The 288,358-nt window shown below is 38.2% G+C and overlaps 1 protein-coding gene and 1 non-coding gene across 3 annotated transcripts; both read left to right on the top strand.

Annotated features, from left to right (window-relative positions):
- Positions 1-4,239: 4,239 nt before the first annotated feature.
- On the top strand, positions 4,240-242,194 carry PRR16 (proline rich 16). 2 transcript variants are annotated; one of them, XM_075541430.1, is made up of 3 exons: positions 4,408-4,542; positions 151,471-151,568; positions 239,064-242,194. In XM_075541430.1, exon 3 carries the CDS (start codon positions 239,115-239,117, stop codon positions 239,802-239,804), a length of 690 nt encoding a protein of 229 aa, XP_075397545.1. In that variant the 5' UTR covers positions 4,408-4,542; positions 151,471-151,568; positions 239,064-239,114; the 3' UTR covers positions 239,805-242,194. The 2 variants fall into 2 exon arrangements, with proteins under 2 accessions (XP_075397544.1, XP_075397545.1); XM_075541429.1 differs by lacking the exon at positions 151,471-151,568 and having other exon boundaries at positions 4,240-4,542.
- LOC142441594 (small nucleolar RNA SNORA18) lies at positions 180,850-180,982 on the top strand. The gene has a single exon (XR_012782960.1). It is a non-coding gene; the product is annotated as a small nucleolar RNA SNORA18 (small nucleolar RNA).
- Positions 242,195-288,358: the final 46,164 nt, after the last annotated feature.

Raw genomic sequence — 288,358 nt, forward strand, 5'->3', positions numbered from 1 at the left:
GAGATGGCCCAGCGTAAGAGAGTAGATCATTTTACACAGAATTGTAAATCATAGTGGGATTAATTCAGAGGATCTCATTTGGTTCTCCATTTAAAAAAAAAAACATTTTATTAGGGGCTCATACAACTCTTATCACAATCCATACATATACATACATCAATTGTATAAAGCACATCCGTACATTCTTTGCCCTAATCATTTTCAAAGCATTTGCTCTCCACTTAAGCCCTTTGCATCAGGTCCTCTTTTTTTTCCCCCTCTCTCCCCGCTCCCCCCTCCCTCATGAGCCCTTGATAATTTATAGATTGTTATTTTGTCATATCTTGCCTGATCCGGAGTCTCCCTTTCCCCCCCTTCTCTGCCATCCATCTCCCAGGGAGGAGGTCACATCCTTGTAATCAGTTCCCCCTTTCCAACCCACTCACCTTCCACTCTCCCAGCATCGCCCCTCACACCCCTGGTCCTGAAGATATCGTCATCCACCCTGGATTCCCTGTGACTCCAGCTCCCATATGCACCAGTGTACAACCTCTGCCCTATCCAGTCCTGCAAGGTAGAATTCGGATCATGGTAGTTGGGGGTTCCCCATTCTAACTCTGATCAGTTTCTTGTTTCACTGTCTGCTGACCCACAGAAGCGCTAGAATGGTACTATCTTCAGATGGGAGAGGAAACACCTTGTTGCTCCTTGTTGGTAAGTGCTCTCAAGCTGGCTCTGACCAGCTGTAACCCCATGCATTGGAATCAACTCAACAGCAGTGAGGTTGGTTACTTTTTTGATGATTGGCTCGATGATGAGTCAAAGGAATGAATAAATTCTCCCTGAAGGTAATTGAGATAGTTTATTGGGCCAGCCTGGCCGATAAACACAAGTGGGATTAATTGAAGGGCGGAGAGATAACTGGCTCTGTGAGCCTTGCCTTTCTTGTCTCTCGCTCTTTGATCATCGGACCAGTGTGCGCTGACTTGCTTGTTCTGTGCCTCAATTTACAGGCTACACTACCTGTGGGATGCCTAGCCTGTGGACTGGGTCGCTGTAAGTTGAGGTCCCTTTAAGACCACATGATTGGAATTTACATCTCTTGAGCTGAGTACTGACAGTTGGTGACCTGGCTGACAGTTGGTGACCTGCCTTGCTGTTTGCTGCCTGTGCTGGGATAGCCTAGCTCTCTCTACAGAGGACCACCTGATGGCCCTCAAGACTTGAAGGACTACCACTGATTCACAACTCTCTCACAGAAGTGAGTTGCACTGAGCCATTTGTACTGCTTTATAATTTAACTGTTCATTTCTTGTGTTATATATCTATCTTTATATATATAAATATATATTATCTTTAAAATTATATATATATAATTATCCGCAATCTGGTTTTATCTCTCTAGAGAACCCTGTCTAATACAATAATTTTTAAAAATGCGTGTGTGTGTGTGAGGGGGGAGTAATACATTGGATTTATATTTAAATCTCCTTTTCATTCTTCTGGATTCTGTCTACATTTTAAACTTTCTATGTTTTTCTTGGTAATATGGAAATTGTACTTGCTTTAGACAAACCTTCATGAAGCTAGTGTTCACACCACTCATGGGGTCCTATTAACTTTCTCAGTTTGATCCTGAAAGCCAATTTTTACGTTCTCTCTTTCAGTTAACTTCATATTGTACATAAATATAGATGATAGTCATTATTCAACAGTGAATTTTGATATGGGTATGGGTAGTACTTTTCAGATAATAGCTGTGATTTTGGAGCTAGAAAAGTCTGGTTCAGTAGCAGCCATGGATATAAAAGGAAAAACAGATTTTTTTTTCTTTTTGAACCTTTAGCAAAGGAGATTCAAAGTAGCATGGAAATATTCTTATATTGTTGGCGACTCTTTTCTTGAGGTAAGAAAAACATCACTTTCTTACTCTCCAATATTTGTGCCTAAAAATCACTATATTGCGTTTAAGGGACTACTTCTTCACTTATTTACTGCTGAGTGTCAAAATTTTAAAACTAGAACAGTAGCGTTGACTCAACTTAGCCACTGCCACTTCAGACCATTTATCTTTTCTCAGATATTAAATATCATTGAAGATTAGATAAATTATCACTGTCATCAAGTTGACTCCAATTAGAAGGACCCCATAGGCCTCCATGGAACAGAGAGAACTGTGTAGGTTTAAGAGGCTGTAACTCTGCATGGGAGTAGACACCTTTGTCTTTCTCCCTGTACAAAGCCCGTGGCTTTGAAATGCTAACCTTGAGGATCTTAGTCCAATGAGTAACCCAAGATGCTGCTTGATTCAGCTTGTTTTCACTGATGTGTCTTTATAAATTAAAGAACACTTAGGGAAAAAAAATTATTGCTACCTAAGAGAAATCAATTGTATTACTTGTTATCTTAATCAATCCATTTTTCTCTTGTTTTTCTCTTTCTGAAAATGTTCTTTTATGCTTTCCTTTTAAAAATTATTTTCTTTTCTTTTGTATATTTCAAAGTTGTTATCATTTTGACCTCTGGTGTATATTTCTATTTTCTTCTGTTTTTCCTTCTTCCATATTATTATTATTTTCTCAATGAAAGCTTAGTTCAGAATTTATTTCAGAATTAAGAGTTTGGTTATAAGGATTTGAGGCTTTGGAATGTTGCAAAACTGGGAAGAGGAGAATTACCAACATTGTCTTAGGGCAAGTTGAAGAGGCTTGTGATGTAAGAAGCAAGAGAGCCCTGTGAATATACACTTACGCGGTGAACTTATTAAAATAATTATCCGGGGGAGTGTGCAGTGAAACATATGCTAAGCCAGTCTGTCAGGGCAGAACAGACAGTCCATGAATTTACTATTAAGAAAATAAAGCTCCAGCTCATGAAACTAGTAACCATTTACAAAGAGAGACATTTAAAGCTTCCTGTGAGTATTTGAGTTTCATAACTCCCCTGACTGACTCCTTTCTACAGAACAGTCAATTCTTAAGATTTGTTTAGTAGCAAAATATTAAAATAGAGGCAGACAAGTGAAAGGGGATTGGAAACCAAATTCTATTCTGTGTCTCCAGGTCAGTTCTCCAGAAGGCATTTTTTCCCCTCCCCAAACACTAAAAGGAGAAAGATGAAGCTTTCTACTCGTCAAGATTTAGTCCAGGAAAAGCCCATCAGGGACAGTTTTACTCTGTCTTACAGAGTGGCTCTCATTCGAAATCCACTAGCTGACAGTAAATTCTGCAAATCCCAAACCTATGACCACAGTGTGGATTGGGACTGCTAGGGATCTTGAAGGGCAGAGCTGAACTGCACCAAGGGGTTTCCAAAGCTGTCCTCTGCAGGGAAGCTGCCAGCTTCCTCCCCATCTTTCTCCAGCTGAGTAGACAGGAAGGGTCTGAAATCCAACCTTTAGGTCCTCGCCTCCTGGTGCTGAACCTCTGCACCACCATAGACCTTCTCCCCAAATGCTCTCCGTGTACATCACTGGGTGGGCGGGCGAGGGCGAGCAGAGGGAGGGGAAGAGGAGCTGGCCCAGATAAGAACATGAGTAGCGACAATGACTCAGTCTCCGCGAGAGGTTTTTGGTGTGGGGACTTGTTCTCAACACATTTGATATTAGTTTTGTGCAATCAGCACGTTCAAGTCATTTCTCTTAAGAAGACTTGTATTTCATGGTTCTAGAAGCAAGGGGATTCTATTAAAGCACTATATATGCATACATGCACACATGGTTCTAGAAGCAAGGGGAATATATATATGACGCTTCTGACTGGAAAGTCACTGGGAAAAATGATTGGGGGCCTTTAAGATGACATCTAGCCCTGGGTGGACGTCTGTGGCTACTTTTCCTGACCCTATATCCAACTCCAGATCCTCTCTGTGTTTCTTTCTAAATGGATCCGAAAGCGTGATGGGGAACCAGGGTGCAGCGGGCTGGATCGGGGCTGGTTGGCAGGGGACATTGCAGGAGCAGCGTGAGGGGCCAGGCACGAGTCCCACTTAGATGCCTGCTAGGTGCTGCCCAGGTGGCTCGGGGAGGGGTCCCGGAGAGGTGCGCGCCCAGGCTGCAGGGGACCGCGCGGCGCCGCGGCCGGCTCGGCTCTCGGAGGGGCAGGCGCGTGTGTGCGCGCGAGCGCCGGGCGGCGGCGGCGGCGGCGGCGGCGGCGGGAGGAGGCGCAGGCGCGCTGCTCGCCCGGTTGCAGCCCCGCGCCGAGCGCCGCGTCTCGGGGAGTTGATGGCAGCACCACGGTGCGGCCGCCGGGCAGAACGCGGCGCGCAGCCATCCGCCGCTGACCTGGGAGCGTCCAAGATGTGGGGGCACCGGGGCGGCAGGGGCAGCAGCAGCGCCGGGGACGGGGGCGCGCAGCAGCCTTCGCTCGCTCGCCGGTCCTGACCTGCCTCGCTCGCCCCCAAAGAATGTCAGCCAAGTCCAAGGGGACCCCCTCCTCGTCCTCTCCAGCCGAGGGGCCGCCCGCCGCCTCCAAAACCAAGGTGAAAGAACAGATCAAGATCATCGTGGAGGATCTGGAATTAGTCCTGGGCGACCTGAAGGACGTCGCCAAGGAACTTAAGGAGGTGAGAGGCGCGGGGGCGGGGAGGGAGTGGGGGGCGCCTTTGGTGCCTTCGCGGATCCCGGGTCCCGTTTTGGGGCTTCCTGGGGACCTCCAGATCGCTAAACTCTTGGGAAACTAGAGAAAGACGCTTGAACACGGACTTTCTTTGCTCCGGCGACTCCTGGAGAGAGTTGTTGTTACACTTTACTTCTTATTTTGAAATCTGAAAATCAACTAGTGTTTTAATGGACTTGACCTGGGGGTGGTGGGAGGGTTGAGGGCGCGCACACGTCTGCGTCTGAGGTGGCTGCGGAGTACCCGGGGGTGTGTCGGCCCGGGAAGATGGGAGCAGCTCTGCCGGAGCTTGCTCGGGGCTCTCCTGCCTTCTGCTCCCCTAGAGCTCCCTGGCAAGTCCGCTCTTTCCCTGGCAGTCTCCCCAAACCAGGCTGAAGGGAGGGGGCCGGTTTCAGGCCCCGAGCCAAACTGAGAAGGGCAGGCTGGGGGAACCGGACTCCGTTTCCCCTCCCACCTCCCGAGGCTCACAGGAAGGAAGGAGACCCTGGAGGCTGGCAGGAGAGCCCCGTCCTCCGCTGGTGGAGCTGGTCTGGGACTTTCCCACTTTCGCAGTTCCAGAAGCATCCTTCGCTTCCTCCGCAGGAGGCTCCCTACAACTCTGGGCCTTCTTGCCACCCACCTCCTTTTCCCATTCCATCCTGTTTCTGTTAGCATTGAACCTGGGGACAGGGGCGCGCTCGCGCTGGTGTTGGCTTGTGTGTGAGTGAGTGAGAGTGAGTGAATGTGTGTGTGTTTGTGTGCGTGTGTGCATGTGCATGTGTGTGTGTGTGTGTATGTGTGTGTGTAGTGCTACTCCAGTCTTGAATCTTTGTAATTCGGAAGGTTTTGTCGTCCCCCTCCCGCCCCCCCCCCCCGCCTATGCACCCCCCAATCCCATGTTTCCCAAGATCACGATGGGGAAAAAGAAGAGGCAATGGTAGGGCTGAGGCTCTAGGCATAGGTGGGGGCCTGCCTGACGGGGTGGGGTCCCAGGCTAACCCTGTTGGCTGCTGGTGGCGCCACAGAGCTGAGCTGTTCCTCTACTTACACAGTGCATCCTTTCGTTCTTGGTGAGGAGTGTGTGCCCTTAATAGAACAAGAGAGCGCAGATTGTAACTTTGAACATGTTGGTGGCCATGGCAGAAATGAATGGGGTGGGACATCATGTACATTTCTGAGACCTCTGGAAGGAGATTGAAGGTGGTTTATGTCCTTTGCCACCAGAAATTAACCATCTCTATTCAGTTTCCAATACAAATTCGAGGAAAGAGTACCCCTATCTTTCTTCACTCCTATGAATCGAACTCTACATTTATTACCTAAATATCAATCTGTTAAAATGACCTATTCATTCACTGTCAAGACCTGGTCTGCTAGTGGCAAATGTCATTTTTCTAGGTTGCTCCCCAGACAAAATTTAACTACCGCTGAGGTGCTGAGAGTGCTGGTTGATACAGATTATGGGATAAAACTTGTCAGCGTTTACAGGGCCCTCCTGGATCACTGATCCACAACTGGTTGACAGATGGTGAGAAACTGTATTGAAATTCAAGTCTAAAGATACTGTTCCTTTCTTTGTTAGCCTTTTATTTGACATATTTGGCAGGTTGTGTTTTCATCTGCAACAGGGATTTTTTTTTTAAGAACGAATTTGGGCATGCTCCTTTGGACAGGATTGTGCTGTAAGGTTTTTGGTGTTTTTAAGTGGAGGGCAGTGTGGGAAACCTCAGCAGCGGAGTCACGTATCTCCCGGTTTCAGAGGTTGAGATGAGGAGAAAAAGCACTCAATCAGATCCTGCCTTAATGGGCATGTGCTTTCTTATGTTATGATGTGTTTTCCAGGCTCTGTTTTGGAAAGAATAATTTATAAGAAACTGCACGTTGTATTTGTTCTGCTTTGTATCCTTGTACCTTGGGAATTAGGTGGATCTATAGGGAGACTTTTACTAACCGGCGGGTGGGTCTTGGCATGCATGGCAAAGGTGTATATCAGGGAATCTGTAGCTCTTTTCCCCTTTCATTCTTCCTATGGATGATTTCATTTTCTTAAGAAACATCAATGGGAGAAAACAAATAATCAGGTATCTTGTAAAAGGAATAGAAAAGCATAGATCATGTACAACCAAGTAGATGAAAATATCTGACTTATGATAAACACTGCTGAGAAATGAAATTTTGACTCTGTGGTTTGGGAACTGTTGATTGGCTATCAGAGTTTGGGTAATACTCTAGTGTGATATTAAAATTTTGAATAATAAATAATGTGATGGCATAATAGATGATTATGCAGTGTGGGTATAATATTAGTGGGTTTATACATTGACTTGTATAGACTATGTATAGATATTGACATATTAATAAACTATGGTTGAATCTTAGAACACTGGCCATTTATATATGTGAGTGATAGATATTTTGGAAACAAGATATTTATAGGGCATATTTAAGCTATGACATCTTGAAATTGTTCCACATTTATATTGCATCTTATCACCTATGACTAAGTATGTTTGATACAGTTTTGAATGAGACAGTAAAAGAACACTTTATAAACTATAATTTTTTATGATGGTCTATATGCTTAAGATTTACAAATATAAATTCTGCTATTTAACTAATCAGTCATCGCATCCAATATTCTGGCAGTTTATAATTGGTGCTTGTTAAATATGAACTGTCATATTTAGAACTCTAATTTCTTATGGGAAATTACCCGATTTTAGGCTATAGTAGGCTTTTATATAGATTATCTGAAAGCACTTATTAACTTGAAACAGAAATAGAAAATAAAAATAGAAATATGACAAGATCACTATGTAAGTTACTATAAGATAGCATTTGTTTTTCTTTTCTTTTTGTTACTTCTAAAATAGAATAAATGTATATTTTAATGTTCTATCTCTTATCTTGGATAAACTGAGTGCCAAGAATATTGGACTTTCATTTGGGGTTATTTTGAAATTGTTTGTCTTTGTAGAAGATTTCTGGACTTTAGTCACCTGAAAATTAAGGTAGATTCAAACAGCTGAAAGCCCTTTGCTAATTATCCATAAAACCATAGTCTCTCTAATAGAAAAGTTTGATATTGTAAGTAAAAGTGAAGTGATTTAGGGCAAAGCATGACTTAAGTGTGGGAAGCATTTGTTTGAGCACCCTCTCTGATGCGAATGAACAGAGTAGAGGAAGTATTGTGGAGAAGAAGAACAAAATTTCTAGCATATTGAAGGGCAGTTTTAGCCTGCCTTCAGAATCTAATTGAAATGAGCTTAACTTGCTTCTTAGAAATAGTGTGGTTCTTATTGTCCTGTGAAGAAGAAAGACAGGGCTCTAATCTTGTAAAGAGTTTCAGTCTCAGAAACTCACAGGAGCAATTCTACCCTGTCCTGTAGGGTCCCTATGAGTCAGCATTGACTCAATGGCAGTGAGTTTGACTTTTGTTCTTGTCTTTTGTGCTTGTTCTTGTCTTTTGTGCTGTAATGGAAAGCCTTAAATAAATTCATGATATATTTTTTTCATCCCTGACTAGGTCCCAAGTACTCTACCATCTATTTATTCTTACCAAATGTGTACGTTGTAGTTTCTGCACTCATTGATCTCAAAGGTTAATGTGGGAGGCATTTATCCTGTCTTTACACACTAGTTTCATAAATAAAAAGGTATTATTGCCTTTAATTTTTGCTTTCACTATAATCTAATTCAGAAACTCTGAGAAAACAGAATTGACAATAAAAATGAATATATATATAAGTTGAAGAAAATTGAAATGATCATAGAACCAAAGTATTGCTGTGAGTGTATCCCACCAGTATTTATAAATCATCTTGTGTTAGGCTGGATTGACTAGAGAAACAAATCCAGTGCACTCATATATGCGAATGAAAGAGTTTTATATCAATAAGTAATTAGAGTAATTTCAATAAGTAATTAGAGTAATTATATACCAAGCAAACATCCCAGCCCAGTCTAACTCAAGTCCAGAAGTCCGATACTAGTCCATAAGTCCCTCTTCAGTCATATGTAATGATGCAGAATGTAAGAACCCCGCAGGCCAGTGGTCCACGGTGGGTGGAAATATGGCAGGGCTCCCACAGCTTTCAGGGTGGCCAGCAAGCAGATAAAGGTGAAGGCAGAGAGAAAGAGGGGGAGCTCCCCAGGCCCTCCACACGAGAAGGCCATGACCACAAGGAGAGGCATCTTCAGGCTGTGACCTTATGGACGGCTTGGATAGGACCCCTACACCTCTATATGTCTTCAAGATGGCATAAAATTATGGAGTTACCACACATCTCAAGAATAGTCTTGATTCACTGAACCCTAATGACTCGGGGCAAGATAAGTTGTGGGATGACATTAAGGACAGCCACACATGAAGAAAGCAAAAGACCATTCAAAAGACAGGAAAGAAAGAATAAAAATGAATGTTAGGAGAGACTCTCAAATTTATTCTTAAACCTCTAGTAGGTGACGCGAACTGCAGAAATGGTATTATCGAGCTACCCAGATGATTGTAAAGGGCAGCGTCTGAAGCTGGACCGTATAAAGGGAAGCACCCTTAAGACTGGAGGAAGATACATTAGCCATCTACGTCGTGCAGACAGCACCAACTTGCTTGCTGCAAGTGAGGAGACCTTGAAGCACTAACTGATGAAGTTCAAAGATTATAGTCTCAGGATACACTTAAACATAAACAAAACAACAGTACTTATATTTGGACTAACAGGCAGCATCATGATAAATGGGAAAGAAATAGAAGTTCTGAACGGTTTCCTTTTACTTGAGTCCATAGTTAACACCCATGGAAGCAGCAGTCAGGAAATCAAAGAATACATTGCACTGGTCAAATCTGCTGCAAAAGACATCTTTTTAAATAATCATTTTATTAGGGGCTCCCACAGCCTTTATAACAACCCATACATCAATTGTATCAAGCACCTCTCTGCATATGTTGCCATCATTGTTTTCAAAACATTTTCTTTCTACGCGACACCTTTATATCAGCTCCTCTTTTTTCCCCTCCCTCCCTCAGCCTCCCACTCTCATGAACTCTTGATCAGTTATAAATTATTATTATTTTCATATCTTACACCATCCCTTGTCTCCTTTCACCCATGTTTCTGTTGCTTGTCATCCTGGGGGTGAGGAGGGGTTATATGTGGATCATTACTATCAGTTCCCCTTTCCGTCCCCCCCTTCCCCTTCTCCTCCTGGTGTCACTGCTCCCATTATTGTTCCAAAGGGGTTCATCTGCCCTGGATTCCTTGTGTCCAGAGTTCTTATCTGTACCAGCCTGCATGCTCTGGTCTAGCCAGTTTTGTAATGTAGTACTGGGGTCATGATGGGGGGTGGGGAGAGATCAGGGAAGCATTAAAGAACTAGAGGAATGTATGTTTCATCATGCTATACTGCACCCTCGCTGGCTTGTCCCCTCCTTGTAACTCTTCTGTGAGGGAATGTCCAATTTTCTACAGGTGGGCCCACTCCACTCCGCCACCACCTTTCTCTTTCATATCTATATGATTGTTTGTTTGGGGTCTTCTGATGCCTGATAACTGATCCTGTCAACACCTCATCATCACACAGGCTGGTGTGTTTCTTTCATGTTGGCTTTGTTGGCAAAAGACATCTTTAAAGTGTAAAAAAAGATAAAGGTGTGCCTGATCAAATTCATCATATTTTTAATGACTTAACATGCATATGAAAACTTACATTGAAGACAGAAGACTGAAAAAGTATTGATGCATTTGAATTATGTCCTTTGCACTGAAATTGAGTGTACATAGGGCTTCAAAAGTTCATGGAAAGATTCAATTATCTTTTAATTTCATCTTTTCATAAGCTCTTTGAAGCCTCTTTATGTCATGGACTTCCAGAAGAACAGAGAAATCTGTCTTGGAAGAAGTCCAACAGAATGTTTTTTATGAGCAAGGATCATGCAACTTTGTCTCAGATACTTTGGATGTATTTCAGGGATGGCCACAAGATTACGATGCTCAGACACAGTGGGCTCAGACATTGCTCAGCAGTAAGGATGGTGCAGGCCCTGTTATTTGTTCTGTGTTCTGCTTTACATTATGAGTGGGAACAGATTTGAGGGCACCTGACTACAGCAACAACAACAACAACAACAACAACAACAACAACAACATGTTGATTTAGCTAGAGAAGTATACTTACTGGTGGGGATCCCTGGGTGCATAGAGGTGAGGGGTTGGGCTTGGAGCCCAAGGGTCAACTGCTCCTCAGAAGAAAGACGAGGCTTTCTATTCCTGTGCAGCTACAGCCCTGGAAACTGACAGGCAGTTCTGCTTGCTACATGGGGTAGCCACAATTGACTTGAAGACAGCCAATTTGGTCTTTGAGTTTAGTGATGTGGTAAACATTTAATGAGGAGAGTAGACCTCTCGAACGATAGTAACTTGCTATTTTTTAAAGATGATCATCATAAACAATAATGTATCAAGACCATGTACAGTAGATCATTTATTAATATGACTAATGAGGTAGAAATCTAATGAGGATGAATTTAGGTAGAAAAGGCAAAACAATAGGACATAGATTGGAATATTAGTTTGATCCATGCTGCCTTTTTTTCTACACATCTAGAAAAAAAATGTGATGCAACCGTAGAATTTTGGTAATAAAATTAACCATCAGTAGAAGAGGAGTTGTGGGTAATCCATGTTCACTAAGAATTGTAGAAAAAGAGACACTTTTTAAAAAAAAGTTGTCAATCTGATGTATTTGGATAATTGCCTCATTTAAAATAAAGATTTATTTGGCATTCCAGCTTTTTTCAATTATTGGTAACAACATAGGATCATAACTCTTGCAGGTAGAGAGAAATTAAATTCTGTAAACAGATTTTTGTTTGGAAACCATTTTGATTCTGGCATTCGCTATATTATCTGTCTTTTTTTGATGAATTCGAATTTTGCTTTTTATTGTTAGTGTTTTACTTTATAATTTAGAGTAAGAATATATGTTTGAAGAAACTAACAGGAGATTAAAAAATTAATATAGCCTTATTTTCACAGAATAAATTAATTATAATAAATTTAAGAATACATTAATTTTTGAAACTGGTAAATTGTATTCTCTTATATACCACATTTATTTTTCTATTTTCTGGATGATTAAAATTTGGACTGCCTTCTAATATTAAAAGCAATTATGTTTTTGTGCACCCAAGTTCTTGAGCATGGAATTAGGAGTTTCTGAAAGGCAAGCTCAGGAGTGACCTGGTAGGTCAGGAGTATGTGCAACTTCAAGTTTCCTAAGGAGTCCGAATCCATAGCTGTGACATCGATTCCAGCTCAAGCCATCATCATGTGGGCTGCGTAGACCTGCCTCATAAGGGTTCCCAGGCCCTTCTGGGACACTTTGCCAGGGCACTCTTCCATAAGCACGGGATCAGTTAGCAGGCTCTGCTTTGGTTCTGTTGTCCGTGTCCTCACACCACTGAGCTTGGTGTCTGGGTCCGTGAGTAGGAAGGCGCACAAGCACTATGACGGCATTTGAAGACCAGCATGTGTTTTCCTTTCATGACATTGTGCTGGTTTCCTAGGCTTACTGAAACAAATTTCCTCAAAGTGAATGGCTTAGCACAACAGAGATGTATTTTCTCAAAAATGTCTTTTCTCAAAGGACTGCTGACTGGGAGGAGGAAGTCAGTGTGTAGGCCAAAGGCCACGCTCTCTTGCAAGGCTCTGGGGAAACACCCTTCCTTTTCCAGTTTCTGGTAGTTTACAGTGTTATTTGGCTCATGGGAACGTAACTCTAATTTCTACCTCTGTTTTTACATGCCGACCTGCCTTCCACGTCTCTTCTCTTCTTTGAAGGACATCAGGCATATTAACTAGGGCCTACCCTAGTTCATCATGACTCGTGTTTAGTAATTATATATTTAAATAGCCTATTCTCAATAAGGTCATACTCAACAAGTGCTGGGAGTTAGGACACGGAGTGTGCCTTTTATGGGACAAAAATAAGCTTTAGCAGTCATAGACCCCACATCGATTGCTGCCAAGTTGATTCTAACCATAGCCTTGACACTGCAGAGTAAAACTGCCCCAGTGGGTCTCTAGGGCCTTGAACCTTTAGAAAAGCACAATGTGACATCTTTCCCCCATGGTGTGGTTGGTGAGTTCCAACCAATGACCTCCCAATTAGCAGATAAGCGCTTAATCACTGTAGCCACCAGTTCTTCAAAAATAAGTAGAATAAAACTATAAATCATAGGAACTGCTCTTATATAGGGGGTGAAGAAAAGATAACAACAAAATATTTTTGTTTTTAATTATTCTCTTCTTCTTTTAATGACTCATCAGTTTGAATTGCTGTATTTTATTGCTCTGGGAAATCCTGCTGAATATTTTATGGTTAACGAGCACATATATAAGACTCATTACATAGAACAAATTATAGAAAATCACCTCTGGAGTATTTTCAAAGTTTTAAAGTGGTGAATGAACGTAATTTAGCAGTTCATTTAGTTGAGGCAATGGTTTATATTTTTAACATTCAATATAATAGTCAACCTCCCCGAACAATTACATTTACTAAATACTAAAGTTCTCTAACAGATTTAAAAGCATGATGTTTTAGTATGTTGTTGAGGGAAAAGAATGATTATGAGTAAATGGAGTCAGCCAATAGCCATCCTTCACTATCTCTTTATTTTTGACCACATGGCGTTTTTCTGGACTCAGAGAATTAACTGATAGGAAGTTCCAGCCGTTTTAAAGTAATAGTATGATTCAGGCAAAAGTGAAGTGATCGATAACAGCAGTGAATGCAGTGGGTTTCATTTTTACCTGGATTATTTTTTCTTCCCTTGCTGCTCTGAAGTTTGGAGTTATTTAAATAAAATATAGACTACATTTTCCTAAACACATTAAACTACAGAACCTCTATAGAGCAAGTTCATGATAAAATTTACAGGCAATTTTGGGAATTAGGGAGTGGTATTCAAAATGATTAGATTTAATAGGCTGATGATTCAGTTCTGACTGAAATGTGCATGACTGACATCAGCTGCAAAAGCAAGATGAATAAAACATAGAGGGTACTATTTTCTTAAAAGAATAATTTTCCTCTACAATGTGTAAATACTTAGAAATATTTAAAAAATCTAAAGTAAATATAAAAGATAAAACTCAATTATTCTTATTACCATATAAGTAGGTAAATATTTTGCTGTATTTCTTTCTTCCAGTTTTTTTCTATACATATTTTTGCTGCAGATGAAGTTCTATACAATCATATGCAATTTTAATTTCTGCTTATATGCAATATAATAGATTCCTTTATACTTCCCTTACTTTGGGGCATTCTATTTATTTCAAAATTTTTATGGTTGCTAAATATCACTAAAAACAACGCTTGTGGCAATAAAAATAGCTTTCACAGAGAGGCCTTTGGTTTGTGACAGAGTTCTTCTAGGTGTTCAATTCGTCAGTCTTCAAAACAGGCTATTTTAAGCCCATTTTTCAGATAAGGAAACAAGCTTTAGAGATTCTATTAGTTGCCCAGGGTTATTCTGTTCTAAATGGAGAAAAGAGAGTTCAGGTCCAGGAATTTAACTGCTGAGTTCAATGCTTTTCTAAAAGCCTTTAACATTCAATGAAAAGTTTCCTATATGTCACACATGCACACATGTATTTGTGTGTGTGTATGTGTGTGTGCGTGTGTGTGTGCGTGTGTAGTCACTCAACTTTAGGTACCAGAATTTTGGTAAAATTAGATCAGTTAATTAAAATTTTCAAATTGCTTATAGCAAGTAAATAGATGCTACAATAATTACCTTTCACCTATATAGTCTTCAACCAAAGTGTTAATAAAATGATATTTTTATATTATGCCTTAGAACAGTGTACTCAACTATTTCAAATGGACAACAAAATTTCCACCTAGTTGCAGTCTTTGTTTTACACAATTGCTTTTAAAAAGGAAACATTGGCCTCGAGTTTTCACACGTTTGGGGTTGGCTGTTGTCTTGCCTGTCGCTTTGGCTGACAAAGAGAGAAACTTGTTGAATGCCTTAGCAGGCATGAAAACAGTGTACTGAAAACAGTGTACTGAATATGTGTGTTTTATAAGACAGTCTTCATTTTTAAGACAATTTCAATTGTTTTTAGGGATGTCTGTATGATTTCAAGTGAAATCAAGTCATAGAGGTGTGCTTTCAAAATTTTAGTTTACTATGAATAAAATATTTGTAAAAGTATGATCTGCAAGGGTCAACTACTTAGTTTTGTTGTTAATGATAACTTTATATAGAGCAGCCTTAATTAAAAATATTTCAACTTTAGTGCTATTGATTGCAACAGGCTCTTTCCTACATATAAAGTGTGGAAGAAATGGCCTTATTCTGAAATCCTGTTTTGTTTCAGTGTTCTTTATTCAATTTAAATGCATAGAAATAATTTGATTATATTAGTTTCTTAGGAGGACCCACTCGCAGTTAAGATTTCCTATAAGACCTTGGCCCACATTCAGTACTCTGGCAGCTTTAAAAAAAGCCAAAAAGTAACATTAACTGTTAATGAAACAATAAAGACGAATCAATGCAAAGGCCAAATCAAAGCCAGTTAACAAGGTGGCCTGCCATCTAGACGATGCTGCCTTACAGAGCATTAGATGGTTTTTTTGCCTAGGTCATGCAGGGGAGGACAGGAGGATTTCAAAGGAATTAGCTCATAGACACTAAGTTCTGGTTAAAAAAATATCATCATTGCTGTGACGTAGCTTATGTTGCTGATTTCTATCTTTCATTCTTCTGCCTTAATAGGTTGGTCTTTGAAACACATGTTTACATTTAGAATAATTGAATTGTTTGATGTGCTGCCGATAGATTCAGCTACAAGTAACACATGCCTTGCTTGCGTGGGGAAAGCAGATTTGCTGGCTTTGGAGCTGGCCCTCAGTGCTGGTACCACAAAACTGACAGGTGTGTATTGCCCTTTTCAGAGGATCGGGTCTTATCCCAACTTCCAAACGTGTTCACATGCGACAGAAGAGATCTATCTGCCTCAAAAAGACTGGCCAAATACATTGTTTTCTTGCATTTAATTGTTATTATTTGCTGTGTCGTCAATCTTTGGAACATGATTAAAGTGGTAGACCTTTCTCCTGGAACAAAAGCTCATTGAAACCTAAGTTTCGGGCCAGGATCACAGACTCTTGAGTGGTTGAAAATGATCAAATGAAGAGATAAGACAAATATATATATTTTTTTCTTTTCAGCTAATTGTTTCAGATCTAGCTGCTTAATTTTTAGGATGACCAGCTCTGGTTGTACAAACAGGAGAAAGAGAAATATGTCTATGATGTAATGGTTTTTATTCTAGTGGTCCAATGGGTAGTTTATCACATTTTCCCCCTCTTAAAATGACTCTGGTAGGAAAATTCTCAAAATAGAAAACATGTATGTATCTATGCATGTGATTTTCTCTGAAATTGGTTGGATAATCATGTATCTAAAGCTTAGATATCTCATTTATTGTGTCTCATGCTAAGTTCTAGATTAGAATATATCACAAAGAGAGGGACAAACTCCAGAGGTGGTTGTAAATTTAGATTTTCATTTATCTTTCTTTTTATAGGAATGATAGCAGAGTAGCCTTTTGCTTAGCTTTGTTTGATTTTCTTCTAGAGTGGCATTGATTCTTGAATTTATTTAAGAAAGATTTGTTGAGTTTTTGTTAACGTGGGAGAAACTATGCTGAAGACTGTGAAGGATGCTAACATGAATAAGCACAAAGAACTACATCTCAAATAGAGTGAACTTCACATGTAGGCGGGTATGATAGGCAACTCTAGAGGCAGGTCGAACATGTAAAGGGCCCCATCAGTTATAGCTGGAATGCAGAGATGAAAGAAGCGTTGATCATTCTCTCCATATGAATTGCTTTTTTCCAAGTTATGCATTCTAAGCTCTACTAACTAAGCCACGTAGTAATTCCTAATAATACAATATAGTTTTGGGAAGTGAGAACAAGCCTTTCAGATTCAAGCATATGTTGATTTCTTATTCTATATTAGAACTTTATTCTTAGGGATGTTAATACATTCTAAAATTTCAACACGTTTTCAAATAGAAGAACTTACTTTTATGAAATAAGTCTCTCTCAAAGAGAAGTCTGTTGCTGAAGAAATGGGAGTAACTTTAAAGCAATATGAAAATAAATCATTTTCTTTAAAATTTGTTGAAATAAGTCACTAATACTTTACATACTTTAAGACAATCAAGTTTAGTTTATAGATGTATGATTTAAAAAGCTTAATTTGATGTGAATAAAATACCTGAAAATGTATGAAAGATATGCAGATGCCAGCTATATACTTTTTATAATAACAACTGTATAGATAACCGTAATTGAAAATACTACATAATGTTGAAGCCCAAACAGAAGAGATAAGTTTATTTGTATTTAATTCTCTATACAGTATACATTTCTTGCACCAAATATTAAATTTAGAATGGTCTCTTTCTTAACCATAGACAATTTTGAGGTTCCGTTGTACAGCAGTGCAGTGTACAATAATATATGTAGGGTGCTTCAGTTCCATTTCCACTTCGACCAGTAACAACAATTGTATTTATGTGCAACGGAATGAAACACTGCCTGGTCCTATTCCCTCCTACACCAAATTGTCCTTTTATTTGTGCTTATTGTTGAAATCATGTGTCAAGCCATCTTGTCAAGGTTCTTCCTTCTTTTCTCTACGCTTCTACTTCACCAAGCATGATATCCTTTTCCAGGGACTGGTCTCTGCAGACAACATGTCCAAAGTATGTGACATGATGTCTTGCCCCATCCTTGCCTCTAAAGAGCAATCTGACTGTACTTTCTATGCATATACGCTTACTCTTTTGGCAGTCCGCGAAACTTCCAATTTTCTTCTCCAGCACCATAATTCAGATACATCAATTGTCCATTCTTTCTCATTCACATGCATATGAGGTAACTGAGAGGACAGGGGCTTGGACCAGGTGTACCTTAGTCCTCAAAGTAACTTCTTTGCTTTACAATGTTTTGAAGAGGCCTTCTGCAACTGACTTATTCAGTGATATGCTGGAGTTGATTTGGTTTCCATGAACATTGATTGTGAATCCAAGCAAGACAAAATTCTTGAAAATTTCAAATACATGTGTGCTATTGGACATATTCCTAATATCTAAATATGTGTGTGCTATTGGACTTATTACTTAATATCTCTGCTGTAATTCCCTCCTTAAAATAATATTTATTATAATAAATTACATGTGTGCTAAATACGTGTGTGCTATTGGACGTATTACCTAATATCTCTGCTGTAATTCCCTCCTTAAAATAATATTTATAACAATAAAATACATGTGTGCTATTGGACATATTACTTAATATCTCTGCTGTAATTATCTCCTTAAAATAATATTGATAATAATAAAATTCACTCATAAAATTTTATTCCATATATACAGCAAGCACTGTAGACATTTATAATTATAGCTTTTATTATTTGAATTTTCTGAGATTCATTCCTTCATTAAAAATATATATATAAAATGGTCCCAAAGGGATCAGTTACCAGGCATCAAAGAACAAAAAATCATATCATTGACTGCACACCTCCATGATAGGATCGCTGAAGACAAATGGGTGCATAAGCAAATGTGGTGAGGAAAGCTGATGGTGCCCGGCTATCAAAAGAGATAGTGTCTTGGGTCTTAAAGGCTTGAAGGTGAACAAGCGGCCATCAAGCTCAGAAGCAAATAAGCCCACATGGAAGAAGCACACCGGCCAGTGCGATCACGAGGTGTCAATGGACCAGGTATAAGGCATCATGCCAAAAAAAACCAACAACAACGATATGTGTGTGTATGTATGTGCATATATGTGTATATGTATATATATATATATATATATATATATATATATATATATATATATATATATATATATACCATATTAAATGAAGGGGGAAATGTAGAATGGAGACCCAAGGCCCAAGTGTCGGCCAATGGAGATCCCCTCATAGAGGGGTTTAGGAGAGGAGATGGGTTAATTAGGGTGTGAGGTAGTACCGATGAATAACACAGCTTTCCCCCAGATCCTGGATGTTTCCTCCCCCCAACTACCATGATCCGAATTCTACCTTGCAGGCCTGGATAGGACAGAGGCTGTACACTGGTACATATGAGGGCTGGAGGTACAGGGAACCCAGGGTGGATGATACCTTCAGGACCAAGGGTGTGAGGGACGATGCTGGGAGAGTGGAGGGTGAGTGGGTTGGAAAGGGGGAACTGATTACAAGGATCCACATGTAACCTCTTCCCTGGGAGAGGGACAGCAGAGAAGGGGGGAAGGGAGACTCCGGATAGGGCAAGATATGACAAAATAATGAGGTATAAATTCCCAAGGGCACATGAGGGAGGTGGGAAAGGGGAGGGAGGGGGGAAAAAAAAGAGGACCTGATGCAAGGGGCTTAAGTGGAGAGCAAATGCCTTGAGAATGATTGGGGCAGGGAATGTATGGATGTGCTTTATACAATTGATGTATGTATATGTAAGGATTGTGATAAGAGTTGTATAAGTCCCTAATAAAATGTAAAAAAAGAAAAGAGGGGAAAAAAATGATTAGGGCAAAGACTGTACAGATGTGCTTTATACAATTGATGTATGTATATGTATGAACTGTGATAAGAATTGTATGAGCCCCTAATAAATTGTTAAAATTAAAAAAAAATCATATCATTGGCTGCACACCTCCATGATACGATCGCCGAAGACAAACGGGTACATAAGCAAATGTGACGAAGAAAGCTGATGGTGTCCGGCTATCAAAAGAGATAGTGTCTGGGTCTTAAAGACTTGAAGGTGAACGGCCACCTAGCTCAGAAGCAATAAAACCCACGTGGAAGAAGCACACCAGCTGATGCAATCACGAGGTGCCAAAGGGACCAAGTATAAGGCATCATGCAAAATATATATATATATATATATATAATTAATATGCCACAGTTACTGTCAATTCATTGTGACCCTATGTGACAAAACAGTACTGCTCCTTAGAGTTTCCTATGCTGTAAGCCTTCGGAAGCACATGTGGAGATCTCTACTCCCAGGCAGCCACTGGTGAACTCTAACTGCCAACCTTTGGGTAGCACTTGAGCTATTGTGTCTCCTTAGGATGAATTGTTAGGTGTGTTAAATGGCTTTCAATGCATAGTGACCCTGTATACAACAGAATGGAACACTGCCTGCCTGTCCTATCCTCACAATTATTCCTGTGTTTGAGCCCAGAGAGGCAGTCACTGTGTCAATCCTTCTTTCCTGATCATGTTTCCAAAAGTCTAGCCATCTTCCCTTATAAAGAGCTTCCATTTTATTGTTTCGAAGACTGACCTCTTCGTTCTTTTTGGCTGTAGATAGCCGAAGTCAATATTCTCTGGCTCTACCACGTCAGTTTTTCTTCTGTCTGTTTTCATTGTTCAACACTTACATTCATATACGGTAATTGAAAACACCAGGTGTAAGTCATACTATAGTCCTCAAAGTTATTTGTTTGTTTTTAGAACTTTAACAAGGTCTTTTTTTTCTTTAACCAGATTTGCCCAATTAAATGCGTCATTTAGTTTCTTGGCAACAGATTCCATTAATATCTCTTGTTGATTCAAGTAGAATCAAATCCTTGACAACCTCAGTTTTCTCTCTATCATGATACTGTTTGCCTTATTATGAGGGTTTTCATATTCAAGTTTATTTGATAACTTTTCTAGTCTATTTCTTCTCTGTTTTTGCATAGCATTATTATTTTAATGGGTTATCTATATTTGATTAGACTTATTTTAAATATATACTTTCCTAGTTCTCTCCATTCATCGCTAAATATTACTTTTTATTTATTAGAGTTAATAATTACTGAACTGAAGAATGTAAAATAATTTGGATACTTATATGTATTTTAGGGTTTGTGAAAAATAAGGGAAACTCAGGAAAGGTGGAATCAAGTGGCCAGGTTAATGTGTAATGTTTCCTGAACGAGTTTAGTGTCAGCTACGTCTGCAATAAAGGATTCTTGGTTTCATCCATTCATCTGATCTCTATTATCCTTCTCCTGCCTCTTTCATTTCTAAAGAGAAAAGAATAAATTAGAGTGGTGTCACTGATCTGTGGCTTTGGACAAGTCATGGCAGTATGGCCATGATGATAGTGATTGTCATGACGAAATATGTTGAGTGCTTCTGATACATCAGAAACGGTTCTGTATTTAATCATTTCAATCACCCGTTGAGACTACCAGCATTGTTCTGTGAATGAAGATTATGAGTCAGAGAGATTAGGTAATTGAGAGAGTAAGTAATGAAACCTGCTCCTATTATTTTTCTGCTTAGACTTGTGCCCATTACCGTAATTTTCCATTTCCAGCACCAACACATTTTGCTTCCTCCAATTTTTCAAGTGTTTCATTCAATGTAAGATCTTGTATTTCTTTCTCCTTTTTAAATGCCCATTCTTTGTATTTTTATTTTTCTGTTACTCTTTCCCTTCTTCTCTTCTTTTATTTCTTTCCATTTCTTTAATAAACCTTGACATTCTGGTTTGAGTTGTTAACGTCAAGGAGAGCAGGGCAAATCTACCAGCCACTTCAAAGGCGGAAGGAGGGAGCTGAATATTTACAGAAAGATTTACAGTTGTGGAATCCCTATATAAAGTTGTGAAATTTTGTGGTATTTTGGTTTTATTTCTTTATAAACTTATTTGATGTGCCTTGTATTCTTGCTCATGCAATAAAAAGCTAGGTTTTATACACAGGACACTCTGCTAGAAATATAGATACCTTAATGGATAAAACATATATGGTCTCTACGTTCTTCTAACTTTATGCTTTTCAAATAATTACATAAATAATATTTATTAAAGGGTGTTAAGGACTGTGAAACAAAAGGACTTGATGCATCAAGACCATAAACCATTGATTAAAGCTTGTGGTTTTTGCTAAACTGGAACTTTAGATTAGCTGTCTTCCTCCTTCCTACTTCTACCTCTTTAGTTCCTCTTAACTTTGTAGGTGATCTTTTAATTGTCCTAGACTAATCTGTCTGTCTTGTGTTTTCCTTTTTTGTTCTTCCAATTCATTTTGCAAATAGTGTCAGATTAATTGTCTTAATCCATTGCTTTCTTCAGGCCACTCCCCTCCTTAAAAGATCACGTAACATCCTCCTGTGACTTAGAATGCCATCCCAGTTCCAATTTTCCAGCCTCACTTCCAGTCTTCCTAATTTGTACTAACTTCTGTATTCTCTTTACAGTTTGGAATTCTGTACTCCTCACATATTAGGGGGCACCCCCCAAAAAACAATCCAAACAACAACAACAAAACAAACTGGAATTGTGCTGGGCAGAGAAGAGCTTTCCTAGTACCCATTGAGCGAGCATCAAGTACGCCAGTTAGTGCACCCAGTGGTGTTGCCTTAGAAGGTTCTCTCTGCTCACAGTGAATTTTTTCGTAAAAAGCAGTTTAGCTCAAACCTCATTTTTTTTGATGGCCAATTTAAGAAAACAGTGTGTGGCTGCGAAACTTTGCTTCCTGCTCAAGAAAATTGCTGCAGAAACTGTTGTGATTTTGAACACAACTGACAAAAACAGTGCTGTAGCAAAAAAATTCAAGTGTATGAGTGGTTTCCTCATTTCAAAAAGGGGGAAATGTCAATTGAATTCAAACCTCATTCTGGATGTCAGCCATCCTCTCAAACAAATTAAAATGTCGATTTATAATGCATTTGGAGTTCATTCTGGCAGGTCAGACTGTTAATTGAGCGTTCTATTTAGAGGTTCTGAAAAGATCGTGTAATAATGTGTGACAAAAATAGGACCTGATTTGTGGCAGACAAGGGACTGGTTTTGCTACCTTCTCATGCAGCCATTCTCAGTGTGCCTGTTTTTATTGTTTTGTTTTTTCCAAAAATAGCATGCCACTCTTGCCCCATGCACCATACTCACCTGGCCTCACTCTGTGTGAATTTATTTTGTTTCTATGAATGAAAGGACAGTGATTTGACAATATCAAAGAGGTGAAGGACAAAATGAGGGAGGAGCTGTCAGCTATCTAACTCGACAATTTTGAAAAATGTTTCCAAGAATGGAATCACAGATTTGACAAGTGTATTAAGTATAATGGAGAGTACTTTGAAGGTGATAAGGCTGTTTTGTTAAATATTTCATCTTTTTTGGGCACCCCTTTGTATATAGTTACTAAAACACTGCCTTGTATTTGTTCCCTTTCTGTCCTTTCCTTAAGTCTAATTCCCATTCTCTGTTGGCTACTAGCAACCACAGTGACTCCGTGGTGCCATGCTCAGCTACTAACTGAAAGGCTACTGGTTCGAACCCCCAGCCACCATGCAAGAAAAGAAGACCGGTAGTCCCTGTCTGTGAAAACAACAGTCTCAGAAACCCGATGGGCAGTTCTATTCTGTCTGACCTGCCCTGACTTCTCAAGGGGGAAGGATAATCAGACTCCACATTAGCGTCCCCAAAGGCAGATTGCTATGTGGTTGAGGTCACACGTGCCTCACTTAAAAATTCTGACACCGACTATCCCTCACAAAGCACTCTGTACAGCTGCATTTGGTAATTTATTGCAGGGACCACTCAGAACTCCTACAACTCACAGTTATGGGATTTATTAAGGAAATTAATGGGTTACAAAGGCCTCTAAAAAAACCCAAGTCAAACTCATGGCTCTTGGGTCTATTCCAACTTACAGTGACCCTACGGGACAGGATGGAGCAGCTCCGGTGGGTTTCCAAGACTGTAAATCTTGCTCCCATGGAATGGCTGATGTTTTTGAACTTATCTTGAGGTCAGCAGTCCATTGTGAAATTCTGAGCCTCTGGGGCTCCTGTACAAATGTCCAGGATGCAGTTACTCAGACAGGAGAGCCACTGCCTCTCAGCCTGCCTCGATCGACGTTGTCGTTGACCTCTGTGTCATATAATCCTATAGTTTATTTCAGCCCTAATCCTATTCAACTGATCAACATCATTTGACGGTCTTTTACATTTGGTTTACAGACCCTTTAATTTCCTCTTCAACTAGTTTTCTGTGGTTGTGGTTTTCCCCGTTTTCTTCTCTTACATGATATTTTGGTCTTTTTTTCTTCTTCATAAATATTCACTTTCATGTTGGTTTTATTCAATTTTGAAGGCTTTTCATTCCTAAATTTGTATTTCTGACTATAATTTCTCACCTGCCTTTGGATAGCAAGCAATTATATTTTCACATCGTTACCTCGCTCTAGTAAAAAAGATGAACCCCTTATATCTTCCTACCATTGCAGAATTTCCTATATCATTTATGTCTTCTCCTCATGCTTATCCAATCTATCTTCTGAGAAACTAATATGAAGTATGACATGGAATCAGGATTGGACGAAGGGTTATTAACAGCCTTCAGTATGAAGAACACAACCTTGTTTTCTGGAAGCAAGGAGTTTTTGAAGCACTTGTAGCTGAAGCCCAAGAACCCCGACCTGCAGACTAGATTGTAGACGAAAACCAAATGCTTACAATGGGAAAAGTAGGTGACTTCAATGATTTTATCATACTTGGATCCATAATCACGGCTCATGTGAATAGTAGCAGCACCCAACAGATCAAGCATTGTATTGAAGGAGGCAATTCTGCTGCACAAAAAAGTGCCAAAGAATAAGATATTACTATGAGGACTAAGGTATGGTATTAGCTGACCCAAGTCATGGTATTTTCAATTGTCTTTTATACATGTGAATGTTGGACATTGACTAAGAAACACCAAAGGAGAAGTGATGTGTTTGTATTGTGGTGCTGATGAAGAAGATTGAAAGTACCACTGGCTTCCAGAAGAACAAACCAATCTGTCTTCAGAGACAGACAGTCAGAATGCTCCTCTCTAAAGAGGCTATGCCGAGACTTTAACTATAGACATGTTATTTGTAGGGATCAGTCCCTAGGGAAGGGCATCAAGAAAGAGGAAGATTCTGGATGAGATGAATTGAAAACAGGGTAAAACATAGTAACATTTGTGACAATGGTTCAAGGCCAGGGAATGCTTCCTTCTGTTACGCATATGGTCACTATAAGTCAGAACTGACTTGACAATACCACATCACCACCATCACTATCACCACCACTATTACCATCATATGACATTGATGGCGTTCTCATACTGCCTCCACTGCTCTTTCTGCGGGCAAGCCATCGGAAATGATTATCGACACCTCTTCCAGCACGATTCTAGAATCTGACCAAGTGTAGCTCCTCTACTGCTACCACCAAGGTCCCAAATAACTGTTATCTGATCGAGACTTTTAGAATTGCCAACTCCAGGGCCACTTTCTCCTTTGCCCACTTGAGTTGTTACTCAGTTCTCACTGTCATCAGTAGATGCAGACTCATAATGAGACAGTAACTTTTCACGAGCGTAGAAAGCACTATCTTTCTCCAGAGGAACTACTGGTGATTTCAAACTGCGAAACTTGTGGATCACAGTCCAATGAGTAACCACTATACCACCAGATTCCTTTCTCACTCAGTGGTCAGGTCGAAGTTAATTCAAAAGCTCGCTGCCACTGGGTCAACGCCAACTCACAGTGACCCCATAGGACAGGGTGGAATTCCCCTGGGGTGGTCCTAGATAGTACCTCTTTGCAAGCTTAGAAAGCCTCCTCTTTTTCCATCAGTCACCTCACAGTCAATACATTGCTTGAACACATTATTGCATCCACTGAGTCAATTTATCTCTGTAAGGCTCTTCTTTTTCTCAGACCTTCTACTTTCCTCTGCATAATATCTTTCCGCAGGGGGGTGTCCCTCCTAATAACATACACAAGGTATGTGAGCCTTGCCATCCTTACTTTTAAGGGCCATTCTGACTGTACTTCTTTCAAGATATATTTGTTTGTTTTTCTGGTACTCTGAGAAATAGTCAGTGTTCTTTGGCAAAATCATTAAAAAATATGTGCATTAAATTAATAAAGGCTTATAAATGGAATATATAATACACAATTCAAATTAATACATAATTCACAATTGTACATTATTCAGTACAAATTTCAATTAACTGTAAATGACTGATAAAGATGGCTAGATAGTCTCTAAATAAATTTAAGTATATCCATTTATATGTAGAAGAAATACAGTAAGGAGTTTGGTGCAATATCCTATATTATGTAAAACACTCAGGAATTATGTAATATCAGTGTTTGATTTTTCTTTATTCTTTTTTTTTTCTTTTATGTACTCCCTCTAGTGTTCAAAAATATGAGTACTTATAATTAGCTTATTCAAATACCAAAGAACACATGTAATGTTAGGGCCCTTTATCCTAAGATTATTTTGTTCTGTTTAGGAAACTGACACTGAACTTTCATCGTATCACCTTAAAAATGCACCCTTCACATGTCCTTGGAGGTCTGATTATCTGCCCTTTCCATATGCATATTTTAACTTCTGTCCATTGACAGAGTCAGGCAGGCTTCTATCTCTTGACTTTCATACATTGCATTAATTTTTCAAAAAGAGAAGTCTAGGTTTTCACTTTGAAATTTGAATATAAATAGAAATTTTCTTGTGCTTAGCAATTGCAAAGGGAAAAACACAATAACTGATGTTACCTAGAGGAGTGTTATTAAAAGCATTTAAATAAAGAAAATCATTAGCTTTAATACATTGAACAAACTAGCAATGCACCATTTTTAAACTAATTTAAGAATGAACAAAGATAACTCAAGGAATAGCAAATATGTCAAAAAATACATATATAGTATGATCATTTAATATAGAATATTATAATAGAAGAGGAGATCATCTTAAACTAGAAAGTCAATTTAATTAACTTTCTAAAAATCAGAGTCTAGTATTTGAATTTAATTTTTTGAAACCTATTTGTATTTCAAACTTTTTGATGACTATTGTCTCAGTTGTTTATCAGTAAATGAAGTAAAAAACATAGACACAATAAATAAATTGCTTTAAATTTTTTAAAGATTTAATTTATTCATCTTTATCCACTCACTGGAAGTACTTTGATATTTTAAAGATTAACTTTGATATTATAAAGATTAGTGAACTTTAAAGTGCAACTCAAAACACAGCATTTATTCTGTACGATTTTTCTTCAGGGAGATTTATATTTGATACTTAAAACTTATTCATAACAGACTGCATTCTCTGCCCTTGGGGAAACTTACTTTTTTCTTCTAGAGAATTATATGGCACAGCATGCATGCTTAGAGTTGTTTCATTAATCACAGACAGTATGCACAAAAATGCTTGAACATTTAACATCTGCTTCCTGATGTCACAAATGCTCATAAATATAATGTCTAATGAATTCCCTACCTCACCCATAGCCCTTTGGGTTATATGGGTTCTGATGCATTCTGCATTGGATATTGGGTTGTCCAAAAATATTTCTAGAAATTTCTTCTTGGGAACAGTTACCCAAATCATTCTTATTCATAATGCTTTCTTCTATGCCACTCCATTATAAAGGGAGTTCCTGTTTTTTTTTTTGTATTGCTTATTAGGGTTACTTCTCACAGTATAATATAGTATTTAGCCATGTTATGTTCCCGATAGTTTGTCTTGTCCTCTTAAGAAAATTGATGAAGTATAAGGATTGAGTGCAATATAACTGATGATGGAGAGTTTTTATTTTAAATGGAGAAAATGGATTAATATAATATAAAGCAGCAATCTTGTTTTGGAGTCTGTTAGAGTTGGGGGCTGTTGTTAGAACAATATAAGCCTATTGGTACCATAGTTGTCCCTTGCGGTGGTTGTGGATGCCTGCTTGCTTCCAACTCAGATTAACTTTAAAGGACAGAACAGAACTGCCCCATAAACATTCCTATGCAATAATATTTCAGAATATTTACAGGAGCATATTCTCAGGCCTTTTCTTCCGTTGTGTTTGAACTTTGATGGTTTGAACTGTCAATCTTTTGGTTAGTAGCAAGCACTCGAATATTCCATGGTTGATGAGAATGGTTAAAGACAAGTGGCTACTCAAAAGTTAGTGTTTATATCTGCCCAGAGGTGCTTAGGAAGACAGGCCATTCTACTGAAGAAAAATCAACTATGGACAACTACAGAACACATGTGTATTCTTCCATCTATAGCAACTAATCTGGTCTTTAGTATTATAATAATCAGTGAACCTAAGTTTAGGTTATTATTTATAAGTTCATAAAATTTGCTAAGTGTTTTACTTTCCAAGGAAAGATAAACCAATTGCTTCAGTGAAATGTTATCTTTAGGAAAATTTTAATATAAAAAATGTTCTCATTTCATTCTACATTAACAGTAAATTCAAGGACTGATTTGATTCATGTATTTTATTTTATTTATCAATTCATGTATTTTAAAATCCCTCCTCTACATTGGTTTGACAGAGGCACATATTTGTATATGTGCATATATATATATATATTTACATGGGGCAAAGTAAAAAATACTTCTTACTTCTTAAAAATAACCTAACATCATGTGAAAATGAGTTGGTTGGCCTGGAATATCAAGACCGTAGTCAATCGGTGTCCCATAGTTAACAATGCTGTACATCCTGATTGGGTGCATGCTGACACCTGAGGTGCAACTACTGGTTTCTCCCTGTCCAAATGAAAGGTGCATGATGGAAAGCAAGCAAAACACATGAAACAACTGGTCCAATGGACTGATAGACCATGCAAATATCATTCTACGTAAACCACAGATAAGATAAATTAGGTGGTGCTCAAATATCAGTATCAGTTGCGTGGGCTCATCTACTTGGGATCACATTAGAAAGTGGTGGGTGGAGTAGCAGGGAAATGGAGACCAGAACTCAAAATCATAACAGAGACCAGACTTATTGGTTGAAGAGAGACTTGTGGGATCACAAAGACCATAACCCTTACCTTTCATGTCGAGACCTAAACATACATATACTTGCATTAGAATAACCAATAATAGAAATTAAAATAGTAAAATTTACCCAAGGACAAAATTCAGAGGGCTTGGAAAGAAGGAAGACTAGAAATAGAGGAAGTAGAGTAAGCAAGGGTTCCCTGAGGGCTTTCTGATGGGTGATTTGAATCAGAGTGTATATAAATTGTAGAATATGATCAGCAAATCTTCACCTAATTCATAATAAATAAAAACATTGCGGAATATTTTTTCAAAACCGTTTTATTGGGAGTTAATACAGACATCATATCTTTCCATACTTGAATCCCATCAAGCAATATTGTACTCTTTGCTGCCATAGTCAGTTTCAAAGCATTATTTTCCTTCTTGAACTCTTTGACATCAGCTCGCCCCCTCCCCCCCCCAACACCAGAAATTTTCCTTGAAAATTTCTAGTCATGCTCATCAGGCATAAAATGCATATCAGGCAGCACTTCAGCTTATGTGGTCTTAAAAAATATTTTAAAAGTCAACATAGCTTCTAACCAGTATTAAAATATGTATCCTCAGATATTTTATTAGTAGTATAACAAAACCAAATTGATTATCATGGAGTGGAGGCATCAATACACATCTCTTTATTTTATACTTCTCCTTTAAGCTATTTGCAGGAGTTCTTATTCTTAAAAGTAGAGGAAAATGCCTTATATTAATAACTCTCCTACAAATTTTAGAAAGCACCGCGCTTTTATCCTAAGAGTCGGACTCTATTGAGAGAAAGAGGGCTCCTAGCGGGTGTGGCAGCGAAGGTGGTGGGTAGGGTGATCTGACGTGAAGACAGAGGAAATGTTTTCAAACTGACTGTGGTATCGAGTGCTTGATCTGATTGAACTATGAAATGCTATAATGCCTGGATTAGCTCCTAAGAAAATGGTTTGAAAAAAAAAAAAACTAAAAGAGTCAGAAAAAGAATATATTAAGATGACTAGAGGATTATTTTAAAAAATATGATATTTCTGTGACTAATGAAAAGTTTCTTAAAAATGAATTCAGTTCTGTGTACAGTTTCATAAAGCAGAAAATTTGCTAGGTGAAAAAGAAAATTTTTATTAAAGCTTTTCTGTGAAATTAAATGAAACTTATTTCAATAAGCCTCGATGCCGCTGATGAGCGGCATTTTTTTCTATTCAAAAATAAATTTTCAATGCTTTAATTTATGCCCTAATTCAAAATAGGTGTTCGTTACTAAGCAGAATATTTTAAATATCCAAATTTGATCTAGTATCCGACCTGTCATTCTAATGGAGAATGGCAAATGGTCCTTTTTAGGAGGCAAAGGATATGATGGCAATAATTTTAACATTTTTTGAGATAAAATTTACTTTAGAAATAGAAAATATAGATATACTTATGTATCAGAAAATGAAAATTTGCCATCATTCAGAGAAAAAAAATGAACTCATGACACACTGGATTTTTCTTCTTACCACCGTGATTGAAGCTCCATGAGAGCAGGACCTTGCATGTCTTCTGTTACTTTACCCTCTGTGGTACTCACCTAATCTGGTGTCAGTTTAAGGATTAAGAGTGTAGGGGTGGAGTCTAGGCTGTCAATGTGGAGATAGCCAATGAGACGTCAGTGTGGGCATGACTTTCTGAGAATTCTGGGAAATCTGGTACTTCCTCCTTGGAGGTGGGAGACATTTCTCTTTTCTGCTACTCCCTGGGAGACATTGCAGAAGATAAGCCACATGGATGCACCCAGACCTCTGACGCCGGAGAAGCCACAGAGAGATCCCTGCCAGCACTGAGATGCTTACAATGCCACTTTACCCAAAGACTTTCTACCCACTGGCCTGTGAACTTCTACAATCAGTGTCATTGCACATGTTTCGTCAGTCCGAAGAGGACTTTATAGATTGGTATAGGGCATATGGGTTAATATAGGATTTATGGACTTGATCTAGACTGAGCTGGGATGTTTTCTTAATGTTCAATTGCTCTTGTATATAAAACTTTCTTATACATATATGTGTGTCCATGGATTTGTTTCTCTAGTCTACCCAGACTAACACACCCTCCTAGAACAGTGCCTATCATGAAGCACTCCGGAGACCTAGGAGCCCTGGTGGGCTGCGATCCGCATGGTGGGCAATTTGAAACCACCAGCAGCTCCACTCCCTTAACAATTACTTCTACTCCCTTAAACAATTACAGGATCGGAAACCCACAGGGGGTCACTCTGAGTCAGCAATGACTCAATGACAGTGAGTTTGATTTTGGTTTTTAGTCAAACAAAATTTTAGATTTGTTTTTTGACAAGTATACTTAGGTGATATATTGGTAGACAAAATAAGGAATTTTTAATATCTCAACTTTCATTTTATATAAGCTCCTGTTTTGTGGTTTCCATAATTTAATTATTGATTGTTTAGGAGAGTTTGAGTTAGTGGTTCTCAACCTGTGGGTCATGACCCCTTTGGGAGGTGAAAGACCCTTTCACAGGGGTCATCTGATTCATAACAGTAACAAAATTACAGTTAGGAAGTAGCAATGGAAATAATTTTATGGTTTGGGGGGTCACCACAACATGAGGAGCTGTATTAAAGGGTTCCTGGCATTAGGAAGGTTGAGAACCACTGGTTTAAGTAATGCTGTAAAATAAATAGCTAAATAAATGGCCCTGACATCACGGTGTTTTAACCCAACACATGTTCATTTGTATACATAACCCACTGAGGTGTACTCTCCAAGTTGCTGGAGGAGTCCTATGACAGAACCCTTCTGGGCTCTGGCTCGTGAGACACTGGTGTCAAGGCATGATCTCCAGGGGGGAAAAGACATGCAAGGAGAATATATATCAACACTTCTGTGTTTTAATCTGAAAGTGACATATATTACCTTGGAATGTGATCCTAAATCCAAGGTAAATGAACTTTTATGAGGCCATGAAGAACAAACTCATTTGGGAATTAACAAACCAGATATTGCTTTTGCTGCAAGTTTATTCTTTCCAGATTTTTGATTTACAAGAAAGTTCATTCCCGTTGTTTCTAGGAAGTTTGAAACCACACGCATTTACACATATACACTAATTTCTTACAGAGGGTGTCCAACTCAGTAAGTGTGGCATTGCTTTCCAACCTTATTGGGCTATGAATTGTGCCACTTGGAGAGATTTTAGAAAATAACCACAGACAAGTCTATAAGGTGAATAATAAAACCTGGAAGGTGTGCACTCTGTTAAGCAATCAACCTTTCAAGATGAAGAACAAAGGGCAGCATTTGCCTCAGGACAAAGTCCAGCCCCAGAAACCTTTAGAAAGAAGAGGGACTGCACAGGGGCACAGCAGATTAGGAGGAGGTGAATGGTCTCACATGTGGAGACGACAATAAATGGCATGTAATGTGACGTGTGGGAAGTGTTGAATGGAAAATGTACTTGCTTCATAAACTTTATCCAACTCACAATAATGTGAAAAATAAAAATGAAAGAAGAGCCTCACTCTCAGAGGAAACTTTTCAGCTAAACCTAAATTTATGATCACATGATTTTTCATCGTGCTTAAAAAACTATTTAAACAGATTAATGATATACTGTTTAATTCATTAGGAGAACAAGTTTCTGATCCTCTTAATTTTAGTTTTCACTCCAAAAACTCAACCAAAAATCCAGACTCTTGTTGTCAAATTGATACCCGCTCATACAACCCTGTGAGATAGGGTAGAACAGCCCCTGTAGGTCTCCAAGGTTTTTAGCCATTTATGGGTGTTGGGGGAAGAAACCCCATCTTTATCCCATGTAGCAGATGGTAGCAGCTCAATGAGTAACTACGATGCCACCGGGACTCAACAGCAGGTAAAAAATACTAACTTGGTTTGAGTTCAAGTCCCTTCCACCTCAAAGACTTGCTCATTGCTACGAGGGCGAGACAGCAGCATGCTGTCCAACAATAAGGAAAACCCAGAGGTCTAGATCGGAGGCGCAAAAACAAGCAGGTGCGTGATAAAACAAAACAAAAACAAATGTAGTGCCATTGGGTGTATTCTGACCTATTGTGACCCTATAAAACAGTGTAAGTGTCCCCTTGGATTTCTGAGATTCTAAATCTTTACAAGAGGCTTTAGTAACCACAATTCCAAATTGTTACCCATATGCCACCAGGGCTGCATAGGTGTAACATAAAAGCAATACAAATAACTGATCATATTTCTGTTTGGCACCATTTCAAAAGGTATAAATAGTCTTAACTTAATTTAGTTAAGTGATTCAAACATGGTTGAATTGCTCTTACTGTCTGCTTAAAAATAGTTTTATTGGCATACTTCACATGTGCAATTTAATCATTCCCTCATATTAAGATTTGTGGTCATCAGTGCAATTAATTTCAGAACATTTTCTTTTCATACTCCTTGTTCTTAGCTCCCCTTTCCCCATCCACCCTGTGATGCCTTATCCTCTGCAGACCTAACTCTCCTGAAATTCATTTACAGAAAATCATACAAAATGCAAACAGGAGGCAATCAGATAAAGCCCCAAGAACAATGATAAGAGAAAACATAGACAAATATCAATAAAGGAGAAAGCAGAGTATTAAACACTGAAACAACTTCAAAATGAGTCAAAAAGGAGATCAAATGATTAGGTGTTACATTTTCTTTAACTTAACTGCATTTGCCATGATTGACGTTGCCACGCTCTCAGTCTGACAGCCAGGCTCTTCACATCCCTGTACTGTGATTATAGGACATTCAACAGAGCCATATTCCATGTGGGGACTCTGCAGATGTACTTTGAGCTTTCACTGTCATGCATAGCCTTCTGCAGTGGTTAGTCACACTTTAAACTCTGTTAATATTCCTTCCTTTGGATTTGGGTTTTATTATTTACAATACACTTTTGCTATACGTTGCTAAGGAAATCTTTTGATTCTGAATTAGGTGAAGGTTTACAGAGTAAATAATCATTTTTTTCTCTAACAACTTTTCAAACATCCCAATGGCTTGCTTGTTTCAATTGTGTGTGTGTGTGTGTGTGTGTGTGTGTGTGTGTGTGCATATCTCTCTCCTCTCGGATATTAGCTTCCCTTCCCCCCAGGTTGATTCCTGTCTCCCCTCCAGCCCAGGCCATTCCCGTGCCTCTTTCTCTCCCACCCCTGATACACTCTGCTTTGAAAAGCCAATGTTTAAAATTTCTTTAATGGATTACAATTAAAATATTAAAAGTAAAATTATATTTTACTTCTGAAAACAGTAAACTTTAGAAATACAGAGTTTTCTTTTCAAAGATTACCATGTTTACAAACAATATTGAATTAGAAGGCAATGGTATAATGTTGTCTTGAATTTATAGGATAAAATGTGCCGTATCAAATAATAAAAGTAATAAAGCTGTAAACTAATTTTGGAACTGGTTGTAAATACTGCATTATTTCATAAATATTTTATGTAATTATATAATTTAAATACATATTATTTTGAAAAAGTGATATAATTTAAGTTATGTAAATAATACTTTGCTGTCAAAAATGTAACTATTTATGCTTGTATTACAAAGGGATATTTAAAATTTTCCTTTCTCACACTTCAGGAAAGAATGTTGATTCCAATAGTACAACTGATTATCTGAGTTGAGTTTCATCCTTCTGTTGCATGATTTTTCTCAACATTTTGAATGAGTAGTTATAGACTCCTAGTACATCACAGTTATAATGAAATGGTACCTTAATAAATAATTGTACTTTAGAATGCCTAAACTGTTTAGATAAATTCTCTAAAACTATTTCCCAATGTCTTTAATATTTCATTTTTTTTCTAAAAAATCGCGACCCATTTTATTTAAAGCATGTTCACTTTAATTCCAGAAAAAAATATGAAGATGCTGCTGATTTTAAATGTCTTCAAATTGGTTATGATTCATTCAGATCCTATGTAAACCGAAATAAACACTGCCTGGTCCATCCTATGCCATCCTCAAAATCCCTGGTACATATTTGGCTAAGATCTGGTATAGTGTCTAGTGCAAAGATAAATACTGAAAAATTATGTACATGTAATCAAGTTTGCTTTTAAGGATATGTTTGAGATTCATTTAGGACAATGATAAATACTACCATTATACAGATACTGACATGATTGTAGGCATTCCTATAGCATCTGCTTATGGATTCTTGCTGTATTCTTTGCTGAAGTTCTCTAAGTAGCAGCAAAAGTGTACCAGGCAAAATACCAAACCAAACCAAACCATTGCTATAGGTTAATTCTAACTTATAGTCAGCCCTATATAGATTTTGAGTCAATTTCATCATCTAGCAGATTTTAGGATTTAAGTTTTCCTGAAACAAGCCATGGTATTTTCTTTTTTTTTGTTAAATACATTTATTAGGAGCTCTTTTATCTCCCATCACCATCCATACATTCATCCATTGTGTCAAGCACATTTGTACATATGCTGCCATCATCATTTTCAAAGCATTTTCTTTCTACTTGAGCCCTTGATATCAGCTCCTCATTCATTCCCTCTTCCCACCCCTGCCCTTCCTCCCTCCTGAACCCTTGATAAGTTAAAGCTTATTATTTTCACATCTTACATAGTCCTCCGTCTCCCTTCACCTATGTTTCTGCTGTTTGTCCTCCTGGGAGGAGCTTATATGTTGATCTTTGTGATTGATTCCCCTGTCCCCCCACCACCTTCCCCTTATCCTCCTGGTCTCTGTTCTTATTGTTGGCCCTGAGGGATTTATCTATCGTGGATTCCCTATGTTGTAGACGCTTATCTGTCGCAGTGTGCATGTCCTCGTCTAATCTGATTTGTAAGGTAGAATTGAGGTCATGACAGTGGGGGGAAGGAAACATAAATGAACTAGAGGAAAGGTGTGTGCTTCATTGGTGCTATACTGCACCCTGACTGGCTCGTCTCTCCCTTGTCAACCTTCTGTGAGTTGATTTCCAATTGTCTACACAGATGGTTTTTGCATCTCCACTCAGCATTCCCCTCCCATCACATTGGATATGGTTTTATTCTGGGTCTTAGATGCCTGATACTGGATCCCATTGACACCTCATGATCATATAGCCTGGTGTGCTTATTCCATGTGGGTTTTGTTGCTTCTCAATGAGATGGCCTCTTGTTTATCTTCAAGCCTTTAAGACCCCAGATGCTATATATTTTGATGGGCACCATCAGTTTTCTTCACCGCACTTGCTTATGCACCCATTTTGTCTTCAGCAATCGTGTCGGGAAGGTGAACATCACAGAATGCCAGAGTATTAGAACAAATTGTTCTTGTGTTGATGAGGTACTTGGGTCATGGCTCAATGTCCATTTGCAACCTTAATTCTTAACATAAAGCTATAAGTACATCTATTCCTTTCTCATTATATAAAAATACAGTTAAATATGTATATGCCTGTAGTTAGACCTCTATAAATGTCCTCTGCCTCCTGGTTCTTTCCTGTATTTCATTTTACTTTCCTCTTGTCCCACCATTATGTTTATCCTTCATTCAGATTTAGTAATTCCTTGCTGCTATACCAAGCCATGGAATTTTCAATTGCCTCATATGCATGGGAAATTTGGACATTGAATAAGAAAGACCTAGAAGAATCAATGCATTTGTATTGTGGTGCTGGTCAAGAATATTGAAAATAGCATGGACTATTGAAAGGATAAACAGATGAATCTTGGAAGAAGGACAGTGAGCGCTCCTTAGAGGAAAGGATGGTAACAATCCATCTGACATACTTTGTACATATTGTCAGGAGACCAGTCCCTGGAGAAGGACATGTTCTTGGTAAAGTGGAAAGGCACTGGAGAAGAGAAAGGTCCTTAAGGAGATGGAGTGACTTTGTGGCTGCAAAAATGGTCTCAGGCGTAGGAACAATTGTGAGGATGGCTCTGGGCTGGGCAATGTTTCTTTCTGTTGTGCACAGGGTCACTAGTGATGGCATCTATCAATGACAACAGTAGGTTTGAGTGGCTAGTGAGTTTCACCCAAAAGGATTTCAGTTCGTAGTCTGTGCTTACCCAACCATGCAACCAGAGCTCCTTTACCACCAAGGATCCTTGGTGCAAAGGACAGTCCAAACTTCTGAAGCTTTTTCTCATGAGTTGCTAGTGAGCATATTTCAGGTGGGCTTCAAAGACAAGGCTTTCTATTCCAGTTAACAGTTACAGTCCCAGAAACTCACAGGAGAAGCTGTCCTACAGGGTCGCTACAGGGTCCTGTCCTACAGGGTCGCTATGAGTTGGCATCGACTTGATGGCAGTAAGTTTGGTTTAGGTTTGGGTATATAATTAGAGTTAGCTTGTAACATTTTCTTGTCAAATTAAGTATGGCATAATAAGTCACTTGAAATCAATGGAAAATGACTAGGCTTCCCTATTATACTGACATAGATGATACATTAGACATTTCATTAGCTGTAATTGTATTCTCAGATCTTCTACATTTATTAACAACGATGCAACATTTAAGAAAAAACACGTTTGTGTTTGCATTATTAGTCATTTAAAGGTACACTGTTACTTCATTGATCATAATGACTTGACAACAAAATTGATTAAAGGCATTTGGTTAACTAATGAATGACAAAATTATGAGGGATATAGTATTTACAAAGTAGGACTATAATTAATAAGTCAGTGTTCAATCTCTGCTAATTTTTACTAACATGACAAACAGCTTTTTCTGTTTTTTATTAGAAATATTGTCTCTCATTTCTTTAATGTTTAGTTAAAACAAAAAAAAATCTTCTATAATTTGTCAGTCTCCTTTTGCCTAAGTTTTTATACTTTAGTCCTGTCTTGTTTTTTTGAAAAGTAGGTATAATTTACTCTTATTTAATTTTTATTTTAGGCAATTGTGTATTCACTTGCAATTATGAGAAAGAATGTACAGATGTCTTATGGATCCTTATCCAGTTGCCCACCCCCTTGGTAAGATGTTGAAAAAACTGTAGTACAATGTCACAACCAGGATTTTAATGTTGAGAGAGTCAAGATACAGAAAATTTCCATTAACATAGGATTTCTCAAGATGGATTTCTCTAGCTACACCCCCTTCCCGATGTCATTCTTTATCCCCTGAAAATCACCAAACTGTTTTCATTTTTCTAATTTATAATATATCAGATAAATGAAATCATATAACTTTTTAAATTTAAATACTTTCATTGGGGGCTCTTACATATCTTATCACAATCCAAATATTCCTCCAGTGTGTCAAGCACATTTGCACATATGCCGCCATCATCATTTTCAAAGCATTCTGTTCCCACTTGAGCCCCTGATATCAGCTCCCCATTTGTTCCCCCCCACCCTCCCTCACAAATCCTTGATAAGTTATAGATTATTTTTTCCATATCTTACTTCATCCTCCATTGCCCCTCACTCACTTTTCTGTTATTTGTCCCCCTGAGAGGGGATTCTAGTTTGATCCTTGTGATCCATTCCCCGTTTTCCCCCCACCCTCCCCTAAACCTCCTGGGTATCTCTACTCTCCTGGTTGGCCCTGAGGGGTTTATCTATCCTGGATTCCCTGTGTTGTGGCCTCTTATCTGTAGCAGTGTGCATGCTCTGGTCTAATTCGACTTCTAAAGTAGAATTGAGGTCACGATACAGGGGTGAAGGAAGCACCAAAGAACTAGAGGAAAGTTGTGTGTTTCATAGGTGCTATACTGCACCCTGACTGGCTCATCTCTTCCCTGTGACCCCACTGTGAGGGGATATCCCATTCTCTAGAGATGAGCATTGGGTCTCAACTCCATGCCCCACCTCATTCACATTGGGTATGGCTTTATACTGGGTCTTAGAGGCCTGATACCTGGAATCATATAACTTTTGGAGATCATTTTTTTCACTCAACATGATCACTCAAGCTTCATCCATATTATTATATGTATCAAGTTGAGTTTCTATTGCTCACTATGTATAATGAACTGAATACATATGCATATATTCTGTGAATATATAAGTGAACACATATTCTTATACATATATAATCAGTTATATATGTAAATGCATATGTATATGTATGTAAATTGAGGAACGCAGATGTTTCCCCCTCAAGATTTCCGCTTTGGCCCATGTTGTTTAAAAATGTGTGATTTAGTTTTGAAATGCGTGGAAATGTTCCAGTCCTTTTACTGTTCATTGATTTCTGACTTGACTCTTGAATTCCAAGAAGATACTCTGTATAATTCTAATTCTATTAAATTTGTGGAGACTTTTTAATGGGCCAAGATATGGAAAATATTTATGTCCCTTTGACACAAACTTAACACACATTCTGTTCTCGTTGGGTGTAAAAACAACCAACCAATCAGTCCACAAAAAGCAAAGCAGTTGCTATTGTGTCAGTTCCAACGCATAGCACCCCCAAGTGTTTCAAAGTAGAACTGCATTACATAGGCAGTAGGTGCCCTGGTGGTATAGTGGTATGTTACTCGAGGGCAGCAGTTCGAAACCCCCAGCTGCTCTGTTGGGTTTGAACCACCTTGTTTTTAGGAGCCAGTGATTTGAGTCTGCCTCATAGCAACCTCACGTAAAACAGTGTGATGCCCTTCATGGTCCAGCACCATGCTCACTGTTCTTGTTTTAGTTGAGCCTGTTGTTGCATATACATGCCAACTCATCTTCTTGACGGCTCCCTCTTTTCACTGAGGGATGATGTCCAAGTGTGAAGTCTATTCTAGGGACTGGTCTAAACTGAAAATTTCAAAAGTGCATCAGACAAAGTCCCTCCATCATATTCCTCAGGAGCGTTCCGATTGCACTTCTCAGTAACTAACTTGACTGTTTGCCCCCTGCTTGGACTTACTGTTCCATTAATGCCCAGTGGATCGTGGTAGTTGATGAAATTATTTAGTTACGCTATATACTTGTTGATTACCTGTCTATTCTGTCTAGTTCAGAAGTGTTGGCTCCTTTATTAATCAACTTTCTCGGACACGATTCCAGTGGGGATACTGGAGGCTGTAATGATGAGTTACTGTCTCAGAAACCCACAGGAGCAGTTCAACTTTGCCCTGTAGGGCAGCTGTGAGTGGCGATTTACTTGATGGCAGTCAGCTTTGTTTCATTTGCTTAGTGTAGAGTTGTTCTGGTCTAGAAGTCCTCCCCCCCCCCCCGCCACCCCCTTAGCTGTCTAGGCGTCTCCTTGTCTAATCATTCTGCCAGAGAGAACTTGTCTTTGAGTGTTTGTTTCATTTCGCTTTTCAGTTTGCCTTTCTTGAAATTTCCAGTTTGCCACTCCTTCAGCTTTAAGTCCAGGATATTTGGACCAAAAATAAAATTCAAAGAACGTATTGTTTCTTTCCTTAAGTTTCGAGGTACATAGCCAGCCTGGCTTCTTTTAATCTGCCCCCGCGCCCCTCATTCCAAATTCTTCTTATATTTGTTTTGTAAGTATGGCTGTCACTAAAACTCAGAATTAAAATTTTATTTATTACCTATTCCTCGTTTGATAATGAAAACACCACATGGCATTATGGAATTTCTGCTCATTCCATTACAGAAAACTCAAGTACCGAACAAACTATTGACCCTAACTTATTATTGGTTATAAGGATTTTTGTTGCTGTTATTTTTGTAAGAGATCAGTAAGCATGCTAATTAAAATAAATTCATGGGAAGAGACTCATTATTATTTAAATTCATGTTAAATTCTATTAATTTTATATTCTTTCTTTTGTTTATCTCATAGGCTTAATAGAATTAATATGTGTGTATTTTTCTGACCTTACTCCAAAATAGCAAAGAAGATTTACAACCCATAATGAATTACTGAAATGAAAGACAGTTAAAAACAGATTGAAAAGATGAAGTACATTCCCCTAAAAAATTAAGGCAGCAGAGGCATTAATTTGTTAAAGTTAGAAAATATGAAAGTATTTTTATGAGTATATAGATAGAGACTATAATGAACTTAGGAAAGTAGAACTGTCTATAACTATTTCAATGAATAGTGCCTCAAAATTAGGCTTATTTTTGAGGTGACATGCTTAGTTCAGTAACATGAAGTAAATTAATTGAACATACCTGTGTTAGTCTGGGTACTTTAGAGAAACAAATCCACAGAAACTCATGTATAAGAGAGTTTATATAAAGGTTAAGTGCACATTAAGAAAATATCTCAACCCAGTGCTGCCCAAGCCCACAAGTAAAACTTTAGCCCATTAACCCCTATGTCCAACACCAATCCACAAAATCCTCCTCCATCTCACAAAACAGATGTAATGATACCGACTGCAGGAGGAAAGCTGAGTCAGTGAATGTGTAAGCATCTCAGCGCTGGCAGGGGTCTCCACACCGCTGATCCAGCACCCAGGGCTGCATCGGGGTAGGTCCATGTGACTTCTCAGGGATGTCTTGCAGGAAGTGAGCCTTTCAAGCTAAAGCAGGGAACTGGTTAAGGCAGCTTCACCCTAGTCTGACCATCAGAAAGCCAGAGACCTAAGAACTAGAACGGCAAGGCTCACTGAGTCATCCATCCGCCCTTCACTTAACCCCACATCTGTTAATCGGCCAGGTTGGTACACTAAATTAACTACCTCAATCCACCCTTGCTAACCTGTCACCTGTACATAATTCTTTAGCTTCACAATTACAATTAAGTAACACCTACATCTTAATCCTATAATCCTGTGAATATGTTCTCCCACCTATGAACGTTTGTAAGCCAATCACTTCATGCCTTTATCCTCCCAATTTTGAGTGTCCAATTTATATACTGCACACTTACATCAACCCAGTTCTCTGAGAAGACAGTCATATTTTTCGACATGAAGAGTCTTCATTCCAGTTGAAACCTTGTGAAGTCTGCATCCCCAAGCAAAGTCAAATCCGGAAAGACCATCCATAAAGTCAGTAACAATGTGCACCAGTTCACAGGCTCAAAAATCTCCAGCTGGCCGGGTTCTGGTCAATTCAATGTGGACTGCCTCGCTCAGCCTCCAGAGGGTGCCCATAGGTCACCTTGCCTTTAGACCATGGACTCTCACCAATACTCAACAAGCCTAGTCCCATTGTTCTAGGTCTTGAACTTTAGACCAGTGAACCTGCTCTTGTCTTCTTCTTTTTTTTCCCTGTAAACCAAGTCCACAGGGATCAGTGGCCAAACTCAACCCATCTCTTTATTGCTGCATTTCTCCCACTTCCACTCAACAAGCAGATCCAGGTGGTCACCTAGCAAGCATCTCAGTCTGCTCACAGAGTCCCTTTAATATTCAGTCCCAGAGAGGAATTTTCTTCATAGTTCCAGATTTTTTCCAGCTTCTGAGAACGACTACTGGTTCCTAAGTGCTCCAAAGCACTGGGTGGGGCCTATCTTTTCAAAGCTTTCTTTGTAGTCATGGCCTAAACCCATCTAAAGATCAGATTTTATTGGTTGAAAGCAAGTAGGCTTATAAGCTTTCTATTTTCATACGTCCCATATTTTCCCAGAAAACAACCGAGTAAAGTGTGGCTTTATCTAACCTCTGGCTAGACAAAGAAAAACTACCATGAGGGAGAGGCCAACACATATCTACTCTCCGTCCTATGATTTCTTTCTCCAGTACCCCACTCCTGAGGGACCATAATGTGTTAGTCTGGGCACTTTAGAGAAACATCCACAGAAACGCATGTATAAGAGAGAGCTTTATATAAAGGTTAAGTGCGCACTAAGAAAACATCCCAACCCAGTCCTGCCCCAACCCACAAATACAACTTCATCTCATTAACCCATATGTCCAACACCAGTCCACAAAGTCCTCCTCCATCTCACAAAGCAGACGCAATGGCACCAACTGCAGGAAGAAAGCCGAATCAGTGAATGTGTACGCCTCTCAGCACTGGCAGGGGTCTCCACATGGCTGATCCAGCACCCAGGGCTGCATCGGGGTAGGTCCATGTGGCTTCTCGTCCGGGATGTCTTGCAGGAAGTGAGCCTTGCCAGCACTGACCAAGGCAGCTGCACCCTGGTCCGACCATCAGAAAGCAAGAGACCCAAGAACTAGAAAGACGAGGCTCAGTGAGCCATTTTTCCCTTTGCCCTTTAATTAACCCCACATGTGTTTAACGGCCAGGTTGCCAGAATAAACTAACTACCTCAATACCAGTACCTTTTACATAGAAATGAGCTTGGCCTAAGTTAAACATTTATTGTGATAGGAATGGAATGGGTGGGGTGAGTAAATATGTCTATCAAAAATTTGACTAAGTGTCAGAGATTTCCTTTGTATAGTGGATCCTTCATTGTGTTAGGAATGGATGTGTATGTGTGAATAAGTATGTCCATCAAAAGTTTGATTAGGTGTCAGATAATTCTTTCTGTAGAAAGAAAAAGTGTTTGTATACATTAAAATATGAACACACACACCCCAAACAGTTTTGGCAAGCAAATAATAACTCCTTAAAATACATATTTTAAGATGAGACAATGAAAATTAACATTTGGCATGTCATCTAGCACTTGATTTTTCAAGAAAATATGTTTTATAAACCCTATCTTTTTGATAGTTTTAACCACTTTTACATTAGAACGGTATTTCCATATTTTGTACAGGTCTCACTTGTACAAATTAATGGAACTATTAAAATTATTTTTGAAACCCAGTAATCTGATTAGGTGGTTTATAAATGATGAAAAACAATGGTTAGTATATGTTTCCAAAAAATGTTTATAAAAATGATTTCCAAAAAATGATTATAAGTGGCAAAGGGTGAGCACTTGTAAACCAGAGCTAGTGAATATGTGAATTGGAACAACATTTCTGCAAGATAGTATTTACACTTAGCCTTGTAAACACTTTGTCTTAGTATTTCCACTCCAAAGGATCTGTTCTATGAAAATGATCAGAGAAATACAGAGAATTTTATATAAGAGAGTATGAATTAAAGACTCTTTGTTACAGTTTCTTTATTTGTTCATTATTTTAATTTCATTATTCTGCACTTATCTATTTGTATAATGAGCAATCAAATGTATTATTTGCCCAATAAGAAGCTCAATTAATATTATTTTCAATAACGTGTGGAAATTTGAAAATATATATCATTTGAACTACATGCAATAGCTAGTCATGAATTGTATATACTCTCAGGCAAAAAATACCTTTTTTAATTCATACTCTCTTATACCTTTTTTTCCCTTTGTGTCTGTGACAGGACTGTTTTAAATGGTAGAAAACAGAAAATGTATTAGAAGGACAATTGAATCAGCAAGAGGCTCTCTGTGCCTAAAACGTAAGGTTCATTGGTGTGGGAATCCAGAGCTCTTGGTATAGATTCCAACTCTGTCACTAACCTTGGGCGAGTCTCTTCATTCCTGGAGGCCATTTCTCTTTTATGACTTGAAGCATGGGACCTTGCCATTTTTGATGGTTAAAAACACTTCAATAGCAGAAAGGTTTTGTACAACTCTATGAACTGTGTCAGATTTTCTCCTAGCACCAAGGATCTGCGACTCTCTTGTGGAGTTGATACTCTAGTACTTAAATCAGTGATTTCTTTGTATTTCAGTGATCTAGTTCACTGGGCAAAAGAGCTGCTGTGGACATTCAAGAATCTTCTCATATTAGTGAATGGAGGCAAAGCAGACTTAACCCTTCCATTTAACAAAATATTTTTCTGGTTTATAATTTCATATTAGTTTGATGTGCATAGATAAAATAACAGGGGTCAAAAAGAGTTAATTGTGAAAGAAAAACAGATATTCAGTTTACTGTCAAATTCTATTATTAAAACCAGAAAGCCCTGAAAATAATTTGGAAAATATGAGCACTGAGCATTGTTATAAACATATAACAATCTGAGAAATTTGAATCTTGTTCAGATTTTAGAGTCTAAAATATTTTGTTCCTGAAAAACAGGTAATATAAAAGTTACAGAAAAATATTTACTTAAAATGAGTGCAGTTCTAAGACATAGAGATTGACCATAATGTTATTAATACTACTACATTCGGTTATAATTTTTAAGTGTCATAATCGTTATGACTAGAGAATGTGGGTTTGTTAATATGATAGCAATTGCTTAATAGAAATAATAATAAAAATGAAGTCGCTTCAGGGAAAATCTAGAATCTAATAGCTATACTCCTATGGTAATAATGACGCAAGGAGATCAAGTCACCATCATGAGCTGAGAACATTTAATGTCCCTAAAGTCAGACTTAGATTCCTTGTTTAGGGCCTGTTTGGGAAGTACTGCAGTTATTTGGGACACAGTGGTATCTGGCATAGGTTATGGTCCATACCTCCGCATCTGTTTTGCTCTTCTCTGGCCTTGGTTCTCTGAATGTGCTAGAAATAAACAACCAGCCATCTTGCATCATCTTAAATTGCAAAGCTGGTACTGCCAACCCATCGGAACTGGCAGCAGGGCATTACGTGCTGCACCGCAGTTCTTAGTGGACCAAAGGGAATGATCGGAATGGCTTTGAATTCTTACCAGGGGTTTCTTATACATGAGGGGATTGTGCGGACATAGCTAGAAGTACGTGCTCATGTCTTTTTCACCCTGAAGCTATTTGGAGAATTCTGTCATATAAAAGGCTGACATGTTTGAAAGAAAATCTTCTGCTACAATCATCCAGAGAAATACTTCCAATTTTAAAAAAGAAGAAGAAAAGGAAGTGGGTTATCAATGATAGGGTTGAGGTGGTTGATGAGCATATGATCCAAGAAATTGGAGTCTCTGGAAGAAGGTGATGATGTAGGTCCATAGGAGGAGCTCATTTGGAAATTCAGAGAGCGCCAGTTCATGACACGGATGTCCTTCTCCTCAGCCCTCAGGGAACTGCTCTGAAGCCAAGGTTTTGAAAGGAATGGCCATGGCGGTGGCATGTTCAAAGTTATCCTTGTCATATCACAGGTGAGAGCCAGAGGTTCTCATTCTCAGATCACTTAAGTGGTACTGTTAAACCCTCCGGGAGCCACGGTCCCCACCTCAATGTACAGCATTATTTGCCTCTTCAAGGATTTGACCCCACCCATTTATGAGCATGGGAGAAAGTTATTGATAAGAGAGGACAGAGCACATGTGTTTGATAGCGGCAATTTTAATTATACAAGCTCTCCTAAGTTCTTAGAGATTCTTTTGATTTGGGATTTTGTTTTGTTTTCTTTTACTTTCACAGTTGGAATTGAATCTACAGTATCAAGCTGCATTTCATTAGTTTAAAAAATACTAAAAAACAATTCTTTACTTCCCTCTCTTCTTTTTCCTCCCCACCCTTTTCGTCTTTCTTTTGGAGATTGGAAATGAGTTACAGGATAATATAAATGTGCTGTAATTTAATGCAGATATCCTCCATCTTATATAATTTGAATACTGTGCAGCTCTTTGCAGGTTATTTTCATAAGCATACCATACTAATATATTCTACATGATGCTGATGTTAATTTCAGTTATTTTCTAGCTACTGGATTTACAGTTCAGTCTTTGAAGTGGAGGTTTTGTTCCCAGCATCTGATCCTCAATAACCTACTCTTGATTCGATAATGTAGCTCCTATGGTAGAATTCCTTCCCTGAGCCTCAAACACATTCTTAAATGCTGGAAGAAATCACTCTAAACAACCAACAAACACAGCCTTTAGCCTTGGTGGTCAGTATGCCTTATTTGGCTGGCTGCAGTGCTTAGGTCACTTGAATCTCGAACTAGCCCTCCAAGGGCCCAAGGGAGTGAAGGCAGTGCAATGCCACACCTGCGCCATTATGCTTCCTGGCTTCAGATGGGCCAGTACCGCGGACGTGGGCACAATTGAAACCACCTCTGCCTGCCAGGGGACCAGCCTGCATTAGGTCTATGGACCCTCACTTGAAGCACACAGCCCTCCAGCCGATCTGCTGCTGTCAGACCTGATGGTGAACTGGCCCAGAACACAGACAGGCTTATCTACTGATTATATAAATACGATCGAAAGTAACATTTTTAGATTATTGCATGAAAGTGATGTCGAATCTAGAAAAGTCACAGACATTCTCATTGTATGCATGCATGGGCATGTTGTTCTAGATTGCTTAACATAAAGTTGCAACTTCTGCTTGTTACAAATACGCGTGTATGTTATTTATGACCCAAACACAAACTCACTGCCATTGAGTCAATGCCAACTCACGGTGACCCTATGGGATAGTGCCGAACAGTCCATGTGGGTTTCCAAGACTGAATGTTTCCGGGAGTAGAAAGCCTCCTGTCTCTCGCGGAGTGGTTGGTGATTTTACGTGGCTGAGCATGAATCAGTGCCCCAACGAGGAGCCCACAGTGTCACCTGGACTCCTGTTTTCATGGAGGCATATAAAAAGTAACTCATCAAGTGGTTCCATCACAGTGACCTTATGTAGAACTGTCCCTTTGGAAGGGATCTGACAGACTCGTCGTGAAACTGCTGCATTTGTGGCGAGCAGCTCAGTACATAAGCCTCTTCTCCCAAAGCTGCTTTACGGAGACTTGCTATTTGCCTTTCTCCCTCCTCCCAAAAATGCCAGAAAGAAGCTTCTCATATATATTTTGACTGAAAATTTTATTATTAAAAGAAATTCTGAAGGGGTCCTAATAGCTTTCAAGTATTCCTTAGAAAATGCTTAAAACAATAACCCAAGTCCTGCATAAGAACTCCAACAGGGATTTCAATGCTGTAAATGTGTCTGAATCTGATTGTTGCCATTTGTTTGGGCCCGTATCCAATCAGAAATGGACTTCCCCAATGGGATCTAATGTGCCTCACTTACCAGATGGAAAGGACTTGAGTAGCTGAAGCTGAAACACCAAAACTTGTTTTTAAACAAGGTACTGTGCGCTTGTTCATCATGAAAGTTATCAGGCCATCCATCACTAGAGAATGAAGGTTACATGCATTTGGCAGTTGTACAAGAATCAATTATTTTAATGGAAAAGGTATTATGGGATTTTCCATTTTCCTTTTATAATGGATTTTTTAGGGGAATGTTTTAGAACATTATTATTTTTTATTTGAAAAACCTAAGTCTTTAAAACAAAAATTGTTCATGAGCTATATGGCAAGTCTACTTTACCCTGATACCTTATCTACTTTAAAAGGATTACTTCTCTACTGAGAAGACGCATGCAGATGTGTTCATCTTTTTTCCATGCATTAAGTGTGTCTTGTTTCTTCACATTCTCTTTAAACCATAGTGTTTGAGAGGACTTTGAAACACTGATTACTCAGCAATGCCACTATAACCTAAAGAACCAGACAAAGAGATAGCCATAGACTCTACAGAAGTTGTTGAAATTCTTCATATGGATCATCTCTATTGCCTTTTTTTAAATGAGGAATTTAGTAAAATGTGCCTGGTAGTTATTTTGTACAACTATTTCTATTTACATTTATTTTAAGGAAAGGTTGAATACAATCTTTTTTTAGAAAAAAATCCATCAGACCCAAATTAAAATATGTTAATTTAATATTTTAATAAAATTTATAGAACACTTTTAAAGTCAGTGATATGATTTTTTCAATGAGTATATTTGCAATGTACACTGAATTGTTTTATATTCTTTATGAGTATGTTCAGCTGCAAATAATAGAAAATCTGATTGATTGGACTTGATACATACCAAGGTAATTCAAGAAGTTCATGGAAAAATGGAACTAAAGGATAATGGTAGTTTTCCTTGAGATTTTTGAAGGCCCCTTTTATGATGGTTAATTTTTATATTTTGCCTGAGCTTTAGAAGCATGTCTACAATGTCATTAATGCTCTAGCCACCTTCTACCTATTTATTCACTTCACATGGTTTTTCCATCAAGGTGACAAGATGAATACTACTCCTTGTAGCTTCAGGTGAAAAATCCGTGTCCAAGTAAAAAGAAGGAAGAAGACCAGTGACTAAAATGTGCTAAGAACAACTAGTCAGCTGAATTTCTGTAAAAATATATTTTTTAATACAGTCATGTTCACATCTTATTGCACCCCTGTGGGTTTTGTGACACTAGGATGTTGGAAAGGGACTATGGTCTGAATGGAAGAAGGAAAGGACACTGGAATGACTGTGCTAGATTTAGTGGTTGCCATGCCATTCATTTCCACTTTCAGGGACACATCACCCTGAAGAAACAACAGAAAGGCCTCCCCCCTCCCCCTTCCACAGCTAGCCAGGTGAATGATTTATCTCAAAAGATATTTTTAGTTTGAGACTGTATCCATTTACTTGGAAGAAATTAAATATACAGGACACCCCTCCCCCTGCAGTGTGTCAGAACTGCTCTTTTTATGAGACATAATATGCTTTTTTTACAATCTTAAATTTAAAATTTTATACTCACGACAGCATTTTTATGTTTTACATAACTATGCTGTCAAAGCAAAGATGAACGTTAAAAGTGTATTTCTGCTTTTGATGAAATATATCCAGAAAATATTTAGTTGCTTACAAAACAGAGTTTTTAATGACCATCATTCCTAATTTATGAGCAGTTTTTCTTGGTGTGAAAAAAAGCTCTAGTCAGCTAAAACGGCAAGCATGTTACTGAATGCAACACAGATGGTATGCCTGAGTGACTTCGTGCAGTCATCTTGCAGAAAAGCATGATTTCCTCCGGATTAGTCATGTTGGCTCCGCGCAGTGATAGTGAAATGATGAGCATGGTCTGTCATATGTGATCCTGAAAAGTATAAGTTAGTGTTTGGGGTATTCTTTCATTTTGTATAGATAGATAGATAGACATACACACACATACATGCACATTTACACATATACATATATTAAAGGAGAAACAAAAGCATCTTTATTTTTGTACTAAAAATTATAAGTCCAAGTCTGGTTGGTGATACAACATCAACTCTGGACTCATATAGTCATGGGTTCAAATACATTCTCTACCACTTATTTTAAGATACCTCAAGATACCCACTGCGAGTCGTTAGCTTCTGTTTTCCTATTTGTTACACGTGGGCCATAACCACCGCTCCCATGACTGATAGCCACGCTTCAATGAGATGAGGACGTGGAATTTCTAGCAGACAACCTAAAGAGAGCAAGCACTGCAGGTTCCTTCCCTTCCCTCCTTCCTCATGCCAACCCTGTACCAGCATCCCTTCATGATTCTAGCTCTTCTGCTGCTTTTATTTAGGATTGTGCAAGAGGGGATGATGGGGGGTTGTTTATATAACCCTTCGTGTGTCAAGGTCAGTTTGAGATGTTAAATGTAGTAGTTTGACCTCTAATACCAGGAGTCCTGTAGCACACCAGTCAAGCACTTAGCTGCTGACTCGGACAGGTTGGTGGTTGGCATTCCTCTGGCAGCTTCGGGAGAGGGAGTTCCGGCCTCTGCTTCCATCAAGATTACCATGTAGAAAACCCAGTAGGGCAGTCCTACTCTGCCACCGGGAGTCACCGGAGGTTGTCATGGAATATAGCCACCGACAGCAACACTCAGCCTGGGCGCAGTGACCATGGTCTGATGAAAGAATCAGTATATGCGGGCCCTCTCAGAGGTTTTCAGTACTATGTACTATTAAGTCTGGACCTAATAACAACTGGTCTGTACGCAGTACATTCAAAACAATAGTGGCAAATTGCCAGTTGCCTACCCACTCGTTATTATGAGTCTGGCTCTCACTTGGGTTTGGCGACCAAAGGTGCCATTAAACAAGTTCACTTCCCAGCTTCTCTTAGAGGACTTGGGCACAACCAGGCCAGTTATAACTAAGGCTTTCTCATTGGACAGGGCTTCCAGGGCAGCTGTTTCAAAAGGGCAGCCTGAGCTGCACCTGCCTTTTCCCCTCTCCTTTGTATTTCTCCACGTCCTCCTGCGTGGTACAGAAATATAATGCCCAGAGACACAGCCGTCATGTCGAGGCCATAATTATGGGAGGCACACACTGAAGTGGGCGAAGCCTAGTCTTTATTTCAGGCATTTATTTACTCCGTGTTCCTTCACCTATAAGCTCCTTAAGATTTTGCTACTCGTTTTGTAAACCCCTTTATGATGGAGGCAGTATTATTTGCCTTTTTTCCATGGTGGCTAACCTCAAGGTCAATGGTTGAAATCCATCAGCCCCTCCATGGGGAAAAGACTAGGCTTTCTATTTTCTTAAAAAGCAAGTCTCAGAAACCCACAGGGGCAGTTCTTCTTTGTCCTTTAGGGTCACCATGAATCAGAATAGACTCAATCGCAGTGAATTTAGTTTGGATAGAGGCTCAAAGGAGACTATGTAGAACCTACTGGTAATTTGCCCTCTTCAGAGTAGTGTGATTAAATCAATTTTGTGATAGTTAGGTTGTTTGTGTCAATATGGCCCTTGTGAGAAGATATGGGTAGAGTTTAGCCTGTCCTCTGGTCATAGCTCAATGAATTCCCTTGTAGGTGGGACCAGAATATGTAGCTCTCTGGAGGTCAGCCCCCCATTTTCTCCCCCCCCCTCACACCATACACACACACACTCTTCCCCTCTCTCTTTCTTCACCTTCCTGTTTGCTGGCCACGGGAAAGCTGCTGGAACCCTGCCATGACTGTTTTCCACCGACTTTGGATCCCCGCAACTTTTCACCCACCGGCCTGTGGTCTTCCGTATTCTGCATCATTGCACATGGCTGCCTGAGTCTGAAGAGGGATTTATGGACTTGAGTGGGACTGGGCTTGATATAAAATTACTTCTTAGTATGCAACTTTTTCTAACTCAAAGAGCTTGCTATAAAGCGTTCTTACTGTCCTGTCACTGCATTCGTTTATCTGTCAAGCCAGCCTAACACAAATGTACTTGATGCTTCCTTGGGTAGGAAAGCCCAGTTGCTCTAGAAATTAGTGGAAATAAAAGGCTTTTAATAAGATGTTTCTTTTCAATATCTAAATTAGATTATTTGCAAGTAAATTATTTTCATGTTGATGAGGCTAAGACTTTTCCGATATATGTATAATTTACTAGTATTTCACAATTTGTCTTTCCTTAATAGTGAGTTCTATGGATGCGGTCCTCCTGAAAACATTTTTTGTTATTTTTATTACTGTGTCCATGTCCAGGAAATGATCTAGGATTTAAAACTTTGTTTGGGGGATTATGGTGTGCTCATCCACCAGTGAATCCAATAATTAATCAAATACTGTAAATAAGTAAGTAAATAAATGGTGTCAGAAAAATATCAGGGTTAACAATGTCTAAATTGTAGTATTTCTTAATACAAACTTAAAAAAATAATTTGTAACTTTATTCATTTGGCAGGTAGACTTCTGATGATAACTTGGTTACTAAACTAATATTTGTTAAGTTATAAATACAAATATAACTGACCTTCCTCCAAATAGGTTGTTGATTTAAATTAGATATCCCTGTCTTTTATGTTGCCCATGAGTCTGATAGTGAATTTGTAATTAGCTGGCAAAATGCAGTAGTGCAGTAAATCCTTTGTCTTTTATGTTCATGGGTGTTTTGTGTTTCTTGTATCCATCTTGTAAATACTTTCACTTGCGTGGTTTACCAGCACCACAAGGCTGCTCTGGCGTAATGAGACATCTGCAGGCCAGATTCCGCCGGTTTCTGTTGCGTTCTCAGCATCCATCTGCTTACGACCATATGCTTTTGGCATTATGCGAGGAAAACAGGTTTGACTTGAGACCACCAGAAGACGGGGGCAAGAGCTAGTTATGCCAAGCTATGAAAGAAACGTGTCCTTTGGGCACAGTCACAGACCGAGTAGCCTCGGGATGAAGTAAAGGGAAGAATGCGGTGTTTTTACACGAGGGCTTCTATATTTCTGTTGCTATTCCTCATAGTTAGCTGTAGTGATGTTTGGGCACTAGTTGGAGGCAGAGGATGTACATTTGTAAAGAGGAGGCTATTGATCTTTGGTAATTGAAGGCACTAGAGTTTTCCCTTAAAGTATTTGAATTAGAGTGAAGGGAAGAGAATGTGGGATGAATTTTCAGTTGGTTATCCAGACAATTCAGTTTTTATTTGACCTAGGGCAACTATAACACAGTACCCCAAACTAGATGTTCACAATGACAAACACCAAACCAAACTCACTGCCATTAAATCGACTCTGACTCGTGATGGCCCTGCAAGACAGTGTAAAACTGCTGCTGTGGGTTTCCAAGGCTAACTCTTTATAGGAGTAGAAAGCCTCATCTTTCTCCCAAAGAGCAGCTGGTGGTTTCGAACTGCTTATCTTGCACATCGCAGCCTACCATGTAACCAATGCACCAACAGGGCTCCTCCTTCACAGTGATACACTTGAAAAAACAAAACCAAACAAAACAAAAAAATGCCCCTAAAATCAAAGTTCTTCGCAGTGTGGGATGGTGGGGGTCCACTTTTAGAGTAACAAAATGGCCGAGGTGCATTCAGAAGTCTGTACGAGGATGCATTTCCTCACCTTCCCAGATTCTGGAAGCCCCAGAGTTCCTTGGTCTGGTAGTTACATAATCTGGTGCCAATTTGAGACTATTAAGAGTGAAGGGGTGGAGTCTAGCCTGTCAGTCAGGTTGCAGCTGGATGACTGCTTCAAATATAAATAGCTTGCTGGAGGTGAGATGCACTCTCTCCCCGCCAGGCATCCTGTTGACAAACCACACGGATGGAAGCCAGAGCCCTGGAGCTGGAGGAGCCATGTGGAGACCCACGCCAGCACTAAGATGCTTCCACTGCCACTGGATCCACAAGACTTTCCACCACTGCCTGTGATCTCCCTGCGTTTGGCATGATTGCATGGCTGTGTGAGTCTCAGGAAGAAGTAATAGACTGGGATTGCACATAATAGGCACACAGCGGACTTGTGGACTTGATCTGGACTGGGCTGAGATGCTTTCTTAACAAACAATTCCTCTTTGATATAATGTTCTTTTCTACACATGTTTGAGTGCCTCTGGATTTGTTTCTCTAGTCAACCTGACTGACACACTTGGCTTGTGACAGGATAATGCCGCAATTTTCTCACGGCCATTTTTCTTCTGTGCTATGTCCCTTCTCTTCAGGGGTCATAGCACTTAGAACACATCCCATTTCAGTACGCTATCATGTTAATTCAGGAAATTACGTCTGCAAAGACCTCTTTTCTAAAAAAGGAAGGGGGGGCATTCCCAGGTAGTCAGGGTGGTTAGGAGGGGACCATATTTAACCCTAATATTGTTTAAGCAGGAAATTTTGCCAACTCTTTCTAAATTGCAATTTTTATTGGCATTGAGTAATATTTAATCCATAATGAATTTTCAGTACTTCAAATTATTTTATTGGATCATTTCCCTAGTGTGATATGCTGGGCATCTGGTGTGAAAAGACAGTCGACACCCTTCCTTCCCCCCACTCTCCCATCTCTATGTACCTGATGGTGTTTGCACAAATGCATCAATCAGGCTTTTCTACTAGCCCAGGAGAAAGCTTCCACACAATCTAGTTACAAAATGTTAAAGCATCTTCATGGAAGAACAAACAAAATGGTGTAATTACATGTCTTCTTCTAGCTGGGCTTGCTATTTAAACTGGATTGAGTTTTGTCACTAACTTACTCTTCATGTTAATTTCTCAACTGCTAAAGTGAGAGAATGATTTATGCCTACCTTGAAAGAGATTGTTATTATGAGCAAAGGATCCAGGATTGACAGAACACACTGTGTTCTCAGAAAGCTACTTACATGCTAAATAATAACATTCGCTGTGCTATATAGGTGTTGGTTAATGTATTTTAGAATACAGTTCATAATGGGTCTATGAGAAATGGATAGGTCTTGACTGCTGAAACTGTTCCTCGATTGAAATTGCTAAAATGAAAAATTGCTTTCTAGCGTGCTTACCATTGTATACCAGAGCATGCGATCTGTGACGGATTATTCTGCAATTCCTGTCTTTTGGAGGAAAAATTATGTCCCATGAAATGCCATGTGTACTTACTCTGGAATGTTAGACATGGTGTGATGTCACCATTGATTAAAAACCATACATCAGAAGCAGTTTTACATATAACAAATGAAGAAGGAAAGGGAATCCACTGGGCCATAAGTACATTCTATTTAGTCCAGTCACACATTTGGAATGCCTAAAGGATACCTCACATCCTGGAATTCAGATACAGGGTCAATGGACAAATATTGTGATATATATATATAATCTATTGCAGCAACATTGTAATGGAATGAAAAGTGGACTTGGAGCCTGCCACCCACATTCTGGTCTTGGTTCTGCCCCACATGGCCATGTGCCTTTGGTTATCTTTCCTTTTAAACGTTTTGCTTCCGTTTCCTACTTGTATGGGGGGAAAAAAAAAGTTTCACATGGGTTAGATTACAAACTATATTATGTGGTAAGCAATAGTCTGGGCGACATAGTGGGTTACACTTTGGGCTGCTAACTGCAAGGTTTGCAGTTTGAAACCACCAGCCGCTCCATGGGAGAAAAATGAGGCTTTCTACTCCTATAAAGAATTACAGTCTCAGAAACCCACAGAACCAATTCTACTGGCATCATGAGTTGGAATTGACTTGATGGCAGTGAGTTATGATATGGTATGATATAGTTTTCAGCTTTACCAATTTCAGAACCCGATTTTTTGGAATTCTAAATGTGTTTTTGCCTTTCAAGAGTCTGCATACATGCTTCCAGAGTCGGATGAATAAGAGCTGAATTCCAGTGTTTAATGTGTAATGAGAAATAACACTGGCAAGGGGATCCTCATGCTTTGGCTAGCTGATTTCTCCCCACAGGCGCACTACTTGGGAAACTAGAACGTAATTAAAAGCTGTACAGGTTGCATGAAATCAGTTTAGGTAGAATGACATCAAGCTAAGATACCTTAATTCATGCAAATACGATTTTATTTGTCCCTGGAACCACAAACCACACCCGTGCACCAAAGCCTACTTCTTCTCTTGGCCCGAGCCTCCGAAAATGTTCATTTTCTACTTTTATTCTAAGCTTTCACTGCGGACTCTCATTCTGACAGATTTATTATTATTGATTTTAGTCACATTATAGTCTAATTTTGCATGTCTGGGATCCATTTATTGCCATTCAGGTGACTCACCTGATCTCTGTCACCTGCTATGTGATAATTTGATAATTTAATTATCAGAAGGTCACCTTATCACTTTTCTTTCTAATTCTTGAGGTGGAATTTTCACTGTCGCTCCTCCTCTACCATGCCTGTTTTTGTTAGGTTGATTCAGTACCCAGCCAGTTCAGAACTAGAGGCAGTTCCATGAAGCTTAGCTGTACTATCCTGGCAGTGCTTGGTGTCTGTGGAGCAAATGGAATGATCATTTTGAGGTTTGCTTTTACCAGTGGCGCTGCTCGGTCGGCATGGGCCTGCTCACTACAGGCACTGGCACCCGGTCTCTGTTTAGGAGAAAGATCGGGCTGCTCGGGGCCAGATTGGGAGACCCCATATCGAATCCCTGTGACTCAGAATCACGTTGGCGACAGTGGATTTTAGTTTGAAGTACGAGTTAGGATGTGGTGCAAACAAGTAATGTTCTCAGGCTCAAGTCCAAAAGAGACCATGGGCAAAAAGGTTGGTGATGGTGGCAGTTAGATGATGTTATGTCAGCTTTAAATTTTGTGAACGTGCAGGAGTGGAGTGCAGCCTGTCCACGAGGTCACAAGCTGATGTCTCCTCCTTGAGGGTGTGACCATCTAACAAGAAACTGGAAACTCCGCCCCACCTCCAGTTCCTGCCTTCCTGCTTGCTGGAGTCCCCGTGTCTTCCTCCAGGAGTGGCCGCATGAGGACCACCAGATCCTGAGAGATGCCCGTGCCTGCCCTGTTTCCATCAACTTTGCATCCACTGACTCTGCACCAGGCAGCACGTGATCTCCCTGCTTCCTGGTTCACTGTCCTCCATCACTGGCCTACAGCTGTGTGAGTCTGAAGAGGGACTGATGGACTAGCATCGGACTTCAGGGTTGCATTGAACCTGAGTTTTACAGGGCTGGGGTGGATTTACTTCTCTCAGCATACTGTCCTCTAGTCCATCTGTGTTATAACGCTTTGAGAGCTCATTATTATGTCTCATAAACGTGGAATATTTCACTCAATGTATGTACCCCAAATTGTCTCTCCATTCATCTGTAGAGGGGAACATACATTGTTTCTACGTCTTTGCTGTTGTGAATAAAGCTACAATGAACTTAGTTGCGCATATGCTCATTTGTGAGATTGCTATTCAATCTCTAGCCTTTATACCTAGACGTGAGATGGCCGGGACTCACCGTTCCCTAGCGGTGGCTCTGTAACAATCCCAGCAGCCCTATGTAAGAATCCAAGTCTCCCCACAACCTCACCGCCATTTGTTGCTCTTGACATTTTTCTATTTACAATCATTGCCATTTTTGAGAAGTGACATCGGATCTCACTTTAGTTTTTATATGCACTTCTCTAATTGCCAATGACCATGGGCATCTATTAATGTTTATTAGCTACCTGAATATCCTTTTCGTTGGTGGTGAACAGTTAAAGTTGTCTAATAATTTGGAGAGTGCATTCATAATAGATTTTTCCCACGCCCTAAGGTTTTTTTTTGTGTGTGGCTGTTTTCATAAGTTGTTTTGATGAGCATAACTACTTAATTTTTAGGAGGTCCCTTTCCTAATATCTTTTCTTGTCCTTGTATTTGTAATTGTGATTTATAATCTATTTTTGTAAAATAAAGCAACACACTTAGATTTCATAATTATTCCCTGATGTTATCTTGTAGGAAGTTTGCAGTTTTAACTTTGAAATTTAGGTCTTTGATCCACTCTGAATTCATTTTTGTACATGGCATGGGTTATGGGTCTGGTTTCATTTTTCTGCCCCCGAAGATCCAGTTTTGCTAGTCCCAATTGTTAAAGAAACTTTCTTTCCCTTTAAAAGGACTTTTGCACCTTGTTAAAACTCAGCTGCTGACAGATAGAAGGATTTACTTCTGGATTCTCCATGTTGTTTCACTGGTTTATATGTCTGTCCATTGTACTTTGGGTCACAGTGGCTATATATTGTGTTTTGAGATTGGAACATGTGAGATCTTCTTTGTTCTTCAATCGGGATGTGACTATTCAGAGCCTGTTTTCTTTCTTTATAAAGTTGATGTTTCATTTTCCATTTCAATGAATAATGATGCTAGGATATGGACTAGTGTTGAATCGCATTACATCTATAGTTTTCTTAGTGTGTATTTATTGCTGTTAGATGCCTTCAAGTCCATTCTAAGTCATAATTATCTTAAAGTACACCATAACAAAACAGCTGCAGGGCCCTCTGCCCCCCTCACAAGTGGTGATGTATTTGAGCTTATTTTTGCAGCCACTGTGTCAGTCAATTTCATTGAGAGTCTGCCTCATTTCTGCTCACCTGCTGCTTTACTGAGCATGATGCCTCTTCCAGGGACGGCTTTCTCCTCATAGCTACAGATGAAGAAAAGATTACAAAAAAGGGAGAAAGGGAACAACAACAGAACAAACAGCCACCGAGCCGATTCCAACTCATGGCGACCACGACAGTTAATCATTTGCTTCCTTGACTGCTCTTTTGTGAGTGTTGCCTGTGGAGCTACATAAAATGAAATCCTTGACAACTCCCATCTTCTCTCCCTTTATCAGGATACTGTCTACTGGTATAATTTTGAGTATTTTTACTTACTTTATATTGAATTGTAATACACTTGGTAGGCTAGTATAGCCTTTGATCTTTTTTCAGGGACTGCTTCAAAAACTCTTGCTTTTCAGCAAGCAAAGTTGCACCATTGGCATATTGTTAATATGTTTTCAATCTTGACACTGCGTTCTACAATATATAGTCCAACTTCTGAGATTACTTGCTCACCGTACAGATGCAAAAGGAATGGTGAAAGGGTACAACTCCGAGGCACACGTCTCTTCATTCAAATAATGAATTGTCCTCTTGTTCTTTTCCGATGACTGCCTCTCGGTTGGTCTATGTACAAGTTGGACTTCTCACTCTTTTAAATGTGATTCATAAATGAGTGCCTTTGCTCACTCAGCAGAACACGCAGCCATCTCTCTGGTAGCCCGTGAAGATCCCGCTGTTGCCAGAAGTGCTATCCTTTGTTGTGTCTCTTCTGAGTCCAACTTGAATTTGGGGAAGCTCCCTGTCGATGTACTCTGTACCTGTTTTTAAATCACCTTCAACAAAATTTTCTGTGCATGCGATATTGATGATAGTGTATGATTATCTTGTCTTCTGTCGTATCGTCATTTGTTGGAATGGGTGCACATGCGGATCTCTTTCCACTGGCTGGCCAGGTAGTTGTCATTCTATGTTCTTGGCATGGACTAGAGAAGGTTTCAGCTTTGTATTATCCCTGCCCCCACCCCTGAACAAATTCAACGGGAATTCGACGGATTTTGGAGCGTTTGGGGGTGGTTGGGCAGGGTGGCCAATGCCTTCAGTACAGTTTGAATGTCTTTCTTCGATTATATCAGTTCCTCATCATATGCTCCGTCTTGAAATGGGTGAATTCCAATCAATTCAATTTACGCAGTGACTCTGTGTTCATGGCGTCTTATTTTGATGCTTCCTGCATTGTTCAATGTTTTGTGCGTGGTGTTGTTGTTGTTAGACTCCCTGGAGTCAGGACCATCTCACGGTGACCCGGTAGACAACAGAAGAGCACCCTTCTCAGTCTTGCCTCATTCTCACAGTGGTCCTTATGTAGGGGCCCATTGTTTGCAGCCACAACCCAATCCATCCTTTTTGTCCAAAGGAAAAGGTCTTTTTCTTTTTTCTTTTACCCTCTACTTTATTATTATTTTTCTCCATGGAATCCTTCAGTATTTCAACTACTGGCTTGCCTTTCTTTTCTTAAGTTCTTTTAGCTTCAGATCGGCTGAGCATGTTTGTCCCAACTCCAGAACTTCACATATTTCATTAAGTGCTTTAGGTAATATTCAGATTTGTACAATGTTACATCTTCCAACCCATGATGAAAGAATGTTCTTAGGGATCTTTTAGTTTTTCACAGTAAGCATTTTAATTTTTAAAATCATTTCTTCATTTATGTCAAATATTGGGGTATAGCATATTCTGTATGTTGGATATAATATACTCTTGTATACAGGGGTTGTAAAATGTATGGGGAAGTTCCATTATCTCTTAAATCCTCCCCCCACACAAAAAAGTTTTTAGAGTACTCTCATGCATATACATCGGTTCACACAAAATACATGGATGGCATATTTCCCATAGTCAGTGTCAATCAGTGTTGTATGGCAAGGACTTGTTCACCAGTGAAGGAATTGTTCCGTTTTCTTCTGTGAGTTGAAATTATACGAAAGTGCTCCATTTGATGTCTTTTTTAACATCTGTAAATACCTATATTCCTTAGATAGTTTTCAGTTTGAATATGTATTCTACACATATTGCATGAATACAACATTTTTCTGTAATGATCATTTATAATGGTAGAATCTGACCTTATACTAACACTGCTGTCAAAGTTAAATTGATAACACATTTAGTTCTTATTTAGGATTTCCTGGTTGGTGACTTCCACTTGTCTGAAAGCTGGCCCCTGTTAGTACAGTCACCTCCCTTAGTGTGCCCCCTCACAGTGTCAGATGGAGACTATTCTCTTAGGAAGACAGAGATCTCTTGATGTTTAGTTTCAGGGGGAGAGAATGCCCAGATTGATAGTTAAAGGCTTTGGTAATGAACTTAAACATCATTCTACTACAACATTTGTGTCTAAGCAATATTCCTAGATGGGCTCCTTTCAACAAGTGGCCATCTCACGATGCCAGTTAAAGAGGCAGGATGTATTGAAAACACGACTGGAGGAGTCACTTATTTCTCTGGATATCGGGCAGTTCAAAGGTAGCCATGTGTCGCACCACAGACTGATGCTAATTCTACCATGTCAGTGGAAGCTGGTGGCTTCTGGACATGCTGCTTTATTTCTCTTTTTAGCAACTTCCATATGGTTCCTGTGTTACCTGCCAGCAGGCTGTGCTAGGCAGGGCTACAGAGTTGCCTGTGGCATTTTGAATGTCCTGCTGGGTCTGTATCCTAACCAAGAACAATTTCTATTGTTAGCACATTCTGTGAGAAAACCTCCTGAGGTAGATACAGCACGAAGAGGAGATTTCTTTGGGGTTTCCCTGAGCCAGAGTTGAACAAAAAATGGTGGGAAGGAATCTCTGGCAGTAGATCTTCTTACACCACTGTGCTAGCGACGTCTGAGGAAGTGTTTTAACCATGGACACACCCAGGCAGCTGATTTGCTTGATTTGACTCATTGTGGGAAGTCTATTTTTTCATGTTTAAAATATTCCTTTAAATATTTTATTAGCGTTACCCAAGGAAGACAAGAATTATGTTCATTCTTTAAAATAAATAAGAGCATTCAAATTGAAGCAGGAATCTACTTCAGTCACCCCCACAATGTGATCCCTACCTTAGGTACCCTTCCTTTATAACAACCATGCCCACAAACCCTTGATTTCCTCTTTTAATATCTTGCTTATATTCTTTCCAACAATTGCTTTCTTAAATAAACTTCATATACAGTGTTGAGTTCCCACAGAAACAATATAGATTAAATAAATAAATGGAAATCAATTTTCCATGGGCCACAAAAAGTAGTCCATGGAGATACAGAATTTCCGGGGTTTAAAATATTAAGAATGTCATGGGTTGTATTTACTTTAGAAATTGACCAGCCATTATTCAGAGATAGCTTCTATCTTTCAAAGAATCCAATACTCTAGCATATTCATATCATTCATTGACTATAGTAGATGGATATTCTCAGGTGAATCATGGCTTCGTATGTGTGTCAGTCATTCTCCACCCTTTTCCCCCCAAAAGGGGGTTTAGTGGAAACTAGTGGCCGAGCTTTGCTCTGAAAGCCAAGGGGCCTGGGTTTCAATTTCTTCAATCACTGCTCTCTGGCTGCATGATATCTCACCCAGGCTTCACCTCTATCCTCTCTCTGAGCTGCCTCCCGCAGGTTGAAGTTCTGGGATAGTGTGATACACTGCTATGCGGGTAAGTGGGCTAGGGTGTCTTGGCTAGGGTGCAAGTTGTGTATCAGTACAATGAAAACCGGCCGCCTTGTAGCGCTGTAGCTTTGGAGGCAAACTGTCTGCAATCTGCAGTCTGCTTACTCTGTCGGGAAACATTATTACCTTGTCTCTCTTTTTTCTCATCTAGAAAGTGGTGAAACAATACATCTCTTGTAGGCAATATAAAGGTTAAATGGGGTAATTTCATTTCATGCAGAGCACTCAAAGGACTTAGCCCTTAACAGATGTTAATTCCCATGAAGTTGAGCAGTCATCTCTTCCTAAAGGAGGAGACGTCAAAAAGTTCATGAAAAAATGGAATTGAAAGACAGTGGCATTTCCCCCCAAACTCTTTGAAGCCCCCTTGTATTTAATTTACAGGGAGCCCAAGTTATGTTGGGGGCAATACTTTACCCAGTTTCAATAATTTTATCTACTTAGCTCTAGATAGTCATAGGGAAATAGAATGCATCTATGAGAATCTAATTGTGAAGAAAGGTGGGGACATGGAGAAATAATTTATTGTTTAAGGAGGTAACGTGGCATTGACCTTCAGCATGCTCTGGGAAGGACCAGACACTGATACCCCAGCTTGCTGAACCAGTCACTCGACCTAGAGAGACAACTCTGCTTGCTGAATTGAAAAGTCTTCTTGATGAAACTTTTCCGGAAGCTGTTAGTGGATCTACCTTTTCTATGGAAATAGAATTTTTTCTTAGGCACAGCTTACAAAATGAAGAGTACATTTCCCTGAACAAAGCACGTGAGCAAAGATGGTGTGTCCAGTTCTTCTTTGTCCGGAGACGATATGTACGTGACCTTCTCTTTTACCTGTCCTGCTGACTGGATGATACATGATGTATTTGGAGCTAGAGGAGCCTATTGGGCTCTGAGGTGGAAATCGCATTGAGGATCCTTGTTATATTTATCATCTTAAATCCTGTAGGGATGCATTTGTTTTCTCATCTCAAATCTAAAACACCTTCTGAATGAATGGTGAAATGGCAGCTGCTTTTTATGTTATTTGAAATTGCTCATATATACCTATAAAATGCATAAATGCTAATTTTTGAGTATTATTATTAGTATTTCATTTCCCCTCACTTGGATCATTGTTCTCTTCTTCAGACAGACAGACAAACAAAAAACAAACAAACCCTAAATCCATTGCCCAGTCAACCTCACACATAGTGATCCAATAGAACAGGCTCGTGTGGGTTTCTGAGGATGTCTTCATGGAAGTGCAAGGCCTCATTTTTTCCCTGTGGAGCAACTAGTGGTTTTTGAACTGCCAACTTTCTAGTCCGAACATAACTTATATGTCACCAGGGCTCTTTTCCTATGGGGAGAAAATTCCTTAAAGACTGTTTTGACTGTACTTTTGGTTTATCAATTTTCATTTTAAACATGTTAATGATTTATGATGTATTTTGAGCCACAGGTCATGTTTCTAGTGAGCCAAACTCTGTTACAGAAATTCATCTGCAGAGTACTTTTTGGGAATTTCCACTAGAAACCTCTGAAACCAAGGAAGGAAGAAGCAGGGCTGAGCAGAGCAAGAAGCTGATTCAGTCACTTCCACTGGTGCTATGAAACTGATAGGGGCGCTCAGAGATGTCTGATCTGAGGCAGCACCTTGGTAACGCTCCCAGCCTTTGGTGAGAGGTTTTCTTTAAAGAAGGACCATCACCTTGGGCAAGGCACGTTTCTTTAGTTAAAGAAACTGCCAGAAGGGCACTGGCAGCTGGGGGCATGAGTTTCTCTGTTCTGAAGGGATGATGTAGGTGGCACCCAGAATTAAATCTATAACATTTGAACGAGTGAAAGAAAGAAATGCAACAAATAAGAAATGAGTTTAAGGACAGGTGAAGCAGAAATGAAAGGTTGTCAAAATGTGTCCTCTCTTTCTCTCTTCAAATTGCCTTATCCAGGTCTTACATAAAGTGTGGCTCAGATCAGATTTTTCATTTTTCTCATAATAATTAAAAGGAACAAACCTATAATCCTACAATATTTACCTTATGGAATTTTGTATCTATTAAGGCTTAGTCATTATTGCTATCCTAATGGAATGTGCGCAATTTGATTCTGTCTGGTATATATATATATCTGTAGCCATTATTGCTAGCCTAATGGAATGTGTGCAATGAGATATATATATATTTATATATCAGAACAGAAACACAAAGTTTAGCCCTTCTATCTTTCTAGAGAGCCAAGGAGTAGAGAACATTATGAACGCACTCAACTGCTCTCAGAAAGCAGTGGTTTGGATCCACAGAGAAACCTCAGGCGAGAAGTCTGCTCGACTGTTTCTGCAAAATGAGCCTGCAAATCCCCGTGGAGCAGCTCTGCTCTGACACGACTGGGGTTTAGCCACGAGTTAGAATTGACTTGATGGTACCTGGATTTTTACCTTTATGGGATTTCTAACTGTGATTAAAACTTGGAGGCTGCTAATCAATGCTTCACCTACTTTGGGATCATAGTGCACGACTCTCAGATAATATTATTCCAAATTAATGTCAAACGAGTGACAGAATTGTTTGCTTTTCAGATGCATGTCTGTTTTCATCGCGCAGAGATAGTCTTCCATGTCAGTGCATCTCTAGAAACTAATGCATCTTCTTGTTACATTATTTATGGTCTTACTCTAATTTAATAATAAGTTCTGCATTAATGTGGTAAAATATGCAAATATTTTTGCTCTAAAATTTATACATTTCAATAACAAATTTATTTACACTATGGAGTATTATTGTGTTATTTATATTAGTGTATTAACTAATAGGGCAGTAGTGTTTTGAATTCTGTATATAAGCTTTACCATAGCATGTATAAGCATAAAAACATATTTGTATTTGTGAATATTACAGCTAAATATCACTAAATATTAGTGTTAATGAATAGGTTTTTTGTATATAAAGTTTAATTTCTTGTAATTTTAATTTGTAGCAATGTTATTAAACATAAAATTCATTTATATTTTATGGTTTAATTTTATTTTCAATTGAAAGCTATATAACATTTTTTTCCTGAGGGTTTTGTAATTTACTTCAGACATTAATGCTTTCAACCAGTGATTTATCATGTTTGAACTTATAAATATGTTTAGACAAAATATATATATCCTAACAGTATTCACTCATTGATTTTTTTTAACCACAGCTTGTACAACAAAATATGTAATGTTATATCCAAACATTAGAGCTTATAAAAGTAGAATAACCAAAAAGCAGAAAATTAAACCCAAAGGAAGTTAAAAAGTAGTAATAATTGAAAATGAGAAGACAGGATATTAATAAGTACACTCAAGGGTCAAAATATTTCCTGAAGCTGAGCTTCCATCAGTGAAAACAGGAAGAGAGAACAACTCAGTTAGATAGTTTCATTTTTTAAATTTGCCTTCCAGTAGATTCCAGCACATGGGACATTTAGAATTTCTCTGTAGGGTTTCCTAGGAAATACTCTTATTGAAGCAGATTGATACATGTGTATTCTGAAAAACAGCTGGTGGGTTTGAACCATCTACCTTTTGGATGGCCAGCAAGTGCTTATCCACACCACCAGTAGGGCACCCGCATTTTATTGCTAGGCAACGAAATGATGTGCATTTCAATAATCAAAGGAGAGCACTGAGACACAGAGGCTGTGTAACTTGCTGTATGTCACATGCCCGTGGGAACTAGGATTCTGAGGCAGTAACTTTTCTCTTTCGTTCAGACTCTTACCCCTCCTACATGATATCATTTTCAATCTCTCTCTCCATATAAATCCCTACAGCAAACAAAATGCCAGAATCCAGAATATCTTATAGATTAGTTCTTTTTCTTAAAAGGAGTGTTAGTGTATTCATGGATAATTAATAGCCTGTTTTCTAATACCACTGTAGCACAAATACCACAAGGGGGTGTTTTGAAGAACAAAAATTGATTTTCTCATTGTTCAGAAGGCTACAGTTCTGAATTCTATAGGAGAAGGTATCAGAGTAATCCAGCCTATGACAACCGAGGATCCATAGGCGCAAATTGTACAGTTATATATAAAGATCGTAGTAAAGTCATAGAGGATAGGAAAAATAGTAGAGAGTGTAAAATAAAGGAGACAGACACATTTCATGGTAACATGCTTACATCCGGGACAGCTGTGATCTCAGCAGTCAGTCTAGGTAGAGAGAGCGAGTATCTACTTAGGAGTCATGCAAGTCCCTCTAATTACAGGTAACCACATATGTAACAGGAAGGGGTTGTAAACATAGGTAATACAAGCAATGGGAGGGGGACTATCTAGGGGTGCACTCAAAATAGGAAGGGGGAGGAACTTGGGGTACACATGTGACAAGATGGGTAGATCCTAGACTCAAGATGGCAGCCTAACCTAGGTCATCCTTGAGTTGGCTTGACCTTGTCTCTGGGCTCTCCTTCAGTGAAACAATCCACTGTCCTTATCAGCAGTGTTGAGCCCCACCTACACTGGGACAAACAATAGTGTCTGCTCTAGGTGGCTGATGGCCTCAGGGAGATAACTTCTAAGCAGCTGACCTCACCATGTGCTAGCAAGCAGATCCTAGGTTGAGAATAAAACGCAGGAGAAACAACCTGGGGAAACCCTTTCTGTAGCCCACAAGAAGACTCTCTCTCTCTTTTTGTTTCTGAGAGAACATCGTTGCCTGTTTCGACTTCTGTATTTTGTAACGTGGTGTTCCTTGTTTTCATGGAGATCTTCGCATGCCATTGGTCTTTCCTCTCTCCTGAACCCACTCTGTTTGCGCTTGCTTATGTATTGTACTTGCTCTTTTTAAACTTGGAAGTGACTGGGTTTAAAAGACATCCTACATTGGTATGGTCTCATCAACATAATAGCCAAATCTTTATTGATAAACAAGATTGCATCCAGAGATATGAGTTAGGATTCCAATTCATATTTTGGGAGGACACAGCTCAATTAGGAACACATGTCTAGTGCATAAACTATACAAAAAAAGGCATGGAATAGATTTTGATACTTCAGAGGAAGATTGAGTCAACTATTTACTGTAGGTGAAGCACTTGACTGCTAATTGAAAGTTTGACAGTCTCATATGAACTGTTGCTTCACAGGGGAAAGCTATATTTGTCAGCTTCAATAAAGATTACAGCCTTGGGTATTCTATGGAGAAGTTTTAACATGCCCTATTGGGCCAATATGAGTTGCAACAAACATGATGACACACAACAACAGCAAGAAAAAGCAAACAACTTACACATCTGAAGTCATGAGATTTCAGTTATTTAACTATTTTTAACTCACAAAGTAGGGCTTCCATTTGGTGTAACCTGAGAAATGTGAATTCTAATGAATATAATATGGAAATATGCCATTTGTAAGTAAGGTTGTGCGGAGACTTTGTAAAATAAACTCTTTTCTGCTTTTCAAGGAGTCCTACTGGCACAGCGATTCAACTCACATCTACTAACTAAAGGACAGCAGTTTGGACACAAACGCTGCTCTGTGCCAGGAAGAATGTTATTTGAGAATAATAATACATATTTTAATAAGAAAAAGAATAGTTGAGGAGTTACCATTGACCACTTAATTCAAGCCTTGAGTTGAATAATTGATATATTCTATGGACAAAGTATTGAATGAAGCATAGAAAGAATGTGGAAAGAATACACAGAGACACTGTACCCAAAAGAATTAGTCACTGCCCCACCATGTGAGCAGGTAGCATATGAGCAAGACGCAAGGACACTGAAGGAAGAAGCTCAAGGTGCACTGAAGGCATCAGTTAAGAACAAGGCGCCAGGGTTGATGGGACACCAACTGAAATGTTTCGAAAGTCTGATAGGGCACTGGAAGCACTCACTCTTCTAGACCAGGGCATTTTGAAAACAGCTACATGACCAAATGACTGAAAGAGATCCCCATTTGTACCCATGCCGAAGAAAAGTGATCTAACAGACTTCTAAAATTACAGAGCAATATTATTGATATTATATGCAAGTAACACCTTGCTGAAGACCATCCAACAATTATTGTGGCAGTGCATTGACATGGGTCTACCAGAGGTTCTGACCTGATTCCGAAGAAGACATGGAACAAGAGACGTTGTTGTTGATGCCAGATGGATCTTGGCTTAAAGCAGAGAATACCAGAAAGATGGTTATTTATCAATTATTGATTATACAAAGGCATTCAGCTGGGTGGATCATAAGCTATTCATTGTCTTGATAAAAAATTGGGAATTCCAGAACACTCATTGTGCTCATGCACAACTTGTACATGGATCATAGGCAGTTGTGCAAATGGAACAAGGGAATGCAGCATGGTTTAAAATTAGGAAAGGTGGGGAACAAAGTTGTATCCTCTTAGCATACTTATTCAGTCTGCATATGAAGCAAATAATCAGAGAATCTGTATTATATGAAGAGTGGAATCAAGGATTATGATATATAATGCTGACTCAGGATCGGAGGAGGGCTTGTCAGCAATCTGAGGCATGTACATGACACCTCTTTGCCTGCTTGCTGAAAGTGAGGAAGACGAAGCACTTGTGGGTGAAGATCAGGATTACAGATTTCATTATGGATTACAATTCAAATGAAAGAAGACGTAAATCTTCACAACTGGACGAATAGCTGGCATCCTGATAAATGGAGAAGAGGTGGATGTTTTCAAGAATTTCATCTTGCTTGCATTTGCAGTCAGTATCAGTGTTCTTGAAGCGGCAGTCAAGAGATCAAACGAAGAGTTGCATTGGGGACATCTGCTGCACCAGACCTCTTCAAAGGATTGAAAAGCAAGGATTTCACTTTGAAGATGAAGGTATACCAATTGGCTGATATGCTGCAAGTGAAAGATGGATATTGAGTATGGAAGACTGAAGAAGAATTGATACATTTGAATTATCGTCCTGGAGAAGAATATTGAAAGTACCATGACTGGCCAAAAGACCAAACAAATTGGTCTTGGAAGTAGTACAGCCAGAGTGCTCCTTAGAGGCAAGGGTGATGGTAAGACTTATTTTTACATAATTTGTACATGTTGTCAGGAGAAAGCAGAGTCTTGAGACATACATCAAGCTTGGTAAAGTAGAAGGGCAGCGAAAAATAGGCAGGCTTTTCAGGATGGGGCTTGATTCCCTGGCGGCAACAATGGACTCAAGCCTAGGATTATTGAGAGGATGGCACAGGATTGACAGTGTTTTGTGGTTTTGAGCCTAAGATTACTATGGATTGACACCAACTTGATGGCACCTAATAACAATGACAACAACAGCAACTTAATGTTCAGTAAAAACAAATTGCTGTCAAATTGATTCCAACTCATAGAAATCCCACGAGTGACGGTAGAAATTCTTTAATAAGTGCTCTTGGCTATAATTTTTATGGAAGAGGATACCAGACCTTTCTTTCATGGTACCATTAGGAAGGGTCAAACAGCCAGTGCTTAGGTTAATTGATGAACACCAAATGTGCTTCCTAAGCACCTTAATATCCCTTACAACAAGCAGAAAAATAAATACATGTAGTATAATTTGGATAAAAATGTGAGAACGATTTTTTGGCTACATTAAAATGTTATTTAATCAATGAAATTCTTCTTTGCAATTCATGGATATCTACAGTTGAATGATCCTGTAAATGGCAGTTGTTATACCCATTTGCAAAGAACCAGGTAATAACTATTAGATTTTTAGGTCAAGAGTAGAATCAAGGATTATAATATAGATACTTATATAAACATTCCCATAATTCTTAATGACTCAAAATTAAATTAACGAACATACATTTTTATTTAAAAGATTTATGAATTAGAGAAATGGATATTTTGGAGGAGGGACAATAGCACTTTACTTATTGTGGCCAATTTTCATCTGTGAAGACTATGGACTACACAAAATCAGATGATAAAAAAAAATTAGCTCATGGACAGTAGCCAGTCCTAAGCTTAAAGGATTAGAGCAGCAAAGAAAGCAATGAAAGATTCTGTTCAAGTTCATATGTTCCCAAGCCACATTTGAATAGTCTCTGGGTAATAATACATGTTTTCTCCCTCTGTGTGTATCTCCTTTCAACATACTTATTCAATGTTTTTACTGAGTAAATAATCCAAGAATCTGCATAATAACGGAAGAGGTTGACATTAAGATTAGAGGAAACTTTATTAACTACCTGCTATATAGAGGGGACAAAAATCTTGCTTAGTGAAAGCAAGAGGAACTAGAAGCAATTCCTGATGAACATCAGGGACTGCAGTTTCATTATGGATTGCAAGTTAATGTAAACAAAAGCAAAATTGTCACACATGGCACAATAGACAGCACCAATATTGTATCTTGCTTGGACCCATAATCAATTAATATGAGAGCTGCAGTCAGTAAATCACGCAGTGGATTGCTGTGGGCACATCTGCTGCATAGAGCATGCTTGAAGTTTTGAAGAGCGAGGACATCACATGGAAGAATAAGGTGTGCTTGACCCAAGCCATGCAAGGGCTCAAGTAGAAAGCACATTGTTGAGAATGATGATGGCAACAAATGTACAAATGTGCTTGACACATGGATGTATATATAGATTGTGATAAGAGTTGAACGAGCCCCCAATAAAATGAGTGGAAAAAATATTTTCAACCATCTCAAGTATGTGTGGAAGTTGGACAATGAATAAGGAAGACCTAAGAAGTGTTGCATTTGAATTGTGGTGTCAGCAAAAATATGGAAAATAAGAGAATGACCAGAAAGGCAAATGAATCTGTCCTGGGGGAGGTACACCCAGAATTGAAGATGGTGAAACTTCATCTGAAGGACTGCTGGCATGGTCCCAGGAGAGATTAGTTATTGGACAAGGATATCCTGTCTGAATTAGTCAATGGAGGGTCTGTGAAGAAGAGGTCAGACAGCATATTAATTGATGGAGTGGCTTCAACAATGGGCCCAAACAGCAATCGTAAGGATGGTTAGGAGGAGTCAGTAATTTGTTCCTTTGTATCTAGGATCACTCATGAGTTACAACTGACCAGTTACAACAGGGAACTAAGTCAGCAACAGCAACATCTATGTCTTCATTCTTTATAAACAGATCACAATGTTCTGCTTTGTTACAAGGGGGCTTTAAAAAGTTCACGAGTTTCCATTACTTTTTAATTCCCTTTTTCATAAAGTTATTGAACATCCCTCCTGCAATAGCAAATTTTGAACAAAGAGAGTAGTACACCTTTAATAGTGTCTGAACATATTTGGATGCTGAGTTCAATTGGAAACCGATTTTAGGAATGTTCATGGGTCATTTGTGTGTCAAAAGGCAAAATGTCGTAGAGTTGATTCTGATTCCTATTGAACACGTAGAACGTAATTGCCTCTTTCAGGTTTCCAAGTCTGTAAATCTTTATGAAGGCATATGTGCTAACTGACTGATTATCCACTGGGCCACCGGGACCCTTCCCTTTTATATTTGCAAAGAGGGTAGGCAGAGTTGAAAAGTACCTTCCTATGTGCATGCAACCATATCGAAGAACCTATTACAGCGAATGTGTCCCCCAACATATTGATGGGCGGTAATTTTCGGTATTATATAATTATCCTTCATTTTCTGATCTTATGTAACTGTCCTATGTGTTGTAAACATTTACCTCTCTGCTATCAATGCGACAGAATTAGAGGCTATTGTGTTAACTAAGCAAGACACAATTTACACGGTTAAGTTATATTTTGAGTGTATTTCTTTTAAGATGTGAAAGGGATTAAATAAGTGATGATCAGTGTGTGGGGCTTCAGTAACAGCAAGAAGTGGGGGGAAGTTTGGAGTGGGGTGTGACATTTTGATTCAAGGTCCTTGTAATAAGAACCCCCTGGAGTCTACACTAGGCTCAAGGGAAAATTGATGTCAAGAAAACATGGAGTTCTCCCAGGAATTATGAGCCCATGGATATTGAAAGGAGAAAATAAAGATAAAACCATCTCCTAGAGCTGGGGCTCTGAATTTTGATTTTTAGCTTTCTCACCTGTAACAGAACATCTTTCTCTTTGTTCTTAAGCCACCCGTTGGTGGTTCGTCTGCTCTAGTGCACCTGGATCACTAAGACGGAATCGTTTTCAGCAGAAGGGAGACGCGCATATCAAAGGCAATGTTGTATGCTCATTTAGAGCATATAATTCTTGGAAGTGAAGTTTAGGAAAAGGAGAGTCCCCCCCCCCCTTTTTCCCTTTTTAATGTGTCCAATGTGATCACGAGCAATGTGAAGAAATTAAGGGAAATCCCCAGCTGTTTCCCCAGAACAGGTTCTTATAGGATTTTTTAAAATTCCAGCAGATAACTGTGTGCACATTACTTTTGGTAAAATACAGTGTAGTGAGATGTACAGAAGACTTTCCACACAGGGAGCGCCGAGCTCATCCTGTTGTGCAATGACTGGTTCCCTGTGTCCCTGGGTCTAGGTAGAAGACAATCTGTGTTCAGGGAAGGGGTCTGAGAATGACCCCGATAAGGAAAATAAAATGCTTCAGCTTTGAGAAGCTGGAGAGTCAGGAAGGTGACACCAGAGAGCCACGAATGAGCAGAATTCAGCTGGAGTCTGGTGATCTGGAGGAGATGCTCTTGCCCCCAGTGGCTTTGATTTGAGTGCACTTGAAACATAATTACTATACCCATTATTTTGTAGCAATGAAATCTGGACTATCTGGGACAACTTCGACATCTTCTGGGGACTGGGTAGAACAATAGTGTGGGTTAGCTGGAAGCCTCTGGAAAAGAAGGAATTGGGGTAATTTGCATTATGAATTTGGGGCAAGCTAAGCCACTTGAATTTCCCGTTTAGCCTTATGAATTTATTGAGATTCAGTCCAAATTGAAAGGGTGAATCCTTGAGAGGATATCTGTAGAATTCCGTTTAAACAGGCTTAAGAACTACCATCAGTCCTTTTCTCACATGGGAAAAAACAAAACCCAAACCCTTCCAGTTAGGACAGGGTACCCATCTGGAGACTGCTCCCCTGTTTTTCTTATCACTGCCTGGTCTTAGTTGTGGGGTGGATGTGCTCATGAACAGAGAAGAATTTATGAATTATCTGAATATTCTGAGTAGTTTTGATGTGCTTCAGAGACTGGCAAAAACCACAAGACGTTGTTGAAGAAGGCGAAGCTGGGATGCTCCAGCCACTAATTGGCGGGTAGTTGAGTAGCTTGAATGGAAAAATAAACTTGTTTCAATTTTCTGAAATAATCAGGTTTTCCTGGCCAGTCATTTCTGTTGCCCCTGAGAAGCAGACTGACTCCAAAAACATTGGTTGAAAGTATGTGTAGCCGTGCACTTGCACTTGGAGAGAACAAGCAGTCCCTGTTCACTGTAATTGCTTTTCTCTTCAAAACATTTCAAGCCTACTACATGGTAGGGGCTCTGCTGGGGTTACAAAGATGATGCATCTAGGGTTTCTGGAGAACATAGCTCTGGCCATTATCTTAATTATGATACTCGTGAAGAGATACATAAAATTCCTCCAAAGTGAAGAGGTGGTAGTAATTGACTTTCATGATTTCTGACAGTGTATGCTTTTAATTGGCAGCCTCAATTAAATCTGAGGCTATATAGGAATAGGAATAATGAATACGTGGAAAATCTTTATCAGATGCGGTTTTGTTTTTTAAGTATTCATCTACAAGATTGAAAAAATACATTTTTCACTCTAAAACAGCATGCACAATAAATAACTTTCTGGATTATATAACAAATTGGAGAGCTATTTACCATTTGAATTGCATGTTAGCATCCCTGCTGGGACTCACTCTCTCAAAATGCATCAGATTCTATGGTTTGAGAGTTGCTCCTGATCAAATCAGCTTGCTGTGGGGTATAATAGGACAGGGAGAAACTCTGAAGCATCCTTTGAGAAACATGACAAGAGAGGAAAGGGTAAATTAGAATTAGTGACTATGAGTCTGAGCATTCAAGAATAGAATGCGTTTTAACCCCTTTGTGGTGAATTGCCCTAAAATAGACTAATTGTCAAAGGATCTAGTTACCATAGTGATATATCTCTGAAGAGCACATACCTAGAAAAAGTCACTCAATTATAATATCAGAAAACATTCAGCACAATGTAACAGGCTTTCTTTTTCATCTTAACCATTTTAACTACATACATAAAAATAATACATCGGACAGTGTAAGACATGAAAAAATAATAATTTATAAAATATGAAGGGTTCATGAGCGAGGGAAGGGTGGGAGAAATGAGGAGCTGATACCAAGGGCTCAAGTAGAAAGAAAATGTTTTGAGAATGATGGCAACAAATGTACAAATGTGCTTGACACAGTGGGTATATGTATGGATTGTGATAAGAGTTGTAAGAGCCCCCAATAAAATGATTTAAAAAATACAAAATTGAGAATTTTTTTGTTTGAATGAAATAAGAAAAGAATAATACAATAGGATATGTAAGCAAGGATGGGGCTATTTTATCTCATGCACTTTGGACATGTTGTCAAGAGAGACCAGTCCCTGGAGAAAGGCATCAGGCTTGGTAAAGGAGAGGGGCAGTACATAGGGACAGACCTTTGGCAAGGTGAAATGAAACAGTGGCTGTAACATAACACTTATGAGGATAAACAGGAGTGGGCATTGTTTGGCTCTGTTGTACATATTGTTGCTATGGATCGTAACCAACTAACAGCACCCAACAACAACCACGTTTATGAATAGCAACCATACTTCGCTTGCTTTTTATCCTTTTAACTTTTCTTTCTGCCTTACGTCCTTTCTTCACTGTCTAAATGGTTTCACTATATTTTCTACTGTTGGCTCTTAATTCTTTTTTTCTCCTCTGTTTTATTTTCAACAATTCTTGTTTTCCACTTTTTTACATAATTAAACAAAATGATAACAGAATATATTATAACGCTCTAGGACCAGGCAGTGTTTCATTCCATTGTGCAGAGGGTCACTATGAATTGGAACCAACTTGACCATATCAAACAATGACGGCAACCGGCTCAGATCGCTTCAGGGCAGGGAGAGAGCACGCAGGTGCTGGGTTAAGCAGCATTTGACTTTTGCTGAGGTTAGGTGCAGGGCCTATGCATCAGGTGAGTAGGAGAACTGCATGTGTAAGTTGAATTTGATTGGAGAAAAAGGGAGCAACCATAATAAGAGAGCTATTCGAGTAATGGGAAACGCCTTCCTGAGCAGTACTCCGGGGGGCACGTCTGTTTTCCCTTGTACACCAGTAAGCTTACTAAACCACCTGCACCCCAAAGTGATAGAAGTTTTAGCAACTCTTTTGCAGGAAGCTTTATTTGTGCACATTTGAATCGCGGGTAAAATTACTCACATCATTCCATGCAGTACATACCTGACAGTAAGACGGGATTTAGAAACAGAAATAGACATGCAGTCGGTGAAAAAATACTTGAAATATAAAAGAACATTACTGACAACCTCTTCCTTCCACCAGATCACACATTCTAAGAGCTCAGCTCTGTTCTCCGCATTCTGATTACACTGGCTAGGACCACAACCGATGTTGAAAACCTAGGTAACCAGTTTGAGATTTCCATGTTTATAAAGGAAAACTGTCAAGCAAGAACTGCTGTTCAATGTTTCCTTTTCCCCCCTTCTTAGCGGTGGTAGTTTGATTGGCAAATATTATTTTATGCAATCCTAGTTATAGATATCTACTTAATTGTTCTAGGGGGTATTTCAGATTTAGATTGCGATAGCATTGTGGTCTCCTTGAACTAGTCTGTCCTGGATAAGGCCATAAGGCTGCTTAGAGCTCTTTGTGGCCAGAATGCAGGGTGAGCTGCAGTAAAGGACTTAATTGAGGTCTAGAGGAGCATGTTTCTTGTCCAGCTTTCTGTCCACAATCCTCACAAATACAGTAAAACAATGAAAGGATGTAGTCTTTTTAGCAGGCCATGCCCATGTAAACTTCAGTTGAGGTATTGTTCTGTATGAAGTTAACTTGATATTTTTGGTTTACGAATTTCTACTTTCCTTGCAGTTGCCATTTATTTAAGTGGCTTGCCATTTGCTTGAGCAGCATTGTGACATTTAGCCCACTGCCTAAATGATCCTCCAGAACTCTGTAAATTGGCACACATTCGGTACAGAAATCCCCAAGAGGAAACAAACAAACAAAAAACATACGAGTATTATCTCCTAATCATGTTTCAAAAGTATGAAAAATAATGTAATCATGAATATGCAAATATGCAAATGTGGCACACAACATAATTAATTCCTTGACGTGGTTCTGCTGAGCCATTGTACAATAAGTTGATGAAACAGTGATAAAAGAGTTGTTAATGGGCATCTAATGAATTGAAAGCATCCATATTCAGCTTGTTAGTAGCAAGTTAATTGGAGGGCTAATTTTAAAGAAACACTATTAGAAATTTCTCTTTGGGGGTGTATTTGGCTTCTACCCACCCATATTCTGAAAAAGTCCACATTGGTTATGTTTTATATCAACAGAGAAGATGAGAATACAATTTATATAGTGATTAAAAATTCTCAAACCCACAAAATGCTATGGGCTGAAATCCAGAGATTCCCTCACCTTAGGAAAGTTGGTATATAAGTCTGATTATTGTTATCCAGCTATTGCTTAGAAATATATTTATTAGTAACATCTAAGCATACTAAGTTGATACATTCTCCCCTCCCACCCCAAAGCAAATGATCCACATCCTTGCTAATTTCCCTTTCATTTTCAATGTAATCTGAATCAACAAATGTTTATTCTGTGTCCATTAAGTGATAGGCAGTGCTCTGTTTGGGACATGTCAGGAAATAAAACAAAATCTATGCCCTTTTGGATCTTTATTTGTCAAAGAGGAAATAGACATTAAATAATTGATATAACAAATTAGTACATTATACAGCATGTTGGAAAATGATCTGTACTGTGGAATTAGACTAGATTCGTAGTCCCAGAGGACACACTCAGCTGAGCACTTGACTATTAACCAAACTACTTGTGATTCAAACCCACCCTTGGTGCATGACAATTTGTGTCTGAAATGTCGCAGTCTTGAAAACCGTACGCGATGCACTTCTATTCTGCACATCTGGGGACTTCCTGAGTCTAGATTATGAATATGTATCATCCCTTATAGGGATGTTTAGGGTGCCCGGGTGGCATAGTGGTTATGCATTGGGCTGTGATCCACATGGTCTGCAGTTCAAAACCACTGACAGTTCTGTGGGAGGAAGACTGGGCTTTCCACTTCCATGCATAAAATCCTTGTAAATCCACAGGGGAGTCGTTATGAGTCAGAATTAACTCCATGGCAGTGAATGTTTTTCCCCCCACAGGGATGATTAAGGTACAATTCAAGTCCAACTGCCCTTTAATTATGTAGCACATTACAATGTTGTAATCTTTTTAGCATTGATCATTTTACAGATACAGTTAATCATGCATTTACCTATATTTAAAAATCTAATCTCTCATAGCCCTTATACACACTCACAACAAGTGAGTCTAACATTATATTTTCAGAATAAATGTCTTTCCATTTATTATCTTAAAATAAATCATCTGAAGTGAAGTCTTGCTATGTTTGTTGCCATTCTTGATTCAGATGAGAGTCACTAAATTGATTAAACTTGAGAGAAGAAAAATAAACATGAAACAAATCAAATGTATATGAAATAAGTCAGATAGATATCAGTACTATGAAAATATGCATTATTGTATGAAAAATGTGATTGTTTTAGAAACATGAACATTTTAATAGTTATAGAAATAACTTTGTAAAATAACCAAAATTTTTATTAGAACTTTAGGGGGAAATAGTAATTTTAAAGTTATATATTGTGATGAGTAACATAAGCAAATAAATATGTAGACAATGTAATGAAACAGAGTGTAATGGATTGAAATTCAAAATGAGTATTTGTATCCAATATGAGGATTGTGGTTATGTATGTTTTACATATATATACTATAAAGCGTAGTTTACAATGTTATTTTAATCTCATAGTTAAAACATTGGACCCTATTCAGTTCAAAGAGTTCTGCGATGTCATGTATCAAAATGGAAAGATGGCGAATTTGGTGCCAGGGACGAGCTATTACATATGTCATTTCACTTTTAGTAGTTCTGTCTCTGTTCCTATTGATTACCAGGGCATTAGCTCTGCCTATCAATCGATAGTCTCTTCCCTGCATATTCTTTAGATATTTCCAGACCGTGTTATTTAGCATCCTATTATGTTTCAAGGGAATTATTATGTGATTCAGATTTCATGTAAAGAAATAACCCAATAATTCAGAAACATAAAATTAATATGTTTGTTATTTAACATATATTGATGATAAAAATACATTTTATTTGTTCTGTCAAATAATTCTTGAAATATGGCATTTTCTGCCATTTCCAGGTTTATCTCTGGCACTTCTTGAAAATGTAATATTGCCCTGAAAAGGTATTGTCCTACACTTGTTTCACTTTCCCTCCTGTAGTGTTTTTCATTTACTGTGCACATGTGAGTAATTGTCAGCTCGTTGGACTGTGGTGTCTGTGTGTTGCTACGCTACTGGAAGCTGTATTGCTGGTAATTCAAATACCAGCAGTGTCGCCCAGAGTGAGTAGGTTTCGGGAGCTTCCAGACTAAGAACCAGTGATGAAGAAGGAATAGGCTGTTCTAGTCCCTTGACCCCTATGGATAGTGCCGTGTACTGGAGTACAAGGACAAACAGAGGGGCTTGAAAGAAGCACAGCCAGAGGGCCCCATAGAGACGGATGGGAAGACTTTGTCTGAAGTACTTTGGACCTAGTATCAGAAGAGACCCGTCCCTGGAGAAGGGCCCTATGCTTGGTAGAGAGGGAGAGTGTCGACAAAGATGGATCGACACAGTGGCTACAACAACTGACTCAAACATACGGACATCGTGAGGATGGCGAAGGCCGGTGGTGTTTCACTCTGTTATACACCGAGTCTCTGTGATTGGACCCACCTCGATGGGCACCCAGCCACAACAAGCACACGTGCACCAGGCAAAATGTGCATGTGCTAGCACTTATTACAGAAATATCATCGCTCCTAATATAAACAATAGCATTTTTTTCATTGTACCGGTGCCTATAATGAGATTGGGAGTCTCTGTGTCCTGGTTGTTAATTTTGCCAAGTCAAATCGCAGTTACCTTGCAGGTAGCTGCAGCTCAAGAGTTAGGGTTGAACTGAAATAAAATTCAGTTGAAATAAACAACTTTGTTTTTGAACTTTTTGTTTAGCTAGAAATACTTATATTTTGAAATGTAAAAGAATGATGTTTTAAACCTTTTAAATTTTATGAAAATTATTTGAAGTGTATTTTCTGTTAAATGTAGGAGATTAAAACTAGCTTAGTGATATTTAATTGACTTCAACCTTGTTCAATGTTTACTATTTGGAAAAACCAAGCAAGCTATTATCAGTTTCCACTTCTACATTGAACAACCGTTTTCTTTTCCCCTCCTTCAAGCTACTGGGTTAGCTTAATTGATGACAATTTATCAAAGGAGGAGTTGAGGCAACCCAGTATTTTCAGCTCTACGTTTATGTAACTTAGAATTTATTGAGTACTCTGTAACCAATGTAATCCAGAAGTCATTTTTCTATGGAAGGAGCAGTCATCTATAAAGATCAACTGCAAAGTTGTGTGTGGCTAAAATACATTTCTGTTCAGTTTATTGAGTATAGATATTACACTTTTGAACTTATAAACATTAATATATACTATTAAAATGCCACTTTTTATTTTCAATGATTGGAATCTCGTATTTTGTAGATTGAATAAATATTCCCTATTGCTAAAAAAATTCACAACTACTTGGTGATTTAAATTCTGCAGAAGAAAAAGTGAGCTCAATAGATCTATAGGGTGCTTTGGTAATCTGAAAATATCTTTGCATTTGAATTCATGTATGTGATTGCAGATAAAAAGAAAGTGTTCCTTGCTTCCCAGACTTCTCTAAATGCCCCCACATAATCCAATTCCTCCCCTTTATCAGTCAAGTGAAGTATTTCAGCTGCTCTATTTTCCAGGTGATCACGGCCACTTTGGATCTGGGGTCTGGTTCGGCCACTGCTGGGAGAAAGAATTGATTGCTGACTAGCAGTTTGATTTGTGAATTCATTCCCTGGAGGAAGCTGTGAGAAAGTGGGGGGGGGGCAGCACAGATAGAAAGAAGATGAGTGTGAAGGGCAATGGCTACGTCAGGAGGAAATGACCCCAGAGGCAAGGGAGGCAATTTAAAAAAATTAGAAGCTCTTACAAATATCTGGACTCCTGAGAATACAGAAAAGATTAGCTCACCAGGACTTTTAGTATTTTAAAAAGAATTTTCTTCACATATACTTCACTTATCATACAATTCAGTGTTCAGTTATATTAAAGAGAGTTGTACAATCATCCCCCAATTTTAAGACATTTACTTCTTTCTTGTATTCATCCTTACCAGCTCCCACCGCCCTGCCCCCCAACTTACTCCACCCCTCCCCCCCACCACACATACACACCTCAAGAAGGCATCCATGTAATCACAGTCTCTGTGCCACTCACCCACCCTGGATTTCATATGCTGAACAGCATCGAAAACAAAACTGAGAAACAAACAAAGAAAGCCAAAACCCTATGCTCTGCATGATAGCAAAGTTATTCACATCTCTGCTAAGAGATTGTTCCCCAGAGGCTTGTGACCCTGTGAATGGATTTTGGGTTCTCACTCTCATTCTTATACTTCCACAGTTTAAGCTCTGATACCATTCCCTCCTTCAGGTCTGGATTTTATCAGTCACAATCTTTGCATCACACACGGCTGTTGTTCTTCCATGTGGCCCTGGTTGACATCTCACTCAAATTGGTGCTTGTTTGAAGCCAAACCTTTAAGATTCCAGATGCATTATTTTTTTTTTTACTAATAGCTGGGCACCATCTAGTTTATTTCCTACACTTTGCTCTAGTTAGTATTTTGTTACATTTCTAACAGATACTCTGAGGCTATTTCTATGACGTGAGAGGAAAAAATTATTGCCAATTTTCATGAATATTTTCTATTGAAGATACAAGATTTTAAAGTTATATTGAAAATATTTGTAATCACAGTATCAATTCCTTCCTACAAATTAAAATATTCAAAATAAGAAATGACTCTTTTAATAACAACACCCAAGAACTCAAAACTAACCACCTTTGAATCGATTTTGACTGACATTGACCTCATAGGTCAGAGTAGAATTGTTTGTCCCTCGTAGGTTTCTGAGGTCATAACTCTTTAGGAGAGTAGAAACTTTCATCTTTTGTCTGCAAAAGGGCTGCTAATGGCAATATTAATGGTTTGAGCCCGCCAGCAGCTTCTCAGGAGAAAGATGGGCTGCCTACTCTGTCAAGATGTAAAGTCTAGAAACCCAAGGGAGCAGATCTATGTACTAAATGGTCTCTATGCGGGGGAATTAACTTGATGGCCATCAGTCTTTAAAATAAAATCAAAGAAACCTAAGGATAAGAAACTGTATCTGTAAGTTATTTAAAGTGATTAGCCCATAGACTTTAAGAATCCCCTGGTGCTTCAGTGAGTTTTGTGTTTTGCTGTTAATTGCAAGATCAGCAGTTTGAAACTACCAGCCTCTCCCTGGGAGAAAGCTGAGGCTTTCTACTCCTGTAAAGATTACAGGCTTAGGAATCCACAGAGCTAGCCCTCCTGTGCCCTACATGGTCCTCATGAGTCAGAATGGACTCGGTGGCAGTGCAGGTTGTGGTTTCGTGGCATCGGAGGGTGAGCATTGGGCTGCTAGTTCAGATCTAACAGCGCCTGGGAGGGAGAAAAGGAAGCACTTTGCCCTCAGAAAGACTTACAGCCTCCGAAATCCTTTGTAGGTCTCTGTGTGCCTAAGTCTAGATAGCAATAGCAACGGACGTGGGATCATTCAGATTTCCTTCTAATATTTAAATAGATACCAGTCGCATTGTGAATTTTCACCTACGAGTGCCATTGATATAAATGCCTGTAGTAGTCTTTTTTAAAGGGGCCCTGATGGCGTAGTGGGTTATGTTTTGGACTGCTAACCACCACCACCGCATGGCTAGCAGTTCCCCACCAGCAGCAGCTCTGTGGGAGAAGAATGAGGCTGTCCCTGTGGAAAGTTAGTCTCAGAAACTCACAAGGCACTTGTACCCTCTTCCTTAGGTTTACTAGGTGTCGGGAATATTGTGAGTTGGAATTGACTCAGTCAAAATAAGTTTACCTCTTTGGTTTAATTTTCATTACAAACCTAACTCTATTTTTTTCACATACAGTATGTAGAAAACTATAGTAGGTACTGAATTTTTACAGTATTTTTGGGTAATGAATGTTTAAGTGATCAATTCAATTCAATTTAATATACACGAACAGCAAAAGCACAGATGATGTCTGCGTGCCTTCAGTTCGTTTCTGACTCAGAATGCCGCTGCGGCAGAACAAGGCATTGCCGGGTCCTGCGCTGTGCTCGTGCCATGGCTGTGTTGGAGCGCTCAGTTGTAACAACTCAGTCAGGCCATGCCCTGGACAGCTTCCCGCTCTTTCATTTTCCTGACCTTCAACTTTCTCAAGAATAATGTCTTTTTCCAGGGTCTGCCCCGCTTGACAGCATCTCCAAAAACGAGTGAGGCTGAGTCCTGCCATTCCTCTTTCCTAGAAGTATTGCCGCTGTATTTCTTCTAAGATAAATTTGTTGTTCTAGCATCTCTTGCTCTTTGCAGTGTCCCTTGCGAATACCACGAGTTCTTCTTTGGACTGAGTTTTATATGCATATGAAGTGATTGAAAATACCATTGTTAGACCAGGTGCACTTTAGTTCTCAAAGTGCCACCTTTGTTTTTAAAAAACGTATCCCATGTGTTTTATATTTGATTTCTTAACTGTTACTCCCATGAGTGTTGCTTGTGAATCCATGTAAAATGCAGTCCTGGAAAACTTCAATATTTCCTCCTTTGTTATGTTGTTCACTGGTCAAGTTGTCAGAATTTATATTTTCTTCTCAAAAATAATACTTATATTAACAGTCCATTGGCTGTTTGGAGCAATTAATTGAAAAAAAGATGAGGTCTTCACTAAGATTATTGGTTAATTTATTTGAAGTTATTTATTTTTCATGAGCAGTTAGCATGGGAGATAAAGCTATCAATTGTAGGATTCATCACCTCACCTATTTCAGGTTCTTCGCTTGAAAATGTCATTTTGGCTGTGCCATGAAGGGATATTACTTAATATCTCTGTTCAACCCATCATATTTGTTAACTTCCGTCAAATGACTCAGCTGTTATTAGATGCTGCAAGTTGGTTCCGACCCATAGCTACCCTATGCACAACATCCTCACACTGATTTCTATGCTTGAGCCCATTGCTGTAGCCACTGAGTCAATCCATCTCCTTGAGGGCCCTCTTTTTTTTTTTGCTGCCCCTCTACCAAGCATGATGTCCTTCTCCAAGGCCCAGTCTCTCGTGACCATGTGTCCAAAGTATGTAAGAATAAATCTTGTCATCCTTGCCTCTAAGGAGCACACCGACCATACTTCTTCCAAGACAGATTGGTTTGTCCTTCTGGCAGTCCATAGTACTTTCAATGTTCTTCTCCAGCACTATAATTCAAAAGCATTGCTTTTACTTCAGTTTTCCTTATTCAATGTCTAACTTTCATGCACATATGAGGAGATTGAAAATGCCATGGCTTGGGTCGGGTACACCTTAGTTGTCAAAGTAACATCCTTGCTTTGGAACCCTCGAAAGAGGCCTTGTGCAGCAGAATGATCTAATGTTCCTCATCTTTTTAGTCTCTTGACTGCTGCTCCCAAGGGAATTGATTGGGAACCCAAGCAACATAATATGCTTGGAAACTTAACCGTTTCTCCATCTATCATGATGTTACCTGTTGGGCCAGTTGTGAGGATTTGGGTCTTCTTGACATTGAGTCCGAATTCACACTAAAGCTGAAATCCTTAACCTTCATCACCAAAGGTTTCAAGTCCTCCTCACTTTCCACAAGTAAGATTGCCTAGGTAGGAGAATTCAATCAAGATCTGGAAGACTCTTATGAAGAGATTGGGCAAGTCTGACATTCTGCTGCATACTAAACACGTGCCAGCTCAGAAACAGAACAGAGGGAATCCAAGAACCTTCCATAAAGAAGAGTTACCAGCAGGACAAGTGTGAGTTCCCGACCCCAAATGCTGGAAGAACCAGAGGAACGGAGGTCAAAGCACTGAGATCCTGAGACAAATCTGAGGCTAGCCTGCCTGGTTCATGTCACGAAACAGTGGTCTAAGGACCACATGGTAGAGGTAGAGGACAGAGAGAGACATGTCTGCTAGCATGGCTGAGGATATGGTGTGCAGACAAAAGAACTATGTCCTTAATATTTTGTAATTTGTTAGCATTCCTAAAAATCTCACCATCATGAGTATTGTCTGTGAGTTCTATTGTTACCATTGCATTGAATTATTGAACTCATTTGAAAAGTAGAGTGCTGTGGGAACTAAGATTGGTGTCAAGTAGCATAAGAAGGTTGAAGAGAGGAGGCATGTCTCATCGCTCTTTATAGGCATCGTCCTTTGGCAGATGTGGAGTTAGGTTTTCCTTCTCCCTCAAATAACTTGAGGAGGTCAGACGCGGTGTCCGCACAATTTCCGCAGGCTCACATTCATGCATGTCACTTCTCAGAGAACATATCTGCTTGAACAGGGCCTCTTAGCTGTGCAGAGCTGGACACGCTCCTCTTTTATCCTGAGACCCTTTTAAATGTTGGTGAGGTTCACAAGGAATCATGTTGATATGGTTCATTAGACAGAGAAGACTATAATGAGAGTGTTTTCCCGAGGAGCCACGCACATTCACACACGGAGTGTAGGCTCTTTGTGAGTGAGTGTGTCTTCAGGCCAGAGCGTGCATGCTCAGTAGGACCGCCGAAGAAACATGAGGAGCTTTTCTTATCTGCTTGCATAACTGCTGGAATGATCACTCTTGAACACAAATCTGAAACTCTCTTTTCTCCTAATCATCTCTTTTTACAGACTTGGACTTGCTCTTCCTGAAAAATTCAGAGGATAGCTAGCAGATTTATGATCTGCCCTCTAATGCCCAATGTGACTGGCCCAGCCACTCTTCCCATGGCTTCTGTATGCCAGGAACCCGTGTGCAGTAGTGATCTGACGCATAGTTCGCTTTTCTCTCTTGTGAATCGCATGCTCTTCCCTGTCTCTGCATAGTTCTCCTTCTAAACACTTCGGTCTCCCACTTGCTCTTCCTTGTTCTTCCCCAGCCAACTCTTACTCATCCTTCAGGGCTCAGCTTAAGAGACTCAGTCTTCTACTGTTCAAGGCTAGATCGAGGAATCAAGAATCTCTTATGCTATAATTTAAAACAAAACAAAAAAATCAAGAATCAAGCAGTTATTCTAGATTTGACCCTGACTCATAGCAACTTCTGATGTATCAGGATAGAATTGTGTCCCATATAGTTTTTCAGGGCCCGAGGTTTGGGGTGTGGATTACCAGTTGTTTATTTTGAGGTACCCTCGGTAGACTAAAAGCTCCAATTGTTGTTAGCAACTGAGCAAGTACATATTTTTTGCCTCTCAGAGGTGTTATGCTGTCATTTAATGCCATGTAGCTCCCCAGTATAATTAGGGTTACCCTCGTAGCACTTAACACGTCACAGCTATAATTGAAGTATTTATTTTATTGTCATGGATTTATTATCTGTCAGCCCTGATAAAGAGACTTTTAATTAAAATAAAATACTATTTATTGAAAGCATCATTGTTTTTCACTGCTTCCCAACTCTATTTCATTTATTTTTCATAAAGATAGGATTTGGTTTGGTCTTGTAGACCAAATATATATTCGACTGGGCATTTCACTGCTAGAACCATTCATGATTAAATAAAGAGGGTTTTCTTCCACAGCAGATAGAAGGGTGGAGGGTATTACTGATGAATTGCCTCTTTCCCAGGTGCTGATTTACACCTCTTTTAATAACAAGTTTGGTATTTGGTACCAATTGTGAAGTTGGGCATACAAATGTTGCTGCCACTTTAATTGGGATCATACAATTATCAGGGCCCAAATGGGCAGATGACCTATAACTGTTTATCAACTGATAACTGATTAATTTCTCCCAGGATGTCTTGGTCACTCCGTATTCTCAGATCTCTCTCTGAACCAATATATGTTGTTGTTACTGTTTTTCTTTTTTAGTGATGTTTGTCCTTTTGATAACTCACTGGTGCCACAGATTGAAAAACAGCAATATATTTTCTAATGGACTACCCTACTGAAGACAAATCACAGACTTTTTTCTTTCACTGTAGGTGTTATAAAGAATCTTTGATGAGGGTGACTTTAAATTAAATTCCTTTCCTGTGTGTGTGCCATATGTATGAGGAAGCACCGTAGTCAGTGTTGAGCCTGGCTGTGACCTTGGCCCTCCGACAGCTGAATGCCAGCCTGTTGAGTGAGTTTTAAAGATACAAGTAGTGTTTTGAAGAAATAGAGAAATATTTTCTTCAAGATAAATGTATTGCTTTTCTATTTTGACTTCCAAGTTATCTTCCCCATAACATCTTTGTTAATTTAATGGCTTCCACATTATATAGTATGTTGCACTGGTGGTGCAGTGGGTTACTTGTCAGGCTGCTAAATGCAAGATTAGCTGTTTGAACTGCCAGCTGTGGATCACACATGTTATAGACTCAGAATCTGTAGGAACAGTTCTACTCTGTTTTATAGGATCAATGTGAGTCAGAATCGAGTTGATGCTTTGGAGCTTTTTATTTTGGGGGGAGGGTTGGTATATTGTTTAATAAGCAATTTATTTTTTAATATTATAGATTATTAGAAATTTTCCAAAGTAGTGTAGAGTTACTGTAGTTCTCCATCAATTTCCTTTGATGTTATTATCTTACATTGTGAGCATGCACCACTATTAACTAAGCACTAGATTTTATTTGGTGTTCACTAATGATTCACTAATGTTCTTTCAACTAATGTTCACTAATCTTTCCCTAATATTCAAGTATTTGAAGATTCAGTTTGGAATACCTTATTGTTTTTAGTCTGCATGTCAACATAAAAAACAAAAATACAAAGAAAATGGCATAGAGATTACCCAAAATACTGATCCAAGACATCATGGACATATCAGTGGTGAAAGATGTTACCATAGATCTCCAATGTATTTCTTAATGCCAATGCCATGTAATTAAATAATGTCCTCTTTGTATCTGGTATAGCAGATTGTTTTCAATTGGAGGTGTAGTAAGTTTGGGTTTTACACATTAATTCAAGTGATATTTATGTTATAAACATTGATTTTTCAAAGATGTAGGAATAAAGATATCCTTGAATATTATTATGTTTTCAATGCTTTTATGATTTCTTTTTTCTAACCTAAATGGTACAACTTATTTTTATTAGAATGGGCTGAACTCATAGTGGCCATACTTTCAATGAACATATATCTGACTTATAGTTGTTAAAAATCTCAAATTAATTGACCTTTTCAATACAGTAAAATATTTATTAGGGACCCACACCCACACACACACACACACACAATTTATTAGGGGATTTTTATTAATAATTTTATTGGATGCTCTTACAGATATAATAATCCATAAGTCAATTATATCAAGCAAACTTTCACAGATATTGCCATCATCATTTTCAAAACATTTTCTCTCTACTTGATCCCTTTGACAACAGCTCCTCTTTAGTCCTTCCTCCCCCTCCCTATCACCCTTGTGAAGCCTTTATAAATTATATATTAGTATATTTTTTCCATATCTAACATCACCCAATGTATCCTTCACCCACATTCTGTTATTCGTCCCCCTCAAGGGGGGTTATGCGTCCATCGATGCTACCGGTTCACCTTCTCACCTCCCTTCCCATGCCCTCATGGAATCAATACTCCCATTACTGTTTCTGAGGGGTTTATCTCTCTTTTATTCCGAGTGTCAAAAATGCTTATGTGTGCTAGTGTACACATTCCAGTCTAGCAGGATTTGTGCGGTAGAACTGGTGCCATGATAAGGGGTGGGAGGGTGGGGGGGAGAGGGAAGCATTAAGAACTACAGGAATGAAGAAAAAAAAGAGCTACAGGAATGTTTTGTGTTTAGTCGTTGCTATACTGCACCCTAGACGAATCGTCCCTTCTGTGTGTGTCCCTTCAGTGAGAGAATGTCCAATTATCAAAAGATGGGCTTTGGTTCCTCACTCTGACCCCTCTCCTTCACCTAAAAATAATTGTTTGTTTTTGGTCATCTGATATCTGATCCTCTTGACAATGCATGATCACATAGGCTAGTGTGCTTTTACCATGTGGGCTTTGTTGCTTCCCTGCTCTATGGCCACTTGTTTAGCTTCAAGGCTTTAAAACCCAAGTTGCTATATCTTTTAATAGCCAGGTACAGTCAACTTTCCTTACCACATTTGTGTATGCACTCATTTTGTCTTCGGGAAGGTGATTATCACATAGTCACATTATGTTCTTGTGTGGAGGGAAGACTTAAGTAGAGGCCGATACTCTGTCTGCTACCTTAATACTATACCATATAAATATATATATACATAGACCAATACCCCTATCTGTGTATATGCATATATTTACATATATACATGTCTTTATTTATACCTTGCTCTATAGCTTTTACCTCCTACTTCTTTCCTTTATTTCTTTAACTTTCCTCCTGCCCCACTATCATGTTCACCCTTCATTCCGCTCTCAGTACATTACAATTGATCAAACATCACCAGGCACTCAACACCTTCCTCACTGCTAACTAGAACCCTTGTTTTCCCTTGACCCTGAGTTCATTGACTCACTCTCTGCTCCCTTCTCTCCCACCTCCTCCTCTCCTATGACCCCGCTCCCCCACCCCTGGAACCATTGGTCCCGTTACTTTCTACTCAGGACTGTTTAGCCTGTCTATTTTTTAAGTATGTCAATATGGATTAAAATTTGCTTAAATTTACTTGAAATGTGTTTAAGACATACTTTGAGATGCAATAGTATTTTATGACAGTGCTGAGCTTATAGTGTGGCTATTTTCTCCCAGGCTTCAGTGCTAAATTTTAAGAATCTGGTATTACTTAGTTCAATCAAAACACTATAGATGTTATATTCTTCTTTTCAAGTATTTCAAAATTAATCACTTATTTTATATAATGCTATATGATTATATTTTTCATGTTTTATAGTGTATACATTATGTACTAGTTGATTCATACCCCTTTTTTTCAATTGCATATGCCCTTGGCAATTTTAGATAAATGAGGAATCCAATGTGGTAAAATATACTGCTGAAAATAGGAAAATGGTTGCTAGCATTTTAATTCTACCAGCTCACATTCACCACCAACAACAAATCTTCTCTGCAGTTGAGCTGATTCCAAATCCTCGCCACCCTGTAGCATACAGTATAATTGCCCTGTAGGTTTTCTAGGCAATAACTCTTTACAGATGTAGGAAATTTCATCTTTCTCCCCTGGAGTGGCCAGTAGTTTCAAACTGTGACCTGGTTAGCACCAGAGCATAACCCACTCTGCCACCAGAGTCCCTTAATGCCCACACCACTGGTGTGTTATTTACCTCAATACAAATCTCATTGGCTTGGGTTTGCTTCAGCAATGTTTGTATTGTCTTTTGTTTCTGAAAATTTTTCGCTAAAGGCAGACATATGCACTGAAAGGGCATCCTGACAGGAGTGAGAATAACTTATTTTGAGTCTTCAAGTTATCGAATTAACTGGGTGACCTTCAGCATTTTACTTAGTTGCTTTGGTCTCAGTTTCTTCGTCTGTGAAATGAAAAATTTAGGCAAAGGACCCGTACGGAACCGTTCATCTTCACAGCTGAATGGTTTCGTAACTCCTTCTTCTCCGACCGTGCACACCTACTATTCCATGCCTATCAGGCTGAGAAATCCAGAGGAGTCGTGAGTCCCCATGACAATCACTGACCTCTGTAATCACCAGGGGGGCCTCGGTTTTCATCTCTGGCACAGAGATGAAAAGTGCATATGCCTGAAGCAATCTGACTGCTAACGAACTGAGAGGAGAAGGAAGGTGGAGGGACATTGAGGACATGGAGCGTCTCTCCTTGCTCTTTTGTTGGTACAGTTTCTACTCACTTCTAGCAGACTGTACCCTGGGGAAGGCAGGCCGGATCTGACCTTTCAAGGGAAAGCATTCAAAGTGCTTTTCATGACTGGTCTCAAAAGCTTTAAATGTTAGAAATGAATTCAAAGTAAAAAAACTTACTCTGTGAGCTCTAGAGAAAAAATTAGCAGGATGGAAGTCATCCATTAGATGCCAATTTGTGATTTCTGTTCTATTTCAGTGGTTTTTAAAACATTTTTTTACTGATTATAGCAATGAGCAAGGTTTCCCTATCCCAACATTTATGTGCATATATGTATACATCTGTGTATCAAACAAAACTTTCATCAAATATCTGCAATACACCTTATTTTTAATTTGATCTATACAGCACTTGTGTTTCATTTCATCCCATGTTTCTAAGTACAGTTTTTGAAAACTGATAGTTATACCCCTTAATCTATTTTTATTACCTTGACACCTAAATGTGATTAGCTTGGTATTCTAGGGAACATTTTATAACTAAGTGAATAAGTTACGTGCTGAGGCCATGAGGTCTTGGGGCCACATGGCTCCAGAATAAGCACATTTTATATATTGAGAAATGATAGTGTCCCAAGAAGAAAGAAAGTCTAAAAGGAAAGAGGAGGGGAGAAGGGACAAAGGAGCAAGGGTAGAGGTTTTGTTGCCATCTAGGCAACATGGTGTTTCATGGATTATTGCTGCTCTTTCTCCTCACCCTGAGTTGTGCCTCATCAGCCAATGAAGATCCTTCAGGTCCCACTCCCTCAAGCTTTACCTGACTCAAGTTACCATAGCAAACTCCACTCTGAGAGATCCGCAGCTCAACAGCCACATTCGGAGTGCCCATCAACTGCGGGGCCCCTCCTCCAGCACTATCAAGAACAACGTTCTGCTACTCATTAGACCCTCAGGATGTGGCGCTGTTTCCAAGCTACACCTCTGGTTTTCAGTGGCTACTTCCTCCAAAGTAGGGAGCCAAGTCCTTCTTCACTTTCATTTCTTAGTCGGGAAGCTGCCCTGAAACCTCTTCACTTTGGGTGACCCTGCTGGCGCTTGACAGACCAGTAACCTAACTTCCAGCGTCCCAGCAACACATAGCTGATCACAGATTGACAAAGTGAAAGACAAATGATGTTCTTTCCATTAGCACAAGGAAACACTGCATGTTTCAGTGTTAGGAAAGATTATGCATCAGGGTCATAATGACCTTGACATGTGCGAAGTATGAATCAAGGAGTGGAGCCTCCAAAATAGATATTCAATGATTGCAGTCTTCAATGGAAGTATATGAAAATCCTCACATTGGATCAGTAGGTAACATCATGATAAATGGAGAAAAGATTGAAGTCAGGGTTTTTGTTTGCTTGGATCCACAATCAATGTTCATGGAAGTAGCATTCAAGAGATCAAAAGATTGGTTGCATTAGGTAAATCAGATGCACAAGACTTTTTTTAGAGTATTAGAAAGTATGGATGTTACCTTGAGGAGTAAGGTGAGCCTGACCCAAGCTACGATGTTTTCAGTTGCCTCATGTGCACGTGAAAATTCAACATTGAACAAAGAAGACTGAAGAAGAATCGATGCATTTGAATTACGGTGCTACAGAAGAATATTGAAAGTGCCATGAACTGCCACAAAGGTAAACAAACCTGTCTTGGAAGGAGAATGGCCAGAATGCTCCTTGGAGGCAAGGATTGCAAGCTTTCATCTTACATACTTTGGACATGCTGTCAGTATGGTCCAGACCCTGGAGAAGGACATAATGTTTGGTGACGTGGGTGCAGAGCTGGAGAAGAAAGCCTTCAAAGAATTGATTGACCCCAGAACTTAGCACAGGAACAATTGTGCGGATGGAGCGAGACCAGGCAGTGTTTTTGTTCTGTTGTACATATATGGTCACTATGACTGGTCCATATGATTGGAACCAACTCGATGGCACCTAACAATAGCAACACTTGAAATGTTGACACTAAAGTTCCTAGCCAGTTTCACATCAGCACAGTGAAGTGTTCTTGAATTGGCATTCTTTTCAATGATAGACAGAGTTTATTATGTTCACATTATTGAATTCCTTTTCACAAATAATAAAAACACATGTAAACATCTTTAAGATAAATTCTACTTAAAGCTATGATCCATCTGATGTCATCACTGATAGTCTTGTTCATGGTTTCTTCTGATTGTGACTTGAAGTCCTGACAGCTCCCTATGGATGTATTACTCCAACTATTAGTCAATTATCCTCAGGAAGCTTTACTTGTGTTTTATAATAATGATATTATATTACATTTTCTCATTCTTTTGAGTCACCCTTCTTTTGAATGGGTACAAATATGGATCTCTTCTGGTTTATTAGACAGGTCACAGTCTTCCAAATTTTGGGAATGAGTGAGTGTTTCCAGTTCTTGAACAACTTATTGAAACATTTCATTTGGTCTTCTGTCTGTTGCTGGAGTCTTGTTTTCACTAATGCCTTCACTGTAGATTGGACTTCTTCCATTGGTAACATTGGTTCTTGATCATATGCAATGTCTTAAAACGATTGCATGCCAATCGGTTATTTTTGTTTCAATGACAAGATTACTTACATTTTCTTTATCAAAAGATGAGTCCCGCATCCAATGTTTTGTCCAGAGTCTCCGATATTGCAGTCCAAACACACAATGTGTTCAGTCTTCCTTCAGCTGGATATATGCTGAACATGTTCATTTTTTAAAAATCCAAGTCTTTGTATTTGTGTTATGCTTTTCTTTGACTTCTTGATCTTTCTTTTAAGATTTTTGTTCAGCTGTTTTATTTCATTGTTTATTCCATTTACTTTGACTGTTCTAAGCTCAAGAGCAAGTTTCATAGTCTAGTCTGACATCTACTTTGATCTTTTCTTCCTTGTCCTTTACATAACTTTCTTCTTCTTTCATGTCTGAAGTCTTTCTCCCCATCCCACAGTGCATTATGTCTTCTGTCAGTGGTAGTCAGTGAATTCAGTTAAGTATTTTGTTTGTTTCAAATCTGTACTATGAATGCTCTATAAATTCAGGTGGGATATAATCAAGTATTTTGGCTCTCATAGATTTGTTTTTTCTTCAACTTCAACTTACATGTGGGCACTTGATGATCTGTTTCACAGTCCACCTCATTTTAACCACTGATATATAGTGTCTTCATCATCTTTTCCAACATATCTAATCAATTTTATTCATTCATATTCAATTTGGTTAAGTGGATATTTATAGTTGATATTTATGTTGTTGAAAAAGCAATTTGCAATAAAGTTGTTTGTGTTGCAAAATTCTATTATGAGCTTTCTAGCTTTGCTTCCAGCACCGAGGCCATATTTCCAGGTGACTGTTTTTTTCTTTTCATCTATCACCTTGAAATCACCAATTATTATTAATACATCCTGATTGCACGTTTAATCAATTTCAGAGTGAAGAAGTTGGCATAACTTTTCAATGTCTTTACCATTATGCTTAGTGTTTGGCTTGTACCTTTGAATAATAGTTTTATTGACTCTACTTCCTTGTATGCAGACAGATGTCATCCTATCATGGATGGTATTGTATTTTAAGATAGATCTAGAAATTTTTATGATAAATGTTTGCATTTTCTCTTGAAATTTTCATCTCCAGTATGGTAAACCATATGATTATCTGATTCAAAATAACAAGTATTAGTCCAGTTCATCTCACTAGTCCCTAAGAGATTAACCTTTATGTGCTCCATTTCATTTTTGGTGCCTGACATTTTCATAGATCCATCATTTCCTAGGTTTCTTATCATTTTAAATATTTTGCCTCATCTGCAGCACAGGGAGATACTGAAGGCTTTATTCCATGCACGTCACTTTGGTCAACTATGCCTTGAGAATGAGCTGTGTCTTTTGAATACGTTCTAACCAGAGAGGTTCAACTTCAGGCATTATGTATGACACTGTTTCTATGCTTCTCATACAGTTTTAATAGATCAATATTTCATTGCTCTCACTTATGCCACAGAGTGGGCAGCCTGTTCTTTTACTGTATCTGTTCTTAGCCTGGAAACTGCTGAAACCTGTTCACCTTAGGTGACCGGCTGGTGGTTTAAATACTGGCAATTTAGCTTCCAGCATCACATCAATACATAAGCCACCACAATTGAGAAATTGACAGACAAGTGGTAGATGTTTTACTTCTTCTAGTACATTATTTTTTTTAATTTAAGCCAATTTTTTTAAATGCAGGTAACCACAGTGTTGAGATTTTCTTTTAATTCAGAACTTTCGACAAGTATATTTGTTCACTTCTTAAACTTAATTTTAACAAATGCATCATTTCGAAAACAAGTTGAAACCAAAGATATTTTCTTGCTAATTTCTTTTAGGTGATTTAAAGTACACTTATAGCATCTACCCTGTATTATTTAGCAATATTGACCTTGGAAGTGTGTTCTCTTTGGCAGATATAGTTCTCTGCAATTAAGGTAGATAATACCTGCATGTATCCACCATCCCAAGTACCTTTCATCCAGTATTATTTCAGCTCCCTGTATATATTTAAGTACTTTATTATATCTATTTTTAAAGTGAAGAGGCTGTAGTTCGTAGAAGTCAAGGAGCTTAATGGGCGGCAGAGCCCATGACTTTAACCGCTGTGCCATACTGTTTCTGAATTTAGCCCTAGAAGAGTTCCCTTGTAACTCTACTGACAATTAAAACAACACAGCACCATAGAATACAGAATACCTAAAAATATTGCTGATACGCAGATACTACACAATTGTGAAACATATTTTGCTGTGGTAATACACTGAGATATTTTTGTACAGGAGTGAAGTTGACCCACCTACTCAGTGTCTCATTGTTCCCACTGTGGTTTGACAATTAAAATATTAATGCTTGTCACAGCCGCCACAGGTCTTGTTCAGAGTGAGTGCTCAAGTCCAAGTCCTTCCATTGACCTCCTAATCGTGACATGCCCTGGAATATACCCTGCACGTAAATGACTCCCTTGCGGCAAGTACAATAGTACAGCTTCACTGTCAGGAGCCACTGAAATGGAAACACACAGTGAGGAGGTGAGCAATGTTTCTGCCGGAGATTTCTTCTTTGCTCATGGGAGTATTAAGAGAGAACATTAAAACACGATTATCTTGATGTAGGGCTTAACAAATTCTAATGAGTTCAAACTAGTTTGCAAGGCTGGACAAAATAGGCATATACCCTTAGATTGCACTCCATGCTTGTGTCCACAGCTCACTTTTCTCCTTGCACTAAGCCAGTTATTTCTCTCAGAATACAATCTTGGTTACAGTGAGGCAGGACGAAAGATACTTCTGTGAGAACATCATCTTGCCAACATGGTGGTTGAGGTTCCATACACAGAAACTCACTTGGTCCCTCCCAGGGAGGGGGGTGGAATGGCAGAAAATGCTCTTTCTTTCTCTCTTTTCCTTCAGTCTTTGGCAGTATTCTTTGACCCACGCTCCCGATGGCTTTGTTGCGATGGTTCTGAGGTGCTTTGAGGTAGCTCTGACTCATAGTGACTTTCGTAGGTGTACGTTTAGTTTTCTGTGGCCAGTTCATCAGAAGTGGACAGCCTCTCCGTTCATTGTGGATTGTCCTTAGCCTGGAAACGGCTGAAACCTGCCCACCTTGTGTGACCTGGCTGACAGTTGAAATACCGGTGATTTATCTTCCAGTATCCCAGCAACTCACGTTACACAGTATAACAAACTGATAGACCAGTGGTCAACAAATGACTTAAAATACCACACTTTTATTCTCTTACAGCTCTTGATATCAGAAGTCTGAGGTTAGTTTCCAATTAATATCAAGTGTGGGCACAGGTGATTCTTTCTGAAGGCTCTGAGGAAGAATATTTTCTCTCGTCTTTTCAGTTTCTTGTGTTGTGGATCTTGACCCACCTTCCAAGCACATCACTACAATCTTTGCTTCTATTACTGCCATATGGCCTTCTGCTCTGATACAGTACAATATCCCTCTGTAGCCCACGTATAAGGACATCTGTGATTACATTTAGAGGTCACCTTTATGCTGTTGTTAGGCATGGGCACTGCCAGATGACTTTGGCTCATAGGGACTCCCTGTAGCAGAAGGGAATGTTTGTTGGCACTGCGGCAGTATATTTCATGTCAGCATGACTGGGTAGACACGTGGAGAGCTTGAGTTCAACCTATCAGTCAGGTCATCACCTGATGATGCGTTCCTGGGGGTACGGCCTTTTTGGAGGAGAGACACTGGCACTTTGCCTTCCTCCTCCATGACACTTCATGATGACTCTGTGTCAGCCTCCATGGGAAGCCCCCAGGTGGGCTGCTGACCTGGAGAGCTGTTGGCACCTTGCCATGTTCCCACCAACCATGGATCCCCTCCATTCTGCACTCATCGGCCTGTGATCTCTCTTCTTCCTCCCTTTGCTTTCTGTATCGTTGGCTTGAACCTGGGTGAGTTTGAAGAGGGCCTTTTCTAGCAGCAGACCCATGGACTTGAGTTGGACAGGGCTGGGATGTCTTTTTGATATAAAATTACATCTTGACATAAAGTTCCATCTTATACACATATAAGTGTCACTGGTTTTGGTTCTCTAGATAACACAACTTAAAACCATTTAGTATCATGAGCGTGAGACTCTATATAAACAAATCATGAACACAGAGTGGATATTTTCTGACCTCTGCCTGATGGCAATTGGGTAGAGTTGGAGTTTCCTTCTTTGATGACCACAGGAGGTCAGATATCGCCAATTGGTTTACTCAGTTGGTTTCTGGAAAGGGCATGGGAAGAGAAATTTTGATTCTTAAATCTAGTTTTGATTATTCCTACCGGAAATGGTGCAAAGGGTTGTAATGGATGTTAAGTTGAAGTGCAGGAAAGAAAAACAGTTTTTGGAGTTTTCTAGGGCAAGGGCCATATGGTATGTAGACAAAAAGGCTGATAGAAGGCCAGGCCCAGGTTTGATCCTGCCAGTGGGGCCTAAGGTCATGGGATATTAATTAAACAGTTTGTATCAGAGAGGATTGAATCTGAGTGTTTGAAAAAGAATTGTGTTTAGGATCTGTTTGTGCTAGGATTATATTCATTTCTCCCACCTACTATTATGCTATTTCAAATAACATGGGAAAGAGCTTGTAAGCCTATCGCCTTCAGCCTTTACTATCAGATATGCTGAAATTGTTATTAGGATTTGCCTGTCAAGAAAAGGGTTTTGGTTGAAGACAGATCTAAGACTAATAAAGGTAAGCCCCACCCAGTGACTTCAATGCTAGGGCATTCAGCTTTGAAAAGGCATGCCACCAAAGCCGTTAGGAGACTGAAGGAGGAAAAACAAAAAGTTAAAGGTTAATTTGTGTCCTGTCCCACGGGATATCAACAACGTGGATACCTGAAAGAGGGACGGGGAATGAAGATGGGCAAGGGCGCGAGAAATGGAGGCAAGACAGGAATCTGATCAAGCCTCATTTATTGAGTTGAGAGCAGAAGTTTAAATAGCCAGCGAAGGGCTGGCACCATTACGTCACATGTAAAATAGGGTACAGCTGAGGTAGCCAATAGTCGTGCATCTCCAAACAAGGAAGGAATGGCCAGCAACTGATCAAACAGGTAAGTATGCTAATGAAGCATACCTGGAGAGCCTGGGGGGAGATGCCACCAGTCATGTATTGATTGACCAATGAGCATAGCAGCTGCTAGTAAAAGAGCACCAATCCTAGCAAGGGTCAAGTCAGCCACCCTCTGGCGGGAATTGAGACAAAGGGCAGTAAAATCTCAGGGCAGTTTGTAAGGCAGGAAACTGAGAGTCAATGCATAGCTTAAATCCAGGGTAGGGAGACACGCAGTTCCCTACAAATTTGGCTTTCTGAATTTTGAGCAAGCAGTAACCTATGGAAACAACTAGGATGGAAAAATCTTGCCCACGAGAAAACGGCCCCATCTAAGTAGGATTCTACATTGAAGGGGGGCTGAGGGCAGCATGAAATGCTTGCTTGATGACTACTTTGGTTCATGTGTTGAGTGGAAGTTGGGGAAATGCAGCAATGGAGACATGGGTTGATTCTAGTGACCAACACTCATGAATTTGTCTCGCTGGGACTGTAAGAGAGATAAAAATTGGCTGGCTGGTCTGAAGTTGAAAGACTTGCATGGGACCTGAGCCTGTGACCTAGCTATCTTGTTGAGAATTTGTGCAGGGGTTGGTGGTCTGAATCAGGGAGATTCCTGTGGGGAGATGCCTAGTAATCCAACCAACAAATTCAGTAAATGTGATGTGCTTGGCTTTTAGAAATCTACACTACATTCTGGTTACTACTACTTCCTTACAATGCTCACAGACATTTTTTAATCTATTACTTTCTGAGTAAACTAATATCTGTGCTTATAGATCACAAAATATTTCATCCTAAGTGAAGAAAATATACTAATTTGAAATTTCTGTTATGCTTCCTGGTATCAGAATGTTGTGAAAACCAATAAGAAATCCTGGTGTGTTTTTTAAACTGGCCCCCACTGACCTAGTTTGGAATGGCTGGGGCTGAGCTGTGTAAACCTCGCCAGGGAAAGAGGAAGATGTGTAACTCTGTGAGCTGGTGCACATTGCTGGCTGACTTGATGCAGCAGAAGGTTCCAACTGGATGGCATATTCATCACATCACAGAACATGCCTATATCCTCATAGTGCTGGGCTGATAAAAATGGGCAAGTTAGAAATTTAAAAGTCATGGAGTGGCCACTTTACAGCCTTTCATGAGTCAGGGAAGATGTTGATAAGATTATAGGATTCAGGTGTGAGTTTTCACAAAACTATACTAGTTAGACAGAATTTGTTCGCTTGTGGAATATAAGGTTTAAACGAGGCTGAAGCATATTTGGTTGTATGTGTTTTAGTTTTATTCTGTTAGGTACAAACATGATTTTATTATTGTCTTTGTTTAGAGATCATGTATGATTAAAAGGTTGTATCCAAGTGTCAGTGTGACAAGGGGCAGTCTGTGGCAGTTAGATTTTAGGTCAACTAGATCCTGGGTGATCGTGTAGAGGTGGAGTCCAACCTGTCAGTCAGGTCCCACCCTGATTATACTTTCCTGTGCATAGAGCCTTTCGAAAGGAGGCACACTAGAAACATCTCCTGCCCCTCTGACACTTTGCCTTCTTTCTCAATTGGATTTCACTAAGATTCTTTGCCTGCTTCCAGGGCTGGCCCCAATGTGGGCTGGCAACCTGAACAGTTGTCGACACCATCATAATTAGTGATTTATATATATATACCTACATATTAATGATATTGAGAAAAAATACATATCTTGGTAATAGATCAGGAGCCAAGGGAGGCCATACCGAAAGCAATTAAGCAGGACATTGTCCAATTAAACTGAGTTTTAAATTCAGTACATTTTACTGAGTTCTATCTCAGAGATTTATTACTCTTCCTTCTGGGTAGTTAATTAACTGGTTAAAAGTTTGTGGGGCATTGCCACAGATTTGCTGCTGGATGTCAAAGGGTTCACTATTGACAGCAATGTCATTGCCATCAGTTTTTATGAAGCCCTCTCATATGTGAGTTTCTGTCTACATGGTGTTTATATTCTATCACATGCAATGAGAGTTATGTAGTCTCGCACAAAAATATACAATTGTAACTCTAATTAGTGCGTAAAGGAGATATATAAAGAGATTTGACTCAGTTGAGACTAGCCAAGTTCTCCAATTCAATGAAGAATATGTATATACTCATATATTGCATTAATTTTGTGAAGAGAAGAGATATAACTGTTTTAAGCATGCCATTCATAAAAATGATTCCAGGGAAGTGGGCATTGCACAGGGTGTTGCATGGTATCGCTTTGTCCTTATTACATGAAAAGCATCTTCAGACACACAGTCCTCTATTTCTACTTAGAAAAACCTTTAACTGTGAAGGTCTAGATATTACAAGTGTGAAGTAGCAATTGGCCAAGTTATTGGGCCTGTATAGCTCTCATTTAAAATTGAATTAGTATATACATTATTCAATTGCAAAAAAGATGAACAAAGTAAAGAAAATGAAAAATTTTAGGTTAGATGATTTACAGGCACATCCATGACATTTATAGAATTTAAGACAGATTTATAAATAAGGAATCCAGTTATTTTCACAAGGGATTTTACCTTTTGATTGTTCTAAAACTATAAGCGGTATTTTAGTGAGAAATAATTTTAGAAAATTCTTGTCATTCCTAAACTAGCATTTTTTCATATAAGAATTAAACTCTGTTTTTGATGCTGGAACACCTTTGTAGAAATAAGCTATGTGCAAATTTCTGAAAATTTCTAAGCTTAGCTAAATGGTATTTTATATTAATAAACATTTTGTAGGAAAAATCATTAAAAACTGCACTTTGTAGTTTCTTTTTCTTTAGAACACCTTAAAAAGTTATTTAGCATTCAGTTTTTATTACTTTTAAAAGTAATAAACCGCATATTGATGGTGAAATAAAGATTAGAATTGAAATTAGCTGATTTGAGAGCTGACCATGCTTTCCCAACTAACCTGCTTCATGTCTTGACCAAACCTTTTCAGTCCCTGGGATTACATGGTTCACAGGGTGAACCAGCTGTCTCAGACTCGCATTTCGTATTTTACAGATTGGTAAGAGATTTTAAGTACTTCTCCAAGGTAAATTTGGCCAGTTTAAAAAACACACCGGGATTTCTTATATTGGTTTTCGCAACACTCTGATACTAGGAAGCATAAGAGAAATTTCAAATTAGTATATTTTCTTCACTTAGGATGAAATATTTTGTGATCTATAAGCACAGATATTAGTTTACTCAGAAAGTAATAGATTTTAAAATGTCTGTGAACACTGTAAGGAAGTAGTAGTAACCAGGATGCAGTGTAGATTTCTGAAAGGCAAGCACATCACGTTTGCTGAATTTGTTGGTTGGTTACTAAGCGGAACATTAGAGGCAAGTGTGCCTGCAGCATAAGTTGATTTCAGTGAGGCATTGTGCGGGCTCTCTGCTGACAGCTCTGTTATTTAGAAAGGGCAATCCTTAAATCAGTGAAGAAAATCTGCCTCTAATTATACCTCACAATTTGTCAAACACATAATCATTGCGAATAAGGATCCTTGCAGACCGGGGTGTGGGGAGTTTTAAACTTCATTATGGAGGTGATTTCCTCTTTTTCTTTTTTAAAAAATCACGGAGAATTTTGTTCTTCTAGGTGAGTCTCCTACTCCAGAGGTATCACAAGGTATTCCACCATAATCCTTTAAAATCCCATTCCTTCAAGGAGATAGTAAAGCCACACCCACAGTAGCTGGTGAATTTATCCCCAGGAACAGAAAGTCGGCTTCTATATTTAAAAGCAGTCAGTAGCCATTTACTCACAGATACAGCCATAAAAATTATCCTTCAATCCTGTAATACCTCTGATTAACGTATCTTATTTTTCAATCCTTTAACACGACAATAAACAGTCATACTTTAATAATAACCTCAGTGACATATAGTTCAGTATAATAATCATTAATGAAGCAGTATCATTCAGATCATATTGATTAACACTATATAAATAACGCTATATGAGAATGTTCTTTGTATACATCAGAATTCAATATATAGTTGTTATATTCAAATATAACAAATAGGTTCCTTATAGCACACTATAACAGAGAGCAACCCTATCATGAGTTTTCTGTTTTGCCTTTTTTCAGCATTCTTTTCTTAAATTGCTTAAATCTGTGGGACTACATTTTCAGATGCCACACAGTTCAGGGAGGTTAGAAGTATTATTGAAATTTGACAACAAGTTTTCAAAAGACCTTTATTGCCTGGAGCTGATGTGGATCAAAATTTGAATTTATTTTACAGAGACAACTTCAAGTATTGAGTCAATACTGCAGTTCTCAACCTGTGGGTCGCGACCCCAATGGGGGTTCAACGACCCTTTCACAGAGGTCACCTAAGACCATCGGAAAACACGTTTCCCGATGGTCTTAGGAACCAAGATGCGCTCCTGTATTCATCTCCAGTTGGGACCGCCCACATGCAGATATGCCCACATATGAGAACCTGACATGAAGACTGTTACCCATATTACCATGTTTCAAGGCAAAATTTCATTTATTTGTCATTAGAAATAAATATTTTACAATATATAATTATATATTGTTTTGTGATTAATCACTATGCTTTAATTATGTTCAATTTGTTTACAATGAAAAGACATCCTGTATATCACATATTTACATGATTACTCATAACAGTAGCAAAATTACAGTTATGAAGTAGCAATGAAAATAATTTTATGTGTGGAACTGTATTAAAGGGTCATGACATTAGGAAGTTTGAGGACCACTGAGTTAATATATTTAAATCCATTTTTGCAAATACAGGACTAACAAATGTTTTTCTAATAAAATTGGATATTGACTTCAATAAAATATTGGATAAAGGCATAAGCCAATGAAATAGTGCTATAGCAATTGAAAGTAGGATGAAAAGTTGAGATTTAAACTCCAGTTGGAACTTTGTCCAAATATAAGCAGTAATTTTATTTTGAAGGGCGAGACAAGACTGGAAGGGTTGGAATAAAAGAACTATTATTTATAAGAAGTCTTTGGATGGAGCAGACTGTAAAATATTCGTCTCTTAGCTGAAAGGAAGGCAATTTGACCACTCAAGAAACATGCAATGATAGGCCTTTTGAAAGGTTGCAGCTTTCAAAGCTCCCTGGAATATTTCTGATATACATGTGTGGATTGCCATGAGTTAGAATTGACCCAATGGTAACAAATAATAGCATTTAAGAGTAAAGAGTATGATTTTGACTATATGTTAGCTGCTTCACTTATACCATTAGCTTCACAATAGCCTTATTTCCAATTGTCCAAACTCACCCCAACCAGAGCATCTGCATAGCTATCAGGCTAACATGATTGGAATTTTAAGCATACTGGATTTGGGTGGGATTAGAAAGAAGAACCATGTCATAAATTTCTACAATCATTTCATGATAAATTGAGCAGAGAATCTTGAAACTAGGAAGATGGCCTATGCACACAGGAGAAGCAGATTTAGATATTTTAACTGAACTCGGGTATTGTTGCTGTTAGATTTCATCAAGGTGGTTATGACCCATAGTGACATTAGGTAACAGAACAAAAGGCTGCCCGGTCCTGTGCCATCCTCACCATGGCCCATTGTTGCAGCCGTGGCATCAGTTCATCTCCTGAAGGACCTTTCTCTCGCTCCATGCCCCTCTGCTTTACCAACTACAATGTCCTTCTCCAGGCACTGGGCTCTCCTGACCACATGTCCGAAGTATGAAAGAAAAAAGGGGAAAATAAAACAAAAATGCCACCCTTGCCTCCAAGGAGCACCCTAGCCGGACTTCTTACAGGGTAAATATTCTTTCTGCGCCCACAGTTCGTTCTCCTCTAGCATCACAAAACAAATGCATCAATTCTTTTGTCTTCTTTATTCAGTGTCCAACTTTCACCTACATACACTGAAGGATTCTAACTTGGGTCTGGCTTACCTTAGTCATTAAGGCAACATGCTTGCTTTTAAGTATTCCAAAGAGGTCTTGTGTAGATTTACTTAATGGTAACTTGTCTTTTGATCTCTTCACTGCTACTTCCATGAACATTGAATGTAGACCCAGCAAGACAGAATCCTTGACAATTCAACCTTTTTTCCATTTATCATGAAGTTACCTCTTGGTCCAGTTGTGAGAATTTTGTTCTGTTTTAAATTGAGTTGTAATCCACATTGAACACTGAAATCATTGATCTTCTTCAACAAGTGCATTAAATCCTCACTTCAGCAAGCAAGGTTGTGCGGTTTACATAGTACAGGTTTTTATAAGCCTCCTTTGAATATTGATGCCACATTCTTATTCATATAAACCAACTTCTCTGCTGATTTGCTCTGCATACAGATTGAGGAAGTGTAGTGAGAAGATGCAACCTGTCGCACACGTTTCCTGTTTCAAACCATACAGTATCCCTCTGTTCCATTCGCTTAAGTACCTCTTGATCCTTGTACATGTTCACAGAGCACAATCAGGAACACAATTCCCACTCTCTCAATTATTCGATTTTTTATAATCCACATAGCCAGTGCCTTAGCATAGACAATGAAACACAAGTAAACATCTCTCAGGTATTTTCTGCTATGGTCCAAGATCTAGCTCATATCAGCAATGATATCCTTTGTTCCATGCCCCCTTCTGAATCTGCCCTGAACCTCTGGCCATGTTCTGTTACAACTTTGGTTGAATGGTCTTTAGTAAAAATTTATTTGCATATGATATCAATTATTTTTCTGCCCTTGGAGGATTCGTTGCATCTCTTTTCTCTGGAGTTGGTACAAATATGGATCTTCCACATTTCCTTGCATAGAGCAATGAGTGTGTGCTTCTAGTGCTCCGTCAGCTTGTTGACGCATTCCAGTTGGTACTCATCAATTCCCGGAGCCTTGTTTCTGGCTAATGCGTTCAGTGAAGCTTGTTCATTGTTCTTGCTCACATGCTACCTCCTGAAACAGTGTAAGGCTGACTAGTTGTTTTTATTTCAGTGACTGCGCACTTTCCATCTTCTCTGAAATGTTCTGTTTCCATTCATTAGGCCCCCCGTATCTGACAATGTTTCAAATTATGTCTAAGGTTTAAAGTGTTTCCTTCTTCCAGCTGGGGATCTGCATCCTTCTTTGTTGTATATTCTTAGGTGGCTCCCCTGAAACCTGTCCATTTTGGGATCCTAGTGGCATTTGAAACACCGGTGACTTCGTTTTCAGCATCATGACACACAAGCTATCACAGTTTGACAAACTCACAGACAAGTGATATATTAATTCTGATATCAACCCTTAACTCTAATTTTCCTAACTGTGCCCATCATGTTGGGACACTCCAAGCAGGTATGGTAAACTTTTTTTAAAATTATGTTTATTATGCAGTTTATATGGCCAATTTGGCTGATTTTATGCTGGTAATCTGCGTGCATTCTTTCAAAATAATCTTTGTTAAAACATGTTCTTAGGTGTCTTCGAGTGAATTCTGACCCACAGCAACTCCATATACATCAGAATGAAGTCTTGTGATTCTCAAAATGATTTCTGTGTCTTGGCACATTGTCACAGCCATTGTGGAAAGCAATCTGTTTGAGTGTCTTCCGTTTTTTGTTTGTTTGCTTGCTTTTTAATTTCTGACCTTCTTAATCAAGCATGTCCCGCTCCAGAGAATGGTTGGTCTTGGTCTTGGTAAGAAAGTAAGTGGGGCTTCCTTTGTTTCACTCTCTTGGAGGAAGTACAGCCAGAATACTTCTTAGAAGCATAATGCTTCTCACTTTGGATATAGAAGTTCATGAAATTATACTCTTCATATATTATAAAACTGTTTATAGCCATTGGAGCAACCCTAAGTTGATCTCCTCATTCAAAGACAAGCAGGGTTTATGCCTTAGTCTAAGCAATGCCTCTGCTTTTGCTTTTCTATGTTCTAACAAGCCCTTATGATCTCACAGGTGGCCTATGAGATTTCACAGGTGGCCTATGAGAATCGTGCACTTTAAAAATCAATTAATTTTAGAAAATAGTCATGTGGGCCTCTCAATAAAGTGGTTAGCATCCTACTTTCTTCAAATGGTAAAGTCAGTCTGCTAGATAATATTTTAAGGCTTTCTTGGTTTGAATGTCCCGGTTCCCTCTTCTCCTTATAGGGCATAGCGCTTTCATTTACAATCAGTTTAATTCTATTTTCATTTTCAATTTCCTGTATAAAGCCACAGATTTGGAAAAGTGGTGAACTCTTACTTCAACAGGCAGGAATTACATGTCTGCTAAATTACATTCTTTGAATGCTATCATCAAATACTTCAGCAATATTAATACCGTGTTCCGTAATGTCGAACTCACACCTTCACTGATACAATGGACAACGGTGTCTTTGCTCCCGTCTTTTGTTGCTCCTTTGATAGCTTGTGGAAGAATACATGTTTTAAAGACCAAAGAGAAGCTTCAGTAAACAGCCCTCCTGCTTTCTAGTTATCACAGAAAGCTTTCAGTAGTAATCGCGATGGAACCAATTTCATTCTTTCAATTTTCCTATATACAGTGTTATCCAGATAGAAAATATTGACACACCTCTGTCAAGCTTTCAATTAGCCATAGTGTGTGTGTCCCTGAACCGTGTCTAATAGAGTTATTGTAGCAGGGTCTTGCTCACCCCACTCTGGAGTCCAGAGAGACTTCCTAAGTGATCATTTCTATAATCAGAATCCTCTAGCTTAAGACCATTTTTGTACTTTCTAGTATGCATCTCCAGGATAGCTTTGATTTGCTTTAGGGATTAAATGGATCCAGAGATATTCCCTGAGACAAAAAACCTGTAATAACCTGTTAATACCCATCCATAATGACATGTATTAAGATTAGAGACTGTGGCTAGCTCCTCAATTTTCACTGCAATTTCACATTACCATACTCAAGCAATATGCTGAAAGCACATTCTGCATTTTTTTGTTCAGTTTATAGAAAAAGGAACTCCCCCTGGGTGGATGAATGACAAAGCCGGGCTTCCTCCGAAGTGGCTAACCCATGACGCACTGTGAGAACTGGAGGCCTGGCTGAAGTTCTACATTTAGATACTCTCTGTCAGGTCATTTTCAGAGTACAATCATAAATCATGTGGCAGTTCGACCTATATACCTACCAGGTCCCATTCATAAACACCTTTAAATCACTTGCTGCAGAGCTTTCAATGGTCAGAGTGACCATAAAAAGCTAGCCAACTCAACTGCTACATGAAGAAAGATCTTCCAGGATATACTTAGTGTTTTAAAGTTCTCTCATCTCTCATATTACATAACAAAATTGCCTTTATATAACTACAGTTTAGCACTGGACCCTGGGTGTTTACTGAACATTGCAATAGCAGACAACAATACAGAAATTTCTGAATTTGTAGGTAGTTGCTGAAGATAATTGTCTATAGACTACATTTTGTTCCTTTTTTATTGGCTTAGTTGTTTTTTAATCTGTTTTTATTAATTTTATTGGAGCTCATACAACTGTTATCACAATATATACATTCATCCAATGTGTAAATATGCATTCGTTGCCCTCATCATTCTCAAAACATTTGCTCTCTACTTAAGCCCTTGGCATAAGCTCCTCATTTTTCCCCTTTCCCCCTGCTCCCCCTCCCTCAGGACCCTTGATAATCTATAAATTATTATTTTGTCATATCTTACACTGTCCGGCGTCTCCATTCACCCACTTTTCTGTTGTCCATCCCCCAAGAGGAGGTTATATATAGATCCTTGTAATCGGTTCCCCCTTTCCACCCCAGCCTCCCTCCACCCTCCCAGTATTGCCACTCTCACCACTGTTCCTGAAGGGATCGTCTGTCCTGGATTCCCTGTGTTTTCGGTTTGGGTCTGTAGCAGTGTAGATTTTCTGGTCTAGCCAAATTTGTAAGCTAGAATTGGGATCGTGATAGTGTGGGGTTGGGGAGAAAGCATTTAGGAACTAGAGGAAAGTTGTATGTTTCATCTTTGCTACACTGCACCCCCTGACTGACTCAGATAGACTTCATTTTTATAAATAACACAGAAAAAAACTTTTTAACTTTACATTTCAGAACCAAGAAATATGTTATTTTAATGGAAAGAACTATTTATTAGAAAGTACTTGTTGCATTTTTAAAATTTATGTCTTCCTTACTTGAGAATTTTAGAAATTTCAGAAGTAAACAGTTTTATGTCCTCTTTACTTGAGAATATTAGAAATTTCATGTCTATATTCTTATAATGTAATTATGCACAATAATATATTTTGTTCTCAGTCTTGATATATACACGCATATACCTATATATTGTTATTGTTTTTTATTTGCTGCTGAGTCAAACTCAATCCATGGCTCTACTATGTAGGCAAATGAACCTGCTTCATAGAGTTATGAAGGACGTAAACTCTCAAAGTCAGATGCTGGGACTCTATATGGGTTACAACTGCCAACTTGGGCTGTGAAGTTCTTAAATATTTATGGCAATGAGGGACTCCATGTATATATTACACACATATTTTCTCCATAGTCTTTATATTTTATATAGTCTGATTTCATGACATGTGATTTTATAGTATCTGGGTTCTGGTTGCAATTTGATTCAAATTGTAATTACTAAATTAATTTAGCATTGACTTATTTATTTAAATGATATATGGACTGGATTTTGGCAGATCTAAGTTCAAATACTGTACTTGACATTTCTTAGCTTCTGGCTTTGGGAGAATGACAGGAAGTCCTGGTTTTCAGTTGTCTTTTTTTTTAATTAAATATTTGTATTGGGGGCTCTTACATCAAAATCCCTACATCCAGTGTGTCAAACACATTTACACATATGGCTCCATCATCATTTTCAAAGCATTCTCTTCCCATTTGAGCCCCTGATATCAGCTTCCCATTTTCCCCCTTTTTCCCCTACCCACTTTCCCTCATGAACCCTTGATAAGTTGTAGATTATTATTTTCTTATCTTACATCATCCTCCGTCACTCCACACCCACTTTTCCGTTGTTCACCCCCCTGGGAGTGGGTTATAGAATGATCTTTGTGATTGAATTCCGCTTTCTCCCCCACCCTTCCCTAATCCTCCTGATATCTCTACTCTCCTTGTTGGCACTGAGGGATGTATCTATTCTGGGTTCCCTGTGTTGTGGGCTCTTACCTGTGTCAGTGTGCGTGTTTTGGTCTAATCCAATTTTTAAGGTAGAATTAAGGTCATGATAGTGGGGGGAAGGAAGCACCAAAGATCTAGAGGAAAGGCGTGTGTTTCATCAGTGCTATACTGCACTGGTTCATCGCTTCCCTGTGACCCCTGTGAGGAGATGTCCAACTTTCTACAGCACTGGGTCTCCACTCCATGTCCCACCACCCCCTTCACATTGGGTATGATTTTGTTCTGGGTCTTAGATGCCTGATACCTGATCCTATCAACACATCATGATCCCACAGGCTGGTGTGCTTATTCCATGTCACTTTGTTGCTTCTCAGCTAGATGGCCACTTGTTTATCTTTAAGCCTTTAAGAACCCAGACGCTGTATCTTTTGCTAGCCAGCCACCATCAGCTTTTTTACCACATCTTTTTATGTACCCATTTTGTCTTTAGCAATTGTGTCAGGAGGGTGAGCATCACAGAATTCTGGCTTGTTAGAACAAAGTGTTCTTGTGTTGAGGGAGTACTTAAGTCAAGGCCCAATGTCCATCTGCAACCTTAATTCTTAGCATATAGATATGAGTAAATAGTTCTATTCTCCTCTCATTATATATATTTACGTCTGTACATGCCTGTATTTAGACCTCTATAAATGTCTTTTGCTTCTTGGTTCTTTCCTCTACTTCCTTTACTTACCTTTTTTCCTATTATGTTCGGCCTTCATTGGGGTTTAGTAATTCCTCGCTGTTACATAGCCCTTGATTATGCTCCACTAAGCCATCTTCCACCCGTCTCTCCATTGATTTTAGTTCACTTGTTGTTCCTTTGTCCCTGTTTGGTTTCTCCCCACCGCCTTCCTTCCCCCTGCCTCCCCTTCTCCCATAGCCCCCAGAACCATTGGTCTCGTTCTTTACATCTCCGAATTATTTATTCTGCCTATCTTATCTAGAAAGACATGCAGGGTATCAATTTTCTTAGTGCAAAATAAAGGTTTTTAATGTACAATTATAGCTATTATAGCCACAGTTTTTTATTTTAAATTTGAATTTTTATCATACCATTTTATTTCAGTTCATTCAATTATAATATTTAGTATAAGAATTATGGGCTATTTCTGATAATCAAGTCATTGCAAATGTGAAATCATTTAGTATTTCTTGAAATAACAGTGTTTATCATATAGGAAATGGAACATGGATGGTTCCATTATAGTGGTTGACTGTTTGCTAACTAAGGGTTGACCATTAGCACCCATCAGCGGTGCTAGGAGAAAACATCTAGATTTGTATGCATAATGATTACAGCGTCGGAAACGCTGAAGGACAGTTTTAATTTGTCCCAAAGGTTCACTGTGAGGCCATGAAGAGTCAGAATTGACTTGAATATAGATATTTAAAATTCAGAATGCTTTTACATGGGCATTGCTGAGGAATAATTTTGAAACATACTCTTCTTTGGACCTATAGTACTAGAAAATAATTTTAAGTTTTATGTGTTGCTTGTTAGAGATTTAGAGAATTAGATTTCCCTGCTTCAAAATATACAAGTTTTTGTTAAAAAGTAATCATTTTAGTATATTCATGTGTTTTGAAATTTTACCATTATATAAGCATTTCTGTGTCCCTGAGATACATTTAATTTTCATTAGTATAGAATAATTCATTCTTTATAAAACAAACCACGGTAAAATCTCCAGAGGTCTTCTCCACTTACAGGTTGGGCATGATTAAGAAGAAAATTCTTATAGTGGCTTCTAAGCATATTCTTTCTTTATATAAAATGTGTGAGGTATAGACAGATAAGCAACATTTGGAGGTAATATACTTCAATTGTGCTTTTGACACAGGAAAATTTAAAAGAACATACACTTGTCTAATGTAAGGTCTAGGGAGGCCCGGGAGTACAGAGGTGAAGTATCAGATTATAAAAATTGCTATAGGAGATAAAGTTGTCTGCTCCCCGAAAGATCTGGTGTTGGAATTATTATGGAGCAGTTCTGCCCTGTCCTATAGAGAGACTGTGGATCAAAGTTCTTTCTCACTGCCATCAAGTTGATTCTGACTCAGAGAGACACTATAGGACAGGGTAGAGCTGCACCTGTGGGTTTCTAAGTCTTTAAGGGAGTAGAAAACCTCCTTTTTCTCCTGAGGAGCAGATGGTGCTTTCGAACTGCTGAACTTGCAGGTAGCAGCAGCTCAATACATAAGCACAATACCACCGGGGCTATTTAGAAACATTGTGTCAGCAGTGTGATTAGAACCCGCACCCCTTTCAGGACCAGAATCTCTACCTAGAGGAAGTAGAACTTGATTCTGGCTTCTTAGGGCACTCAGCCATTTTGACAACTGTGTAACACAGGGCTTTATTTTTTAAGTTCCATCAGTTATTTTGGACATGATTCTCATTTGTTGTCTTTACAATTGCGTGGTAATGTAGAGGGGCAGCTAAAAAGAAAAGTCCTCGACAAGAGGAGTTGATCCAGTGCCTGCAGCAGTGGACGGGAACAATTGTGATGGTGGTCCAGGACTGGGCAGTGTTTTGATCTCTTGTACATGGGGTTACAATGAGTTGGAAAGACTTCATCACAACATTCTTTAAAATTGGTTTAAACTCAGCAAAGATACGCAACAAGAAGGAATCTTTTCTTCCTGTTTATTCAATGTCTATGATGATAAAGTAATCTGGGAAGCTGACATGTATGAAGGAGAAAAGTGCATCAAGGATTAGGGAAAGAATCGTTTACCTGAAAAGTGCTCGCGAGCCCACTTCACTTGCTGAAAATTAGCAGGACTTGAATCATTTACTGATGGCAACCAACGAGTATAGCCTTCAGATTACATTACACCTCAACATAAAACAATGAACAAAAATCCTTACCACTGGCCGAATAATCAAGTCATGGCAAATGGCCAAAAAATTGAAATTGTTAAAGGATTTCATTTTACTTAATCCACAATTAACACCAGTGGAAGTGTATAAGAGAAGTCACATTGAAGGCTAAGATATGTCTGACCCAAGACATCATGTTTTCAATCACTTTATATATGTGTACAAACTAGATAATGAATCAGGAAGCCTGGAGGGGAATTGATGCTTTTGGATTATGATATTGATGAAGCATTGGGAATATCCCATGGACTGTCAGAAGAACAAACAAAGCTGCCTCTGAAGAAGTAAACCAAGAATTTTACCAAAAAGCGAGGATGGTGAAACTTCATCTCCTATATTTTGGGCATGTTATCAGAAGGAATCGGTTCTGGGCAGGTCTCTGAAAAAGAGGATGTCTTTCAATGGAACGAATTGGTACCATGGCTACGACAATGGGCTTAAACATAGCAATGGTGATGAGGATGGTCAGAGCCAGGTAGTGGTCTTCTCTGTTACGTAAAGGGGTTTATTAGTTGAAACTGACTCCAAGATGACCTAGGAAGATCAATGTCATTTGAAATAAAATTAGAATTTTCATGGAAATAATTGGGTAATGGCTATTTCGGACCCTTACTTAAATCCCTTTAACAAATATAACTAAATGCTAGTACATTTAATTGCTCTCACATGCTCAGCTTTTGTAAGGAACTTTATACCCATTTTGTCTGTTTTATGCTACCTTTAGGACTTTGGTACTTTCTTTTAGGATGATTTTTAGAGCACAGCACCATGTTGTACATATTGACTTGGAGCATTTTAGTATTTTGTGTTACTAATTCATTTGTGTAAGTTCCCATGGTTAAGTATACTGATGATCACCCATATGAGTTTGAATTTAAGTTTTAGCTAATCTTTTCAATTTCTTCATTTGTGATAGATTGACTGTGAAATGGAAAAATATATTTTAATTTTAAAGTCAGGTATGTTCTTGGCAAATTAAGTGGTAAATTTGTATAGTCCACATCTTAGTGAGATAAAATGACCATTGTAGACCGTGTACTTGGAAACAAAGATAGGGTTGTCTGCTTCCATAAAGATGTATAGTTTCAGAAGTCCTAGAAAGCAGTTTTACTGTGACCTATAAGGTAGTAGGAATTTGCTCAATGGTAATGAATTTATATTTGGAAACCAGCCATTTAGATTAGTGAATCTGAATTAACTTGCCTAAATGTGTGGGGAAAATGTCAAAATTAATAATTTCCAAGAAAAATGTTCTATTATTATTAGCAGGATTTTTGATTGACCAGAACATGCCCTGGGAAGATTATGGATGTTTGAATTAAAGCCCTACTCCCATGCTCATATCCACCTTTTTGATCTCTGCCAGATCTCTAACCCTACGTGTGAAACAGAAGTAAAATAACATGTGCCACATTAGGACTTGTGGGATGCAAAAAATAGAAGTACATTTTCTTTGAAAGTTCTTTCTTATTCTAAATTGTGTTCCAAATTTGATAGTTATCTTCTTAAAATCCAGGACTCTAAAATGCCACTCTAGTTCATTTTCAGTTTTTGACTTATTATAAGTGCAATTAACTTTACATTTGTATCTGCCAAAGAAGTAGTTCACAATATTTTGACATTTCAATCACAAGATTCTGAATCTTCCCCACCCAATATTTTGCAAGGGCTAATTTAGCCTGCTAAAAACTCATTGTCCTTGAATTGCTTCTAACTCATGGATACTCTGTAGAATAAACTGTACCACACCTTAGGGTGTCAAAGCTCAAAATTCTTGTGGATGAAGACTGGGAATCTTTGTTCCTTGGAGAAGTAGATAGGTTCAAACACTTTAAATAAGTATTTCAAACACTTTGCATTCGGTGGACAATGAAAAAGAAAGACCGATGAAACATTGATGCATTACTGTTGTTGTGCTAGTAAAGAATATTGAGTATAATTTGAACTTCCAGAAGAATAAACAAATCAATTTTGGAAGCAATAAAATGCTCCTTAATAGATGGCAAGGCTTTGACTCTTCGTTTTGACACACCATTAAATACTAGGCAAAGAGATCATGTTTTGTAAAGCAGAAGATCAATGACAATGAGGGGAATCTTCAATGAGATGAATTGACCCAATAACCACACAGTGGACTCAATCACACCACCCTGACCACGAACATGGTGTGGAAATGCATACTGTTTCATTCTGTTGTATATCGATCCCCATGTGGAGAGTTGGAACGGACTCACTGGCAACTAACAACAGCAATAAGAGCCAACCATGTGCAAGAGAAGACCTGTCCCTTTAAACTCGGCTCTATTTGTGCAGCCCGACTCCCCTTTCTACTTATCCCTGCACGTGCACCGAATGAAGCTGCAGATGCGTATTGATTGTAGGAGCTTTATTTTGTTGCAGGTTTCTATTCTTAAATGATATGAAAAAATATTTTAGATAGACATAATGGTACACCCTTGTTTTTATGCTCTTGATGAATTAACAATCAATACTTGATGGAAAGGTGAATATAACTTTGTTACTCCTGTGAATATCAATCACCTTAATAGAGACATCTGGAGAATACTGAGAACTGGTACACATACAAGCAAGTAGTTTTTAGTATTAATTAGGATGGCAAGTATTAATACATGGATATTAAAAAACTGGATTTCCAAAAATACAGGTCTGCACATGGCATTGTGAATAAGTTTTGATATATAAGACTGGGGAAGAGCCCATGTAATCTGTACCTTTTAAAATCTCTGTAATTAATAAGGTTTCTATAGCTAGTAAAGGATTACTGCAGTGGTTCTCAACCTTCCTCAAGACATGACCTTTTAATACAGTCCCCCAACCATAAAATTATTTTTGTTGCTACTTCATAGCTGTAAGTTTGCTACTGTTATGAATCGGGCGACCCCTTTGAAAGGGTCATTTGACCCCCAAAGGGTTCGTGACTCATAGGTTGAGAACTGCTGCTTTAGAGTGTACGTAATTTCTGTCATCGGTTTTGACCAGGAATATGGAAGTTTATGAGAACACCCTTTTCTGCGAGAAATCAAGATAAAATCATCTGAGAAAATGACTTCTTAAAGTTCTAGGTACAAAATATATATATTTAAAATTAAGAACCAAGTCCTTTCTCTTAAATTCCCCATTGTCTCCATCATCATGGAAATAATTCCAAATAGAAAATATTATGTGTTGTTTTATTTTCCATATAGCATCACATATGCATTTTTATTTGTGATAAGTAAACTAATAGGAATACATATTTTCAGTAATGATATGTTATACACCTCAAAGGCACAAGCTATGAGATAAATGCTCTTCATATATTATGGCACACAGATGATGCCAACTGATCGTTAAGCACGCTAGGTTAGCTGTCAGAAGCATCTGAGGAAAAAAGCCTGGTTAGGACTGTAGCTAATGTTGGGGAAATTGCCAGGTATATTTTGAATGCTGCCAAAAATGCAACAAATTTAACAACCACATCCCAAAACTTCTATAATAACCCCCTTTCTTGACATGCATATTTTTTTATTTCTAATTTTGGGTGATATGGAATTCATTTATTTCACTTATATTTTGATGACCAGTTTTACACATCCCTCTCTCTACTGCCATTGCCTTTCAGAGATATTTGTTTGTATCTTGTGTTTCACACATGTGTAAACATTAAATGAGTTGTTATTGCTGTTGGTGTTAGGTGCCTTCTACTTGTTTCTGACTCACAGGAACTATATGTAAAGCAGAAGGGAACACTCTCTCGCACTGTATTAATCGTTGTTAATATGTTGCTGTAGTCACTGTGTCAACTGGCTCCTCTTATCACGAAGCAGCCTGGTTTCCTCTTCCAGCACTCATCTCTCTTGATAAGTCTCTCCTAAGCAACATTTGGGCTGAACTTCTTCCCTGGGTTGTTTGCTCTTCTGGCAGTCCAGGGAACTCCCAGTATTCTTCACACACATTAGAATTCAAAGCATCAGTCATTCACGTTGTTGTTATTCATTGTTCTGCTTTCACATACTTACAAGGTTATTGAACATATTAAGGCTTGAGTTAGCTACATCTTAATCCTCAAAATGATATCTTTGCTTTTTAATCTCAAAGCGGTATTTTAAAACCGATTTTCCCCGAGCCATACATTATATAATTTTGTGATGCTGCATCTGTGGGGGTGAGTTTAGACCTAATGAAGTGAAATGAAATCCTATCGGTTCATTTTTTAATGTGTTGTTGTTGTTTGTTGTTTTCTTTGTACTGTGTTCTAATCTATACTGAAGCCATTCATCTTCTTCAATAAGTACTTCAAATCCTCTTGGCTTTCAGCAATTAAGTTTATGTCATTAGCATATTGCTGGTGTTAATAACTCTTTCTCCATGCCCTATGTCACATTCTTTCATGTAATCCAGTTTTTCTAATTATTTGATTAACCTAGAGTTTGAAGAAATATATCAAAAGGATAACACCCGGATGCATACCTTTCCTGATTTTAAGCCAATTGGCAGCCCCTTTTTATATTGATCAATCATCTCTTTATCTATCAACAGGTTTCACATGAGCACAGTTCAGTATTCTTTAATTTCTACTTTTCTTGGGGATTAATCCTGCTTAAAGATCAATCATCTTTTCTTTATAAGGATTAGGGTTAAGTTTTTAAAGACTGAATTCTCTAGTAAACTTGAAATTGTATAGCTGTGAAAACGTACAGGAATGATGCACAGACTGTTAAAACTTGCTTTCATGGAGTCAGTTCTGACTCATAGTGATGCTTTGGAACAGGGTAGACTGTCCCTGTGGGTCTCAGGGACTGTAACTATTTCCAGGAGTAGAAAGCCTTATCTTTCTCCCACAGAGCAGCTGGTGGTTTTGAGCTGCTAACCTTGTGTTTAGCTACCCATTATGTAAAGGCTACACCACCAGGGCTCCTTCTCACAAATGTACTTTTCTGGAGAGATTCTGACTAAGTTCAGGTTAAGGGTTGTCCATTACTTTAGTTTTAATGGTGATTATTAATGGTGTTTTCCTTTCAACACAAATTATTTTATCTTGAAAATGAAGAAGAAAGAATGAACATTTGTCCACTGCACAAGGAAATGAATAGATGAGCAATGCACACTTTTTATCTTATAGGACTTATTCCCTGGGACGAAACAATGAAACCAAACTAATGGTTTTCGACTCAGAAAGGGGGTAGGCATGCTACAGCATATTGGAGATAGCCGTTGGAAAAGACTATGAAAGAGGTAACAGAATCAGAATGTTTGCCCAGAGAAGAGTACCAGACGCAGGCTCGGTGTTCTATAGCGTTGAGTGTTCATGAAAGAGTTCATGAAAGATATGGAGCTAGAAATGAAGCTTGAAGAGTGGGTTGGAGTCTGCTACATAGAAAATGAATGACGGAGGAGTGGTTGCAACCAGGAGATCTAGCTGGGGAAAGCTGACTAACTGGAAATACCGAGGAACAGATTGGTATAACATTGGGGTCAAGGTATTATGATTTCAAACGAACTCTGGTAGTATAGTGGCTGCTAACTGAAAGGTCAGCAGTTCAAACCCACAAGTCCCTTCCTGGAGGAATGATATACCAATCTGCTTTCAGAATGATTACAGCCTCTCCAACTTGGTGGAGAAGTTCTCTTTTGTTGCTTACGTTGCTGTGAGTCAACTGTGAGTAATAACAACACACATTTTGGGGGAGAGGTAGAAGGAGTAGAGGGGTTGTAATTACTTCATTGAGCCCTGGTAATATCGTGCTTTGGTGCTCAATTGCTAACCAACATGTGGACAATTTGAGCCTACAAGCTACTTCGTAGGAGAAACAGGGAAATATGATATCATTTGGAGAACCTTAAAGTTACCCAAGTGAAGGATGATAGTGCCTTGTAAAGGGATGATTGTTCTGGTTATATATTATTTTTGTTAAAAAATAACTTTTAGTGATTTAGAACAATTATCATTTTATTACATTTCACCATTTGGTGGGTCCAAGATAGGCCAGGGCTTTTTGCTGGGATATTATGCTTCATGTGGAACCAAGTCAGGTCACGTGGAAGTATTTGGCCACTTGCTGTCTGAGCTGGAGGATTCACGACAATTCACCATGTGGTTGCTCACTTGTCAGGAAGACTGTGACGTCCTCTTTCTGGGTGACAGAATAAGAGCCTTTGCTCATGGTCTTCCTTGCATGGGAGCCACACTCCATTCTCGGGAATTTAGGGCTCACAAGCAAGTGTGTTAGAAACGGAAGAGACTCAGTAAGCATCCGAATAGAAAGTGGCACGACATAATTTCTCCATACTCGGTTAGTTAAGGACATTACAAACCCCAACCCAATTTCAGAGGAGAGGCTTTAAACTCAGTCTCATAATTGTAAACATCTCAAAAAGATTGTGGCCACACATAACTTGCCACACTAAAAGAGGTGCTGACCATAGGTGTTAAATTCTAGATATATTTTCAGTGAACAGCCTATAGTTTTTGTGGATGATTTCGATAGCAAAATTTGAGAAAAAGGACAAATCAAGGCTGACCCCATAGTTTTTTTTGTTTGTTTTGTTTTATCATCTAAACAGCTGTGGGACTAAATTGGGATATAACATTCAGAAATTTTATTTTTACATGGTAAGTTATTTATCCAGGAATATATGGAAGAAACAATTAGGACTACACATTTGAAGTCCAGGAAGGAGGTCTGGGCAGACAGCTATTTACATATAGATGGTATTTAAGTTAATGGGACCAGGTAGGTTTCATTTGGGGAGGAGAGTGGGTGGAGAAGAAAAGAGATCTAATTCCTCAACTCAAGGGAAATTTAAATGTTAGCAACTTCAAAAATGAGAGGGACCTATCAAAAAAATCCAGGAAAGAGTAGATCCTGACATAGAAGAACTAAGAGAGAATCATGTCTAAAATCTCTAGCTTCTTTTTTTGAGTCAAACACCTAAATTTAGTCATTTTATGACAGCATGTGAGGAGAGAGCTGGAATGGACAAAAATCATAATGCACTTTCCCATCGACTTTTGACATCATGTCAGGAGAAAGCGAGCATGGACAAAACGCATAATACACTTCCCTGTAGACCACGGGCATGCTCAATGAAACGCCTCCATCCGTTTTCTTGGCCTGTATATTTGAACATAACTCCAAACAAATGAGGGCTCCAAGCACATTTGTATCCATTTAGAGGCGATAGCTAAAGCTAAATCCTCTGATTTCAAGCATTCAACGTAAATAATGCTGATTAACATTAGTTTGGGCCACTGAATTTGTTTCTGTCTCTTGCTTGCATGCTGTTAAACTAGAAGAGCTTTATTTTCAACTGCATATCCAGAACATGTCATCGCATTGAGTTAAAGTGTATGTTCAGAGATATTTTCTGTTGTTATGTCAAAATAGCCAGAGGAATACATGTTGAATCTATGAGGAGACAAAATAGAATCTAAAAGCCTTTGCAGTTACAATACATTATTTATTGGTTTATTAATAGTTCCTACATGGACTCTGGTGATATTTGGATTAGAGATAGTAATTTCATTGCAGGCATGCTACAGTGTATGGCTTGAGGTAGAAAAACTAATTGGGAGTGTAGATCTTTTAGTTAAAGAAACAAAGTTGGCAAACTAGTTGTGGAAAATCTTATGAGGGCCCAAAACAGCTCTGGAGATTTCATGATAAAATTTTGGCAGACTAATATCCAAGACTAGTTTATTTCATCTCAGATCTTAATGTGTCTGTGTCATTTTTGACAATTTCCAAATTTCTTAGACATTGCATATTCTGATTATTATCTGATGTTTGCAGCTTTTCTATGACTTTGTATAGCCTCCATCAGTCAAGAAAACTCCTGAGTGTTTTGCAACATCCAAGTCATCAAGGCTGCTTCTACTTGAAGTGGTACTCTGACTGCCTTCCAAACTCTGGGGCTCATCTCTTAACAATATGTCAGATCATGTTCTGCTAATCATCATTAGCTCTGCAGTGGCTAATTTCTCAACATGGTCTTTCTCTGCGTTTTTCCCAAGACTGGAAGTTCTGCTAAGTCCTGTCAACAAGGGGCATCCTGGTGGTCTTTGAAATCTGGGTCATACAACTCAGTATCACCATCAAGCAATCCATCACTATTCAAAAACTGACACGCAATTGGAGAATGTTTGAGAATTTGGGGTTTTTTTTAAACAAAGACTTGAAGTTACTTTATGTGACAGGGTCAGTATGAGTTGGCATTGATTCAATGACGATGAGAGCAAGAAGTCAACTTTAAAATTGCTGTTCTTACCCATCTTTTGGAGAATTTATCTTAAGTAACCACTTGTGCATAATGTTTGAATTAATTATGTGCAGTTATCACTCAGACTTTCTAGGGCTTTAACATATTCCCAGCTTTTACCATGGAAGTTTCTTAATTTTTTTTCTTGTTAATTCTTTTACTGTATTTTATGGCTCTAGCATTATCTTAATGATTTTTAGTAATAGATAATATTTTTATATTATTTGTATAACAGTTTGTGTGTTACATAGACATGGAGGTACTAGTATTTCATTAATTTTCAGATCTAAAAAATTGTTAAATATTTTCTCTTATGTTTTCATTTATAAAACAAGGGGAAAATATTAGTTAACTACATTTGTAAGAAAATGTTTTATTTATATAAAGATACGATTTAGTCATTATTTCAGTTATATGATATCCACCCATATATATTTCATAAGTGAAGAGATGGAATTGGATCATCTGCTTTGGTGAGATTGGAAAAATTCTGTCTAGCATGAGAAACATTCTGTTTGCTAGACTCTATAAATATTATCAGATGTGGCTAAAGTTAGAGCAATGGTAATAATATTTCATTGTTTCACATATTGATAGCATATTGGCTCTTTATTTTTCTATTTTCTTCAGTTATCAAGGAAGATAATCTCCAATTTTACTTCTTTACAAAATGATCATTTATAACCCCTCTCAATTATTTTTCGATAAAAGCAAACTTATTGTATAAGATTCATAAAGATTCTAAGATGTCTGCTTCTACAATTTTGTTTGGCAAAGAAAATGTTGGTTGAATATAGGCAAAAAGTGAGTATTATGATTTTTGCTCAATTACTCAAACAATAACTTGAATATTAGTTTGATAAATATACTTAAAATAAATTATTGGAAAATATGTTTTTGTATCTCTTACACTGTTAAATGATGATATAAGTCATTCACTTCAGTGAATGACTAAAGTGAAAATTGATAGAGTAATTCACTTCAGTCAGGGAAAATTCCCAGATATGCCTATATCCATCTCTATCTCTATACCTATTCATATCCTTATCTATATTTATATCATCTATATCTCTCTCTATATATCCCTAACTATTTATGTATTTATTTACTCTTGTTCTTTGGAATATACCCAGATGAACTTGTACTAGTTCACCAATTTCTACATGCACACTTTAATCTCATTAATTACATCCTTTGAATTGTGATCAATTCCATTCCTATTTTGGGAATTCTTTCCCTCACATTACCATAAATTCACTTCCCCATAATTTCCTAAATATCTTTTCCAGCTGCTGTTGTCAATTTTATCCCATGTAGATGGATCATAATAGAGCATAATGCTCAAGACAGACATTCTTTATTCATCAAGCTAAATTATTATATTATTTCAAGAAAGTTTAATGTGTGTGTGGGGGTATTCATGGTCAAAGGTTTAATTATTATCTCAAAATGAAATTTCAAAGGCCTATCCAGCCTTCATGGATTAAGAAATGCTAGAGCCAATGAAAATTTTAGAATATGGACTACATTTTGATCAAAATTGCATGTTGGCTGGATTGTTTAGATGAAAGAAACCAGTTATCTATATATATGAAAGACGTTAAAGTCGAGTTGTAATTTTATATCAAGAAGACTTTCCAGCATCGTCCAACTCAGGTTGATTAATCCTACATTAACTGGGTGCTGAGTCAAGTGGATTCAAGGTTGGTGGGAATAGCGTCGGGCGCTGCAACTCCCAGGTTGGCTCCCAGGTGAGCAGCCTATATGGTAGGCAGACACAGAGCTGCAGCAAGGAGAAAGGTGAAGGGGCAAAGGACACGGAGAAATTCACAGTGACTGGTTTATAAAAAAGCCACTCACCCAAAGAGCCATTAACAGACTCTGTGACGTGATTGCTAATTGGAATTCCACACCTACACTTTCACACAAGTGCAAGTTAACATACAATCCAATTGCCAGAGCCTTTTTTCAAAACATTAAGTAATAGTAACCAAGCGCCATCCAAGTTTTCTGGTTTCATGGCAAAGGCAGCAGTTGTTCATGGAACAAATAGCCACACATTTCATCTTCTTGTATTATTTCTGCTTTCCCTTGCTCTAGGCAAATACCAGAAAAACCAGACTAATTGCCATTGGGTAGATTCCAATTCAAAGCCCCTTTGGGTTTTGGAGACAGTACCTCTTTACAAGAGTAGAAAAACTGGTCTTTCTCCTCCAGAGCGGCTGGTAGTTTCAAACTACTGACTTTAGAGTGAGCAGCGAACATGTAATCACTATGCCAGAGACTAATTATTGTTTCTTGTAAGCTTTTAAGACCTCAGGAACTATGTAACGAACCAGGAAGTACAACAGAGCCAATAAATGTAGTGACTTGGCATGTCCTAAGAAACCATGACCCTAAACCTCCAGACTTAGAAGCCAAATTCCACAAAGTATTTGGGAATAAATAACTAGCTTCAGCAACTACGGTTTTAATTCATTTTGTCATTGTTGTAAATGTCATTGTAAATCTCACAGCCTTTGCCAATCCAACATTTTGTAGTTGTATACTTTATTGACAGTAATTATATTAATTAATTGTGGGACCATATAATTAGTATGGCTTCCCATTAGTGTAAACTGGCGCTCAGTGCTCTGAAACCAATGATGTTCTTCTCACTTCCCTCACCTTCCCAACTCTAACTACTAATCAAATGGAGTCTTCATAAATGTGTGTTATTTTTTATGTTAATGAGACATTGGCTTGTTTCACTTAGCTTAGCATCATGCTTCAAGCCCCAACTCTATTGCAGCAGGTATCAAAACTTCGTTTTCCTTACTAGGTCAGTGTTATTTCATTGTATATCCACATTTCATTTGTTTTATCCACTCATCTGTTGATGGACATTTAGATTATTTCTCCTTGGCTATATGAATGGTGATGTATTGAACACTGGTGTATACACATCTCTTTGAGTCTCTTCTTTTAATTATTATGAATAGATACTTAGGAGTGGTGTTGATAGGACCAACGTTGATCCTCTGGTGGGGTAGCTGTCATGCATTGGCTGCTAACTGCACTGTGTTGAAACCACAGGCAGCTCTATGGGGAAGACAAAACAAACAAACAACAACCACTTGAAGCTTCCTGATGATGATCCTCCTTTTTACTGTTTTCTGGAACCACCACACCATTTTTCACTGGGGCTGTGCCACTTTTTATTTCCACCAACAACAGATACGGGCTCGAGGGTCTCTGTAGGTCCTGCTCCGTTTTAAATTTCCTTCACATGTGCTTTAGTCGTCTGAGTGGGAGCTGGATGGTGTATCACTGTGCTTTTGCTTGGCATCTCTCTGACTTCTTTCCTTGTGTTTGATGGCCATTTGGATGGCCCCTGATTATTTGCCCATTTTTAATATGGTTATTTGCTTTTAATTGTTCAGATTTTGAAAAAATTGTAGTTTTATCCATTAATTTTTTAATTGATTTTTCTCTTTGATGAACTTATTTTAATCGGGGGAAAAACATCTTTTCATAAAGACATTAAGTTCTAGCTTAACTAATTCATGAATAGTAGTCAAATGTGTAAAAGAATTAAACAACAACAAATAAAGAATTAAGCAAGTTAATAAAGTGTGTGCCTTTTATTTGTTAGTTGTACTTCCTGGTAATGTATTATTCACTTAGCATAGCTGGCTAGCCAAAATTTTTGTTTTACAGTTTCTACTAATTTTACAAACTGAATGAAAAACTTTCAAACAGACTTGAGGCTTTTTATGCTGTCAGATTTTTTTTAAATAACCAGTGAATTACAGGAAATGGTTCAAATTGATGAACAATTGCATATTTCGTGGTTTCGCACTAGGAGGCTCCACACACAGCCATAGCCACTTCTGCAGACAAAAGCAATGTGTGTTCCAAGGACGTCCTTTGAAATTGTAACAAGGAAATCAGACCTCAGGGCTTCAGCTTTCTCATCTCAATGTCCTTGGTTAAAGCCTCGAAATGTTGACCCTGGGACTCGCAGGCAAATGCCATCTCAGTTGGCAGAGACTAAACCTGGATCTATGGACAAGTCAGAGAGAACCTTTTACTGAGGTCCAAGGGATAACCTTGGTCTATCCATCAACACTGACAGTATCTTCATCTTCCCATCATTTCAGGTTTAAGAAATTCACTAGAGCAAATAGATATACAGTTTTCTTGAAGGTAACCCTTAGTTACATGGGTCTCTTCTTTTGTAAAACACTAGCATCTTTCTGACGATGTTCTGCTGCTATTCCTGCAATTTTTCAGTTGGTATTTCTCAGACAGAGACAGCCTGTTTCTTCGCTGTAGCCTGTTCTTAATCTGGATGTTCTGCTGACGCTGGTTCACCTGGGGTGACCCTGCTGCTATTTGCAAGGCCAGTGACATAACTGTTAGCACTACAGCAACACACAAGCTACCACAGTGTGACAAACTGACAGACAAGTGGTTATCCATAAAGGATAGCTAGAAAAATTTATGTCAACTTTATTTATGAAAGTGTAGGGGAGGTATCCAACCTGTCATTCGTGTCACCGCCTGATGGTGCCTCCTTGTGGGCCTGGCCTTCGCATAAGGGGGTCTTAGGAACATTCCCTTCTCTCTACCTTCACCTTCCTGCTTGCTGGCCACCCTGAGGACTGATGGTTCCCTGCTATGTTTCCACCAACTTGGTAACCACACAACTTTGTACCCACGGGCCTGAGATCTTCCTGCAGTCTGCATCATTGCATGTGGCTACAGCAGTCTGAACAGCAATTTGTGGACTAGTATCAGATTTATGGACTTGAATTTGACTGAGCTGGGGTGATTTCTTGATATATAATTACTCCTTGATATAAAGCTCGTTCTTACACATATGAGGATCACTGAATTTGTTTCCCTGTTTAACCTGGCCTAATACACCATGAATTGGAATTATAGTTTTTTCAAAGAATATTGAATTTACCACGGACTCCCAAAATAGCAAACACATCTGTCTTGTAAGACACACAGCCAGAATGCTTCTTAGAAAGGAGGTGATGCTACTTCATCGCATGTACTTCAAGCATGTCCGCAGGAGAGACCAGTCCCTTTAAAAGGACATCACACTGACTAATGTGGAAGAGCAGTGGAAACAGAAAGGCCCTGCGGAGTTGGATTGACAAAGTGGCTGCAAATATTGGCTGAAACATTACAATTTGGGGGGATGGTGCAGGGACAGCCAATGTTCCTCTTTTATGTAGAGTTGCTATGAGTGACAACTGACTAGATGGCACCTATGATAGTCTGGGTAGACTAAATAAACAAAGTCATGTGTGTATAAGAAAATGCTTTCTAAACAAGAGCAATTGAATATTGAGAAAACATCCCAGTCCTGTCCAGATCAAGTCCATGAAGTCCAACATTAGCTCATATGCCTAGTACCAATCTGTAAAGTCCACCTCAGACTCACGAAAAACATGCAAGATCACAGGCCAGTGGGTGGGAAGGCTTGTGAACCCAGTGGGGATAGGAGCATCTCGGTGCTGGCAGGGATCTCCAGGTGGCTTCCCTAGCTCAGGGCCCTAGAATTGTTCCATGTGTCTTGTCAGCAGCAATATCTCCCAGAGAGTCAGGTAGTGCCCCAATTATCTCTTTTCCCTCTAACAAACTATCTCTTTGCCTTCCAATCAAACTGCAACCTTATTATTCCTACATGTTCCTATTGGCCAGGTTGGCACAGTAAACCTACCTGTCACAGCACCTAATAAAAGCAACATCATTCTGGTATTTTGGGAAACACTGTTTCATAACCACTGCTTCCCGGGACTTTCAGCATTTCTTTTTACACAAACCCACGTGACACTCAAGCGCACACAAATGTTTACTTTGGTTAGGTAATGTTTGATGTGATTCCGGCCTTTATTAACAATACTGAACTACTTTGAAAGGACGTGAAGGTCAGAGGAAGGTGGAAGATTCAGTGAGTGGCAGGTTCTAGCTCTCCTTTACTGAATGATAAGTAGGTGGCATTCTAAGTTTATTGCCATTTTCTCACGTAAACTTGCCAGCAATCAGAGATATAGTTAATACTATGATGCTAATTTACCTTGATGTGGAAACCTATAAAGTTAATAACATACGCTCGATTGATTGCTCTGGTAGAAATTAACAGATGGGATTGAAGTTCAATTTTTCTTTGAATCAATGGACAAAACCTTTGTTTGACTAGTTTATTAACATATGAATGAAGAAAAGAAACTGAATGCACAGGAAAAGAAAGAGGAAGAGAGGGGAAGGAAATCTGTATTTCATATAATTAGAATTTATTTTCTTTAAAAAATTCAGGAAAATTAAAGAAAGTATGAAGGGATAAAAGTTAGCTAATAATTCCACAGTCTTAGGACCGTCTTTTATATCTTCCCTGCTTTTATTTTGGGGGCACAATTTTCTTGATGGTGATAATTTTATATGTACTTGAGTTTTCTTGTTTTATTACTAAGCATTTTATACCTTCATTATTTCTGAATTACTGTAAATTTTTTGTAAATAATTCAAGTCCTTTATTTTTGTTTGAATAACAGAACCATAATTTGACTACCCACATTTCTATTTAGAGTCCTTTACGTTTTCATTGTGATCCACATGTTGATCATCATTTTGCATGAACTTTCTTTATAATTGTGATTAATATTTTATGTTTACATATATTTTACAATAAATCTTAAACATCGCTAATCTTAAAATGCTTTTTATTTAAAACAATGTTACAATACCTTTATATAGTACTTCTTCACATGTATAAAATTTTAAAACTTTGTTCTAATCATTTTTGCCTTTGACTTTCTAAGTTAAAAATATTTGAGTTTCATTTTTTCCTATAATATTTTCAAAGAAACTTAGATTCTGATGAGATTCTTTTCTATACTCATAATATAATTCTTTTTTAAAAACTCATCTTTACCCCTTTTAACTAAACCTTTTTAACAATACAGGTTATATGTATTGAAAGGGATATGTATTTTGCAACAAAATAAACATCTTGCTGATAAATATTTTTTCTATTTCTTAAGATTTTCATCACTTTCAGATTACTTAGCACATGGAGACGTCAACCATCTATAACTCACTGATAAGTCATCTGGCTGACCTAGTTGTCAAGATCATCTATTGACCTCTGTCCTATAGAGTCCAGAGAGATTTCTGAAACACACTTGATTTTCCTTCCACCCTTTGAAAGTGCAAAAAAGTGCTTGAGATTTTTGAGATGGGACCTCGTTCCCCGCATATCCTGGCAGATGCTCTTCCAGTTTCTGAGATTATAATTCTTGTCCAGTGAGAGCTTTATGAGACGATACAGTGTTAATGGATAATGGGGAGGTGATTCTAAATGCATATTGAGTAAATACAGTGTACCCAAGAGGAGTGTTTTCCTAGCTCAGACAATTTGAATGGATTTATAACTATAGGAGGCAGCTTCTGCAAGTTTGTGGAAGGAGGAATTGAAATGTGATGACATGTTCCATAAACTCTTTGAAGCCCCTTCATGTTATAAAAACATAACAAAACAAAAATCTTAAATACAAATAAAAGTCAAGACTTCATCATGAGACAATAAGGCATAAGGGGCCTTGCGATTTCAGGACAGTGTTCTTTGCATAAAACAATTCATATTTTATTAAAAAAACCCAAAGGGAATAAAAACAAGCAAGACTATGAAAAAAATCCTACAAAATAACAACAAACTGCTTTTTAAATCCAGCTGGAAGTAGGTTGGGAAACACTGTGGTCGGCTCTCAAACACTGCCATGGAGTTACTGCTGTGGCTTTCTGACTGCAGCCTCAGTATTTCTCAAACCATTATGGTGGTAGCCCATCCAGACATCATACCGTCCTACAGTCTGTTCACACCAACCAGCAGTGTTCAATTGTTACCAAACTCAGCTTCAAAATATTTTCTTCCTTCTCGAACTCCTTGATATTGGCTCCCCCCTTATGCCCACCCCCTTACTCTCCCTGTGTCACCCAGGAAGCCTTATTCCAGTTGCTGTTTCTATAGGCTCACCTATCCTGGGTTTCATATATCGAAAACAGAAAAAAAAAATCACAAAGATTCAAGAAGGCTACACACAATCTTTATGGGAGTAGAAAAAGAGGGTGGTGGTTTTCAAACTGCTGGTCCTGAGAGCCCACCTTGTATCCACTGCATTAACGTTGGTAAAACAGGACAGCAGCAGGACACCATTGATAAAACTCATATCCTGGCAAAATAGCCACATGGCAACCAAAAACCCTATACCCTAGCTCGTCATGCATTCTTTCCAAAAATTGGAACATTTTAAAAGTGCTGCGGGACATGGGAAAATTTGTTTAAAATCGGGACTGTCCTGCCAAAAGTGGGATGTCTGGTCACCTAGAAGGACACTATTCTAAGGCCTTTATTCGTGCTTTTTCTACCGAATGACTTTTTTTATAATTTATTCCTGAATGGTTTTAATTTATTTTTGCACATAGTTTGTCACTAAAGAGTTTCCTAGAGGATGTGGTTTCAGACTGCCTTGAGACTAATTGTGAACTGAAATGCTCAACATAAGACCAAAAATAAAATAAAACCCTCTACTATTTTGTCAATCTGATTCATAGTAAACCTGTGGACAGGGTAGAAATGCCCTCAGTAGGTTTCCAAGGGTGTAAATATTTACAGGAGCAAAAAGCCTCATCTTTCTCCCACGCAGTGGCTGGTGGGTTGGAACTGCTTATCTTGTGGTTTGAACTCCAAAGCACAATCCATTACACCGCCAGGGTTTCTAATAGAGGCTAGACAGTGTGCCTAATTTATATTGCTTACTGATTGCTACATCAGAAATAACTGCCAAACTTGGTGGGCTGAAAGAAAAACACCCATGCATTGTTTCTAGAGGGTTTTTGTGGCTCTCAGCCTCAAGACTCGGTTAGCAGAGGTCAAAGTGTCTGTAGCTTAATTCACTCGTGGTTGTCTTGGTGGAGACGTAGCTGTGTTGGTTGGTTAGCACAATCACGTGAACCTCTTCGCACAGTGTAGGCTTCCTCACAGCATAAAATAAGCCAGCCTGAAGTCCTCTCTGCCTTTTACAACCTAGCTTCAAATGTCCATCACTCAACAGCCCGTTCTCCCTGTTGTGTTGGTTGTGGCAATTGCAAAGATCCACTCAGGATTCAGGTGAAGGGTACATAGAACTCTGCCTCATGCAAGATTCTTAATTTTACATTTGAATATTCTTAATTGTACATTTGAATAAAAGTAAAGGGGGGCTTCAAAAACGTTCCTTGAAAAGAGGAATGAAAAGATGATCAAATATTTCCACAAACTCTTTGAAGACCCTTTATATGTTGGAAAGTGTGTGTGTGTATCTATATTTGATCAATACAATCTGCCATGCCATCTGAGGGTTCCAAAAATGTGCCTCGAACTGAATCTGCCGGGTAGGAAGAATAACTCACAGTCGTCTCCAAGAAGTATTTTAGTAAACATGGCTGGGGCAAGCTGGCTCCCGGAGGGGCACTTTAGCTTGTCTCTCTTTAGCGTGTACATATTGCTGAGTGTTCTCACTGGGAGATCAGGGAATTTGTTTTGTGGAACACGAATGGGAATGCACCTGACAGTGCAAGCTCTGTCAAAAACAGAAGCACAATCACGCGGGCATGTGAACCTATCCAATTTACAGTTCGTTGTTCGGCATAAAAAGAACTCTGGTGAGCAGTGGAGTGTTAAATTTTTCAGATAGTTGATTTTCCAGGTTACCTCCAGACTGTAGACTTATGAATGCTTGCGTGCTGGGTGCCGGCCAGTAGACACAAACTTGTCAGCTGCCATGGGGGGTTCGGAGATGCTGCCACCATCTAGGCACTTGACAAATGTTGTCCCAGAAAATATAAGGATCTGTAGGAAGTTTCAAAGAGTGTGCTGAGTTTAATTTTTCTTTCTTCTAAGGAATTAAGCAGCTCACTACATAACAAATGCCCACTATTGATCGCGGACTGTGTGTACCGTGTGATGACAGTACTGTGTTGAGCAAGGTCCCTTCAGGTCGTAACAGAGGAAAGACACTTCCCAACACAGGATGGGAAGTGGCAGGGCCATGCTAAAAAGAAAAGGACGTCTCCCATGCCGATGGGGCAGCATTAGCAGAGAACACAGACTCATGCCCCAGTGGGCTCACTGGGTAAAGAAGGGAGGGGTGAGCAGGTGAGATTGGGAGATAAGTAACATCCAACACATAGAAGAAAACAAATCCTCCAAGAGAATTAGCTGATCTGACTAGACTCAATGTTTTTACTGTACTCGGCTTTGATTCAGAGTCACTTAAATTAAAAAAATGGAAAAAAATATAAGCCATTTTTTTATAACAGGACATTGAAAGATGTAAAATGTAAGAACTAGAATAAATCTTAGGTCATGTAGTAGTTGTACAATGACTATTTAAATATGGAATAATAACTTTTGGTTTATGAAAGAGGATATCAAGGTCGATTAATAGACAAGTTAATTATTAACATTTTTCTTGCTCTTCGGATTTTCAAAAAGTCTTTTATAAATGTTACTTTGAATTAGTTACACAAATTGTATTGTTTTTCTTTTTTAGTTTTTTTAACAGTTTATTGGTTTAAAATTATACATCATGCAATTCAGTAGTTCCGTCACACCACGAAGAGTTGTATAATCATACCCATCATCGTTTCAGAGCATGTACTTCATTCTTGTTCTCATAGTTGTTAACTGATATGCTCACAGCGTCTCCTGCCACTCCTCGAAGGAGCCATTCATGCAGTTACTGTCCTTAGAGATGTCCTGTCATGGATTTCATAAACAGCAAAGCATTTGGAAAACAGCCCCTGACAGCAGTAACAGTACCACAGATAAGACTCTCCATTGGAAAGAAACAGATGCAATTGCAAACTGCAGCAAAGGTAAATGGATCGCAGGGAGATCCCATGAAAGGGTGCTCAATTTTAACCCGCCGCAGCTTCCACAGCCCGCTTTCCAGTGCTTTCTCCATGATAGCCCGGTCCTTCTATTGCACAGGCAGGACTTAATTTGATGCTCAAACAGGGTATTTTGGAAAGACAGACAAAATATCTGCCGATGGATTTTTTAGCAAGACAGACAAATCTTCCACAATGGAGAAAATAAGTTTTGATTGTACTTTAACAAACAGTTATCGATTTGAACAACCACGACTAAAGAGTCTAACTTTGAAGTCAAAACCAAGGTGCTGTCTGTCACACACAAGAGTATCATCTCTCCTTGGGTCTTCCAGAGCGACTTTCCCTTAGACCCCTCAAGGAGGCGGCGTGCTCTTTCATGCTCCTCATGGTCACAACAGTGTGCGGACATGTGTGCTGGCAGATTTTGTCTTTTTTTCCCCCTCGCCAGAATAGTGAATTTCACTCTGTTTAATGAAAATCTATTTTCCTATTCCAGTGGACTGTTTGAAAATTAAAATTTTAAGTATTAAACAATATCCAATACTGCACAATAAAATTAAGAATGTTTTGCTGATTAAAGCAGACGAAAGTTATTTTTTTTCTATTTGGTTATAATAGACTTTTTTTTATCACTTCCTCATCTCCCCTTGATATTGTTGGTTATTTTCCCCTGCCTTCTTTAATATTTATACTCTATATTATTCAACACTTCAAGTTTTCACTCTTGAATTAACATGTAATGTGTTTTGGGTAATGGAAACACACTAGCGTTAGCTCTGTAATTTCTGTCATTTTAGAGTATATTGTCTCTTTAGAGCAGTAACATGCAAAAAGGTACTTTAAATTTATGTACACAAAATTATCTTAATTTTAAATTTAATATTCACAATAATTTGAAATAATAGATGTGCTAATATTTCCTGCTGAAAACATCTTATATCAAGATATTTTATTTAGAGGAAGGATAGCACACATTTGTCATCACTTCACATGTGATAATAGATAACTTTTATAAAATTTTATTTATAATTAATTATTATCATGCCCACAAGAAACAAATGAGGCAAATGATAGCATTTAAGCCAGAGTCAGAGAAAAAGATTGAATGAAACAAATTAGTTTCTTGAGTTACTTTGGTATGGATCAGCAAAGACCCCAGCTAATTCCAGGGCATGAAACTGCAGATCAACTTTTGAATTCTGTTTAGGGCACAGGGGTCTCCTACCACAGGCTGACCTTTCAGTGGGTCTTCTGCTATTGGCTGGTCTTCTGAGAGCACCTCCCCTTGCTGAGTACATGCGCTCCTGCATCTGAGTTCATTCTGTGCCTTTGTCACCAGGCCAGGAACCAAAGTTTGATTCATTATGGAGATAGTAGGAACTTCTTGCATTTTCTACCCAGATCCTGTCACCATTTCCTTCTCTTCCCTTGATAAAGGACAGGCATCTTATCTGCCCTTCATTGTCCTTTGTGCTAGGAGGCATGGGGGAAGTGTGCCTCCACATCCCTTTTGTTTTAGCTTTCTTTCCATTGTCACTTTCTTTTCACTTGCCTTATTTTGCACAGCTAACCAATTATATGTGTTGGCTTGACATTAGGGTTATAATTAAGTCATAATTATATATAGACCACACATTCTAATAAAGGAATTACAAAGTGGGGTTAAGATCTCATTCTTTCTCTCTAATTTCCATTTTAAAAGAAAATTACATCTTATCTATATAATTTGAATAAGGTCCATAAGTTATTCAAACCTACCTTGAATAATTTTATGTTCTTATGAGAAAATGTCCTTGAGCATAATATTGGGTGTACAACTTCCTCGCTAAGTGACCTTGGGAAAAATACTTAACCTCTCTAAGCTACCTGATTGTTCAAATATTCTCTTTTATAACATTTTGATAATAATAAATTCACTCCATAGTATTAGAAGAGTTATTTTTTCATTTTAATAAATAAATATCTAGCTCATTGAACTCATTGCCCTGGCTTTCCTTTATAACTTAATGGTAATTTCTGAGGTATATCTTCTGCCTTGAAAAAAGGATGTTCTAATTAACTTAGAGAATGTTTCATGTTATTGACTCCAAATTTCACCCTTTTTAGCTGCACATATCTTTTGCCAGAGTGTCTTCAACCTATATTCTGCCTTTAATAATCTGTTGAATTATTTAATGTCAGGTAACCAAGTTCCTTTTTCGGAAGCTATGGATTCAATTTCTACTAACAGTGACCTCATAGTTCAGAATAAAATGACTCTGTATGGTTCTGTAGGTTGTAGTCTGTACAGGAGGAGCTTTGCTGGAGTAGTGGTTCTGCATTGGGCTGCTGACTGCAAGGTGAATGGTTGGAAACCACCAGCCCCTCCAAGAGAAGAAAATGGGCCTTTCTATTTCTATAAAGAGTTTTAGTGTCAGAAATTCACAGGGACAGTTCTACTCTGTCCTATAAATTCTTTGAGTCAACATTGACTTGATGACACTGAGTTAGTTTTAGTAAATGTGTACAGTAGTATATCACCAGATTATTTCCCCACTGATCTGTGAGATGGATTTAACTATCAATCTTTCTTTCATTTAGCAACCAAGAAAATAACCAATGTACCATGTACCTTATGTATGATACAACCCATCAATCAACCCATTGCCATTGTTTCAATTCTGATTCACAATGGAAATCTATATAGAGTTTCCAAGATTATGAAATTTATGGGAACAGAAACCTCATCTTTCTTTCACAGAGCAGCTGGTGGGTTGGAATCACTGACCTTGGGATAAGCAAACCAAGGCTACCTTAGATCATGCCATTGACATTACCCACCAGATTTTAAAGCATCGGAATTTCTAATGCAACACCATATCTTTGCCATGGGTTCAGTAGGAGGATATTAATTTAGAGCAACAATTCTTAGGTCAACTGGCCCAAAGGCCATAAACTAAAGAGAAATGGAGTCTGAACATTTCTAGTAGAAAAGTAGCTTATGACTAAGAAGAGTTTATTGTTGCACAGGTAGATTTGATAGTAATTGTGCCAAGTTTCTCTAAAAAAAATTCATGTCTGTCTTTATTAGTCAATTTTTTATCTCCTCACCTAGGGTTTTCAGTTAGTTTGTTGTTACATATTTAGGATGTGATTTTCAGAAAGTACTTAAGCAGAAGAATAGTTCTGTCTTGTTAGATTATCAACAAAAAGAAGCAACTAGAGTAAATATTCTATTTGTATGGTGGGCAAATAATTTGAGAGGTTAGACTTTGGGAAGAGGAACATATTAATTTGGAAGGAGTCTTCATAACAATCTATGATGTGATACCACCTGGCTTGTTGAGTGTAGAAAATAAACACTCAGTGATTAATATTAAAGTCTAGAGCCTTTCATTTGGTTTGCACCTTAACATAGTGAAGAAACAAACAACTTTCAATTAGACCAATAAGTCACATGATAATTGGAAAAAAGTTAAGGTTGATAAGATTGTATTTTACTTGGATCGGCAATTAATATCCATGGAAGCAGCATTAAAAAATTCAAATCATATGTAGTTTTGGACAAATCTTTTTTTATCGTTTAATTGGGGGCTCATACCTCTCTTATCACAATCCATACATACATCAATTGTGTTAGCACATCTGTACATTCATTGCCCTCATCATTCTCAAAACATTTGCTCTCCACTTAAGCCCCTGGCATCAGCTCATCATTTTCCCCCTCCAATCCCGCTGCCCCCTCCCTCATGAATCCTTGATAATTTATACATTATTATTTTGTCATATCTTGCACTGTTGGACATCTCCCTTAACCAACTCTTCTGTTGTCTGTCCCCCCAGAGAGGAGGTTATATGTAGATACTTGTAATTGGTTTCCCCTTTCCATCCCACTCTCCCTCCACCCTCCTGGTATTGCCATTCACACCACTGGTCCTGAAGGGATCATCAGCCCTGGATTCCCTGTGTTTCCATTTCCTATCTGTACCAGTGTACATCCTGTAGTCTAGCCAGATTTGTAAGGTAGAATTGGGATCATGATAGTGGGGGGGGGGAGGAGGAAGCATTTAGGAACTAGAGTAAAGTTGTATGTTTCATCGTTGCTATAGCACACCCAGAATGTCTCATCTCCTCCCCCAGACCCTTCTGTAAGGGGATCTCCAGTGGCTTACAAATGGGTTTTGGGTCTCCACTCCGCACTCCCCACCTCATTCCCAATGATATGATTTTTTGTACTGATGATGCCTGATACCTGATCCCTTTGACACCTTGTGATCACACAGCCTGGTGTGCTTCTTCCATGTGGGTTTTGTTGCTTCTCATCTAGATGGCCACTTATTTACCTTCAAGCCTTTAAGACCCTAGATGTTACATCTTTTGATAGCCAGGCACCATCAGCTTTCTTCATCATATTTGCTTATGCACTCATTTGTCTTCAGTGGTGGTATCAGGGAGGTGAACACACAATGATATGATTTTTTTTTTGTTCTTTGATGCCTGATAACTGATCCCTTCAGCAGCTTGTGATCACACAGGCTGGTGTGCTTCTTCTATGTGGGCTTTGTTGCTTCTGAGCTAGATAGCCGCTTGTTTATCTTCAAGCCTTTAAAACCCCAGATGCTATCTCTTTTGATAGCCAGGCACCATCAGCTTTCTTCAGCACATTTACTTGTTCACCCGCTTTGTTTTCAGCGGTTGTGTCTGGAAGGTGAGCATCATATAATTCCAATTTAATAGAAGAAAGCATTCTAGCATCGAGGGAATACTTGAGTGGAGGCCCAATGTCCGTCTGGTACCTTAGTACTAAATCTATAAATATATGCACATAGATATATTTTCCCATCCTCATATATAAATATATTTACATATGTGCATTCCTTTATTTAGACCTCTATTTCCTCTGACTTTCCTCTTGTCCCACTATCATGCTCAGTCGTAATTTGGGTTTCAGTAATTCCTCTTGGTTACATTACTCTTGATAAAGCCCTACCAGGCCTCCTACATCCTCCTCACCACCGATTTGGATTGAGTAAATCTTCTGTGAAAGATAAACTTGTCTCTTTCAATATTAAGCTGTATCTGATCTGAGCCAAGATATTTTCAATCACCTCCTCTACATGTGCTGAACAATGATGTGTTAGGCCGGGTTGACTAGAGAAACAAATCCAGAAACATATATGTGTAAGAAATAGTGTTTTTTTTAACGTCATTTTATTGGGGGCTTTTACAGCTTTTATGACATTTCATACATCATTTATATCAAGCATATTTATACATATGTTGCCATTATCATTTTTTTTAATTTTAACAATTTATTAGGGGCTCATACAATTCTTATCACAGTTCATACATATACATACATCAATTGTATAAAGCACATCTGTACAGTCTTTGCCCTAATCATTTTTTCTCCTCTTTTCTTTTTTTACATTTATTAGGGACTCATACAACTCTTATCACCAGCCATACATATACATACATCAATTGTATAAAGCACATCCATACATTCCCTGCCCCAATCATTCTCAAGGCATTTGCTCTCCACTTAAGCCCCTTGCATCAGGTCCTCTTTTTTCCCCCTCCCTCCCCTTTCCCCCCTCCCTCATGTGCCCTTGGTAATTTATACCTCGTTATTTTGTCATATCTTGCCCTATCCGGAGTCTCCCTTCCCCCCTTCTCTGCTGTCCCTCTCCCAGGGAAGAGGTCACATGTGGATCCTTGTAATCAGTTCCCCCTTTCCAACCCACTCACCCTCCACTCTCCCAGCATCGTCCCTCACACCCTTGGTCCTGAAGGTATCATGCACCCTGGATTCCCTGTACCTCCAGCCCTCCTATGTACCAGTGTACAGCCTCTTTCCTATCCAGGCATGCAAGGTAGAATTCGGATCATGGTAGTTGGGGGGAGGAAGCATCCAGGATCTGGGGGAAATAGTTTTTTTTATCAAGAATTAACTACATATTAAGAAAACATCCTAGCCAAGTCCAACTCAAGTCCATAGATTGACAATAGTCCTAAGTCCCTCTTTACACTCACACAGTCACAGTGATATCACAGCATGCAGGGATACCACAGGCTAAGGAGTGCCGGCATGTGGAACCAATAACTTCCGATGCATCACTGAGCTCTGGCAGCTAACAGGGTCCAGGAGCGGGAAGGTGAAAGCGGAGAGAAGGAGGGGTTTCCAGAGCACCCTTCAGAGAAGGCCACACCCACAAGGAGGCACCATCAAGGTATGACCTGATTGATCATCTGAACTCCAACCCTACACTTTTATATGTCTCTAAATTGACATGAAAGTATATACCTACTACAAATGAATGTAGAAGACTGAAATAGAACTGATGCCTTCGAATTAGGTGTTAATGAAGACTATGCACTATAGCATGCACTGCCGGGACAACAACAGATATGCTTTAGAAGATTAGCTAGAATGTTTCTTTTTTTATTTTGTAGTTTTGTTAGTACTTCATACACAAGTAATACAACTCAATAATTTAAGATTATTAAGAAGAGTGGTACAATTATCACTGCTTTCAATTCTAGAACATTTTCTTCTTCCTTGTATTCATTGTTATGCATCTATTTCTTCTAATTGTGGCAAAAATAGAACACAACAAAACATTCTCCAAATCCACAGCTTCTACACGTATTATTCAGTGCCATTGATTATACTCTTAGTATTGTATAACCATTATTGATATCCTTTTCGAAATTCTTCCAGCACTATTAACATAAACTCAAAGCTTTCTAAACAACAACTCTTTCTCCTTCACCCATGGTAACCATTGGTCATGTTCAGTTTTTTGTTTGTTTCCTCATTTGTTTTTAGTCGTTTTCTTGATACGGTATTCACATATCGTAAACTTCGATGGTTAAATTTCTTTTTAAAACAGTTGTATATATATTATCATAATCAATTCTAGTGCTCGAAACCTTCTCCATTGTTGGCTCCCCAAATACTCTCACCCTCCCTACTCCCCGGCTCCATAACCCTGATAGAAACGAGAATGTCAAGACTTTGTTTCCCATGGTTCGTGCATCTTATCAGGGCAAGAGCTGTGAGATGGTAGAGGATTGCAGTGTTTCTTTCTGTTGGACAGACAGAGGATTACTATGAGTGGAAACTAAGCAAACAACATCTAGCAACTGTAGGGTATTATGCTTGGTGAAGCAGGTCAGGGACAAAGTGGAATATTATCAAACAATTGAGAAAATGGATTGACACAGAGGTTACAACGTGAGGTCAAGCATAATGGTGATTTTGAGGATGGCACAGGATCAGGCATTCTGCTATACGTAGAATCACTCTTTAGAAATGGCTTCGATGGCATCTTACCAACAACGTGCAGAATTGACAACGTCTCATAAGAAACCACACTTTCAATTTATCCTACAAAGTCTGATTCCTGTCTTTTAAATTAATCTTTACCCTGAATGGCCATTGTAATTTACTGCAGTCCTTGCATTGTGCTGTTTCTTGTAGTTATTTGTGCACTTGACTTTGCCTATGAAGATATACTGAGAGACTTGAGACAGGTGCGTCTCTTTATGAGTTCTCCACAAGTATTTTGCCAGCAGTAGTTCATTAATAAACACTTGGTGGTGATTTTGTATCCACAAATAATACATTATACTTATTCAATAATAATTCACAAAAGTTTACCTTTTGGAGACATTTAAAAGTTTTAGAAAACTGCAGACTTTAAAAAATTTAACTAATCTGCAGGTAGTCCTTGATTTATGTCAGGGTTCTCTTTCAAAATCTATGATTTAGTTTGGATCGATGTAAAACCTTCCTTTTGTAGTTTTCATTATCATTACTCTTAATTAGTAGTATCTTTTTTATCCTGGTCTTTCAACACCTGTGAGTGAACATAGGAGAGAAAACATCAGAAAATTCAGGAGTGCAACATTGTATATAGTACATATTGTGGTTTATGCATGTACTAAAAGGCAAAAATTAAACATCCCTACAAAATAGAACAAAAACTTGGTTTTAATACCATTTGCTGAAACCTGAGTACATCCTGTGAGATGTATTACTTGAAACTCAGGCTTGTAACAGTCAAACTGATCCTTGAACAGAGTATTAGGAGTCAAATGTGCATTCATATCACTGTGTGGCTTCTCTTAGAATCCAGTTTCTATGATTGTAAAATGGAAGAAACATTGGTAAATTTCTATCCTGGAGGTAAAATGAGACTTTTATTATAAAGTGATTAAAACAGTGATGTACATTTATTAAGTAGAAGCTGTTCTTTTAAATGTCAATAATAGACATATACTTATATACATTGCTCATATTGTTCTTGAAATTCTATCATACGGTAGTGTACACAATAAGGAAATTTATCTGATCTTCATTTATTATATAACCTCTATTATTTAGATTGAATTTGAGATATTACCATCTGTGTATGTTTCCCTTCTTATAAGCTACTTGATAGGCATTGTGTATATATATTTTAAAATATAATCATTGAAAGAGTAGGTAAGTATATTTAAGTGAATATAATCTGTTTGACTTTTGACAAATGGACATCACAACTTAATTTTACAGTGATTTTAGAACTTAATTTAAATTATTTATATATTACAGAGTGAAGTATGGAATGTATTTTATTTAGTTAATTAAATATGTACAGATAATCTGATTTAGGAATCTGAAATACAACAGTTTAAACCTCTGCAAGGGTAGGTCATCCATTTGACACACGAAGATAAAAGTCTAAGTTTGCTTTCATAAGCCTCATAGAGTTATATTTCATGAAATATAGCACCTTGAAGTTTTTTAAAGTGTATTGGACATGTCACTTTCACATTGAAAATATCAGAGAAGATAAACTATGCTAACCAGAGAAATGTTTCATGCTATAGTTTCAGCACACAGAATAATGAAGATTTTATACTATCCATAAATTTTGGTGACAAACTAAATTTGTTGAAGTCTATATGCTACTTCCAAAATGCTCTCTTTTAAGCATCAATTTTAGGTGAAAATACTTATTATCAAGAAAAATATTCCTGTAAGTCTGGGGAATTAAATACAGAAATAACTCTTGAAGTTGTGTTCCGCACAATGGATGCTTAGTAAATGTTGTTGACTGACTTGACAGTTGATGCAAGTTATAAAATGGTATATTCAGTTCTAGATAGTTTGTTTTCATTTCATTTGACAAATAATGCATCAACTGACACAATCTATTTATGTAAAATATATGCTTCATAGTAAATAAAATCTTAAAGTATATTTGACTGTAGAAAAATGTGTTTTCGTAAAATGATGAACCCATACTCATTTTAGTGGCTTATTTCAAGAGAAATTTGTCATGCAACTGCTCTACAAGTGTGGGTTTTTTCCCCCCTTTCCCCATTCTGAGATCCCTGCCTTAGAAGATTATAATTTATTGTGAAAACTCAGAAAGTATATCTCCTTATTTTAGCTAATAATTGACTTTTAATTTTTCTAATAATCATTACTTTAGAAGATGTAAAAGATATTTGCTCTAAGAGTACGGTTTGAAGAGTACAGCTCTATGATGTAATCTTGTAGAATCTCAATAATCCACAGCGTACTGCCATCGAGTCAATGCTGATTCATTCAGGGTAGAACTGTCTCGAGGATTTCTGAGATGGTAACCATTTAGGGGAGTAGAAAACCTCATCTTTCACTCAGAATTTCGATGATATGTGTTAATTTATAACAAAATGTTGTTTTCTTATTGAATGACATCGAGGTGACCCTTGAAGCGCTGCACAGCCCTACAGCATCCTCATAACTGTTGGCACGCTCCAGTCCCTTGTTGAAGATGCTGTCAGTTCACCTCATTGAGGGCCTGGTTCTTTTTTGCTGAGGACATACTTTACCAACATGATGTTTTTCCCTGGGTCTGAGCACTCTTGATAACGTGTCCAAATGGAGGGAGGGTCTCACACCCTTCATTCATGGGGAGCATTCGTGTGGCACATCCTTCCAGAGAAATGTGTCTGTTCTGTTAACAGTCCAGGGTACTTTCAGTTTTCTTCAAAGGTATAACTGAAAGGAATCACTTATTCACCAGTCTACTTGTTAATTTTTCAGATTTGAAAGGTATCTGAGGCCATTGAAAATAATCCCCAAAGTGGCAACTTTTCTCCGAAACACTTTAAAGAATTCTTGTACTACAGATTATATATATATATATATATATATATGATTCTTTGATTGTTTTTTTCCATGAGTATCGATTGTGAATACAAGCAAAATTAAATTCCTGACAATTTCCATTTTTTCTCCATTTTTCATAATGCTGTTTATTTGTCCAACTCTGAGTATTTTTGTTTTTTATACAGTTAATTGTAATCCAAACTGAAGGCTGTAATTTCTAATCTTCATCAGGAAATGCTTTGATTCCTCTTGAGTTTTAGCAAGCAAGGTTGTGTCATCTTCATGTTCATATTGCAGTCTGTTAATGAGCCCTCATCCTAACCTGATCATGTGCTTTTCTTAATGTAGGTCCAGTTTGTCAGATTGTTTGCTCAGCACAAGATTAAGTAAATGTGGTGAAAGAATACAAACTTTTCAGACCCATTTCCTGAAATAAATCACACAAATTATTCTTGTTCTGTTCAAACACTTTGTCTTATTCTCTGTGTAGGATATTTCAGAGGACCATCAAGAATCTGGAATTCCCATTTTTCCAGTATTATGTTTGTTATGATCCACACAATTAGTTATTTTTGCTCAATCAATAAAATACTCATTAACACCTGTCTGATATTGTCTTTCAGTCCAACTCTTGCTAACATCAATAATACTGTTCCATGTACTCTTCTGAATGTGGCTTGAAGTCATGGCTGCTCTCTGTTGATACATTAATACAACCATTTGAAATTATTTTCAACAAAAATTGCCTTGCATTTTATATTAATGATATTATCTGATAATTTCCTACATTCTGTTAGGTCACGTTTCTTGAATTGGCACAAATATGGATTTCTTCAAGTTGGTTAGTCATGTAGCATTCATCTAAATTTCTGGTCATGAGTTAGTGAGAGTTTCCAGAATTGCCAAAATGTGTTGACACATCAATTGGTATTCTATCATTTCAGGAAGCCCCCTTTTTTATCCAGTGTCTTTAGTATAAATTGAATTTCTTACATTAATATGACCTTATCTTAATCATATACTCTCTCTTAAAACTGGTGAATGTCCACCAACCCTTTTTATATGCTCTGTGTATTTTGCAATTATTTTTTATGGCTTCCTGTATCGTTCAGCATGTTTCCCACAGAAGCCTTTAATATTGGGACACAAGGCTTAAGTTTGCATTTCTTTCAGCTTGGGAGATGCTAGATATATATTTTTTCTATTGTTTTTGTAGTTCCACCTGTTTGAACATTTCACAATAATACTTAACTTTGTCTTTTAGAGATGTCTTTTGAAAATTTTTGTTCACCACTTTTATTTCAACTTTTCTTCCATCCAATTTAGTTATTTCATATTTAAGAGCAATTTTAGCATGTCTTCTTAGCTTTTCTTTCCCATCTTTATTTCCTTTCTGTTTATTTACATTTTGCTTTCTTCATGCATGTCTCCTTGTTGGTATCCCACAGAACTCTTCTGTTCTTTATAGGTTAGTCCTTTCTTCATATGCGTTCTTATAATGGTCTCTCAATTCAGTGGGTATACTCAGGGTCATATTTTGACTATTGTTTCTTTGTTTTAATTTTATTCAGCTACGACCAGTTCTATTCTATAGTCAGACCCCGGCCTTAATTTGGCTGATGATATTGAACTTCCATATAGTGTATTGCAAGAGATGTAATCAATTTGATACCTGTGTATTTTATGTGACCATTTTCATGCATGTAGTTGCCCTTTATGTTATTGGAAAACTGTGAAAGCTTTGGGAAGAATGGTTACACTTCATCGCACTTATGGGAAGCTTGGACATGATTCAACAGACAGCTGGGTGAACTGAACAAATTAATATTGCTTCGTTTAAAATGAAGAAATGTGTGGATAAGTGGTGTATACTCTTACCAAACTTATTCAATCTATATGGTAATAAAATAATTAGAGAAGTTGGAGCATATGAAGAAGAATGCATCTAGATTGGAAGAAGTCTTATTAACCACCACTTGCTAATTGAAGATCAAGTGCTGTTGGTTTCAGTATGTATTACAGCACAATGTAAAAAGTACAAAACTCTCACGTTTGCACTAGTAGGTAAAATAAAAATAAATGGAGAAAGGATTGAATTTGTCAAGGATATTTTTCTTTTTGGATCCTCAAATCCATGCTCACAGAAGCAATAGACAAGAGATCAAAGCATGCATTGCATTGGGCAAATATGTTGCAAAAGACCCCATTAAAGTGCTGAAAAGCTGGTAGGCTATTTTTAGGACTAAGGTTTGTTGGTCTAAGCTATGATATTTTCCATGGCCTCCTAGGCGTATGCAAGTTGGGCATTGAATAAGGAAAGCTGAAGAAGAATTAATGTACTTGAATTGTGTTGCTGGTGAAGATGATTGAAAAGACCATGGACTGTCAAATAACAAATACTACATCTATCTGAGAAGAAATGTATACAGGATGCTCATTACAGAAAAAGATGGCAAGACTGCACATGTCAGGAGAGACCGGTCTTTGCAAAAATACATCACTACTGGTAGAATAAAGGGGCAGCACAAAAGAGGAAGGCCCTGAACAAGACGGCTGGACACAAATGGATGGCTGCAGCAATGAGCTCAAACAGAAGAGTTGTGAGGATGGTGCAGGGCTGTGTCGTGCATTGTTCTGTGTACCTAGGGTCTCTGTGAGTCAGAACTGACTGGCTTGCACCTAACCACACAATTACAACTTGATGTAATGTAACAAAATGTAATAACTTTCACAGTGGGATCCGCCTTGAGCAGTCAGTCACTTGTATGTCAATAAGTGTGAGAAACAACACCATTGCTCTGATAACATCCTTGATCTAATTAATCCAAACATTTCCTGATAGATGTGGTCTGCTTTCCATATAAATGAGCTTTGTAGAAAGCTGAGTTGCTTTTTACTGGGTCTGATCCTATATCAGGCTCATTGGCCTCCAGTTCTTTTGACTCGAGTTCAAGCCTTCCATATTGCTGCTGGCCCTGGAAGTTGTCATTGGCTTGTCAAGTGACTGACCTTGAGTTCATTTGCTTCAAGCCTGTCATCTACCCGCCAATCTTATCAGTCCCGCTAACTACTAGGGTCAGGAGAAGCCCCTGGTCTAACATCTGACCCACAGACTTGGAGCGTGCTCAGACTTTTGGGACTTAGCCAGTTCTACATCTGTGTGAGATATCTTCTTCTTCTTCCTTTTCTTCTTCTTTTTTAAAAGAGAATCCAGTATAAGGTGCTATCCTAATAATACAAAAACAAAACCTTAGATATGCTTTTATCTTGAATGTTTGTTTGCTACTAACATTAGAAATTTTATAAACAACTTAACACTTTGAATAGTAAGTAACTAGTGATTAGTATGTTGGATAGGGTAATTTTACTATATTAATAATAAATATCTTAGGCTAGATTTTAATAAACGGCATTTATGTTTAAAGTATATTGTGATAATTTATAGACTTCTATAAGCGCCTAGGTGGCATTTTATCTCCTTTTTTTCTTCCTGCCGCATACAATTTTTTGTGTGTGACAGGAAATTAGCTGAGAACAACCTAGAATTTTATAATGTAAAACTAAGATATCCATTGCCATTTTATTCTTTCCAGAACAAGGAAGGTGTGTAAAGACCTGCTGATCATAGTATTCTATGAAGAAAATTAATCCTTGAAAGTCTTCTTATTTCAAAGAGATCTGACTAATCTAAGAAAGATCGTGTCTCCTTGAAAAGTTAGTATATTCCATAAGAAGACAGAGTCTTCATAGAACTGCGGTGTACCATTTTTCTTTTCTGAACAGATTTTTCTTTCTTTTCTTAATGAAAAAGACTTTTGGGGAATATTGTTCCATTACTGTGGAAATAGATATGATGATCTCAGGATGAAGAACCATTTAGCTAAGCTTTTAGATAATGGATATTTTCATGATTATAATCACAAAAATTTAGTCAGGAAAATAAAATTCAAAGTAGTGCATCTTATCACATTATTCTTTTTTGTATGTGGGAACAATCTGAATTTTTATAATCCTAAGAAAATGTTTTATTAAAATTAAATAGATGTGGGTGATGTGTGTTTTTAAGTTATATTTCTAATTCAATTAAAGAAAGAAAGGTAAACAAAATAAATCCCTTTGCAATTATCTAGAAAAATGCACTCTATTTTCTTTCCCATTTCCGTAGCGTATTCCTGGAATAATAATAATTTATCATCTGTCTAGAGCTATCACAATTTTCAGTTTCATTCCCAAGGTCTCCTAGTTACTTTTTGCATTTCACTTAGCTTTCCAAATTCTCAACCATATCCCCTACTCCAAAGAGTTAGTTTATTTCGTCTTGGATGTCTATCCTTTGTTCTGCCCACAATCTATGATTTAAAGTATTTAGCTTTAGGCAGTCTGGCCAGAGTCTAATTCTAGATATGTGTGGCATGCACCACAGACTCATGATCGTTTCTCGAATGGCAATGCTGGAAAGGCAGGGAGAAAAACATTTCTTATCATTTAAAATATAGATATGTGGTTGGGGAGGTTTTCTCCGTTTGTGTCCATCTACTTGCCAGTCAGTGCCTATTAAACCTAATTAGTTTGCACTCCCACCGTGAATAGTTAAAAACGAAGTACTGTTTTAAACATACTCTTTCCCATACCACTCCCCTTGTTAAGTTCCAAGTGTCAGATATAGGAGCATGAATTTTTAGTTGTGTTTCTATTTTAACTGCAGTTTAAATATATTTAAAGCTGAAAAATAAAATTTCAATGCAATATGTAAGTCTTATTTAATTTGGTTCTTTTAACATCTATTTAACAGTCTTATTGATATATAATTCACATATCATACAATTCAATAGTTCAAGCACATCAGGAAGAATTGTAGGATCATCACAATAATCAATTTTAGGGCATTTTATTTTAATTAGGTGGTATTTAATACATATATCATTTCCATAGTTCAATCACATCAAGTAGAATTGTACAACTGCTACCATAATCAGTTCCCAACCATTGTTTTTCTACATGGAATCTTTGACATATCATTTCCCTTTTATCACCCCCCTATCCCCCATCACCACTTTACCCCTCCCCACACACCCCTTAGTCTACTTGCTGTCCGTATATGTCAATCAGTCCTGGGGTTCATATGCCAAAAATGGAAAAGTATCTAACGCAGCTTCAAGAGGGTGAATCCCACTGATATAACACCTCTGAGATACACTCTAATATGAACCAAAAAAACCCTGAAAAAAATACAAACCCAAAATACAGAATATTTGGGAAAACAGATCAGTTCTAACCTGCATCGTAGAGGGGAGCTACGGACAACGTTTTACTGTTCAGGTCAGATTTATGCCCTTGATCTTCTACACTCCTCTCTCCCTCACATTCTGGTTAGTGACCTCTTTCCTTCCATTCGTCAATTTTACACCAGGGGAGTTCTCCGGAGGCTTTTTAATATACTCTTTGTCTTTAAAGCTTATGGTAATTATTTTATTACCTTACCATTGAAGTATATATGTATACTATTCCTCCCAGAAAGCTTTGAAATTTTTTAAAATATATATTTTAATATATTTGTTACTTCTGCAATTAACAGTCACATGGCATGAGAAACTTGGAACTTGAAAACTTACATTTTTATTTTACTGGATTGATGAATTAGTTAAGAGAACATTATAATATTATTTACTCTGATTCAAACTCTTATTTAATAAGAATATATGACAATTTGTTGTGCAAATTATAGATAAAGTGTTCAGGAGAAGTCAAACATAGGTTGAAAGGACTATAATGAATTGATTGGCTCCTGAATTTACTCAGAAGATCATGGCTGACATCAGTGTGCTTATGTAAATAAAGCTTATTAAGCATACATTTAAAGCAAGTATCACATTTTATTAAGTAATTGCTGAATTTCTCAATAATCATAGACTATATAATGAATCATTTATAACAGAATTATTTTCATTTTAAGGTCATATTTTATTAATGCCCTCTTGGTGGAACTTAAAGAGAAACTGGAATCTCTTAGTGGCTGAATTGGTCACGTACTTGGCTAGAAAGCGAAGGGTTGGTGGTTCTAGTCCTCACAAAGGTATCGGGTACAAGATGTAGATCTACTTCCAAATGATCACAGCAATTAAAAATACTAGAGACTCAGATTATACCTAATATTAAGAAAAGTTAGCATTCACTTCATGGCAGCTGCATATATATTATAAAATATATACAATTTATAAATTTAAATACTTAAATTTTGGAAAATTCCCTATTTTTCTTCTTTCCCCTAAATGTTGAAATGTATTATTTTATATCATGGAAGGTTTTACATTATAATAATACTATGTAATGTATAATATTATAATAATTATATATATTTATTTAAACATATTAGGCATTTAAATTCATTACCCATATCCTTACAAAAGTGATTCCTAATAACATATAATCTGGTTCATGAGGAAAAGAACCCATGTTTTGTAATGGTAAATCATTTGTCTGCTTCCTGAAAAGTTATCAGTTCACACCCAACCAGTATGTCTTCAGGAGAAAGACTTAAATATGTATACTTATAAAAAGTACAGCATAGAACACACAATAGGCAATCTACTATGTCACAAGGTAGATAATGTTCCCCTATTAGTTAAAAGCAACTCAACTACACCAAACAACAGCAAGGATATTGAAGACAGATTTTTCTCTCCCACATTTGGATGAAATTAATTTAAAAATAACCCAAAATATAAAACAAAATAGCTCCTATGATTGTCCTACTCCCTAGGGTTTCCAAGGAGCAAAATTGTTAAGAAAGCAGAAAGCCTCATTTTCACCCATGTAACAGCAGCTGGTGGATACGAACTGCTGACTTTGATGTTAACAGTTCAAGGTATAAGTTACTGTACCACAGAGCTCCCGTCTATTACATACATGATCTACTATATAATTAAATTTATTTTTAACTTATTTTATTGGAGGCTTTGCTGATTCTTTCCCTTTTCTTTCTGTCTTTTAAAATATTTTTTCTTTAAGGAAGTAATACATGCTATTAACAGATGACCCCTGAAAATGAAGACGAGGCAGTATTTCCTTGTAGGGTCACTACAAGTCAGAACTCTTGACTGATTAATCCGAGGCAGGTGCTTACTGAGTTTGTCCTCCCTTCCCCCATTGGTTCTCCCATGCTGTATCAATAGTAATGGGTAAATGGTTATCAATCCATCCTGTGGCATTGTCCTTCAAACACTCAGCAGCCAGCTGAGATGTCAGTTCTAAGCCTCCAGTCACTCCATGGGAACATGATGTCTCTGTCAATCCGCGTCTGTAAAGAGTTAAAGCCTGGGAGCCCTCCGGGGCAGTTCTACTCTGCTCTGTGGATTCTTTATGGTTTGGAATCCATCTGAAGAGTGAATTTCCTCTATTACTTATTTTCTAACTAAAGAGGTTATAGCTTTCCTGAAGGAAATTTAGTGCAGGCCATAGTATAATGATTAGTTTTTAAATAATGCTTTCCTTAGCAAAGCACTCTAACACATATGGATTCAATTGATGAATATTTGTAGTTGGTGGGTTATGAAATGTGCTTGATTTTAAGATAAATAGGAAGGCTTGATAGAGATCTCTCTCTTCTGTAAGCAGCCTGTGACCCTGCAGATGAGGATGCATTTTATATGTCATTGATCAAATGGAAGACAAGATATGTGACATGCTTGGCTTATAAACTATCATAATTCCTGAAAAATATAGTGATCATTCAGTTCTTTTGCTGTGTGCTTTTGTTGGTACCTTGTTTCAGAAAAGATAAGAAAATGCTCAGGGTGGAATATCAAAACAGGTTGTGGATATATATTAACGCTGCACAGGCCAAAACTGTAAATACACATTTGTCAGGAATCCAGGTTTGGTGCGTCGCCCCCCCTCCCCCCTCCAATAAATCCAAAGTATTCTCTGTTATTTCCCAGTAGCTATTATCAAGCATAACATTTAGACATCCTCCTTCTAGAGTGGGCAGTCTTACAGTTTTATTAGTCAACCATTTGCCAGATAATTTTCAAACCATTTTTACTGTGCTTTGGTTCGCTTAGTCTGAGACTATGTGTTAAATACAGGAGGAGAATGAAGGAAGGAATTGTTAGCTTGTATTTGGCAGAGAAGTGCTATGGCTGAATCAGATCACAAGCTATGGCTGGCAGGGTTTGGTAATCGTTTTTCCACTGTGCAAAGCCAGACAATTTTGGCCAAACAGCAGAACAGAATCTATATTGTGAAAATGGAAGGAAAAAAATGAGGGGAAAAAGTGATGGCAAATACAAAGCTAGAGAGTCTAGTAGCTCAGTGGGACTTTTGCACATGCGCTTTGCTGCACTGAGAAATGTAAGGACACCGGTTGCTGCTTGGTCTGCTGCCTTTCTGTCCCTTACAGTAATGGCCAGGTGCTTGCTGCCTACTACTTTATGAGAAGTGTCATGGGATTTGTTACTAAAGATTCTGACATGCATTGCTGCTACACAGGGCTACTTTTAGGAAGTGCCTTTCCAAACCTTTCGTCCTACTGTGTGCTTTTAAAAGTATTAAGTCTTTTCCAAGTATTGCTTAATTTAGTTCTCAAACCTAGGATGCTAAGGTTACCCGCCTTCTTCCCTCCCGCCCTTCCTTCCTTTATTTGTTTGTGCTGAAAGTCTTTCTTCAGCTGGGAGGGAAGAAGGCCCAGAGAAGAGAGGGCCTTGCTGGAGTCCCACAGGTTAGTGAGTCTGTCACTGGGAGCTCCATATCTACTATTGTTTGTCTAGTGCACTGATGTGAAGACTCAACCATCAAGTTCAGTAGAAAACCTACATTCCCTTCCATTGGCACTTGTTGGATCTTCTGGTTTGAGTTGATACAGAGACCATTCTGTCTCATAGTGGCCCCGGGTTTGCAGATCAGAACTGATCCACAGGCATTTCAAGACGGATGCCTCTCAGATGCACATGACCAGGCCTGTTTTCTGACTCACCTTTATGTGTGTTCACGTCACCAACACTTTAGCTAGTCCTTAGTGCTGACCATTTTCTAGACTCAGGGACTCATCCATAGGTCTTCAAGGAATGTGTTTGGTCGTTAATTTTTTGTTTCTTTGTTTGGGGGCTTTTTTAAAAGCTTTTGGTGGGGAGAGAGATGGGGCAAGAGATACATAAATTCCATCAGAAGTATTTAAAATAGCATGAATTTTACTTTTTTTCTGGTTCTTTCCTACTGTTGAACAACTCTATGAGTCTCTGAGTTTGTCAATATTATTAGGAATGGTTAATATTAGGCTTAATGTGAGATGAAATTGAAACTTTTGATTGCTTTATTTTTGTCTTATTAACTTTGTTAAATGTTTTGATAAAAAAATTTCAATATTGATTCACAATTAAGTAGGGTAGTTGTTGTATGATGTTAATTTGATTCTAAATCATAGTGACCCTATTGGAAGTTGGAGAACTGCCTCAGAGGTTTCTTATATTTATTTACAAATATTTTCTCCTGCCTAACTACTAGTAGGTTTGAACAGCTGACGGATTAGCAGCTGCGAGTACTTTTTCACATCTCCCACAACCACCGATTAAATAACACTTATGTAATGGCATTCACCAGATTTATTATTGAAATTGGCATTTTGCATGCAATCTTTACAATTTGTTACTGACAGAAATATTTCTTATGCTCAATATATGAAGGGACTTAAAAATTATTGGAAAAAGTCTATTACCTTTTATTTCCATTTACCATGCACTTTTTAAAGGATTCTCATTCATATAACAAAAGTCCATTTGAGAATTTTAAAATTTTCTTCACTCTATACGTAGAAATTTTCCTGGAACATTATTTGTGGTTACTGAGTAGTTGTTGAATTCATGCATGCATGGTTGGCTAAATAATGAAGTTACAGTCCTTAAGTTTATTCACAGATATTATTTCACTTTTCTCTGCTAATATTAAAAGGTATTGTTGATGAAGAAAGTCAGCAATCATATGGGAAACAATGGAAGCTGAGGCAAAACACACTTGCCAAGAATAATGCCCTTTGGAATCCCAAAGAAGGGAGACTCTCTCATCTCTTCCTACTTAGCTCTGTCATATCGTCTCCCGGTGTCTCCTGAGTTAGCAGGGAAAGAATACATGATTGGGCAGACTGTACGGCTTCAGCGGTATAACTTATACCTTATTAGGCACTCCTAGTTTGGCCCAGTCTCAACACAGTAACTGCAGTGTTTGGGGCACATATTTCTAAAGGCTTAAGGCAGGATTGAGAGCTGCTCAGGAAGCAGGAACCTAGCATCTCAGCATTGGGCAAGGCCTCTTACTGCCCTCTGGCACTTACCCTTTTCACAGGATCATTTCCAAGAGACCGTTTAGCCTCTGCTTGGACACTTCCTCTGCCACTTCCTCTTTGGCTTGGTGTGACCTGAGTGTGTTTTCCTGAGGTTGATTCAGTCTGTTGACACCTCACATAACAAGCCTAGATTTCCTGAGCCAGGGAATCCCTTCACTCATTGACCGGTGGCACGGTCATTTCCGGAGGCTACGCTATATCATTGGGCTATTTTGGTCAGTTATGTGGTATGGTTTCCAACCCCTTCTCTTTCTTATCACTGCCCTTGAGCTGATGCTAATTTGCCTGTAACTAATTGGAACACAACACTCAAACAGTACTGAATAATGATTCAATGATGATTTGAAGGAGTTTCCAGTGATTTGAGACAGAATTCTTAGAAAGAAGAGGTGCTCAGTGAACATTCATGAAGACATGATTACTTAACAGATTCATGTTCATAGTTCTTATGTTCTCACTACATCATGTGGTCACTCACATGGTTCACCTCCATAGAAATGCCTCCTTAATTCACTCTTTTCATTCATGTAAGCATCTTCAATAAGACATTCCATTACTCTGTACTGATTAATGCTCACTCCCCCATTCACAATCTCCTGAACCTTGTTAAGTTCAGTTTGTGTTAGAAATTCTAAAATGAATACACTATTTTAAAAGGTTCTTTAATTTTTTTAACAGAAGCTCCATAACCTACTCCCACCTCCCCACATGGTGAAACAGGGAAACAGAGCCGCAGGCAGACAGTGACACCAGGACACCAGGAAATTCCCGAGAAGGTCAGCCCCACTTTGACATGATATTTTCAGGAATCTGGACAACACATAACCACCATTTCTAAGCACTTGGGAATCTAGTATTTCATTTATTATTTGAAATTGCACAAAATTTGCAGTTAACAATTAAATCTCTTTGAATGCTAAAGGTATTAAATATTGATCATGGTGAACACGATTAACAATCACACACGAGTTATCAGTTTAGAAGCTGTCATACTTTCAGTCTGTGTTTTATGCTTAAATTCCACAGAGAAAAATATGTATTAAAATATCAAGAATTTTAGCAAAACTTTGTTGGTAGTGCTTCAATATTATCTTTTTTAAATATAGTATTTATGAATAAATCTTACAACTTAATCAATTAGAGACTGTGAAAGAGTTATACATTCCAAAATTTTCTTAAGGAAACGTTGTATGTATTTTTTTTAATTACAGGATTTTTTCAAAGTGCCATGATTAATGAGTTCATGTTAGAAAATCCATACTTTCTACCAATAAAACTAGTATATATTTCATTATTTTCCTTTAGACCCCGAGTATAGGGGACTAGTAACCTCGGCCATTAAAAGCAGCATATACATAAAAAGATGCGATAGGTAAGGGTCAAATATTTGACCCATTACTCATTTGTTTCTTAAAGGTTAGTTTGTGGTGCAGAGAGCTCATTCTTAATTCAGTGACAGTCTTGGCTATACCATATGTGACCATAAGAAGGATCATTACCTTTAACAGATGTGAATTCCTAATGAAATGAAAATAGGCAGTCAAGGGCAACAGAGTACTTCTTTTGCAATTTCTTATTGTCCCATAATAAGAGGCTGCCAGTAAGGGTTTCATTGGTCCCAGTATTTTTCTGAGGATTAAAGAATGTGAGTTTATTGCTCATTATTGTATGGTGCCTCTAGAGCACTGAATTAATCCCCAACCTGCCTAACTACACAGAGCTCTACAGCTACTTTTTTGTGTTAAATGTGGATATAAATATTTCTGTAGCTAGCTAACACCAGAAAGATTACATTTTTAGTTTTAAAGGGATAGGTTATTATATAACAAAAAATGAAAGATGTTTAGAGTGTGTTAAATACTGAAACATTATTGATATGATTACAAATACTGTTTTTCTTTAATACATGACAAACCTTATTATCTTTTGGGAAATTCAGGGACCAGCATTCTATTTTCATACAACTTGTACCTGCCCGATAACGTTATGTACATTTACACCACGTTGCAATGATTAAGTCAACCCTTATGCACAACAAGTCTTCATCACGGTCACCTGCATGTGCTGCAAATGCAAATTTGAATCTCTGAAAAAGCTCAAGCCTTTTCTTGCACAAACCCTCATAACTTTTTCTTAAACATCAAATGTCATTGAGTGTATTTTAAATGAGTGAGCAGACAGGGCAGAATAAAACTGCCCTTTGAAGGCTGTGAGTCGTTCAGCAGCAGGTTTTCACATCTGCCACATGTACAGCCACTGTGGGTTCCAAGGACGGCCCGATGGCTAGCAGCCCAGCTCTTGGACCACTGTGCCACCAAGGCTCCATTGTACTCGGCTAAGGTCAGATAAGAAAATAATTTCCCTCTTCTGAATTATCTACAAATTCTACTTAAAGATAAACTTAAGACTGGATCTAAAAAAAAACAGAAAAAAGGAGAAGAAGGAAAGAGTGGGTCTCCTCGGTGACCCAGAGGCTGCCTTTCCACTCTGTTTGGAGTAAATCCCTTTGAGTGAGATTGATTCTGTAGTTGGGAGCCTGTTCAATACATTTCTAAATAATGCCTCAGTACCTGGAATTTTAAAAATAATTAGTAAAATACTTTCAATTGTGGATTGTAACATTTGTTTTCCCCAGCAATTTTCTAAATGTTATATTTAAATTTAGGGTTCATTTTAATCTTTTCCAATTTGGAAATTCTTTAAGTTTGAGAAACAGCATTTCTCACACAAAAACCTCAGGGGGGTAAAAATCAAACTTTGAGGTGAGATATTGAAGGCTTCTATGGGAAAATAATGAATGATGAGAATATACAGTGAGAGCTATCATTGATAAGCTAGATGGATATTGGCAGAAAGCAGAGCTTACTACAAAGATGTGTTCTTGTATCTTATTGACTATGCCATGGTTTATTGGCTCTGTAGCTCCTAACAAGCTAGGATACCTTGGTGAATAATGGGCATCACAGAGCATGTCACTGTGTTCAGGTGTAGGATGCAGAATGGTGGAAAACCAGTGAAATAAGTAATGACACAGTGAGAGGAGAGAAATGAATGAACAGAAAAAAATATGTTTTGTTGAACTGTTGGCTGTGAAGCTGATTATCTGTTCTATACAATTTTAAAGTTGTCCATCAGTGTGGCATCATGTTCTCATACCTATTTAACCTAAACACTGTGCAAATAATACATGATCCAGGGCGTTATGATAAAGAACACTACATCGGGGCTGAAGAAGGCATATTAACAACCTGTGATTACAGAAAATGTAATTTCATTTGTTGAAGCTGAAGAGGACTTAAACACTTATTGATGAAGATCACAGACCACTGTAAGGGTTCAGCTCAAGTTTAGTGAGAACAAAAGTCCTCACAACTGGAGTCATGAACCGTCGTGACAAAAAGACGGTTCAAATATTTTATTGTCCTTGAATCTATAGTGAATGTTCATGGATGCAGGTATCAAAAGAGAACCAATGATTGAATTAGGCAAACCTGCTTCCAAAAGACCTCTTTAAGATTTTACAAAGCAAAGATGTCACTTTTAGATTTAAGGCATGTCTCACCCAAACCATGGAATTTTTACTTCCTTCATGTGCATGTCAAAATTGGATAATGAATAAGGAAATTAAAGAGGAATCGATGCATGTGAATTATGGTGTTGGTGAAGAATTATGATGTCAGTGAACAATATTGACTATAGCAGAAGTAATACATTTTTCTTAGAAGAAATACAGACAGAAACCTCCGTAGAAGCAAGAATGTAGACAATTTGTCTCATATTTTAGACATGTGAACATGAGTTATCCTACACACTTTGTTTTCTGAGTGTACACTGGAGAAGATAGCAACCCCTGTCAAATATATATATATATATATATATATATATATATATATATATATATATATATATATATATATATATATATTTCTCTTTTTCGGAATATATATATTTTTTCTTTTTATGAAACGGGTTTAACGTCTAGATATTTAATTGTCTCAGCAGAGTTCATTTGGTGAAAATGATTAAGTCACTGTCAAAGTCATTATAATTTTGACTAGTAAAAAGAAATTTTAAAACTAGCAGTGATTTTCCAAAACCATGTTGGGCTTATCCCTAAGCAAGGTGCCTGACTGTCCAATGGGTAAGGGTTCAGCTGCTAAATAAATGCTGAATAGTTTGGTCCAGTCAGCAGTTCCATGAGACACCAGACCTGGCAATCTGCCCCTGTAAAGATTAAGAAAGAAAGAAGATCAATCACTGCCATGGAATCCCGTTTGACTCTCAGGAAAAGCCTAACTCGCCTGTAGGGCTGTCCAGGGCGTAAATCTTCAGGAGACTGGACGGCCCTGAGTTTCTCCTGCAGAGCGACCGGTGGGTCCAGACTGCTGACTCTGTGGGGAACAGTGGGAGCTTATGGCCTGTGCTACTCCGGCTCCCTTCTCTAAGGATGGCCATTGAAGTAACCCTAGGGGCAGTTCGTTTCTGGCCCTGTTGTTGCTGTGCGTTTAGAATTGATTCAGCAGCAAACAGCAAAATGCATTATGTGGAAATATAAGAGGCACATTAAGCAAAAAAGAGAACCGAGCATTCAATATCACTAGAGACTGTAATTCTGTGGTGAAACTTTGCTGCTCTCAGAAAGGTCGGAAGTTTGAATTAATCCAGCAGCGCCCAAGGAACGCCCGTGTGAGCTATATCTGTAAGGTCACGGCCACTGACAACACTGGAAGTGCATTTGGATTCTGGAACACAGGGGGGTGCCCTGAGTCAGAATTGACTGACGAGCAAAGCACTTAACCATTGTGCCGTGAAGCAGCTTTTTATTATATTCTCACCATAAAGGTAATTCAAGGCTTACCTTCATGGCAGGTTGAGTAATTTGGGGGCACTAATGAATCCAAGCACTCAGAAAAATACACCTAAGTGAAATTCAAAATAGAATAAAAGCAATTTTTGGCATTGTTACCATTTTTATCAAGCTAAAAAAAGACTACCTTGAATCAATCTAGTAATGCCTTAATTATCTAGGGTTACCATAACAGAAATGTAATAAAATGAATGCTTTTTAACAGCACCAAAAATATTCTCACATAGCTTAGGAGGCTAGAAGTCCAAATTCAGAGTAAGCTGGCTCTAGGGGCCTCAGGGGTGTTCTTTTGTCCGGGGGAGGGTTTCTCTGTGGGTCTGTCCTCCCTTGAGCAATGCGTAGCTTACCCTCCGTCTTCCCTTGGACGAGGTACTAATGGCTCCAGCTGACCATGTCGTTTTTGACTCTTCTTTCTTGCTGGTAGTCAGGTTCCTATGGTTAGCCTTTTAGTATTTCTACAGAGATCAATTGAACATGTAACCTGGCTGTATATGTTGTATCCTGCCCCATTAGCACAGCTGCCTTCACTCCTGCCTCGTTAGTATCACAGGACAGAAAATTAAAACTCCGGATTTAGCCAAGTTGTCATCTATTTAGGGAGATTGTGGGGTGGTACAATTTAAGCCTTACAAGTTTCTTCTTTCATCCATTTACTTATTGACTCACCTTTCATCAAACATGTCCATTGTACTGGGGAATTCCAAACTCACTGCCATCAAGTCTCGGCCACCTCACGGTGATCCCACAGAACAGGAAGCGCTGCCGTGGGGGTTGCTGACACTGTGCCTCTGGATGGGAGGCGGAAGCCTCATCTTTTGCCCATTGTAATTGATACTAAGTTAGAAATCAAGATTTAAAGATATTTTGATACAGAGATTATTTGGACACAGCTTTACCCTTGATAAATTCGAATTCTAGTCAAGCAGGTGGTGGATTCTAGAGCAAGCCTGGACCATCTTCCCCTTTCTCTTATAGATTCCTAGAAATGTGAGCTAGTCTCAGGGATAATTCCTAGAGCAGAACATCGACCTTCAGTGTAAAGAAACACCTTGTCCAGTGCTCTTATCTGAAAGACTGAAAAAGCAGGGAGAGAGGGAGGGAAAGAAGGAAGAAAAGATGAGAGTGAACAGGGTATGAGCAAAAGTCGCTGACCACCCTGATCTTTACCAGGAACATGAGCCCCGAGCGAGGTTTGACCCATTATAAAAACCTGTGTCCAATGGCACGGACAATTCGTATAAAAATGGTCAGAGAGGGACCTAATTTTCTACATATGCATGAACCCAAAATACAATAAAACACGAGAGGGCTTCAAATAGCCCATGAAAAATGACATTCGAGAATAATGGATTTTTTTTCTCATTAAGCTTTTGAAGTCACATATTATATTAAATATAAATTTAAAAGACCATGAGAAATATCTATCTGAACATTTGGAAGATTTTGTATTGTAATAGAATAGTGAAAGAAGTTTTCATGATTTTATTTGTCAGAAAGAATATCCTTGGACAGGATGATAATGAGGGATTAGCACAGTGACAGGAAGGCTAGTCGTCGCAGTGGTGAACCAGGCAGATCAGGTTCATGGTTAGTTTGGAATTCTCCACAGACATAGTCCATGATTGATAACCTGCAGGAAAATGTGCTCTCAAGAAAGAGCTACTTGATTTTGCTGTCAAATCCAATACTGCAGATATCACTCCAGAGAAGAATTGTTCACAGCTCGCCTTCATCAGCAAAGGTGTGTTTGGAGGATGTAGGTCAAGCGACTTACTCTAATAGCAAGGCTCTGTGTGGAAGAAAGGGCAGGGAGCACTTTCTGCTTCTTGTTAGAATGCTATTGGTCAAGGTTCTATGCTAGAACGGATACCTTTGCATTGCCCTTTGACCTCACTGGCACTCCTTCTTAATCTTGGTGTTGTTTTTGTTGTTACTAAATTTGTCTTGCTTTTTCAAGCTCCTTAAATGTCATAGAACCGGAATTCTCTCCTGACTCGCTCTAACTCTCCTTTCCCTCCCCTCCCTCTTCTTCCTCCCCACCCCCTATTCCAGATGTCCTTCAAGATCTCTCCTCAAGCCACAGTGACTTACATGATTGCTTTAAATGACTTTAAAGCTCCACAATTCTCTCTCACCCTAACCTCTTTCCTCATCATTGCCATTGGCTAGTTGACATCTCAAATTAACATGTTGAAAGCAAAGCTTTAGAATCAATATCCAGTTATGACTCTTTCCCCTTAGCTTTCCCTATGTCTATAAATTATATCATGATATATACACTGTCAAGACCAAAAAAATAGGTGCTGTGTGGTGTGTCAATTTGCATCTATCCTTTGAAAGATTTTTAAAAAATTATCTCTAAAATTCTAAATTATCTCTAAATTATATTCTGAATATTTTTTCTTTTACCCTCTATATAGCTTTCACTCTAGTAATCCCTGTATTAAAATTAAAAATTAAAAAATCTTTTGTGATTTGAGATGGTTTACAGAACAAATTGTTTTTCCATTCAATAATTCATAAACATTTTGCTTCAAACTATTGTTTTCAATTCCCGCAGTGTAGCAGAACTCTTCCCACTTCTGTTGCATGTTTATTTTTCTTCATCCTTTTTCCTTATCAATTCATCACCCTCTGAATTTATCCTAGTGCAAATACTGGCCTTTCGATTTCCTATGGTTGATTGTTTTAAGGTGTTTTAACTCCATAGTATTATCTTACACTCTGTAAGCCAAAAACCAAATACAATCCCACTGCCATCAAGATGATTCTGAGTCATAGTGATAGGTCTGTCTATTGTTTGAGCATTGGGCAAGTTTACTTGTAGGCCTGGACAGCCAACAAGGGCAACAGTCTCTGGATTCAGCCAGTCTTTGCTACACAAGCTTTTATATTACATTTCTTACATGAGCTCCTAGCTAGTGTCTGCATGCCCTCCTGCCATCTTATTGCCCATTTTCTCCAGCAACAGAGAATGGTTTTTGTTTTGTTCTTTACTTCAAAAGAATTTTTTTGTCAGTATACATGGAAAACCTCCAACACACCATCCTCAACTTTAGTCAGTCTTTTCGTGGCTGCCTATTTTATTATTAATCCAGTGTGAGCTTGTCTGTCCCCACATATATCTCCTCCTTGTTTTTCATGCCCTACCCTGCACTCTGCCAAGCAAGCTCTTCCTTGGAATCCTTTGGCTTCCAGAAATTTGCACATAGCTTTTCGGGCCCATTCTGTTATTCAGGCCTATGTCAAAGTCCTACTGTAGTCCTCTTTCAGGGGTGTCTACTGATACCTGGCCGGAGCTGGCTTAACTCTCCCTCTCTGCCCCTTATGCTTTTACTCACACATCCGTCTTCCTGGGGCAGTATTTTCTCTAATGATAATATCTTTAATTTTCTTCACATACCACTCTGAATATCTTTTTAAATTGTTGTTGTTGTTTGGTTTCCTTTGTGTCAAAATGAAGTTCAGTTGACCTTATCTGATCTTAAAATTACTAAGTTCCCAGCATCTTGGAAAATAAAGATTTATTAAATTGGCAAAAAATTGAAAGAAAAAATTATCTCTACAAATCAGTTTCTCCTTCCATATTGGATGCTTTGGAGAGGTAACTCAAGATAGTGAAGTTACATGGAGGTGAAGACATGTTTTACTCATTTCTTTGATGCTGAATTCTGAGAGCAACATGTGAAATATGTGCATTTTTTAAAAAGTTGACAGTTTGTATTTTAGCAAATTCTCACTGTCTTATTTAAAGCTAGAACTTTTTACATGAATTCCTTTTTGCTTTTTAAAAGGCTACATGTCAAAATAGAATTTGATTTGCAGAATCTTAATGTTAGCACTTTTTAAAGTATGTAGCAGGAAGGAAAATCAATGAAAAATATATACTGTTCACTTACATAAAATGCATATTATAATTTAGAATTAGGGCTTAATGTACGAATAATCCTTTCATAGAAAAAATGAAAGGTAACATGAAATAGTGCTTTAACTGCAGATCCATTATGTCATTTTCAACTACTTACAAAGTAGTATGCCATCATTTGAAAATGTGTTTTCACTGCAGTTATATTAGAATGGAGAAAAAAAAGAGAAATATTCTCACCACCTAACTCTAGTATAAGGAGAAACGATGATATATAAAAGTGGAAAGGTTTTATAATTGCAAAAGTGGCATGAAACATTTTAAAAATCTGATGACTGAATCATATCTATCACCCTGGAAAGGAGCCCTGATGATTCTGTTAGGCAGGCACTGGCCTGCTCGCTACAATATTGATGGTAAATCCACCATTTGTTCTAGGGGAGAAAGATGCTATCTTTCTCTATCAGGATGCTATCAATCCTGTAAAGATTTACAATCTCCAGAAGCCTACTGGGTTCTCTATGACTCTGAACTGATTCCACGACAGGGGGTCCTGTGTTAGTCTGGGTTCTCTAGAGAAGCGAAAGGAGTAACCCTTTGGTGGATGTGTTCGTCTGGGTACGTTAGAGAAACAAATCACAGAAACTCATATGTATAAGAGAGAGTTTTATATGAAGGGCAAGTGCACATCAAGAAAACATACCAACCCAGTGTTGCCCAAGCCCATAAGTCCAACATTAGCCCATATGTTTGATACCAATGCACAACGTCTTCCTCCATCTCACAAAACACACACAATGATGCCAACTGCAGGAGGAAAGCCGAATAAGTAAATGTGTAAGCAGCTCAGCGTTATCAGGGGTCTCCGCAGAGCTGCTCCAGCACCCAGAGTTGCATCAGCGTAGGTCCATGCATCTTTTCCTCAGGGATGTCTTGCAGGAAGTGAGCTTTGCCAACTGAAGCAGGGAACTCGGTAAGGTAGCTGCACCCTGGTCTGACTATCAGAAAGTAAGAGACCCAAGAACTAGAGAGGCGACGCTCATAGAGCCATTTTTCTCTCTGCCCTTCAAGTAACCCCATATGTGTTTATCAACCAGGTTGGCACAATAAACTTTAAAAATTTCAGGTCATATATAAATGGATCTATATCAATAAATGGCTCACACAGTTGTAGAAATGGGTAAGTCCACTGCAGTTCAAGTTTGTGGGTCAAATATAAGATGGAAGCTTCACTTGACTCCTGTAGCTGCAGAGTGTGATGAACAGAAAACAGGGAATCACCCAAGATTGGCGGAATAAGTTCAATGTTAGGTGTCTGCTGATGGTGCCTGAGTTTGGTAGGTGATGCATTTGGAGGTCAATGAACCAGATGGAGAATCCAAATGCAGTGGTAGGAGTGAGCTGACTTCCACATGCTGAGAATTTATACTAAGAATAAGCCAGACCCTGGATGAAACCTCCCTCAACCTAGAAGTCTGTGACCAGATTAAGAAAAATGGATGCTACCCACTTGGCTGCTTTACAGAAGATCCCATCATGGAGTTGACCATACTGTGTTAGATCATATCTTGGGAGCAGTCCAGCCCATCCAAAGGTGACAAAAAAAAAAAAAAAACTAGCCATCACAGCATGATTCCTACTTTATTCACTTCCCAGCTTTCACATGCTTATGAGACCATTGAAAACACCATGGCTTGTGGTAGGCACACTTATTCCTCATGGTGACATCTTTGTGTTTTAATATTTTAAGGATGTCTTTTTTCAGTAAAACCTTCGGATGAAACATGCTCTTTGAATTCTTAATTGATGTTTCTAGGTACAGAAATTCAAGTAAAATGCAATCTTTATCAACTTTAATATTTCCCCATTTATTATTGTATTACTAATTGGTCCAGTGTGTACTTTGTGTGTTTGTTTTAATATTGATAACTAAACTATAATGAAGAGTCTAGTGTTTCATCGTTAAGTGTTTCAAGTCCTTTCAGCAAGCAGGGGCTTTCCATCTGTATATTAACCAGAACAAGCAAATACAAAAATAAATAAATAAATAAAACACTTTTGCGGTCCAGTCCATGTCGGTGCATAGTAACCCTACAGTGCACGGTATAAATGTTCCTGCGACTTTCCAAGACTGTAACGCTTTGAGGGAGTAGAAAGCGTGTCTTTCTCCAATGGAGAAGTGGTAGTTTTGAACTGTTGACTTTAGCAGTTCACAGCTCAGTGGGTAACCACTTCACCACCAGGGTTGTTAACGTATCTGTATCCACACTTAAAGCATGTTTTTCTCCATTTCGTACATCTTCTCAGATCATTTGCTCTGTGTGCAGACTGAATGAGTATGGTGAAAGGGTATCACCCTGACGTTCACGTTATTTCTTATTGTAAGTTTCATAGCATCCCCTTTTTCTATTTGAACGACTGCCTCTTGGTCCATGTATCGTTTCAGCATGGACACAAATAAGGTTCTATATTTCCCACTCTTTGCAGTACCATAATTTATTATGATCCATACCATCAATATCTTTCTGACATTATCTAATTGTCAATATTCATCTGACATTGCAACGATGTGTCCTACTAAGTGTCCTCTTCTGAATTTGACTTAAATTCCTAACAAGTTTCCTGTTGAAGAACAGTTGAAATAATTTTTAAATTATCCAGCCAAGTTTTCAGCTACCTGTGCTATGTATGATATTTTGAATAATTTAAATATTCTGTTCAGCAAGCTATATTTGGAATGGGCACAACTGTAGATTATTTCTAGTTGCCAGGCCAGTAGACTGTCTTGATATTTATGAGTGAAAACTTCCAATATTGTTGAACAATCTCAACATGAAAATATCTCAGTAAAGAAGACAGAAGAAGAAATGATGCATTTGAATTTTGGTATTGATGAAGAGTATTGGAAGTACCCTGGACTATGAACAAACCTGTCTTGGAAGAGGAATCATGAGAGTGCTCCTTAGAAGTGAGGGCCAGGAGCCTATTCTAGCAGATATTGGGCATAACATCAAGAGTGACTGATCCCCAGAGAAGAAAGTCATGCTTTGTAGTAATGGGGAAGCCAAAAAAGAGAAAGCTCCCCAATATGACGGACTGATGCAATGGCCGCAATCCTGGGCTCAATGTAATGCTTAGGAGGCTAGCACGGGAAGGCATGATGCTATGTTCTGTTGCAAACAAGATTGCTATGAGGCTGAACCAATTCATTGGCATCTGACAACAACCATTTCTAAAATAGTTTATGAAGTAATTATATGTTATGTGTTTACTCATGTTTATGGAGATTCTACATGTATAAGGAACTTGGATTCCCAAGAACCCACTGAGGGGAATTTTATTGCAACTTTTCCCCCAAACCTTTTTTTTTAATTGGGAGCTAATACAGATAGCATATCATTCCATAGTTCAGTCATACCAAGAAGTGTTGTGCAGTTGTTCTACATTCAGTTGCAGAACATTATCTTTCTTCTTGAACTCCTAGCTACCTTCTCTTTCCCTCACCACCCTCCCTCCCCCAGGGATGCGCATTCTACTTGCTGTCTCTGTAAGTTCATCAATCCTAGGTTCCATGTACAGACAAACATAAAACAAAATTTCCAGAGGGCTATCCCTAATGACAAAATACATCAGAGCTAAACCCCAATATTAAAAGAATGCAAAAACAAAACAGAGAGTGTTGAAAATCAGAGGCCCAATGTGTGTGGTGGGGTGGCGGGTGTGTGTGGGGGGACTAGACTGACAAGCTTTGAGCTGTTTAAATTAGGGTTATCATCGTGAGCTCCTCTAGTCATCTCTCCAATGTACTCGATTCGGTAACCAATTTATTCCCATCCCTCTGTTCTGTATAGCAGGCATGAGGCAGATATTTATTTCCTGTATAAATCTCACACCTGTGTCTTGCGCTCCAACTGTCATCCAGAGCCTTCTGCAAATAGGAATCTCACAATTTTGTCTCTGATTCTATTTCCTCCTTCGGCTTCATATTATATGATTTGCAGTCCTTTGGCCACTGATGTTGGAGTGCTTCTTCCATGTGAACTTAGTTGACATCTCAGATGACTGTTTATTTGCAAACAAGCCTTGAAAATATTGCTTCACTTCTTTAAAATTATGTGTTCTGGACATATTAATCAGTTTCTTTCTTTATGAAATAGAAGACTAGTTAATAAATGCATACCTACTTTGGGGGTGTTTTAAGCTTTAAATGAGATCATTCATGTAGTTTACTTAATGCCTGGTACATAGTAAACCCATAATAATGTTAGCTGTAATTTTACAGTATTATTATTTTTACACCAATCCCTTTTATCAAGTATTAGCAACTCCTCTTTCCTGTGACACAGACTGCAAAGATTATATTATAGTAGACTTTCTGTTAAATAACCCAAAGGAATTCTATTAGTTTGTGGTGAACTAGTTAGATGTCAAGAGCACTTGTTTACAGTGTAGATAAGATAGTGTTGCATTGAGTCAAGTCATTATAAAGAAATTTTCTTAATAAAAATTTGAGAAATGCTGATTTAAGCATGTATCAGTATATCAGGATGTTTGGAAGGTTTTTAAAAACTTTAAAAGGTGCTACATTCCATCTATCTGTAAGTTTTTAACTACTTGAAAGTATGAGCCTACTACTTGTATAATTAAAAAGTTAAAAATTTTACACACCATGACAATCTATGACAGACAAAGAGCGTGCAAGATTTCTTTCCAAGGTTGGAGAGTTATTCTGGAACGGACCGGCATTCTTTGAGGTCACAGATCGTTATAAAATGACTGAATATAAAGAGAACATTCTTATTATCAAGTAAGGGCTCTTTCTAGAATACAAGGAAATTTATGAACTTTTGAAAATTGAATTTTACCAGTATCACATTTATATAAAATATATACTGCCACTAAAGACTGAAGGAATGATATAATTGAGATGTGCCTTGTTTCTCATTTTTTGAAAGTAACATTTTCCTAGGCCTTTAAGTAATGCTCATTAAATAGTGTGGTTAAAGTAAATTAGTCTGTGTACAGAACAAAAATTGATTGTGTTTCCACTCATTGTTCATGGGAATGTCTTCAACGTTTGTCTAATGATTCTGTCTCTTGGAGAAAAAGGGAGCAGGACACAGTGATGTGAACATAAACACTGGTGCCAATTTGCTTTTAAACCTCTGGTCTGTGCTCAATAGCTATGCGATGCTGTAAAACTGCTCAGCCTCTCTTTGTATCAGTTATCTCATCTGAAAATGAAAATAATAGATACTGCTTCATAGAGTTGTTATCAAGGTATTTTCAAAATATTAAAAATCCTATCATGAGGCATAGATGGTATCAGGTAACAGGCATCAGAAGACCCAAAACAAATAAGCAAACAAACAAAAATAGATTGTTGAGAAAGATGGGGGCTGGAGCAGAGAACCACAACCCATCTGTAGACAATAGGACATCCCCTTACAAAAGGATAACAAGGAAGGGAGGAGTCAACTAGGGCACAGTATAGCACCAATGAAGCACACAATATTCCTCTGGTTCCTTGAGGCTTCTTCACTCCTCCACTACAATGACCCCAGTCCTGCCTTTCACAATGAGCTAGACAAGCATGGGCACAGGTACAGAGAAGAGACAAGCGCTCAGGACACATGGAATCAAGGAACAGGAATGGGAGTAGCAACAGCTGGAGGTAGAGTAAGGTGGAGAGAAGGAGGAGGAAGAGGATACTGATTGCAATGATTGACACATAACCTACCTACCCCCTTCCATGGGGATGAGCAACCAAGAGACAATGGTCACTGTAAGATATTAAAATAATAATAATTTATAGTTTATCAAGGGGTCAGAAGGGTGGGGTGGTGGGAAACACAAGGAGCTAGACCAAGGACTTGACAGAAAGTAAATGTTTAGAAAATAATCATGGCAACATATGTACAAATATACTTGACACAATAGATATATGGTTTGTTATAAGAGTTGTAAAAGCCACAATAAAATTATCTTTGAATACAATAATTGAAACTCTAATATAAACCCAACCCTACCTTACAAGTCTGGCTAGATCAGAGGATGTACACTGGTACAGATAAGAACTGAAAATATAGGGAGTCCAGGAACGATGAAGCCTTCAGGACCAGTGGTGAGAGTGGGAATAATGGGAGGGTGGAGGAAAGGTGGGGCAGAAAGGGGGAACAGATTACAGGGATCTACATATAACCTCCTCCCTGTCGGATCAACAACAGAAACATGGATGAAGGGAGATGTCTGACAGTGTAAGGCATGACAAAATAATAATAAATAACAAATTATCAAGGGTTCATGAGGGAGCGGGTGGGGGGGGGTAAAATGAGGAGCTGATACCAAGGGCTCAAGTAAAAAGCAAATGTTTTGAGAATGATGAGGGCACCAAATGTACAAATATGCTTGACACGATGGATGGATGGATGGATTGTGATAAGAGTTGTGTGAGTCCACAATAAAATGTTTTTTTTTTTAAAAAGAGAAAAAACAATAAGTAAAAAATGTTCTGTTTTAATAAAAAGATGAAAACTGGGAGAAAAACAAAGAAAGCTCTTACCCACTTTATGTACTCTATATTAATTTAAAGCAATACATTAGGTTAGAAAAGTTTCATCATTCCTTTCTGGGTAATGTGCCTAGTTTTCCATTCAGGAGGATGTGGTAGAAGGAACAATGATAGAAATCAAATTCTGCTACTTGGTGTCTGGATTCAGGGATGCTATGTTAAAGTCAGTGGTGGTGACCCTACAGAAAACAGATGTTTTACCACTTTCCATTGAAAACCATGTTCATTCTTTGTTGTGTACTGTGCTATGTGAGGGTGAGTGAAGTTTGCATCATTCAGTAAGATTAACTCAGAAATCTTCTAAACATCTTGTTTAACATTACTAAAAATTTATTACTATGACTGACATAATTATATGTTACTCACATATGGTTAATTTTATGATTCATTAATTGATATTACTTTTCAATAATCTTTATATTCACAAGTGTTCTAAAATATAACTATCTTTCATTATTCCAATGACACAGCATATTTGTAATATATAAATAACTTCTGGTTAGCATAGTGCTGAAGACTCAGGAATCCTCTCTGTCACAGCCAGCTGATGAAGGCACTGGTCCATATTTTATACCAGGGGAAGCTAAGGGCATTAATGAGTTCCATAATTTAGAATTAGTTAAACTTGTTTTTAAGTCCAACTGATCTGATTCCAAAACCCATGCTCCGAATCACTTTACCATGCCGCTTCTCTGTATAGGAAAGAGTTTCAACAAGAATGGAACATCTGGACAATATGGATTTATGTGTTGCATATCTAGCGTGGCAGAGATTTCCTCAAGGTTGAGTAAACAAATAGATATTGTTATATCTACAAAACTGGGTTACAGTGTTCATAGTCTGCATCATTGTAGGAGCTAACCCCTGGGAAATGTAAGTGTCCATAAAATGGTGAGTGGATTGAAATCATAGTAATTATCCGTATAATTGAATACCATTAGCGCAACTACATGAATGAATTTCAAAAGCATTATGATAATAGAAAGAAGTTAGATGCACAAGAGCAGAGTGCATATAATCATGTTTATATGCCATACCTGGAAACGGCGTATATGTAGAGCTCAAAAAGATGGTGGATTTTCTGAGACTTAAGGTTAAAACAAGAATAGATGGGTGTGAGGGACCTTTCTGAGATGATTGGGATATTCTAAAATGGAAGAAAAGTGATATTTGCACAAATTGCGAATTTAAGTAAAACCATTTACTAATATCTAGATAAGTGTACATTTAAATAAGAATGCATTACAGTCCATGAACATGTACAACATGAAAAGAAGGGAAAACTGGATAACAGTGCAGATGTTCTGTATTCCAGACCACACTGTAGTAACAAGCACAGAGAAGACTGACAATCCAGAGCAAAAGCCTACATCTAATAATCCAATAATGTATCTATGCTCTCTCCAGAACTTGTAGATAGACACAGAAAAGTATTTTCCATCTGTATAAAATATAAATTAGCAGTAAATTGAGACTCTTTATTCCTAAGTGAACATAATAATATATTGATATAATTTGTTTCTCATATGACAAAATGAATATCTGAATTTGGAAGTGAATTATATTTTTACATTCACTTGTGTTTCTTCAAATAAACACTTTTGAATGTAAGCCCATCTCTTTATAGACTACGATATCTATGGCAAAACATGCTACCTTTGACCTGACATTGTCATTGTTGTTAGATGTCATACACTTTGTTCTGCCTGACAGCCACCCCGGTGTCATGCCTGGCATCACCATTTCAATTGTTTCCATGTTTTATGTTTTTATGTAACAAATTATTACAGCCACTGTATCAATCCATCTCATTGAAAATCTCCCTTTGTTGGTGAAATTTTTACTTTTCCAAACATGATGCTCACCTTTAAAGACTGATCCCGCCTAATAAATTGTCCATAGTTTTTCATGACCCACACATGCATATTATATTTCCTGCTTCGGTCAAAATACAACTTATATCCACATTGATACCCTTGTACATTTGTATTCTTATTAGTTTGGCTAAAAGTTCTGACAGTTCCCTGTTGATGCACTGCTGCAACCATTTCTGAATTATATTCAGCAAAAATAATTTATATATCCCTTTATACTCAACATTCTCATTTCAGTTGTTCTATATAATTTTCTTCTACTTCAAATTTGCAAGACATGCAGGGTAGTCATTTACTATTGTTATTATTTTGCAGATTGGAAAATAGAGTCTCATAGGGATTAAGTATAAATCACGCAGCCTTTAAACGGTCGAGGTCGACTTCCCGGACACAGCCATATGTAATTCATATACGATCCTTCTAGTCTGCATTCTTCTTTTGAAATAACACTATAGCCAATACTGTGTGATTGAGCCAATGCAGACAGCTTAACTGAGTCCTTAACGAGTTGCATTGCTATCATAAGATTACCTTACTTAAAAAATCATTTTACTGGGACTCATACAACTCTTCTCAAAATCCATACACACATGTGTCAAGCACACTTGTACATTTGTTGCCCTCATTATTCTCAAAACATTCGCTTTCTACTTGAGCCCTTGGTATCAGTTCCTCATTTTTCCCCTTCTTCCCTGCCCCACCCTCCCAAAAGAACCTTTGATAATTTATTAATTATTTTTATTTTGTCATGTCTTACACTGACTGACGTCTCTCCTCACCCAATTTTCTGTTGTCCATCCCCCAGGGAGAGGGTTATATGTAGATCCTTGTGATCAGCTCCCCCTTTCTACCCCTCCTTCCCCTCCCCCTCCTGGTATCACCACTCTCATTATTGGTTTTGAGGGGTTTATCTGTCCTGGATTCCCTTTGTTTCCAGCTCTTATCCGTAGCAGTGTATATCCTCTGGTCCAGCCAGATTTATGAGGTAAAATTGGGATCATGATAGTGGGGTGGAGGAAGCATTAAAGGACTAGAAGAAAGTTGTATGCTTCATCAGTGCTATACTATTCCCTGATGGGCTTGTCTCCTCCCAGTGACCCTTCTGTAAGGGGATGTCCAGTTACCTACAGATGGATTTTGGGTCTCCACTCCACATTCCCCCTCATTCACATTGATATGATTTTTTGTTCTTTGATGCCTGATACCTGATACCTTCGACATCTCGTGATCACGCAGGCTGGTGTGCTTCTTCCATGTGGGCTTTCTGGTTTCTCTGGTAGAACGCTACTTGTTTATCTTCAGTCCGTTAAGACTCCAGATGCTATATCTTTTGATAGCCGGGCATCATCACCATCTTCATCACACTTGCTTATGCACCTACGAAGTCTTCAGCCATCGTGTCAGGGAGGTCATGCAATGCCAGTTTAATAGAACAATGTGTTCTTGCATTGAGAGAGCAATTGAGTAGAGGCTCAATGTTCATCTGCTAATTTAATACTAAACCTATAAATATATGCACATTGATCTATTTCCCCATAGTCATATATAATATTCGAAGCAATAGAGTTTGAAGTGTGACTTGGGACTAATGCATTTCAATATTTTAATGGGCCTTTATCAATCAAATTCTAATAGACATTTAAGGAAAGTTAAATTGCATACCCCACATCATACCTATATGAAAATATTGCTCTCTACTTAAGCCTTTGGTATAAGCTCCTCTTTTTACCCCTGCCTCCTCAACCCTCCCATGGAAACATATGTACAAACATACTTGATAAAATTAATGGATGGAATGTTGTAAGAGCTGTGAGAGCCCACAATAAGATGATTTAAAAATAAATAAAACATAAATTAAAATTTAAAAAAATGTTCTCAAGCTTATCATTTTTTATTCGTGAATTTTAATCTTAGGGGAAAAATAAGGATATATTTCTGATTATGTAAATATTGTGCTGGTTTGTCTTTTATCATAGGAAAGGAGAGAATAACCTGTTGTTTTATAAAAGAAAAAATTGAACTCTTTTTATCTCCAAATTCTTCTCCAGAAATATTCCAAATGGCACATAGTCGAGTGTTTAAAGAACTGAAATCCCACACCATTCATTGTGTACTCAGTAACTGACTGTTAAAGAAAACTGTCAAAAGCTCTATTCACTCCCCTCTTTAGTCCTTTTTAAACATAAAATTTATTGTTTTCTTTGTTTAAAACATATAGAACATCTCTTGAGCTGTTCTTATTTTATGTATTAATTGTTTTTGCTTTGTGTTGCCCTCTTTCTGTCAGGCAGACTTGTATGTGTAAGAGTACCGTGGTCACCAGTCCTCAGGCCACTATTCAGTTGTTTGGATTATCTTGTGAGTTCACGCTCCTCCGTGCGGGGAGGGCTTGTGCCCTGGAAGCTGCACGCCAGGCTTGGTTTTCCATTTGCAGCACTCTTGCTATCACTTCGTGGTATTTGCTGTTTTGTATTCAGAAACCGATGTGCTGACAGTGAGAGAACAAAGATGGGTATCTTTTCAGAAAGGCAGTATTCAGAGGAATTTTGTAAACATTTTCTGCTTACATTTATTTTGTGTTTAAGACAGTTTTTCTAGCTGTGAGTGAGACTGGGTGGGGTGGACTTAATGTAAAGCACATGTATTGGCAAGTTTGCAGGCACTTGTTAGAGCTCTCTGGCCATTTCTTGAATTACAGATTCTGTGTCTGCTGGGGCCTTTTGGCAAAGCTCAGCACTGTGTTTTCGAAGTCAAAGAAACGTGTACATTCATTAGCCCATTCTGCTTCTCCCTTCTAAAAGATTCCAAAGGGTGTATGGTGTGGAACATTGGCACATTGGGTTAGCGTTCTCTAAAATATAGCCTACTTCAATATTTTATTTTACTGTATTGTATGTCCTTATAAGTACCAGCTTCCTCTTTAACAAAAAGTACCTCTGGTTTTCTTTGTTGAATTCCAATAATCGGTGGAAAAGTACATACTTTTATGCCCTTTACAGATTGGACTTCAGTTTTTTAATGTGCATATTTGATTTCAAAAGTTTATTCCTACAAATAACAAAAATTAACATATTTTAGAATGTTTTAATTCTTCATAATTCCTTACTAACATTTTTATATCCTTAATATGCATTATTTAGTGTTTTTTAATACTGCCAATGTATACTTAGATTTACTGACATGCATCTTAATTCCATTGCAATTTTTGCTTTGTGTACTTATCTGGCTCAATTTCCATATTACCAAAGTACATCCTTTAATTCTTTCAGCGAAGACCAACTACTGGAGGGGTTTATTCATTTATTCATTTTTTGAAATTTTTTAATTTGCTAATCATCTCAGATGATAATTTATGGAGAATATGATTTTAGATAAACAGAATCCTCAACATTGAAATGATGTTAATGCATTACAGTCTGGCTTTTACTGTTGCTTTTGAGAAGTCTGAACTTTCTTCTCAATGTTTTATTCCTTAGAACCTAATCTGTTTTTTCTCTCAGGGTTTTTAACTGTTTTGGTTTTAGTTGGTTGTTTGTTTTTGGTCATTGGCCATTTCATCCAAAAACTCTGGTTGTGGAATTATTATTATTTTTTAATTATTCATTTTTTTCTTTATGAGCTTTGACTTTTTGATTGTCTGGTCACCTTAATATTTAAAAACCTACCTATATCTGGCTGGCCTGTACATCTGCTATTGACTCCTGTGTAATCACCACCCTATTCCTGGGTCACAGTGGGCTCATAGTCCCCTGATTTGAGATTCTCGAGATATACAAATCAGAATCTTAAACCCTTTGAACTTTTTTTTATTGTGGATGAAAGGAACCAGAACAAAGGCAGTCCTCCTGTTTTCTACTTTAAATAGCTGCATACGTTTTTCCTCGTTCTGTCTAGGGCCGCGCATGGGTTACCCAATTGTCCTAAGGTCCTGTTTTGATGTGGGAAGTCTTCACTTCAGTGTTCACATGTATGTCAAACACAGACCCAAAAGCCACCTTCCACTCTAGTAGCTCAGTGGCTTGTTTTTCTATTTTGGCATTCTCATTTTTTGAGCAATTTTTGAGATTCATTTTGAGAATAGCTTCGGGCTTACCTACTCTGTTCTATTGTGAAAAATAAAATTTTGCATATCTTTTAAGTACTTGATCTATGTTTTGGATAAATATCCAAACCTACCAATAAACTAATGCATCCTTAATGCTTGAATTGATTATTTTCTCATAACAAAATAGGAAAAGAACAAAATAAAATCATTTTCTGTTCAGTTGCTGTGAAGTCAGTTCCAATTATCACAAGCCCATCTATTGAACTGGGTTTTTAAGGGTGTGGGTCTTTCGGAAGAGATCCCTGGGCCGCTCTTCCTAGATTCTTCTGGGAAGGTAAAAACTGTCAACACCAAATCAGTATCCAGCCATTTAGTGCAACAGGTCGGCAACTCGAATTAAGTGGATAATGAAGTTTATGTTGTTGTTGGGTTGTCTTTTTAAACATGAAATTTAAAAGGAACACTTAATTATTTCAAAATAAAGACACATGCACCTTTATGTATCACCATAAGAAAATAAGAATTGATGTTTTAAAATGGTCATTCTGAGGCATATCAGTAATACTAGTTCCACGTGTATGTTTTGTAGGACCACCATTCATCTGTCAGCGTGTTGTACAGTGTAGGCTTGCATGAGGCTATGATACTTACTAGCAAAAACAGAGCATCATGGAACAGAGTAATGGAAGCTGATCCCTTCACAGTTAGAAGCAATCAGAATTCTGCTGGAGAAGAACTGTTTTCTCAAATTTCCTTTAATGATTTGAATAGAAGAATAAGGGTACAAAGAGTCATTAATGATTAGAATGTGGAAGGTATAAAGTATGAATCTAGGATAATTATAAAAAATGAAATGGAATTTTAGAAGGTTAAGGCCTGAGGTATTAATAAATTGAAATGAATTGATGATAACAGTCACTGAATTGGATAAAATTTAAGATTCACTGTGCCAGCAATGACAAATTGGAGAGAAAAGGCATCACATTTGGTGTTAAAATGAATATTCCAACATTCAAAAAATACTATAAATGAAATATTATTCAAATAAACTATTATTTAAAAGTGCACACTAAAATTAATATGCAAGAAATTTAAAGTATCTAACAACTTCTGCAATCTCAGCTTTATCCAACATGCAATCAGTGTGCATTAATAAATGTTGCTGATTGATTTTAAAACAGAAATGAATAAGAGAGATTGTGGTTTGAAAGTATGGCCTTGTTTTCAAAGAGTGTGGTGACCCCATTATGGAATTTTTCAAGACAACATCTTATCAATTGAAAATGCCTTGTTAAAGGACATGGACCCTGATTGTGTATGTGAACGTCAGGGGACAGAGGAGACATGAATCAAAAGCTACATCTGTAAAAAGAGACAAGATGGAAGCGGAATATGAAGAGCAAAGGAAGGCCATGGACTGATTGTTGAGCAGACGATCAATTCCTCAGAGGCAAGTTCAACGTTAAGCTGAAGATCACTGATATAAGGTACAAGAGTGAAGATAAGCCTTCAGCGGGTCCCATCTGAAATCGGAGACCATCTCAAGAATACATTTCACACTAATCACAGGAAACCACAGAGGTTAAGAAATGACATTAAGGATATCATGTACGAAGAATGCAAAAGGTCATGACAGAAAATGCCAAAGTGTATGTCAGAAGAGATGACACCAAAAAAGCTCCATTACCAAGAGAATCAAAAGTGGATGGAAGAACTAATGAAGAAAAAGCTGAACAGAATAGGGTGACTCTAGAAGACAATGTGCCGTCTTGAAATGTGCAGAGACCTGGAATAAGAAAATAAAAAATGAAGACCAGCTGGACATCTCTCATGCTGCAAGCAAGGAAGGAAAACCTATCAAGTTTCTAGCTTCAATACTGAATGTTTCTATGCGGAAAACGTGTCTGTCCTACTATGGTGGTTTGCATGTTGCTGTGATATTGGAAGCGATGTCACCAGTATTTCAAATACTAGCAGTGTCATCCAGAGAACAGGCTTCAGCAGAGCTTCCACATTAAGGATAGAGTAGGAAAAAAGAATAAGCTGTCTACTCCTGAGGAAGTAGCCGTTGGAAGTCGTATGAATAAGCAGCAGATATTGTCAGATGGTGAAAGCTCGGGAACAGCAGCAGAATGTTGTCAGATGTAGTGCCGAAAGTTAGACAGGTTCAAAAATGACTAAGGACGAGCCACATTCTCAAAGTAATCTTTCATAATGTTGCGATTGAAGCAGAGTGTTCGAGGATCGAGTCTTCGGACATTCATATGCTGATGGGGCATCACTCAAAATGAGAAGAAACAGCTGAAAACATTAATTATTGGAATTGGAATGTACAGAGTATGAATCTAGACAATTGGGAAGTCATCAAAATGAAATGTTATGCAGAAAAATCAATATGCTAGTTGTTAGTAATATGAGACAGACTGATATTGCCCCATTGGAATGAGTTATATGATCTAGTACGCCGCCCGTGACAAAGTCAAGATAACTAGTGCTACCATCATAAAGGGAATTTCTAGTATGGAGTCCAAGATCTTGAAGTATATGCTGCCTGTGGTAGAATAATGTCTGTCCCCTTAAAGGACATCCTGTGATTACAATTAAAACTTAAATTCATACACCGACCACTAAAGGTAATGAGGAAGGAAACTGAAGAATGTTGCCAACGTCCTCAGTCTGAAGCTGATCAAACACGCAATCAAGGTACATTGACAATTATTGGCAATTGGAATGCAAACATTGGAAATAATGAGGAAGGAACGGTAATTGGAAAATATGCACTTAATGCTAGAAAAGAAGCTGGGGATTGCAGATAGGGTTTTGTACGACCAACGGTTTCTTTATTGCTAATACTTTCTCTGTTTATAACAATATGGATGGAATACCCAGAAATCAAAACTGACTCCGTCTGTGCCAAGAACTGATGGGGAAGCTCATAATTAAAGCAGGTAAACCCTGACTAGGAGCTGGCTGTGGAACAATCCATTGCTCTTTTATAAGTTCAAGTTGAAGCTGAAGAAATTTAAATGCAGCCCACAAGAGCTAAAATTTGACTTTGCGTGTGCCTACCTGTATTGGTAGAACAGTTCGAGAGCAGATTTGACGCATTGGACACTCATGACAGCAGAGAGAATGGCTGGGAATAACAGAAGGAACATCCTGCATAATGAAAGCTAAAGGCACTTGAAAGGCAGCAAAGAAAGGGTCAAAGGGGTGTCAGAGGGACTCAGAGACTAACTCTTGATTTTAACGTAGCTAAGACCAATGAAGAAGTGATGAAGGTGGAGAGCTGAACAGAAAATTTCAAAGGGCAGTTCAGGAAGGCAAAGCCAAATATTATAACAAAATATGCAAAGGCCTAGAGTTGGAAACTCTAAAAGGAAGAGCATGCTTAGCATATCAGAAAATATTTAATCCTTGATTTTTAATATTGAAAGATTCCATGAGCAAACTACTGAATGGTACAGGTAGCATCAGAAGAATATGGAAATAAAACAGAGAATCGCTGCACTAAACAACTAGTTGATACAACCACCATTTCATGAGGTAATATACGAACACAAACCAAGGTGCTGAAGGAAGATATTCATGCTGCACTGAAAGCATTCACCTACAAGAAGGCTCCAGGAATTGATGGAATACCAACTGAAATGCTTCAACAAGCTGATGAAACACTGGAAGCACTCACCTCTCTAGGCCAGAAAATTTAGAAGACAGCTACTTGTCCAACTGACTGGAAGAGATCCATATTTATACCCATTCTAAAGAAATGTGACCCAACACAATGCTCAAATTACAGAACAATATAATTTGTATAACATGAAAATAAAACATTGTTGGGATCCTGCAACAGCAGTTGCAGCAGGACATTGACAGGGAACTTCCAAAAGTTCTATCTGGATGCAGAAGAGGATGTGCAACAAAAGACATCATTGCCAAGGTCAGATGGATCTTGCTTCAAAGCAGACAGGCCTGGAAAGATGTTTTTTGGGATTTGTTTCTTTGCTTTGTCTATGACATGGGAGTTTGATTGTGTGGATCATCACAGACTCTGGATAATCTTTAGGAGAATGGAAATTCCAGAACACTTCATTGTGCTCATTTGGAACTTGTACATGAATCAAGATGCACTTATGCAAACAGAACAAAGCAATACTGCATGATTTAATATCAAGAAAGTGCACATCATGGCTGTATCCTTTCACAATGATTATTCCATATTTATGTTGAGCAAATAATCCAAGAAATTGGATTATATGGAGAAGACTGGAGTGCCAAGTTTGGAAGAAGATTTATTAACAACTGATATAGACGGAACAACCTTCCATACTGAACATGAAAAGGACTTGAAGCACTTGCTAATGAAGATCAAAGACTGCAGCTTTCGATACAGATTACAGCTTAATGTTAAGAAAGCCAAACCCTCACAGCTGGACCAGTAGGAAATATGCTCAATGGAGAAAAGATTGAAGTTATGAAGGATTTGTCTTATTGGAGTCCATAATCAATGCTCATGGATGCAGAAGTCAAGAAATCAAATAAGGCATCATTGCATTTGGGCAAATCTGCTGCACAAGACCTCTTAAAAGTTGAAAGCAAAGACGTTACTTTGAGGACTAAGGTACTTTTGACCCAAGGCACAGAATTTTCAATTACATCATATGCGTGTGAAAATTAGAATGTGAATACGGAAGACCAGAGAAAACCCAATGCTTTTGACTGATGGTGCTGATGAAGAATATTGAAAGCACTGAGAACAGCTAAAGGAGTAAACAAGTCTGTCTTGGCTTGTGTGCAGTTAGAATGCCCTTTACAAGCCCCACTGAAAAGACCGTGCCTCTTGTATTTGGACACGTAATCAGGAGAGAACGTGCCCTGGCAAAGCACGCCATGCTTGGTAAAGTAACAGGACATTGAAAAAGAGGAAAACCCTCAACAGGACGAATTTACACAGTAGCTGCAACAGTGGGTTCAAGCATGAAACACAATTACGAGGATAACATAAGGCAAAGCAAGATTTTGTTCTGTTTTGCATAGGGTCACTATGGGTCAGAACTAACCTAACAACAACACGGGTGACATATTTTAATGCCATAGGAACATCAAAACAAGGTAGAAATGCCACACAGTTATTGTACCAAAATAGTACAATATTGATCCAGTGATTGAAGTAGCATATTATCAACAAATGATGCTATTTAAGGAACAACCCAAGCTTCACTTGAAGACAGTGGCAAAAACTATGACTTCAGGAACTGATGGAGATTTGAGATATTACAACAAACGAACGTAAACTGAGAACTACTCGCTGATCCATATCAAGACAATTTTAAGATAGCTACCCACTCGGTCAACTCACTAGAATAGATCTATGTTTGTGCCCATTCTAAAGAAAGAAGATCCTAAAGAATGTGGTAATGATCAAATTATATAATTAATATCACATACAAATAAAATTTTGTGAAGGTAATTACAAAATTATTACCATAGTCCATCAACAGGAACTGCCAAAAATTATAGACAGATCCAGAAGTGATAGAATGAAAGATATTAGGTTAATATCAAATGTATCTTGGCTAAGGTCATCAAATAACAGAAAGATATTTACCTGTGATTGATAACCTGTGAAAATCCATTTGATTATGTGGAACATAACTCATATAGAAACATTGTGACTAATGGTAATTTCAGAACACTTATTGTGCTTATACTCACCCTGTACATAGATCATGAAACAATTGTTGAAACAGAACAAGAAGAGACTGTGTGGTCTTGAATGGAGGAAAGGTGTGATGATGGTTGCATAGTATAGCATATTTATTGCATCTGTATTCTGACCAACTAATCCAACGATCTGGAGCATATAAAAAAGAAAATCAGAAGCTATAGGCTGCAACATTAAGCCTCAATCTAGAGGAAACAGAATTCTTACAATTGGATTAATAAGAAACATCATGATAATTGGAACAACTGAAGGTACCAAATATTTCATTTTTCTTGGATCCACAATAAATGCTCATGGAAGTAGCATCCAAGAAATGAAGTTTAAAAATGTATTGTATTTGGCAAATATACTATACAATAACTCTTTACAGGATTTTTTTTTAAAAAATCATTTATTGGGAGCTCTTCCAACTCTTATCACAGTCTATACCTACATCCAATGTGACAAGCACATTTGTACATGTGTTGCTATCATCATTTAAAAAAAATTCTTTCTACTTAAGTGCTTGTTATCAGCTCTTATCCCTCCCTCATGAACCCTGGATAATTTATAAATTATTATTTTCCATGTCTTACACCAACCTCTGTCTCCCTTCACCCACTTTTCTGTTGTCCATCCCCCACAGAGCACATTATATGTATATCATGGTTATCGGTTCCCCTTCTCCCCTCACCCCCCACCTTCTCCTTACTCTCCTGGTATCACTACTCTCATTATTGGTCCTGGGGAGTTTCTCTGTCCTGGATTCCCTGTGTTGCAAGCTCTTTTCTGTCCCAGTGTGCATGCCTTGCTCTATGCGGATTGTAAGGTAGAATTGGGGTCATGACCTCTTTACTGCTTTAAAAACAAAAATATCGCTTTCACAACTAAGGTGCACCTGAGCGAAGCCGTGGTATTTCGTCAGCGCACATAACTGTGAAAGCATGCCAGTGCATAAGGACGGCTCCAGCAGGGCCGATGCATTGGAATTCCGGTGTTGATGGAGACGTGCCGAGAAATCAACAAATCCGTCTTTGAAGAAGTACAGCCAGGCTGCTCCTGAGCAGAGAGGATGCAAGTACACATTTACCAGGCGGACTTCCCTCGGGAAGGAGCTCATTCTCAGCTCAGGGGATGGTCAACATGAAGGACACTGTGCACTGTGAGGAGTCGACATACGTCCTTAGATCGGGCGCAGAGGGAGCAAGGCTTAGGAGGGCCCATGGCGGGGCGGTGAGGGCTCCGAGGAGGGGCTCAGCGAGTCTGAACCGGCTGGCTCAGCACCTCACACCACACACACGTACCTTAAGTACTTCTTTGACGTAGATGCAATTAGATTCAAAAGAAAATATTTTATCATCCCAATTTCCTTTTTCCTTCATTTATCTTATCTAAATATACTTCCCTTACTTTTGCATTTTTCTATCTTTTGCTGCTTTGCAGCTCATCCTCTCCCACACACCTTTACAAAAGATTTCGCTTCAAAGAAGCCTGATTTAGCAGTTTCATTGCTTGTTTGTTTTGAAAGGCATTCAAAGTAACTCATGAAGGCACAGAAATGCTGAGAGAGACTGTTATATTAAATCCTCCTCCTTCAATTTTAGTCAGCTATATGAATTCTTCTTGAATGTCCCTGGTAGTGGCAAGAATACTAGTAACTTTTTTTTAATTGTAGAACTAGAGCCAAGGCGAATTATTTCACCGAGATCATTCAGAAGTTGTTCACTACGTGGTAGATTAAAATGAAGATACATTAAACAGCGGACTGTTGTTGCTAGGTGACATCACGTCAGGTTGGCTTTATGGCGCCTGTCCAGGTAACAAAACACAGTCTTCATAATGTTAGAGTCCATGGTTGCAGCCATCTGTCAATCATCTCATTAAGGCGGTCCCAATTTCTGTTGACTCCTATGTTTGTATACTACAGGAATCAAAACTACTGGAGTTTATAAAACTATATAATTCTGTGTATGTATGAGAAGTAAGAATAGATGTGTGTGTGTATATAGATAGGTAGATAGATAGATAGATAGATAGATAGATAGATAGATAGATAGATAGATAGATAGAAGGAATTTATATCAAGGAAATGACTCACACATATGTACAAATAGGAAACTCTGGTCCAAGTCCAGATAGCTTCCAAGTCTGTAGGGCAGATATTATGCTGAAGGCTTCCACTGAGTAGTGTGACTTAGAGCTGATGAACTCAAGATAGGCAGGGGAATCACAGGACAGTGGTTATAGAGCAGTATGAACCCAAAGTCAGCAGCTCACATTTGTGAATAGAGATGTGAATGAATACAAGGTTGGCAGGTTTGTGGCAGCTCAGACGGCAGGCTGCTGACAGTTCCAGGATCAGCAGGTAATATTGCCAGCTGTTGGCGCAAGTTCAAAGAACTGGAGCTCATTGATCACGAAGCAGGCTCAAGCAAGCATTCCCACAGCATCTGGATGTAGACCACAACCCCAAGGGAACTTTCACTTGCATCAAGGCTTTGACTGGAGTAAGTGGGTTCTAATCCACCCCTGATCTTGCAACTGATTGTCTACCAAAAGCAAATCCCAGTATGAAGTTGATTACATTGTGAGAGGTCACATCCTGGGCAACTAATAGGCCCTCACTGCCAAACAAACCACTAATACCTGGGTCAGCCAGGCTGACACAAACCTACCTGCCACAGCATTCCACTCCTAAACCTGAGGTCCTTTTCTACAGATTGGACTTTCCTAGTAATGCTCCCAAATAACAAAGATGAAACTGTCTACACAATATATTTGACTCAAAAATCCTTACAATGATTTATTTTGAGAGAAGAATTTCAATAGAACAAACAAAATCATATTAACAATATAAAATACACACAATTTAGATACTTAGCCTTTATGAGGGGACTTCAAAAATTCACGGAAAAACAAGAATGAAAAGATAATGGAATTTTTCAATGAACTTCTTCCTCAAGTCCTTCCATTCTAACACTCCATGAGAGTCTACGGTAAGCACACTGAAAGGCGAGGTGCTTTGAGAATATAAAGAACATCTAAACTTCTTAGAGCTGGAATGGGCTTTACATTAAACCTGGGTTATTTTTTTAATTGGGATATACTTTACATATCAAAAGTTTTCATTGGTTGAGATCTATCCCGATGGGGCCTTGTCTGTAGACCCAGATCGTTGGAAACGCCTCACAGAGTAACTGTGTAGTTGCTTTACTCGCATAACTGCTATTGGTTGGATCTGTGAGGAAGAATTACAAGACAAACTAAAAAAATTTTTTTTTCATTGTTCAATAATAAGATTTGTGCAATCATCAAAAAATCAATTTCAGAACATTTTCTTCCTGTACGCGTTGCTAGCACCCCATCCTCCCCTGCCATGCCTTTAGGTAATTATCAATCCAATACCAGTCTCTATAGAACTACCTGTCCTTGAATTCATTTACAGAAAATCATACAAATACATCAAGGACATAAACAAACTCAACAGCAGTGACAAGACAAAGCAGAGAAAAATCTCAATCAAAAAGAAAAAATATTAAAACCTCAAGGAATATTAAAATAGGACAATCAAATGATAAGGTATTTCATTCAATGTAACTACATCTTTAATGACTGAATTTAAAATGTCCATTGACAAAAAAGTATGATGAAGGTAGCAATTTTAATGCAGAATAATTATTTTGTAATTGAACATCAGTAAAATATATTTAAAGCAGTTCTATTTTGGGAAAAGAATGTGTATAACTTATAAACTTTTCATTTCATATGGTTATAAGATTATAATCTCATTTATTATCATTCCAAATGCTTCCACAGTGAGTTCTAAATGTGCAAGTGACTATTACTTCTGTTTTATACAAAGGATAACTTTTGTCCAACCCTATTTTTATAAATAGATGAATTTTACTATCACATGTCACTTACTAGCTTCAAAGAAATCTAATAAAACGAAGCAAAACTGACTAATTTCCCTGGACACTTTTGCTAAATAACACACCCACAAAAGTACTATTTAACCCGTTAGGATAAAATACGTTGGCAAGACACTTTCCACTCTGCCATTCTATGATTTGATAGTATATGAATTGATTTTCTGTGACCTGGCTAACTTTCTGCAGAACCTAAAGGCAGTGAGTGATGAAAAAAAATGTTTACTGAAAAATCTAAAAGAAACCATGTGTTTTGTGAATCTGAGGAGGACTTTATAGATTGTTATTGGCATATGGATTAATATTGGACTTTTGGAACTGCTCTGGACTGGGCTGGGATGTTTACTCAATATTCAACTGCTCTTGTATATGAAGCTCTTTCTTATACACATCTGAGTGTCTGTGAATTTGTGTCTCTAGTCTACCCAGACTCACACACTATGTACTTAAAAGAAACAAACAACCTTATCACCTTCAAGGTACTTGTCATTACACTTAATACTTTTGTCAAATCTGCAATTCCATTCGTGGAAACAGTTTCAAACTCACCTGTTTGGAGGGCTGACAGCATCTCATCTTTATTTTCTTGACCTCTTCTATGTTGTCCAATTTTTGTCCTTTCATGTTTCTCTTCATTTTTGGGAACAAAAATAAGTTGCATGGAGCAAACTCAGGTGAGTAAAGTACATGGGGTAAGACAGTCATGCTGTTTTTTGCCAAAACTGGCACACTGAGATGACTGCGTGAAGAGGTGCACTGTCGTGGTGTCAACACCAGGTCCCTGTTTGCCACATGTCAGGCCTTTTTTTGTCACACACTGTTGGTTTCAGAACCTCTACGTAGAAAACTTGATTAACAGTCTGACCTGGTGGAACAAACTCCAAATGCACTGGTCCCCTCACATCAAAAAATGAGCTTTTTTGGATGAGATGACGACAGTGTCTTCCGCTGGGCTGGCTTGGTGTTTGCTTTCAGAGTTGTAGGAATAACACCATGTCCCATCACTTATAATGACCTTGGATGAAAGTCTGAGTCACTTTGGAGCTCTTCATCAAAGCACGGCATGTTTCTACTTGATGCTCTTTTCCGTGGACAGTCAGTTTAATTCCTAGTAGATGGTTTATTTACTGCTTGACTTATATTATCTCACCTAGGTTGTGGAACAACCATCTAAGGTAAGCCATGATCTCCCCCCATCAAGAGACAAAAGGTATTAATGAAAAGTATAGACACATGGACAATTTTTCCGGTGGACTGTTGTACCCTGTAAACCTCATTAATACGCGTGAGCACAGAAGTCCTAAATAATGCCCAGCTACCACGACTGACCACTCTGAGAAGGAACGCTCAGGGAGCCCTAGGTGGGTGACAGTTGTAAAAGAAAACTCAAAACTATAAGAAGGCAAGCCTTACTTGTGATGTAGAGATGAATGAAACACCTGATGATATACTCTTTAGGCCTTGAATTGGCCTCATGGCTTGAATTTTGGCCAAATAATAGGTTTATAGCAATGGTTCTCAACCCCTCTAATGCCACAACCCTTAAATACAGTTCCTCGTGTTGTGGTGATCCCCCAAACTAAAATTATTTTTGCTGCTACTTCATTACTGTAATTTTGCTATCTTTATGAATCAGGCGACCCCTGGGAAAGGGTCGTTTGATCCCCACAGGGGCTGCGAACCACAGGTTTACAGGATGAACAGGAACAGTAGGGAGGTATTCACCCCTTAGAATACTCAACTTTTTGAGTTCAAAGGTCCACCATTTGCCTAAGGACCAAGGTTGGACATTAGGAAGGGTTATGCAAGAAGGAGGGACAGAAATGGAAGCCTCAGGATGAAAGTGAGGTAAGTGATTTTATATTGCGGGGATGATAATCACTGATGTGAAACGTGTATGAATTGTTGGTTTGCTCTGTACACTTCACTTAACAAACTTTACAAAGAAACAAACATCTAACTAAACTAAAATCGGTTACAATAACAACTCTGTATGAGTCCATTCATCAGCAACGCTTTTCTTTTTCTTGTTGAGTTATGTATAAATTCTTAATTACTCATTTGTCCAGGCTAATTTTCTACACACAATATTTTTATATCATTTTATTGAGTGAATCTTACAGCCTTTATAACAAACCATACATCATTTGTATGAAGCATATTTTTACATATGTTGCCATCATCATTTCCAAAACATTTTCCTTCTGCTTGAGCCCTTGGTAGAAGCGCTTCTTTTCCCCTCCCTCCCCATCCTCCCACACTCATAGAATCTTTGATCATTTATATTGATCAGTCATTATTATTTTGCGTCTTACACTGTTCTCTTTCTTGCTTCATTCACATTTCTGTTATTCGTCCCCTTGCGGGGATCCCATTCTCCCCATTCCCCTCCCCGACCATCACCATGGTTTCATGACATCGCTACTCCCACTACTGTTCCTGAGGGGTTTATCTGTCCTGAATTCCATGTGCCAAGAGTTCTTATCTGTACCAATGTGTATTCTCTGGTCTAGCCAGCTTTGTAAGGTAGAACTGGATCATGGTAGGCGAGGGTGGAAGCATTCAGGAGCTGGAGGAATGATGTGTGTTTCATTGGCGCTATACTGCACCTTGGTTGAATCATCCCTTCCTTATATCCCTTCTGTGGGAGGATATCCAATTGTCTACAGATGGACTTTGGGGCTCCACTCCATCACCTCTCGTTCACACTAGTATAATTGTTTGTTTTGGATCTTTTGATTTGTGATTGCATCGACACCTCATGATCACAGAGACTGGTGGGCTTCATCCATGAGGGCTCATTTTCTTCCCTGTTACATGCTGCTTGTTTAACTTCAACCCTTTAAGACCCCAGAACCTGCATCTTTTTATAATCGGGCACCATCTGCTTTCTTCACCGCATTTGCTTATGTACTATTTTGCCTTCAGTGATCTTGTCAGGAAGGTATCAAAAAGTGCCATGTTATTAGAACCAAGTATTCTCGTCCACACATATTTATACCATTCATGTTATAACTATTGCTGTGTGTTCCCAGAACATACTGAGCTCAAGTATATGCTTGCCAGGATCCTCTGAGACAAGCCCTGAGCATCCTCTGCCAGGATCCTCTGAGACAAGCCCTGAGCATCAAGGTAGCCACTCCTACTTCCAAGGCAGCTCATATTAAACCCAGTAGGACGGTAACATCAAACATTCTTGTTAACAGAATTCAAAATCCCATCCTCTCCGTGGAACCCCCCACCTTCTCTTACCCAGATCCCTCAGGAAAAGGTCGTTTGGTGGGAGTTACAAGGACTATGACTAGTAGAGTCACATTATATAATTCACTGTCGACAGCCACATAGTTAAGTGCATTTCCCTAGTTGTTAAAACAAAAGTAAACATCTTTCTTCTACACTCTGCTTTCAGCCAGGATCCTACTTACATCAGCAATAATATTCATTGATCCAAGTCCTGTTCTAAATTCAACTTGAATTTTTGGCTGTTCTGTGTGCTTGTATTTTTTTGCATTGTCTTACACAAATTTTTGCTAATGATATTGTCTTAAAATTGCTTCATATGATAGGGGCCACCTTTAGCATGGGCATAAAAATGGACATCTTTCAGTCAGTTTGCCAGGTAGCTGTATTTCAAATTTATTGGCAAAGATTACTGAGTGCTTCCAGGACTGCATTAGTCTGTTGAAACATTTGTTAGTATTCTGTCAATTGTTTTTACTAGTATCTTCAAATCAAATTGGACTTCTTCAATACTCTCAGTTCTTAATTGTGTTATTTCTTTAAATGACTGAATATCAATAAATTATTTTTGATATATTTACATTTATTATTTCCATCTTCTTTTGATACCTGTTTTGTAATTCAATATTTTGGTTACAAAAGAAACAAACATAGCCACTGCCATAGAGTTGATTCCAACTCATGATGATGATGCTATAGGGCAGAGTACATCTCCTGCTTTGGTTTCCAAGTCTGTAACTATTCATGTGAACAGACAGTCTCATCTTTCTCTGCAGAGCAGCTGTTGGGTGTGAACTATTGACCTCTAGTTAGCTGCCTAACGCTTACCCCACTATGCCACTTGAGATTTTTATTTAAAACTTTCAACATTGCAACTCTGTTCATGGTTTTAAAACTTTAAAAATTGAACAGTAGTATTGATTGCCCAAAATAATAATAATATCACAGATAATTAGACAGTTAAAATAGCTTAAATGGTACATTTGTTACTAGTGGATATATATCTTTGTACATTTCACCAAAATTTATAATATATCAAACTTAATGTTAAATGTGAAAACTAAGAACCTGATGCATATTACCGGTAAGTCTTGGAAATTTAAAATTGACTGTTAGGAAAAATAAAAATTGTTTGCATTAATTTTAGATTAAGGGTTGTTCTACCAGGTAAACCTTGATTAATAGAAGTATTGAAAATAACTTTGGGGCTAAAGTTTTATAACTAAAGCCATTGAACTTTCAGAATCTAAGTCTAGGTTCTAAATTTAACCTAGCCTCTTCCTACCTTTGAAAGAATATGTGTTATTACTTAACTTTTCCAATATTCAATTTCCACTTCAGGAAATAGAATGAGCTACCTCATTATGATTCTACAGAGACTTATTGAAGTAATGTATATGACATGTGGTCAGCTTAATTCCAAGCACTAGATGAGCATTCAGCAAATGTTGGGCATTATTGTTATTATTAAGTTTCAAATTATAGAACATTGATCCTGGGGAATGTTCTGTACTTTTCCTGAGTAAAACAGCAAAAGTAACTTTTTAAGTTTTCTGTAAACAAGCCACTTGCAAAATGTCAGACACTGGTTTTATAACAAATGGTATTTAATTTTGCTCATATTTTAATTAAAAATGGGGCCGATAGGTTTAAAAGATACATAGGCGGGATAAATGATTCAGGCGAATAGTCCCAAGTATTGTAAACAGGGCTTTAAAGAATATCTGACTGCTCGCTGTTGCATTTGTACTTCAGTCCGCAGAAACTCAAATCACATTTATATTTCCATTTAGTGTTCCTTCTTGGATCAAAATATGTCACAACCTTACGGGCTGGAGACAGGGCCTCATTTTCTTATGATGCATCCGCAGGATTCTTCATTTGACCTGGCGTTAGGAAAGGCCCACTTCTGTTCCTTCAGTAATAGATTATATCGTTATTTCTCAAATATATATTGTCATTGCAGTTATTTCATATAACCTGACTGGTTCTAGTGTGAACTTTAAATGCTTCGCAGTGGGAGTTCATAAACCATATGGTAATTTAGATATTCTGAAATGAGATCCCTGGTGGAAAGCCATCGTGCCTGACTTTCATTTCTTATAGAAAGATTCATCTTTGCACAGAGTCCATCCAGAGCGAGCTGGTGAGGAAAATCAGTGTCTATCCCTGTGACCCTTTTCTGACCAGTTTTTTACACAAATATATAAATATTTTGTGATCTCTGACAGGTGCATGTTTTTAACTTCTCTGTGATCTATATATTTTCTATTTCCTTCGGAAATGCAGATTATTTGGCTATCTTTAGAACTTAAATGCAAACTAGACCCGAATGCTTTATTTTCTGAACCTGCAAGAAATAGAAGTGTTGAGGAAATTATGTCTTCTTTGTAGAAGTCCCTCTGTGTCTTTAAAGGTCTGCATAAATGTTTTACCTGTATGCCACAGCTACATGGTCAACATGCTTTTTTTAAAAAAATAATTTTATTGGAAGTTATTACAACTCTTATCACAGTTCTTTCTACTTGATCCCTTGTTATGAGCTCATCCTCCCCTTCCCCCACCCCACGAACCCTTAATAATTTATTTAAAAATTATCATGTCTTATACTGACCACTGACTCCCTTCACCTACTTTTCTGTTCTTCATCCCCTAAGAGGAGGTATGTCAATTATTGTGATCTGTTTCTCCTTTCACCCCCGTCCCACTTTCCCTTACCCTCCTGGTATTGGCCTGAGGGGCATATCTGTCCTGGATTCTCTGTATTTCTCTGGTCTAGCTGGGTTTGTAAGGTAGAACTGGGGTCATGATAGGGTGGTGGGGAGGATGCATTAAAGAACTAGAGGAAAGTTGCACTGTCAACATTTTAACAGAGCACAAACTAAACTTAGCCTTGTACATTGCTAAACTCCAAGTCACAGGATGCACTTAATGTATGCACACAGAACTTAAGGAGGAAATAAACATGTTTTCGTTTTAAATACATATTGGATTTTCTTAATGGCTAGCTTTGACAAGCTATTATATACAGAAACTGTGATAGTTGGTGGAAACGTTGATACGGTGTGTGTTTATTAGTGAGTGTTGTTGAGTCCACTCTTACTCATTGAAACGTGTGGAAGAATAAAAGCTACCCCGTAGGGTTTTCTTGGCTATAGTCTTAAACAGATTCCCAGGTCTTTCTCTCTTAGAGTAGCTGCCTGGAGGAGAACTACCAGCCTTATGGTTAGAGCCAGTCATTTAACTGGTGTGCTACAAGGGTTTCTCTTATTGTACTGGATGAGTTTAATATTTCCTGAAAATGATTGGCTTAAACAAAAGTGAAGTTTTAAGTATACCCAGGAATAGGTATGTCAATGAGCAACACACAAGTGATTAATTTACTAGGTCCATCATGCTATCTAGAGCTAGGGTTCATTCTTTGTTCCGTAGTGTCTCACTCTATCTGAAATTATCTGCAGTAGTATTGTTGCTGTGAAGTGCTATCACTTGGTTCCAAATCACCGTGATTCTTTCCCATCAGTGGGAAACACTGTCGTGTCCTGTGCCATTCCCACAATTGGTCTAAAGTTTGACCTTTGTTTCAGCCACTGTGTCGATCTATCTTGGGGAAGGTCTCCTTCTCTCTCACTGTCCCTCTAGTGTACCAAGCACAAGGTCTTTGATAACATGTCCAAAGTGAGACAAAAGTTCCCCATCCATGCCTCTAAGGAGTATTCTGGCTATCCTCCTTCCAAGACAGATTTGTTTATTCTTTTAGAAATTCATGGTACTTTAAATAGTACTCACTAACCCCGTAATTCAAATGCATCAATTCCTTTTGGTCTTCTGATTCAGTGTCCAACTTTGACATGTTTGTGATGTTATTGAAAATACTATGGATTTTGAGAATGATGAGGGCAACGAATGTATAAGGGTGTTTTACTCAATTAATGTATGCATGGATTATGATTAGAGTTGTATGAGCCCCAATAAAATGATTTATAAAAAAAGGCAATTGCTACGGCTTGAAAATATGCCACCGTGACCTCAAAGTAACTTCCTAGCTTTTCAGCACGATGCAAAGGTCAATGTGATGGGTGTTTGATATCGTGAGTACTACTTCTACGAACATTGATTGTGGCCATGCAAAAATACATTTTTGGCAATTTCAATCTTTTCTCTGTTTAACTCACATAATGTTACTTATTGGATTTTTGTGTTCTTTACACTAAGTTGTAATCCCTATTGAAGGCTAGGCTACGATTAGAATATCTTTAGCAGCTAGGGCTTCAATTTCCCCTCACTTTCAGCAAGCATGACTACATTAACAGCATATTAAAGATTGCTAATATGTTTTCTTCGAATACTGTTCCAGTCAATGCATGCGGAATACTTCTGGACAGAAGAAAAATAAATATATATATGCTCTATAATCTTGTTGTAATTTTTTACAAAAAGACAAAGGTAACTTTTTTCCTAGAAACACTCCAATCATCTCCCTTTTAAATTCCATTTCCCATTATAGAGAGTCTTGATTTACACTGTTCCTTTAAAGAGGGGTAAATGTTTTAGGTTTAACCACTATGCTAAAATAAAAATATATGCTCTTATTGCAAGCAACTTATAACACATGTCCTAAACTCACTGTCATTGAATCAATTTTCACTGTAGAAGACTGTGAAGGATGTTGATCCTTAAAGGGGCAGACAGCCTCATCTACCTCTCATTGAGCAACACACTTGATTTCCTGACATTGCAATCAGCTGATGAACTTCTAGACCGTGGCACCACCAAGGACACTTATAATACATATGGGAGAGTGACAAATTCATAGAATATTTAAATAGACATATGCCATGGTGCTTAATGACAGGAAACAATAACATAGCAGTCTCTTTATAAGTATGAAGTATAGAAGGAGAAGATGTAAAAACAAAGTTTCAATTACTTCATTTATAACCTTCTTTAATGTATCATATCTATTTTTAAGGAGAATAATTTATTTTTTATTAATCTACCTTTTAATTAAAGCACAACCAGTAAAATATATATTTAAATGTAAAACCATGAATGTGTTAATAAGCATATTTTAAATAATGTGTTAAATGATATCACAGATAAAGGTGGCATAATTAAAATAGAAACACATAAGAAATTCTATGGAGACCAGTATAATGGGAAAAAAACAGAACAATTCCTGACAATAGTGTATCTATGATGAAACAAAACGAATGCACAGAAAACAAACCAATGGATATACGATGTATACTCTAGGATAAGCTGAGTTTTTCAGGATATTTTAATGCAGTTTTTGTGGTAAAATTAGGTGCCTCGACTGATATTCAGGTCAGCTTATACTTGAGGATATAGAGTAAGCAAACAAAATGAGATAAAAATTGAGAAAATCTATTACCATACCGCACTCGCTCCAAGTGAATTCCGACGCAGCCACCATCAAGGACAGGGGAGAACTGCTCCTTAGGGTTTTAGACACTGTAATTATTTTTTTATAACTGAGAAATTGACAACATTTTTATGAAATATGTATTGTTAACAACATTGCATCAGCGTTAGATTTACTTATGTGCAACGTTATATTAAATTAAATTTTAGAGTATTCAAAATAAAAATATTTTAAAACATTTGATTAGCAACTATAATCCTTTAATAGTGTCTTTCATTTTTTTCATGCAAACAATTTTTTTATTAGGATATAATCCAGACATCATACCATTCAGTTTCAAAACATTTTCTTCCTCTGGAAACCCTTTATAGCAGCTCCCTTTTATCCCCCACCTCCCCTGTGTATTCAAAATTTTTATCAGAGCAACTCTCAGAATTGATGGAAGTTACACAATGATTTATTAATTTTCCATGTTGTTTCTGTAATTGAAACTTCCTAAGGTAAAATATAATAATGCTCTTTTTTATCAAAATATCATTTCTTGTAAATGAATCGAGTAAATGACTAGCATGGAAGAATTTGTGGAGGTTTTTATCAGGTACACGGAGGCCTTTCCAGGTTACAGGAATATGAGTAGTGCAGTCTGCAGTCAGGAAAGTCAGGCGCTTGCCTGAAGTACAGGACAAATATAGTAGGCAGTTACACGCCATGCTAGGATGTCAGGATCAAGTAAAGTACACAGCGTCTTTTTGTTGTTTTTGTTGTTATCAGTCAACACAGAGTACTGAATGCTCTGATCTCAGAAACAACAACAACAACACACATAGATACACACATATTTTGACAATCGCATGTTTTGGGGATGTATTTATTTTCCAGGGGTGATTTTACACAATACCATATCTAGGGGGCTTAGGAGAACAGAGATGATCATCTCACCATCCAAATCAGAGTTTTGGCCGCGGTGATTCGTTTAGGGCTTGGCAGGGAGATTGTTCAATGCTTCATGTCTAGCTTCTGCGAGCTACCGATCTTTCTGGCTTGCAGCTGCCCTGCCGCACGGTATCCTTCCTCTATCTTTAGTCTCCATGTAGAGTCACTTTCATAATGATACCACAAATAAAGTGTTAGGACCCAACCTGCTCTCAGGTGACTCTTGTTAACCTAGCTGATAAGAACATTAAATGCTTATTTTATTTCTAAAAGAGGGTCATGTTCACAAGCAACGTTGTGAGTGCTTCTATGGCTCTCTTTTTGGGAGGACGTAACGTAATCCCTAACTTTGGATACAAGACTGAAGGTCAGATACTATAACCTGAGCTGGGAAGAAATATTGAAATACCGATTTAGAGTTAGGAGAGGAATACATTGGAATAAATGCATGTCCAGCAATATTACAGATGAGAATTGGGAGATATGGAATTATTATATATCACAAGTTAGAGAGGAACGAATTTTCAATTGGAAGACCTAGAGAACATGATAATAGAATTATAGACAGCAGAAACAGAAATTGCATTTTGTTTTAATTTCAGGAATGATGGGTTTCAGACAGCAGCATATATTTAAATTTTATAGAATTATAATATAAAAATAATGGAACTGAACACTTTCTGAAATAAAATAAAGTGTTACTACTAAAATGTATTACATATTCCTAATAATAGAGGGGTCTCAAACCTAAGCAGATGAAGAAGATAATTTAAATAATGTAATGCAGAGAGAATATAGAATGATTACATTGATAAACTTTGTGCAGCAGCAGCTGCTTAACATATGTCTTTCTTTCTAATCATGCATTTGTAAAACAGCAGGGAGCTTTATGATGCCTCCAAGCATTTCTTCTTGCTTTCATATAGATAGCAATTTAAATATTACAGATACTAGACACTTTGCTTAACATTTAAAGACCCCTAAAGAGGAATGTAATAAATGCAGTCCACTTCTATTTGGATGAGAAATTATAGTTTAGCTCTTTTATATTAAACCATAAAATATTTTATATTAATTTTGATATCACTCCATGTTATTTTATAATAATTTTAATTTCTAAAATAATTATTCTTAAGTATTAGTTGGGGTTCATTTATGAACTATCTTTAAAAACGTAAAACTTGTTTTAAAATTGTATCGTCTAGCATAATTTTTCAGACCTTTATAAAAGTATCCAAGGATCATGCTTTATCTTAATGACATTTCCTAAACTTCATTCCAATAAAAAATAAACAGCAAGCAAGGATCTGTGGGTCACATGAGGAAATTACCAACATCCATATTTTTATTTGGAGGGGACTGATACTGAGATCGTGTTTTAGAACCTAACCAAAAAAATAAAATAAGAAATACAATTGCGGATATCTAACTATACTAGAAAAGTAGAACCGAGAGAATTAAAGCACTATTACATGTAGTATTTTAGAGAGGCATGCATTAGCCATGTACGGAAACTGGAAAGTCAAGACAATTATAACACCTTTATAAACACTCGTAAATGTATTTTCCCTAATTTCTTTCATATGGCACTTTTCTGGGTTCATTCTAGACAAACAGAATTGATTATTCCCATTTTTACAATCTACAGTTCTGAGTACATCTTAATGTCTCTAACTTGTCAATCCTATGAGTGAATAAGGAGTTGAAGAGTAAAACGGGGTGGTAAATGTAAAAGTGCTATAGACATTCATTAAATATGAGCTGCTATTTATAGTGTACAACTAGGTTCAGCAGTGTAGCACAACTGTGCATATAGAAGCTATGATTTAAAATATGTCTGATGAGGACAATGTAGATTAACCTTTTAGAAACGCTGATAAAATCTTTACATTGAACAATAGCAGTATATTAAATTCAGAGAAGTGCCATATATATGAAATCAAGATAAATATTATCAGTGTTTATCAAAATTATCATCATTTTCTTGACTTTCTGATTTTCATACAGTATGTACAATAGGGTGAAACACTGTCCACTCCTTCCACCACCCTCAACTTGTGTCATGTTTGAGCCTATTGGTCATAGTCACTGTGGATCCCTTTCTTTGAGTGGCTTCTTCTTCTTCACTGGCTTTCTATTGATAGCAAGTGTCTCTGTGGAGGTCTCTGGAAAAGCAAAGCCAGGGATGCTTGTATGTGTTTGTAAATAGAAAGAGATTTGCGTCAGAATTGGCTTACATCATTGTAGATAGAAGTAGGTAAGTCCAATTTCAGTCAGAATTCTCTTGAATCATAAAGGGGATGAACAGGAAGCGGCCTGGAAAATGCAGAAGTAAATGAATCTCCAATGTTCGTGAAATTAATCTGCCAATATTCATCTGCTGGCAGGAGAGGGCAAACCAGATACAAGATCCAGCTCCAGCAGAAGGTGAAGGGCCAAAGGGAGTTCCACTCAGCTTCCTTTGTTATGCAACAAGAGGCCACACCCCCAAGGAACTACCCAATTCTCAGGTTGGGTTCCATCCCTACCCTTACCCAGGAGTAAGACATCCTTTTCCAGAGGCTAGAACTTCCTGATAAAGTGTTTGTTCTGATTGAGTCCATAGTACATTCAATGTTCTTGTCAGGACTATAATTCAAATACAAAATTCTTCTCAGTCTTTGTTATTAGATGTCCAACTTTCAATGCATGCAGTGGGGTCCAAAATACAGTTGTTTACTTCAGGCATACCTCAGTCCTCAAAACAGCATCGTTTTTCTTAAACACTTTAAAGAAATACTGTCTTTTAAATCTACTTTTGGGTGCTTTATCTTCCTATCATTATACTATATTTTAAAATATGGCTATGAAATATTTTATATAGATATTTTTTCTTCATTTTCATTATGCACTTTTATTAAATTGTTTCCATTTATTATGTAAATATAATGTCTGAGGTTTACCCTTCTCTGAATAGTTTCTTCTTTGGAATTTCCTCGTATTCTGTTTCTTTCCTGGCCCCTAGGGAATGGACTAAACTGAACTTTTCTTTAGTGTTATGATATGTTTCTGTGCATATTTTCACCTATGATTTCATTTCACTCATGTTCAATAAATATTCAAAATAAATTTAGTCACAACTATTATTTATCAAGCAATATGTTGTACACCATGGGAAAAATCATGCATTTTCATGATAACTTTAATGCATTTTGTCTCTTTTTAAAAGGATCCCACCTAGTTTCTCAAAGTAGCAAAGACTGAGTGTGGAAAGGTGATCAAAAAGTAATCAAGCTCACTGCACTGAGTCAGTCTGACTCATGGCGACCATATGGGAAAGAGGAGAATGGCCCTCGTGGGTTTCTGAGCCTGTGCGTACTGGAGGGAAGAGACAGCCCCAACTTTCCCACAAACGAGCTGGAGGTTTCAAAATGCTGACCTTACTGTTAGGCTCCCAACTCAGCCTCTGTGCCACTTACATTACATGTCGAAGTTAGGAAAACATGGTCTATTGGGTGAAGTCCTGGAAGAGAAGGTGCAGTTATACTGCTGTGGTCTGGCTCTCTCCCATCAGGTTAAACTCCTAGCACCCTCCGGTGGCGGGGTCCAGCTTTGTAAGCTTTTCCGAGTAGGTAATCGTACCTTTTCTCCTGTGCATGTCTGCGTGGATTTCTAGCCACAGTATTTTGTTCAAAAGTAAGTGGCAAGAGGGCTCATTGATACAATATTAATAAAGAAATTAATAATTAAGAAAAATGATACTTAGGGGTCTGACACAGTGTCTGTTCTGTATCTTTAGGATTAGGATCAACACTGAGCAACCAATACTCCAAAGGGGAGTTTAAATGAGTTAGAAATCTTTTTCCCCGCTCATGCTCATATCGCCTAGGCCATGTTCAATGGGTATTTTACACGTGTAGTCCAAGATGCCTTGATGAACTATGACATCTGCATTCTATCTAATTAAAATGAAAGAGATAGCAAATGGGCAGGTGCTTCCCTTAAGGATACTTTCTGGAAGTTAAGCACGTCACTTACAGTCTCGTAACCAAGCTAAATCAGTTGGCTTTAAGTTGATTTTGACTCCTGGAGATCCCATGTGCTTAGAACAGAATTGAACTCCATCATATTTTCAGTGGTCGCGTTTTGCTAGAAGTGGTGCACTCATTTTTTTTATCAAGGTGAATTAAAACCATCAACATTTTGGTTATTAGTTAAGTGCTTAACTGTTTTTGTTACCTCTCCAAATCCTGAAGCCTCCAAAGAGATTTTGACTCAAGTGGGGCCCTAGATGAGAGAATAGACTGACTCACTGTTCAAGGGTGTAAATCTTTATTCAAATGAGCACCTCTTTCTTCCACTGAGCAGCTAGTGATCATCATTACGTAGCAGCCAGGCATTTGCCCACTGTGCCACCACGACTCATTTTTGCTGTGAAGGGACTCTATAATCCACTCATCACACCTATGTTATATGCATTAAATGTCATTTCTACTAGCTGCATTAAAACATAGCTGTATACTTTGGGAAAGGTGGCTATATATTTGCCTGATATTATTGTTGTATGAGGAAGAAGAAAGAAGGGACAAAAGCAGTGTGGGGCTACATCATAGAGGTTTAGAATTAATCCAGTGAATGGTAAAGAGCCACTGAAAAGATTTCAGAATACACATACACACATGCACAGACAAGGGGATATCAAAAAAATTTTAAAAGCCCGGGAGGGTAGAACTTTTGTAGTATGTATTTTCCCCACTAGGCAACCATCACACAACTCACTCAGACTAAATGCACCCATTGGCATTGCCCGGGATGTTTCTCTCTGGTCACAGTGATTTTTTTTCCTAAAAGCAGTTTCTCTCTAACCTCATTTTTCTGTGATGGCTGATTTAAGAAAACGGTTTGGGCCTGTGGAATTTTGTTTCTTGCTCAGGAAAAATGTCACAGAAACTGTTGTGATGTTGAACACAGCTTACAAGGACAGCGCAATGGGAAAAAACTCAAGGATCTGAGCCATTTTCTCATTTCAAAAAAGGAAAAATATCCTTTGAAGATGAACCTCATTCTGGATGTCAGTCAATGTCCTGAACGGCCAAAAATGTTGACAAAATCCGGGCACTTGCAAGCAAAGACCAGCGATGAACCAATGCAGAGCTGGGGAAGTGATCTGGCCTCTAGTGGAGTTTGCGTCAGCAAATTTTAACGAAAGATTTGGGCATGAGAAGGGTCACTATGAAATGTGTGCCTCTGGTTCTGACTGACCACCAAAAAGAGCATCCAGTGGAAACATGCCATGCTTTGGAAAAACAGCTTCTAAACAACCCAGACTTTTCCCCCAAGGTCATTACTGGTGATGAGATATAGTGTGATTCTTACACCCTCTAAAACAAACATCAGTCAAGCCAGTGAAAGACGTCATTGTCACCTCACCTGAAAAAAAGCTCAACAAGTGAAATCAAAGATCAAGGCGATTCTCATTTGTTTTTGTAATGTGAGGGGGATCATACATTTGGAGTTCATTCCACCAGGTAAGACTGTTAATCAAGCTTTCTATTTAGAGAATTTGAAAAGATTATGTGACAGTGTTTGGCAAAATTCCTGATTTGTGGCAGACGGGGGCCTGATTTTGCCACCACGACAATGCTCTTTTCACACAGCCATCTCAGTGTGCCAGTTTTGGGCAAAAAACAGCATGTCTCTCTTGCCCCTCTCTCTTTCTCACCTGACCTCGCTCTGTGTGACTTCCTTTTGTTTTCACAAAGGACGAGGGACATGAAAGGACAGTGATTTCAGGACATAGAGGAGGTGAAGGAAAAGATGAGGGAAGTGCTGTCAGTCATCCAATCAGATGAATTTGAAAAACGTTTCCAAGAATGGAATCACAGAGTTGACCGATGTATTAAGTGTAATGGTGGAATGGCCAGCACCTCGAAGGTGATAGTGTTGCTGTGCCAGATTTACCGTTGGGGTGTGGGGTGGGGGAGGATTTACCCCCTCTGGAGCGCGCACGCGCATGTGTGTGTGTGTGTGTTCCTTTTAGAAAAATTCTTATGGCTATGACGTGAAGGATAGATTAATGTGGAATTGGAGATTTTCTGAGTAGTAAGACATCGATTAGAAGCACATAATTGTTAAGGTAATGCAAGAAGGAATGAAGTGAGAGTATCTTCACCAGGGATATTAAAACATGGCTTTGATAATGTTTTAGTATTTTATTGTTCACTTTTAAGGTTGTGCTTTGTATTCATAATTAGTTCAAGAAGTATATTCACCACAAACGTGACTTAAATCAAATGTATACAAATGAAGTTCTTGAGTTACAGATAACATTCTGAATTGATGTAATTGTTTCTATTTCTGGAGTAATTTTGTTCTTCTGAGGATGTCTATTATGATAAGAAGACCATGTGTGCACAACATGAAAATTTGAGTATCCTAAAAAACATCCGAAGAGCGATGTGTCTTAACATTTCCCACTCTTAGAGCACCGCTGGTGCTCCTTCTGCAAGCCCCTATAGTTGTTCCTTCCTGAAAGCCCTCACACAGGACCACCACCACCACCACCACCATGCTTTTTCCTTGTAAAAACAAATTATTATAGAAAAGCTTTTCAAAAATATTTTTTAACTTGTGGAATCTAACACGGGCTGTGGAAAAGGACCAGTTTTACAACGTAACCCACTGTGTGATTGCATTCGCCATGCCCATGCGCATGATGATACCTAAAGAGTCTTTGGCACTGCTTGACTTGCAACTCTTGCACCCACCCCTATGTTTTACCATGTACGCATCGCATTGAATCTATTGTGATGCTAGTATGTATAAACATATATATTTAGATCATAATTATAATTGGGATTATAATTATATACACATTATGGTCTTCAAATGTAAGCTAATTACTTTAAAACAAAAACAAAAGAGGAACACTTCACTGTCAGAATTATGAAGAAAGAGTATATTCTACTATTAGATCAGAGAACTCTTAGGGAATTTATCCAAAGGGATTTCCAGGAAAAAGTGGATCCCACTACATGTATAGTTCTGAATTGTAGCTGTCGTTTAAAATACAACCTTGTTATTGTTCCAAGTGAGACCTATTGCACAGACAGGACTTTCGACAGCAGTCTTTTCAAGAGCTGGATTGTGTGTTTGCACAGCTTCCCAACTGATGCATAGTTTGGTCTGCTATTCTGTTTTTTCTAGTTTGAGTATTTCAGTTGTCATTCCTATAAACAGCATGTTAACAATTTATAATTTATTGGACAATATTATATGTAAGGCTAGAAGACATCTCCGTTTACCTGTGTATGCACATATAGCAGAGTAACTTCAGCTAACATTCTTGCATACACCATGTAAGAGAATATGTATACATAGATAATCATGCAGACATGATGTTTACTTTAATTTAGGTTTGATTAATACCAAAATTTGTTCAATTAATCATCAAAACTCTTGTACCATAGGTCCATCTCAAAGGGTCTGTAGTGCTCAAAGGGGTGAAGGCCAGCAAAGTACGATATTGCCTTGGGTATCCTTGTATAAGGTATTATGCCCAACCATCCGATTTATAGTTTCTCTCTTTTCAGACATTTTATTGTGAATTCGTAAAGGGTAACAAGGCAGAGCATCCATTCCATTCAGCAATTCATACACATTTTGTTTCAACACATCTACTGCACATCGCTAAATGCACCATCATTTTTCCCTCTTGCCTTTATTGCTAATTCTTTCAATCTTTTTAAAACAATATATCAAACTATCAAAAAGTATCCCCTTAAGTTATATTTCCCCATGATATATTAACAAAGCTTTCTAACTGTGCCTTTCTTCTCATTAGAAACTGTATTGTAATTTGTTTGAATGACATTTACAGGTGGTCCTAGGCCTACAATGCATTTGAGTTATAAAATATCATTCACACATAATGACACTGTCTATCCTGTTATTTTCTTTTGGTACATAGTATCATTAGACATGCATGACAAACAATGTTGCAGCATGTAATTTGTTGATGTTACCTTTCTTATATATATATTTGGTGATGTTCAATATGACAGATTATAGAGATACTGATAATAAATGCAATAGTGGTGAAAATGGGTGTTCTAATTATTTCAGAACCAACTTACAGAAGAGTCATTAGAACACAAACGTATCATAAGTCAGAGAATATTTTTATGTGCTGTATTTTCTACTTGTTAGCTATTCTGTGTCATTTGTGAGTCGTGATAGTAAAGATGATAAAGACAGGCTTGTACACATGGAGAACAAACAAACAAGCATGTATGGAGTCTACACCTGAGCCAGGTGAAGACAGAAAGGAAGATATCAGAATTGGACTAAGGCAAAGAGGATGAGCTTCCTATGGCTCAGGTTATTTTATATCATGATCTGAACCCCCTCATGCAGCTTTTTCATAGATACTTTATATTTACTAAAGCTCGTGATAATGATAATTAATGCCATGATATTTGATTACATGAGTGCTCAATTTCTGTTGTTATTTTACTTGTACAAATCATGAAAGACAAGATACACATATAGGATTGGAAGGAATTTCCTATTTTTTCAATTTTGTAGCTATTAAACATATTTTACTCTTTTAGTACCTGATACTTTAATGAATAAATGGACCCATTGAAAATGTTAGACCTATTTTCTAGAAGCATATAGAAGGTTTTATATAAATAAGTAAAAAGGAGATGACATAGGAATGGAAATAATAATTTATTAATGTTTGATAAATTAATGTAGTTCTTCATTTCCTTTATACAATCACTTTGTTCAATGCTTAATTTTAAAACAGAGCTATACAGAATGTTCTATTGAATTCCTGTAGTAGCAAACATACATCTATCCAATAATATCATCAATAGCAAACATAATGAAAATTTGGTACTAGTAATTGACATTGGTTTCCAAGTTCTACTTGCCCTTATTCTGAAATGTAAATAGTCTAAAACACTTATCTTCTACTCTAAGGAATCTGAAGGTGAAAGAAGAGTGAAGTCCTTTTTGAAGAGCTAAGCTAATTAAAAGTGGTTGTTCTCCCTGGTTGTTTCCAGACGAAAGACTCATGACAAAACCATAGACAACAGAGGAGACATGCTCAATCCTGCCCAATTCTGTTCCATCTTTGTATTAGTGTGGGTAGACTAGAGAAACAAATCCATAGAAACTTGTATGTGTATAATAAAGAGTTTTATATACAGGATAATTGTATATTTAAAAAAACCAATCAACTCAGTCCAGTCCAAGCCCATAGGTCTGATATTAGTCCATATATCCAATACCAATCTATAAAGTCCTCTTCAGACTCACGAAACACATGCAATGATGCCAAATGCAGGATGATCAAAGGCCAAATGGGTAGAAAGTCTTTGGATCCAGTGGCATCGTAAGCATCTCAGCACTGGCAGGAGTCTCTACATGGCTTCTCCAGCTTCAGAGGTCTGGTTGCTTCAGGATAGGTCCATGTGACTTCTCCAGGTCAGGGCACTAGCTTAGTTCCATGTGTCTTGTCAGCTGCAATGTCTCCCAGGGGGTTGGTAGAGAAAGAGCAATGTCTCCTGTCTCCAATGAGGAAAATACAGAAGTTCCCAGAATTCTCAGGAGCAGGCCATGCCCACACAGAAGCCTCACTGGTTATATCCTGATTGGCAGGCCAGACTCCACCCCTACACTCATAATCCTCTCAAACTGGCACCAGATTATGTAACTACCACAGACCGCCTCTTGTCAATTTGACATTTTCACATAACTCTTTAGCCATATATAATTTTCAAACAAACAATAATGAAATCAGATCTGGACCTAAAAGGATAAAACTAAAATGCATATAATTCAATATGTCCCATATTTAAACACAACATTGTATAAGTGAACAAAACAGAAATATCCTATACCTAACAATGGTAGTTAAGTAACACCTTCCCCTTAATCCTATACTCCTATGCATATATTGCAGCACCTATGAAAGTTTGGAAACTAACCACATCATGCCTTTATCCTCCCAATTTGGGGTATCCAATTTCTAGACTGCCCACTTACATCAACTCAGTGCTCTGAAGAGACAATGGTATCCTTTGACTTTAAGAATCTTCATTCCAGTTGTAACTTCGTGAAGTCTGCATCCGTAAGTAAAGTCAAATCAGGACAGGCCATCCATAAAGTTGCAGCAATATGCACCAGGTCACGGGCTCAAAAATCTTCGCTCCATCTCTTCGGGTTCTGGTCAACTCAATGTGGGCTGCCTCACTTAGCCCCTTCCCCCAGGGTGCCCATTGGTCGCCTTGCCTTTAGACCAATCCTCTCAAATTGGCACCAGATTATGTAACTACCACAGTCTTCAAAATGTTTGAGTCTATTTTCTGGGGTCATTGCCTATTTTTAGCATCCTGTGGCATATGGATTTACCTTCTGGCACATTAAACTATATTCCATTTAATGTCTATTGTAATCCACAGAGTTTTTATTGTTCAGTTTTTGGAAGTAGATAGTCAAACCTTATTTCCTAATCTATCTTAGTCTGGAAACTATATTAATTGAAATGTGTGCACCATGATGACCAGCTGGTATTTAGATCTTTGGTCTGGATTTCGGCATTAAGAGCAAAACCCAGGCCATCCCAGCTCCACAAACTGACAGATGGGTGGTGACGCCTGGTAATAGGCCCTCGTATCTTTACTGTTCATGCTTCTCAAACTCCCGGGATAAAAGTAGTGGCATGAGCAACAGATTCGTGAATCACTATCATTGTTCAGACAATCCTTACTCCTCTGAAAACCCAGCTCTGCACTCACACCCACATTTTAAGACAAAGACCCTGGTGACCATGTTAGTTATGTGCTTGCATGCTAATGGAAATGTCTGTAGCTCTAAACTGCCCGTCAGTCTCACGGAGAAAGATGTGGCAGTCTGTTTCTGTAAACATTACAGTTTGGGAAACAATTTGGGGGCAGTTCTCTAGGTTCACCATTAGACCAGTCAGCTGGAAAGCAACAAAATCCATTTAAAATGCTGTGTACAATAGCCAACCTGGGGGCTCCATGGATTTGGCTCATGGTTGCTATTGTTGTTAGGTGTCATCAAGTCAATTCCAATCACAGTGACCCCATTCCCAACAGAACAAAACACTCTCCAGCCCCACGCCACCCAGCGACCAATGCTAGGCTTGAGCCCATAGTTGTAGCAACTGTGTCAGTCAGTCTTGTGAAGGACCACCGTCTTCTTGGCTGGCCCTCCATTGTATCAAGTATAATGTCCTGCTCCAATATGACCAAAGTAAGTATGATGAAATCTTGACAATTTTGCCTCTAAGGAGTACTGTGGCCTTACAGATCAGTTCATCCTTTTACAAGGCCCAAGGCACTTGCACTATTCTGCTCCAGAACTATTCAAATGCCTCAGTCGTTCTTTGGTCTTCTCTATTCGGTGCCCAACGTTCACATGCATGTGAGGAAAAGGACAGTTCCATGGCTCGAGTCAAGCTTACCTTATTCCTCAAGTTAATAAGTAACCTCGAAAGAGGTTTGTGCAGCAGACTCATCAAATGCAAGGCTAGTTTGAGCTATTGACTACCGTTTCCATGAGAATTGACATACATTTTTATCATGATGTTGCCTACTGGTCAGGGTTTATGTGTGGGGATTTAGGTTTTATTTATGCTGAGTTGAAATCCATACTGAAGAACAATCCTGGATCCATAGTTGGTTTTGATCCACATAGTGAAATGTCTTTGCATAATCAATAAAACATAAGTAAACATTTTTCTGGTGTTCTCTGCCTTAAACCAAAATCTATATGATGTGACCTTGAATTTCTGGCAGGTCCCTGTCAATGTATTGTTAGTTGCTTTTCAGCAAAATTTTACCTTCATGTGATTTCGATGATGTTGTTCTATAATATCTGCATTCTGTGAGGTCACCTTTCTTTGAGATAGGTACATATATAAATCTTTTCCAGTCAGTTGGCCAAATAGTTATCTTCCAAATTTCCTTTCATAGACTGCTGCCATTGTTTCATAAACTTGTGAAACATTTCAATTGATCTTCAGTAACTCCCTGGAGCTTTGTTTTTATCTAATTCCTTCAGTTCAGCTTAAATGTCTTCCTTCCATACTCTCTGTCCTGAGTCTATGTTACCCTTTGAAATGGTCAAGTGTCAGCTAGGACTTGTAGGCACAGTGATTCTACGTATTCTTTCCATCTTCTTTTGATGCTTGCTGCCACATTCAATATTCATCTCAGAGAGCCTTTCCGTGTTGTAAATTGTGGCAAACATACCATAATAGAACAACAAAAACATTTGAATAAATTATTTATATCTGAAATCTAGTGTACATAACAGTAGCTAAAAACGGGAATATTTATTTTGTCTTGTTTCATACCGAAATGATAGGGTTGTCTTCAATATTTTCAGTATTAGGTAAACTGTTTGGGAATTTAAATTAAGTTAATTTAATATTCTTCCATTAAACAATTACTATATGTTTGTTCTAAGCTTAAAGTCTCTTCTAAGAATACTTTTTTGCTTGATGAATGTCAATATAAATTATTTTTTAGAAATATTTTAACTTATAGATAAAATAACTGAATACGTTTATTCCCTAGGGATTTAGAATATAAAATATCTACTTTTATTTGTAGTGCTCAAATGATTTTTAACTGAAGATCCTAGATCATTTGAATAGAGATGGAAAATCTTGCTATCCTCCATTTGTGGAAATTCTCCTGTTCATCGCACAATTCACTTAGTCCAATTCCTGAGTGGTTAGTAAGGCTCAGTCTCTATATTGTTCACAGACCTTATATTGAATCTTTGTAGATTGCAGGGCTTGACAGGGACAAATAACTACCACCACTCTCTAGCCTTTAATTTAAACCAGTTGAGAAATTAAATTTCACAATAAGAACAGGGAAGCTAAAATATCACTAAATTACTGATAATAGGCATGTTGAAGAATATCGCTTTTATTCTGTGATATACCCAAGGCAGGCATGTAGATTTGTGAGAGCTGGTTGAGCAGATTCTGCAGACTCTGCACAGAGACATCATGTTGGCAGTTTGAAATCAGTGGGAGAGTGCAGACACACAGGAAGTGCTAAGTGCCACAGAGAAGCCCCCACCCCACCCCCCCTCCCCCGACTGGAGAGATGGGTGGTACACAGGTAACATCTCATAGTCATCTGAAGAAAATCTTAGTCCAAATGCTAAATCCCAGGGTGACCTAGTCAGTCCCTGACATTCAGAGCCAGGGGATGCCCTCCCCACACCTGGAGATGCTTTCTCTGTTATAGCTTAATCATAAGAAGAAGTTGGGAGGAAGCACCGACTCTGCCTTATTTTCCAAAACTGTTTGTATAAAGTGTTATCTTCTTGAGATATTTGTAAAAGTCCCATATTTGTATATAAACAAAATCCTATTTTTAAGTATTTGAAGGCATAATTCTCATTAGAAAATTAATCCTCTTTTAAGTTAAAATCTAAACATACTGGCTGAAATAGAATTATCTTGTGCTAATTTAACTACAAGTCCAAAGGAATCATGCCCATTGCCATTGAATTAATTCTGACTCATCGGGACCTGAGAGGACAAAGTCGAGCTGTAAGTCTTTATGGGAGCCGAAAGCCTCAGCTTTCTTTCGAAGAGTGAACACCGCCTTCAGACTGCTGACCATGTGGCTGGCAGCACAATACTTAATCCACGTTCCCGCCAGGGCTTTTTGCATAATTTATTGCAGTTGTTGTTAGGCACCATCCAGCCAGTTCCCACTTACAACAGCCCTGTGCATGAACGAATGAAACGTCCTGGCTGTGCCATCCTAGTAATCCTAGTTATGTTTGAGACCACTGTAGCAGCCACAGTGACAGTTCACCTCCTGCGGAGTCTGCCTGCTTTTGCTGCCATTGCAAGGGATTCGTTTCTCCTGACAACATGCCCAATGCACGTGAGACAGAGCCTCCCCATCCGCTCTCTGAAAGAAGAGTCTGACTGTATTTTTAAGAAAGATTTATTTGTTCTTCTGGCAGTCATTGCCAATTTCTTATTGCATGTTTACTCTTTGGCATCAAGGGCCTTTCAGGGTTGCATGATGGATTTCTCTCTCTGAAAGGAGTAATTTGATTCCTTCTTGGTCTCTGAAGTTATTTTGGTCTGATGCAGACATTCATGAGCAATGATTTCAAAGAACTAAAGAGTTAATGAGACGCAGAACTATTGGACGCAGTGGTCACATGAAAACAGCATTGAAAAGCAATTCATTCCAAACACACACAATCTTAGGACCTAGTGATTCAGGTTGTCCAAAAACCATTGCAGAGGAGCGGTCTGTTGGACGGTGGCTTGGGTTGCACCTGATTAAAGGTGGACTGACATATCAGATCACTTGAGGCCTGAAGAGTGCTTCCTTACCCAAATCACCTTGACGTTCACATGCCTGAGCTGGTTAATGAAGGGTCCAATAAGCCTGTTCCAACTGCTATCCTTCTCGGGACACATTTGCTCCACACACACGCTTACCCAGTTTCTTTAACTCAGGTCTGAGATTACTTCCTTATTCTGATCGTGGGGTCGAGAGCATATGTAAATGCTTCATTAGTAAGCCCATCCTAAAATTACAAAGCTAGCACAAAGCAGAATAAGTAATAATAGCTTTAGGCAAAACAAATGTTTTACAGTAAATGTATCAACATCCCATCTCCTGGTTTCCAAACACACATTCTATAGTTCATTTAATTTGAAAGTGTATTTCTTATGAGCAGTTTTTGTTGCTATCAACACATTTTAATAGTGCCATATTTGCGGCAACATGTTTTGTAGCTGTGATTTCAGTTCATTGACAGTCATCATTGTTAAAGAAGCTTGCCGGGCACTTGGGTTTCTGTTTGTTTGTTTGTTTGTTTTTAAAGGAAAGACTGCAGTTTAGTAACTCCAAAGACTGTGAGAGTCAATTTTTCAAAACTTACATATGGTTTTTAAAAAAAAGCTAATTATACTCTTCGGGTTTAGATATTTAAACATTTAAAATTGTGCCCGTTTCTTAGTTTATCAAGAAATACAGAAAATAATAAAATAGGTATATGGTACTAATGTCTCAGATTTCACAGCTGTCTGCCACATTTCCCTTAGAATGCTTTGTTTCTTCCTGGGGCGCGCACACACACACACACACACACACACACACACACACAGCAAAGCCTCCCAGGCCCTTCGCCTACCATCTGGTCTCTCTCTGCTTCCTTCTTGTACATTTCCCTGTACATGTTTTATGCATCTTTAATATATATTCATGAACATTTAGCTGTTAAACAAAAGGTCAGTAGTTTGACCTCACTAGTCACTCCATGGGAGAACCATCTGGCCGGCCTTTGCCTTACAAACTACAGTCTTGTATTGTTATGAGTCAGAATCTACTTGAAAAAGAATAGGGTATATGTGTTTATAGAATTTATACAAATGTATAGTTTATAAGTTTTAAAATGATATATTTTTCTTCTCTTTTTCAGTAGATACAGAATATAGAAAGTGAAAATGAAATTAATATTTTTCTGTTTGTTATGATCTGATTCTGCTCGAGAATAATCATTTATTGCCCAGGAAACATTGGCAATAAAAAGAATTTAGGAATTATGTTATACAAGGGCTCTCTTAGGGCACTTGATTAAGTGCTAGTTGCTAGTCAAAAGTTTGTAGTTTGAATCCACCCAGAAACTCTGCAAGAGAAATATACTGTATCGTGGGATACAGTAGCTCTACTGTATCCCATGAAGCTGCTCTAAGACGAAATTCGAATATGGCACTCAACAAAAATGTAGAGAAGACATTCTAATAAGTTTACTTGCAGAAGGAACTATTGGTTAAAATGTACATATATTACTTGGACACACATGAACTCACACATATACAGAAAGATGCAGAAATAGGGAAAGAAGCAGCAAGGTAGAGTGCAGGAAGGAGGTAGGCAATTTAAAGTAAACAGTATTAAATGATATGAGAATTTAGTAGACAAAAGGAAAGAACCCGTGGGGAAATTTGCGGACTAGCTCAGGTGCCTGTATATTTTCTTCTCAGGCGTTGTGTGTTTCTAGATGTTCCTTTGAGATGAAGCACTAACTCTGGAAAGAAAGTCGAAGCCGTATCCTAGAAGCCTGATTGTTGAGTACCTTTGCTGATGTGGTATTTATTAACCCCGAACCCTCTTACTTCCCCTCCTTTACCTCTTGATTGTTGCTAGTTTTCATTACCAAGTGTTTGACATTTGTCTACTGTTCCTCTAGTAATCATTCATCCAGCTCTTCAGACTAAATTCTGAACTTTAGCAGATACATATGATTGCCTCAGTTCTTTTCCTGCAGTTTCTGCAACGCTGACACTTTTTAACTTGATCCTTTGTTGACTAAATTACATTGGAAAGTGTATTTTATTATGAAAATTTTCAAGATACCTGGTGATCTAGAATTCTTAGATCCTTGAGAATTTCTGTTAATTGCCTCTCTACCTGAAGGATAACTTTGCAGTTTCTAAATTCTCTGGTAATGTATTTTTCCTTCCAATTTTATAGACCTAATTGAATATTGATCTAATGTTTTCATGATATCTTTCCTTTTATCTTCTGGTTTCGGTGTTTATTACATGCGTTGAGTCCTTGATGTTTGCAACTATCTTTTCTATTTGCTTTAGACTTGAAGAAGAACTTGTCTAGGCATGAAATTCTCAGGTCACTGGTTTTGTATTGGTTCGGGGATTTTTTCAACAGAACTTTCTGTACATCGCTGTTCCATCTTGTGCTGGTTTGCATTACTCTGGAGAAATTTGAGACCAACCTTTTGACCCCCGCTTTAACTTACCTTGAATTATCTCCTTAGATATCTATCTCTTGAAGTGTTGCATATTTTAGTGACAATCATTTATGATTTTATTGAAACCCACTGTGTAGTCTAAATAGCTAAATTTGTTCATTTGCTCATTTCAGAGAAATTCTCTCCAATATATTTTAATGTTCCATAACAACAGTTTATTGTTATGACCTTAGGTGAGTATGAAATATCATTTTTGTTTTTCTTTTAATTCTTCATTTTTTTAAAACAGTTTCATTGACATGTAACCCACTTATCAAAAACCTCAGTAGCTCAATCGTAGCAAGAAGAGTAGTACAATCCTTACCACCATCAGTAGCTCAATCGTAGCAAGAAGAGCGGTACAATCCTTACCACAGTCAGTAGCTCAATCGTAGCAAGAAGAGCGGTACAATCCTTACCACAGTCAGTAGCTCAATCGTAGCAAGAAGAGCAGTACAATGCTTACCACAGTCAGTAGCTCAATCGTAGCAAGAAGAGCAGTACAATGCTTACCACAGTCAGTAGCTCAATCGTAGCAAGAAGAGCGGTACAATCCTTACCACAGTCAGTGGTAGAATAGTCTGTTCTTTTTGAGCGCCTTGCTATTGGCTCCCATTTCCCCTTCGCCTCCCCACCATGCAGTCATCGCATTAATGTCCCGATCTCAATGTTGACCCATTTCAAAGGTATTCTAGTTTTTTAATGTTTTCTACTTTCTTTTCAATTGAGATTTTCTTCTATTGTATTTCATTTCTATTGTTAGTTTTGTTGTTGTTGTTTGCTTTTCTGTATAGGAAAACCCGCATAAGTAAGTCATCCTTGTGTTTCCTGTTGTCTGCTCTCTAGTTCCCATACTCAGTACTACCTTTAGACTTAAGCATGAAGGACCTCTGTCCTGAGCCCCGCATTCTAGACTCCATTTCTGACTGCAGTATGGACCAAATTCCGATGTCCATTCCAGGTCTTTATCTGGATCTCACTGCAGTATTGGGACGCTGGACTTTGAAAAGCATTGGCACTAAACCCATGCTAGCGTCTTGCTATGACCTGTTTTCCTGAGTGGCAGGCTAACCCATTTATATGCCATTACTTCTTTTTGTTTTCAAGGAGGTTTTCAGGGACTGTGAACAGAGCTTTGAACTATGGGCTGAATCTCAGCACATGTGTACTTGAGGTTCCTTGTGGTTTAGGGAAGGGTTGGTATATGAAAACATAAGTGGTTATGCAAACATGAGTCCTTGATTAGGGTCAGGGGGCCAGGAATTGGTGTTCTTCACTGTTATATTCTTTATCTTTTTATTTTATTTTTTACAATGCAACTCTTTAGCAAAGCTCATATTTGAGGTCTAATTTTTTTAGAACTTTTTATTTTTAGATTGTGATTTATAAGAATGACAATTACTCATGCATATACATATATAATATTTTTATTGGGGGCTCATACAACTATCACAATTCATACATCCATTGTGCCAAGCTCATTTGTATATTTGTTGCCATCATCATTTTCTAAACATTTTCTTTCTACTTGAGCCCTTGGTATCAGCTCCTCATTTTCCCCTCCCTCTCCTACCCTCCTTCCCTCATGAATCCCTGATAATTTATAAATTATTATTAATTTTTCATGTCTTACACTGACCTATGTCTCCCTTCACCCACTTTTCTGTTGTCAATCCCCCAGGGGGGGTTATATGTAGATCATTGTGATAGCTTCCCCCTTTCTGCCCACCTCTGTTTCCTTTACCCTTCTGGTATCCTTACTCTCATTATTGGTCCTGAGGGGTTTATGTGGCTTGGATTCCCTGTGTTTCCAGCTCTTAGCTGTACCAGTGTACATTTGAGGTCTAATTTTTTTATTTAATTTTATTTTTTGTTAAATACTTTTATTGAGGGCTCTTACATCTCTTATCACAATCAATACATTGATCCATGGTGTCCAGCACATTTGCATATATGCTGCCCTCATCATTTTCAAAGCATTCTCTTCCCACTTGAGCCCCTGATGTCAGCCCTCCCTTTCTTCCCTGTCCCTCCCCCGCCCACCCTCCCTCATGAATCCTTGATACGTTATAGATTATTATTTTCATAGCTTACATCGTCCTCCATCACCTGTCACCCACTTTTTCATTGTTCACCCCCTGGAATGGGTTTGTAGATTTATCCTTGTGATTGATTCTACCTTTCTCCCCATATCATCTCCTAATCCTCCTGGTATCTCCACTCTCATTGTTGGCCCTGAGGGGTTTATCAATCCTAGGTTCCCTGTGTTTGGGGCTCTTGTCTATAGTAGTATGCATGTTTTGGTCTAATCTGATTTATAAGGTAGAATTGAAGTCAAGATGATGGGGAGAAGGAAAAACCAAAGAACTAGAGGAAAGTTGAGTTTCATCGGGGCTACACCACACCCTGACTAACTCATGTGGGGATGTCCAATTGTATACAGATGTGCATTGGGTCTCCACCCCGCACCTTCAAATTGGGTAATATTTTGGTTTGGGTCTTAGATGCCTGATATCTGATGCCATCGACACCTCATGGTCAGACAAGCTGGTGTGCTTCTTCCATGTGGGCTTTGTTTCTTCTCAGCTAGATGGCCGCTTGTTCAAGCCTTTAAGACTCCAGATGCTATATGTTTTGATTGCCTGGCACCATCAGCTTTCTTCACCACATTTATTTATGCACTCATTTTGTTTTCATTGATTGTGTTGGGAAGGTGAACATCACAGAATTCCAAATTATTAGAACAAAGTGCTACATTTAGTAATACTGAGTTGTCTACTGCTTCTATATTCAACCCTGGCCAGCTACGGCATTTTAATCAAGGTCAATATGTAAAGGAAGTAGTATTAAAAATATGTGAATTTTAAAATTATTTGCTTGAATTTCCTGCGTTTGATATAGAGATACAGTATTTTATTCTTGCCTCAGGCCCTGAAGATGGGAGGGGCAGGGCTGGCTGGAATCTCTAGTTTTACTTTCTGAAAATACCATGAATATGTAGAAATTCTCTTCTATGTCAATAACTTAATTTGTAGGCATGTGTATTCCCTACATTACTTTTTGCAGGTTACTTGTTAGTTTGATCATTAGTATAATATTTTCTGTCATTTTTGTTTTGTTTATTTTTCTTTTCATTGACTTGTCAATTCTATTGTGTTTTTGTTTCATTTATTAAACTTTCTAGCATGCAAGGCACTCAGAAAATTCAGTTCTTTTTCCTTCTAAACCAAGTAGTTCACCTAATTTTCACTGTATGTGTTCCATTGTTTCAATCTCCCCACTCTAGCCCACTTGCTAAATTATTTTTAACAGAATCTTCCTGCCAAATATCATCAACTTGCTTGTTTAGTATTTAAACAATTTTACTCAAGTCTCTCATTGAGTCTGAGGATCTGAAGTAATGTGGGTGATTTTCCTTAGCATGTGTTTATCATGTATGATGACAGAGAGAAGTCACAGTGTGAAGATAACCCCACTTGACATTGTAGTTTGAAGGCTTGAGGTGAGGGAAGGTGGCCTAGGATACTGTGGAGTGAAACTTGAATCTCTCTCTCTCTCTCTCTCTCTCTCTCTCTCTCTCTCTCTCTCTCTCTCAATCTCTCTCTCTCTCTCTCTCTCTCTCTCTCTCTCTCTCTCTCTCTCTCTCTCATGCTCTCTCTCTTATTGTCATCATTGGTGTTGTTAGGTGCCTTCCAGTCAGTTCCCATCCAGAACCACCCTGTACACAGCAGAACAAAGTACTGCCCAGCCCTGCTCCATCCTCACATTTGTTCTTGTACTTGAACCCATTGTTGCAGCCACTGTATCAATCCATCTCCTTCAGGACCTACCTCTTTTTCACGGCTTTTCCCAAAATGATGTGTTTCTCCAGGGACTAAGCTCTTCTGACAATATTTCCAAAGGATATAAGAGCACATCTCCCTATCCATGCCTCAAAGGAACACTCTGACCATACTTGTTCCCAGACCGACTTGTTTGTCTTTTAGCAGTCAGTGCACGCTCAATATTCTTCACCAGACCCAGAGTTCAAATGCATCCATTCTTCTTTGATAATCCTAATTCAATGTCCAACTTCCACAAGCATATACGACAATGGAAAATACCATAACTTGGATAAGGTTCACCTTAGTCCTCAAAGCAATATCCTTGCTTTTCATACCTAAAAAGATCTTATATTCACCTCATGCAACTCCTCTTTGACCTCTTGATTCCATAAGCATTGATTCTGCATAAAAGCAAAAGTTCAAACGTTTCTCCATTTATCATGGTGCTATCCACCGGTCCAGTTGTGAGAACGTTCAATTCTTGACTTTCAGTTGTAATCCATTGAAGGCCCCAACATCCTGGACTTTCAGCAGGTGCTTCAAGTCCTCTTCCCTTTCAGCAAGCAGGCCGTGCCATTTGTATAATGCAGACCGTTGATAAGCTTCCTCCAAAGGTGATGCCGCATTCTTCTTAATATATTCCGCATTCTCTGATTATTTGTTCAGCATGCATATTAAGTAAACATGTTGAGAGGATGTAACCTGATGCACACCTTTCCTGATTTTAAACCAGGCAGTGTCCCCTTGTTCTGTTTGCACAACTGCCTCTTCATCCTTACACACGTTATGCATCAGCACAATGAAGTGTTCTAGACTACCCATTTTCTCAAGGTTATCCATAGTTTGTTATGATCTACACAGTCGAATGTTTTGGCACAGTCAATAAAACATAAATAAGCATCTCTCTGTAATGTTGTGCACTGAGCCGAGACCCATCTGACATCAGCAATGGTGCCCCTTGTTCCACATCCTCTTCTGAGTCTGGCCTGAACGTCTGGCAGCTCCCCCTCAATGTGCTGCGAGAGCCCTTGTCTGAGGGGCTTCAGCACAATTTTACTTCCATGTGATACAATGACACTTTTCTATAGTTTGGGCATTTTGTTTGGTCACCTTTATTTGGAATATACACAAATAAGGGCCTCTTCTCCTTAAATGGACAGCAGCTTAGGTGACTACCACAGCTTCTTCCAAATGTCCTGGAGTAGAGGAGCAAGGGCTCACAGGGCTTCATCAGCTTGTAGAAGCACGTTGATTGGTATTTCACTTCTTCCTGGAGCCTTGTTTTTGCTTACTACTTTCATGGCAACTTGTACTTCTTCCTGGAGCCTTGTTTTTGCTTACTACTTTCATGGCAACTTGTACTTCTTCCTGAAGCCTTGTTTTTGCTTACTACTTTCATGGCAACTTGTACTTCTTCCTTAAGGGCCATTGCTAGCTCCTAAAATGGCATAATCTTAGCTAGTTCTTTTTAGAAAATGCCTCTTTGTATTCTTTCTATCTTCTTTTGATGTTTCCTGTATCATTCAATATTTTGCCCATAGAATCATTTAATATTTCAACTTGAGGCTTGAATTTTTTCTTGAATTATTTCCAATTAAGATATGTTGAGCATTTCCTCCCTTTTTACTTTTCTAACTGTAGATTTTTGGATATTTCATTATGACTTTGGACTTTATCTTCTTCAGTTGCCCTTGAAATGTTCTGTTCAGCTCTTTGTCTTCATTTCTTACATTTGTGTTATTACTATCCAATTAAGAGACATTCAATTGTGTCTCTTATTTTTTTCTTAGTCTTTTTTTAATGACCTTTTAATTTCTTCATGACTCATGCTTACCCTGCCACCCCACAGTTCATCGGGTCTTCATTAATTAGTGTTCATGGTGTAAACTCTGTTTTTTTCAATTATTCTCAAATTTCAGGTTGTATCAATTCAAGTTTGTATTATGGGTCTTGTCAACTTGTTTCATTTTTTGTTTTCATCACCTTCAACCAGTACAGGCCTGTCAGTAATTGATTGTCTCTCCCACAGTCAGATATTGTTCTGATTTTAGATATTGATATTGAGGTTCTCCATCATCTCTTCCCACAGATAAGGCTAGCTTCATTTCTGTGTAGTCTGTGTATGGGGAATTCTGTGTATACAGTCACTTTTTTCATTGCTGAAACAAAAGTGTTTGCTGTGAATTCATTGATATAGCAAAATTCTACAAATACACCTATATTATAAAATTACATATTTATATAATCTATGTTTCTCTATATCTAAATGTTTTCATTCTTCGTTTTTCCTTTCCTACTGCTCTACTATCATGCTTACTTACCCATGTTTCACCTCTCAGTAGTTCCACTCAGACACTTTTCGATTGATAAAACACTCTCAGGAGCTCTATACCCGCCTCACTGTCCTTTATATAACCCTCGCTGTTCCCCTGCCCCTGTCATTTTTGGCTCAACTCTCCCCTCCCCTAGTCCTTCCCCTCCTATGCCCACCCCCCACCCCAACCAGCAGTCCTATGGCTGTCTCCATGGGGCTGCTTATCCTACCTATCTTTTATAGATAGATACCAAAAGAAAATCAATCAATAAAATAATTTAAAGATAAATAAATAAAATTAAAAAGGAGAAGGACCATACAAATAGTTCCAAGTCTAACGTGTACCCTGACCCAGATGATGAGTATCTCTCTGTTAAATAGTCAGCAGGACCTGTTATAATCCCTCTGCCCAATTCCTTCTTCTTTCAGGGATCAATATCCCGGGACCCCCTTACCTAACAGCACTTCTTATACCCTTTTAAACCTCAGCCTTCGTGTCTGAAGGTATGCATCCTACAGTTCCCTATTTCTCTTCCCATAGTCAGGGTTGGAGCAGTCTAGTGCCTTCCCCCTTCCATCACCCCCTCAGTCCATTACACCTTTAGACTTTCTCCTCTTGTGACAAACCCACAACCAGATTGGGTGAGGTGCCAAGTGCTGCCCCCAGAGCCAGAGTCCACAATCAGGATTTCTGGGAGACTTTGAAGCTCCACTTCCATCACCGGTCTGTTGCACTCTCCTCTTGGTTTGTCCAAGTGTGCATAAATGCACACTTCTTGCCGTAATCATTTTCTCCTGTTATACACCCGTTATAAATTTTCTTTATAATTTTTCTTTAGTCGTTCCTTCCAAAAGAGCTAATTTACCAACACAATGATTTACTTAGTACTCTCTTTAGTTTTTAACAAAACTTGCTTAAATACACTTCCACTTACGGAAAAAGAGCTTTAAAGAAAAGACCTAATTATAAAATAATACAATGTGATTTCTCAATATTGCTGGATCATTTTTCTTCTATCAAACAATTATTATCACTCTGGTTTATCCATCCTCTATCAATAGTGTTTAGTATATTTCTACAATATATGGTCCAACCTAAGTATTACTCGGTCCCAACACATTGGCATTATTTGTTAAGTAATTCTTTAAAGTAATGTTTGATAGACTACTGCACGCTATGCACAGTCACGTGTCACAAGCATTTTTTGAGATTGAAAGGATGATTTGTTTTGTTTCTTTGATAATATATATTAAATTTGAACTATTTATTTATTTATTTTTCAATTAGAGGCATACAGGAATTGCCTGTTAAAACAGTTAATGTATAAAGAAGTGGACAAATTGTAATGTATCCTGAGATACGCATGTCACAGTCTGGGGATGATAGTCATGTATATATAGCATCCTACGTGTGTTAAAACATTGAGAAGGCAGAGCATAGGTAATTTCAAAGAGAAATTGACCATCTGGGAAGTAGGATGTCTTCTGTTAACCTGCTGCTTAGAAAATAATAATTAGAAATTTTAATTTAAGAAAGATTTGTTCAAATAATCTTTATAAATATACAGAGACTAACTTTATAATGACTTAATGTAATAATACTGAGTCTCTTAAAACATAAATTTCAAAATGGAGTTCTGTGAACTATATATCATCTATAAACAGATTTGGTTTGGCTGACACAGTGACTTTTTATTAGACAAGAGTTTTAATAAAATTACATTCTCTTCTCATTAACATCTGTCCTTCTGAAAATCTTTTGAAAATAATAATAAGTTATATATATATAAATAATAAGTTATATATAATTTTAAGAAGAATAAGAAGCCCAGGACATTTCATTGGGTTCATTTAGAAATTCTGTCATCCAAGAAGCTGTTGTTCACACAGAATGAGGGGAAACTGGATTGTTTTACTCAGAATCAACTTGATGGAGATGAGTTTGGTTCTTGGTTTGGAGTGGTGTAAATTTCAGAACCGTGTTATTCAAGGCTGTATCATTTCTCCATATATATTAAATCTGCCAATCATTAGGCTGATAAATAATCTTAGAATCTGTGCTATCTGTAGAAGACCCTGGCTTGACCTCTCTCCTGGAACTCGCCATCACCTCATATGCGTGAGACTTGTCTTACGTACATTGGCCAAGCTATCAGGAGTGAGCAATCCCTGAAGAAGGAAATCGTACTTGCTAACGTCAAAGGGTGGTGGGAGTGAAAAAAAAAGGCAGGCTGTGAAGAGATGGACTGACACAGTGGCTACAGAACGGCTCAAACAGAACCACTGTGAGAATGGCACAGGCCTGGGCAGGGATTCACTGTTATGTGTAGCGTTGCTGTGAGTCAGAACTGACTCAAAGGCAATTAACAACAGCATGACATCAGAGGGAAGAATCATTAATTATTGGAAATATGCAATGATAATTTCACTTGATGCAGGAAAAGAATACGTGAAGCAATTGCTGTTGGTGGTTAAAGGCTATAGCATTCAATATGAATTGTGCTTCAGCATAGAGAAAACTAAATTCCACAGAACTCAACCAACACGCCCACACCACTATAAACAGAAAAGGTTTAAGTTGTCAAAGATTTCATTTTACTTCTGTCCTGATCAACAACCATTGAAGCAACAGTCAACAAATTAGGAAGTGAATTCTGGTGGGAAAATCTGGAAAAAGGGTTGAAAAGTATATATGCCAGTTTGAGGACTAAGGTGCACATGATTTTTCAAGCCATGGTATTTTCAGTCACTTCTTATGCACGTGAAAACTTGGTAACATATAAATAAGACCAAGGGCTAAGTGATGCCTTTGAATGATCAGGTGGGTGGAGAATATGAAACATACCAGGGATTGTCAAAAGGATGCACACATCTATCTTGACAGGGCACACAGAGTGCTCTTTAGAAGCAAGGACAGTGAAACTCCATCTCATGGACTTTGGACCTACGGCTAGGAAGGGCCAGTCTGCGGAGAAGGAAAACAAGCTATGAAAAGTGAAGTATGGGAGGAAACGAGGAAGAACTCAAAAAGATGGGTTGGAATAGTGACTATGAAAATTGACTCAAAAGTAACAACTGTGAGGGTGGTGCGTGTCCGTCAGTGTTTAATTCTGTTCTACACAGGTCACTATGAGTTGGAATCTACGCAGAGACATCTAACAAAAGCAAATGGCTCAAGAGAACGTGTTATTTTGATATAAAATCAATTATTTATGAATTTTGCTTTAAAAACTTAATAAATACAACAATGATCTGAAGAGAGAATGCATTTTAGATCATTTAGCCAAGTGCAATAGACTATATGTAATTTTGACCACAGGAGACTTCCATAAGCAAGCGAGCTCCGGTGCAGTAGTGGGATAGTAGGCTATATGCTGAGCTGCTAACTACTGTGCCAGCCACTCAATTGCACCGTTATTCTGAAGGTTAATGATGATGAGATTCTCTCCTTCCATGAAGTTTTAAAATCTCTGAAACCTAAAGGGTTAGTTTTACTCTGCCCTACAGGATTTTGATGTGCAGAATCAACTCGATATATATATATGAAGATATATATATATGAAGATAAACTACAAAGGCAAATTAAACTCACTCCCATGGAGTTGATTCTGACTCTTAGAGACCCCAGAGAAAATAAACCATGAATTTCAAGTGATTACCAAGGGTACAGTATATATTTACAGAGTTGAAAATATTATATAAAATAGGCATTAGTATTACAATATTTGACATTGGATTTATTAAATGCACTTATTTTACTTTTATTATGTAAAAGGCCATTAATAATGCAAATCCCAAACTGGGCTAAGCCTACAGTTTTCAAGTTGACTGCTTTTAACTTTTTAATAGATTAGGAAGTTATTCAAAATGTTGCTTCTCTTTCTACCTTATAATGAAAATGTGTATTTATAGTGCTTCCTTATGCAGTTTCATTTGAAATAAAAAACAGGAATAGCTTTTGCTATGAATAATATGAATGGTCTGTCCTCTAAGGTAATAAATGCACATTGAAATCTTTCAGGAAATAGGAAACAGAATGTGAGCTCTGAAAGATCAATTTCCAAACTCCCCTAAGTTTTAAATGGCTGTTGGCTCTCTATAGTAAAGACATTCATTGTTTTCAAATTGATGTGTAATTTATTTTTCTAAAATATCTCTGGAGCCCCATGACAGTAAAGACTTATGCTTGGAAAGTCTACTATACAGGAATTCCAAATTTTAAATGATCTTTTTCTCTTTCATCTCATATGTTATGGTTCATTTAATCAGACATGAAGGTGTTATTTTTTAAAATGCAACTCCCCTTGCTTCATTAAGGATGAGAGAACTCAAACCCTGAGCACAATATGATAGTACTTGTGTGCCTTCATTAAACAAAGGACATTGTCCCCTTGGGTATTCATAATTGAGTTAGACTAGATATTCTTAGGTTAAGCAAGGTATTCTAAACACACGCTTTGGATATTGTCAAATGCTTTCACTAGTAGACAAATAATGTAATACAGACTTCCACTTTTACATTGTTTTTCATAGATTTTCTTATGGAAAAATATTTCTCTCACCCTCACCTTTTCTCTCAAAACCTTGCTTTATGGCAATGCGTTTTTCACTTCTCTGTAGCTCAGCAAAATAACACTTTAGAGCCTTGTCTCACCCTTCTGATTAAACGTTTTATGATTCACTGTGGCCTTGAGTAAAGGGCACACTCAGCGTGATGTTTAAGACCCTTGGGCACCCGTGTATTTGTTCACCTGCTTCTCGTTCCTCTCTGTTTTTACACCTTTCATTTCCATTCCTGCCCTGAACCTTTACTTAAATGTTCTCTTGAATACTACCACCAACATACACATAATCTGTACTCTGACACATAGAATAGCTTTCTACTTCTTGAACGTATACTTTATTTTGAAACCTTCATTATGAGACTGCATTTCCCATTTTATTCTGCTTATCCTTCCACTTTTCTCTACCCAATGGTGCAAAGTCTATGTTAATGTCCTGCATCCAATGTTTCCATGATATTAATTCTTATGCCCTGGCAGATTAACCCCCGCCCCCTGTGGTACATAATCTGGCGTCAATTTGAGGATTCAGAGTGAAGGGGTAGAGTCTAGCCTGTCAATCAGGTAGTAGCTTGATGACCCTATTTTGAGGCACTAAAGACATAAATAGCTGACTGGAGGCAGGACACTTACTAACTCCCTGTGAGACATCCCTGTAGAGAAGACACATGGAGAGAGGCTGATGGAGCCAGACCTCTGGAGCAAGAGAAGCCCTGCCAGAACTTAGATGCTTACAACACCACTGGATCCACAAGACTTCCCACCCACTGGCCTTGATCGTCCTGCATTCAGCATCATTAAATGTGTTTCATGAGTTGGACGAGGACTTTCTAGATTGGTATCAGACATATGGGCTAATATCAGACTTAAGCACTTGATATGGAAAGTATTCTCAATATTCAAGTGTTCTTGTATATAGAGCTATTTTTCTGTACACATATGAGTGTCCATGAATTTGTTTCTCTAGTCTACCCATACAAACACATTCCCCCTTCCCTGCCTCTCCTTCATTAAGGATGCCTGATGGTGCTGTTGGTAAACCCTGGACCACAGGTTGTTGGTTCATACCCACTACCTGCTCTGCAGGAGAAAGATGAGGCTTCTGCTCCTATAAATATTTACAGAGTTTTGGAAGCTCAATATTGGGCCAATATGAATCAGCATTGACTCAATGGCAGTGACTTGAGGGCTTTGGTTTCTCCCTTTCCTTCAAAATATTTTGCCGATTCCAACATTGATCACACTTTACTGCTGAACATTACTCCCACTATACTAAACTCTTCTTTATCACAGGAGCCATATTTTCTTTTATTTTACATTCTTCTTGAGGCTTAGATGAGACTATATATTTATTGGAGTTTAATATTATTTACTGATGTTACTTTGTGTTTCACTGAGAATACTTACATGGCGCAAAACATTCTTTGGAAATTCTTTCTATACCTAAATTCACTGACTTCCCTTTGCCCTCCTAGGTATCTGTCATATATATATATGAAAAATCACAATTGAATCAAGTTCCATTGCCAGGAAAAAGGAGGAGGTGGTACACTGCCAAGAGAGCTTCTTAGATGAAGTTAAGAGTGTCCTGAATATTTAATTGACTTGTTTGTTTTTATTTGTACAATAAGATACCAGATTATGAGAATACAGGGCGAAGGGGCTACAGAGACTGAAGAAAACCTGATGCACCTTTTCAGGGGTGAAAATATTCGACAAATGTTTAGTTATAGTGCTGGCAGACAGACATAATGAGATAACTCTACCCTTTTGAGTCTATAGCAGAGCTCAGCTACATGGTTATAATATACTGCTAATAAGGGAATTCAGCAACATTGAAATTCAAGGTTTGGTCCAAAGTCTTTGGGGTTAGAGGACACAGAGAGAGGACATCTACAGCATGAATTCTAATGTATGTATGCACACACACACAAATGAGAGCATGAATTCTAATGTTTGTATGTACACACACAAATGAGAGCATGAATTCTAATGTATGTGTGTACACACACAAATGAGAGCATGAATTCTACTGGATGTATGCACACACACACACAAATAAGAGGGCAGGGTTCTGAAAGACTGGATGATGAAAGGTCAAGTATATCAGAAGCGCTTTGGTTTTGACTAAAATTCACATGTTGTATTGAATGGTTGAATGGAATAATGGGTTAGATAGAGAGAAATTTTTCTTCCAATTTATTCAGAATATCTATCATAGAATTTCTTAACATCAATAACAATGAGGTAAATTTCATTAAAAATTTTACACATGCTACAATATACAGAAATTGATAACTAAGCTTTTATGTTAGTTTATAGCTTTATATCTTGAGTTACAGACTCTTTTGAACATTATTAACATAATTGAATCATTTTGAATTGCATACTTCACAAGATTCAACTAGATGTATCTTTTACTTGTATTAGGCTGCTCAAGTAATTATGATTAAGGTTGTTTTCTTTTCCACAATTTACAGGGAGCCCCAGAATAGAATCAGTATGTTGCTTGTTAAACAATGTGATATCTTATGAAAAACAAACAAAAACTGGTGACCAGTGACATTTTAGCCACTATATATTTCTGTGGGTATCACAAGTAATGGGAAATAGTAAATATCTCACCTAAAATGAGCGGTAACTTCGGGACTTCCCAGAAGTGATCATCAAGAATAGTTCATTTCTATTACGTAACTCTAGCAGACTTAATAGCACAATAACACAGTCTCCCTTATCACTCCCTTATTACCCACCTCTCTTCTGTAATTCTCTTTCTGTAGCTGAAAAAGATTTTCTCTCTTGATAAAATTTTGAAGGACCAATGATGTATTCATTTCAAATAAATTTTACCAGCCACATGGACGATTACTATAGCTCCCTGGATGGAATACGAATGAATGAAATGAAATATGTTTGTAGAAAGACAAGATAAAAACTCAATAATAATAAAAAAAACTCAATAATATTAGTCAGAAGAGGCTAGTAGCCAATCAAAGAGCCTTCATAAACCACTCATATGCAAATTCAAACTAACATTTAGGAAAATTAACTATGTCCATGAGATAAAGGTGCAGCCTTGTACAGAGCACCTAAATTTAGAGGCCATTTCAGGAATAGATGCGTTCCACTGAACCCTAGGGATCAAAGACTAAACAGATTGTGTGATCACATCAAGGACATCAAATATATGGAAGAAAAGAAAACAGTCGTTTAAAATACAGCAGAGAAAGCAAAGAACAAAATAGATGTCAGAAGCAACTCTGAAACATTCTCTTGAACAGAAAATACCTAAATAAAATGAAAGAAATTAAAGAAAAGAGCTGAACTGAAGATTTCATAGGCTAGTTTGGAAAAACAAAGTCCAATATTATGATCATATGTGCAGAGACCTAGTTATAAAATTAAAATGGAAGAACATTCTCAGCATTTCTCACGCTTAAAGAATGTAAGAGAAATATTAGTCCTTGTTATTATTAAGCATTTGGACATGTGACAATTTGAATTAACGCATGTCCATTTAGGGATTTTTTGTGTCCACTAAGAGGAACTAAAAATGTTTACAGTAGTAATCATTTAATAAAACCAGATACTTAAAAAATCATTTTAAACTCATACAACTCATCACAATCCATACATCCATCCATTGTGTCAAGTACATTTGTACATTTTTTGCCATCATTGTTTTCAAAACATTTTCTTTCTACTTGAGCCCTTGGTATCAGCTCCTCATTTTTTCCCCTCCCTCCCTCTCCCACCCTCCCACCATCATGAACCCTTGTTATTTTATAAATTATTTTTATTTTTTCGTGTCTTACACTGACTAATGTCTCCCTTCACCCACTTTTCTGTTATCCATCCTCCTGGGAGGGGGTTAGATATAGATCATTGTGATTGGTTCTCCATTTCTCCCCCCACCTTCCCCTTACCGTCCTAGGATCACCACTATCAATATTGTTCCTGAGGAGTTTATCTGTCCTGGGTTCCCTGTGTTTCCAGCTCTTATCTGTACCTGTGTGCATGTTCGATCCGGATTTATAAGGTAGAATTGGAGTCATGATAGTGGGGGGCAGGAAGCATTAAAGAACTAGAGTAAGCTGTATGCTATACTGCACCCTGACAGCCTAGTCTCTTCCTTGTGACCCTTATATAAGGGGATGGCCAATTGTCTACAGATGGGCTTTGGATCTCCACTCCACACTTGCTGTCATTCACAATGATATGTTTTGTTGTTTTTTTTTTTGTTCAGGGTCTTTGATGCCTGATATCTGATCCCATCGACACTTCATGATCACACAGGCTGGTGTGCTTCTTCCACATGGACTTTGTTACTTCTCAGCTAGATGGCCACTTATTTATCTTCAATGATTTAAGACCCCAGGCACTATATCTTTTGATAGCTAGGCACCATCAGCTTTCTTCCCCACATTTGCTTATGCACCCATTTTGAAAACCAGACACTATTGTGTCATAGTTTGTCTCTTACAAAAAACAAGCAAAAAGAAACTTGTACATTTCAATTTTGTTGCTTACAGAGTTTATTTTTTTATACTATTTGGTGATCAAGCTAACAAACACTTGGCATTTGTATAATTTCCTAAGGAAGTTTCAAGGGTTCATTAATGTTAAACAAATCATACCTATAGTTGAATTTTATATTTCAACCTTGGATATCTATATAATGACCTAGGTATAGTTGTGAAAAATAAAACTTAAGCCTACATGAACTACTAAAAACTAAATGAAGCCCCCTGCCATTGGGTTCATTCTGAGCCATAGTGACCTTTATAGGGTCTCCAAGGCTAAATCAAGAAGGGAGCACACAGTGTCACCTTGCTCCCATAGAGAGGTTGGTGGATTTGAACCACTGCATTTTGTTTAACAGTCCACTGTTTTTCTGATGATACCACTAGGACTCTAAATGAGCTGCTCTCCAGACCAGTACTCATTGCCATTGAGTTTATTATGATTGATCCAACCCTGTAGGACAGGGTAGAATGGCCCTGTGGGTTTGTTTCTGAGATTAACTCTTGACAGCAACAGAGAGCCTTACCTTTCTCCCACGGAGGGCCTGACAGTCCCAGACTGCTGTCTGAGGTTAGCAGTTCAACGAGGAAGCCACCAGGACTCCTAAATGTATGAACCATTTTGTACTCTATCAAGACACTAATCAAGTGCTGCAACTCCAAATATCTGGGATGAACTGTAAATTGCAACCAGAATCCAAACTGTGCTAAACAATCTTCAATTGTCTGGCCCTTCTCTGCCTCCTTTGCTTTGTCTCCTAGTGGCGCTATGGGTTAACCATTGGGCATCAGTTCAAATCCACCAGCCACTCCAGCAAGGATCAGGCTGTGTGCTCTCTTAAGGATTTACAGTTTCAGCAAATTTTTCTATTATTAAACTCCAAACTATTAGAATTAAAGACAATATGTGGCACACACTTCAACTTGAACATATTGTCAGGAGAGACCAGTGCCTGGAAAGGAATATTAAGATTAGTTAAAGTGGAGGAACAGTGAAAAACAGAGAAAGGCCCTCAAGGAGGCGGATTGGCAGGATGGCTGCAACAATGGCTCCAGCATAGGAACAATGGAGGGGGTGCGGGACCGGACAGTGTCTGATTCTGGGCTGCATAGAGGTCACTCAGGGTCAGAATGACTCCCTAGCCTAACAGCGTCATGTGGGAACCTAGTGGAATTGGGCTGCTAAGCTCAAGGTCAGTGGTTCAAAAGCATCAGCACCTCTACCGAAAAAAGATGATTTTTTTCCACTCCCATTAAGCTTTCCAATCTCAGAAACCCCCAGAAGCAGTTCCACTTTGTCGTGGGGGTCAATATGAGAATGGTTAAGATCAAATCCACAGTAGTAAGCTAGAGTAGATAAGTAGAATTGACCGTATTGCAGTGAGTGCGTTTCTTTGAAATGTACCTACATTATTCTATAGCAAAATGTTAAAAAGTTACACTTCAGGAAAAGCCTTTTCCTTTCAAATTCCTTCTATCATTAAATCCATTTCTAGGTTCTTTCTCTCTCCCTCTCTCAATTTTAACATCAATAGGCATCTCCCCACCATAACCACACCCCAACTCCAGGTCTAACTAAGAAAATATTAGTAACATCACTTTTTCATCTCCAACCCATATCTTGGCATTTTTCAAGTTCATACCTTTTAACTCCTTGCTTGTTTTCCATGAGAATAGCTATCTAAACCATAGGCTTGAACATGCTTTTTTACCCAGCCTCAAGCCATATCATTTGATTCATCTTTATAAAGGATGAGGGATTAATATTTTTCTGTTTTGCCTATATAAAATGGGAAAAATAAAGAAAATAGAATTCAACAATAAAAGAAGGATGTAACTTTGTTAATGAATCCATAGAAGTGAAGTGCAAGCCTGTTCTCTAAACCTAAATCTCTCAAAGGGGATTTAATTAAATAATGTAAATGAATTTTCTTCTTGGACACCTTCAATTTCTCATTACCAATACTGCAATGATTCATGTCATCCTTAAATCACTAAGAGATGACAACATTCCAATCATATCATGTGCTGAATATAATCCATTTTCTTTCTACCTATTTTGTGTGTGTGTGTTTTGATTTCTTGTTTTAATTTGGAACAATTTTAAGCTTATAGTGTACTTGATGTGCTTAAATTTTGTCTATTTCAATTTTCTGGGTTAGTTATTTTTTCTTACAGCCTTTATTTTCTTTGTTCTTAGATTCCATATTTTACTCTGCCTAATTAAGTTTTAAAGAACAGGTGTTAAGGAAGAAAAACCATCCATCTTAGATGTCTAAAGTAATTTAATTTTTTAAACTAATTACTTCCAAATAACGGAGTAATATTTGCAAATTCTTAGCAGAAGCAAACAACAAAATATATTCATGAATTCTATCTTTGAATAAAAGGATCATTTTTGTAAACAATGCTTGTAAATAGATCAAACTTCAAATTAGTTTACAGAATACATTTACTTTCTAACAAGGATAATTAGATGCTTGTGGTTTTTTAGCTATCACTTTCTGTTCCACAGGATTCTATTTGCCACCATATAGATGACCATTTCTACACTCTTCTTTTTGTAGAAGAACCAAAGTTATGTGTGCTGTTCTCTTATCTTCAGCTCCGTTCTGTTGTTTGCTGGATACAACAAACAGTGAAACTTCTATCTTGGAGCCTAAAGTTTGACCAGTAAGATGTAAGATCCATAATACATTATTCCTGAGTATCTTCTTAAAATGGAATGTGTGTTTTCCCCTTACTTTTCCATTCTTTCTGTTGAAACATGCATGAAGTCTGCATCTGTAGCCTTGAACTTGGATATCGAAATGAAGAGGACACTAGCAGTGGCAAAACAGGACATTTTAATAGAGCTTCAGGATTTGATAGCTTCAGGATATTGCTGTACATATCCTGGAGTACCTACCTATAAATTCTTAAATAATTTTCTTGATTTTACTGCTCTACTTGATTTCTAATGGCCATTGGGATGGCTACACAGAACTCATACACAAAATCCATGATTAAAGGGTCTATTAAAGAAGTGAATAAGTTAATGCCAGTGAAAAATGTTCAGGGTGGGTGTTTATCAGAGCATATCACATAATTTTAGCTCTGCTAATAAATGACCAAAGGGGAATACTACTCTGCTATCAACTTCAACCCAAAGGTATTCAGCTCAAACTCATTGGGTCAGCAAACCCAGATCCCTGTATTAAGTACCCAGAAGCACCCCACTCCAGTAATCCTCCGCCCAAAGGCACTCAGCTCCACTTCTACGAGTCAGCAAGTCCGCCTCCCCCAATTTCAGCCTGGGGACACCCCACTCTATAAGTCATCCTCCTAGAGTGCTACTCAACTTGCTCCTTGATGTGGGAAGTCCATTACTCTGTCCCATGCTCTGGCTCCCAGTTCTGCTGCTGCTCCCTGGATGGTAGAGCTGTCTTCTGGGTCCAGGAGGGCCGCTGTGTGGGGATCTCAGGTTCCAGAGGACATGCACCGCTCCTGGCTCTTACTGATAATGAAACCCCTCCTCCTGCTTCTCAGAGGGCTCCTTTTATACACCGAAGGGTGGCACTCTATAGAGTTTCCTGTTTATAATTACTCACAGATGATTCCTCCCAGTATCGTCCTCCCACCTTCTCACCACCCCCATGCAGGGAAGTGGCATTTGTTGGGAGTGGGAGACTTTGGTTAGAAGAGCCAGGTCACGTCAGTTCCCTGGTCCTGCAGCACCTCTGGATGTTAATAAGAGGAACGCTAGCTCTCTCCTTGTTTTAATTGTAACTGTTTTATTAATTATATAAATTATATACTCAATTGTTTATGTTTGAAAAGGGAGCAAAAAGAGTTTGATGATATAATATTATGTGAGCCCTAGCCCGTTAATATGGCCCTTCAGCATAATACCTTATATGATTCATTATAAATTCTGACCTCTATGCCTGTGGTTGATTTCATTTTGGATGGAATTCTTTGATATGTTAATGAACAGGATTAAGGTGGATTGCAGTCTCCACTTCAGTAGCCGGTGTGAACCAAGTCACCACCATTTGCTTCCTTAGGGATACGGTCAGCTGAAAGCCCAAAAACGCCCCTCAGAGCCATTCCTCCGTGCATAAGAGCCGTCTCAGCGCACACAGAGAGAAATCTTAGCATCATTGGATGGAGAGCTACCAGTAGAGGAAATTAAAGTGTCTGAAGCTGAAACCAGAGACTCTAGAGGGCAAGGGACAGAGACCATGGGAATGAGAAAAAGAGCAAGGTCCAAACCAGAGGCCAAGGCAAGGAGACCTTGAGATGGAACATGGAAACCAACCAGGAGGAGACTGTGAGCCAGAGGAGCAGGCGCTTTCCGACCCAGAGAAGCAGAAGCCAAGGCACCACGTGGCTGAGAGACTAAGAACCAGAGACAGAGACTGCTGGCTAAGGAGAGGCGCCGCTATGAAGCAACAGCTAGATGCTTATTGCTTACGGATCTTGCCTTATGGTAATCTGCTAACTTTACTAATAAACCCCTTTAATTGTGAGTATCGTATGAGTTCTGTTTGGCCATTCCATTGAATTATCAAAGCAAGCAGAGAAGTAGAATGCTGTGGGAGACACAGTTGGTGTCAGGTAAGGAAGGATGAAGATAGGAGGCATGTTTGACCCCAATTTTATGGCAGTTGCCCTTGAATTTGTGTGAAGTGGGATTCTCCTCTGTGTAGCCAGAGACGGTCAGAGTTGACCCTGTGTGCTGCGTTCACATTGTGGTGTGCAAGATCTTTCAAAGTGCGAAGAAATACATGTTCAATTTAACAAGAACACGGGAAAACCTTGGGCCTATTGCAGTAGATAGTTGGCCAGATTTCTCAAATTAATAATATTGTTACAGAAATTATGTTTGCCCTTGCAATTCAACGAAAGCTCTGGGAAGCAAAGGCGATGTTCTTAATCATTCTTTGGAGCCAGCATTCAGTGTTCCCCAACTAAGCAGCACTTCTAGGGTAGTCTCTTAGCCTTCAGGAGTTCAAAGGGGGATGAGTCACTCCTTTTCCTGAATGTTTATGGTCCAAGCCACAAACTAAACTCACAGTCCTGGAGTCAATTCCAAATTCTCCCAATCTATTGGACTCAGAGCAACCCTGAGGGAATAAAGCTACGGCTAAAAACCTTTATGGGATCAGATTTATCTTTCTCCTGAAAAGTGGCTGGTGGGTTCGACCCACCAACCTTGAAATTAGTTAACCTAATTCTCATTGGCCAGCATCTCCAAGATCCCTTAGAGTTCATAAAGAACTTTCATTTTTTATTATTTTATTCAAAGATCCTTTTTATTGGGGAATCTCAGCTCTTATAACAGTCCATACATCAATTGTATCAAGCATATTTGTACATATGTTGCCATCATTATTTTCTAAGCATTTACTTTCTATTGATTCCTTGGTATTAGTTCCTCTCTGTCCTCTCCCTCTCACCAACCTTGTGATCCCTTGACCAATTATAAATTATTGTTATTTTCAGATCGTACACAACCACTGTCTTCCTTCCCACATGGTTTCCGTTGTTCGCCCCCCTGGGAGGGTTGTGTGGTTATGTGTCTATCATTGCACAGGTCCCCCTTTTGCCCCTCTTCTCTCCCCCTTCCCCTCCTGGTATCACTACTCTGGTTTCTATTTCTGGATTCAATATATAGGGAACTCTGTCTGTACATGTGCACATACTCCAGCCAATCCACAGTGAAGGACAGGGCTTGGGTCAAGGAACCAGAGGAATAGTGTGTGTTTCAGTGGAGCTATACTGTGCCCTGGTTGACTCATGCCTTCCTTGTGACCCTTCTGTGAGGGGATGTACCATTGTCTACAGATGGGTTTGGGGTCTGTGCTCTGACCCCTTCATTCTCAACAATATGTCTTTTGTTCATTTGTTTGTTTGGGGTCTTCTGATGCCTGTTATCTGATCCCATAGACACCTGCATGATTGCACAGGCTGATGTGCTTCATACAGATTCTTTTAAATAAATAAATGTCAAAACAGGGTTAGGCAGATTGTGTAACAATGCACACATTTCTATTCGTAGTTTCTAATACAATGTAGTAAATTGCACTTCATAACATCACAGGACCGATATAAAATATGAATTCAAAAGTGCCAAATAGTTTCTGTAATCTGGTAATGCAGTACAATGCTTCTTGCAGTATAGAAAAGAACTATTTGTTTCAATATGGTCAACATTTCACTGGGATTTATAGAGATAAAGAAGGAAAGATAGATGAATAGATAGATAAATAAGTGATCAATATAGAGAAAAATAACACAGAAATAAACTTTGTGAGTCCATATGTTGTTGTTGCCAAGTGCTGTCAAGTCAGTTCTGATGTACAGTGACACTATGGACAATGTAACGAAGCATTGCCTCGTCCTACATATCTCCGAATTGCTGTTTGAAGCCATTTGTTTTTCCAGTCACTGGTTCAGTCTAGCAAGACGAGACACGGCAGCCGGACCTCCTTTCTCCCTGCAGCATTACTGGTGACTGCAGCACTCTCTCTCGCTCCTCTCAAGTGTGCGTTGGAACACATTAAGGAAAGATTTGGGAGGCTCCACCACTCGCTGTCCAGCATTTGTTGTCCTTAGAGGCCGCCTCGTTGGTTCGCCCTTCCTGCAGCCCTGTGGACAGCAGGATGAAGCCCTGCCGGGCCTGCACCTTCCCCACAGTCACTGCTCTGTTTGAGCACCGCAGCCACTATGTCAAGACACCTTGTCAAGGGTCATCCTCTTCTAAGCACGTCTGGGACTGATCGCTCTTGATAACCTGTCCAAAGCACCAGATAAAAGTCTTGCCATCCTTGTTCTAAGGAGCATACTGGCTGTACTGCTTCCAAGTCAGCTTTTGATTTTCTGGGAGTTTCAGGGTGCTTTCAGGATTCTTACCAGCATCATAATTCAAATGCACCAGTGCTTCTATCTATCCTGTGTATTTTGCTATTACTACAGGAAGCCTTTTTTTTTTGGTCAGCCTGCATTTAGATTCAGCCACTGAGCACTGGAAAATAATTATGACTAAGTAGGCCTAGTGCCTGTCTCTTTCTGTTGGTAAAAATGTCTGGTCTCTCAATCATCTACCATCTGCCACTGATGTCATTTATTTAAAATGTGATTATTTTATAAACTGATTACATATATATGATATACATATATTATTACACATATTACATATTTAATATGGATTAATATGTTTAGCCAAGCACACTGGAAATCAAGTTGACTTATCTTCATATTCACCCTCTAAAGACTTTCCAAGAGTAAATCTTTATGGGGCTCATAAAGGCTCGTCCTTCTCCATTGTGCAGTTAGCTGGTCTGAACTCCTATCTTGTTCTTGTGAGTAGACCAATGGTTAGTGCACAGTGCCGACCCATTTCCTGTATAGGTTTAATTTCGAATGTAATTCCTCTTGCCCTCCTTCAAAGTTGCAGTTTAAATCCTTGCACTTGAGAATTGTTGATGATGCCCTAGAGAAAATTCACTCCGATGGAAAGAGAATTGCTGGGTTTTATTACAGCTTGACTATACATTATATTGTTTTAAGTCAGATAGGATTTAGGAAAAATATAAATATATCTAGAGATGCTTGGACAGATATTTAAAGATAATTATATCATAAATTATATTAATTGTTACAGTCATTCAAATTCTCCTTTCAGCAAATTATTCATAGAGATCTACTTGCTATGTGCATTCAGCATTTTCTCTGCCAAGCATACAAAGATGGAAATTCATGCTGACATTGTCTGAGGTGAAAGACTCATAAACAGGCCAGTTCTACTACATATATTAAGTTGAATATTTCTGAAAGAACAAAGTATGGAAAGAAGCACTTAAAATTTTCTTTCTCTAATAAACCTGCTTTTTCTTTAATACCATTGTAAATTGTCATAAGGTTATGTCTACTTTCATTCTTTGTGTTTACGATATATAGAAAAAATTCTAATCTTAATTTTGCTTTGTACAACTAACTATGTTCATAGCACATATTTTTGTTCCAATCTGGTTTCATTTCTGAAAATATTTAGAGATATTTTCCCACCTCAGAAAAATTTGAGTGCCATTTTTTCCCTGAACTTTGTTTATCATTGTTCTGAATTTTGACACAATCTTACTATGGTTTTTTGTGTGACAGGCTAAAGGCTCAGGCAAAACTCTGAAATGATCAAGCAAAACCCTCTCCCTTGTCTGGCTTTTCTTAAAAGATCTTTGTGTTAGGTTGTGTTCTCCAGAGACATAAAATCAGTCATGTTCATATAGATATACAAAGACGTTTATATAAGTAAAATGGCTCACTGAGTTTTAGGAGCAGGTAAATTCAGTGCAGTGTAAGTTCATGGGTCGGATGGTGAGATGGAGGCTTCTTTTTACTCTTATAGCTCCAGAGACTGATGGACAAGGAAGCATAAAGATGAAACAGGAAGACCACTTCTGGTAGATGGAAAGTCGAAAGAACCCAAGGTAGAAGTCTGCTGATGGCTCCTAAGCTCAGCTGGCACTGTAGCAGGAGACCCCTGGACCAAATGCAAGATCCAGACCCAGCAGCAGTGACAAGCTCTCCCACAGAGTCTGCTTTAAAAGGTTCAGGTTGCCTCTTCCAGGGGCCCTGCTTCCAATAGCATCAAGGCTGAGACCTGCTCTGGAGGGTTGTGCCCACCACAACCACCCAACTGCCAGCTGCTCCCAGACTTCATTGCATTATCTTGGCTTCATCACAGAGCTGACTGCATTGTGTTACATCACAAAGTAGGGGATTTGAGCAAAACTACTGAGGCCTAAAGCCAAATTGACACGAAAGCTATCACACTCTCTGTTTCATTGAATTAACAAATGAAGTGCTCTGTGGATTTGAGTGGCCACGATTGATCAGATTTCTGCTATTTTTCCTTGACACCAGTGGGATGTATAGTCTTACATTTCTGCTACTTTTGATGTCATACTGTCTTCTCATCTCCACATCTCTGCAAAAAATATGTCCCTCCACAGCTTCTTTCTCTGATTTTTTTTCTCTTTAATTCTACCAGCCTTGTGGATAAGACTTAATTAGTTACAACGTGATACCTTAAAATAGCGTAAGCAAAACAGAAAAGTGTAATTACAATGATACAGTGGATTCGTTGTCAGACTAATTTATTCATCTAGGTGGCTGCAATCACATCATACTGAATAAATAAATAAACTCCTATGTTGTTCAGTGTGTTCTCCATATGGTGGTGGCATGGGGGACTTCTCATTCTTTCTAACTTTGTCAGACTTCCACTAAGTACTTATTTGTTTTCAATTTTTAAATATTTAATATTTAACAGAGGAGGGATTGATATAGCAAATGAAACCACAAATGAATATTTTTCCCAATTACTTAAGATAAATATTTTTTAAATCATTTTATTGGGGTCTCAAACAATTCTTATCACAATCCATACATACATCCATTGTGTCAAGCACATTTGTACAGTTGTTGCCATCATCATTCTCAAAACATCAGCTTTCTACTTCAGTCCTTGGTATCAGCTCCTCATTTTCCCCCTCCACTCCCACTCCCCCCTCCCTATGCACCCTTGATAATTTATAAATGATTATTATTTTGTCATGTCTTACACTGTCTGATGTCTCCCTTCACCCACTTTTCTGTTGTCCATTCCCCAGGCATGAGGTTATATGTAGATCCTTGTAATAAGTTCCCCCTTTGCACCCCACCCTCCCTCCACCCTCCAAGTATCGGCACTCTCACCATTGGTCCTGAGGGATCATCTGTCTTGGATTCCTCATGTTTCTAGTTTCTATCTGTACCAGTGGTCTAGCCAGATTTTTAAGGTAGAATTGGGATCCTGATAGTGAGGGGTGGGGTGGGGAAAGCTTTTAAGAAATAGAGGACAGTTATATGTTTCATCATTGCTACCCTGCACCCTGACTGGCTTATCTCCTCCCCACAACCCTTCTGTAAGGGGTGTCTAGTTATCTACAGATGGGCTTTGTGTCTCCACTCTACACTCCCCCTCATTTACAATGATATGATTTTTTTTTATGCCTGATACCTGATCCCTTTTACCCCTTGTGGTCACACAGGCTGGTGTGCTTCTTCCATGTGGGCTTTGTTGCTTCTCACCAGATGGCTGCTTGTTTACCTGCAAGTCGTTAAGACCCCAGACTCTATATCTTTTGATAGCTGGGCACCTTCAGCTTTCTTCACCACATTTGCTTACGCACACATTTGTCTTCAGCAATCATGTCAGGAAGATGTGCATCATGGACTGCCAATTTAATAGAACAGAGTGTTCTTGCACTGAGGAAGTACTTGAGTGGAGGTCTAATGTCCATCTGCTGTCTCAATACTAAACCTACAAATATATGCACATAGATCTATTTCCCCACCCTCCTATATAAATATATTTACATATGTACATGTTTGTATTTAGACCTCTATATATACCCTTTATCTCCTAGTTATTTCCTCTATTTCCTTTTACTCTTCTCTTATCCCAATATCATACTTAGCCTTCACCTGGGTTTCCGTAATTTCTCTTGGTTATATTGCCCTTGCTGGATCCTACCAGGGCTCTCACACCCTCCTTGCCACTAATTTTGATCACTTGTTGCTCCTTTGTCCCTAGGTTGGTCAACACCACCCCCTTTCCCCAGCCTTTCCATCTCCCATGCCCCCCCCCCAGAACCATCAGTCCTATTGTTTTCTCCTCCAGACTGTTCATGCAGCCTATCTTATCTAGATAGATCTTCAGAAATACTAATATACACTAAAACACAAGGCACAATAAGACAAAGCAACAAAAGCGAACACAATAATTACAGCAAAAAAGAAAACCACTGACCCAGAAAAGAAAAAATAATTTAAAAGAAAATATTTACATTTTTTTAAAAGAAAGAAAAACCTGAAATAGATCGAGGTCTGATTTTTGACCTCTAGGCATGTCCTCCAGTCAAGATAAAGTTATATAAGAGATAAAATATCCCAGCTTTACTTGATAACCCCCAATGTGCATAATTCTTCCTCTTTGTCTAAGGTTAAAAACTGTCTTTAATTTTTTGTTTTGTTTATTTATTCTCATGTCTCATGTGGTGTGGTGAACTGTTCAGTGTGGCTTTTATAGAGATAGTCTTTGTACCTCCCCTAATCCACCGGCTAGGACCATGCCAATTGGATCTATTTCTTCCTTTCATGATAGGCATGTGTAAGAAAAGGTCCTGGAAGATGATGATAGGATTCTATAAGTCTGTTTTGAGTAATTGTTAATAGGATTGATTTTGATGATAAAAATATGGAACTTTACATGAGGTTTGGTCCATATTGCCATCCTGCTATGTAGAATATGAGCCATTGGCAGAAGGATGTGGATTTCACTGCCACTGACAAAGATCAACCCAGTTGGAACATATTCTTTGGTCCCTGAGGTCCCAGGTTATCAAGCATCCATGATTCAGGACGCCAGGGAAGCTGAATGGGCGAGTCAGAGGACCAGTAGCTGCAGACTCCGGAGCCGGAGTATAATAAAAGAGGGTGGTGTTCCTTTGGGCAGGTGGTTCACTTGAAGAGGTGGCTGCCTCCAGACAGTTGTTGAGGGAACTGTGTACACTGACTTACCGAGCTAGAATTGAGTGCCTGGGGTTAAGGCTAATAGTGGCGTCGTGTGCCCTTTGAGCATGTTTTGGTAATGCTATAAAAGAGCTTTAAAGCATTGTCCAAGGAGGCCAGGAAACACAGGGCCATGTATCTGAGAGGCCAAAAGCCAGGGAAAGGCATACTTGTCAAGAGGCAATCTTGACTCTTCACAGGGAGATTTCTGATCCTGAATTGTAATATTAATTTCTCTATAATGGAGCTCTGGTTGAGTAGTGGATTGCACATTGGAATGTTAATAGCCAGGTCAGCAGTTAGAATCCAGCGGCTGCTGCATGGGAGAAAGATGAGGCTGTCTAACTTGTAAAGAGTTACAGTCCTGGAATCCCCTAGGGGCAGTTCTTCCCTGTCCTATAGTCAGCATCCACTCCATTGCCGTAGTTTTTTGAGGTACTTAAAAGAGCCCTAGTTATAGGTTGGGCTGCTCACAACATGGTCAGCAGTTCAAAAGCACCAGCCATTACGCAGGAGAAAGACAAGTCTTTGTACGCCTGTAAAGAGTGACTGTCTCAGAAAACTGCAGTGCTAATTCTACCCTGGCTTGTTGGACAAACCATGAAACAAGGTACTCAAAGGCAGTGAGAATTTATATTTAAATAAGGAGTACCTGTGGCGTAGCGAGTTACAATTTGGGCATCGAACCCCGTGTTCGGCAGTTCAAAATCACCAGTCTATCCTCAAAAAAAGGATGAGGCTTTGTACTTCTGTAAATGTTTACTGTTTCACAAGCCTACCGGGACAGTTCTGCTCTGTCTTAAAGGGTTGCTATGAGTCAGAATTGCATTTAGTTTGGTTTTTATATTTTAAGAAGCAAAATGTCATGGTGCCTTTCTGTTAGAACAGAGCAGAACACCGCATGAGACTGTCACTTCATAATTATTGCTCTGATTGAGCCTCTTGCTGTAAACCTTTATGAATCCAGAGCATAGTGTGTCTTCCTCCATTTCACTAGCCCTCAGCTTGCTAATCATGATGTCTTTCTAGGGCCTAATTCGCTTTGTTTCCTGATGGCATGTACAAAGAAGCGCGCAAGAGTTAAGTCTCACTACGGTTGCTTCTGTCGTCCTGCGTAATTATCTGGTGAGATTTCCAGACTTGGGTGTTAAGAAATTTCACTCCACTGCCTCTCCACAGTGGTATTACCTTGCATATCAATGGAACGCAGATAAACATCTAATTGAGATCTACATTCAGCCAAGATTCATCTGGCTTCAGCAATTATCATCGCTGGTTTTATGCTCTCTATTCTCCCCTATGGCTCCAGCAGTTCCCTGTCCATGTGCTGGTACGACAGCTCTTTGTTTGCTTGTGTTTTAAATTGACTTCATCAGATTTGACCTGCATGCAATAATAATGATACTGCTCTGTAAGTTCGCTTTGTGGAGAGTCTTCTTTCTGTGAAATGTGCACAAACTGGCACCTCCTCCAGTCAATTGGCCAGACAACTGGCTTCCAGTCTTCTGGGTATAGACTAGTGCGTGGTTATGGAGCTGCCTTCGTTTGTTGAAACATTATAATTGATATTCCATCTACTATTTGACATTCTACATCGTCTTCATCCCTTCATTTCAGCTTGGACTTCTTTCTCGACCAACCTTTTAAAAGATTTGAATGTCAGCCAATTATTTTAGTAGAGCGGCTGTGATCTCCGTCTAGCTTTACCTAATGCTCTGTGCATCATTCAGTAGTTTGCCAGGGGAATACTTCCGCAGTATAACCTGAGGTTTGTATTTTTTCTTCATTTCATTCATCTTCAGAAGTGCTGTGTGTGTTCTAACCCTTTTATCCAATTAAGATAAATATTTTGTTTCCACAAACTTGATATTTTTCTATTAAAACATCAAATCCCTGAATGCAAGTCATCACTGTACTTTCCAGAAGTGCGTGAAGTTAGGACTTCATGAATGTAATTTATATTCTGGGTCACACAGCATAGAAATTGTAACTCTGCCCCTGCCCTCACTCCCTTCTGACCCAAACTATGGACTGCTCTCTAACCAAGCAGAAGACAATGAAATAAGTGGGTGGTGTATTGAAGGAGCTCAAATCTCATGTGTATACTCTGCTGAAACAAAAGGAGGATCAATCCAGAAACAATGGCCGGAAATGTCAGTGCAAGGCCTGACTGCTGTAGGTCACTCCCAGAAGAAAGTGCTCACCTTTGCACAGTGCACAGGAGCCGAGCATCCATGAGCACAGAGGGCTTTGAGCTTATTGTGAATTTTTAAAATGGCATCACCATAACATGTATTTAAATATAGTTTTTGTTTTGTTTTAGGATAGGACAAAAAAAAAACCCCAAATCCCCAAAATCTGTGCTTTCCAGATGGAATGAAACAATTCAGTATGGTATACTGAGGCATTTAAAAATGTCTACTATTTATCAAAAGACTAAATAGGATAAATCTGTCCCACTGCTGTATGTCCATTTAATACTGAAAATGTGTATTAAAGGTGTAGGGGCCCTTACTTCTAGTTGGGTCGCTAACTCTGCCACAGAGACAATAATGCAGAGTAGCCTTCCCGCAGCCCTTTCTGTGATGCGGGCAGAAAGCCCGCCGCATCCAGTGACTGTGCCGCCATCTTGGCTGTTGCGCGCCTCTCAGATGCCCTCTTCGTCCCGGTGCTATTCCTACTCAGGGTCTTAGCACATGTCAATACTCATTTTGTCTTTTGAATTTGCTCTTTGACATTTTCCTTTCAAAAAATTCATTTTATTGGGCACTCATAGATATTATAACAATCCATAATTCAATTAATCAAACATAATTGTACAAATTCTGCCACAATCAGTTTCAAAATGTTTTCTTTCTTCTTGAACAATTCGATATCAGCTCTCCTTTATCCCCTTCCTCCCCCAACCTACTCCCCAGGAACCCTTATTTTTATATTATATGCTATTATTTTTAAACTTTTAAATTCTTTATATTTTCCGTATCATACACCATCCAGTGGATCCGTCCACCTACAATGCTGTTACTGGTCCCCTTGCACCGGGTTAGTCAGTCATCATTCTGTGATTCGTCTTTCAACATTTCATTCGTGCTCGCTACCAGCCTTGCATGAAGGCCAAGTTTCAGAGTCTCCTGACACCCCCTTTGGACATTTCTTCTTTCTTGTTTTTTTAATGTCCGTTTCTTCATCTATGATGTTCTTGGTGTCATCACACAACCTATCTGGTTTCGGTCATTAGTATTCAGCATATTACATCTGTCTTGAGAGAGATGTCATACTTTGCTCTCATGGCCTTCTTTTAATTCTCTTCAATTAAGAGGGGAAATTGATGGTCGGCCCCACAGTCAGCCCCTGACCTTGCTCGTCCCTAGATCACACAGCGCGGTGTCCTCATAGCCCGGTACCTTTGCCTGTGTCCTGGAGGGGGAGGGTTGACCTGGGATCCCTGCTTGCTGTGAAACGGACAAGGATCTGCATCTGTTTGCTGTGATTCCGAGCTCTTCCCACCTTTCTGTCCTCTCCTCAGTTTCTCTCAAGATATGGAGACAAGGGGTGACGCAGACAGGTAAAACGCCATGAAAGCGCAAATGTAACCTTCACTAATTTGTTAGATTCATAGCTGTTTCCCTGGCTCTCCTTCCTGACCGTTCTCTCTTTGCACTGGGAGTCGCCGATGGTGAAACAGCTTTCCCCGGCCCGCTTCCCGGGCCCGCTCTGTCTTTGGAGAACTTGAAACTTCCTGCATTTCAGTTTGCCTGCTTGTCCTGAGATCTAAGTTCTGGCTGTTGGTCTCCAGAAAAGTGATAGTTTTACAATGGAGCTAGTGTTTCCACGCTCTCAAGTTGGTAACAATGTTTCTCCGAGCTCTGCACGTGATAGGAAGAAGGAAACCTGCTGGCCTCTTGCTTTCCTAAGTCTGTGATATTTATACACCAGGAGTCCAGCTCCGATGGGTAGAGCTGAGTAGGAATATAGCATATATGTAAATGGTATTTTATATCTTAAATATGTGCAATCATACATTATCAAACAATTGTTACTTTAAGTTATGGTAGATTTTTGTAAAAAATATTTCACACAAATTATAAGCAGCAATGACACTTGTCGTTCATGTTTATCAAGGATCCCATAGCAGTTAAAACCATAAAATTGCTTCGATTACCTTTCACTTTGGGTCATTCTTCAACACAATTACCTTGTCCTTTCTACTAGGTGGTTGACCAGATTGATACCCTGACCTCTGACCTACAGCTGGAGGATGAGATGACCGACAGCTCCAAAACGGACACCCTGAACAGTAGCTCCAGCGGCACAACAGCTTCCAGCATAGAGAAGATCAAGTTGAAGGCCAATGCACCTCTCATTAAGCCCCCAGCAAACCCATCTGCTATCCTCACAGTCCTGAGAAAGCCAAACCCACCACCACCGCCCCCACGGTTGACACCTGTGAAGTCTGAAGACCCCCAAAGGGTGGTACCCACTGTCAATCCCGTACGGACCAACGGCACCCTTCTGCGAAATGGAGGCTTACTCGCTGGACCAAACAAAATCCCAAATGGAGACATCTGTTGCATACCCAACAGTAACTTGGACAAGGCTCCGGTTCAGCCTCTGAGGCATAAACCTGAGAAAGACAGGTGTCCCCAGGCAGGGCCTCGGGAAAGAGTCCGCTTTAATGAAAAGGTGCAGTACCATGGCTATTGTCCTGACTGTGATACTCGGTATAACAGAAACAATAGGGAGGGCCACTTACACAGTGAAACTGTCCACCCACCAGGAAAGCTTCCCCTCCCTCCTCCGCCCCAGCTCCCTCCTTTTCCACTAGAAAATGGGGGGCTGGGGCTAAGCCACAGCAGCAGCTTCCCCCCTCCCAGACCTGCAACTGTGCCTCCTCCCACTGCACCCAGACCACAGAAGACCATCCTGAGGAAATCAACCACTACAACGGTGTGATGTATGCCATTAAAAAATAGATAACAACTCCTTTTTAATTTCTATATTATAAACACAAAATAATAAGTAATGAGCACTTTCTACTCAAGCAATAAAAGCCCAAATATATTAATTCTGCATTCAGAAAAGTGGCATAAAAATCACCCGGTAAGTATGCAGTACATTGTTTATATCCTGAGTATTTTAAGTGTTTTATCATCAAAACTCAGTGAATAATGAAGAAATGACTATATTATTCTTGCCATTGACCTTTGACAAACTGTGACCTACAGATTTACAGTAAATTGATCTACTCTAAAAGATGGGATTGGATTCACTTTTTTCATGTTAACTCATCTATGCATCAAAGCCATGTCATACTCTTCACTTTGATCTCAGACTTTTTAATAAGAGATTTTAATACTGAAGTACTATTTTGCTACTTTTTTTCTAAAGATGTTTGTGACTAGTTTTGCAATATTAAATGCTGAAAACAATACCAAAAATATTTTCTATATTATACAATTATGATTATATGTTGAGTTTTATATGCAACATAAGATTTTGATCTGTGGAAATATTATTATGTCAATAAACAGCAGTCAATGATGATAAAGTCAATGGCTCCTCAGAAATAAAGCAGTGACTCACTCACTCCCTTGTTGATCCTTACATGAAAATAAAAACTCTCACGGCAGGGCTCGGGGAAGACCCATATGAGTGTTTGTCAACATGTTCCCTGAAGCATGAGACTCCACGTCATACGGACTCATCCTCCATTTCCAGATCCTTTCAGCTCCTCTCAAAAAGAAAGTAGAAGCAGCACACTGATGCCCATGACATGTTCTGCCCACAACATCAGCACGCACTCTCTCTTCCCACGAGAACCCATATTTTTAGGAGAATTGTAGAGAAAAATATAGTTGCCTCTGATAACAGAATCTGTTCAGCATTTGCCTTAAGCTGAGCTCCCTCAGAACTATGAAAGTGCCTTGATTCTTTTACTCCACAGAAGAGAGAATTGTTTTATCTTCGCATTGAATCACCATCCTTTTTTTCTTATCTAAAATATCAATTTAGGTCATTTCCCCAATGCATGGGCCAAGTAAACTTCACAATTTCATTGGTTTGGACTGATTGGATGGTATTCCCTTGAAATAGAAATGAGTTTATTTCCCTTGATTCTTGAGGAGAGGAGTACACCTGAATAAAAGTGATCTATTAAGTAGACAGAAAGAAACATTGGCATACAATCAATATTATTTAATACCCATAAACAATTGAATGAAATTAGAACAAAATATTCTAAAGTAAGGAGAGTCATCTTGGTAGATATTTGTTGTGTAACTTGATACAAAGTACACATGTATTCTGATCTAACGCATTACTATATCACTACAGAAATGTAGTCTTCAATCATTTATTTGCTGGGTTTTTTCTATCATACAATGTGTAATATAGTTTCAAACAATTTTCTATGAAATGCTTATATTTTAGACAGTGAAAAGTAGGGGAAATAGGCTTTCACTTTGAAAAGCGCACTCCCACATGTGTGACAAATGGATGATGCCATGTTTGACATTTACGTAGAATGTGATGTGCATTGCTCGTGAAGCGAAGGCAGGCAGGATAGACCCGGCTTTCCAAAGGTTACAAAACATAAAACCACTAGCCAAGAAAGGATGTCTTCTAAAATGTATGCACTAATATCTGTAGGTTTGATGAATATGGACTCAATAAGTGACTAGTGGAATAAAAACGTATGTTAACTTTATAGTTTCATTATGATCTAGATTTAAGCTGCTCCTTTGAAAAGCCCATCAAGTGTTAGTGCATAGATTAAGGAGCATCGATTCTAAGAGCATATGGTTCATCTTCTTTCCCCAGTCAGTTACTGTGAACGAAAGAGCACCTGGAGGCTGAGATTTTGATCCATGTTGTTGTTTGGGGAGCCAAGCTAAATTTCAAGGTCGAGCTTTCTACCTGCTGCCACCAGCTGCTTTGGACACATCGGGATCCCTGAAGAGAAGAGAAACGCTCTCTAGAGTCTCTGATGTAAATCTTTAGCAAGGTCCTGCATTCCACCTTTCTCCCATAAAGTAGTTGCAGTGTAGGAATGGTTGAGTTCTGGCAAAAAAAAAATCCCAATATTTAACCCAGCACAGCAGTCATCCACCAAGTTGGGAACGTGCTGACGAAAATGCCGGAAGGGATCAGAATCTCTAGCCCACGTGGCTACATACAGCCTCTGAATGTCAAATTCATGTTTCCTTCTCGAGGTACAATACGACCTCATGAAATCTTTCTTTTCTTTTGATTATAGCATATATTAAAAGTATGACACCTGCTAACATTGAAAACATCGATAAATGATTATTAACCTAGGAAGCGCTTCTGAAAAATGTGTAGTTATTGGCCTTACTCTATTTATTATAATTTATGTATAATAAGAATATATGTTAAGTTATTGTAGTGCTGATATTTTAAAAATTTTATTTGCTCCATATACTACTTCCATTATTTTATTTAATATGTTGAATTAAATAAAATAAAACTTTAAATGCTGAAAGTTATGGCTTTACATGTATGTAAACTTGCAAAATACGGAAAACAGTTAACACAGGGCATCATAATATTTTCCTATCAACTTATAATTAAAGTGTCAGAAATGGCTACACAGTACTATAGTCAGTTCATATAGCTTTCAGATTTTAAAATTGGAAGTTTAAACTCTTTATTAACCCCAAATCCACACTCACTGCCATGAGGTTACTGCCGACTCATTGTGACCCTACAGGACAGGGCAGACGTGCCCTGTGGATTTCTGAGACTGTAACTGTGTATGGGAGTACAAAGTCTGGGAGTAGAAAGCCCTGTATTTCAAACTACATATAGCATCAGTTAAATTATCATGAAAATACATAATTTCCCTCTCTGAAAAGCTCACAGCAGAAATGTTTTCTTCAAACTTTTAATAGTTGTTATGTAATTTACAATATGTGCTTCACACTTTAGTTGACACATATAGGGAGCTAGTACCCAAACTCTTGAAAGTGCTCTTGCTGTGAACTATAAGCGGGTAGTGACCTCTGTAGAACAGTAGACAGCATGACTCAATGGGAGGACACATATACACCAATGACTATGAGACTCAGTAATCACATTGACCTAGGACATGCTTGTCTTTTCATACACACATTCCCCCATTTTAGGGAAGAGGGGTTATTATATATCTATGGATGAAAGACAAAATGAGCAAAATCTATTGTCTCCTCCTCAAAGCGATAGCAGTCCTAAAAGAAATCAAACTAATGTTTTGTCCAGTGCTTTGGCAAAATTGAAAAATAGATGCACAAAAGTAGGATTTGGTTCCGAAATGAAACATTTCTCACTCTTCAATTTTTTTATGTCTACCTTTAAACCGCCTCCCGTGAGTTGAATGATTGCTTTCCCACGAACATCACCATCATTAGCGATGGCTTTATTAAACTAACCTAGCGCGTGTTAGAATTATGCCTGTGCCACAATGATTCGACGATGAACGAACAAGGCCCTGCATTTTGCAGCTTTCTGTGGGCACATCAGGGGTAGTTTCTAGCCTGACCAGAGAAGCAGCCACAGTCCCTGAACCTGTGCAGGAGCTTTGCTCTGCAGGCTCTAGTTAGAGCTGACTTTGGATGACCTTATGAAGAAAACTCTAAGTAGTTCCACATCTATTGGCCCTGGAAATGGTATACTAAAGGATGAATCATTGTCTTTACGAAATCATTCTCCCCTTCCCATGGAATACATTCTGTAACCCAATGTAAATCTTGTGACAGGGCAGAAAATCACATTTGTTCTCTTAATTTTCTCTTGGAGGTACATTTTCCTATGCGTACACTCAAATTTGTAGAGGAGATTGCAGTGCAATGTTCTTTGCTTAAATGCTTACTATTCACATGTGAGGAAATGACATGTATAATAACATGCTGTAAAAAGCCGGCTTGCATGTTTGGGCAAAATACACCGGATCTGACAATTCCTAGATACGATCAACAAATTACATGCATTTTCTGGGTCGCTCTAATTAAGATTTTAGACTAAACATTTTGAAGTTTTAGAATAAACCAAGATGTGTTACACTGAAATAATGACAGATGTGATGTTATTATGACAACACACGGCAGTGCAGAACATAAAGCTGCAGCTAGCTACATCGTATTGCAGCAGCAAATCATGTAGGATGCTATTTCACATGAGCAAATCATGTAGGGTGCTATTTCACGTGAGCAAATCATGTAGGGTGCTGTTTCACGTGAGCAAATCATGTAGGGTGCTGTTTCATGTGAGAGAGCATTATCATGTTGATTCATTGGGACACTGAAAAAACGAAAGTAGGGTAGGAAGAAGCTAGGCAGATAGATAATCCTGTCTTTAAAATAGATTTCACTCATCATTGGAATTCCTGCAGTTGTTTGAAGGCAAAGGGAAAATATGCAGGACACGTTGTTTTTAATTTGTAACTCCAGGACAGATCAAAGATCAGTAACCAACTGCTATCAGAAAACTTCCCTGCATCATGTTTTTTTCTTAGCCTCATATGGATGAACAAAGTCGGCACTATTATCCTTATTTAAAATGAGGTAAAAGAGAATCTCACTTCCAATATTTTGCCTGAAATCAACCCTGTAGTTAATGACTGTGCTGGCACTTCCACGCCGAACTGCTGCCCCCTGGCTTTTCACTTCTCAACATCACCGCTGGGTTGAGTTCTTCATTGCCCTGAGCTTTGCAGATCCTTCCTTGATTCTGAGTAGGTATTTTGATGCTTGAAAGGGGTTAGCTAATATTATTCCTATTATGTGTGATCTTTGCATAATATAAAAGAAATTTAGGGTCATTTAGTAATTTCTCAAATGAATGAGCGGCCAAACATCACCAAATCTCATTTTCTCATGTACTGTGCCATCCCTTCCACCTTTCAGCCTTTTATCTTCATTCAAAAGTTGTCCATTGCTTTGGATTTTTTCAAGTTCTGGTTTTCTACTATCGATGCCATGTATGTACTATGGTTTGTGTACTTTTAGCTATAAACAACATGCTTAGTTCAGAGGCATCAAAGTTGGTCACTGAAAGACCACACTGGGTCCAAGAAATTTGCCAAGTCACTCCTGCCTCGGGAAGTCATTTAGCAATGCAGGCTTCTTTGATGATGTGTCTCTACCATCTGGGATAGAAATCTCTTCTAGGATGACAGTGGAGAGGGAATCAACTGGAAACTGCTGCATGTGTCTTCAGACTTCAGACCTGCCTTCTCTCTGACCTACTACATACTTCACTTTCTAAAATCAGTCACGTGACCCTTTCTTCTGTTCCCATACTGCCCAAAGGGGAAGGCGATTCACAGTGTGTGTGTGTGCATGGATTATCCCCACCATCTTTTCCAAAAGAGAAGTTTCTCTGTGTGTGCAAAGTTGAATGTACTATAGAATTTCATAGATTTCTCTTTTTGTTTCCTTACTGTTAATGTCATTTCAATCACCAAAAACGATACCATCATATTTTAAAGATGAGGAAGAGTAAAGAAAAAATTTGTATAACAGCACTGCTGAAAGCACTGTCAGAATTTACTGTGTTGAGGGATGGGTTGTATTACAGTCATTAGCTAGTGGTTTTGAACAGCTGACCTTTCAGAGTGTAACCCAATACATACCCATTATGCCACCAAGGCTCCATTATTGAATGAACAGATTAGTCAAAGTTTTCCATCTTTTTCTTTGTATATGTCATAATCACCTCCCCAATCTCCTTTATACCATCCCCTTAGGATGGAACCAACTAGACCATAGAAGTTAATGCAGGTCATTCTGCTTAGTATTTGCTTTTAATTATATTATATTATCTGTGTGATATTAAAGCTTTTGGGCTGAGAAAAGGCACACAGTGTATTGTACATATAATTTAGCTCAGACTTACTCTCTTCATCATAATTATACACTTTTAAAATTTTCCTTATATTAGGTCTCCCTTGTGTTAATGAAATAGGTATGATATGCCTTTATTTTATCTATTTCATATGTCTTTTAATTTGTATCTATTTAGCAACACCCTCCCATCACCCCAGACCACCACAACCCAATTCCCTAACTTATTTCTCTGAAATCCATCTGCCTAAGCCATTGATGGAAGATAAGCATTACAAATATTTTATTAATATTAAAACATTAAATGCATGCAAATCATTGTTATCCACATACTTTGTTAACTTACATTACCTACATAAACACAAATGTTATTCTATTAATCTCATTTGTAAAGTAATTATTTTATTTACATGTTTTGTAGTTACTGTTACCCATTAAGTAGGAGGAAGATGAGGCTGTCTGCCCCATGAAGAGTTTTCATCTCAGAAACACACAGGCAGTTCTCACCTGCCATACAGTGTTTCCACGGGTAAAAATGGACTCAGTAGCAGTACGTGTTGAGCATTATCTATTAAACTCTATGAATTTTTAGAATCTTGACCATTTATATGTAAAAATCTCACTTTTGATTTATTAACATTTGTGTATTACAAATCAGGGAAATTAATGTGATAGAAATCTTATGTAAATAAAACAGCACCATTTATTGAATGACTTTTGAAAATTGTGGCTTAGTTTAATTATTTATGATAATATTTAATAGCACAAGAGCAAATGTGCTTGGATGATAATTTGTCAAACTAATTAAAATGATCCCATTAGGCTATCTACAAATGTAACTAAAAAATTTGTCAAGTAAGATATGAAGAAGATCATGTCCATGTTTGTGGTTTAAAATCTGCAATGTAAAAACGGAGGAAGCATTTATTATTGCTTTACTTTAACTGAAGATTGTTCCAGAGAGGAAAACCAACCAAACAAAACGCCAGTTGCCTTCAAGTTCATTGTGACGCATGGCGACCCTTGTTGTTCCACAGCTGTTGCCTTTCAGCCATTGTTAGTCATTTCTTTCAAGGATCCTCTGGAGGGATTTCACCCATTAAACTTGGCTCGCAGACAGATTCTTGCCTGCTTGTCCCATCCAGGGACTCCATGCTTGTAATATGTCTCAGTGCACATTCCCGTGTGATACCTTTCACTCAAGGACGCAAGAACTAAAGTTTTAGGACCAAAGGTTTGCTAATCAAAGAATTTGTATCTGGAGCTATTATTTTTTACCAGTCAAAAAATCTTTTGTACAAATTCAAAATAGATTGATTTCTTTTATCATTTGTTTAAACTCTTTGTATCAATTGTTTCCTTGATATTTGAAATACCTAATGAAGTTCATATTTTGATGTTTCTTGGCCACATGGACTCATTATCAGTCATTAAGGGGAGATAATCTTAAAAACACACAAAAAAAACAATCCAAAAGGAACTCTCCTTACAAATTCTGAATAGATCTCCTGACCATTCAAACCCCAAATTAGATTATATTTAACTTTTCCATTTCATCTGTTCCAAGTCATTTTAATTTTCTGGAAGTGTTCTTTGGTAATATCATTGCCAATGAAATGCTCTGAGAGAATCTTTTATGCCTTCAGTTCAGAAGGAATTTCCTACCCACATGGTAATTTGCCCATTTGTCTGATCACATAATCCATTCTGCAGATTTCTGACAGAGAATCTTGTCTCTCATCTCCATCAAGAAATGTCAATGCCTCAGGATTATCAACTACATTAAATTCTTACATTGTAAGAATTTGAGGTTGGCAATCGTAATAAAATCCTTCCTAAGACTATTTCAGGGGTGTATTCTCTCACCAGGCATTATTGAGTCTACATAATGTGCAAATAATCCAAAAAACTCGACTATGTGAAAAAGAACAGATAGCAGAACTGGAGGAAGTGTTACTAATTACTTGATATGTGCATATAAGGCAACCTTGCTTACTCCAAGGCAGGAGGATTTGAAGCACTTGCTGATGAAGATTAAGGTGTGCAGCCTTCGATGTGGATTATTGGTGAGGTACAGAAAGCAAAAGCCCCATCTATCTGACCCAACATTGACAAGACTGTTCAACTTAGCTGGTCTAATTACTGCCGTCCCACAGGACTTGTTCATGTCTTACCGCTGCTGCTTCTTTCAACCTCTGTGCCTGGTTGAAATAAGTAATTTCTCTCATGCTATGATTTTTTTAACCTTTTAACTACCCAACATTTATGCAAATACTTTATTAAATGGGAAAAAATGAAAAGTGATAATAACGTAAGAGCTCTACAGTGGTAAAGTTAGTACAACACTGGTAAAAATTCATAACACACGTAAAAGAAAATAAATACAAAACAATAGTTAAATAAATAGAAAATTTAAAGCATACTTTCTCTAAGAGTATTACAGGTTGTTAATCTTCCTGCAATTCCGATAGCACATTCTTTATCATAGGATACAGTTTCTCTTATTGTTCGGTCAATATAAAGATTGAAAATGTATGACGGGAATCTACAACCTTTATGTACACTTTCCCCGATTTTAAAGCATGTAGTATTCCACTTTCTGTTCCCACTGAATGTCTCTTGATCCACTTACAGCTTCCACATGACAATAATTAATTCTCCTTCTTCTCAAGGATACCCCTAATTTAGAGATATGCAAGCTCAATAAAATGCAACTAAACAACATGCTGGTTCTGCTTTCAGCCAAAACTCATCTGACACTGACAATGACATCCCTTGTTCCTTGTCCTCTTCTGAATCTGGTATGAAGCTCGGCAAACTCCAAGTCAGCATATTGATCGAAGCATTGTTGAATGATCTTCAGCAAAAGTTTTCTTGCATGTGATATCAAGGATATTGTTCTATCATTTGCACACTCTATTAGGTCACTTTGGGGAGGATGGGTACAAATGTTTATCTCTTTCAATCAATGGGCCAAGTAGTTGTCTTCCAAATTTCTTGGAATAGATGGGTGTGTCCTTCTAGTGCTTCATCAGCTCATTGAAACATTTCAATGGGTATTATATCAATCCGGGAACCTTGTTTTGGTTAATGTCTTCAGTGCAGCTTGAATTTCTGACAAGTATTATTGATGGTTACTTATATGCTACCTCTTGAAATGGTTGAATGTAGGCAAGTTCTTTTTGGCAAAGTGACTGTGTATGCTTTCTTATTTGTATGCCTCCTGCATCAGTCAATGTTTGGTCCATAGAATCTCTCACGATTACAACTGGAGACTTGAATTTTTATTTCCTCAGGTCTTTCAGTTAAAGAGATACTGTGTGTATTATTCATATTTTATTTTCTAAGTCTAGGGCTTTCCCCATTTCTTCATCATGTTTGACTTTTTTTGAGATGCCCTATGAGATATTGTATTCAGCTCTTCGACTCTATCATTTCTTCCATGTGTTTTAACTACTCTATGATTACTACAAGGTTCAGAGTCTTGGCTGACATCAACTTTGATATGTTTTCCATTTTTAATGATCCCTGTTTTCTTTATATATGACATTCCTGACATCATCCCACAGTTCATCAGGACTTCTGTCATTGAGATGTTCTTAAAATTGGGGTTTGGGATATATTCAAGATCATATTTTGGGTCTTGTGGAAAGGGTTGAATCTTCTGCCTCCAAATCAACTTGAACTTACATATGAGCAATTGGTATGTTCTACAATTATTCTGGTAACTGGCTTTAGCTACTTATATTGAGCTCCTCCATTATCTCCTCCTAAGCAAAAAGCAAGCAAACAAACAAAAAGCACTGCCATTGAGTTGATGCCAACTCATGGAAAACCTGCAGCATAGGGTAGAACTATCCCTTTGAGTTCCAGCGATCATAAATCTTCACAGTACTAGACAGCCTAGATCTTTTCCCAAGGAGTGCTGGTGGTTTTCAAAATACTGATCTTGATTTTGGAAACCTGAAGAGTAAACTCTAGGATAGAGAAGCCACCAGGACTTCTCTGTCCACAGGTATAATTATTTCGTTCCTGTGTATTCCACCCAGAGAAATCAATTTGTATATCCACCTTTTGTATTTTTCAGGGAAAGTATTTGCTATGAATAAGTCATTGGCCTTGAAAGTTTCTATCATGTAATCTCCAGCTTTGATTCGATCATCAAAGCCACATTTTTCAACTACTGTTCTTTCCTCTTGGTTTTCAATTCTTGGATTCTAATCACACGCAATTATTAATGCATCTCTAATGTGTGTTTGATCAATTTCAGAATGAAGATATTGGTAGAATTCTTCAATTTCTATAGATGCAGTTGGTACATTAATTTGAATAATACTATTGGATTTATTTCTATGTGGATGGCCATTATCCTATCACATACAACATTGACCTTCAAGATAGATCTTGAAATGTCCTCTTTTACGAGAATGCCATTCCTCTTGATTGTGCCATTCCCAGGACAATAAGCCATATGATTTAATGATTCACACTCTGCAATACCAATGTCTTTCAGCTCACTAATGCCCAAAATAACAATCTTTATTGTTTGAATTTTCCTAGATTCATACTTTCTAAATTCCAAGTTCCAGTTATTAATTGATACTTACAGCTGTTTCTTCTCATTTTGAATTATGCAGCATTAGGAGATGACGGCTCTGAAGACTTTACTCCGGCGGGTTTTACTCCACCTTGTCATTATATCTACTGTGTTTTGTGACGGCAACTCCTTCTCAGCCATATTTTAAGTGTCTGCAGACCCGAGGGGCTCATCTTCTGGAGCTGTTCCTGACAATGTTCTTCTTATGTTCATTAGGTTTACAGTAGATCACGATGTTGGATGCAGTCCACAGCTAATTCCCTTGGTCAATTCCCCTGCAGGGTAGAGCCTTTGCCTTCTTTGTAGTCTCTTCTCAATCAAGAAGCTCTGTTGAAACCCGCTTACTTTGGGCGACCTTGCTGGTAAGTGAACTACCAGTGACACAGCTTCCAGCAGCACGCCAGCCACCACAGTATGGCAAGCTGACAGGCATATGGTGGCTCTGCTTACTGCATGTTGTTAGCAAGCCTTCAATCGTGACATCACATTATGCTTCGTGTAGAATAATTTCTCAGATTACTTGTTTAGTGTACATATGGGATAGGTGTGATGAAAGGGTACAAGCCCGAGGTATACTTTTCTTATTTCAATCAGCATAATATCCTTTTGCTCTGTTCAAATGACTTCTTGGTCCATGTACTTTTTCTGCATAAGCACAAATAAATGTTGTGAAATTCCTATTTGTCTTAATGTTATACATAATTTCCCTTGATCCACAAAGTCAAATGTCTTTGAATAGTCAATAATATACATATATATATATATATATATATATATATATATATATATATATATATATATATATATATATATATATATATAAAATCATCACTGAAAATCCATCTGACTTCAGCAAGTATGTTTTCTCCAGTGGAATCTGGCTCAAATTGGTAGCTCTCTTATTTACTCTTTTAACTTATTTTGAATTGTCTTAAGTAGAATTTTACATACATTTGACATTGAGCTTATTGTTCAATAATTCCCACATTCTGTTTTAATCACGTTCTGTTTTAATCCTATTTGTATTATACTTACATTTGACATTAAACATGTTGTTCAATAATTCCCCTGTTTGGTGATGTTTCTCTGGATTCAGCACAAATATGAATTCTTCCCAGTAAGCAGACTGAGTAGCCATCTTCCAAATTTCACGAGCTAGGCAACATGGAGTGCTTCCAGTGACTTTTACCTTGCTGAAACACTTCAATGAATAATATATGAATTCCAGGAACCCTGGGTCTCATGAATGTATCCACTGAAGCTTGAACTTCTTTCTGTACTGTCAGTTCATGATCATATGTTACCACTTCACAGGGTTGAATTTTGACCCATTCTTTTTGGTTCAGTGGCTCTATATTCCTTCTATCTTCCTTTTATAATTCCTGCTTATCAAATGATTATTTGCTCATAGAATCATTTAACCTATCAGTTTGAGACTTAACTTCTATCTTCACTTACATCTTGTATATGCAAAGTATTCCTAATTTTGGGCTTTCTAACTCCGGGTCTTTGCACATTTCATTGTAATACTTGTCTGTTCAGCTGCCATTTAATATTTCCTGGTCAGTCTTTAATTTCATTGTCTCTTCCATTTGCTTTAGCTACTCTACATTCAAAGACTTTTTTGACGTTCACTTTGATCTTTTCTTTCTTGTCTTTTTACAGAATTTGTTTTCTTCATATACGAGGGTCTTGATGCCGCCCACAGTTCATCATGTCTTCTGTCATCAGTGTTCAATGTGGCAAATCTATTCTTGAGATGATCTTCGACAACACTAAATGGTCAACACTATTTTGAGGAGATTGCTCATAAATTGAATCCCTTCCAACATACATGGACTCATCCTTTAGCACTCCTCTGGCAATGCGGTGCTGCTGTTCATAAGGTGTTCAGTGGTTACTTCTCGGAGGTGGACAGCCTAGTCTTTGTTTGTAGTCTGTTGTTAGTCTGGAAGCTCCACTGAAACTTACTTACTATGGTGACCAGCCTAGCAATGTAATTGCCTGTGTTACAGCTTCCAACATGACAGCAACACGGAAGTCATCACAATATAACAAATTGATGGCAATACCATTAATAGGTTAGAAAATTTACTTCCTAGTAAGCCAGATTTCTTTCTTTTTCTTTCAATCATTTTATCGGGGGCTTATACAACTCATCACAATCCATACATCCATCCATTGTGTCAAGCACTTTTGTACATGTGTTTCCCTCATCATTCTCAGAGCATTTGCATTCTATTTGAGCCCTTGGTATCAGCTCCGCATTTTTCCCATCCCTCCCCGCCACCTCCTCCCTTTTGAACTGTTAATAACTTATAAATTATTATTATTTTGTCATATCGTTCACTGTCCAACTGTCTCCCTTCACCCACTTTTCTGGTGTCCATCTCATAGAAAGGACTTTATATGTAGATCCTTGTAATCAGCTCCCCCTTTTTACCCCACCTTCCATCCACCCTTCCAGTATCACCATTCTTACCAATGATCCTGAAGGGATCATCTACCCTGCATTCTGTACCAGTGCACATCCTCTATGCCAGATTTATGTTAATAAATATATGATCAAATATAGAAATAAATTCATAATTAAAGTTTCAATATAAAATTTTTACCTATTGATTTTAAACAAGAAATTGAAAATACATTACTACATCTTCGTATATTAGAATAAATCTAGCATAGAAGAAATTCAAAAGGAAATTTGAGATAATTACTTAAAATATTTTAAAATGCTGAAAATGGCTCATTTAAAAGAAGGGGCAAATGAAACAAATAAACCATTTATTAAAACAATATATTTTAAAAGTGATGTGAACTCTATAGAATAAAACAGAGTTTACACCAAAGTTTAATACATTTACTATTTAGATTAAAATTATGTCAGCTCGTGATTGTTTTTTTAAAGTGGAAGGCTGCTTCCTGGCTATTTGAAGGAGATGAGGGAGCCACTTTGTCTCCTGGAGGCTAGGGTTGATAAGAGGGGCTTCCGGAGAACAGGCCTGCTTTAGGAATGTTCCCAGGAGGAGGATGCTTTTAGGTAGGTTTATAATTAGTCACGGAGTCGCATGCATTTAAGAGCCATTACAACCTCAGCACATCCAAATCACTATGGTGATGTGACTGAGAACAAGAATGAGTCCTGCAAGCTGACAAGGACCGATGTCAGACTGAGATAAAAATACCAGAAGTAAATACAGTGCAGACTGTCATCTCTTCACACCACGCTGGCCCTGCCTCCACTTTATGAAGTCAACAGACAAAGTTACATACACTTTCTTCTCAGTGAGAAATGTCCAGTAATGTTTTCACCATTGTGTTCAACATTTACATCTAATGTTCTAAATATAGGCACACAACAGAACATAAAATAACATGAATTTCCGGTACACCATTATGGGTGCTTAAATAGCAGTCCTATTATGTTTGGTGCAATTGTTGATAAATATCAGGATCATATCAATAAGTCTTTGTTGACTGAATTCATAGATAAACACGTGGGTTTCAAGTGTTTTACTGATGACTTTAGCTATCGTTTTGGCGTTTTCTGGGGAGAGCTGATAGGCTAATGGTTCTGAGTTGCACTGCTAACATCAAGGTCAGCAGTTTGAAACCATGATGCAGAATAAATTTCAGGTTTTCTCCTCCAGAGAAGAGTTCTAGTCATGGAAACGCAGAGGGGCAGAGCTCCCTTGCCATCTCGGGTCACTAAAAGAAGGAATGAAGGCCATGGCAGTGAGTTTGGATAGCTTTTACTCTTTCTCTCATTTTATGTGTTTGTCCTGGCAATGTCTGTGAACATTAGGTGAAATTTGAAAGAGCTCGTTTTATGTCTGTGGTTCTTCTGGGTGTCGGTACCCTCGTGGAGAGTTAAGAACCCTGGCATTTACTCAGCTTAAAATGAAAGGGGTCAGTCCTCGTAGATGTCCTGATTGAAGAAACACGGGAAGCTACCGTGGAATTCCTATAAGATGCAGACCCATGTAAATGGATACAAATGGCATTCAGGACTTACCAGGCTTGCATTACTAGACTACTTACTCGAAAGCATTCCTAGACTAATATTCTGCTCTCTTTAAGAAGAAAGAGTTGGCATTGCAGTAAGTGGTACGTTGTGCCTTCACAGTGTTTTAGATGCTTCGATGAGTTATATAGAAAGTTACAGCCTTGAAATCCCTACATAGTGATTTTGAGTTGGAATCAACTGGACAGTGGAGGAATGAACTACATTCCCACAATGAAGCTGCACTTATGCTGACAAGTTTTTCTTTTTCCTCTTTCTTTTTTAACTGTCGAAAGGGAAGCTCTGAATCTAATATAAGAAATCATGTGGTAAAAGGACATGGGCTCTTAGCATCCTTTCCAAACTCCCTAGGAAACTCCTTACAAAAGAGAAGCAGGTGCTAGTGAAAGATATAAAAAAACCTCCCGAAGGAGGTGGAGAAGGATAACAGAGGGTTATAAGTTCTGAGAAAGTTGAAACAGGAAAGCATAATACCATCAAATCAATTCTGACTCACAATGACCCTATAGAGCAGAACTTCACTCTCAACAGCTGAAAAACTTGAATCAGTGATTTTACATTAAGCAACTTAATGCTCAATTCCAAGCAGCATCAGAACTCTGCCTTGGAAACCAGAAATCACATCCAATGTTGAATCTTGGAAATGAGCAGTGATGAAGGGTGAGTCTCAGAAAGTGACTCCGTTGGTCAGAGGTCCTTTACTTTTCTGTCATACTCCGGCCTAGAAATGTGTTCAAACTTAAAGGACACAGACATTCTGAGAACATGATATTTTCCAGAGGAAAAGAAGAGAAACTCTTAGCATATACATTCTATAAAGTTTACATTTTATGTTGTAGAAACTAGAGGTCCTATTCTGAGGCATTATATAGATCTTATGAGCCTTATTTTTTTTCATTGCTAGGTAGAACAATATACATCTTAATTCCTTGGAAAATGTAAACCCCAGGTTCCACTGCATGCCAGCGAAACCAGTGACCCTTGTGTCAGACCCGTGTAACAGTTTACATATATTGTTGGAGTGTACAGGGAGGTCGAGAACATCTAAATAATGGTAACTCAATAGGCACACCCCCACAAAACCAAACAAAAAAAAAGCACTGCTGTTGATTTTATTTAGATTCATAGTAGCACCGAGGCTGTAAATCTTTAAGACAGATCACATCTTCATTTTTCTCCCAAGAAGTGGTTGCTACATTAAACTGCTGGCCTTGCACTTAGCAGCCCCGTGCCTAGCTCCCTGCCAGCCCAGGGATCTTTAGAAAAAGGTGCACCTGACCAATTAGTTCATACTAATTTCAGTGGCATTTGACTAGTACTGATAGTGGTGGTGTCCTGGCTGTGAGTTGGGTTTTGAACGGTCAGATCAGCAGTTTGAAATGACCGTAAAGCATCACAGGCTCAGACTCTCACAGGGCTCATTCTCGCCAGCCCTCTCGTCCGCAGCCGGGGAGCCAGCAGTGGAGATGACTTCTCAGCTGCGAGGCACGTTTCTCGGGTTATTTTGGTATCCATCTTTTGGACACCGTTTGCTTATTATGCCTCTATTTTTCCGTGTGTCCCAAACGCAGCATGTGCTTAGAAATTTCTGTTTTGCAAAGTTTACATGGAGCATTAAAATTTTGTTTCATTTAATGCAAAATAGTATATCTCATTTCTGAGCTAGAGCTCTAAGGTAAGTGGGAAGTGGGAACATATGGCTTCTAAGTTTCCTACTCTTAAAACTTGTGATTTATTGGCTCAAGATATAGTCCAAACGTAAAAGTGGATATTAAATTGTAAGAAGGACCAAAAGTTGAATTACATGTGTTTTAAGGGTATTACTTAGGCATTTATATACTTTCTCTAATTTATTTAGAATTATGGATATCTAAGGAGAATACTTTTTAAGCACAAAAATTTAACCACATGCAATATAGAATTAAAATAATTCATTAATTCGCTAAATTTAATTTAGGAATAATCCTTTATTCAGATTTTCTGGCAGAGCTTTTTGTTATTTATGGCCTCTCTCCAATTCTGGTCTCTATGCGATATTGGTTCATTATGCAAACTTGCATAGATGTCGGCCTTTCCCCCCATGTGCTGTAAGCAGACTTTGAAGTGTCTTTTTACCTATATATTTTTTACATTAAGGAAAGAGACATTAAACTTCAAGTTTTAAAATCTGTATTCTTTATAGCATTTTCTGAATTATATTTCCTGTTGGCTATATTTGCTCTTTAGAATTGGCTTATATTTTCTACGGTAAGCCCTCTTCCAAGTGCTGAGAGTCAAGGGTCTTATTTTGAGGACTAAGGTGTGCCAGACCCAAGTCATGGTACCCTTACTATTTTGTTTAGTTGTTATTGTTGCTGTTAGGTTGTGTTTGTTTGTTGTTTGTTTTACTAGTAAATCATTTTATTGGGGCAAGCTCTTTTAACAATTCATATATTAATTGTATCAAACACATTTTTACATATGTTATCATCATCAATTGAAAAGCATTTTCTTTCTGCTTATTCTCAATCACCTCAAATGCATGTGAAAGTTGGACATTGCATAAAGAAAACCTAAGAAGAATCGATGCATTTGAACAATGGCATTGACAAAGAATATTGAAAGCACCATGGCCACCAAAAGAACCAACAGACGAAGTACAGCTAGACTGATTCGGAGACAAGATGGTGAGACTTTAACGCACATATTTGGGCAAGTTGTCGAGCAAGACTAGGCCCTGGAGAAGGACATAATGATTGGGAAATGGAAGGGCAAAAAAACCAGGAAGACCCTTAATGAGATGGACTGACACAGGGACTGCCACAATTAGCTCGCCTGGAGGACCAATAGTGAGGGCGGTTCGGGACTGGGCAGAGTTCAGTTCACTGGACATAGGTTTGGTTGCTCTGAGTCAGAACTCACTGGATGACACTTACCGACAACAAGATCCTTTAATTTAGCAACTTCATTATATTTTATTGCACTTGGTCTAAAGAATTAAAAGTAACTTCTTGACATTTAGGACTCTAATAATAAAGAAATGGTACTCATTAATATATTCCAATGCTATATTAAGCATTAAGAATAAGAACAGTTGTTAAAATGTCACAGTGCTCTCCTCTGACCCTCAGGCAATTATTCTTAGAAATTAATATCGCCAGTTAATAAAGTGGGGCCTGAAATGGGATGCTGCTGTTAAGCATATCGATTGAAATAAATGCAGTCAATTATTCAATTGAGAATATCCTGTTTAGTCAATAGTTATTGAAAAACGGTAGGTTTTTTTGAGAGGCATCTTTAATTATACATTCAAGCATTTTGTATTTTAATCACTTCCTTTTCACAACTGTGGAGCAATTGTTCGGAGAAAGGTAGTCTAATTAAAGTAATCTACTTTAAATGATCACAAAATACTCTCTAAATGTTCGGAAGGAGTGAAAATCAAGCTGACACTAATTTATTGTTTTCTTACTTAGAGGAAGACTTGGGCAAAGCGTTTCTTTGGTTCAACTCGGGAACACGTTTGCACTAAAATGACCTTTGAGGTTTTACACTTGAAATTTGTTGAACATGTCATTCCATGCCTCCCGATACGACAAGAGTCAGCTGTTCTTACTTCGTGATTTCCTCAGGTCTTACAGAGGAAGCCTGAGAATTCCCCTCTCTGCTTGGCGGGTGGTGGTGATGACAGTGCATTTGGGCTGGCGGCCTTCTATGTCCTTGGTCAGGACCTGGCTGTCAAAGCGCCCTCAGTCTTATTGGTGCTAATGGACAGCCAGTCGAGCAGGCTGGTGGGTGCTGGAAATAGCCTTGTTTTTAGAGGCCTTGAGTCAAGTCTTCCATAAAAACACAGGGGATTTGGGAAAAGGTGTTTTAACTGCCACATCATACTGATCTTTGAAAAGGAGTGTTTGAGACTTTTCAGGGCACTCTTATTCAGAGAAGAATTGTGTGGCCTGGGAGAGAAGAATGGTCAAAAAGGAGCATTTACTAAGAAATCATTATGGGCAAAGTTGGCCAATTTAAAAAAGGTTATTTTACTCAATTGTTAACTCTTGAAGAAGACAAGTTCCTTCTTGTTACTTACTACAAGATTAAGGCTTACTAATGAGGTAAAGTTTACTTTCTTAAAGTCTCCCAACTACTAAGTTACAGGATTGGGACATGGCCACAATTCTGATCTGTTGAAGTCCATGGATATCTAAGTGCACGTCAGCTCAGTAAAACTATGCAGATGGTGGCGCAGCATCACATAATGCACTAAAATCACAGGTTAGAGTGCAGTGCTGGCTTACACAGGAGAAAGCCTCAAATGGTAGGTTTTAAAATTTTGTCCCAAGACTGTTCTAGAGGTTGTGGGACTGTGATTACTGCTAAAGTGTTTTGTTTATAGAAAGCCAGTGTGTGCCACATGTTCTTTCTCTTAACACAACCTGCTTTTAAAGAAAACATAAGTTAGGACAAGTAACGTCTTCTAACCTGTCTGCTTGCTATGTACCTTATTCCTAATAATGACTTCTTACAAGCTGCAAAAGATTCTCTTGGGATATTGCAAAATAGCATTGGGACGTTTCCATTTCTTATTCTTAAAATAATGTGTGTGTAGAATTAATAAGTGAAGACACTAATATTGACGAGAAAAAAAAATAACTCTTTAACTGGGATGTTAAAATGAGTAACTTTCCTTAGAGCATTAAGAGAGAGAAACAAGAGACTCAAATGTCATGAGCAACATTGGATGACAAGGGACAATTCTGCTGTCCAGAAGATTCAGGCTTACCAGCAACAAATGCATCCCTAAAGTTAGATCCATGTGGCAAGTTATAAACCAATGCCCAACGAGACTGAAGTCCTCTTCCTGGCTTCTTATTGTTCAGTCTTTCACTTTCAAGCATTGGGGAAAAGTATACATTTTTCTGCACAGATTAGCATCCACATATTAACAAGTTTCACTCACTTTAGTAATACTAATCTGAATTTGAATTTCCAAAATGATAGTGACCTATTCTTTCAGAGTTTGAAAAGATAGACAGGTCTATTTATTTCTGATGACAGCAAAGGCATCTTTGATCGCCAGTTAATTCTCCCCATAAATCCAATCACTGCTTGATGACATCGTCACCCTTTCCATTCATGAAAAGCCATATGAGCAGGCAGTGCTATCCATGCTTCTGTGCTTTTAATTTTAGGGTGTATGAAAGACAGAAAGGACTTTTCCTGCTATTTTTAAGTGATGAATTTATTAAACGCACTGAAAGTCCAATTTGGTTCTTTATTCATAGTTATAAGCTATTTATTTCAACTGTTCAGCAGAATGGTGATTGCTTGCCTTTCTTCTTTCACAAGGGCCATTCTCTTTATAATAGCAGGAAAGGGTTCCAAGTTGGATTTTCATTGTCAGGAAATTGTTTTTTTAGGATTCCCTGCCTGGAATGATGTCACTACATCTTTACCTGATTATGCCAATAGTCTGGTGAAGTTCAGAGAGGGAAGATTCAGGGTGCTGTTATTATTGCTGAAGAACCAGAAAGGAAAGCATACAGGAGTCACACTGCTGTGATTGTATGAGGTATACATCAAATACTATAATCGCTAAGGGAAAGATTATGATGCATTATATTACGTTTATCCACTTATAAGCCAACCCTGGAGTCACAAGGAGAACAGAATTAAGCAAAATGCACATGTACAACTTTACATTCAAGCGTTCAAGGAAATAAGACAATTAAGGAAGGTGCTTGGAAGGTATCAAACACATTTATTTCAATTACCATTGGTCAATATGGTATCTCCAGTTCATCCTTGATTGATCAACTTCATAAGTCAATCTTGTCAGTGAGAGGTGATGATCATTTCTCAGACTACTTTTGCCTCTGTTTTTACTCTTCACCTTATTTCTTTTAAAATTATAATGTAAATATATAAGGTACTCCCTTTATGAAAAGTTAAACTGTAAGCAGACAATTTTTATTATTCTGAAAATTCCAAATAAAACCATTTGGTCTTAGAATAATGGTTTAAAACTTGGACATTGTGTTTATTTAAACAGTTATCATGATAGTTGGTTGTCAAATTAACAGTGAGTGACCTGTTGAAAGTTGGTATATTTAATAGCTTCACCCTTACATTTTTTTTCTCCTTCTGGAGACATCTAACAGTTTAAAAATACCACAACCATCTGTGATAAAAACTTCATTGTTTCTCTTAAGTTCATGGGGTCTGCTTTGAAGGTCTCCCTGAATTGAAACTATCTCCATGGTAGAGGGGTTGACAGCAGTGGAGAGCCTTGTGCTGTACTGGCTTGAACCCACCAGCCTCTTTGCCATCTTTGGGAGACAGACGTGGCAGTTGACTGCTGTAAATAATTACCGTCTGAGTAGCCCTCAGTGGCATCTCTACAGGGTCGCGTGAGTCAGGATCTACGTGACTGCAAAGGACTCTGGGCTCTAGACACAATTCAGTAAATAGTCATTTCTTTTCAATAAGATTCCCCAGCCTGTATCTCAAAAGGAAAACTTATGGTTTATATTCCCTAACATGGCTTTATTCTTTATGGTATTCTCTCAAATAGGCTACAGAGTTTCTGCATCTTCATGACAAATTTTTTTTCTAAAATAAGCAGAACACAAATGGATAACTTGTATAGGGAATGGCCGCCACATACTTGAAAACCCAGCTCGGTTTAATCCTCACTCCTTTATTAACCCTGGCGTAGCTTTGAGGTTGCCTGAAGATATTGGAGCTAGGGAAATGATCAAGTGAGAAGTCTTATCACCCCATCTGTTTCTGAGCAAGACTCGTCAGCACTGCAACATCGCAATGATTTGACTCAGATGTCGTAGAATTACGAATGATTTGGATAAAATTGTCATTGACGATGAAAAGTGGGTCATTTTTTCCTGAGGTTTTCAGACATCCTATGACCACAGGTATCTAAAATCTAGAATTCAGCATCTATTTAATTATTCCCTAGCTAGTCTTTCTTATTATTATTTCGAAGGTGAACAGAGTAAGTCCCCTCTGGAGTTTAGTGGAGACGTTATTCTAACGCACCTGCTGCTGTTTCAGAGCAACGTGTGGGCAAGTCCAATAGCTTTTGTCATTTTCTAACCTATTTCTAGGTGATTGAACAGGGAGGGGGAAGCTCAGGTGCAATTGACCAGAATTAACGTGTAAAATAACCCAGACGCTTGTGTCATAGGAAGGCCATAAATGCTGGCGAGTAAGGTCCTTCACAGACTCTTGCGGTGCATAAAGACTGTGACCATCGGTGACCCGGCACTAATGAAAACTAAAGACACAACAAAATGTGTTGCTTATTAAGTGAATCTTAACTCATGTCAACTCCATGTAAGGCATAGATTTCCCTGGTTGCTGAAGTACACCTCTCGGTTTCCCTTGCAATACGGAGTGGGGTCACACCGGTCAACCTTCACGTTAGCCTTCTATCACGAACTGCTGTACCAGCCAGGCGCCTTCCTAGGCAAGAGCACAAACTGAAAATACTCTGACATCCCCTATGAAATGCAATTCCTTTCTACTTAATATGAATAGTTTAGCATTAACTTTGAAAGTACTTCACCACAATTGGTGGGTTGGCTTGGCAATTATGAATAGCAACCTTATTGTTGTTTGCTGTTGTTGCTAGGCACCCTCCAGTGGGGTCTGGCTGGTAGCAGCCCTGTGTACAGACAGAAAATGATGACAGCCGGGTCCTGCGCCAGCCTCACAACTGTTCTTGCGTGTGCGCCCATTGTTGGAGCCACTGTGTAATGTGGCTTCTTGAAGGACTACCCTACGACTTTACCAAGCACCAGTCCTAGATAACGAATTTTATAAGACATCTTTTAGAAAAACAATTGTTATAAATGCAATTGATTTTGCACAATTACTAAATAATGAAGTTAGCAGAATGATATATTTTATAAGACATTATAAAATAAAGACTGTCTTTATTTAAAGATTTTCTTATGGGAGTTGAAATTCATTACTTTGCAGATAAGAGAAAAGGTATCAAAATTATTGTCAGTCCCTTAAAATTTCACATCTCTTGTTTAATGTGTCCATGATGTCCAAAGTTAAGCAAACTCATTTGCAGTCATGCAATGAACAGGCAAGCACATGGGCATCTTCAAGACATTAAAACGAAAAAGTAATTAAGCATACAAAGCCAATGATCTGATAAAAGCTAGACTTCTTTGCCCATGGTATCTTATTGATTCACACTGCTCTCTGTCCCACCGTGAATACAGATATCTTTATAGCAATTTTTACTGCCTGTAATTATTTATTTGTTATCTGATTACTTGCACTCAAATATAAACTCATTGGGGATGTGATGTCTTCTGTCTCTTTCAATGCCTAATATTCAAAAGAGATGACATGGAGATTGAATAGATGAATGCAAACAAAACAGTAAAATACCTAATTGACTGTGTCTTATGGCATTAAAGTACTCACATAATATCACCTCTCTTTTCCATGTTAGAAACCATTCAAAAGTTCAGACATATCAATATGCCAGCTTTAATATTGATAAAAAGGCTAGCTTGGTGATGTGAGCCACATGGTCCCACATATAAATCTGTCTTGTAGTGTGCGGATTCAGCTCTAACTGAATCCACGGTAGACCACAATCTACTTAGGTAAGACCACAGCCTGCAATGCACAGGAGGCAGGGAGATCAGCAAAGAGGAATGGTCTGAGTCGCACTTGCTCCTTCTCGTACACAAACCTACTGACCTGAGAACTCCTTCTTCTCACAAGGGGCAGGGAGGGTTTGGCAGAGAAAGACCCTCCTGTTAAGGTGTGAGGACATAGAAAAAATGATTTTCTGCCTCGCATCCCCAACCAAAAGACTTTTAGCCCAGATTGTTCAGCCTTTATTTTACCACGTGTGCATTTTTCCCTATGAGTTTCCGACTCTAGGGCGAGGCTCCATGGGTCACTAATGGCTGGGATGCTTTCCCACGTTTGAAACATATTCTTGTACTCTAGTTACACACACTCAGCATACTCTACCTAAAATATACATACACTCCACGCTTTGGGCTCTTCTTTCATGGACTGATCAATCCATAAATGCTTCTATGTACACAAGAGAATGAAACCTTTCAGTTTTTTTAAAAAACATATAAGCCAGTAACACTAAGTACTATATGCCTCAGCATTACTATAAGACCTGTGTATATCTCCATTTGAAAAATGGTAAAATCAATTATATGGAAGTGGGAAAATAGACATTCAAAAGGTTGGGGCATCTTTAGATTTTGAATTAAAATGTATAGCTACCTGTTCAACAAACAGATGAAGAATCTGAGGCCCCAAAGCATCAAACGACTTGTCCAAGTTTCCATTTCGTCATAGTAGGTTAGAACTAGAACTTAGACTTTCTACTCATACTTTTTTCACTCTTCATGGTTCAGGCTTACAGTCTTTCCTTTTTGTGACACACCAATAATTGGGGGGTTAATAGTCAGTTGAGTAGTAAAATGTATATACCATGTAAAGTATAATATTTTGACATGACATTAAATGAATAAATATGATTATTTTCAAGTGCTGATTGAAAATATTGTGCCTGTATTCCGTAGGCAGTCATTTTCCATCTTTTTCTAGCAGTTACCGTATAGCACAACTCAAGTTATATGAGAAAACGTTTCATAAAGATCTTAGTAGCCAATGATGATGTTTGATATATTATGATTAGGGAGTATGTATATATGTTTTAGAGAGAGAGACAGAGAGACAGAAAGACAGAGAGGGACAGAGAGAGTGCAACTCTCTAATTAATGTCTCAATTTTTAAGTAATAAATATATTCTTTGTGCTAGATATATCAGTAATACTATATTACATAAAAGTATTAACTTTAGTTTTAAAATGCCCTGAAGAATAAAACATTTGTATTATTATTATATTCAATGAATAATGTCATACAACTTGTTAGTTTTTATTAAAATCAAATATAGAAGTACAAAACGAAATCTGTGTAATTGGAACTAATTTGATATTCAGAGTTAGAAAGTCTTATGATTAAAATAACTGTTTTCAATAATTGACTTGGAATGGGTCTACAGAAATTGTATTAGTTGCCTCTGTCTGACTTTCTGTAATAATTACTTTGTTAAATGTCTGAAGTCCTGCGTTCCCATCTTCTAAACTAAATTACAGAACTTCATCACAAGTGCCGCAGGTACGATGGAATTACTCCAAAGTTCCATTGATTTTAAGGTTTCTATTTTCATGACTGAAAAGTCAATGAAAATCTAAAAAAAATTACATATACACATCTTCTCTTCTCTTCTGAAATAACTGGGTAATAAATAAGCTCTGCAATAATATTTCTCAGGTGCTTTTAGAAGTAAAAATTTTTAAAAATTGAATTGTATTTATAATTCTCTTTATAATATATTCACCTAATTTCTTTGTAGAAAAATTGTAAGTTAACAATTTTTTAAAACTTATATTTACACTTCATCCACATGTCATACATTTCAATCATATTCAGAAGACTTGTACAATTGTCACCATCTTCAATTCTAGAACAGTTTCTTCTTTCTCAGAGTGATTGTCATTCCTGTCATATCTTTTAATTGTGTCAAAAATATACACAACAGAACATTCTCCTAACCCACAATTACTACTTGTATAATTCAGTCTCATTGATAATACTCTTCATATTGTACAATTATTATTGACATCCTTTTCCAAATTATTCTACCACCATTGACATGAATTCAATGGCCCTACACAACAACGTTCCCATTCACCTGTGGTAACCATTGGTCAAGTTTGATGTGTTTATTATTATTTATTATTATTATAATTATTCATGGTTTTCTTGATATAGTAGTCACATATCATAAACTTCCATGGTTAAACCATTTTAAAAATGAGTTGTGTATATATATATATATATATATATATATATATATATATATATATGCATGTATATATGTAATCACTATCATTTTGAGGACTCCCTCCCCTCTCCCACATTAATTGGATTAGTGAACCTTTTTATCAGCACAATCTACAAATGTGTTTCCAACTAATCCAACACCATGTTACACAATCACTATTTATTATCACATTTAAAACAAAATAGATTAAAAATCACTAAAATAATGGTGGTGAGAATTGTAGATAAAATTCAAGATAAATGAAATTGATTAGGTTTTCCTTTTGTTATTATTCTTTACATTTGAATATCTCAACATATATGCTTTTAAAGATTAGACCTCTTGCCCTCTCCAATTTCTCTTTTGATGAACACTAACACATTAGGGGGAAATTTCAAAGAGCAACTGATATTTTACAAAATAAAAATATAAACTTTATTTCTCAAAATAAACTCCAAATCGCTCATAATATCAAATAGCTCATCATAAGTAGACATTATGGATCTTTGGCTACAACAATGGATTCAAACACAGTAATAGTGATTCTGGCACAGGACAGGGCAGTGTGTCATTCTGTCCTACATAAGGTTGCTATGAACGGAAACTTACCAGAAGGCACTGTCAACAACAATATCATTCTTTGGCACGCACAATCAAAAAGCCAAATACCTTGAGAATCAAAATAAAACAAAACAAAACTTGTTGCCATGACCTTTACACTTTAAAAAAAGAAGAAGGTCATTTCTTTGGGGCCTCTTACATCTCTTATAATAATCTATACATCAATTGTACCAAGGATATGTGTACATATGTTGCCATCATTATTTTATAAACATTTACTTTCTATTTCAACCCTTGGTTTAAGCTCCTCTTTTTTAACTGCCCTCCCCTGGTCCCATCCTTGTAACCCCATGATAAATTATAAAGTATTGTTATTTTCACATCTTAACAATGACCGCTGTCTCCAGTCCCCCCCGGTTCCTGTTGTTTGTCCCGTGAAGGGGTGTGTGGTTCTGTGTGAATCATTGAGGTTGTTCCTCCTTCCTCCCCAGCGCCCCCCACTTCTCCCCCAACACTCCTGGTATTGCTACTCCCATTTTTGTTCCTAGGGGCTTATCCGACCTTGGTTACGTGTATCATGAGCTCTTTTCTGTACCTGTGTACATGCTCTGGCCATGACCTTTCCTCTTAATTCATCCACATTTGCTTTGACTGGACTCATAGTGACCATTACTTTGAATATGTGTTTTCTTCAGGAGCATACTGGTAAAATCGTATTTCAGCTGCTATTACAATATTTCCAGAAAAGTATTTAGGATCAAAATTTAAAGTCTGCTTTAAATTGTTTGAAATTTCACTTGAAAGCTCAGCTCTTGCCTGCAGCTCATCTAAGCGCACCAATTTTGTCACTTTTTTTTTGAGAGGTTCTTTCTTTTTTTATTAATAAATATTTTTATTGGGGCTCATACATCTCTTATCACATTCCATACATACATCAATTGAGCAAAGCACCCTTATACATTTGTTGCCCTCGTCATTCTTTTTTTTTCTTTTTTTACATTTTATTAGGGACTCACACTACTCTTATCACAATCCATACATATACATACATCAATTGTATAAAGCACATCCATACATTCCCCACCCCAATCATTCTCAAAGCATTCGCTCTCCACTTAAGCCCTTTGCATCAGGTCCTCTTTTTTTTCCCCTCCCTCCCCGCTCCCCGCTCCCTCATGTGCCCTTGGTAATTTATACATCGTTATTTGGTCATATCTTGCCCTATCCGGTGGCACTTTTTTAGGAGAAGTTTGTTCAACTTTAAATTTTCAGTCAAAATTGTTTAATCTGAACCGACTGAGACGTTGGTGGGTTGGGAATCTCAGTTAGTTGGTAGAGTGGAGGGGTAAGGAGGAGGACGGCCCTTGGTGAGCTGGATGGACACTGGCTGGAAGGACTGGCTCAAACAGCAATGATTGTGAAGATGGCCCAGGGTCGGGCAGGAGAGTGTTTCACTCTATCTGCACGGGGTCGCTGTGCATCAGAAGCAACTTGCTGTGTGTCCTAACAGCAGCAGCAACAACAGCACGATGTTGACATTGCTGCTCCTGTTTGATAATGAGTCACCCATGGGGGCAGTGCTCCTCAACGTAGGTGTGAACTGTCCCCTTGGGCGCCTGAACTGATCTACTGCAAACTCAGACTTGCTGCTGTCAAGTCCCTAAAACAGAGCTGGGCTGTCCATTCATTTCTCAGACCGTACGTCGTTTCTGGGAATAGAAAGCCTGGTCTTTCGCACACACACCAGCTGATGGTTTCAAACAGCTCACTTTACGGTTATCGGTCCAACTCACAGCAGGTTGCTACCAGGGGCTTCAGTGGAATGATCTTGGGGTGGGGGCAGGGGACCTGTAAAAGCAGACTGGATCCTGGGTTCCTGGCAATAAGGCAAACGTTTTAAATTGTCAGGGGATACTGAGTAGTATTTTGTTTTTAAAAGTGGGCACTAGGCTAACTATAGGGCATATGGAAGATTGGTTTCTTGGAAATTGATGTGGATACTCCGCCATGCGGGGCTTCATCAAATCCATCATCTTGTATCCCCTAAAATGAGATAGCCACTCACAGCTGCTGGCTTCTTCTGGAAATTGTCCACCTCAGCTTTCACTCTTCTTCGCCTCAAACTTTACCAAATGTTTATTTTTATTCACTTTTACTAGAATCCCTGTTCTTCCGGTAGAGTATCTTACAAAATTATTCATTTCCATTCATAACCTCTCAAAAGAAAACATATTCAGATATTTTAAAACATACAAAATAGTACACATTTATTTTCTCACAGAAATATTTAAAAGCCATGCATATTTTTCATAATATGCAAGTCCATGAAATTTTGAAGGTCTCTCATACAGTTTGTTTTTCTGATGTAGTTTCTAATTTATCCACAAAGATTTTTTTCTCTCTAGAGATAAGAAACTGAGACTTTCTCATCTGTTCCACTCCACCTCCCCTCCCCTGTGGGTATCATTTACCTGCATGGTCTTCTGAAGAAAAGCAACAGACTCTCAGGCATTAGCAGCATCGGGGGATAGCTTAGTCTCCAGTATATCACATCTGTATTTTGTCATAAATTTAAAAAGTAGCTGATGATCTAGTACAAGTCATGTCCAGGAATATTTTTGATGTTGTATCCATCTAGTATCAGAAATGGGAGACTCCAGAAGTCTTTTCTCAGTCATATCGTTTCCCTCTTTTGGGCTACATTCTTTCAAAGATGTATCAAGAATTCTGTTAGGGCCCTTCTATATCTATCACAATCCAAATATTTCCACTTCCTGAACTTTGAGCAAAGCAGAGCTCACTCTTCTTCAATATGATACAGGTTCTTTTTGACACCATCAACTTCCTCTTGTTCTAAATACAATCTATCATTTTATTGTTAACTTTCTGTGTGATTTTCCTTGACAAAAACGATTACTTCAAGTACACTGACCATAAAACATGATCAGATGTTCATTAACAGCACCTTATCGCACTGTGGTGGTGGTGGTGAGGCGGGGGGGTTAGGTAATTCTGAGCTGGCTCCAACTCAGCCACACTGTAGACATCAGAATGGAGGGGTGCCCGGTTGTTCCGTCCATCACAACTTTATTTATTCTGGGCTCATCGTTGGACAAACCGAGTCAATTAAGCTCTTGGAGAGTTGTTCTCTTTTTCACTGTCTCTGCTCTTCATGCTGTGCTGTCCCAGGGACTAGTCTCTCCAGCCTCACTTCGAAGGAGTGTTCTGGTTGCACTGCCTTCAAGACAGCTCTGCTGGTTTCCTTGCGTTCTACAGTAATTTCTTCATTCTTTCCCAAGGCGATCATCAAATTCACGTATTCTTCATAGGCCGACTTGTACATGCAATTCATTGATGAAATATATCATGACTCGAGTCAGACACACCTTAGTCTTCAAAGTGACATCTTTGTTCTTTAACACTTTATAACATCGTGTGCAACATATTTGACCAATCAAGTGAGTCATTTGGCTGCTCTGCTGTTGCTTCCATTAATGCTGATTGTGAATCCAAATAAAAGGGAATCTTCAACAACTTTAACGCATTATGTGTTTATGTAATTCTATCTGTTCATCGTGTAAAGATGTTTCTTTTTTTATATTGCATTGCAGCCCACAGTGAGGCTGCGCTCTGATCTTCAGCAACGAGTGCTTCACACCATTTACACGGTTCCCCTAAATAAAAAATCCACCCACACCCCCTTGAAGATAGAACCACACCATATTTTCCTTTGTATGACCTGTAGTTGGAGTAGATATAAGACTTAGATCATGATCATTAGATGTCTACATAGAATGTATGAGCAAGTGAATGAATGATTATGACCCAGAATTTATTGGGTAGTGCTGGTGTGGTGAGACCTGATAGTGAAGAATTTGAACACCGCTCATTTACACAGTAAACTTACAGGCTAACAATTTTTTAGCTATTGTTTTACAATAATTTTTATATTAAATTCCTTTTATTTTATAGCACTGTGATTAACATGTTAAAAAGATTATTTTCTCTTTGCACTAATATTTGCTATATTTCTAGATATAGATTCAGTTTGTTAAAATATGTCAACACTAAGTTTAATTTATTAATTATTTTATTTTTCACATGATCAGTGGCAGCGTTTTTGTATATATTTCAGTCAGAGGAATAGGATTCTGAAGTTAAATCTTGTAGCTGTGTATGTTGCATTTAGGGTTCGATCACTTTTAAAATGTTTCACCATGGCTATTATTTAAATTTAAAGATTTCTGATGAAATGCAAGGATAACTTGATAGATAATAAACTGGTTTGGAGGGTTTTAAGAGAAATCCTAAAATAATTTCTTATGTTTTTTTGTAATGCATCTATTTATCCACAGGCTATAAGCTAAATTTCAATACAGTCATATATGCAGGTGCTTTCTTAGTGCCAGGTAATAATCTACAAGGACAATGCTATTTTACTTCAAAGGAAAGAGGCGTGGGCATTTCAATACAGCAGTGCAGTTACAGGCCTCAGGGCATCTCTCTTGCAATAAAGATCCAAGAGGAGAAAAATTAGTCCATTATATATCAGCTTTAAAACCCTAAGCATCAATAACGAGGCATGTGTAACTGGATTAAGTGGCAAGTGGAAGGAGAGATTTTACAAAAAACAGGGACACAGAGAATTGTTGATTACCTTTACTCTGCCAGCTGAACATGCACAGCAGAACCACACTGAGACAAAAATACAGCGTGTTCAGACAGCATGGCATCCCCTGGTGTAGTCAACATGAGCATCTCAACATCCATGTCTAGAGCCACACAAGAGCCTTCCCTTCTTGCTAAAGTTAAGTGTATTCCTCTCAATGACTATGTCTCTCCTACCCTAGGCTTATTAGAACTTCTGGACTCGTGATGCACAACCAATGCCATCATCCTACCCCATGCAGCACACAAGCAAGGCCTGGCAGTATCCACATGCCCCCACTCCCTGAGCTCATGTCCCACAGATTAGTGGTGCCTAACTCTGTGTTCAGTCGCTTGCACCGGAGACCGAAAATTAGCATGACTGGCCCCTTCACTTGAGCAACAGTGCTAGGATCCTGTAGAATCTTAGCAACCCCTTTCCTATCCTTTGACACCTCAATCAGATGCCCATGGATCAGTGGCACCTCCTACTCCTTCCATACACGGACTCCAGAGCTCACAAACTGGCTGCGCACCATTCTCTGCACCACACTCTGGTGGATAAAGCACACCCTCTGGGTGGGTGCTTATGGACTAAAGGGATGCCCATGTTCTTGTCCCTATACTGTTAATTCTCTTCAGCGTTGTGCCCATTTCAACTGCCCACAGCCTTGCCTGCACAAAGGGTCTATAAGAATTTCACACAACTAGTGACCAAAGACCCAAGCCCTCTCACTAAACGCCCAGCAACCAGCAATATAAGCACATAACAACGAATTCATTCACTCTAAATACTGTTCCCCAAACAACTGGAAATGCCTGTCGCCAATAACTCGTTTCAGCTACCCCCTGAGCTGTCCTGTCAGACCAGCACAGGAGATTCATAGTCACACATATCGCCCGGTCCTAACCTTACAGAAATTAATGTGAATCGTGTCATTGTGACCAGCATAGTGACCAGAGCACACATGCCATGACTAACTGAATAGATCAGAAGAAAACAAAGCAAACATGCAATACATTAATAAGTACCTAAGTATATTAGTGTCTGAATGCCTCAAAGACAGCAGGCAATATTAAAGCTTATAAAGAAATAGGATCGAATGGTTCCAGTAACTGACCAAAATAACTCACTAGGTAACTGTGTATGTGAGATGGAAGGGAATTCCAGAATACTTCATTGTGCTCATCAAAAATGTGTACGTGGATCAAGAGACAGTTGCACAAACAGAGCAAGTTTCTGTTTAAACCACACAGTCTAAAATCAGGAAAAGTGTGCATCAGAGCTGTCACCTCTCCCCACACTTATTATCCGTATGCAGAGGAACCAATCAGAGAAGTTGGATGATATAAAGGAGAATGTGGTATCAGGACTTGAAGGAGGCTTATTAACAAACTGTGAAATGCAAATATGACACAACTTTATTTGCTGAATGTGTGGAAGACATAAAGCATTTGCTTATGAAGATCAAGGATTTTAGCCTTCAATATTGATTACAACTCAATGCAAAGGAAATATAAATCCTCACAACTGGACCAATAGGTAACATCATGATAAATGGAGAAAAGGTTGAAGTTGTCAAAGATTTTGCCTTGCTTGGGTCCATAAACAATGTTCATGAAAACAGCCATCATGAGATGAAGAGAGCGCTTTGGGTAAATCTGCTGCATAAAATTCTTTTTCACTCACGGATGTCCACTCATAGCAAGCCATTAAAGCAGGGTAGAACTACCCTGTGGGTTTTTGAGAATGTAACACTTAACGAGACAAGAAAGCCTCACCATCTGCAGCAGAGAGGTTGAGGGTTTTGAACTGCCAAACTTGTGGTTAGCGGCCCAAGTGTAGCCAGTATGTCTCCAGGGTTCTCTACTGGAGCTCATTCTATTGTTGAAGAGTGAAGTGGCTACTCCGAAGACTAAGGTCAGCCTGACTCAAGTCATAGTAGTTTCAATTTCATGTGCATGTGAAAGTTGGACATGGAAATTAGAATATATCCATCCAAGAACCTCAACGAACTCTATACAGTACCACACTCCCTGCCGTCGAGTCAAATCAAGCCATAGAGACATTATAGGACCATAGAACTGCCCTTTGGGATTCTGAGGCAAAACTCATTCCAGGAGCGGAAGCTTCATTTTACTTCCACAAAACAACTGGTGAATTGAACTGCCATCAGTGGGGTTATCAGTTTAATGTTTAATCTGTGTCCAGATAAATAAATAATTAGGAAATGTTTTAACCAGAAAAACCTAACAATCAATATTAAAGGGTGTCTTTAAAAACAGGGGCCTATGACATCAGACAAAACCCAGCAATGCTCAGTAAAACAAAATCAGCACCAATGAAAAAAAGGAAAGCAAGATCAACAAACTAAAAGTGATTAGAACAAAGGAAAGCATTGGACAGACATTCTATCATATGAAGAATTCATGAAAACAAAGAAAAAGGTTTTAAAAATCCTAAAAAGGGTCTATATGTGTCAACCTGTAACTGAAGGCAATGACAAAATTAAAAAGGGAATCAAAGTGTTGTTATAGAATTCTTATTTGAAGAAGTCAGAGTTATATTAAGAAATAAATGATAGATTTGATATTAGGAACCCCCAGAAAACAATAAACAACTGCTATCAAGTCAATTAGGAATCATTGTGTCCCAAAATGGGTTTATGAGATTGAAAATCTTTTCAAGAGCAAGCAGTCTCATCTTCCTCCTGCAGTGCCTCGGCTGGGCTTGAACTGCCCACTGCCTACCTAACAGCACCAATAAGGCTCCTTTACACTCGGAATGCTTCGGGTCAATTTTAAATTGACTACAATACACTTAACAAACCTACTCTTCAAATTAAAAGGGAAAAAAGCAATACTCAGTAAACAAAACCTACACCAATGAAGAAAATGAAAGCAAAATCAGCAAACTAAAGGTCACAGCAAAGAAAGTGTCAACAGCAGACAAAAAGACACAACAAAATGACATTATACTCAACTTAATAATAATAGTGCTGAATAAAAATGGCATAACTGCAGCAGTATAAAGACAGAACAGCAAATGGATTAAGAAAACAAAACAAAAAATGACCCTTGAATATGCTGGCTGCAAGAGACACACAGTGGCCTCAGTGACAAAGTAAACTCAAATTCAAGGGAAACACACACACACACACACACACACACACGGAATAAAGGAATAGTAAAATATCAGGAAATTTTCACCATTTCCAAGATTCACTGTAACCGAGTTGATCTCAGCTTAGCATTCTATAGGACAGAATAGAACTGTCCTTGTGGGCTCTTGATACTGTGACTCTGTAAAGGTTTAGAAAGCCTCATCTTTCTCCTGCAGACTGCCTGGTGGTTTCTAATTATTGATTGATCTTGTGGTTAATCACAGTCCAACAAAAAAGCGCTATGCCAGAAGAGCACATTTCCATAGACCCACAAAATATAAAATTCTTAGGAAAAAATTCAACCAGCAATATAAAAACCTAAAAATAACCTACACAAAAATATTTTTAAATACATATGTTAAGATCAAGAATAACAAGACTCATTGCGATAGTGTGGATCTTATTTAAAGTGATATATAGATATATCACTAAACTCTGGTGTTGGATTTTGGATTAGTGTTGCATTATAAGCACATTTCATTACCAACTTAATGTGGAAAGGAAAAAAGACCCATATAAGTAAAATATTATTGAAGATGAAGAACAAAAGAGTTCTCACACGATCTAATTTTAGAAAGCACTATGTGACATGGTAGGCAAGAGAGCCTAGTGCTAGTACATCAATGCACATGCAGACCAATGCGAGAGAGCAGCGATTCTAGTTATAAACCAAATCTTCTATGAACAGTAGCCTTCAACAAAATTAAAGTCGTTGTATGGGGCAGATGTTGTCCCTTTACAAAATGGTGCTGTCTAAACTGGATGTTTATCTGTACAAAATTATTTCCCACTGTTCACTAAAATTAAGTCAGTATGGACTAAAAATCCCAACATAAAATCTAAAACTATCAAGATCATACAATAAAGGCACAATGGTGTTTTTGTTAGGTACTGCCCCGTAAGTTCTGACTCACATTTACCATATGCACAACAGAACAAAATACTACCCAGTGTTTCTCCATTCTCACAATTGTTATATTGGGCCCATAGTTACAGCCACTGTGTCAATCCATTTCCTGAGGACTTTTCTCTCTTTCACTGTCCTTCTACTTGACCAAATGTGATGTCCCTTACCTGGGTACTTATTTCTCTGAATTATGTGTCCAGAGTATAGGAGACAAATTCTTTTTCTCATACCTTCCAAGAAGCCTATCATTCTTCCAGGACACGCTTGCTAGTTCTTTGGGCATTCCATAGTAATTTCAGTATGTTTTAGTAACACCACAATTTAAATCCACCACCAATCTGTTAATGTTGCTGTGATACTAGAAGCTATGTCTCTGGTACTTCCATGCCAGCAGAATCACCAAGAATGCACAGGCTTCAGCAGAGATTCCAGACTAAGAACAAACTATGAAGAAGGAATTGTCTGCCACTTCAGAAGAAGCAGTTCCTGAAAACCTTATGCAGAGCATGGAAAGATAGTCAGATACGAAGACCCCCATGAAAGGAAGCAGAACCGTGGCGGAGATGGGTCAGAGGACTGGCCGTTTGGGTCAGAAGATGCTCGCAATGTGACTGAGGAGGAGTGGGTTTCTCATAGTAGAGTTGAGTGTGGTGGCATGAATGGCATACAACCTATCCAAGTAGAACTCTCAGGATCTTCATTTGCTCATGGGCACAAATAAAGGTGAGAAGGAAAAAAAATACTAGAAATAGAAACTTGTAATGTTTATAGTATGAGTCTAGAAACATTGAAAGTTCTAAAATTAGAAAGCAATGCTTAGAGAACAGTATCCTAAGCATTAGTTAACTAAAATGAACTGGTATGGGCCATTTTGAATCAGAAAATTATAGAATTTACTATGCTAGCAACGACACAATCTAGAGGAATGGTGTGGATTCATTGTTAAAGGCATCTCAATATCTATTTTGAAGCACAACTCTCTGTGATAAGATTGTATCTATCCACCAAAAATGAAATCCAATAAATACAACTATTATTCCACTTATGCATTAACCACAAAAGCTAGTGATGAACTTGAAAAGTACTACCGATGTATTCAGTCATAAACCAATGTCCTCTATTGTACACTAAAGACAGGAGATCTGAGGGACTGTGGGGGACATCAGTAACACCCTTCCTGAAGAAAGCAAAAGGTTATTTAAAAGAGGGGGAAGAAGCAACAGGTCAGTTTGAATGTTGGCAGAGGTTCTGAAACTTGCTATTAATTGTAAAGTAACTAAGGAAAAAGGAATAATGATGAAGTCAAAGAGCTGAACAGAACATTTCTGAGGGTAGCTTGAGAAGACAAACTATTATAATGAAATGTGTAAAAACCTAGAGTTAGAAAAACACACACAACACTCACAGAAATAGGAAGTACACACACAGCCTACCTTAAGCTGAAAGAACTTAATAAAAAATTCAAGTCCTGAGTTGCAACATTGAAAGCTTAAATGGAAAAAAATGAATGCTACAGGGAACATCCAAAGATGGAAAGAATTCACAGATTCATTGTACCTAAAAGAATTAGTCAATAATCCACCATGTCAGGAGGTAGGTAGTACATGAGCAAAACCAATGGTACTGAAGGAAGAAGTTCAAGCTGCACTAGAGAATTAGCCAAAAACACGGCTCCAGGAATGGACAGAAGACCAACTGAAATGTTTCAGCCAGGAAGGAAGCTTGGGAGCACTTATTTTCTACGTCAGGATATTTGGAAGACTGCTTGCTGGCCAACTGTCTGCGAGAGATCCATAACTGTACCCATTCCAAAGAAAAGTGAACCACAGAATGCTCAGATTAGAGAGGTCTTATCATTGATATCACACACAAGTAACATTGCACTGAAGAACCTGCCACAATGGCTGCAGCAGGACATTGACAGAGAGCTGCCAGGGCTCCAGGCCGGGTTCAGAAGAGGACATGGACAAGGGGATTTCATTGCTGATGTCTGATGCATACCAGAAAGATGTGTACTTGTGTTTATTGACTATGCCAATCACCCAGTTGTGTGCAATCTAACAAACTGCAGATAGCCTTGAGAACAGTGGGAATTCAGAACAATTCATTGTACTCGTGTGCAACGTGTACATAGATGGAGAGGCAATTGTGCAAACAGTACGATGGAATGCCGCATGGCTTAAAATGAGGAAAAGTGTGCTCAAGATTGTGTCCCGTCACCATTCCATTCAATGCAGCCTCTATGCTGAGCAAAACACCAGAGCCCCGGGCATCTGAGGAAGAGTGCAGCCTCAGCATTGGAGGAAGGCTTATTAACAAACTTCAGCAGGTAGATGACTCAACCTGCTTATAGGGGTGCAGACTCAAAGTGGTTGCTGATGAAGATCAAGGATTGCAGCCTTCGGTATGAATTATAAGTCAATCTGAGGAAAACGAAAATCCTCACCAAGGGACCAATAGGTGACATCATGATCAATGGAGAAAAAAAATTGAAGTTATCAAGAATCTTGTCTTGCTTGGATTTACAATCAAGCTCATGGAAGCAGCAGTCAAGTTGTCAAAAGATGTGTTGCCTAGAGTAATTCTTCTGCAGAAGGCCCCTTTGCAGACTGGCAAGAATGTTACTTTGAGCACTGAGATGGGTTAGACCCATGCCATGGTATGTTCAATGATTTTGTATGCCTGTAAATACTGGACATTGAATAAGGAAGACTGAAGAAGATCGATGCAATTGTGGTGCTGGTGGAAAATATTGAAAGTCACATGGTCTGTCAAACAGACAATTGGATATGTCTTGAAGAAATATAGCCAAAGTCCACTTTAGAGTCAAGGATGATGACACTTTGTGTTTGCATATGTTATCAGGGGAGACTTGACCCTGGGGAAACCCATCATGCTTGGTAAAGTAGAGGGGCAACAAAACAGAAGTAACTTTCCACAAGATGAACTGAGACAGTGACTGAGACAATGGGCTCAAGCTAAAGAAGAATTATGAGGGTGCTTCCAGACTGACTATTGCTTTGTTTTTGTTGTACCCAGGGTCTGTGTGGTTCCGCTCTGATTTATTGGCATAAGTCATAATGCACCATTTCTCTTTTGGCCTTCTTTATTAATTGTCCGTCTCTCACAGGCATGTGTAGTGAATGAAAACACCATGGATTGGATCAGCCAATGGCCTGATTTTCTAAATGTATAGATTGCTAATCAACTCAACAGTACTTTACATTGGGCAAATCTGCTGCACGGAAGTTAGTTAAAATGTTTAAGACCATAAATATCAATCTCAGGAATAAGGTGTACCTGATCCAAACTTTGGTATTTCCAGTTGCCTCATAATCATGTGAATATTGGGCATGGAATAAGGAATCCCACTGAGGAATTGATTCATTTGAATTATGATGTCGATTGAGAATATTGGAAGTCCTTCTGATGTCAGAAAAACAATGACATCTATCTTGGAAGAGGTGCAGCCAGAATATTCCTTAGATTGCTTAGAAGGGAGGATAACTAGGCATTGTCTCATGTACTTGGGACATACATCAGAAGAGATCAGTCCTGGAAAAAATACACCCTGCTTGGTAAATTAGGGTGTCCAGGAAAAATATGAATATCCTCAAGGAATGGGTTGTCCCAATGATAGCAACTGTGAACTCAACCATAACAATGTTGATGATGGTGTGGGAGTGAACAGTGTTTCGTTCCATGGTACATAGAGTTTTTATCATTCTGATGACAATAACTTACAAGAGAATAATATTATAGTTCTTCAACAATAGTAGCAACAAATAATTAAGCATGAATACAATGGTAGGGTACATAGCTATGATGAAGAGATAGATATAGGAGAGCAGGAAGCAGCATACCCAACTGCAGATTTAAGTTTGGTTATGGACATTTCTACAGACATAATTGTATTTTTGCATATAATTTAATATAGAAAATAGAGCAGGGGGCACAGAGATGGAAACTTCTTAGACATAACTGAACCCCTCACTGGAAGAAATTTGTGGGATTCATGGCAAGGGAAATAGACTTGGGAGACATCTATCCCAGTTTGCACAACAATGAACATAGTTCTTTAAGATAATTTTCATAAAAGCTTTGGTGAGTAGCCACTTAGGTCAGTGGTTTTCAACCTTCCTAAGGAGTGACCCTTTAATGCAGTTGCTCATGTTGTGGTGACCCCCAACCATACAATTATTTTTGTTGCTACTTCATAAGTGTAATTTTGCTACTGTTATGAATTGGGTGACCCCTGTGAAAGGGACGTTCGACCCACAAAGGGATCATGACCCACAGGTTGAGAACTGGTGAATTAGGTCTTAGTAGGCTGTGAGTGGTCATCGGAGGTACAACTATTGGTCTTCCCCAACCCGAACAGCAGACAGTCAATAAAATCAAAGAAGAGGATGTTTGGAAACTGATTTTTGTAGCAATTATGAAATATTGCTTGACATTATTGAACTGTTGAATGATTTGAAATATTAACTATCAATTATAAATGAGTAAATAATTTAATGGCTGCAAGGATTTAATTATTCCGAAAGGCTGATGGCCCAAATAAATTCCAGTCTTTAGGACCCGTAGAGACAGGAGCAACTAGATGGTGCATAGCTAACCCTGCTAACTACGCTGACAGGAATTCCAGTAAGAGTCCCTAAAAAGACTGGGGTGATCATGTGGAACACAACACACAACAAAAGCTCCAGAATTGGTTTTCTGAGAGAAATCTGTGGAACCCCAAAGATGGTGATCCTTAGACACAATTCAGGCCTAAAACTAAACTCACCCTTTTTTTTTTCGGTAGGGTGGGTTAATCTTTTTTTTTTCTTTGCCCTAATCATTTTCTTTTATTTTTTTCCCTCTTTTCTTTTTTTACATTTTATTAGGGGTTCATACAACTCTTATCACAATCCATACATATACATACATCAATTGTATAAAGCACATTCCCTGCCCCAATCATTCTCAAAGCATTTGCTCTCCACTTAAGCCCTTTGCATCAGGTTCTCTTTTATTTTCCCCCTCCCTTATGACTCATTTCAGTGAAATAATAGATTTATAAGGTGAACAAAAACACTAAGAAAGTAAATGCTTTTTTTGGATAATCAGCAATAGGTAATGGAAAGGGTAGCGTTTCCCCAGAGATAAAGCTCAGAAGGCAGGGAAGGGAAAGGGAAAGGAAAATGGTAAAAGCAGGGAAGAAATGGGAAGCCTGCGTTACACTGTGGGTATTGCAATTATTGTCAGAGCACAAAAGGTATATAAATTTGTAACGGAAAATCAATTTGCTCTGTAAATTTTCAGTGAAACCTAATAAAATGTGTTTTCTTGACATCGTTAGTAAGTGTCTTTCTGGTGATAGACAGACACATACTGCATGCAGGCATCAGACAAGCACTAAACTATTTACTGCACAACCCGCATTTGAGACCAACAGCCACCCTGGAGGAAATGAGTCCGTTTGTGATCAGTAGGAAGTCGGAAGCAACCCAATAGCAGTGCATCTTTTTAATTTTGCAAGGTGAAATGCAAACTTCATTATAATTGTAAATTTTTCTATTTCAGATCCAGGGAGTTTGATTGACCAAACCCATAATGACAGTGATGGCAAATGATGGCCATGTGATAATTACAATGGTAGTGTTTGTTGAACTGTAAGTGATGCAAGATGAATTGCAGTAAATATTTTATTCAATATTTTACATTGATATATTAAGCATCATTAAAACATTACAAAAAGTAATTCCATCAAGATAATTTTCAATTATAGTGTCATATAAATAGCTGGAAATGTGTTGTCTTTCAGTTCTCACCTATAATTATAATCACACACATAGTGAGAGTGTGTATGATGACATTTTGAATTTGTAGCTGATGGGAACGTTTTTTACACTCATTAAATCCATTTTTATATGGTAGTATGATTTGAGGCATTATTATAAAACAGAGACCCAAAAGAGTGTCTCATGAAATTAATGTTCCTAATTCTAGGTTAGAATAGGAAAAATCACCTACCTGTCATAATAAAAGAAATTACACATACTTTCAATTTATAATTGATGCAAATGTTATTGCAACAGGAATTATAAGAAGAAACTTCATTAATCCTGTTTTAAACACATTTTATATTTAGTTATGTTCTTTTAATGGAAATTTATTTTATTTTTTTCTTTCATAACTTTACAAGTGGGAATGGTATGCATGCTATTTAACTTGAAATCTCCAGAAATTCTTTAAAATCCATGTAATATGAAATACTCACAAAGTTCAGTTTTAATTAGGAAAAAATAATAATATTTGATGACTAATATGCTAAGAACTCTGTGTGAAATCATGTACAGCAGTCCCTGGGTTAAGAATATCTGAGTTACTGACAGACAGCTTCCTTGTCTTTGTTGTGGTTTGGTGCCAGCAAGTTGGATCCGAACAGTAGTCATCCCGTGTACCACATGGCCCAGTCCTGAGTCATCCTCACAATTGCTCCCGTGCTCCAGCCATTGCTGCAGCTTTTGTATAAATGCATAATGTTGAGACTCTTCTTTTTCCTCTGCCCCTCTGACAAGCCTGGTGTCATTCTCCAGGGCATGATATCTGCTGACAATATGTCCAATGTCTGTCAGACAAAGTCTCGCCATCCTTGTTTCTGACGAGCACTCTGGCTGCATTTCTGCCCAGGTCGAGTTGCTTGTCCTTTTGACAGTTCATGGCACTTTGAATATGCTTCTCCAGCGCTGCCACTCACATGCTTCTTGTTTGTCTTCCTTATCCATTGTCCAACTTTCACATGCACATGAGGCAAATAGAAAATGCCATGGCTTGAGTCAGGTGCACCTTAGTCCTCAAAGTAACATCCTAGCTTTTCAGCATGTTGAGGTTGTATACAGCAGACCTGCCAATACAATGCTCCTTGTGATTTCTTGAATGCTGCTTCCATGAACACTGATTGTGAATCCAAGCAACACAAAATCCTTGACAACTTTGATTCTTTCTTCCACGACTGTGATCTCATCTACTGGTTCAGTTGGGAGGATTTTGGTCTTTACATTGAGTTCTGGTCCTTTATCTCCATCAGCAAGTGCTTTAATCTGCCTTGCTTTCAGCAAGCAAGATTTTGTCATTGGTTACTGTAAGAAGGCCTCTTCCATTCCTGATGTCATATTCTTCTTTATGTAATCCAGCTTCACTGATGATTTTCTCAGCCTGTCAATGAGTGAGTATGGTGACAGATGCCACCCTGATGCCTACTTTCCTGAGTTAAAACCAGGAAGTATACCCTTATTGTGTTCCCACAACTCTTTCTTGATTCGGGTACAAGATTTGCCTAAGTACAATGAAGTGTCTGCTAATTCTATTCTTTTCAAGGCTACACAGAGTTTGTTATGATTCACATAGTTTGAGTTAAGATAATTTTATATTATTATAATATATGTAATTTATACTATATATATTTATTTTAAAGGATATTTTCCTGTCCAGGTATCTGCATCTAAATCAGATTAGAATGACATCTTGGGAAAGGGATGTTTATTATAATGGTCTTAGATTCATTTCTTGTAGTAAAATGACGTGAACATAAATGTATACCTTAAATATTTGTTGAGGATTTAATATAATAGCACATTTTACTAGGGAGAAAATGAATTGTTTGACTGAGTGCGATCCTCGGCTGTGAAAAGATATGACTGAAGTATAAGGTTTAGCATGAATTGTGTTAACATTATCTTTGACATAGTGTCTATAAAAGGAGACCTCTCTCCCCTGCACTCCCAAAAGACAAGTGGACATGTCTCTGTGGGACGAACAGATGGAACAATGTTTAAAAGATAAATGACTCTATTGTTTTAACTATGATGATAACTAAGAGCAAAAGAGACCCAAATTAATGGTAATTTTCCAGGTATTTTAAAATGATCAACTATTTGCATTTCTGGAAAAACTGATTTTCATCAACAAATTCCATGAAAACATCACTTGATTCCCTAAGCTAGTCGAGTATTGTATAATTAACATTTAGTTGCAATTATCATGGCTTGTTTATTAAATATGTTTTGTCTTTTTACTCATGCCAAATGGCTCCCTTCTGACAGATTTACTCTGACTTGCAGGTCATCTTTAGAAAATTTTGATGCTACGTGCTTCTATCTCACATTACTCTGAAATGAAAACAAGGATTCATAAAATTAAAATGGCCAATATTGTTTTCTTCATATAATTTAGTAAATAATGAGTAGAAATGGCATCACTTGTACCTAAAAGCCCTCTATTTCTTGTGTTTCATAACACAGTTAAAAGGATTATACAATATTCAAGAAATGCATTATATGTACATTTAATTGTCTAAGATTTCCACTGGGTTCAGCAATTTAACAGTCCTGAGCAAACAATAAGCAGATCACTTGAAAGTCTGTGTTACCACAGACCAGGTACTGTACTGGCGCTGATGAAGGAAAAACATGTTTCATACTCTTTGGGAGGCTATAATTTTAAAATAGGGTTGTAATAATGAATATTTCATATTTATATATTCACAGTTCTTAAACTATAAATATTTTAGCAAATGAAGATATATAGGACCAATTTAAAACTTATTTAACTGCGATTTATCCTCTGATGGATTAGGGGAAATTGTATGGATATTGTTTTGTTCACATTTTCATGATCAATTTTTCTATTCACTGATGTATTTCATATTAGAAAGTATATGTCTAGATGAGCATGTTGTTAGGTGCTGTGGAGATGGTTCTGACTTATAGAAGCCTGATGTACTACAGAAGGAAACACTGCCTGGTCCTGCGCCGTCCTCAAGTTGTTCTGATGTTAGAGACCCTGGGTACAGCAGCTGGGTCAGTCAATCTTGTTGATGGCCTTCCTCTTTCATGTGTGCCCTGCTACTTTACCAACACGATGTTCTTCTACAGGAACTGGTCTCTTCTGAAAATATTTCCAAAGTATGTGGAATGAATTCTCACTGTCCTTGCCTCTAAAGAACATTTGGGCTACACTGCTTCTAAGATAGATCCGTTTGCTGTTTTGGGCAGCCCATGATACTTTGCTGCCAGTAGGTCAAATGGATTGATTTTTCTTCAGTCTTTCTTATTCAATGACCAACATTCACATGTATATGAGGCGATTGAAAATACCATAGTTTGGGTCAGGTACACCTTAGTCCTAAAAGTAACATCCTAGTTTTCACCACTTTAAACAGGTTTTGTACAGAAGATTTGCCCAATGTATTACTCCCTGTGATCTCTTGAGAGCTGCTTCCATGAACATTGATTGTGAATCCAAGCAGACAAACTCCTTGACATCTTTGCTTCCACAGTGTGATCTCATCTACTGGTCCAGTTGTGAGGATTTGGGTTTTTTTTTACATTGAGTAGTGATCCACACTGAAGGCTTCAATCCTCTTTCTCTATCAGCAAGTGCTTCAAGTCCTCTTTGCTTTCAGCAAGCAAGATTTTGTCATCAGTGAATTGCAGGTTATTAATAAGCCTTCTTCTATCTCTGATGTCACATTCTTTATATAATCCAGCTTCTCTGGTGATTTTCTCAACATACAGATTGAATCAGTATTGTGAGAGGATGCAATCCTCTTGCACCCCTTTGGTGATTTTAAACCACATAGTAACCCTTTCTTGTGCTTGCACAACTGCCTTTTGATCCATGTATAGATTCCATGATCAAGTGGTCTGGGATTCCCATTTTTCTCAAGGCTGTACATAGCACTATGATTGAAACAGTTTAATGCCTTAATGTAGTTAATAAAACATAAATAAGTATGTTTCTTTTATTCTTTACTTTCATTCAAGTCATCTAACATCAGAATTGCTAGCTCTTGTTCTAATTTGTCTTCTTAAAGCAGCCTGCACATCTGGCAATCCCCTGTCAATGTACTGGAATTGCTGTTGGATGATGTCATATCAATTATATTGTTCTATAATTTGATAATTCTGTTGGGCAACCTTTCTTTATAATGGGTACAGATATGGATCTCTTCAAGTCAGCTAGCCAAGTAGCTGTCTTCCATATATGAAAATATTGATGAGTGATTGCTTCCAGCGACTCAATAGCTTGTTGAAACTTTTTCATTGGTATTGCCTCAATTCCTAGAGCCTTATTTCTGAGTAACACTTTCAGGGAATCATGGACTGACTGCTTTCAGTGCATTGGTTCCTGTTCATATGTCACCTTAATGTGTTTGAAAGTCAACTGGCTATTTGGGTTACAGTGACTGTGCTCTTTTGACCTTCTTTGGATGACTCCTGTTCAATATTTTGCCTACAGAATCTTCCAAGATTGCAACTCAAGGCTTATTATGATGATGATGATGATTACTTAGTTCGTTCAGTAGCATATGCTGAGTGTATTCTTCTATTGTGGTGTTCTGTTCCATTGCTATGTTTCAGAGTTTTTTTCTGATATCCATATTGACCTTTCTTTCTTTCCTGGCTTTTGAATGACCATTTGCATTCTTTATCTACGATGTTCTTGGTGTTACACCACAGTTCCTCTGGTCTTCTGTCAATACTGTTCATTGGTTCCGATCTGTTCTTGAGTTGTTCATGAATTCAGATAGGATAGACTCAAGGTCATATTTTAGCTCTCATGGACTGGTTTTAATATTTTTTAGCTTCAACATTAATTTACATATAAGCAATTGATATATTTCCCATAGTCATACCCTGGTCTGGTTTTAACTGCTGATATTAACCTTCTTCATACTCTCTTCCCACAAATGTGGTCAATTTTATTTCTGTGTATTCCATCTAGAATAATCCATGTGTGATCTTTTGCACTGCTGATTTAGCGATGAAAAAGTCATTGCTCTTACAAAATTCTATTATGAGAGATCTGGATTCATTTCTTTCACCAAGGTTATATTTTCGAACTAATGTTCCTTCCTATTTGTTTCCAACTTTTGCATTCCAATCGCCATGAATTTAAAGCATCTCGATTGCATGTTTGACCAATTTCAGACTGAAGTCAGTAAAATTCATCAGCTTTTTAACCCCTAGTTTTTGTGGTTAGTGCATAAATTTGAATAACAGTTGAATTGATTTAATTTCCTTGAATGCTGATAGATATAACCCTAACCCCGACATAATTGCATTTTAAGATAATTCTTGAAATGTCCCCTTTGCAGATAAATTCAATGCCATTCCTCTTAGTTGTTTTGTTTCCAGCACAGTAAATCACATTGTTTTCTGAGTCAATATGTTTTATACCGGTCCATTTCAGTTCACTACTCCTTAGAATGTCAATTGTTATGCATCATTTTTTTAACTACTTCTAATTTTCCTACATTAATACTACAAGCATTCCAAACTCTGGGCACTAATTGATGTGTGCACCTGTCTTTTCTCATTATGAGTTGATCCACACCAGCACTGAAGATTCCAAATGCTCTATTGCCTCAGGACTGACTTCATCTAGGTCAGTCTATTCAACTGTACTGTGAGAAAGCGGCTCCTCCACAGTGATACTCTGCGTGCTTTCTTTCCTGAGCGGCTCATCTGCTGGCCTTATTGCTGATGATGTTCTGCTTCTTTGCATGAGCTTTTCAGCATCTGGCAATGTTTTTATTCTATACATAGGTGTTCAGTGGCTAATTTATTTTTTTAATCATTTTATTGGGGCTCATACAACTCTTATCACAATTCATACATACATCAATTGTGTAAAGCACACTTATACATTCATTACCCTCATCATTCTCAAAATTCGCTTTCTGCTTGGGTTCCTGGAATCAGCTCATTTTTCTTTTTACCCTCCTTTTCCCTCCCCATTCCCCCATCCCTCATGAATCCTTAATACTTTATAGATTGTTATTTTATTTTATCTTACGCTGCCTGGCATCTCTCTTCACCCACTTTTCTGTTGCCTATCCCCCGGAGAGGAGGTTATATGTAGATCCTTGTGATCAGTTCCCCCTTTCAACTACCCCCATCCTTCCCAGTATCACCACTCTCACCACTGGTCCTGAGGAGTTCATCTGTCCTAGATTCCCTGTCTTTCCAGTTCCCATTTGTACCACTGTGCATTCTCTGGTCTAACAAGGTTTGCAAGGTAGAATTGGGAATGATAGTTGGGGGGAGGAAGCATTTAAGAACTAGATGAAGGTTGTGAGTTTCATTATTGCTACACTGAACCCTGAGTGACTTATCTCTTCCACACTACCCCTGTGCATGGGATTCCAGTTGTCTACAGATGGGCATTGGGTCCCCATCATGCACTCCCCTCATTTATGATATGATTTTCCCCCCTCCCCTGGCCTTTGATGCTTGAAACCTGGTCTCCTCCGCCTTTCGTGATCGCACATGTTGGTGTGTTGCTTCCATATGAGCGTCATTGCTTCTGGGAAATATGGCCACTTGTTTACTTTCAAGCCTTTAAGACCCCAGATGCTATATCTCTCGATAGCCAGGCAACATCAGCCTTCTTCATCACACTTACTTATGCACACATTCATCTTCAGCGTTTAAGTGTGGAAGTTGATAATTCAATGATGGTTTTTGTTCTTTGGTGTCTGCTACCTGATCCCTTCAACACCTCGTGTTCACACAGGCTTGTGTACTTCTTCTCTGTGGGCTTTGTTGCTTCTGAGCTAGATGGCTGCTTGTTTGCCTTTAAACCTTTAAGACCCCAGATGCTATTTCTTTTGATAGCCAGGCACCATCAGCTTTCTTCACCACATTTGCTTAAGCACAAATCTGTCTTCAGCAATGATGTCGTGAAGGTGGATATCATACAATGACCGTTTAGCTGAGCAAGGTGCTCTTGCATTGAGGGAATGCACACGAGGAGGCCCAATGTCCACTTGTTACCCCACTACTAAACCTATAAATATATGCACCTATGTCTATTTTCCCCATTATAATAAATATGTTTACATATGTACATGTCTGTATTTAGGCTTCAATGTATGCCCTTTGCCTCCTACTCCTTTCCTCTTTTTACTTACGCTTTCCTCCTTCCCACTACCATGTTCAGCCTTCATTCTGGTTTCAGTAATTCCTTTCAGTTACCTAGCCCTTGGTAACTCCCTACCAGTCCTTCCATGCCCTCCCTGGCGCTGGTTTTGAACCACTCCTTGTTCCCTTGTCCCTGGGTTGTCCAACACCTCCTCCCTTCCCCTACCTCCCACACTCTCATGTCCCTCTGGGACCATTGGTCCCACTATTTTCTTCTCACATTGTTTGTCCAGCCTATCTTATCTAGGTGGACCAGCAGATATAGTAATATGTGCATAAAATTGGGGATGGCTTTGACAGCACCAAAGTGGCATATAAGAACATGGCGACAACTGCAGCCACACTGACAAGCTAACAAACAAGAAAGCCACTGAAAAAAAGAAAAAAACAAACAAACATAAAGGCAGAATAAAAGAAGAAAAATAAAAGCTTGTTAGTACAAGGTCTGTTTGTTGACTTTTAGGAGTGTTTTCCAGATGAATCTGATGGGGTGTCACGTTCTGGCCCCAAAGTCCATCCTTTATACTCCCTCGGGACCTCATTGCTCTGCTTCCCCTACAGCTCCATTGCACGCCCCCAGTGTTTTGCCTCAGTGTGGTGGGGTCAGCTCAGTTACACAACCCACATTGTGTCTCCAGTGCTGTCTGTGTAGGGCCATGGGCCAGTGCAGGATGTTGCATCTCGCGTGGTGCCAGCTATATGGTCCTCTCTGAAGATTGGGCCCTCCAAGCTGGGCTATCATCCTCTGCACTTGGTGGGCCCAGGTGTGCTCTGCTCTGTTCTTCCTCCTTTCTTTGCTTCAGCTTCCTTCTGGGTGTGGTGTGATAGGGCAATTCTTTTCCCACACCAGACGATCCATTTTCATTTACTGTGGTACTCTATTCAATGGTGTGGGTTGGGCTAACTCTGGTTA

The sequence above is a fragment of the Tenrec ecaudatus genome, chromosome 2 (genome assembly GCF_050624435.1).
Source record: "Tenrec ecaudatus isolate mTenEca1 chromosome 2, mTenEca1.hap1, whole genome shotgun sequence".
NCBI classification, from domain to species: Eukaryota; Metazoa; Chordata; class Mammalia; order Afrosoricida; family Tenrecidae; genus Tenrec; species Tenrec ecaudatus.

Bases quoted from the DNA above. Each gene is read 5' to 3' on its own strand.
- PRR16 (XM_075541429.1), top strand. From the start codon at position 4,384: ATGTCAGCCAAGTCCAAGGGGACCCCCTCCTCGTCCTCTCCAGCCGAG. The intron at 4,543-239,063 runs GTGAGAGGCGCG...CCTTTCTACTAG, and splicing joins TCGCCAAGGAACTTAAGGAG to GTGGTTGACCAGATTGATAC.